Here is a 288,358-nt window from a genome sequence, read left to right on the forward strand (position 1 = left end):
TGATTCTGAATTCAAAGTATAATTCCCAACCACCAAGAGGATTCCTATATTTCTGCTTGCCAAGGATTGGTCCTGTGTGTTCCAAAAAAGGGATACATTCTTTTTTCTTAGACAGAGAGAGCACGCATGAGTGGGGGAGAGGGGGTACAGGGAAGAGAGGGAGAGAATCTCAAGCAGGTTCCATGCTCAGCTTGAGCCCAATGTAGAACTCGATCTCAAGTCAGACGCTTAATCGATCGAGTCACCGAGGTGCCCGGTAATGGGACATATTTTAATATAAATAACTGTCATGAGGGGCACCTGGGTGGCTTAGTCGGTTAAGTGTCTGACTCTTGGGTTCAGCTCAGGTCATGATCTCAGGGTCGTGAGATGGAGCCCTGCATTGGGCTTCACACTCAGTGTGGAGTCTGCTTGAGATTCTTTCTCCCTCTCCCTCTCCCCCTCCTGATCGTGCTCACTCTCTTTCTCTAAAATAAATAAATAAATCTTAAAAAAAGAAAACAGAAACTGTGATGAGTAAGAAGATCTTTCTGCAGCCAAGGCTGATGCTACGGTTTTTATTAGAGATACCTTGCTTCAGTCTAAAGGTCAAATGCTGTTTATATATTTTTTTAAATTATTTATCATCTACTATTTGCCAAGAAAGGTGATCTCTGCCTGGAAGGAGCCTTTGTTCTAGTGAAGAGATAAGTATCAATCAAGTAATCAAATAGTTGCAAAGTGTTTTAGAAAAGACATGCAGTATTATGAGAAAGCCCAACAAGGGTTAGCCTGGGGAGGGTCAGGGAAGTCTTCCTTAAGGAGTGGCATCTGAGCTGAGATCTTAAAGAGAAACAGAGGTTAACTAGGTACAGAGGAAAATCTTCCAGAAAGGAGGAAAAATAAATTAAAGACTCATTGCTTAAATAATAATTGTTATGAATCCCGGGAGGAAAGTGTTTTAACTAGCTCAAATGACTACTTAAGCTTTCACTAGAGTCTCAACAGTTTATTAGCCATATTTTATGCATTTACATTAAATGGTGATATAATCTACTAGGCAACCATCACTGGCTCCAAATAGTGAGATATAAATATTAAAAGAGAACAAGAAACAACATTGGCTTTTCAGTGTTCTCTTACTTGAAGCATTTGAACCAGAGCCTCATTTAAAAGAATAAAGACCCAGGGAGCTTGGGTGGGTCAGTTGGTTAAGTATGTGATTCTTGATTTCTGCTCAGGGTCATGATCTCAGGGTCATGATCTCAGAGTCATGATCTCAGGGTTGTGAGATCGAGCCCCGCATCAGGCTTCACAGTCAGCATGGTATCTGCTGGTCCCTCTGCCTCCTCCTATGCCCCTCTGTGTGCTCTTCTTTCTCTAAAATAAATGAATAAATCTTAAAAAAAAAAGATCGTATGATTTTTTTAAAAAAAGAATAAAGACCCATGCTTTGTACCATATTACATATCATTAGAGTGTATAACAATAATTGTGGGGAATTGGGAAGTACAAACACAGAGTCACTACTTTTAAGATGGTTTTTAGTTACAAAGACAGATTATTTAGCTTTTGCTTACAGTTTAACAAATGAGTTAGAAAGAAAACAAAATGACAAGTTTTTGTCATGGATAAGTAACATCTAGAAATATGCTCATGGTCATTGTCAACATGAAAAGTCCTTTAATATGCATTTTAACCAAAATATCCAACACTGCCAATTAATAGAAATAGTAGTAGGATTAACAGTAATAGTACTAATAGTAGTGTTAATTGTAATAGTTACTATTTATTCTGAGTTTACCATGAATTTACCAGGCTAGTGCTTTATGGCTAATACTTACGATTACTGTCCAAGATAGACACTATGATCTCTGCTTTACAGAAAATACAGTTTAAGTTCAGAGAGGTTAAGTGAGCCATTCAAGATCACATAGAAATCAATGGAGTGAAGTAAAATACAAAACTATAAAACTCCTAGAAGATAATAGGAAAAAAACCTAGATGACCTTGGGTATGGTGATACCTTTTCAGATGCAACACCAAAGACATAATCCATGAAAGAAGTATTTAATAAGCTGGACTTCATTAAGATTAAAAACTTCTGCTCTGCCATGGAAGATAAGCCACAGACTGGGAGAAAGTATTTGCAAAAGACACATCTGATAAAGAACTCTTATCCAAAATATGCAAAGAACTTTCAAAGTTCAACAGTAAGAAAACAACCCAATTAAAAAATGGACCAAAGACTTGAACTGAAACCCCACCAAGGAAAGCATATATAATATGTACAATATGCAAATTTGTGTATATACGCATAAAAATATGTGGAATATACTATATATATATATATATATACACACAAATAAGCATATGAAAAGATGGTCCACATCATATGACATCAGAGCAACACAAAATACAGTGTTAAAACAACAATATACCAGTACACACTTATTAGAATGGCCAAAATCTATAACACTATAACAATATCACATGCTGAACCAATAGGAATTCGCATACATTGCTGGTGGAAATGAAAAATGGTACAGCCACTCTTGAAGAGAGTTTGACAGTTTCTTACAAAACCAAACCATACTTTTACTGTATGATCCAGCAATCTTGTTCCATGGAATTTATCCAAAGGAACTGAAAACTCCTGTCCATACAAAAACCTGCACATGTACATTCATAGCAACTTTATTCATAATTGCCAAAACTTGGAAGCAATTAAGATGTCCTTCAGTAGTACATCCAGACAATGTAAGATTATTCAGTACTAAAAAGAAATGAGTTATCAAGCCGTGGAAATTTATGAAGGAAACTTAAGTGCATATTAGTAAGTGAAAGAAGCCAATCTGAAAGATTACATACTGTATAATTCCTACTACATGATATTGTGAAAAAGACAAAACTATGAACACAGATAAATGATCAGTGGTTGCCAAGGGTGAAAGTGAGGAAATGAATAGTGGGGAGAGATGAATAGGCAGAGCACAGAGGATTTTAGGATAGTGAAAATACCCTGTATATTATAATGATGGATATATGTTATTATATACATTTGTCCAAACCCATAGAATGTCTAACACAAACAGTGAATCTTAAGATAAACTATAGGCATTGAGTGATTATGATGTGTCAATGTAGGTTCATCCTTTAGAAAAAAAAAAGTAGCACATCGGTGAATGATGTTGATAATGGGGAGGCTGTGCATGTGTCTGGGAAGGGGATATATGGGAAATCTCTACTTTGCTCTCAGTTTTGTTGTAAACCTAAAACTGCTTTAAAAAAACTTGTCTTAAAAAGAAAACAGTTTAAAAAGGCTCAAAGTGCCAAGGAAGGTAAATGAAGAAAAACCCATACCTAAGTGATGACAAGCACTCCTTGATTCTCCCCTCTAAAACTGTAAGCCTTCTTGCCTCTGTGCCATCTTTTCCTTCTTCCCATCCTGTTACAAAGGAGAATGCAACCATTCCCATCTCAAAAACTTATCTTTCACTTATACCCTGGTCTGAGAACTCACATCTGCTTAAGGTCTTTGATCCTTCAGTTAGCCCCTTTCCCTCCAGCTGTATCGTTTCCATCAACAGGCAATTATGTTCTAGAATTCTTATCCTAAAGCAACAATAAAATCGTCCTGTTATGTACATTCTGTCTTAGATCCTCATTTCTCAGCTCTACTTGATAATTTCTCTAAGGTACGTCTTCTTCGTCTCCTTTATTTTTAAGTAACCTCTAGGTTACTTCTTTTAAGTAATCTCTAGGTACCTCTCTTTATCTCCTTTATTTTTAAGTAATCTCTACACCTAACATGGGGCTTGAATTTTCAACCTCAAGATCATGAGTCCCATGCTCTACCGAATGAGCCAGCCAGGTGCCCTCTTCATCTCCTTTATTACAAATAATCAATTATAGTGACTTGCGGTATTATGGTCTCCTTCAGTTACACTGTACTTTTTATAAACATAATCTCACTCAGGCCTGCTAGTAATCATGTAATGTGGACTAGAAAGGAAACGGACTCATTTAAGGTATTTGACCAAGTTCACACAGTAAGTAGTACCGATGAAATGCCAAACCAGTGGTCACAAGTATGTGAACAAATGATCACTAACATTTTGATTACCTGCTATGTGTTACACATTTTCCATATTTACTTTAATCCTCATAACAAGAACATATAATTGTTATTATATTACAAATAAAACAGGAGATTTAAGCCTGTTGTCTCAACTTAGAGTTCTCTTTGCTTTCACTTTCAAATTCCTTTTCATTTCTTTCCATTCTTCTCAATACCACCAAAGACTTTTTTTTTAAAAAAACATGATTGCCATCATGTCTTTCCTCTGCTTAAAATCCTTTAAACGGTTCAGAATTAGTTACAGAATAACATCCTTACCATGGCATTGAGATGCTTTTATAACCTGGCCGCTGCCTTCCTTTCCAACTTTAAGTCTTCCTACTTCTTACCATACCTATTCTAGCCATATCAACTGCTTTAGAGATCCAGTTTGAACAGGCTGTACTCTTTCTTTCCTCTATGTCTTTATCTGAGCTGTTTCTTCTGCTTTGAAAGTTCATCCCACAAATACTAGACACTGTAGTTATCTTGCTATCTTCTGTTCTGTTTCTTTCAATAGCTACCCCCATTTTGTTTACATATCCAACTTCCCTTGTACTATGGTTTGAGCTCTCAGCTCTGGCCAATCATCACGATTTTACACTCTGGTTTCAGAGTTTCTGGTTCACGTGACCCAATTAGAGATGGTAAGACATAAAGTGAGGTTTATGTGAAAAATATTTCCTGACTCTTCTCAGGGGATTCTGAAATTGACATTCTGTCTTCTTCTCTTGTAATTGATGTGTAGTTAGTAAGCCATCTTACGAACAAGAAGGAAAATAAGTCTTAAACTGAAGCTTGACATTCAGGAAGGCAGAGGAAAGAAAGGATTATATCAGGTCTTTCCTTAATGACATCACTAAGCTGCTGAAACAAACCAACATTGAAGCTAACTTTACCTCTAGACTTTCCAGTTATGTGAATCTCTTTTATTGACAGATGTTTCTGCTGCTTGCAACCGAGAACAGCTAAATATCACACGACATTTTATCATGTAAATAATTTCACTAACAATTGGCCTTCCTAATCTCTCAGTTGAAGTTTTTTTTTTTTCCTCCATGAAAGATTCTTTTGTACACCTTTATCAAAGCCTGTAGTACATGGCTTTAATGATTAGTTTGTGCCCCCAGGAGACTGAACTCCTAAAAGGAAAGGCATTCATGTTATTTGCTGCTCTATGAGTTTGTTATCAGATTGAGTGTGCTCATAAACAGCCCACCATCCATCCCCGAAACACTTTTATTTAATGCAATTTCTCAACTTCAGCACTATTGATATTTTGGGCCGGCTATATCTTAATTGCATAGGGCTATCCCGTGCAATGTATAATATTTAGCAGCATCCTTGACCTCTACTCATTAGATGCCAGTAACATAACCCCTCCCCCCAATGTGTGACAATAAAATGTGTCTAGGCATTGATAAATATTCCCTTGGAAATAAAATTGTCCAGTTGAGAACTACTGACCTAATATAAAAACGAAGAGTATGATTTTTTTTTTTTTTTTTTTTTTTAGAGAGAGAGAAAGATAGAGTGTGTACTGGCGGAAGGGGCAGAGGGAGAGGGAGAGAAAGAATCTTCAGCAGGCTCCATGCTGGGCTCTATCTCACAACCCTGAGATCATGACCTGAGCTGAAATCAAGAGTCAAAACTTAACCCACTGAGCCACCCAGGCGCCCCAAGAGTACGAATTTTATTACAAACATTCTCTTGGGCTTTTAAGCTAATGGCAATTCACAGAAGTTAATTCTTACAGGATCATATTATATCCATCCTTGAATATAGACAGAAAGGGCTAAAAATCCAACAAAGGGCAAAGAATAATGGTTTAATGAAAACTGTTGGTTTGATATGTAATAAAGGAGTGTGAGGGTAAACTCACCTTTACTGCGTACAGGATATGATCTCACACACCAAACCTGCTTTTCTCATAAGCCAATCCCCCCCCCCCCCAGAAACTTCTCATTCCAAAGGGATGGGTCACTTTCATCACTGAAAAAGGAAGGACCAAAAAGAGAACATTTCTTGTATGTAAGTAATATCATATTAGGTGCCTGTAACAGAGCTTTGCACCAAACCTCTTTCATCACTTCCTTGTTTCTTACACATACCCAACCTAATCCCTAAATGGTTTCTCTCCATGTAGAGTGAGATCTTTCAAACTGTTACTAATTATAAACTTCTTCAGAAGCAAGGTGTTTTCACTGAGGGTGAACGTGCAGGTATTTGAGCCCACACAGCCTCCTTGGCCTCGGGGCAAACACTTCTGCCTGAACCGCCTTCTCTAATAGACATGATGATGAAAACGGAAGCTGTAGAACTGAGTGAGCCAAGCCAAAAACCTTGTTTGGATGATTAAGTGTTCTGTAATACATAAAGAATTCAGAGAAACGGTGCAAAGTGAATGCACCTCACCATGATCTGACATAATAATCTATAGTCCCTATCTTTATGTCCAAACATACTTTTATTTATACCAATCACTACTTGAATACATCATTTCAGTAAATGTGAAAATTAATTAGTGAAGGCGAAATCTATAACTTATAATCATACATTTTGACTTTTTCTTTTTTCCCATCTCTTAGCTTGAAGCAAACACAATGTTTACCTTTGAATATAAATGTAGTTTTAGTATTAATTTTCATATATATTTACTTAAAAGTTTACATGACTTCAGTTAGAAGTCTTGATTCCAAGAACAAGGACATTAATGAAAGTCATAATAATTATATATAATGTTAATAATTAAGGTCATTGATATGATTAAGAATGATAATGATGTATGGTATGGTTCATTTCCTCAGATACTCCAGGAAACAATATAATTTTAAGAATTGATCTAGCCGTGGATGGAATGTCTATATTTCCTCTATAGAAAAGAGATTTTTTCATTAAAAAATTAAGTCATGACCATAATAGAATTCCCCTGGTGCCTGGAATGGAAGACTGTAATGGATATATTTTTTTAAAGATTTATTTATTTATTTATTTATTTATTTATTTATTTATTTATCAGAGAGAGAGAGACAGAGCACAAGAGAGAGTACAAGCAGGGGGAGTGGCAGGCTGAGGGAGAAGCAGGAGCAGGGAGCCCTATCAGGACTTGATCTCAAGACCCTGGGATTGTGACCTGAGCCAAAGGCAGCCGCTTAATGGACTGAGCCACTCAGGTGTCCCCTGCTTTGTAGATGCTAATATTTTTTAGTATTAGCTTGGGGATAGATGCCAAGTCTAAGATTGTGGGCTTTTTAGAAAAATTTTCCTAGGTTTCTGTGACTATTTTGAATAGTTAACATAGCCAAAATATTAACCGATATAATAATTTCTCACTATTCTGATTCTATATCCTAATGTATGTGGAGTCACTTGTCTTTATCTTTATATCCTGCCTAATAATAGTTAGCCTATCTACTAAATTCCTATAATATACTAAGAATGCATATAGTATGCCAATAAATTACCCTCCCCCCAAAGAACTCTGAGATAATACCATTATTCCTGTTTTATGGATGAGGAAACTGAGTTTGGAGAAGTTGGGAACTTACCTAAAGTCACACAACTTGCAAAAAAAAAAAAATCAGATTCTGTCTATGAAGAAAGGCAATTAGTACCTCATCCATCAAATAGTCATAAGACAGAAGGGATCATCTGGGTCTTTGTGTTCCACTAAAAGAGGAGTCTTTTTTTTTTTTTAAAGAGAGAGAGAGTGGGCACAAGCAAGGGGAACAGCAGGCAGAGGGAGAAGCAGGCTCCCCGAAGAGCAAGGAGCTCAATGCCAGACTTGATCCCAAAACCCTGGGATCATGACCTGAACCAAAGGCAGACGCTTAACTGACTGAGCCACCCAGGCACCCCAAAGAGGAATCTTATTATTGAATATGTAGGTATAAGGCACAAAGCTGGAAGTGAAAGCTAACAAAACTTCAAATGAAATTAGCAAGCTAAAAGAACAGATATCCAAATTAGCAAAATGAAATTATTATAATGATAGATGTAGTGGCCTAGACTCACCCTTAAAAAAATTTCATTAAAAAAAATCCATAAAGAATGGGTGGTTGATTTGGGGTGAAGTTTTCTCTCTCAATAATCCTTGGTCATGAGCAGTTTACAACCGTCACTTTGTCAAATATCTTAGGTCATTGGAGCTGCATGGCATTCATAGCATTCCCCTTATCTATCAACCTAGTAACCCTAGCAGAAATAAAACGGATTTGTTTAGCCTGATTTGTTCTTTTGGAACTCATGCTAGATTTTCACTGGAAACTACATGACTCAAGCTTTCCTAAGCTATCCATTTAATATATATTCTCGAAAATTTTCCCAAGGATTGAGGTGAAGTTTGTTAGAAATCCCTGAACTCTCTCATTTTCTTCTTTTTAAAAATATCAGAACAACTCTTCTCTGGACTTCTGCCAACTTCACACAATTTTTCAAAGACAACCAATGGTAAGCTTTATGTTCATGTATCCAAGTACTTTCAGAAACCAGGTTACAACCTGGACCTGTAGTTTGAACACAGTTTAAAGTTATTAGTTATAGGTTAGGAAAGGAAAAAAAGTTTTCTTTCTGTAACCTGTTAATTTCAGTCCCCCATTCCTAAATAGTGGGCCTCTCTGCCTAATTCTTATTATTCTGAAAATCTAGGAAGGAAGGAAGGAAGGAAGGAAGGAAGGAAGGAAGGAAGGAAGGAAGGAAGGAAGGAAGGAAGGAAGGAAGGGAGGGAGGGAGGGAGGGAGGGAGGGAGGGAGGGGAGGGGAGGGGAGGAGAGGAGAAAAAAGGAAAAGAAAGAGAAGAAGGAGGAGAAGTAGAGGAGGGAGGCCAGGAATAAAAAAAAAATTTGTTTAGCATCATTTTTCAATTCTCTATTGATTATGAACTTCAAGATACCATAGACAAAGTCTCCCAAGCTTCACATTATTCATAGATTTCTCAACCAGTTCTTTCTTGTCTTAATTAAACCCAGAGAGTTTCTCTTACCATTTCCATTTAAAACATTAAATTTTCAAAAGAACAAGTCAAGAATTTTCAAAACTACTTTTACTGTAATCCTAAGGACAAAAGATATCTGATTAGTGGAAATCACCTATAAACATTATATCTTGTTTATATACAATACTATGTAGCAGTGAAAGTGCCTTAATGAAGAGAATCTGTTTCAAAATTATCTTAAAAATAGCCAACTTACTCAAAACATGTTTTTACTTCTAAGAACACAGGCGCAGAGCCAAGAAACTAAGAAGTTCTGGTGCTAATAGGAAAGTTAGAAAAGCCATTCACAGAGAAAACATTTGTGATTAGTTAGTACAAACTTTCCCTTAAAATGTATCTGGCTTTGTTTGCACTTGTAATGAAGTATTTTCCCATCTTGTCACAAGATTATTTTAGAGCATCTGTTTAAAGGCAACATCAATTTTAACACATCATCTGAGAATGTCTCATATTTGGCATTTGAATGTACCAGAATAGTTGGCCATTTAAAAATACAGTCATGGGGTCCCTGGCTGGCTCAGCCAGTAGACCATGTGAGTCTTAATCTTGGGATTGTGGATTCAAGCCCTGTGTTGGGTGTAGAGATTTCTTACAAATAAAAAAAAAAAAATCTGAAAATACAGTTGATGTCTATTTAAAATCTGAAACACAATGTAAAGGTACTGTTTGAAAAAATATAGTGTTATTTCTTCTTTTCTATGTACCCACTCTAATTTCTTAGGTTCTTCTTTGTCCCCAGCCACATCTCCCATTCTCAGTCATCACATTATGTCAATTCTCCCTTTAATAAGTGATTCTAAATTCCATTTCCAGTCTTCTTTTCTTCTCTAAGGCTTAGGACTCTAAAACAATCTTCTCCTCACTCCACTCTTCTAATAAGCAAGAAATAAGGAAGAGAATCCTGTTGTTTCTAACCTGGAAAGATTTCCTGTGCTGTATCTTCTGGCCCACTACCTTACTTTAGCCGTCTCATAATCTATCACCAAGATAGTAAGAATAGCCTTTAATTGGTCTCCTGCTAAGCAAAATTTTCCCATCCTTATCTAATATCCACACTGCCATATATAATAACTTTCTGATTTTCATCTTGCATTGGATTGCTGTTGCCTTCAGAACAAAACTGGCACTCATTGGCATTGGAATCCACAATTGGTCCCCATTGATATCCTGAACCTCAAAATACCCACCTCCATGCTCCTACCCCTGGATAAACCATGAATACATCCTCACCTGAAATTGCCATGCTCTTTCACAACAGGCTACTTTTGATTATTCATTTCACTGGGCCTGGAAATTTGTTCTCTTCTCTTCACACGTCTTCTGATTCTTCAAGCCCACTGCAAATATCACTTCCTATATGATTTGATTTTCTTACTCAGATAGAATTAACCATCTACTCCCCTTTGCCTGTAGCAGTGTTCAGTATACTTTTCTTAAATAGTCTCTCTAAAAAAAGTTAATTACTAACCTTTATCAATGTTTTAACATTGGATTCCATGTGCTTATATTTTTCTCCAGTTGTTTAATGTGTTCAAGCCTAGTCTGCCCAATAGGAAGACAGTACATTCCTAGGGCTGAGGCATCCAAAGATTCATAGCCTGAACTAAATAATAATCTTACACTAAATAAACTGCCTTTACCTCAAAGTTAGTTTCCTGAATTAAAGTTTTTTATAATTTCTGTGTAAAAATACCAAAACTTGATGTAATCTGTTATGTGGTCATTGCTCAGTCTACTTGGAATGTGATTTGAATATGTTAATAATTTGGGGAATTTTTTCCAAGATGATGCATAAGGTGGATGAATATTACAGAGTTGACACAAGAAATTGAAGTAGATCTCATTTAAAGTTACAGTGGAAATCGTAAGTTATATGGCTTTCATTAGTTATACAATAACCAAAAATAAAGCAGAAAAAGCAGCTAGTAACCATCACCATTTTCGAGTTTCCAACATTACCATAGTTTATACCAATTTTAATGATCTCAATAAAATCCTAGCATACTCTATACGCTTCTTATTCATTTGTTTTTTTAAATAATGTGAAGCTAGGTAAATTCTATTCTTTTATAAACTTTATCTAAAGTTTACAGATTTTAATCTTTTTTAAAATCACTGAAAATACTTTAAAATGACTCCTGAGTGGGTTTGGGGGCTTTTCAGTTTCCTCAGTATAGGTTTATGAGAAATATTGTTTTTAATTACTTAGAATTTTTTATTGTTTAACTTTGGCTGAAAATTAATTTACTAGTTTGCCATCTAACATTTCTAATTAGTTATTTGTAACTTGAAGTATCTGGTTATATAATTACATTGTCCAATATCAACAAATAAAGTTTGGGACCCATTGTAAGAAAACCATTCCAAACAACAAAAAGTCTGTGCAAAGTTGTTCACATCATGATATATACCACAAAGTTTCATAGAACTTCAATTTCTAAAAGTGAATATTATAAATAATAGACTGAATCTAATATTACAGAGTTTGAATGAGTATAGCAAAGTAAAAAATTCTTGTGTGAATTAAATTTTTTAAAAGCAGAATATAAAGTTGTATGTTTATTAGGATTACAAATATATAAAAAAAAGATTATCTAGAGGTGGATTGCTGGGAAACCTTAGGGAAGAGATTCCAAAATGTCAGTGATGGTTGTGTTTAATTTATCGATTTGGGGAGATAATTTTTCTCCCTTCCTTTATTTCTCAAGGTCTATAAAGTTGTTTCATGATTATTTTAAACTTATAATTTAAAAAAAATATTTGCAATAATACATACTCAGTAAACTATTCTATCAAGAAATCTATTTGGAACCTAAATTTACCAATCAGTTTATTACTTTTAGGTACTTAAAGTAACCTAAAATTGTGTTATCTATACAATATTTGTAAAGATACAGATACTGCCAACTCACACATGTTATTTTATTTGCAAAAAAAAGTAGACCGCCACTATGCCTATTCTGCTTGTTCTCACACTATCTATTCTACTTGTTCTTCAATTTCAATATGTTTTCTTAGGCTCATCTTCAATTCATCACAGATATGGATGGGGGATGTGCCAAGACCTGGCAAATGGAAAGGATCCAGCTTACCTCTGGATGCATGGCTATACTGATTATTTAAAAAAATCATCTTTTAGGGGCACTTCTATGTGTTTCAGACACAGTGCCAAATACTTAAATTCATTATCCTCCAAGCAGATCTATTAAATGACTTCTATTGTCCCTATTTTATGTATGAGAAAACCAAGTATCACAACATTCAATAGGTAATACTCACATAAAGCTTCTGACTTTGGTAAGGTGCTTGTGTCTTCAACTGTAGCTGTTGTCCTCTGGTCCACAGATCCTCATTCTATCCTTTCTCTATAAGTCCCCTAGTTTTCTGCCAAGGTTTAGCTGCAGAAAGTGAGGAAAGTAGTCTGACTACTTAAACAGAATGTCAACCAGTCATCCTGTTTTTTACCTCACCTTCACCCCCACTTTCACAGTTATCTGGTGCCAATAACTTCTGAGCCTATAGGGATCTACAGTGGAAAAAAAATTACTTCCTGAATCTCTTATTGTTTGTTTCAAATTCAGATTTCTTGGGTCTACTAAGTTACCACATACTTCAATATTTCAGTTTTTAAAATACTGAGTTCTTGCCGCTGTTCTTTCCTCTTCTCCTTTTTCTTCTCCTTTTTTTCTCTCTCAATATTCTATTTTGAAATATACACACCTGAAAGTGAATAAAACATATATACACATCTATGGTAAGTAATACAATGGCTCCCAAAGACATCCATGTCTTAATCACCAAGACCTTTAAATATATTACCTACGTGGAAAAAATACAGATATGATTAATAATCTTAAGGGGTGCCTGGGTAGCTCAGTCACTTAAGTGTCCAACTCTTGGTTTTGGTTCAGGTCATAATATTGCAGTTGTGAGATGGAGCCCTGAGACCAGTTCCTTGATGAGCATGGAACCTACCTGAGATTCTCTCTCCCCTCTCCCTCTGCCTCTCCCTGTCCCCCATCCCTGCTCATGCATGTGCTCTCTCTCTCTCTCCAAAAAAAAAAAAAAAAAAAAATTCTGGGGCACCTGGGTGGCTCAGTTGGTTAAGCATTCGACTCTTGATTTCATCTCAGGTCATGATATCTCAGGGTCATGAGATCCGAGCCCCACACAGAGCTCCACATGAGCATGGAGCTTAGTTAAGATTCTTTCTCTCCCTCTCCCTCTGCCCCTCCACCCCTCCACTCATCTGCTCTCACACTCTCTCTCTTTCTCTCTGAAAAGAAGCTCAATATGGGGACTTAATCCTGGATTACCGAATTGGCTCAATATATCCACAAGAGTTATTACAGGTGGTTATAGAGAGGATGTGACTGCCCGTTGACCTGTGAAAAGGATTCCAGCAATCAGAGTCTCCTCACTTCCTCACCTGTCCTTGCAATGTGCATCCTGCTTGCCTTCCCTGCCCCCAGAAGCTGTCCCAAGGACAGCCTTGAGATAGTGATAAAGTGTTGAGACCATCTGGATAACATATATGAGTGAACCCAGTTAAGGCCTGTATATAAACTTTAAAGATTCAATGGGCAGGCATGGATATCTACTTGTCTTGTGGCTGCCAAAGTCAAGAATTGTATGTAAGCTCCCATGTTTATTAAAACTGCCACTTACCAGTCTGAAGTGGCCTGCTCCTTTCCTTGGTCTTTCCCCACTCTTTGATTATGGGGCCAATTTCAGATTATACTCAGGAAGCTCCCTAGGAGGTTGCAAACCAAAAAGGTGGGTAAAATGAAAGAGAAAGGAAAGACAGGAAGTCAGAATGGTATATGAGAAGCTGCTGCTGCTTTGAAGATGGAGTAAGGGAACTAGGAGCCAAGGAATGCCAGTGGCCTCTAGAAGTTGGAAAGGGGAAGAAATAAATCTTCCCTTAGAGTCTTCAAAAAGTAATGTAGTACTGTTGACTCCTTAATTTTTGCTTAGTGAGACCTGTGTTGGACTTCTAACCCACAGAACTATAAGAAAATACATATGTGGGTTTTTTTTTAAAGATTTTATTTATTTATTTAGAGAGCACATGCTAGCAGGTGGAGAGGAAGAGGGAAAGGGAGCTAGAGAATCTCAAGCAGACTGCACTGAGTATGAAGCCCAGTGTGGGGTTTGTCACAGGGCTCGATCTCATGGCCCTGAGATTATGATCTTGAGATCATGACCTGGGCCAAAATCAAGAGTCAGATGCTTAACCAACTGAGCCACCCAGGTGCCCCATAAATTTGTGTTGTTTTAAGTCACTATGTTTCTGGTAATTGTTAAAGTGGCATTAGTAGACAAGCACAGCATAATATAAAAATAATTAAAAGTTAATACCCATGCAACCATCATCAAAAAATAAAACACTGCCTGGTCCTTAGCAGCAGCTGCCCCCTCTTCCCCTGCCATATGTCCTTTCTCCACTATAACCCTTTGTACTAAATGTAACTACTGTCTTGATATTTATGTAATACTATTCTTTGTTTTTCTTCATATTTTTACATCCCATGAATACATACAAAAAATATACTTTAGTTTTGCTTGATATTTTCAGTATAATAAAGATGTATGCATTGTGTCTTTTTACTTTAGTTCAACATTATTTCTATATGATTCATGCACGTTGTTGTGTATAATTCTAGTCATTGTACCTTATTTTTTTATTAAAGCCTATTTTATCTGATATAATTATGGTTATACTAGCTTTCTTTTGGTAGTGCTTCTGTGCTATTTAATTTTCCATCCTTTTCAAATTTTCTGTATCCTTATGTTTTACATATATCTCTTTTAAATAGCATATAGATAGGCTTTTAAAGGAATCTGGTAATCATTGTCTTTTAACTGGCATTTAGTCCATTTATCCTTTATGTAATAAATGATAGATTTAAATTTAAATCTACAATTTTGTTTTGTGATTTCTATTTGTTATCTGTTTTTTTTTTTCCCCTCTATCTCTCTTTCTTGCCTTTTTTGGGGAGAGGAGCAGATTACTGAGTATTTTTTATCATTCCATCTTTTTTCTTCTACTAGTTTGAAAAGTATACACTTTTGTTTTTATTCTTTTATTGTTGCATCCTTAACTTATTCAAGTTCGGTGTCTCTGAATAAAATAATAGATATATCAGTGGTTAAAAATGCTCCTGGCAAACTTTACAGATCAAATGGACATCATCTGATCTTAGCCTCACTAAATGCAAGTCAACCAGACATATTCTTGTGGTGTGATGAAGTGTAAGGCACACAGTCTCACCTGCACAATAATATTACTGATAAACCAAGCCACTGAATTGTATTCCTGTGGACTAAACTGTGTATCTCCAAGTTCACATGGTGAAGCCCTAATCCCCAGTGTGATATTTGGAGATGTAGCCTTTGGGAGGTAACTTCATTTAAATGAGGGAGGGCCTTACAATGGGATTAGTGCTGTTTTAATGAGACACCAGAGAACTCGTTCTACCTCTCTCCACTTGTGTCCACAAAGAAGAGGTCATGTGAGCACACAGAGGGATCGTGGCCACCTATAAACCAAGAGAAGAAGTCTCAGGATGAAACCTCTTTCCATCAATTTCTTGGACTTCCAAGCCTCCAGAACTGTGAGAAAAATAAATGTCTATTGTTTAAGCTACCCTATCTATTGTATTTTGTTATGGCAACTCAAGCAGACTAAGAATAGATCTAGTCAAACTAATCAAGCATCTAGGTCTAATTACTAGTTTACAGGAAATTTGGGGGAGAAAAGAAAAATTTAAGTAGTAACCACCCAAATCTAGAAAACAGCCTATTTGATAGGACAAATACTCATTTTCTTCAACAACTCAATAGAAGGATAAAGTAGGATTTTGGTGGGGGTGGGTGGGTGAAAGAGACTGTTACAGAATAAGAGACAAAACCAAAGGTGATGTGTGGGCTTTGTTTGGATTCTGAGTCTAATAAACCAACTGTAAAAGTTCATTTGGAAGATAACATGGAAAATATGAAGGTGAACTGGGTATTAGATGTTATTAAGGAATTATTATTAATTTTGTTAAATATGATAGTCACAAGGGATTGAATTTTTTAAAAAAGGTCTTTAGGGGCACCTGGGTGGCTCAGTCAGTTTGATGTCTGATTCTTGATTTCAGCTCAGGTTGTGATCTCAGGATTGTGGGATCATGCCCAGCTCAGGGCCTGCTTGGGATTCTCTTTCTCCCTCTCCCTCTGCCCTTTCTCCCACTCACTCTCCCTCTCTCTCAAAAACAAAACAAAACAAAACAAAAAAGTCTTTATGAGGGCACCTGGCTGGCTTGGTCCGGGGAACATGCAACTCTTGATCTCAGTGTTGTGAGTTTGAGTACCACATTGGGTGTAGAGATTATGTAAATAAATAAATATTTTTTAAAAATTAAAAAAATAAAAGACACACACAAAAAGGTCTTTATCATTAAAGATACATATTGAAATATTTATAAGTAGAATGACATAATGTCTATGATTAGCCATAAAATACAGTCTACTCCAGCAAAAAGAAAATAAAGGTGTGGGACAGATGAAGGAAGATTGTTAAAATGTTAATTCGTGGAGCTAAATGATCCATACTAAGGAATTCACCAAACTATTATTTCTATATGATTGAAATTTTTGTGCATGATTTTAAAAACCTATAATGACATATTTTTAAAATCTAGTATTAACCAATAACTCTATTCTCTTACCAGAAAATAACTTCTGGGATTCTATTAGTTTCTTATTATTGCTATAAAAGATCACCACAAATTTAGCAGCTTAAAACAACACAAACCAATCATCTTACAGTTTTGAGATCTGAAGTCCTAAGGTTGAGAAGTCTGCAAGTCAGCAAGGATGTATTTCTTTTGGAGGCTCTAGAAAAGAACCCATTTCCTTACTTTATTTTATAGTTTCTGGAGGCCACCTGCATTTCTTTGTTTATAGTCTCTTTGCATCTTCAAGGCCAGTAGAATAGAATCTTCAAATATCTACCCATCTCTGTCTCTTTCTCTCTTCCTCTCTGTCTCTCCGTCTGTCTTTTTCTCTCCCTCTTTTCTCTCTCTACTCTCTACTCTCTCATCTCCTTTAATGACTAAGACCTTCCTGTCTCCCTCTTCTAACTTTTGTGATTATTTTGGGCCCATCCAAATAACCCAAGATAAGCTTCCTGTCTCAAGATCCTTAACTTAATCACATCTGTGAAGTCCATTTTGCCGTATAAGGTATCCTATTCACAAGTTTAGAGAATTAGGATGTGGACATCTTTGAGAGGCCATTATTTGGCCTACTATAGGGATTTGTATACTATAGTTGATTTATTTTACATATTTACATATGTTTCAAGACCCAAAAAAGAGAGAGGGAAGAATAGACACAACTGATGTGAAAGAAGTTCAGAGTTAGGGGGAAAATTGACTTTCTTCATCACATATTTTATTTAGGTATTTATAATTTGCTTTTAAGGATGCATTTCACAATTTGATTTCCTTCTTGATTTAACATCTATAAAAGATCATATCTAAAAAACAGAAATATATAGAGAAAAATTTTTAAAGAAAATAAAAATTGTCCATAATTTTACTACCCAAACATAACAAATTTGGGAGAATTTATTTTTAGCCTTTTATTTTCACTTTTTTTAAACAGTGAGATTATAGGGCACCTGGGTGGCTCAGTCAGTTAAGCATCTGCCTTTGGCTCAGGTCATGATCTCAGGGTCCTGGGATCAAGGCCCATGTCAGGCTCCCTACTCAATGGGGAGTCTGCTTCTCCCTCTGCCTCTCCTCCCCCCTGCTTGTGCTCACTCTCTCTCTCAAATAAATAAATAGATAAATAAATAAATAAAATCTTCAAAAAAATAGTGAGATTATATATTATAAAAATATTTGGATCTTTTTGCACTTACATAACCCTATGTAATGACCCTTTACTTCTATCATGGAATATTTTCAAAAATGTCATTAATATCTTTATGTTATCCTCTTGGTGGGATATGACATAATTTATAAAACTATCAACATATTTTGAATGTATTTATTGTCTTAAGAGTGAATACTAGAAATAGCATTATTGATTCAAGAAGTATAAACACTTTTTTATGGTCTCGAAGTATAGCAAGAAATTGCCCTCTTGAAATCTTTGGTCTTTTCTGATTATAATTTTAAAACAGACCCAGAAAATAAAGTTATTGTCTATTATTTTCTTACAGTTCAGTGATATTAGCAGCTTTCTAACTTGTTTTGTTTATCCTACTTCTCACATTTTCTTTTATTTTTCTCTTTCCCCTCTTTCATCTCTTGAGCATATTCATAAACAGCAACCAGTATGGGGATAAACAAAAAATAGGCTTTTTAGATGATCAAGACTTACCGTTACCTTCTATAATGGAGAAGAGAGGCTTAGAATAATGAATGAATGATCAGATAATTAATAATTATTAAAATCTAATCAAATGTTAACTGTAGCTTAAAGTATTGAATCCAGAAAAAAATAAAAATTTTTTTATGAAATTAGACACATTATTTATGTCTTTTAGCAATGCTGTTTATTTTTGCTTTCCTAGATTTCCCCTTGACCTCACTCTGTATAACAAATACTCAAATATATATTCAGAATTAGTTCTAAGGAATTTATAGTGGTCAAAGATTTTAGACTTGCAATATTACAAAAATCTAAGGATTACTAAGAAAGGTAGCATGGGCCAGTGACAAGAGCTATGATCTCTGAGTCAGAAGTTGAAGTTATTACTAAGGGCTGAATGACCTCAAAGGGATCATTTTAAATCCACAGTGTTATAATTTCTCAATCTATAAAATGAAGATAATATAGTATAGATATACCTAACATGAATATAATGACGATAACATTGTAATTTATTTCAATTAGATTCACAAATATTTACTGAGTGGCCTTTCATATCTAGATATGAAAACATTGTTCTAGATATAATAAAAAAGATTGTATGGTCCTAACTTCATGGAATTCATAAAAGTCTAATAACAATGGTGACTCAAAAAAGAATGATGAATGTTACAAAAGGAACTGTCAGGGCTGTTCGGCAAACCGTAGAGCAAGGGAATTAACTGATGGAGGGAATCTCCTGAGGAGATGAGAGCCTAAAGCCAGGGAGAGGGAATAATAAAAATAACTAGTTTCTTTATGAGTTAACAATCTGGCTGTTTACAGGAATAAAAACAGAAAGCAGAACATGATTTGTTGACTTTCAGAGTATTTAAACAAATTAGTTGCCAACATTTAAGAACTTCAAGATTACAGAAAAAAAAAGAAATTTCCAGGTTCCTTGAAAAATGAGAGGATCTAATACATGGCAGCAACCCACTGAACCAAGGAGCATCTACTTTCATTTAAGTAGGTGCCCTCCAATTTGTCATAGAGACTACCCTCCTTACTCTCTTACAGCTGACCAATTTTAATTAATCTGCCTCTGCTTATATTTGGGTTTTCAGTATCTGATCTAGAAACAAGACTGTACACTGAAGAGCAGAAGTAAGTCCTGTGTACCTGGAGTGCAGAGAAAAGAGGAATCAGACTGGAAGCCTGAAGCTGCATTGGTTAAGTTTGTGCCAGATTGGAGCAGGCCTGGTATGATCAATAGAGAAAACTGGAGTTCTGGGTGCCTGGTGGCTTAGTGGGTTAAACGTCAGACTTCAGCTCAGGTCATGATCTCAGGGTTCTGGGATCAAGCCCCGCATCTGGCTCCCTGCTTAGCAGGGGAGCCTGCTTCTCCCTCTCCCCCTGCCCCTCCCCCCACTGGAGTGCTCTCTCCCTCTTTCTCTCTCCCCCTCTCTCAAATAAATAAATAAAATCTTTAAAACAAACAAACAAACAAACAAACAAACATTGAAGTGTCTTGAGCAGGGAAATTACACGCCCATACTGGAGTTTTTTTAAAAGTTCTCTCGATGCAGAGTGAAAAAGGGATGTAAAAAGTGCCTTGAAAGCTGAAGACTAGAAAGTATCAATTATTTTGTCAAGTTTCTGATGAAAACTAAGGATGAATTTCAAATTTTGTGCAGACTGGGTCTAGTCTGATAAAAAAAAAGTCATTGTGACTCCTTAGCTTTTTCTAAAGACAATAAAATAAAAGTTAGTCATATCTTGAAAAAAACATGGACTAAAATTATTCTAACATGAAGGGGAAAAAAAACTTGCATAAAAAGTGAAAAACCAGATGATAAAACCTGAGTGATAAAAGAAAACTTTCCCGTACGTTACAGAAAAGTCTTCCCCTTACTCAATACAGTACATCCTAGTATTATTCAAATAAACTTAAACTCATACAGACACACTGAAAAAGTTATAACTCAGAATGACCCATGGGGCTTATTTCCTGTTAGACTCTATCCCTTGTTCTGCTCTCGAATTTTATTTGAATACATTTCAGCAATGATTCATTTTGTCAGTCTGCCAGAAGTCTTTCCTACTGAGCGAGTGGCATGTACTTCACGTACTTCAGCAGGAACACAATTGAGAGTTTACTCAGAATGCTTCCAAATACCTTATTTGCTAATTCAAAAATAAGTCATACTATTTTTTTTATTGGTAATATGCCTCTGTGAGACTAAATATCATATGACAAACAGTGAAAGTTAAAGCAGCAAGAGAACATGATCTAGGGATGACCTTGACCTATATTTTGGGGACAGGATCTCCTTCAGGGAGGCCAACTGCCTGGAATCTATGTCGAACCTGTGTCTGGTGTTCAGTGTAAGCCACCACCTCCCTGATCCAGCCTGCACCAGGGGGTACCATGCTATGTCTGACAGTATGACACACACTCCTTTTTTGGTAATTCTTGTGCCCTAATATATTAGCAAGATTTTAGTCAAGACCATCATTTCATTATTATAGTCTCACCTACTCCTTGTCACCCTCATCTCCACCTCAAGGCTCAAGTTAGAAGTCTATGAATTGCTGAAGTAAAGTAATAATAATACTAATAATAACAACTAATATTTATTGAGTCCTTATGTGTCTGATAATGTTCTAAGTGCTTTGTACATACCAATTCATTTATTTAAAAAAAATTTTTTTTTAAGATTTTATTTATTCATTTGAGAGAGACAGAGAGAGCACAAGCAGGCGGACAGACAGATGGAAAGGCAGAAGCAGCCTCTGAGCTGGGAGCCCAATGTGGGGCTCAATCCCAGGACCTGGAGATCATGACCCGAGCTGAAAGAAGCCGCTTAACCATCTGAACCACCCAGATGCCCCCATATCAATTCACTTAATCCTCACAACCACCCTATCAGATAAGTAGGGAAGTTATCCCTTTTACAAATAAGGAAACTGGGTTATATAGTGGTAAAGTCATAACTTGAACCTTGGTTATTAAACACCACACTCTAGCTCTGGAGTCCATACTTTTTCAACCTCTTTTTTACAAACATTCTGCTGTACTCTGATTCACCTTTTTTCTGTATTGTTTAGAAGTATATTGGATGTGCTCTTTTCTGGAAGGCTTCTAGGCTCCTCATGGACATAACCTATCAGTCTACAAGTCCCACCAGATGTAGCTAGATAGCAGTGGCCCCAACTTAGGTTCAAGCTCGGATCACTACTTTCCCCAACTCCTGGGTAACAGCCACTCACAGATCTTCCTTGGTCTTTCCTTCATCTCCATCAAGTTCAATTGACAACTTGATTTTTTGCTTCTACTTACTGCCCTTTTGGAGATAGCATTTCTTCTTCAGCTGGGGATGAGCAAATGAAGAATCCTCTCTCTTCTCTGAGTCAGAAACAAGAAATAGCAGGAAACTTTCTCCACACAAGCATACTTACAGAAGCTTGTTTGGCAGCAAGGACCATGGGTTCCTAAGATCCAAATTTTCCAGCTGCAACTATTGTCTCCTAGAGAGAGCTGATTAAGCTAAATCTAGAGTCATTTCTTGAACTGTCCTCCTTAACCCTCTCACTTCCATACAAGCAGCACATTTAAATTGTTGTTGGGTCCATCCATTTCTCTCCATATTCATCCTCATTAATTTTGTAAAGGCAAAATTATCTCTCACCTGAATCACTGAAAATGTGTTACCTGGTTTCCCAGATTTCCCTGCTTCTGCCATTCCATTTCATTTTTCGCACTCTAGCTAAAGAATCTTTGCAAAATGAAAACCTACTCCATTTATTTCCATGCTCAAAGTCCTTCAGTGACTCTTCATTGCTCTTAGAACAAATAAAAAATTTCCAACATTAATTACCTAGCCTTCATTTATCTTTCCAGACTCATCTTTCATCACCTGTCCCAACCGTGGCCCTACATTCTCTTCCATTCCATTGCTTGTAACTTCTCTTTGTTTTGCTAAGGTAATATATTTTTTTCTTGCCTACTGGTGTTTGCACATCTTTTCTCCCACACTTCTCACTGTCCCTTCTGCTTTGTCAGTCTAGCCTACCTATGTTTTGTGTGCTTCTATATCTCCCTTTACTTCCTCGTTGTGTTCATGGCTGGTTGCATTTTCATTGCTATTGTTTGTACAGTTTGTATCTCTGGCTAAACTGTAAGTGATGCAGGAACAGGAACTATTTTACTTTTATTACTAGTGTGTCCCCAACACCTATTACAGTGCTGGCAAATAATAGGCCCTTGGTAATCATTTATTGAATGAATGAACATATGAGTAATCTGCTACATTACAGGTTAAATAGGTTTCCATGGATCTGTTTGAGAGCTAAACTTTCAAATTTACTTCTGGAATAGTTTGTTAATAATTTGGAATTTTGATCCATTTTATCCATTTGTTCATTTAGAAGTAGAATGTATTTTTACATAATCATCTCTTCCTTTCATTACTAATGACTGCTTCTAAATTTCCTATATTTGTTATTTGATTAGGAATATAGAATGAAACCATGGTCCAAGGTAGAGAAGTTAGAAATGGCAGCAAGAACTAGAAAGATTGGAAAATAGAAAAATAAAATGGCATTTATAGAGTGTTGTCAAATTACTTGGTATTTATTGAGTGCCTAACAAGCACAGAGCTTGGCACTTAGGAGGCACTCCGAAAATACAGGTTGACTTTCTTAATGAATGAAGCAACTTTAGAGAGTAGTTTTATCCTAATGTGTCTGATAGAGAAGGATGTTGATAGCAGTGCAGATACCTCTCTGCCTACAAATCAAGACTAAGCATTGACTTTACAATTTTTCTTTCTAGTTCTCATGTGGAATAAGTGTTTTGTGGGATCTCCCTCCTACAGAATTACAAGCTGTGGATAGGACAGGTGCTTGAGGTATTGTGAGTCTTACAGAAATTTTGGAAGTTCTCTTAGCGTCTTTCTGGCAGGAGGAGTGGTTGTGGATAGAGTTAGCTGTGGCCAGAGCTGGGAGCTAGGAGTAGTAGGCAGCGAAGAGGGTCTGTGTTGTCCTGAGAATCTGAGGGCAAATGTTGGCAGCAGCACTGCTATTGGGATACTGAGCCTTAGGCCAACAATGAAGTATTGAGTTGAACCTTAACTCTCAGGTGATCCAGGATCCTTAGAGGAAACTAAAATGATCCTTAACTGTGGGAACCCAATGGGTATCAGCAGAAGCACAATGCAAATCCTCTCTGTTGGAACTGCTGCCTAATTAAGACCCAATGAAATGCCACATAGTTAGATAAGGCAATTTGATCAAAATTAAGGGTTAGAAAGAAAACAGCAGTTAACATTATTACAATCAGTAAAAACAATAAAGAACAGATTTAGACCCCTAAGACTTCCTGCACAGACTTGTAGTAGGATAGACTTATAAGTTTTGAGCAAACATATACGAAACGTTTAAAGAAATAAAGAATTCTATCACAAAGATAACCAATTAAAAGCTATGAACCCATATATTTGAGGGGAAGTGAAACATCTAAAAATGAAAATATAGTTGTAGAAATTTTAAAAACTCAATCAATAGTTAAGCAGTAGAAACATCACCAGAGAGAATTCATGATGATATATCTTGAGAAATTACACAGACCGCATCACAAAGAGGCAAGGATACAGGAGATGAAAGACATGTGGAGGACAGAAAAAGGAGGTTAACACAGACCTAGACGGAGTTCCAGAATTAGAGAATCAAAAGGAGAGGCAACATTTAAAACAGAGTAGTTATAATTCTTGAGATATAATAAAAGAATGAATCTCTGTAGAATCATAATATATTCCAAGTAGACTAAATTAAAAAGAAATCCTGAAAACATGAGATCACATACAAAGGAATGACCGTTGGAATGATAGCAACAGCAACAAAGGAAGTCAGAGAGATGGGATAATTTCTTCAAATTGTTGGGAGACAAAACTATCTTTCAAGGATGTGTAAAATAAAAACATGCCTAGATTAACTGAAGCTGAGAATCTTTATTATTGAGAAATCTACGCTAAAGAAAATACGACAATAAATATGTATGTGTATAAGTCAAAGCAAATATTGACTATATAATTTAGAAAGAGCAATGTTGAATTTATGGGGCTAAGAGAGGATAAGAATAAAATCCTGGTCGCACGCGCGTTCCCAGGCTCATGGTCTCATATGGTTTCCACTCATTTATGGAACATAAGAAATAGCAGGGAGATCAGTAGGAGAAGAAGGGGAAGAATGAAGGGGGAGTAAACAGAAGGGGGAATGAACCATGAAAGACTATGGACTCTGGGAAACAAAGTGAGGGCTGCAGAGGGGAGGGGAGTGTGGGACTGGGATAGGCCTGTGATGGGTATTAAGGAGGGCACATATTGCATGGTGCGCTGGGTGTTATACGCAAATAATGAATCATGGAACATTACATCAAAAACTAAGGATATACTGTATGGTGACTAACATAACATAATAAAAAATTATTATAAAAAAAAGAATAAAATCCTGGACAAAATTAGCATAGTAGGGAGAAACAGGGTTAAAGTGTTTTGAGGTTTTTATATTTGGGGAGTGGTTAAAATATTAATTAATTCTGATTTCTTTTCTTTTCTTTTTTTTTAAAGAAGGCTCCATGCCTAGCATGGAGTCCAACATGGGGCTTGAATTCACGACCGTGAGATTGAGACCTGAGCCAGATCAAGAGTCAGATGCTTAACCAACTGAGCCACCCAGATGCCCCTTAATTCTGATTTCTGAAAATGATTTGCTAGGTTCATATAACGCTTCTGCTAAAAATAATGAAACTTATTCAACAAATTTCATAAACAAAACAAAACTTTTTTAAGTGTTGAATATCTTAAAAGACAGTGGGGGAGTTTCCTGGCTAGTTTTTGGAAGAAAGTCTCTAATTGGAGAGGTAAAGAAAGCATTAGACCCCCAAAGCTGCAAACGCTGTAACTCACATGTAGTAAAAACAATAAGAAAACAAAACTGGAGGGGTAGACAAGAAAACAAGATACAAAGGCAAGAAATGGGCCTTAATTTTCTAATTCAACAAATATTTATCATGAAGCTACTATGAGGAGGCCACTCTAGGTATTAGGCACTATTCTAGGAGTTGCAGAAACAAGACAGAAGAGAACAGATATGAAAGCCTTCAGATATTGGGAGACTCAGTCAATCAGACTTTAAAGCAATTATACTTGACATGTTTAAGGAAATAACTCACAAACTTACAACTATGTATGGGAAACAGGAAATCACAAAAAGTGACATAGCAGATGAGAGAAAGAACAAAACAGAACATCTAAGAGTAAAAATAAAATAAGAGGAATTTTTAAAAGCAATGAAGATGGAAAACAAGCATACAAAAAGATTCTCCTCATCAAAATCATCAGGGAAATGTAAATTAAAGCAGCAAGTTACTACTACACATCTATGATAATGGCCAAAGTATGAAACAATGACAACACCAAATGCTGACAAAGATATGAAGTGACAGGGACTCCCACACACTGCTGGTGGGAATGTGAAATAAAACAGCTACTTTTGAAGACAGATTGGCAGTTTCTTACAAAATTAAACTTTTATCGTATGATCCAGCAACAGTGGATAGTTATTTACCCAAAGGAGTTGAAAGCAGCTTTTATAGCATATTCATAATTTCCTTCAGTAGGTGAATGGATAAATAAACTATGGCACATTCAGGCAACAGAACATTATTCACCGCTTTAAAAAAAAAAAAAGAGCTATCAAGCTACAAAAAGATGTGGAGAAATCTTAAACACATATCAGTAAGTGAAAGAAGCCAATCTGGAAAGGCTATGTACTATATGATTCCAACTATATGACATCCTGGAAAAGGTAAAACTATGGACACAAAATGATCAATGGTTGCTAGGTGTGGTGGTTGGGGGAGAGGGAAGAGGAGGGAGAGATGAATAGGCAGAGTAGAGGCTGTTTAGGGCAGTGAAAATACTCTGCATAATATTGTAATGATGGATATATATCATTATGTATTTGTCCAAACCCATAGAATGTACACCAAGAGTGAACCTTAAGCTAACCTATAGACTTTGAGTGATTATGATGTGTCAATGTAGGTTCATCCTTGGTAAAAAATCTACCATTCTAGTGAGCAATGTTCATACTGGGGGAGGTTATGCATCTGTGTGAGCAGGGAGTATATGGAAAATCACTGTACCTGCCTCTCAATTTTATCGTAAACAAAGATGCTCTAAAAAAAAAAAGTCTTTTTTTTTTTTTTTTAAAGACCCTATGTATCTATATAAACTTGCCTGGTACAGAAAAAGGTATGGAAGGATACATACCAAACTCTTAACATTGATTACTTCAACTTGATAATGAGGAAGGAGAGGGTAAAAGAGAGAATGAACTTCTTCTTTCCATGTAAAAAAAAAAAAATCCAAAACCAAAGGATGGAGCTGGCAATGATTGGATACAATGTAAGAAGTAACCAACTGGTGAACTACAAGAGGCATTAGAAGAAATTATCCAGAACATAAGACCGAGATATGAAAAAAAAATGGAATAAAGCAAAAGTAAGATAATAGGTGTGAAGAAGACAATGAAAATGTCCTGTTTGGTTGGAGAACCATCAGAAGAGGAAAGCAAAAGTGGAAGTGGTTTAAGATTTGAAAAGATAAAGGCTAAGAATTTTACCGATCTGGGAAGAGAGAACCTCAAATTCAAATTATCTTTTGGGATTTGAGCCCAACAAATCCCAAAAGATAATTTTTTGAAATGCATGCTTAAATGCATCATGATGAAATATCAAAACTCAAAAACAAAAAGTTTTCAAAAATCAGTCAGAAAAAAATTACCTTCAAAGGAGCCACTGTTACTCTGAAGCTGACTTATCAGCAGCAATGAAAGTAAGAAGATATCATTTATTTCCAAAGTAAATGGGGGAAATATCATCAATCAAGACATCTACAGGAAAAAAAAAAGGTGAGAGCAGGCTTTCACTAAATGAAATTCTAAGGAATGAAATTCAGGCACAAAGAAAGTGATCCCAGATGGATGTGTGAGATACAGAAAGTAGTAAAGAACAAAGAAATTTGCAAATATATGGGTATATTTAAATAAACATCAATTGTATTAAAAAACTAATAATAATAATATCTTGTCACTTTTTAAAAAATATTAAAATGCCAAACCATAATATATTAAGTGGAGGTTAGGACATTAAAGTCTTAATTGAAGATCTTGATGTCTACGTTAACCATTTCCAAACTAGTGGCAAGAAAAATAATAAAAGTACAAAAACCAATTTGACAAATTAAAAAATAAAAGAAATACAAACACTTTGGGACAAATAAAAAGCAGAACATACAAGACAAAAGTAAATTTTATCAGTAATTACATCCAGTGTACATAAACTAAATGCCTTAAGGATAAAGCTGGACAAATGGTTAACAAAAAACAATTACATGCTTTTAAAAAAATTACTAAACTATAAATTTATAGAAAAATCAAAAGTTACAGGATTAAAATAGACACACCATGCAAATTCTAACTAAAAGAAAGCTAGTCTAGCCACATAAATTTTTTTTTAAAGATTTTATTTATTTATTCGACAGAGATAGAGACAGCCAGCGAGAGAGGGAACACAAGCAGGGGGAGTGGGAGAGGAAGAAGCAGGCTCATAGAGGAAGAGCCTGACGTGGGGCTCGATCCCAGAACGCCAGGATCACGCCCTGAGCCAAAGGCAGACGCTTAACTGCTGTGCCACCCAGGCGCCCCTACATAAATATTTTTAAAAATTAGCTTTAAGCCAAAACATTAGAAAAACAAAGTCGAAATGAGAAAAGGTTTAATTTATGGGGAACCTATAACAATCCTAATATTGTATGCACAAATAATATGGTCTCAAAATATATCATCTATAAATAATATCACTTTTATTTGTCCTTTCTAATCCTTATGCCTTTTGCTTGTTTTCCTGTCTATGTGTGCTAACTAAAATATCTAATAGTTTTATAGAAATGGTGATATCAAATGTCCTTGTCTGATTGTGAGTCAAAAACAGGAACCCTTTAAAAATGTTACTATCAACTGTGAGATGTTTTTGTATTCTTTATTAAGTTAAAGAAGTTTCCCTACACTCAGACTTTTAATTGTTTTAATCATTCATGACTGGATGTTGAATTTTAACAAATGTTTTTATTTGCATATATTATAAAGATCATATGATATTTCTCCTATAATCTGCTAATATGCTAAATTATAGCAACTCATTTTCCAATACTGCATTCTTGGGATACAACCAAGTTGGCAATAATGTTTGATCCTTGTATATCACAATTACCCTCAAGCATGACAATTTCTATTAATTTTTTTGGCATGTTTGTTTGTTTGTTTGTTTGTTTTTAGAGGGGGTGGGAGGGGCAGAGGGAAAGAGAGAATCTTAAGCAGGCTCCACATCTGACACAGATCCTGACACAGGGCTGGATTTCACGACCTGAGATCATGACTTGAGCCAAAATCAAGAGTCAGATGCTTAACTGACTGAGTCACCCAGGTACTCAGTCTATTAGGTTTTAGAATTAAGATTATGTTCACCTCTAAGATGGCCTTCGTATTCCTCTCAACTCAACAAAATTTTAGACAGGCTTCTTCCTAACTATGAGCTCCAGACCTCCTTTTCTTAGAATGTTTACTTTAGAAAACTTGTAAAACTTTTCTTTGACCCTTGGATATGTAAATTGTCTACAACCCAGGACCATCCTTCTCTAGAAAGTCAGCCGCAATTTTTCTTTAACATATCCTAACATGAGTTGGAGAATAGACCCACTTTTTGTATTTTCTGGAAGAATTTGTATAACACTGGCACCTTTTTCTTCCTTGAATGTTTAGTAGTGGTAATACTCACCAAAAAAAGACATCTGGGTCTAGAATTTTCTCTGTGGTCAAGTGTTTTGACTGATGATCCAATTTCCTTATAATTTTATCATCTATTGATACCTGCAACAATTATAGTGATGACCTCTTATTCCTAACAATTCTTTTTGGGGCTTTTACTTTTTTTTATAAAATTAATCCTGAGAGATGTTTACCAATTTATTAGTCTTTTCAAGGGACTAACTATTGGTTTGGTTAATCACAATTGTATATTTATTTTCTAGTTCATTAATTTTTTACTGACATTTATTTTTCCTTCCTTTTACCACCTTAGAGTTTTGTTGTTGCTGTTTTTTAAGATTTTATTTATTTATTTGACAGAGAGAACAGAAACAGGGTGGGGGAGGCTAGGGAGAAGCAGGCTCCCTGCTGAGCAGGGAGCCCGACACAGAGCTCGATCCCAGGACCTTGGGATCCTGACCTGAGCTGAAGGCAGATGCTTAACTGACTGAGCCACCCAGGTGCCCCACCACCTTAGAGTTTAATTTGCTAATCTTTTTCCTAATTGTTAGCTTTTTGGTCCAATGACTGATGAAGACAATCTATAAATTTTTTTAAAAGATTTTGTTTACTTATTTGTCAGAGAAAGAGAGACCACAAGCAGGGGGAATGGCAGGCAGAGGGAGAAGCAGGCTCTCTGCTGAGCAAGGAGCCTGATGGGGGACTCGATCCCAGGACCTGAGCCGAAAGCAGATGCCTAACTGACTGAGCCACTGGGGCATCCCTGATGAAGACAATCTATAACCAATTATAAAATCTTAAAGGTTTATTCTTGCAATCTTGAATAAGACATATTCTTGCAATCTTGAATAAGACAAGGATAACCATTACCACCACTTCTATTCAACATTGTATTAGAAGTCATAATCAGTGCAATAAACATGAAAAAGAAATGAAAGGTATAAGGATTTTTAAAAAAGAAACAAAACTATTATTTACAGATATTATTGTTGCTCATGTAGAACATCTTTTTTTTTAAATATATTTTTTAAAAGGTTTTATTTATTTATTGTTGCTAGAGAGAGAGAGGGCACAAATTGGGGGGGGGACATCAGAGGGAGAAGCAGACTCCCCACTGAGCAGGGAGCCTGTCGCTAGACTCAATCCCAGGACCTGGGATCATGACCTGAGCCAAAGGCAGACACTTAACTGACTGAGCCACCCAGGCACCTTCATGTAGAACACCTAAAAGAATTTGTAGAGGGGCACCTGGGAGGCTCAGTCAGGTAAGTGTCTGACTCTTGCCTTCAGCTCAGGTCATGATCTCATCAGTTGTGAGATATTCTTTCTCTCTCTAAAATAAATAAATAAATCTTTAAAAAAAAAGAATCTGTGGAAAAATCATGAGAATAAGAGAATCTAGCAAGGCAACTAGATACAAATTTATAAATAAAACTCATTTGAGCTTTTATGTAGCAGAACCAACTATTAAAAAATTAAATTTTAAATAGATATAACTTTCAACAGCATTAAAACAACCATCAAAATACTTAATTTCAGAATATATAAAAACTACTCTCTCAAATCAATGAGAACAAGGTAGACAACCCAACAGTAAAGTAGGTAAAAGAACAGAAAATACACTTAGCTAAAGAGGAAATTTAAATGACCAACAAACATACGCAAACATGCTTAATCTATTTATAGCAATCAGTATTTTATTTTATTTATTTTTTATTTTTTTTAAAGATTTTATTTATTTATTTGACAGAGATAGAGACAGCCAGCGAGAGAGGGAACACAAGCAGGGGGAGTGGGAGAGGAAGAAGCAGGCTCCTAGCAGAGGAGCCTGATGTGGGGCTCGATCCCATAACGCCGGGATCACGCCCTGAGCCGAAGGCAGACGCTTAACCTCTGTGCCACCCAGGCGACACAGCAATCAGCATTTTAAAACCATAATGAGATACCACTATACAATCTCCAGACTGGCGAAAATTTCAAGGTACTAATAATACTATGGGGTTTTTCAAAAGATTTTATTTATTTATTTGAGAGAGAGTAAGCATGAATAAGGGGAGCAGTGGAGGGAGAGGGAGAAGCAGGCTCTCTGCTGACTAGGGAGGCAGACATGGGGCTCAATCCCAGGACCCTGGGATCATGACCTGAGCCGATGGCAGATGCTCAACCAACTGAGCCTCCCAGGCACCCCTTAATAATACTACATTAAAGATGTACAGTCACAGGAACTCTAATACACAACAGATGGGAGTATAAATTAGATCAGCTAGTTTGGAAAATTGTTTTCCATTATCCATTACAGTTGCCTTGGGTATAATAATTCCATTCTTAGAAATTCAAGGATATGGTACATTAGCGTATACATGCAGTAATGTCCTTAGTCACATTATTCACAGTTTTCAAAAACTGGAAGTAGCCCAAATGGCCATGAATAGTTGAGTGGATAAACAAATTGTGAAATAATCATATGATGGAATATTATACAAGAAAGAAAATAAAGCAACGAAACATAGAGTTGGAACTACATACAAAAATATGAATGGCTTTCAGAAACAAAGTTGAAAGAAAGAAACAAGCCAGAAGAGAAAAAATATGCAGTATGGTTGAATTTGTATAAAATTCAAAAAAGTAAAACTAAACTCTATTTGTTTTGGATGTATATACAGCTAAAGCAAGGAAATTATTATTATAAATCAAGGATTAAGGATAAGGATTACTTCTAAATAAGAGGAAGGAATTTATAATCGGAATGAAATAGACAAGAAGTTTCTGGGCGTGATTCTTACGGTTTTTAATCTGCGTTGTGCACAGGTATTTGTTTTGTAACTATTAAATACTACCTATAGTTTTTGCATGTTTCCATATGTGTTATACTTCATAACTTCAAACTGAGTTTAAGAAAATACTGTACAGAGGCACATGGTGGCTCAGTTGGTTGAGCGGCTGACTCTTGATTTTGGCTCAGGTCAAGATCTGAGACTCATGAGATCAAGCGCCCAGTCAGGCTCCATGCTCAGCGGAGAGTCTGCTGGAGATTTTCTCTCTCCCTCTCCCTCTGCCCCCCTGACTCATATAAATAAGTAAATAAATAAATAAATAAATAAATAAATCTTTAAATAAGTAAATAAATAAATCTTTTAAAAAAGAAAAGAAAATATTGTACAAGTTCATGCTTGCTCTCTCTCTCTCTCTACTGCTCTGTCTCTCAAAAAAATAAAATCTTTTTTAAAAAAATAAATCGTCAAAAATAAAAAGATAAAAATGCTGAAGAAAGAAGAAGAGAGAAAACAAGACAAATAGTGTTTTTTTTTTAACATTTTATTTATTTATTTGTCAGAGAGAGAGCGCACACAAGTAGGGGTAGAAGCAGTTTCCCGGCTGAGCAAGGAGCTTGATGTTGGACTTGATCCCAGGACCCTGGGCTCATGACCTGAGCTGGAAGGCAGACACTTAACCGACTGAGCCACCCAGGCACCCCAAGATAAGTGGAATTTTCAAAAATAGGTAAGATGGTAGAATTTGGCCCAAATATATGACTATCAAAATAAACATAAAGGAACTTACACGGGTATCATCAGTTAAAAGACAGACATGATGGGACGCCTGGGTGGCTCAGTCAGTTAAGCGTTTGCCTTCAGCTGAGGTCAAGAGCTCAGGGTCCTGGGATCGAGTCCCACATCAGGCTCCTTGCTCAGTAGGGAGCCTGCTTCTCCCCCTGCCTGTTGCTTCCCCTGCTTGTGCTCTCTCTCTTTCTGTGTCAAATAATAAATAAAATCTTAAAAAAAAAAAAAAAAAGACAGACCTGGTAAGATTGTATTAACAAAAATTTAAAAATTTAACTCTATGCTGTAAATAAGAAAGTGAAAGGATTTATAAAAAATGTACAGAGGCAAATGTTAATCACAAGAGAACAGAGATAGCCATATTAATAAAAGATAAAGTAGGCTGTAAAATAAGCAATGTAATTTGGGATAAATAGAGTAGCAGTGAAACTTCATACAGGGTCAAAAAGTTTCTTTATTCTACAAGTCAACGTAACAGGCACAGTATCTTCAGACTCTCTTTCTCTTTTCAGTTAAGATGACTACCCTAATTTTAAAAAAAAGCCATTGAGATTATATATGCCAAGCATGTCACACTACCTTTGACTCATTCCACACTCTTCTGAAAATAGCTCTTAGAAATTCATTCCTCTCATAAATGAATAGAATTCCAAGAAGTGAAATGAAACAGAGAATCCAAGTGAAGCATGTTCACAAAACACCCAACAATGGGCTCTTATTCCTTCATTGTCTCTTAAAAGCAAAACGAAAAGTCCAGATTAGCTTTTCTTGCAATTATATGTCTTAGAAATCCTATCATTTTTCCCCCAAAAGTATTTCTGTTATACAGCATGATAAAACTCCACGTTATCATTCACAGTATGAAGAAAATAGCATCACTATACATTGAAACAAAAAAAATCTTCATTTTTCTGTTAATGTAAATATAATGAATATTTAGTAAGAAAAACATTACATAATTACCCTAGGTAATAGGATATCATAAATAACTTTTTCAAAATATAAAAGGAATAGTTCAATTTAAATAATTAAGACAAAAAAGAAGTACAAAAATAGATACCCAATGAGCCAAAGCTATATTCTATAAATCAATAAATAATACTTTTAAGGCCCCTAAATTAACAATGATACATCAGAAAAATACAAATAAGCTCAATAAAATCTCAAATATAACTAAAGCAACTAATAAAACGGACAGTTAAGAATAGTGAAATATTAAGCTAGAGGCATTTATACATATCACACTGGTGACCTAATCTGATGTTAAAACTATTTCACCCCAAGATGAATTAATTTATGTTCCTGAAAATTCACGTTCAGCAAGAAAATGTAGTGGTTGGAAAGAGACTATAGTCCAAGCTAAAACAGTTCTGGGTCCTCAATTTCTATATGAAAGTTTCATGCAACTGTGAGACTATCCAGGGTTCAAACCACGATATTCAGCCTCTGCTTTTAATGGCTATTTCTATTTTGTATAGTAAACAAATGGCTCTAATTCTCGATTCATCAGAAAAATTTCAGGAATTAAGATCGCTATCTTTCTCAAATTAGATAACATGTACTCCAAAATAGGGAGCCTTCTGCCAATGTTTTCAGAAAAAATATATGCATATATGATTGTTCATACTGTCTTACAGTTTATAACCATTCATTGCCTCCTTTCACTCTCAGCTCTGTTCAGCCATGAGCATAGGTTAGTAATAGTTCATTAGCATTTTACACTTTTTGCTTAGGGCATCTTTTGCTGTGGGCCTCAATCACAGCTGGCAGCTTTTCAGGTCACCTGGTAAATGGCCAAAGCAGGATACAGAGTGGGTATATGCTTCTTCCAAGGCATCCCAATTATTAGGTCTCTTTCTTAGTGTTACAGGGTCAAAAGCACAGCAAGTTGTTTTTCCCCTTGGTGGGATTATCTTGGGATCTCCCAATGGCACTTTTAGTGTTACAGCAGGATCGGACATCAAGGTTGTCTGGTCTTTCCTTTTTCAAGGGGATCTGATAGTGTAAACAATTAGGTTAGGGAATTGGCTGATCATGACTTTTTCTTTTCATGGCTTAAGTAAGACCTCTGTTTACTGGACCAGGGGTTTTTGTTTCGTTTTATATTATGTGATTGTTCCACTCCCAGTTTTTTCCTAGGGAACTCATTCATAATCAAGTAGTCATAGCCAGATAGCTCTTCCAGACAGGCCAGTCTGATGATTGTGCCAGTCCTACTGCCTATTATGGTCTTGCTTTGTCTTTGCCTCCCCCATGGTGCTGCTCATTTCCAATGAAATATTTCATAGCAGACTTTCTGGCCTACAGAGAATAGCTATTTTAAACAGATGTTTAAAAACAGATCTTTTAAAGATACTCATACTTTCTTCAATATATATTTCAGGTGTTTGTTGAAGAGACTATTATCTAGACCCTCTAGATTTGGCCATTCCTATAATTTCTAAAATAAAATATTTCTAACACTTAACATCCAACTTTCTTTATTGAACACATTTTTAAGTATGTTTGTGTATGTGTGTTAACCAAGACCAAAAAAAAAATGTTAGAATCAAATCAGCTAGTCTATTTCATATAGAATCTCTGGTATATGAACCATACTGACAAATTCAGTAAAGTTAAAATTATGCTGCTTTCTCCTTAAAGCATCTACAAAATCTATTCTCACATATATTTCCCACTTTAGGGTTAATATACATTGGCATGTTCTTGCCTGCCATTATTTTGTTGTGTAACATTTTAATTTCCAATTTTGATTTTGGACTCTGGGGTATGCCAGGATATTATTCTAATTAATGGTCTATGGATGAAAAGATGTGGGGCATAAGAAAGACTGTTGACTTCTTTCTCAGTGTGAACTCTCTCAGATGAAGGTATGCAGGTATCTAAGAGCATGAAAGAAAGCTTTTCAGATAGTAGAGTCACTTCTCTATCAAGAAAAACTTTGGAGGTTCAAATTACTCTGATGCCTCTAGATCATTTTTTTTCCTAATGGATGCCCTAACTTTCATGCAAGAAATTTAGCAAAGTTCTGATAGCAGTCATTAGTGCTCTCCACCAATTATTTCTAGTTCTCATATAGGAAAAACTGTACTTCGTTCCCCCCTTGAAGTTATGAAAGGCCATATGACTTCCTTTGCCAAATATATATGAGCAGAAGTGGTGTCTCCCACTTCCCTTCCAAAAGCTTTAAGAGCCACTTCACAATTTGTCACACTTTCTTTCCTTCTCTCTGCCACAATCACCAGCAATGGCCCAGATAGTGGCTGTTGCATCAGCCGGGTCCTGGAGTGAGGCGGATGCACAGCACAACTGCCGGCCAACCCTGCAATGGATTCCCAGTATGAGTGACCCTTATTGTTTTAAGTCATTGAAACTGTGGAGTTGTTTTGTTATCATAACCTCGTCTATCCTGACTCTGAATTCAACTCTGAATTCAACTGGTAATTAAACACTGAGTTTGATTCTTGGCTATCTCAATCCAATAGGTACAAGATATAGGAGATTCTTTCAACATAGTCATATAAAGTCCCTGAGTTTACATCCACTTTTTCAAGCACGTACTTTAACATTTTGAGTCTATAATTCCGTTGTCATTACTCATCCAGTGCCATCAAGATCCTCCCTACTGTGCCATCCTTGAATTCCTCACACTCTTTATATTATTCCATGAAAGAAACTATTCCAAGCCCCCAAACTTTATCTTTTATTAAGATTTGTTTTTCCCAAAGACCATAGATCATAACTTACATAGCTGCTTCATCAAAGCACACTGTACTTGATATATCACCCTTCCCTGAGGGTGATGTCCTCATCACTTATATTTCTTGGTTGAAAGTGGCAGACGCTAACTCTGGTTAACTTAAAAAAAAGAAGTTTATTGGTAGTATATTGGGGTCATGCAGATAAGACAGGAAGTTGGGGGGGGGACGCCTGGGTGGCTCAGTCATTAAGCGTCTGCCTTCGGCTCAGGGCGTGATCCTGGCGTTCTGGGATCCAGCCCCACATCAGGCTCCTCTGCTGGGAACCTGCTTCTTCCTCTCCCACTCCCCCTGCTTGTGCTCTCTCTCTCACTGGCTGTCTCTCTCTCTGTCAAATAAATAAATAAAATCTTTAAAAAAAAAAAAGACATGAAGTTAGGGGACCAAACTTGGCATGGGAAAGAAACCAAGGGAGGTCTAGAAACAAGGAATGAAAAATCAGGAGGAAGCAATTACCCTAAAGCTAGAATAACTTTTTCTGCCCTGAAAGATGTCTGGCTATTCTCTCTGTCCTTACACTACTAACTCAGACTTCAAAGTCTTGGAAGAAAGTTTCCAATTAGCAGAACTTAGATCACAAGCTCACCCACTAGCAGTTCCAGGGGGTGGGAGAGGAATGGTCTGGCCTTTCAAGTTTCATTGTTAGAGGCATAGGCCTGAAATTCCCTCCCACCATGATTATACACAGTGGAAGGAAGTAAATCCTCAAAGAAATCAGATTCTACTAGGCAAAAGAATGGATGCCAGGCAATGACAATACCTAAAAAGATAGTTGTGCACTACAGAAGTGAGAAAAAGGAGAGGATGATATGGTCTTTAATGAAAGGTTTATGGCTTCATCATGTTGGTAGGTTACTGTAGGAACTCAAGAAGTCTTCACTTACCAAATGCATTTTTTTTCTTGCAGGATCATGCAGCTGAAGGCACTTTGGAATGATACAAACCTTAATTCAAACCAGAGTCTGTCATTTACTAGACATTTTGGGGCAAGTTCCTTAATACCTTTGAATCTCTGTTACCTATTAGAGTTGCCTGACGATTTTGAGCTAATATGCATAGACACACACCCTGCACTAAATAAACATTAGTTTCCATCCCCTGTGTATTGATCAGGGTTCTTTGGAGGAAAGAACCAATAGGATATGTATATACAAAAAGAAAGAGACTTATTTTAAGAAATTGGTAATTATTTTAAGGAACATGCAGTTATGGAGGCTGGCAAGTCCAAAATCTTCAGGGTGGGCCAGCATACTAGAAACCCAGAGAAGAGCCAATACTGTGATTCAAGTCTGAAGGCCATCAAGCTGAAGACTCAGGAAGAAGCAGGAGTGTTGCAGTTCCATCATGAAGGCCATCTAACGCAGAATTCCCTGTTACTTGGAGGAGGTCTCTCTTTTGTTCTATTCAGGCTTTCAACTGACTGTGGGAGGCACACCCACGTTATGGAGAGCAATCTACTTTATTCAAAGTGCACCAATTTAAATGTTAATCTCATCCAAAAACATCCTCACATAAACACGCAGAATAATGTATGACCACATATATGGGCACTGTAGTCCAGCCAAGCTGACATATAAAATTAACTATAATACCCTGAGAGATGCTATTATTCAGGAAAATAGTCTTCCTTCTTTCCCTGCATTCAGTAAAGCACTTTTTAAGGCTGTTAAAACCAGTTGAGCAAGGGACGTCTGAGATTGGGCATATGGGAATGATGGGAATAGCAGATGTGAGCCACAAAACAGTAGAACCCAGAGGCTAAGTTCAAGTCTTAGAAGAGGCTCACTCCCAGGGAGTCCTCTGCTGTGGCAAGAAAAAGGTATAATCAGACTCTACCCTCCCCTCCTCCAAAATGATAACCTTCACCAACACCAACTCCTATCAGCAAATCTTGAACCTAATCAAAAATGAGCTGATCATCTGCAAGCTTGTGACTGTCCACGCCTAAAACAATGCCAGAATAGTACTTTGCCCCACTATAGGGCAGGAATGTGGACACAGATAGGCAAAGTGTTTACTTCCAAAATTCAAATGCATGAGGATGACATAGATGAGAAAGATAAGATTTCTGCAAGGACTTCTCAGATGATAGAATGAATGCAAGAACACTAATGGCTGTATGTAACATGGCACGTACCTGGAGATGAACAAATGTTCAAAATCAAGATTCTCATGAAACACATCCCCAGGATGAAGACAGACATGGTCCACAAGAGTCTTCTGAATGACCATGCTGAAGCTATCTGTGTTATGAAGAGCAGCTACAGGCCAAGAAGGGAAAGATCACCCAGACTCTGTCCAAGAAAGAAGAAACTAAGGAATAAATTTCCTGTTTCAATCTGTATATAGTGGCCTCATCAACAATAGATGATTCCCCAAAACCCAAGACTTTATCTGGGAAAAAATGGTTAAAGAAAAGAGAATATCTGAAGAATTTAATAAGTGATCAAAATAATATCACTAAGTGAAGGTTAATGTAATATTTAGATTTAATTATACAAAATTGTTATTATTTGATCACTTTTAACCTACAAAAATGGCAAGACTGTTAAAAGTCAAAGTGAAGCCAAGGTACCATCAGTAAACAGGCAGATCCCATCCTACAAGTTATTGCATCATCTTTCTAAGTCTAAAGAAATATAGCAGTTAATTTTAAGAGGAAAGCAGACTTGGAAATGTCAATACTACAATTCAACATTATAAAACCGGGGCCTTGAAAGCAATAGAACAGCTAGTAAAAATGGTGCTGATGTAAAGTGTAATACATATCACACACATTCGTACAATAGAAAGAAACCTTTCTCTTGCAAATGGAAAGGTGTTTTAGCTAAGCAAGGGCTAGACTGTGGGCAATGGTTGGGGGTTGAGTGATAAAAATACACATGCATGTGTATATACATGTACATGCACAGATGTGTTTGTGTCTGTGTAGATGTAGGGGTACGTGTGTTAATGTTTGTAGGTTTATTATATGTGTGAACATGTGTATGTGGGTAGCTATGTATGCATGTGTATGTATGTATTAGTGTAGGTTTAGGTACAGGTGTGTGTGAGGTAAACATTTCTAGTCATGACATTTATACTATTACAAAGAAAACTTAGACCTCATCACCTCATTACTGTAGTTGTTATGCTAAGGTCTCCCAGGGACGTAAAAGGCAGTTGCAGAATTGAGTTTCTCCCTTACAGATGGGAAACAGAATCTGAACCAAGTCTGTCTTCCCCCTTTCACCTTCTCTTTGCCATTTCTTTACTTCCTCTTTTCTGCCTCTCCTTTCCAGATGTATGGGAGTAGGGAAAACCTTTCATATGGGAGATGTCGGCTGCCCTAAGGGGAAAAGTTGCTCCTGCTCCAAGTAACTCATGAGTTTTGCATGCTCGCCCTTGGCCTGTGGCTTCTTCTGGAAACTGATGCACTGGTTCCTCACAGTACTTGAAACCTGATGAGATTTGCCATTTTAACTGCTTTACCAGTTTTTGTGTGTGTGTGTGCTTTGCCATACTACTTTCTTTTTTTCTCAGTTGTATACATTCCTTTTAATAAGGAAGCTTAGTATGTAAATTGTTGAATTAATCAAGTACAAAACTGAAAGGCTTGAATCTAAGGAATTCTTAAGAACAGCATCATATGTTTCTCCAAAGCACTTTTTTTCTAAGCTTATTACTTCACAAAGATCTTTTAAGCTTTGCAAATATCACTCACAGACCAAAAGATTAGATTCAGGAAAGCACAGAATGGCCAAAGTCCAAGAAAATACCCTTGATCTGGATAACTCTACAGTGTTTTGGAAGCAGTACAAAGAAAAATGCATAATACTAATATTGGACTACAATGCCCAGATTATAAATCTGATTACCGCCTTAATCATCTCATTTTCAATTCAGACTATTAAGGGAATATTTTACAAAAAAGATTTTGGATTAATTTGAAGTATAGCAAATTCAAAAGAGACAAACTTCTATTTAACTCAACAAGTACTTAGCATCTATTATATGCCAACTGCGGTGAGAGAAAGAAAAGTAGTGTAAGAGAGTAAAGCTGCAGGGAGTTCAAACATTTTCTTGGAAGTGGAAATTCCAATTTTGGTAGCAGCCGTATGAAGCTTTGGTTCACAAAGTTTCACTAAAGCTAGACATTCCAACATACTTAACTCACGGCTTAAAAAAAAAAAAAAAACCTATGCCAGGAACATGAACACACCTACGAAATTAACAAGGGAAGTAGCCATCAAAGAAACCTTGTGGACCCCTGCTCGGGTTCTGCAAATATTGGAAAAACAACCACCTTAAGTTCAGGGAGGACAGAAATGAGTATTCTCTGAACAAGTCTGTCTCAACATGTAGGCGTTTCAACTCCCAACCTGCTCTCACAGCTCTCCTTCCTGTGGTCATCATGATCCTAGATCCTGGATCACTCAGCCAACACTGCCTCCTTGAAAATCAGTTGTTTTTTTGGCAACAAGGCTAGCAGTGCTTGATTTTACTTCTACAAGTTTCAGAACATGAGAAGCTATTCAGTAGATCCTTTCCGTTTGGATTCCACAGTTCCCATCACAGCACACAATTCTATATGAATGGGTGTGCATCGTTGGAAATGCCCTGTTGTCCAATCAATAAAACTATATTGTTCTCCCTGAATAAATACAGCAAAAGAAACTAAAGATTTGACTCTCGGGGCACCTGGGTGGCTCAGTCGTTAAGTGTCTGCCTTCAGCTCAGGTCGTGATCCCAGAGTCCTGGGATCAAGCCCCACATCAGGCTCCTCTGCTGGGAAGCCTGTTTCTTCCTCTCCCACTCCCCCTTCTGTGTTCCCTCTCTCGCTGGCTGTCTCTCTCTCTGTCAAATAAATAAATAAAATCTTTAAAAAAAAAGATTTGACTCTCATCCTTGAAGACCCTACATATAGAGGAGAAAACACATATATATATACATATATATAAATATGAAAGAACTCAAGGATAGTTAGAGAAATAAGAAAGGATAACATTATGTTAAATAAAATGTATTGTGGGAAAGGGGACAAAAGAATAATCAAAATGGTATGAAATGAATATGAGAAAGCTTTCTGAAAGTAAGGAAGTGCATTCCAGGTAAAGGAAATGGAATGGACAAGAAGACATGGAAACAGAATTTATTAAGTTACAGGCAATCTTAATTTTATATTTTTGACAAGCATATAGCAGTTCTAGAATAAAACATATTCTAGAAGGGGATGTTTGTTTATTTATTTATAATCCTCTTTGATTTGATGGAGAAGGAAAATAGAATAGAATTTTGATTCTGACTTAGAACTTTTGGTTATGAATTCTAGATTTTAAATGAAATCAGTATTGGCAACATGTAAGTCTAAACTCATAAATGTCACTAAACTTATAGCATTGACACAACCTTAATTTGGGAAAACTTACAGCTTTGACACAACCTTAATTTGGAGTATACCTTTTGATTGAAAGCACTGGGTGTTATATGCAACTAATGAATCGTTGAACACTACATCAAAAACTAATGTTGTACTCAGTTGGCTAACTGAACCTAATAAAAAAAATTTTTAAAAACATTTCAATAGCTTTAAAAAGAAAAAAATAAAAGTGATACTTTACTTCTCTCTCTTCTTTTTTTTAATAGCTTAAAAATCTAACAAATGTTTACATTGCGTATTTTAGAAAAAATAAATGGCTATGCCAGGAGCACAAATTTCACCTTACTATATGAATGACTGTGATAATGCTTAGAACAGAGTGAGTTTGCATAACCGTGGGGATTGGATAAATCTTCGTTCCTGGAAATGTCCAAAAATGAACTAGGCAAAAATTTAGAAGAGCCAAATGAATTTTTTTTTATTATGTTATGTTACTCACCATACAGTCTAATGAATTTTTAAATTCCCCTTTGACTTTGATTTCAAGATTCCATGGCTCTAGCTGAGAGCTTTCCATATGAACAATCTCTTTTATTACGCAGTCTTCAGTAGAGGTAAAAATTCTACTTTACACCAGCAGTGAACTACATAACTGCCCATTCCAAGACCAGGGGCTCATGGAACTGCCTAGCAGTTCAAAAAATTTGACCCTGGAGGCATACATATCAGAGTCTCTGGAATATTTGCTAAACTTTTAGATTTCTAGGTCCCACTTTAGACCTACAGTGAATCCCAGAAATCTACATATTTCACAAGCTTTCCAAGTGACTGATATAATACTATAATTTGTAAACCACTACTCTAATCCTTAACATTCCTACTGAAAAGGCAGACCAGTAAGGCCTATTTACAGTTATGACTTCTGTAATAAAGTCATCTGTTCCTTAAGGAGTGAGTTAAGCTCACAAGCATCCCAAACACTGTTTAAGCATCCAACCACCTTTGGAAAGTAAACTTATAACATGTAAAACGTTCCTTGACCTTCTCTTTACAAGAGACAATTTTTTTTTTCCCCATGGGCATTACAATTACTAAGAGTAATCTTTGTCTCAACAAAGAACATTGAGTGAATAAGGTCTCAATTATCAGCAGTGTCCGGTGAAGACTTAAATGTATAAATATTTTAGTCTTTTTCATTTCTATTTGGTATTAGAAAAGAACACAGCATTCAGATCACCCTTACAACCTAAACCAGAGAATGCAACTTAAGAAATGCAAGGGAATTATTTTATTTCATTTTACTGTAAAAATATCCACTATTTGGTTGTATTAATAAACCACTACTGCCTTACCATCTGTCCTATGATTTATAATAACAGCAAAATTGAGGATTCTAGAGTCTCACCTACCACTTTTCCTACTACAATTCTTTTTAAGTACAATGCCAAAGATTTAATTACAACAGAGTGGAAATATGGAATTAATAGTAAAAACCCGGCTAAAGTGGACTAATTGATAAAAAGATTAATCATTAAGGCTTTTATAAAATATTATTTTTAATAATATAATGATGTATATTTTAAGTGTGAAATGCTAATAGTGAGCATATATAACCTCTTTTAGGTAAACAAGAGTACAATAATTGATATTATTTATTAAGTTTTTTGTAAATTCTTCGTACAAACAGACCAGGTCCAAATCCTGTCTGAATTATCACAAATTCCAAATCAAAGGATTTGATTTATCTGCCTATTTATCTTTTAGACTTTTATAGTCAAATTATCGTATAGATTAGTTACTTTTCATGCTTGCCTTAATTTATTTTCTAAGGACTTTTTTAAAAAACCTTTTAAACAGAAAATGCAATTTAATTTTTAAACTAATGTCTGTAATAACCCTTGGGTACAGATTAAGCATAATGAACATTTAAGTAAGTTACAAAATCTTCCCATGAAAACATTTGGAAAGGTCACTTCAATTTATGAGAGTACATTTTGCTAAAGTTAGGAACATCTTAAAATTTACAGATTCTAAGTTTTAATTGGCCACTGAAAACCAGTCCTCACTTCTAGAAAAATAATAGTTTTTGGTTTGAGGGGCTAAACAAGATCTGAAGAGAAAATAACTATTCATAGAAAATACTGTATTAGAACCCCATTTCAGAGAGAACAGAGAAGTAAAAGAGTATATGTTTTGTGAGTAGTGTGTTAAAATGTGTCTTAATGGGGTATCTGCGTGGCCCAGTCGTTTAAGCTTCCAGACTCCAGGTTCAGCTCAGGTCGTGATCTCAGGGTGGTAAGATCAAGCCCCATGTAGGGCTCCGTGCTCAGCAGGGAGTCTGCTTGGGATTCTCTCCCTCCCACCTGACCTCGCTTTCTCTCTCAAATAAATGAATAAATCTTTAAAAAATGTGTCTCAAGTAAATAACTAGCCTTTCTTCACTTACAGAACTTGATTTACCTACTTAGATACCACAGAGCTGATATTGGAGCAGTTAGTAAGGTGGTGGAATATGACATCGTAGACAAAATACATACCTCAGAGGCATAAAGCCCTTGTTTGTAACCCTTTCAGTTACTTGATCACTTTGGACAAGTTACATAATTTCTCTAAGCCTCAGTTTCTCCCTTCATAAATGGGGATGAATCACATCTACTTTCTAGGGTTTTTATAGAGACCAAATGAAATAATAGTTATAATGTGATTACCACCATAACTACTATATATGAAGCCTCCAATATCTATTGACCATTAGAGATATATATACATGTTCCTGTGCCTGAAACTTCAGAAAAAAGTATAAAGGTATACAAGATAAAATGATACTAACATATTTTTTTAGGATTTTATTTATTTATTTGAGAGAGAGAATACATGAGCAGTAGTAGCGGCAGAAGGAGAGGGAAAAGCAGACTCCCCGCTGAGCAGGGAGCTCGACCCGGGGCTCCATCCCAGGAACCTGGGATCATGACCTGAGCTGAAGGCAGATGCTTAACCGACTAACCCACCCAGGCACCCCAAATTAGTGCTAACTTCTGAGATATAAAAAATGGATTCTAAACAAATCCATGTATAGAACATTATGAACATTATGTAGTCCCTAAAAATCATATTTTCAAAGAATAATAAATAACATGGGAAAATGGTAATGATATAATGTTAAGTAAAAAAGCAGGACATAAAACAATAGATTCTATGAAAAAACCATATGCATAAAAAAGAACATTAGAATTTCTCAAAGCATACAATGGTACTCTCTGGGTGCCTTGCAGATGGTATTACACAGGCCCTGATTTTAGCATCCATGGTCGCTCTCCTTCTGACATACTCCTGTTCATTCATGTCTTTTTAGAAGTACCAAGTTTTTGAGCAACCAACTGACTATAATATTCCGTGTGTATTTTAATACAACAGGATGATCACTTACTGTGATCTGAATACACTTTAGACAACCAAAGATGCATATATTTATTGAGCACTTACTCTGTGCCATGCACTGGGGACACGAATATAAGATACAAATTTTTCCTTAAGGAATCTATAGTCTAGTAAAGGACAGAGAAAAAGTATGATGAATATTCTTAAAGAGTATACAAGATAGTATAAGAGGCATAGATGACAGCAGTCAATTCTTCTTAGATTTGGGGTATATCAGCTGGACTGTGACACATGAGTAAGAATGGCTGTGATTTCACACCTGTGATGCATGTGAGATATCCTTATGGAACTGTCCAGTAATCAGTGGGATACATGAGAGTGGACAGCAAGAAAGAGTTCTGGGATAGAGATGAGAATTTGAGCGCCACCAATACACAGGTGATAGTTAAAGCTATGATAGTTAAAGCATGAAGTTGGTAAAAGTAGTCATGAAGAAAGAAGGAGGAATATGATGCACAAACAGAAAAAAGATGATGCCTCAAAAACAACATTAGTTAAGGGATGTACAAAGCAAGAGGGGCCCACAAATAAAGGCTGAGCAAAAATGGCTAGAGATAGATAAGGAACAAAACAGCTGAAGAGAAAACCCTGTATGGAGTTTGTAAAAGAAGGAAAGGAGTCAACTAGATGTCCAGTAAGGTGAGACATAAAACTAATTGATTGGATATAGAGGTGAGGTTCTTTGGGGTGACATTTGCCTGAGCAGTTTCAGCACGTGCATCTGTGTGAGTACGTGTGCATGTATGCTTGTGAGGGTGGGAAGGTAGAGGCTGAGGGCACTAAATTTAAAAATGAATGAGGATAAAGGGCATAACAGACAATTCACCAAAAGAAAATACAAATGGAAAATGTGCTATATATAAAAATTGACATTTACAACATACAAATGCAAGTTAGAATCAGATATCAATCAGGTTTGCTTACCAAATGAACACAATATCCTAAAAAATAATCCTCCATTCTGGCAAGTATGCCACTAGACGTCACATACTACTGGCAGGAACATGACATAATTCCCCATTTTTCCTGTTATGTACCTGGAGTAACTGATCTCCCCTTCCTTTGCAGCCCCATTGTATACTATCTGTAACATTTCATTGTTCGTGTAGTCTTCATGTGTAACTCTCCTTCTGGCTGGCTTGTAAGGTTTTTGAGAATAGCTACCCTGTTTGGCTAATGCCTATTCTCATTAGTATCTAGTTTCCATCACAGTGCCTGACTCACGTTAAGTACTTAAGAGATGTTTGGTAAACAAATTTATAAGGACCAGAGTTCCTGTTTTGATACGTTATTTTAGCTAAAATTGGCAAAATCCACCCAAAGTTTGAATGACATGATTTAAAGAAATAAGCGTAAGTGATTTCCTTTATGAAATTCTGGTAGTGTCTGTGTAATCAGATATAAAAGTGGGGACATATACCATGCATCTTGTGCGTATTTACAAATATTTATGCTGTTCTGACCCTCCTTCTATTTTGTTATTTTAACTCTCTCAAAGTAAGTATTTGCTTTTAGTTAAGTCTCCATTTGTCTCCTCATCATTCTTTAAGTATAAACTGTAAAAGCTATCCAGAGCTGCCTCGTCAATCTAAGCCAGTCATACCCTCTACTGTTTGGCTGGGCAAATGACTAAAGCTACGTCTAACAAGTTTATTGAAATCGATGAAAATGGAAAAAGTATAAATTCACTTGGTATTTGAAGTGGGAAAGTAAAACATGAGTCGGCTTTAAAGCGTATTTTTAATGTGCTTCATATTTCCTAAACTGTAATTTTAATGAATCATCAGAAATTATTGTGTCTGTATGCACTATTCAGGGAATCTCAGGAAAAGTACAGTCATCACTGGGCCCTCAGGAAAACAGGTATAAGATTTTATGACACCTCTTCTGTGAGAGCTAAAGTACCCCAACCGTCAGCATTTTCTGGTGTAACTCTTTTGGGACTGATCAACATCACCTGGAGAATGAACGGAGCCAGGTCTTCCAAAGACCTGGGCAATTTTCTTTAAATATGTTAACATTGCACTATTATTCCCTTGCTTGCTTGTGAAAATACCAAAATGAAGACGATTTCTTTGATTATACATGACTATCCTTTATGTGCTAAATCCGTGATACTCAACCAGGGACAATTTTGCACCCCCCACATTGGGGCATTGGCAATGTCTGAAGACATTTGTGGTTGTCACAACTTAGGGTGAAGAAGAGGGTTGCCACTAGCATCTAGTTGAGAGGGAGCAGGAATGCTGCTAAATATTCCATAATGCACAGGATAGACCCCCAAAATAAAGAATTTTCCAATCCCAAATGCCAACAGTGCTACAGTTGAAACACCCTGTCCTAAACGATAGAATGTATACAACTTTCAGAGAACCCTGTCCATCTTCTGAAGCCCAACTAAGCTACCACCCCTTTCTTGAGGTTTTCTTGGATCAATCCACAATGACATCTTCACAGGTTGGACCTTCCATAATTCAGGTTTCATTTGATGGAGATCTATTTCAAAGAATTTTTGGGGAAACATGTTCACATTCACTGTTGATACCTTCTTCTTCTTCTTCTTCTTCTTCTTCTTCTTCTTCTTCTTCTTCTTCTTCTCTTCTTTTTTTGTTTGTAATTTGTCTGTGTTCTTTGACAAAACTATTAGATAGCTTTCTAAGTCAAAAGACTCATAACTTATGTTACTTTCTCTTTCTAAACTCCTTTTTAAAACTTTTCCAGGATCTTCATTTTAATACTGCTTTCATAGATAATAATTTCTGAAGTGGGAAAAAGAAACTAATTATCCCATTGTTTTTCCAGCTAAAATGTTTGGGTAGTATTTCTAGTAACCGGAATTGCCAAAGTCCATTGTCTGGCCATTCTACTAAGAATAAAAACAAAGAAAGAGGCTATGATTTTTGGCCTCTGATCAATCATGTAATTCTCCTTCTATTTAAAGTTTGAAGATTTGGCTTGTTATTTCTAATGCCAGGAATTCACAACCCCCATGAGCCAGGAGTGGTAGGAATGGGAGATGTGGGGGGAAAAGAAACAACTCTGAATTAAAGTCAATAGTTGAATAGAATTCATTAGCAATACTCTTAAGAAACAAGTGATTTCCTTGGAAAAGAAAGGGCTTTCAATAAATCACTACCATATTGGTCTTTTTTTTTTTTTTTTACTGATTATGGAGGGTCCTTTCATATGTCTGACACATACAAACATTGAAACAGTAAGCACATAGGGGAGAGTTTGCCAAGGATAAAAATAGTTATACATAGTGACATGAAGACTTGTGATAATTTTTTTCATTTGATCTATTCATAAAAAAAAAAAAAAACTATCTAGGTTGCCAGGTTACTTGGTTGTACATTTTAAGAAAGGAATGGTCATGATGGAAAGATCTGAATTTTGAATTTTGCCTGAGAATGAGGGGGATGATGATGTGGTAAAGAAATCACTAGCAGAAGCAAACTAGAAGATTTTAGTTTTTATACTGAACTGAAATTCTGTTACTTCCATACAGCATTCCTTCTGAAGCAACACGAACCCAATCCAATCTGCCTTCCACAGAAAATTCCTTCAAATACTTGAAGACAGGTTCTTTATTCTTCCCAAGTCTTCTCTTTGACCACATTTTGACACATCAAACATCTATCCTAACCAAAGACAGGGAAAATTCAGATAGCCAACACTGTATGAGGCTGACACCAGAGTATAAGCCAAGAGTGAGCTGTCTGTCTTTCAAGATCTAAATTTAATTTGACTTGTCTCAAACTCCAATCCCTATATGTTGGAGTGGGCCTCCTTCAGCTGTCTTCAGGGATTTTTAAATAGGGAGGGGAGTTAAAGACTGTTTCTCCTGGTTACCTCTGGCTCAGAGCTTATGTGTTCAGTAAATATTCTGTTTTACTTGATTATCATCTATGGATGTTCTCTTTCTCTTCTGTCTTCAGCACTAACTCAAACATGAAACACAGACCTTTGCCTACATTTTCCTGAAACCAATCACAAAGGCATTTGTGGTTGTACCAAACTTTACTGTAGCTTGGGGGGCAACAGAGGATGCTTACAGTGTAGAAATGCAAATGACTTAAAATTATATAGTAGACATCTTTGTAAAATTATATAGTACACATCCTTGTTTTTAAAAGTCCCTTAGCCATCCTGTTTGGTCCTCTGCCCTTTTAAATACACTTACATAGATTTCATCCATTCTTTTCAATCTAGTATTGACACATTACAGTCTTAGCCTGAACTCCAGCTTGTCTCATAACCTCCTGTGGAAAATGGTCTGGTTTTAGAACATTGCATTAAATGGTACCACTATTACACTCGTCAACCTGGCTTAAAACCACTTTAATGCATTCAGGTGTTCCCTTCCTTGCTCTCAAGTACTATCCACTCATACATGAGATTATAACTTACATGTAAACCCACCCCTCATTTGCAAAGGCCAGATCCTTTTCACCATGTATATGGCTTTGCTTTCAGTGTTTGTTTGATGGAAGCTCCCACCTAACTACCAGATTCAACTTCTGAAGACAGGGCATTCATAATTCCACCTCTGCTCCAAACCTCTGACCAGACCTTGCTGTGTTAAGTCCCACCTTTTTCAGGACAGTATCACATCACATTGCTTCTCTAACAAGCCAACTACATTCAATACCAAACCACTATTTTCTTATTAGTTCTCCTCCAAGGAAACACATATTTCTGCTTCCACACCTTTGGTTATAATTTCCCCTACTGTGTTTGTTTGCTAGGACTACCCCAGCAAAGTTACACAAAACGAATGGCTTAAACAACAGAAATGTATTTTCTTGCATTTCTAGAGGCTAACATCTCCTGTTCTTAAAAGGACATCAGTCATGTTGAATTAGGGCCCACCTAAAGACCTCAATTTAATTTTATCACTTTAAAGTCCCTGTCTCCAAGTGTAGTCACATTCTGAGGTACTGAGGGGTTAGGACTTTAACATATGAATTGGAGGGGTGGGGAACATAATTCAGTTCATAACACCCACCTAAGTTTTCTCCTTCCTCTTCCTCTCCAAATCTCAACCAATATTTAAGGCCACATTCAAATTCTATTTCCAGTCCTACTACCTAATAATTATAGTTAACTCTCTCTTCTTCCTTTAAGCTCTGACCTTACACACTTTGGGCACTTCTATAGTTTCTTTTCTTTCTCTCTTTCTTTTTCTTTTTAAAGAGAGAGCACACGTGCGTGCACACAAGTTGGGTGGGACAGAGTAGAAGGAGAGAATCTTAAGCAGGCTCCATGCTGAGCTCGATCTGAGGAACCTGAGATCATGACTTGAGCTGAAATCAAGAGACACTAACTGACTGAGCCACCCAGGCGCCCTGGCACCTGTATAGTTTTACCTTCCTGGGTATAGGTCTCCAGAAAGTTCAAGCTCTTTTAAGCTCTCTAAGTTGTTGGTAAGTGCTTACTGAATATGGATTTAAAACTCAACCAGATTGACTTTCTTCAATCCAAATTGCCTTATTTTCAGAAGAACTTTTCAGAGTCTATGATATTGCTTTCATAGATGATGGATAAGTTCCTAAGTAGTAAGAAGTCACTACTCTGTTACCAACCAAAAAGTAAGGTGCAAATATTTGAGAAGAAAGATTTCCCCTTTGTATAAGCACATATGACATCTCTTCCCTAATTCTCAATAAATCTTAAACTTTCTGTCTTTAACATTTTCCCCTCCTCTTAAATAGCTCCTTTAAACATTTTCCCCTCCCCTTCCAGGGATCCCTGTGACCAAATACCATAAGTTACAGACTTAGGTATCTCACTCAAATTCTCTCTTGTGCATTGAACTCTGATACTTTCAGGTCTTTCAAATTGAAACTTTTAGCATTTACTTCATGAATATAATGGAATCTAACATGAATTTATGTGTAGAGTATATTCAAATTGGTCTACCTGTATTATCTCATTTAATCCCGAACAACTCTGTGAATGTATACTATGATTCCTTCTCTTTTGTATTTGAGGAAACTATGGCATAGAAATGCTAAGTAACTTGCCCAAAATATTATGGTGGGTAAAACAAAGTAGTCTGACACTAGTGCCCAACACTTAACTGCTCTGTATGGGTCCATCTACAAATAGGAAAGAGATTGTTCTCTGTCTCTGTCTCTCTCTAGTATTCTTTTTTAAACTTTAAGTTTTAAGTTCATAATTACAAATTATTTTTCTAATGTAAATCACATATCCCTTTTTTTTTTTAAGATTTTATTTATTTATTTGTCAGGGGGAGTGGCAGGCCGAGGGAGAAGCAGGCTCCCAGCTGAGCAAGGAGCCTGATGCAGGACTCAATCCCCAGGACCCCATCATGACCTGAGCCGAAGGCAGACGCTTAATCCACTGAGCCACTCAGGCATCCCCACATATCCTTTTGATAAGGACTTTCAATCATAGAGAAATATTCTTAAGTATATTTGTTCTAATGTTTTTACCTTGTGTTTCAATCAGTTGAGCAGTATGTGTGGGAAAAAAAATTTTGACTCTATTTACAAGTTCTCGAGCTGTTTGGTTTCCTTTGTAATCAGTTCTCTGATCTAAGGTCAAACCAGACAGCGGCCTGTATGTGATTATGCTGCCCTCACCTGACAGACATTGGGAACTGCAAGTAGAATGGACTCCTAACAAAAACTCCGAAGCCCAAGTCGGAGGAGCTGAGAGTACCTACCCAAGAATTCACTGAACACTTTCAAAGCCACTTTACTTGTGACCTTGAAAAGCCAGTGACATGTCCTTAACTTACTTCATAGAAGAAACAAACCAAGTGAGAGACTATTTAGTTAGTGCAAGTATTTATAACCCTATGTATTTTTAGGTATTACATGCATTTACAATTTGATAATAGGAAATGTCAAAAAGTTCTCCCTGTGAACTCAACGTACTAATAAAGTTGGTATGTTACATTGAAAATTGTGTTTTTAAAAACCGGAAAATTCTTGAAATTTCTCCAGGGGTGTATGTAATTTGCCTATTTAATTATACAACTTGACAAGCCCTGGCATTTTTAAATCTCTTTAATATTAATCTTGGAAAATGGAATTTAGAACATTAAACTTAAATCCTCTATTCATAATTATAAATATGGAAACAGCCTATGTTGATTAACTATAACAGTAGAGACCATGCCCCACAACAAAACCCACGGGGGTCTCCAAAAGGGTTCTCTTTCTCTCCTTGATAAACAATCTGTTGCCTTGCAAATGCAGTGGCTAAAATTCCTCATTGGTCATAATTTTACATGATAGTCTCATTGAATAGAGTTAAAAACCAGAAACAGAGCAACAAAATTCCACCCTTGTTGATATAGACAACTCCCTAGGAAATGTAAATCTGAGGCCAGCAAAAGGCCTCAAAACTATTTCTCAAACTGGTCTGCCCCAGAGCCTAGGATTCCTGCCATTGATACATTTTTTCCTACTTACAATATGATGTCTCTGGTAGTTTCTCTGATAGTACAATTTTGAAATATCAAAATACAACATTATCTAGAGAGATAAGACACTATAAATCACAAATTCTTCAGCACAGATTAGTTTATCAGAATACTTACTGTCAAAAGGAAAGCAGTAAATAATACCTTAAGGGGAAGAAGGGAAAATGCAGGTAGCGTTTAATGGATGGGAGGATAGAAGAATGCTCCAAAGCATATGGGACTGCTGAGGAAGAGCCACCAACGTGGGCTGAAGAAGTGGGAGCAAAAGAAGATCACGTAGGCAAAAGAAGCCAAACATTGAAAGGGAAAGGGAGAAAAGGGTGAACACAAAACCTGGACTACTTGAGAATTTTAGGTAGAACTGGCCTTGTTGACCAAAACTAAAATATAGAGATTGTCAAATAAGAAAGGGAAAATCTTTTTTATCAGAGTTTACAGATTAAACAAAGCAAACAAAGGATAGAATGATCACATTTGTTTTACAGGACTTTAAAATTGATGACTTTACTGCAAATAAATTCTCACTTTCTCCAGCTAAAACATTCTGCATTTGGTAGAATATCGTTTGTCTACCAAACGATATTGAAAAGCTGAAGTGTCGGCTAAATATTGAACAGACTGCTCCATTCCTTCTCAGCCAGGATAAGGAAAGGACAAAATACATTTCTAAAGATTCTATTTATGTCTTGAAATGTTTAGAATAAACTAAATAAATGTAAAAAAAAAAGGAAAGGAAGAAACATATAAACAATATAATCAAAATAAAATTATGTATGCCAAGTAAAGAAAAGGAATTGTCATGACTCTTAAAATCTAATCTTAATCCTTCCAAACTATAAAAATGAGTGCTAGATGCCAAATAAGTGATAATGTAAATAAGTTTTATTTGTCTGCATATCTGAGAAAGCAATTGTTAGTTGGTCCTTTTCTTGCACCTCCTTGTCCGGGTTACACACTTTCTTGCATCATAATAGTTCTTTCCACAGGAAATATTAATACAGTATCTGTACTTATCTAGTAAAGCCTGGCTCTAGCATCTGAAACAGCAAAGAAAACAGCCCCATATGGCTCTGCTGCTCTTTCCAATAAAGGGCAGCACAGCGCCCTAAGCTCTGTTCTCTTTTAGTCTCTGCCCTTCTCCCTATTTAAAAAACAACATACTTTAGGTAAAGGTTAAATTTTCTATTTCTAATCCCTAAGGATGATATTCAAAAGATTTTCTTTAAAAGACAGAAGGTGGCACATTGGCCAATCAGGGCAGATTCTGGTATCTGGCTACCTTATTGTTTTCTATACCTCCTGTTCAATCTCAGTTCTACATTTCATTCTAAAGTTTTCAATTTTTAATGCAATTTAAACATCATCACTTAAAATAATATCTGTGTTTTGAAAATAAGACCAAAATATGTGTTGTTTACAATTATAGCTGAAAAATTGCTTGTAACTTAGCTAAGTTTAACATAGTCATACAGCTACATAAAACATGAAGAAAGAGGAAGAAAGAAAGAAAGAAAGAAAGAAAGAAAGAAAGAAAGAAAGAAAGAAAGGGCAAGAATCTGCAACCCTGACACTATCAACATGGTGAGTAAATGCATACATTTTTTCCTAAGGTGCTGATCACATTTTAATAGCACATTTACCATACTGAAAGACTTTTTATTGTAAAAAGCAAGATATTATAGTCTATTCATCTAAGATGACTATCTAATAGGACGAATACTAAATACTAGATTATAAATATTACTAGTAAAAGTAGAGACATATGTCTCTAGGAATTAAAAACCCATCTGGAGTCAAGTTTCTGTCTAAGTCCCGGGTCCAACTCTCACTGACTCTGGGATCTTGAACAAGATACTCAACCTCTCTTAGGTCTGTTTTTTCATCTATTGAATGGTAACAACTCTCCCTCTACGTGGATTATTGAGAAGTTCCAAATGAAACCATGTCAGAGGAAGGGTTTTGTAAATTATTAAAAGTGATTCAAGGTTATGTAATTAAGCATTAGAATATCGATATTAATAATACTAATAAGCTAAATCCTAAGATTTTCCTCCAAGAAAAGTTGCTTTCTTCATGAACAAAGCCTTAAGATATTAGAAATGTGACAAGAATGTAAAAGCTTGACAAATGCCTTAGGGACTAACCCTGGATTTTAAAAAAAGCAATAGGCTAGACGGTCTCTCCTCACCATGACTACACCTTTGTATCTCATACTTGAAAATGAATGTTATTTATAGTTAAAGCCGCCCAGTTAATTCTCACAAGAGGATTACAAGACTGCCAATCCAGCAAAAGCCCCAGCAGGTGGAGTTAATGTGAGCTGATAAAACAGGTTCTGTCAAAACATTTGTAGAAGTGAATTCCAGAATCACTGACCCTCCCACACACTATTCTTAATCCAAAAAATTATATCCTCCAGCTAAGAACAAAAAAATAGGAGTCTGGTATTAAATAGATGCATTCCACCTAAAATACACTATAGATTATGCAGAGAATATGTGTGTTTTATACACCTAGATTTGGGAGATTATACTAAGAATTCAAAAGGCTGCCTGGTATTTTCAAGGCTATCTCAAAGTAAATTATATTTCTTTGCCAATTGTAACAATATGATTCTACAACCAACCTTGGACTCTTAACATCCAGGTCCAAATTTCTATATACATTTAGGACAAATCTACTTGGACTACCTATCCAAAGGACTTTATACACAGTCTGTCCACAAACCTCCTTTCATGAGTGTTTGGGCTCAGTGAATATTATCAATATATTCCAGCCACCTGTTCAAAACTTTATATCATCTTTGACCCCTTCCTCATACCCACTCCCACCACAGCCATTAATTAATGAATACCTTTGGTTCAGTCTCTGAAATGTCTTCTATATTCAGTCATTCCTCCCTTCTATTCCTACTGTCACTGCTCTTGTCCAGGGATTTATCAAATTTCAACTAAATCACCTGTACAATGTCTTAACTGATCTCTCTGACTGCCTTGCCTTTCCAAATGTACTTTCCACATTCCTAATAGAGGAATCTTCTAAACAAGGCAATAAGATTAAAAATCCTTAGCAAAACATTTAACAATCTAGTTCATATCTGTCTTTCAGACTTATTTCTAAGTCGATGTCTCCATAAACTGTTCTCTGGTCACATCACACACCTAAAAGTTACTATTTCTTGAGTACTGTAGTCCATTGCCCGGGGGTTTTAGTCATGCTATTCCTTGCATCTAGAAAGTTCTTTCCTCTCTTCTCCAAATAGTTACATATGTATTTTTCAAAACTATTTTCTCCACCTCCTCTCATTTGAGCTATACCCCAACACTAAGAATTTATCACTATTTCCTATACTCATAAAGTCCTATTGCATTTCTAAGAGAAAAAAAAAGCACTTCTTTCATATATGCATTTTGTTTTCTCACCAAATTGTAAATCCAAATACCATAAGTATATCATTTCTAGCTTAGTGTTTCCTATGATCTCCAGCAGTGTGTGTGTGTGTGTGTGTGTGTGTGTGTGTGAAGTTTATCCATCAGTAGTTCATTGCATGTTTTTAAAAACTAATGACGATCATTGTAATACTGTGCACGATGTCCTGGCGGCTATAGTTGTGATGAGCACAGCATAACATATACAGTTGTCTAATCATACACCTGACACTAATGTAACATTGTGTGTCAATTATATTTCAATTAAAAAAATAACAATGACTATCATTAAATGGGAGCTTATTATGTGCCAGGCTCTACTCCAACATTTTTCACTATATGAATTAGGGCATTTAATCCTCAAAATAAATCTACAAAGTAGGTAACATTAGTCCCATTTTATAAATGAAGTAACAAATGCCCCAAAAAGTTAAGCAGCTTACCCAATGTCTACACTACTTTGGGTCAGGACTGGAACCAAGATCTCTCAGAATTCACAGCATGCCCTCAACCAATTCGCTATACAGCCTTTAATGGATAGGTAACCAAAAGACTATGGTAGATAAAAAGTCTATTATATGAATACTGACTGAAAACACTGAGAACAGTGGTGCCTAAGAGGTAATATGATTAGAATCCATAAATTCAAACTCTCTCTTTAAAGAATAACATTTCCTATCTCATAAAGCTATTTTTTTTCCATACGGCTATTTTGAAGACTAATTGAAATGAAGTATGTAAAATGCCTAGCACAGTACCTAGAACACAATAAGTTCCAAACAAGTTCTTTTTCTTTTTTTTCAGTTGTGAATAGTATAGAAAGTATATTCAAATTTATTCCCCACATCATAAAATCCTAGGGCAAGAAGACATGCTTTACATTCGTGTGGCTGAATGTCAGATAAAAAGAAATGTTGTTTTAAATATATCTGTTATATGGGGCCCCTAGGTGGTATAGTCAGTTAAACATCGGACTCTTGGTTTCAACTCAGGTCATGATCTCAGGGTCGTGAGATCAAGGCCCACATAGGGTTCCTCATTGAACTTGGACTCTGCTAAAGTTTTTCTCTTCCTCTCCTTCTGCCCCTCCTTGTTCTCAGTCTCTCTTTCTATCTCTTTCTCTCTCTCTCTAAAATAAATAAATAAATAAATCCTTAATATCTCCTATAGATAGAAAATTAAAATACATTAACGATACTTTGGCAAAAGCTCTGAATGATGGTCCTTTAGATGACGTCAAAAAGAGATTTACTTAGCTTTTGCAGCTGATGGCATCTCACAATGCATTCCTCTCACCCTTTTGCTGGGAATAGAGCACCAGAGTCTGTGGAACCTGGGCCATGAAGATTATCCAGCAACAATAATCATACCATCTACTACTATTCACTGAACAATTATGCAGTTCATATGTATCAACACTTTTCACAAAACATTTATGAAATCCATGCTGCTATTATTAGGACTGTTGTTGCTGCTGTTGTTATACAAGCGAGGAAATTGGTGTGTGAAGAGTTTAAGTACCTTACCCCAAGTTACACTGCTGTAAGTGACATAGCCAGATTTTAAGTGTATGTCTGTCTGACTCTGGAGCCCAACCTCTTAATCATTCAGTCTGTTTTTAGTCAATCTGTAATCTACTGTTGTTTTGGATTTTTTTCTTTTATAAAGGGAAAATTTAGTGTGATTCATTACATTATAAATACTAGCTGCTTTTGAAAATTCATTCAAGCCAAACACTCATTGTCTAAGCAATCCAACTTCTTTTAATTTAACACAAAGCACAGACATAAACAAATTACAATTTATGTAGTCTGAATTCCAATACCATAAAACCAGAGGGCACAATGTACATTTATCTATCCACACAGTCTTTTCCTAGAATGGTCTGAAACCAGCAATGACATCACTGGGGGGTAGACTAACTTCATACCATATGACTATATGGTGATGTGTTTTGAGTATGCTTTTATCTTGCTTTTTTAAAAGGTCATATGGGCAACACATCAAATAAGGTATTTTTAAAAATTCAGCTTTTTCCAAGTCAGCAACACTGTCCAGTCTTTACACCTCTATATTTTCATTGCTGTTTTTATGGTGATTCTCTCTTTTCTAATTTAATACCTACCATTGCCTTCTAGTTATGGTCTGGGTTCTCACTTTAAAAAATGTCCCTGTAAAAAAATGGCTTGCTTGAAAATTCTCCTATAGGAGAATATAAGTTTTAAATATTTATGTTGGACCTGCTCACTGAAATAAAAATGTGAACAATGAAGATGAGCACCCAGTCTTTGCCATAACTATCGGAACTCTCCTTTTTCCACCACATAAAGAAGCAAAAAGATGAACACAGAATTCAGAGGGTTTAATTTAACATGACAGTGGTTTGGGGGCCCTAGCATCTGATGGTAGTAATTACAGACTCCTGTTGCCAAATTCAGTATTTTGAAGTTGAGACAAAGCTTTCATTTAAACCTAACTTTCAACTATTCATAAAGTTTGAAGTTATTTTCATTGTTTCGTCAGACATTTCAAAGGCTGTTTTTCAGTGATTATCCTGAAACTCCAGAGATACCCACTAAACGATACTTCTCTCCTTAAATATTTTGAAGTGTTGTTTTTGTGCCACTATGATTTCATCATTTCCAGCTTTGTGTTTCTGATTTTTGGCCAGACCCAGTAGCCTAAAGCTATTTCAAAGTGAGTTAAGATCCTGAGCAAATCAGTCTACCTGCTCCTTTCACATCTTCTGCCCTAAAATGTTTTATTTGGATAAGATATTTAAATTAAAATTTAAATTGGAAAATTCCAAAATGGCAACACAGTTCAGAGGGGTGTATATGGAAAAGAAAAGGAGTAATCCTCTCATTGAAAATAAGACATGTTGCACTCTGGTTGTATATATTATATATATATAGGAGATCCTCACCAATGTTTTTTTAATATGGTGGAGAAAAACAAATTTCTCCGATCCAAATGTCTATCTAAATCTGCACAGGGCGCCTTTGTGGCTCAGTTGGTTAAGCATCCAACTCTTGGTTTCAGCTCAGGTCATGATCTCAGGGTAATGAGATTGAGTCCTGTGTTAGCTCTGTGCTCAGTGTGGAGTCTGCTTGAGATTATCTCTCTCTCCCTTTCCTTTTGCCCCTCCTTCTGCTTGCACTTTCTCTCTCTAAATTAAATAATCTTTTTTAAAAATCTGCACATATCAATTTATTTTGATGTTGCTGTTAGAATTGAACCTTTAATTTAAACCATCATTTTGGCCACTCAAAAAAATAGCATATGTAGCACTTGTAAAGTTATCCTTGTACAGTTCTCCAATACTATTTAATCTGTCCTGAACTGAAATCCAGTGCAATCAAGTCATAAAAGTTGCTCAAGTTACATTTAACAATCAGAAGAGTTAACACTTTTCTAAACATATTGATGATAGGCTAAATAAGGGTCACCAAAGATATCCAGGTCCTCCTAATCCCTGGAATCTGGAAATATTACCATATATGGCAAAAGGAATTTTGCAGATATAATGAAGAATTTTGAGATGGGAAGATTTCCCTGGATAATCCAGGCAGGCAGGCCCTAAATGCAATTACAAGCATCCATTTAAGAGGAAGGCAAAGGGAGACTTGACTACAGAAGGGAAGAAGGCCATGTAATTACTGAAGAAGAGATTGGAGTGAAGTGGCCAGAAACTAAGGCATGTCAGCAGCCTCTAGAAACCGGAAGAAGCAAGAAATGCAATTCTTGCTGGAAGCTTCTAGAAAGAACCAGTCCCACTGGTTTTAGCCCCATAAGACTCCTTTCATATTTCTGGTCTCCACATTTGTAAGAGAATAAATTGCTGTTGTTTTAAGCCAGAAAGTTTGTGGTGATTTGTTATAGCAGCAATAGGAAACTGAGACAGCATAGTACATACATGGCTGCATTTTATAAATACAAGTGAGGTCACAGGCAAACCACGGCCACCAGAATTGGAGAAACAGACCAGTGAACAGAGAGAATCACAATTTACCAGAGAGAAACCCACCAGCAGAAAGCTCCAGGAACCAGTGCCACAACAGAAAAATCTGAACCTCAATCAACAAATTGCTAACAGCTCAATATAGACAAATCTGAGCATTAGACATTCCAGGGTGGCCCCCTACTTTGGGGGGTTTTACTTCCTGGAGCTCTCTATCAGATTTTCCCAGTGAATATCAGAGAAAACTCCCCTTGGGTTTCTGTTAGGGAGAGAAGGAAAGTAACCATTTTGAAATATGCCAGAGCATTCTGTTCTTCTTAACAAGGCTTGCGCTTAAGTGAAACTATTTTGCCAGCACCTAACCCATTATGGTTTTATCAGAGCCTAACTAACCCCCTCTGGTCTTCCATATGGGGAAAGGGAAGTACTCAAATCCACTCCCCGCCCCAATCTACCCACCTAAAATGTGGGAATGGATGGCTGAGAAGTACTTGTGAAGTTCACAGCTCAGAGACATAGGCTCAAACTTAGCTGTAATCATAAGGCTATAGTACACTTCCCCTCCCCCACACCTTATCAGCACATCACTATAGACCTGTTTATGAGAATTCCTTTCACCCAGTACATCATATCTAACTTTCAAAAAAAAAATTACAAGGCATTCTTAAAGGCAAAAAACATAGTTTGAAGAGACAACACAAACATCAGAACTAGCCTTAGATATGGCAGGGATATTGGAATTATTGAAATAAGAATTTAAAACAACTATGATTAATACACTAATGGGTCTATGGAAAAAATAGACAACATGCAAAAATAGATGGATAATGTAAGTAGAGAGATGGAAAAGATCAAAAACACTGTAACATAAATGAAGAAAGCCTTTGGTGGGCTCCTTAGCAGAGGAAAGAATCTAAGGATATGGAAACAGAAACTTTCAAAACTGAAAAGCAAAGAGAAAAAACACTGAGGTGTGAGGGGTAAACACCAGAACAGAATATCCAAGAGCAGTGGGACAAATGCAAGATAAATGCCCAGAAAACTACACTTAGTCAAAAATGTAGAAAATCAAAGATAAAGAAAAAATCCTTAAAGAAGCCAAAGAGAAAAACACCTTGTCTATAGAGGAACAAAGATAAGATTTGCATCCAACTTCTCAGAAACCATGTAAGCAAGAAGTCAGTGGAGTGAAATATTTAAAGTGTTGAGAGAAGATATGAAGTAAGACATTCAGAAAAATTGAAACAATACTTATTTTACATAAGGCATAAAGTATGTTTTTCAAACAAAACTATGTGAATAGAAGCAAATACAAACAAAATACGAGAAAAGAAAACCCAAGAGTCATAAACCATTCCTATTTCAATCTTTAAGACTGTTTTTTGGATTAGAAGCCATAAAATACTGCAGATGCTTAACTGACAACTGGAGCTACAACTCAGAGGGTAATTAGAAGAGATGTTCCTGGTGGAAATGAAATCGATGCCCACACAGAAAAAGACAGTTCCTTTCAGTAACACAACACATAAATATGAGAGAGAAAATAACAGTATCAACTTATTGTCCACTTGCCATATGTAAATTTGTATATGTCGATTAACCCATGTAAGTGGATTAACACAACTATTCCCATTTTGGAAACAGAAATATTAAGCAATTTAGTCAAGGCCATGCAAGTGGTGAACCCTGACTAGCTGGCTCCAGAGTCTGCCAAGCACTAGGCGATCCTCAGTGAACTCTAAAAAGGAACTGCATTGTTTTCCCCCCTAGGACATAAATTGGCTATTTTCTGAGCTTCAGGTTTGAAGTACCAATTCAAATGGCAATCATTATTTAGGTTTACAAAAGATAAAATTACACCTTTTAAACACCTCTAATCCAAATATGTTATGATTTTTCCAAATAAAAATGATTTTATTTGAAAGTCTTTAAACCAGATAATTATCCCCTTTAATTATCCCCTGAGGTTGAATCCCATAAAATTTTTAACTTCAATGTAAAGAAAATTCCTTGCATTAATTTGCTTAAGTTTATTTCTTTAAAGCTTAGGGTGTTATGTTGAATTAAGTCTATATTCACTAGGCCTACAACCTTCAAGATTTTGTAAGTGACAGATATATCTTTTCTAAGGTAGTACTTTCCCAATTCTTAGATTCTATTCAAAATATTTTATATGAAAAAAATATTTTTATGAGTATTTCCAATCACCTTGATATTAATTATCATTTCTCTGGAAGTTTTCCAGCTTTATTATTATTTTTCTTTAACTTAATCCAATTCTTCCAACATGGGTATACTAATGGTATTATACAACAGCAAAATAATGTGCTTTGTTTCATTTCTGAAACCATTCCTGATGTTTTTCAATAATTTACTGGTTGTGAGGATTATAAGCAAGTCATTGGCCAATGATTTAAGACATAATTATTAGTTCCAAGTTCTTCATTATAATAAAATATAATTGAGATTATTTTCTCTAACATGTATTGATTTACCAAATATATATGAAGATCCTGCTACGTACAAGGCATTATTTAAGTATAGAGTTGGCCATGGAAGAGTTAGTAATCTAATATAATCTAGTAATAATAAGTATAACAAAGAGAATGTCAGATAAATCATTTCCAAGTAAATGCTTTCTTTATTCACTGAGTTTAGATATCATAAAACATTAAATGTATGTTTTCCTAAGTTTTATCATTCTTGGTGGGGCTCAAAAATAAACCTCTATTTTCTTATCTAACATTTTCTTTATCAGTTGCCCACTACCAATAGTTGTTTCGATTAAACAGCTATTATATAATTTAGTTTAAAAGAAGAAAGACGAGGAGAAGGAGAAAGATATCATAAAGGAGAAATACCACTGAGCAATGTGATCTAAGGGCTATTAATGGTTTTACTATTATTAGTTCAATGAATAAATTACTGTGGTAAAGTAGCTGAGTTATATACTTACGACTATATTTATTGTCTGCTCAGTTCTAGAGAGTTGAACCACAAAATACTTCCGACTTCATGAGTAATATTTTTACTAATACAGAGGATTCCCCTTTTCCAGATGAAGTGTTTCATGTAATACAATATGTGTAATTGCCCTTTTCCCACAAGTTTTCCCAGCAGCGATTTGAGGTTTAATAAATTCTAAGTCCTGGTATGCTAACAATGTATTATGATGGTAATAACAAGTAAATATTTACATAATTCAATAAAATAACTCTTAGATGTTATTTTTATATTGGTCACAGATGTAAGCCTGAATAAGAAGAAACAAATAGCTAAAAGAAATACAATCTAACCCAATAAAACAAACATTTTCTACTTATTTTTCAACATTTGACTTTTAAATATGTGCAGGTACTATAAATAATATAAACTTACTAACAGATTCCAAACTATAAACTCAAAATGCAAAGTGAAAAATCAGATAACTGTCCCCCCCAACAGAGAAATAATATGAATGCTTCACTAGAGAGGTATGTATTTCTAGTCCTCAAAGTCCAGAATATAGATACCTGAGAATGCTAAATTAGTTTTCCACAAAAGAAATAAGTCGTGAGTACACTGGAGTAAAAGGAAAGGATAAAGTTTTAAAAGTAAGCACTGAAATTATTATAATTACATCAAGAAGAAAGATACATGGAAAAGAGAGAAATAGAAGAGGCAAATATAATAACATTGTCTCCTTGTTGTGTGCTGATCAATGGGGCCACCAATTAACATACACTAGATTCCCACACTAATGCCCTAAGGTAAGTAGAAAAATGTCACAACAGTAAACAAAAAGCTAGGACTTGATTTGGGCATCTCTTACTAAAAACAATGTTCTTAACCACTACTTTATGCTACCTACTTAGCAAGCAAAAAGAAGTAGAAAGTATTCATTCTTAATTTTTGTGGCTTTTTTTAAAAATAATTTTTAGCATACCTAGGATTTGTAAGAATAGGATGAGAGAGACTAATTATACGAATGTGATAAAATGTTAACAAGCGGCTCAATATCACTCATCATCAGGGAAATACAAATCAAAACTACAATGAGATCGCCTCACACCTGTTAGGATGGCTAAAATCAAAAACACAAGAAGCAACAGGCGTTGATGGGGATGTGGAGAAAGGGGAACCGTCTTGCACTATTGGTGGGAGTGCAAACTGGTGCAGCCACTCTGGAAAACAGTATGGGGTTTCCTCAGAAAGTTAATAATGGAGCTACCCTATAATCCAGCAATTGCACTACTAGATATTTACCCCCAAAATGCAAAAACACTAATTCAAAGGGATACATGAGCCCTGATGTTTTTAACAACATAATGAACAATAGCCAAATCAGGGGTGTCTGGGTGGCTCAGTCAGTTAAACATCTGCCTTCAGCTCAGGTCATGATCCAGGGTCCTGGGATCAAGTCCCGTATCAGGCTCCTTGCTCAGGAACTTCTCTCTCTGCAAGCTTGTGCTTGCTCTCTCTCTCTCTCTCTAATAAATAAATAAAATCTTAAAAAAAAAAAACAAACAGCTCAATTATGGAAAGAGCCCAAATGTCCATCAATGGATGAATGTATAAAGAAGACACACACACATGTCCAGTGCCCTGGGAGAAGAATATACTAGAGTTCCCTGCAACTTTTAGGGATGTGTGGAATGTTTTCAAATTTAAAAGTCACAAAAAATTAAAAGAGTATGTATTTTTACACATATGTTTTCCCTTAGAATTATTAGGGAGTTAGTTTACAGACATGATGTCCTGTTACATTAAAATACTTCAAAGTGTGTTACCTAAGAACAAGAACATTCTCTATCATAACCACAGTATAGTTGTCAAAATCAGAGAACTAATGTTGACACAATACTATTATCAAATCTCCAGGCCTTACTCAAACTTTACCAATTGTCTTAATAATGTCCAAGAATAGAGCCAAGAAGTATTGTAATCCAGGATTCTAGAATCCAGGATCACATATTAGATTTAGCTGCCACATCTTTAATCTCCTTTAATCTGAAACAGTTCTTCATTCTTTGTCTTTCACAACCTTCTCATGACAAGCCAGTTACTTTATAAAATGTCCCTCAATTTTGCTTTTGTCTGCCATTTCCTCATGACTAGATTCAGACTATGCATTTTTGGTTAGAATTCCACAGGAGTTGATGCTATGTCTTATCAGCCTCAGAAAGCACATGATGTCAGTTTGTCTCATCACTCATGATGGTGACTGATCACTTCTTTAGGTGGTTTCTATCAGGTTTCTCCACTGTAATTTATTTTTCTCTTTGTAATGAGTAAGTAATTTGTGGGGAGATACATTGAGACTGTGTAGACAACCTGACCCTCACCAAACTGTCACAGAATAGTTTTAGCATCCATTGATAATTTTACTTGAATGAAATATTACTATGATGGTTCTAAAAGCATACTAGTTTGATGCTGTAAAAAAATACAAATATTCAGGTCCTGATTGGTTACTCATATAGAAATGTGTAATGGTTGGTTTTTAAAAACACTTGAGGAAAAAAACAGTTAATGGGGAGAGCTGTGTGTAATTACAGCTGTGCTTCCTGCCAGCAATTCTGCTATAGTCAGAGGTCTGGCAGCTTTTCCCTTTTAGTTCTTACAGAAATATAGACACTCAACATAATTTATTTTTAGAAAGGAACATTTATTAATATCATGAAAACAATTTACTCTCAAAGTATTTCCATCCTTCCAACCCAAACCAACCCCGCTAGAGGAATTGTTAAACAATACAGGGCACTGGACATCCGGTCAAGACAGATAAGTTCTTGGCCAGCAGAATTTGTAAGACCCCAGACAAATGATGTAAACTCACTTAGCCTGAGTTTCCTTTACTGTAAAGAGTTATGTTCAGGCTAGTGGTTCTTGACTCTAGGTACATAACATACATACAACATTATTTTTTTTATAAATGCTTATATCTGACCCAACCTTCAGAAATTCTGAATTAATTGGTTTGGGTGACTCTCGCCAAGTAGGTTTAGGATGCCAATAGATAAATTAGGTGATCTCTGAGCTACCTCGAGCTCTGGTTCTATGATTATGTGGTTCTTTTTTTTTTTTTTTTAAGATTTTATTTATCTATTTGAAAGAAAGAGAGCAAGAAAAAGAGCACAAGTAGGGAGAGGGGCAGAGGGAGAGGGAGAAGCTGAGCAGGGAGCCCAATGTGGGGCTCAATCCCAGGACTCTGGAATCATAATCTGAGCCAAAGGCAGATGCCCAACTGACTGAGCCACCCAGACACCCCTAATTATGTGGCTCTATTTCTCCTTCCCATAGCAGACCAGAGGGGGAGTATATTAGTGCAACTTTCATTCTCCTCCACTCTTTTTTTTTTTTAAGATTTTATTTATTTATTTGAGAGAGAGAGAGAGAGAACACGAGGTAGGGGCAGAGGGAGAGGGAGAAGCAAACTCCCTACTAAGCAGGGGCCCCGACTCAGGGCTCGATTCCAGGACCTTGAGAGATCATGACCCGGCCAAAGGCAGGCGCTTAACTGACTGAGCCACCCAGGTGCCCCTCTCCTCCACTCTTAATATAAATTTCTGGCCTGTGCTAAGGATAGTGATTTTCATACTTTAGTGCTAAGTCATAAATAGCTAGTTAACAATGTAGGTTCCTAGACATACCACATAAAATTCTGGTGCAGAAGACGGGACACTGCTCAGGAACCTGTGTTTTTTATAAGCACCCAGGTGGTTCTGAGACCACTGATCAAGAACCACACTAAGAAACACCATCAACAGTATAACTGGCAACTTCAAGGATGGGGTTTTACCTGAGGCATCTTTGGGACTCTTGTTCACGCTGAAATATAGTGACGTAGGTGTGGTGACTACAGACCCTGAGCCTCACAGCTCTGAACCTCCCTCTTCATTTGAGCTCCCGTCATGTAGCCAGGATCCTGGCTTTCATCAAAACCTGCTCTGAATAGTTAAGAGAAAGAGGATTAGAATCCAGCACAGATCAACAATTCTACAATTAAATAGAACCATAATTACAATGGAAAAATGGGCAAATGATAGGAACAGACAATTCACAAAAGAACAAATCCAAAGGTGAGTAAGCATTCATATCATCAGTGAAATAGAAATTAATAAAAGAGTAAGATCCCATTTTTCACCAAAATGGCATACATTTAAAAAGTTTGATAGTATCAAGTAATTTGCAGGAAAACTCACACTCTAATGCATTCATGGAGAAATATAAACTATGTGAGTCAGTTTAGAAAGGAAGTTGATAGTGTCTATTAAATATGTTCATATCCTAAGATGGTAAAAATTTCACTTCTTAGCATTAACCTTAGAAAAACTGGAATATAAACAAAAATAAGCATATTCATGAATGACCTTAAAATAGAAAAAATAAAAGTTACCTTTATGTCCCTAAAGGCACAAGTGTCTAAATAAATTGTGGTATAATCTTAGTAGATATTATGCAATAATAAGACAAAATAAGGTAGATCTGTACGAACTAATTTAGAGAGCTCTCCAAGACTTATCGCTGAGTGAAAAAAATCTAAAGAATACTATTCACTGTGTTAACCTGTCTCCAACATGACACCATTAATTCCTTCCCTCTGTATGCACATGCCATTACCCATCAAGAGGCTGAGCCTATTCCTGCCCTATCCTTGAATCTGACCTACTCTTAATAACTTTCTTGACCAATAAAATGTGGCAGACGATATTCTGGAAATTCTTAGATTAGGTTGTAAAAAGCTCAACAGCTTTTATCCAAAGGATACAAACACAGTGATTCTTAGGGGTACATGCACCCCAATGTTTATAGCAGCAATCTCCTCAATAGCCAAAATATGGAAAGAGCCCAGATGTCCATTGACTGATGAATGGATAAAGAACATGTGGTGTATATATATATATATATATACATATGTATATACATATATATACACAATGGGATCAAAGAGAATGAAGTCTTGCCATTTGCAACAATGTGGATGGAACTAGAGGGTATTATGCTAAGGGAAATAAGTCAATCAGAGAAAGACAAATATCATACGATTTCACTTATATGTGGAATTTAAGAAACAAAACAGATGACCACAGGGGAAGTGAAGGAAAAATAAGGCAAAAACAGAGAAGGAGACAAACCATAAGAGACTTTTAATAATAGGAAATAAACTGAGGATTGTTGGAGGGGAGGTGGGTGGGGGATGGGGTAACTGGGTGATGGACATTAAGGAGGACACTTGATGGAATGAGTATTGGGTATTATATGCACCTGATGAACCACTAAATTCTACCTCTGAAACTAATAATACACTATATGTTAATTAAATTGAATTTAAATTAAAAAAAGAAAAAGAAAACGCTCTACAGCTTCCTCCTGGGTTTATTGGAACTTGTTACAACCCTTGCTCTGGGAGAAAATCATCTGTTATGTATGAAATCTGTTTGTCCTGAGAATCTTATGTGCAGAAAGAGGAAGATTTCATCCAGCTCTGGCTATAACCCAGGCAACATATGACATGTGAGTGAAGCTGCCATTTGGGGAATTATAGTCCCAGCAGATGCCATGGACATAAGAACCAACATCCCAGACATCTATCCCCAGTCAAGCCACCCCAGCCATCCTCATCCTTTTGAGCCACCTCAGTTGAGGCCCCAGCCATGGTGGAGTAGAAATGAACGATCCTTGTTGTACCTCGCCTGAATTTCTGACCTACAGAATCATGAGCATAATAAATGTTGGTCATTTTATAACAGTTAAAAAATTATAGTGATGGTTAAGAGTGATTTTTAACTCCTTCCTTTCTTACATTTTGACTGGCACTCCACTGTAAAGAGGGGTTTTTCCTTCTCCATTATTATTCACTATTTATATATATTCAAGAACCTTATTTTATTCTATAGATTATAATCTATTACTATCATTATTTATTTTGATGCTTAAATTGTCCCAGATCTGATCAATGGGCCCCTCTCAAGCTTGTTCCTGTATCCTTTTGGCATGTTCCCATGATTTTTGAGCATTCATAATTTTTGGCATAAAATGATAGCCCCGGCTCATTTCATAGTTTCCCTGGTCCAGACTTTGTTTCTTTTCCAAGGGGCACTGGTTCCTTTTAGTGAAGATGTTATCTAGAACTCATACAGCGATTCAGCAATGTGGCAGGATATAAAATCAATGCACAGAAATCAGTTACATTCCTATACACTGACAATGTGACTGAAGAAAGAGAAATTAAGGAATCAATCCCATTTACAAATGCACCAAAACTCATAAAATACCTAGGAATAAACCTAACCAAAGAGACAAAGGATCTGTACTCAGAAAACTACAGAACACTAATGAAAGAAATTGAGGAAGACACAAAGAAATGGAAAAACATTCTATGCTCATGGATTGGAAGAAAAAATATTGTTAAAATGTCTATGCTACCCAGAGCAATCTACATATTCAATGCAATCCCTATCAAAATAACATCAATATTTTTCACAGCGCTGGCACAAATAATCCTAAAATTTGTATGGAACCAGAAAAGACGCTGAATAGCCAAAGGAATGTTGACAAAGAAAACCAAAGTTGGTGGCATCACAATCCCGGACTTCAAACTCTATCACAAAGCTGTAATCATCAAGACAGTATAGTACTGGCACAAAAACAGACACACAGATCAATGGAACAGAATAGAGAACCCAGAAACAGAATAGAATAGAGAACCTCAGCTCTATGGTCAACTAATCTTCAACAAAGCAGGAAAGAATACCCAATGGAAAAAAGACAATCTCTTCAAGACATAGTGTTGGGAAAATTGGACAGCCACATGCAGAAGAATGAAACTGGACCATTTTCTTACACCATACACAAAGATAAACTCAAAATAGATGAAAGACCTAAATGTGAGACAGGAATCCATCAAAATCCTAGAGGAGAATACAGGCAGCAACTTCTTCGACCTCGGCCACAGCAACTTTTTGTTAGACATGTCTCCAAAGGCAAGGGAAAGAAAGGCAAAAGTGAACTATTAGGACTTCATCAAGATAAAAAGCTTTTGCACAGCAAAGGAAACAGTCGACAAAACCAAAAGACAACCAGCAGAATGGGAGAAGTTATTTGCAAACGTGTTATCAGATAAAGGGCTAGTAACCAAAATCTATAAAGAACTTAGCAAACTCAACAACCAAAGAACAAATAATCCAACCAAGAAATGGGCAGAAGACATGAACAGACATTTCTCCAAAGAAGACATCCAAATGGCTAACAGACGCATGGAAAAATGCTCCACTTGGCTTCAGGGAAATACAAATCATAATGACAACACACTATCACCCCACACCAGATAGAATGACTAAAATTAACAAGACAGGGAACCATAAATGTTGGCGAGGATGTGGAGAAAGGGGAGCCCTCTTACACTACTGGTGGGAATGCAAGCTGGTACAGCCACTCTGTAAAACAGTATGGAGGTTCCTCAAGAAGTTAAAAATAGAGCTACCCTATGACCCAGCAACTGCACTACAAGGTAATTACCCTAAAAATACAAATGTAGTGATCTGAAGGGTCACTTGCACCCCAGTGTTCATAGCAGCACTGTCCACAATAGCCAAACTGTAGAAAGAGCCAAGATGTCCAAAGACAGATGAATGAATAAAGAAGATTTGGTATGTATATGCAATGGAATATTACTCAGCCATCAGAACAGATGAATACTTACATTTACATTGACGTGGATGGAACTGGAGGATATTATGCTGAGCGAAATAAGTCAATCAGAGAAAGACAATTATCCTATGGTTTCACTCAAATGTGGAATGTAAGAAACAGCACAAAGGATCATAGGGGAAGGGAAAACTGAATGGAAAGTCATCAGAGAGGGAGAAAAACCATGCAAGACTCTTCAGTATAGAAAACAAACTGAGGGTTGCCAGAGGGGAAGTGAATGCAAGGATGGGGTAATTGGGTGATGGGCATTAAGGAGGGCACATGATGTGATGAGCACTGGGTATTATACACAACTGCTGAATTATTGAACACTACATCTGAAACTAATGATGTACTATATGTTGTCTAATTGAATTTAAATAAAAATAAACAACAACAACAATAAAGTGGTGGTTATCAGAGGGGAAGGAGGTGGGGGGGATAGGTGAAATAGAAGGGGATTAAGAAGTACAAACTTCCAGTTATGAAATTAACAAGTCACAAAGATGAAAAGTACAGCATCGAGAATATAGTCAATAATAAATTTTGTAATAACTTTGTATGACGACAGACGGTAACTACACAACATGGTGAGCATTTTGTAATGTATATAATTGTCAAGTCACTATGTTGTATGCCTGAAACTAATATACATCAATTATACCTCAATTAAAAAACAAAACAAAACACAAAGTAAACAAAAAGTGTCATGCTGGTAAAAGACATATAGACCAATGGAACAGAATGGAGAGTCTAGAAATAAAGCCATGCATATATGGTCAACTAAACTTCAACAAGGGGGCCATGACACATTATAGGGAAAGTATAGTGTTATCAACAAATCATGCTGGGAAAACTGAATGTCCACATGCAAAAGGTCTAATGATATCAGACCTTTAGCTTACACCACACACAAAAATGAACTCAAAATTGATTAGACTTAAAACGCTAGACCTGAGACCGTAAAACTCCTAGAAGAAAACACAGGAGAAAATCTTGATGGCATTGTCCTGACAGTGATTTCATGGCTATGCCATCAAAAACATAGGCAACAAAAGCAAAAAATAGATAAGTGGGACTACATCAAACTAAAACATTTCTGCATAGCAAAGGAAACAATTAATGGAGTTAAAAGACAACATGTGGAATGGGGGAAATATTTGCAATACATGTATCTGATAAAATGTTAATATCTAAGACAGAGGGAATTCCTTCAACTTAGTAGCAAAAAGCAACTAGCCTGATTTTTAAAATCGGCAAATAACTTGAATAGATATTTTTCCAAAGAAGACAGAAATGGTCAACAGGTGAATGAGAAGATGTTAATGTCACTAATCATGAGGGAAATGAAAATCCAAACCATAATGAGATATTACCTCATACTTGTTAGGATGGCTATTATAAAACAACAACAACAACAAAAGATAAGTGTTATTGAGGATACAGAGAAATTGGAACTCTTGTACACTGTTGGTGGGAATGTTGAAGGTGCAGCAGCTATGGAACACAGTATGGAGTTTCCTCAAAATATTAAAAATAGAAATACCCTATGATCTAGCAATCCCACTTGTGGGTATTCATATGAAAGAATTGAAGTCAGGATCTCAAAGAACTATTTGTACTCTCACATTCATTGCAGCATTAATTACAATAGCAGAGATGTGAAAACAACCTGAAAGTATCTCAGTGGATGAATGGATAAAGAAAATGTATATATATACAATGGAATATCAGCCTTATAAAAAGGAAATTCTGTAATATGTGACAATATGGATGAATCTTAGCACAATCACATTGTGCTAAGTGAAATTAGCCAGTAACAGAAGGACAGATACTTCATTATTCCACTTATATGAAGTATCAAAATAATCAAATGCATAGAAGCAGAATGGTGGTGGTTGGGGGCTAGGGGAAGGGAGAAATAGGGGGCTGCTATTCAAAGGATATAAAGTTTCAGTTATGCAAAATGATTAAGTTCTGGAGATCTGTTGTATAACATTGTGCCTATAGTGAACAATATTGTATTGTACACTTAAACATTTGTTAAGAGGATAGGTCTCATGTTAAGTGTTCTTATTATATTAATAATAACTTTGAAAGAATGTCAACAAATCAAAAGATAAGACATGATCTCCTGAGGACTACTTTTTCTCCTAAAGCTTTGTATTCAGTCATGTTAAGGGAAGTCACCTGTTTGTCCTCTAAGGTATTAAACATAAAAATTAGGAGCAAAGAGGAGAAAAACTAATGACAAACGTTTTTCTCACTGTCATTTCTCATCTGTTGTTCTTGCTTTATTCCATTTGCTTGTTTCTGGGGAAAATCTACATCAATTTCCTTAGGGGGTACCAATAAAAGTGATTCCTGAATATTTTTTAAAGAGTAACTTTAAATGGGCCATTTTTTGTGGTCTCATTCCTGAAATAGGTCATAGTATTTTTAACGGCAACTTTAAAATCTTATCAAAGTTATCTAATATCCTATTATCAAAGTTATATAATATCCTATTTACTTTTCTGTAAAATTATTCTAAAATACTTTTTGGGGGTGCCTGGGTGGCTCAGTCGTTAAGTGTCTGCATTCGGCCCAGGGCGTGATCCCGGCATTCTGGGATCAAGCCCCAATCGGGCTCCTCTGCTAGGAGCCTGCTTCTTCCTCTCCCACTCCCCCTGCTTCCCTCTCTTGCTGGCTGTCTCTCTCTCTGTCAAATAAATTAATAAATAAAATCTTAAAAATAAAATAAAATAAAAATATTTTTGGTAGCACTCAACCCTTGTTGTGCATGAGAATTATCCACGGAGAGTTTGGTAATACACTTTGCCGACCCTTGGAGATTCTGATTCAGTGAGTCCTGGGTAGGACCCAGACACCTGCATTTATAAAAGAATTTCCCAGGTGATTCTAACATACTTCCAAGTTTAAGAACCACCATTATAATATCCAGTAGAGGCTTTTTTTGCATTTCTTCATCCCAAGTATTAGTAAAATAGAAAGTTTGTTGAACTGACCAATAGATAGATATTAAAGTAGTAAGCCAATGATAGTTTCTTGCCTTGTTTCTGACCACTATATGGAATATATATTTTCTGCATGATTTTGTCCAAAATGTATTGAAATGAATTTATTTAAAAAAAAAAAAAAAAGCTTTTGCCAAAACGGACTCTAATTGTTTCAGAGAGTTCTTTTCTTTATTTGATCAGTTTGATAGACTATGACACTGTCAATCTGGTCATCTAAATCTGCATTTCAGTTCTAATGATGCCATCTGCTTCACCCCTTGGGGCATACCTCAATTTGTACTGAGAAACTCCAGCTTTATGGTATCTATAAATCAATCTTTTTCATGTTCAAACATAGGGGATTTTTAAAAATTTATCTCTGTGTTGCTTTGAGTCAGAGGATGTAGTCTTTATGATAAAATTTAAAATTTGTTGAGACTTGACTTATGACCTGGTAAATGTTTTCCCTATGCTTGAAACACTATTTTCTGTTAGCTGTTGATTGCTACATTTCATATATGAGATCAAGTTTGTTTGTTTTTTGCTAGTTGTTCATATTTTCTATATACTTTTTATCAGTTTAAATCTGTTATTATCACAACTGTAATTACAAGTGTAACCTTTTATCTTTATACTTCAGTCAATATTACTTCAAGTCTTCATTTTTTAGGTGTACATAAATTTAAAATTGTTAAATCTTCCCATTCAATTGTCATTTATCATATGTAGTAACAATCTTTAGATATAACTATTCTTTCTGTCTTAACATCTATTGGTTGTTGTTGCCTGAGATGTCTTTTCTCATATTTTTTACTATGAATATCCTCATGCTTTATGCATGTCTTTTGTAAACAGCATAGAAGTATATACTATATTTTTATCCAATTTACTTATGCTTCTTTTTTGATTAGAGAATTTAATTCATGCACATTTATTGTGATTACTGATATATTTAATACTTGTCATCATAATGCTTTTCATATGTTTTGCTTTTAATGACATTTTTATAATACTGTTTTTGCCTTCCTCACCTATTTCCAAACTTCCTTTAAGTTGATTATGTTTTCTCTAAACCATTCTAATTCCTTCTCCTATATATATGGCATTCATTATTAAAAATATCTTCTACTTGGGTGCCTGGGTGGCTCAAATGATTAAGTGTCTGCCTTCGGCACAGGGCATGACCTCTGGGTCCTGGGACTGAGCCCCACATCGAGCCTCACATAAGGCTCCCAACTCAGTGGTGAGTCTTCTTCTCCCTCTCCCTCTGCCTCTCCTCCTGCTCATGCTCTTTCTCTCTCTGTCTCAAATGAACAAAAAAAACTTTAAAAAATATATATTTTAGTGAAATATAATTAAAAGGCACCCATATCATAAGCTCAGTGAATTTCCACATTTTGCCAACAGTCACCACTTGCCCTTCTCCAAGAATAACAATTATTCTGACTTCTAACACCATAGATTTTATATTTATTACATATATATATTATGTATATAAAAGATATACATACATAAATGTCTCTTAAACATTAAAAAAATGTTCAACTTCACTCATAATATGAGAAATTAAAATCACAGTAAGATACCATTTCTCACATCAAATAAGCAGAAATTTTAAAATCTTGGCAACGTATTCTATGTGGGTAACAGGAACTTTTATATATTACTGACAAGAATGAAAATTGGTATAAAACTTACAGAGGCATATTTGGCAATACATAACAAAACTACATAAACTCTGATCTTTTAACTTAGAAATTCCACTTCTAGACATTTACCCAGAAAATATATCTCTAACTATATGAAAATAAACATACAAAAATTTATTCATTGAAGAAATTTTTTTCAACTGCACAATATTGTAAACAATATGTGTCCATCTACAGGAAATTGGTTAAATAAACTATGGCATATTTATACAATGAAGTTATCTGGAAGTTTACAAGAGAAAGATATCAGGCTGATATGGAGTGATATGCATAATATATAGTTTAGTGAAAAAAGCAAATTAAAAATTGCATGTAGCATATAGTATGTTGTCTTTTGTGTAGGAAAGGAGATACAAGAAAATATACAAGCATCTGTTTATTTTTGCAACCCCCCCAAAAAAAAACCCAAAACACAGAAAGGAAAAGCTCAGAAGCCAGTAAGATTGGCTATCTACTGGGAATTAGTAGAAACGAAGGATTAGGGATGAGGGAGTGAATCCTCTCTATGTATAATTTTTCATACAGTTTTGAGTTTCCTAATCATGCTAATATTTTACATACTCAAATTAAACCCACAAAGTAAAGTTAGGTGTAAGAATGAGGGGAATCTAAAATGGAATATAAATATAAACAAGTGAAACTAAGTATTACAATTGAAGATAATACAGCCATGTTGAAGGTGGGAAGCAATGAGACCAAGTAACTTTTAGATACAATATTTTGAAAATTTAACCTTAGAATAAAGACTGAAGGAACTGTACACAAATATTGAACTTTAGTCAATAGGATTGTTTACTGCAATGTTGCAGGTTAGCAATGTGTTACTATTTTATGTGTTCTTAAGGATTGGGCAAATAAATACAGATCTTTCTTGGTTTCCATAATCCCAGATCAGGGTTATTCCTGATAAACCCACTGTAAGTTGAAAATACTATAAGCCAAAAATGTATTTAATACATCTAATCTTCCCAGCATTATAGGTTAGCTTAGCCTAACTCAAACATGCTCCTAACACTTATATTAGCCTGCCATTGGGCAAAATCATCTAACATAAGGCCTATTTTATAATAAAATGTTGAATATCTCATGTAACTTATTGAATAATGTACTGAAAGTGAAAAAGCAGAATGTCGTATAGGTACACATTCGTTGTTAATGTGATTGTGATTTGCTGCTGTGTAAATGTGATAAATCACCTTGTGATTCTGTTGTTGACTGGGAACTGTAGCTGGCTGCCACTGCCCAGCATCATAAAAGAGTATCACACAGCATATCTATAGCCCAGGAAAAGATCAAAATTCAAATTTAAAGTACAGTTTCTATTGAATGCATATTACTTTTGGACCATTATGAAGTAAAAAAAAAAATTGTTATTCCAATCCATGAGCATGGAATGTCTTTTCCATTTCTTTGTGTTATCTTCAATTTCTTTCATCAATGTTTTATAGTTTTCAGAGTACAGATCTTTTACCTTTTTGGTTAGGTTTATTCCTAGATATCTTATAGTTTTCAGTGCAATTGTAAATGAGATTGTTTTCTTATTTTCTCTTTCTGTTGCTTCATTATTACTGTATAGAAATGCAACAGATCTCTGTGCATTGATTTTTGTATCCTGCAATCTTACTCAATTCATTTATCAGTTCTACTAGTTTTTTGGTGGAGTATACAGGGTTTTCAATATATAGTATCATGATACCTGCAAATAGAGAAAGTTTTACTTTTTCCTAACCAATTTGGATGCCTTTTATTTCTTTTTTTTTATTTGATTTCTGTGGCTAGGATTTCTGGTATTATATTGAATAAAAGTGGTAAGAGTGGAAATCCTTGCCTTGTTCCTGACCTTAGGGGAAAAGCTCTCAGTTTTTCCCCATTGAGTATGATGTTAGCTTTTTAAATTTTTTCAATAAAACTCATCCTCAAAAAAATGAGGAAGGTAGATATGTATGACAGCTCTGGAACCAGAAAACCATCAGTGGAGACTATTTAGGATTTAAAGAGAAGTCTGTACTTTCCTCTTTTTAAGGGATGTTTAATCTGCTCTAGGCAAGAGAGTTTACCGGTTAATAGTGTGAGCCCTGGAATTAAGTCATAACTGAATTCCAAATCTGGATTCTTCACAGACCTACTGTCAATGTTTTGAACACAAAAACTTTGATCTTTTTACTACTGTATTCCTTGTCCACAGAAGAGTGTTTATCAAATAGTAGGCATTCCACAAATACTTGGGAATAAATTCATGAAACTTGAATAACTTAAGTGTGTTTACTCATCTGTAAAATTATACTTGACCTATCTCAGCGGACTGTTGTGAAGATTAAATGAAATGAATGTTTAATACCTCACCTGCCAAGGTGAATACTCAGAGAATATGCTAATTATTAATATTTTTCCTGTTTTGTAAGATATATTTGGCTAGTTTATAATGTTTTTCCTTTGTAAAGTGACAGTATTTCAGTATCCTTAAAATTGGATATAAAATCTCATCATATAATTCTATTACTTTTAAATATTTCTACATAAATCAGGAATCACATATGTGAAATAATGAACCTTATGAGCTTTGACTCTCCTTTTTAAGATTTATTTTATTTATTTGGAGGGGGGGCAAAGGGAGAGGGAGAGAAAGAAGCTGAGCATGGAGCCTGATGTGGGACTTGGTGCAGATCCCAATAGTGACCCTGGTGGGGAGCTCAATTGGGAGTTCGATGGGGAGCTTGATGGGGAGCTCAATGTGGGGCTCAATCTCATGACCCTGAGATTACGACATGAGCTGAAACCAAGAGTTGGACACTTAACCATCTGAGCCACCCAGGCACCCTAAGCTTTGACTCTTTTTGACAAATTTTCATGATCTATAAAAATCGTTCAATCCATGATTGGTGCAATTGAACTGAATGTCTGTCAAAATTGGAGGCAAGTGTGTGATATCCATTATGCTTCCAAAATCCCTCCAGTAAACAAGTGCCAGAATTAGCACAAAGTAGAAAGCAAATTATGGAAATATATGTGTTTGGCAGGTGGGAATAGGAATTACTATAATGATTTTTTTTTACCATATGCTTCTATAATTGTGCAAATGTTACATATTTGAATATGAGTTCCTAGTTATATCTGACAGATATAACTACTCTGAATGTAAGAGCCATTAATTATGACATTTTTATCAAACTGAAACAAAATTTCTGTACACTTTCCATCAGAAGGCATCTTTTAAATATACATTGGTGTTGCATATGATTATATTTGAGATTCCTTAGCTAGAGAGAAAACATTCAGTTCATACAACTGAATGTGAATTGCCTTGAAAAACTCTGTTGAAAATCTATATATGGAGCATACACGAAATACACAAATTAACAGAGTTCTGAAATGTGTTATTTTCACATTTGGATGTGAAACAAAGAGTACACAAATACTAAATTAATTTAGAATAATAAGATATAAATATTCACGTGTATTTAGACACTATCACTGTTAAAATTGCACAAAGATGCATTTAAAATTTTTAGATAAAGCTACATACGATTAAACCTTATAATAAATGAATTTTAGATGTTTTCATTTAATTGCCTCATATTAATCGCCTCTTGCTAATTACAAATTTCCAGTGTTAAGCTTGAGATAAGTTAAATTCCCTACTTTGGCAATGTTGGATGAGAAATTTGGCCATGAGGATGAAAGGTGTTAGGAAAAGTCAAATTGAACACATCTGTCTACTTTCCCCACATCCTTATATTCCATTAAAAACAGCAGGAAAGGATTTGTAATGGTAAAAAACAGCAACAATGGGGAAATGAAAAGGAAAAAACACCAATCAAACTTTAAAATACAGAAAGCAAATAGACCCAGAAATGACTTAGCCAACCTGATGTTTTATTAAAAACCTGTAGAAAAAGTTGAAAACCAACTCTGTTTGTATCATAGAATATTTCTTGTATACTCCCAATTTTGTAGTAATTATAGCACCTTGTTGTGATTTTTACTTTCTTATCTCCTTTACTGAACCCTGAGCCCCATGACATAGAAAATATGGTTTAATTTTCTTTGTATATCAGTGTCTAGTCACTGCTAGTTGACACAAAGTAAGTGCTCAATACATATTTATGGACCTAATGAATACATACTCATTTTATTGTAATAAATAAATATTCATGTAATTGCAGCCCGTTGCCCATTAAATGCATCCTGTAAACTATAAGTTAACTACTCTAAGCTCATAGACTATATGTTCGAGGGTAGATTTGAATCAATAGTTTCACTGCAAAAGTCTAATTTCCAAAGACTGCAATAACACTTCTGGTGAGCATCCCTTAGCAAAAGATAGGCAGTCTATAAGTTGTTAAATGAAAGTTCCTTGTTCTGTTTTGTTTTCTTTTGTTTGGGGGATGGGGAGGAGGGGCAAAGGAAGAGGGAGAGAGAGAGTCAAGCAGGCTCCACGCCGAGCACAGAGTCTCGCACAGGGCTCAATCTCACGATCCTGAGATCGTGACCTGAGCCGAAATCAAGAGTTGGACCCTCAACCGACTAAGCCACCCAGGTGCCTGAAAGTTCCTTGTTTTAAATAGCACATGGAAGAAAAGTGAAATAACCAACATAATAAAACAAAGAAGAACTAGGAAAGATACAATAAAGTAGAAGAGAGATATAATAAGGTGGAGCTCATTAACATTATAAAGACTATTAACACTTTTCCAGGATTTTCCTTTTTTTTGGGGGGGGGTCAAAACAAACGAAAGAAAGAAAGAAAGAAAGAAAGAAAGAAAGAAAGAAAGAAAGAAAGAAAGAAAGAAAGAAAGAAAGAAAAAGAAAGAAAGAAAAAGAAAAAAAGAAAAGCACAGATTTTAATATACGAGGCATTTCAGGGCACTAAAATTTAGAAGAAAATAGTTGTTTAGTGAATTTAAGAGAAAAATGGACCATGCCAAATGCAATTGTTGAAGATAGTTCCTACAGTTGGATCAAGAAAATTTCTTGATCAGAAAAACTAATTTTTTTCTCTCAGAAAATGGCAAGTGAATTTCTGAGAACAGATATCAGTCCATGCTGGAAAGAGATACTGTTTTTTTTTTTCCCTCAAATAACATGAAATAGGTAGACAAAGATTGTATTTGCCACAGAACTTGAAGTTCTTTGTTTTGTCTGTCTTTTCCTTACTACTAATGAACAGGCTTTGTAGTTCTCTAATGTCAATCCTATTACTTGTTCAGAGCTATTTCTGCAAGGGTCATCAATATTCAAGGATCTTAAATCTGAGCTTAAACCTGTTCAAGTTCGAGTGGAGTTCAGTAAACAGGCTTTTCATCCACTGAACATAACCAAGGATACCAGGCACAGAGAACCGAACTGTGAGTCTGCAGGTAGTCTTCTTGATATAATTTCTAAAATTCTACCATAGGGGAAAGAATAATGATTTCACTGCTCATGTATATGGTGTGTTGTTTTGAAATATTTCAAATTAACACTAAATAATGACTTATCTAACTATAAAGACAAGTTCTGGTATCTTTCCCTCTTAAAGAGATTTGCACTAGTCATCTTCACTAATGTAAATTCAGAGTAAAAACATAATTTTGAGTCTGATATTCTAGGCAATTAAAATAAAACCGTGAATAGGGAATTAATTGTGAAATTTAAAATTCTTCAGTTCTCCCTTTGAGTGAAGAGAGAATTGAAGGAAAGAAAGGATGATTCCTTGCACTTTGTATTTGAAGATTTGACTTCAAAGCTATGAAAGGAGTATTACATTCAATGCTAAAGTACTCTCAGACTTGGAACCAGGCACTTAACCAGTTGTGTGTTCTAGGTTTGTTGTTGTTGTTTTAATATTACACTTTGGGTGTTTTTTGGGGAGGGAGTGTTTTTTTTTTTTTTTTTTTTTTTTTTTATCTTGAAAGTGGGGATAATAATGTCTGTTTCAGGTTACTTCAAAAATTTAATGGCACAGAAATAATGTTTTTAAAAGAAAAGTACAGGGAGTTTGCTGATAATAAATTAAATGAAATTTTTCTTTTAATTGATTTTATTTTTCTTCTATTTTGCCTCACTGTGGAGGTTATTATGGTTACTAATAAACTTTACAGTTTGCATCATGAAAATGAATGAAGTAAAATTTTCCCACTATTTTTCCATGAAATATTTTTATTAACTACAAAAATAGCTTTTCACGACAGCATCCATTTTAAATTATATGTATTTTTGGTCATTATACATGCTACTTAGAATCACCTAACATTAAAGCTAGAAAAAATTTGATGAGATCACCTAAATCATCATGGCAATATTTTGCCTAAATATTCTGTTTATAAACTGCATTTGACATTATACAAGTTGCCAAAATATATATGAACCATTTATTAAAATGTCTATAATGAAATTATAATAGTTGCTAAAATAAGTGTATTTACAAGATACAAAGATATTCAAAACAAGATATCTGCTCTGAATTTCCAGCAAGATTCTGACATTTCTATTTGCTTCAAAACAATTTAGAAAATGTCTGTATGTAGTAACAGTAAACCTGAATATGTTAATGTTTTTTTCTTTTATTAGGAGCAAGAATTCAGTTATACTTTGGAAGCTTATATTTTCCCAGAATATTTGTAACTGATGATACTGGTAGACAAATAGAAGACTGCCATCTGTTATGCCTTCCTGACATACAAATCATTTAAAAGGCTCCTAACATCTTCCACCTGTCCAGTCTCAGTTGTTGAAAAAAGCAAAACTATTTGAGAAGAGTAGGAGCCAAGAAAACATTATATATGCTCTGCAGTGTCTTATATCAAAGTTTCTATCACAGTTTTTCTATCCAAGTTGTTATGGACTTTAGATGCTAGGGTGGGTAAAGGTAATAAAGGGATGTTTTCAACAGTATCAAGGGGTGTGTTTTATATGTAAAAGCAAGAAAACTAACATTTGCTTAATGTCAACCAATTGATCCGCATTAATTTGTTACAGCCATGGTGTGTCCTCTAATCCATTCATAATTCTGGGGATTTATTTTCAAAGAAAACTCTCATGATGATAAAAACATATATATATAAATTGACCTACCTCAAAATTAACAACTAAATGTGGCAACAAAAATCCTGAATGTTGTAACTGTCTCTGCAAATTCCTCCTCCAACAACTGAAATTGAGAAAATATATGTAAACCATTATGACATAAATACTAAATGGAAATTCAAATTTAAATTACCACCTGCCATTTCTCACTTATGCACATATTTTCAGAAAACCTTCTTACTATCGTTTTCAAGTAGTTTAATGTACATTTTATTAGTCTTTATTTCATGACTCCAAATTAATTACCCCTTTAGTAATCAATCTCCCCATTCTTAAATGCCTTGTGGCAAACAGACCTTACTAGAAGCAAATCAAAGTATTATGATAAAGGACCTTAGTCAGAAATGAGATAGGAGAATAGAAAACAATTTTGAGGTAAATGTACAATATATGTGTGACCATGTACACACACCCATATATATACACACAGAGATATTCTTTCCATGGAAGAGAGGCATAAGCAGTGCATATATGCATGAATTCCTAAATAAAATTTATATTAATTTGACTATATCTATTGTTAATTTTAAATATTTTATTTGAGTATTTTAAATTTTAAATTATTTACTAATTATCATTTTTACTCAACGTCTATTAAGTTTCTACAACTAAATACTATATATTTTACATAATACATTTCATACCATTTAATTCTCACACAGTCTTTTGAAGTAGACACTATTATTACTCCAATTTTACAAATAAGAAAACTAAAGCACAGAGAGTTTTTGAGATTTGCTCAAGGTCACACAGCCAATAACCGGCAGAGCTAGATTTGAACCCAAGTGTTTATGTGTTAATCATTATGCTATAATGTCACCTGGAAGCATTGTAATGCATGGTTCCTGCCCACAAGAAGCTTAGCTACTCCTTGGAGGAGAAGACATACATAAATAAATCAACTGGAGAGTAATTCAAGAAATTAACTGATCTAGTATGAGGTATAAAATTCCCTCTACATTGATGTTGAACCTAAGACCATATGTCACTCTTATTAAAAATCTCCAGTTCTCAAAATCAATAAATGAAATAAAGGAGTGGGATAGAGAAAGAAGAAATTATGGTGTGGGTGAAATCATTGGAGCTGTCTTTATGATTTAAGAGGTAATGGAGGTCTCTACAAAACTAGTAATAACTCCTATGATCTGACATGGTGCTGTCAGACCTATTTGATGTGAAATTCCCACCACTTTTTTTAATAATAAGGGAAAAGCAGAACTGTTTTCTCCAGGAGTCCAATATGACATTGAGGAAGATACTCATGGCAAGGGTTAAAACATCTGACATCAATATATTAGCACTGGTGAGAACATTAGCCTGGCTTAGTTGATCAGATTAGTTCATGGTCACCTTGGAAAGCACAGGAGAGCACAGAGCTAAGGAGATGTATAGTTAGAGGTAGAAAAGGGTAGGACATGAAGCCCTGCAAAACTGAGCAGCATACAGTGTGATACCCTTAATAAGGGTTGAGACACAGAATCTTGGTTTCTATCAAAGTCAGTCAGTTAGAGAGAGACAAATACCATATGATTTCACTCATATGTGGAATTTAAGAAACAAAACAACCATAAGGGAAAAAAGAGAGAGGCAAACCGAGAGATGGACTCTTTATTTTTTTTAAGATTTTTTTTTTTTTTAGAGAGAGAGAGAGTGTCTGTGCATGCACGCGGGGGATAGGGGGGCAAAGAGAGAGGGAAAGAGAGAGAATCTTCAGCAGGTTCCATGCCCAGTGCAGAGCCCAGTGAGGGGCTCGATCTCACAACCCTGAAACCCTGACCTGAGCCACAATCAAGAGATGTTTAACCAACTGAGCCACCCAGGTGCTCTGGAAAATGAATTTCTGCCTCAAAAGTCTATAGTATTTTGTTATAACAGCCTGAGAGCACTAAGATGCCAGGAAGCTATGTTTGCATGTGATTTTTGACAAATGGAAAAGTGGCAGACAGTTTGAAAGACTGAAGTGTTAGTTTTCTAATACATGCCACACATTGAGAAAATTTTCATACAAAACTTGGGCTACATAATAACAGAAACAAACAGACTTAATTTTAGAAATTGATCTTAAAGACTGCGGAAGCCATAGAACTGTTGCTTCAATTCCATTTAAGAATTCAAATGCCATTCTTTGGAGTATATAATTAATATTTAAGTGGTTTCTATGAGTCCATGAGTGAAATATCTTACTTTGCTGCACAAATCTCCATACAAAGCTAAGTAAAATGTTTCCATAATTTTGCATTTTTAGTTTCAGTTTGATACATAATTGACACATTATTGAATATAAACAATGCAGAGACATAGGACTGATGATAATTTCTCAATCCACATGTATGACTGTCAAGATCTAAGAGTAGACAAAGCCATTTTGTCTTTTGTATCGACTTTCCATAGTATCAGTCATTTAGAATCTATTCAGATAACTAGAAATAAACAGACTCTTCTATTACATTCAGTATAAACTAATGAGTTTTAATCTAAAACAGAATTAGAACCTAGATTCTAAATTAGAACCTAATTCTAAATTAGAATTTAGAACCACAGAAATTTATAATTCAAATAATTACTATCTCAAGGACTTTGGGGACATGGTGCCTTATTGATCTGTTATTTTTCATATTCTCATCTTGGTTTTAATGCTTATACAAAAAAATTAGGTTGGTTTATTTGATTAATTTATTCATTCATTTTACTGAGGTGATGACAGAGTAGAAAAAATAAGGATTTTTGAGATTTGAGAGTCAGAGAAATCCAGATTTGAACCCTGGCTCTGTCTACTCCATAGTAGCTCTGTAAGCTTTGGCAAGTCACTGAATCTCCTGGAGCCTGAGAATCCATGTCTGAAAAATGAAGATGCTAATTTTGTGAGAATTACTAATAGTATAGTACCTAGCACACAGTAGGTTCTTTAAAAATGGCTGCTGTCATTTATGGAGCAGTTACAACATGTGAAATAACTATAAGAAGACAAAGATAAGTAAAAACTTGTTTCTGTCCTCAGAAAAACAGTAGTGGGGGAAAAGGAATGTAAAAATAATTCCTATAAAATTGTTGTGGGTGCTAGGAAAGAAGTCAGTCTAGGGCACAGTGATGAGATGACCCCAACCTTCGCAAATCTACCAGTAAACTACAACAGTTAGAATTGAAAGCAAAGCTCTTCTTCAGAGCACTGAGAATGTACAAGTCAATTTTAAACTAGACATTCTGATTAGATCAGCTCAACATATTTAAGATAATTAACAGTTGTCATCATCACAGTACCATGTGAACAAGGATAATAATGATAATGAAATATTTTAGGGGTGGATTTGGGGTTTTTAAAGAGTATTTTTAAAACTAATGTTTAAGAATTAGTCTAATGTTAGTAATGAATCATGGAACTTTACCTTGAAAACTAGGGATGTACTGTATGGTGACTAACATAAAATTTAAAAAAACTATTAAAAATAAATAAATAGTCAATCCTTTAAAAAAAAGAATTAGTCTAATGTTAATGTAGTTAACTAATATTGTTAATGTAATTAATTAATGTTTTGTTATGACTAATGTTAAACTAATGTTTAAGAATTTTACTCACTTCCTTTCTATTCTAGATCATCACTATTATGTGTGAAACAGAAACTACAAGTAGAATCATTTAAAATTGTCTCTTTTATTTCTTAGTAATTAAAAACCATGGCTGGGAGGTGTTAGAGTTTTAAGGGCAAAGTTTGAGAAATGTTATCCCATCTCAGCCATTATTTTGAATTACTATTAAAACCCAACACTAAGAGGAAAATAAAAACCTAACCTGGTAGAATTATATATCTTTTTATTTTTTAAACTATATGTCTCATCAACTTTAACTTATCACTTTTGCTTTTGAAGAGTTTTTTAAATGCAAGGTATTATGTCAAAATCATCTAAATATAATTTTTACTTAACACAGATCTTATTAACTGAGACAGTGTTATCACTGTCTAAAATCAAGAAGGAGCAACAACACAGATTTTTATAATATATAAGATGGATAACACAACTGCTGAACCACAGTAAATCTTGGTGGAGCTTTCTGTTTTCTTTCCCTTCTTTATCACCAATTTCCAAGCACATACAAATGTGTTGACTATCACCCAAGTTTTTAATAATCCTATCATTATTTTTAAATCCTTTAACCTAAAGCAGACATGGAATTTTTTAACCACTAATAATACCATTGCAAACCAAACATTGATCATATTTTTTAAATGACTGTTAACACTATATGTACAAGCATAAAAGATATATTTTTTGTTTTATTTTACAGACTCACATAGCACATAGGATTTACCATGTGTCTGGATCTAAGCACGTTCCAAATACTAATTCAATTAATTTTAGGATACTAATGCTAATTTTTTAAAAGATAAATTATTTGAGAAAATCCAGAAACACCATAGTGAGGTGATGACGGGATATTAACAGATCAAAAACATCAATAGCTAATTATACTCAACTTGTGTCTTCCTCTGTGGAATCTTCAAGCAGTGCCAGCAAATATGCCTCATGTTTCAATATGTATCTTCCAATTTATTTTTCTGTTGACTGGTTCCCCTAATAGTAAACAGTAGTAAATTTCACCAGTCTTTTTACCCTAACTCAAATGAAGGCATTAGGTAAAGATGGACTCTGTTTTTCACTAAATAGACAACCCAGCTGACTTAAGTCTTAGTATTTGTGAGTGTCATACTGGAAGAGTTTTGTTCTTCATGTAATTCAGAGCCCAAGAAAAAGCCTGGCACATAGTCTATTCTTAAGATATATTAACTGAATCAATGAATCATGTTTTTTCCAAGTAATGGGAATGTCTTTTCAGTGAAGGGATTCTTCGAAATTGGCAAAAGTCTTTTTGAAAAAATGGATTTTTTTTTCTACTAGATTGCTAACTAGGGTGGCAACATGCAAGCCCAGAAGCAAGCTATGCTTCTTTTTCTTCAACATTTGAAATAAAATTATTTTTAGATATTCTTAATGTACTTATTGTGTATTTATTATATTTATTGTGAATAGTAGGTACTGCAAAATAACTCTCTACAATTGCAAAAAAAAAAAAAAGGTGGCTTTTGTCTCTACTGGTCTGGGGACTAAATAGCTACTGAGTTATCAAAAAGTTTCCATTACTTTGTTCTGTAGTGTTCTTTTGAAGCAAACTAATAATATTCATTTTTCTTAGATACAAAAATTATTTTTAAGTAATTGCAATAATTAAGTAAGTAGCTTCTTTTTTTTTAAATATAATGGTGTTTATTTATTTTAAATTAAGCTCTACACCCAATGTGGAGCTTGAACTCATGACCGTGAGATCAAGAGTCGCATGCTTGGGGCACCTGAGTGGCAGAGCTGGTTAAGTGTCTGACTCTTGGTTTCAACTCAGGTCATGATCTCAGGGTTGTGATCTCAGGGTCATGAGATCAAGCCCCATGTTGGGCTCCATGCTCAGCGCAAAGTCTCTTTAAGACTCTCTCTCCCTTTCCCCCTTCCTTCCCCTCACAAAAAAGAAAGAGCTGCATGGTCTAATGACTGAGCCAGGCAGGCACCCCTTAAGTAGCTTCTTTTTTAAAGATTTTATTTATTTGAGCAAGAAAGTAAGTGAGAGAGACAGCATGAGCAGAGGGAGGAGCAGAGGGTGAGGGAGAAGCAGACTTCCTGCTGAGCAGGGACCCCTGATGATGCAGGGCTGGATCCCAGAGCCCCGGGACCATGGTCTGAGCTGAAGGCAGATGCCCAACCAACTGAGCCACCCAGGTGCCCCTTAAGTAGCTTGTTTTATCCAATATTTACTTATTTCTATTTTCCCTTATTTTCATTTTCCTTTATTCTTTTTCATTACTAAATCCAGTCAACTTTAATATTCTTTATTACTAGTTACATAAATGTTGTGTAATAAACTGGTATTCCCTTGACAGCTTTTTTTTTAATGGCTCGAACCATTTATTTTGTTTATATTCCCTCTTTCACATGAACCTGAGAAAGATAAATGATTTAAAATCTATATCCACAGTCTTCAAGAGCTTTCGACAGTCTTTTCTTAAAAGACTTTTCTAGTTCAAGTGGGTAAAATCAAATTGGCAAAGATCTTTTACAACCAGTGATTCTGAGTAGGGACTACAGTGATGGAATCAATAAAATTATGAGACTATAAAATTATGCTGGGACCTGATGTCAAAGCAAAAAAGGAATCAAGACAAAGAATTCTGCTTTACTGTTCCATGCCTTGGGAAAGCACCAAACGAGCCAAGTCCAAGCATAAATCAATAAAAAACTAAGATGGGAATAAAAACGTAAGTTGGACGACATCATCATCTAAAACTGACTTTGAAACAAAGAGGCAAAGGGGAGAAGGTAGAGGAAGAAGAGTAAAAAGATGGTGTATCCATTGTTAGTATATTCTCCCTGACCTGGAAATTTCAAGAAAATCACAACTATATAGACCCCTTAGGGAATGCGTTAGTATGTATAATAATAGAGTTTTCCAGATGATGGAAAGATAATTAAGTAAACAAGTTAGATTTATGTGAACGAAGAATAAATAGGTTCTGTATCATGGCATCAAGGAGTTTCCTATGAATAAAATTCCATGTACTTTTGGTAGATATTGTATCATATTTTAGTCAAAATTCTAGGTATAGTTACTAATTGTTATTTGCTTGGTGGGTAACATCACCAAAACTTGCTTTATGGTATGGAGAGATGTTCTAGTGTTAGTTTGTGAATAGTATTGTTCCTTAGATCATTATTCTTTAATCCCAATTCAGAAGTAGGATTTATCAAACCTTATTGACAAAAATAACTCTATTACAGTATGTTAACTTTCATAAGAGTGTAATGACTTAAGATTTAGCTCTAAAATTAAATCTAGGTTCAAATCCTTGCTCTACCACTTACTATGTAAAAATGGACAGATAACTTAAACTCTCTGTCCTTCAGCTTCCTCAGTTGTAAAATGGCATTAACATTGTCCCCTGCCACATATGGCTATGTGAGAATTAAATGATTTTTGACACATAAAGTAATTGGTACAATGTGTGGCACAAAATAAGTATTCGTAGTAAGTATATAATTATTATTAATTTTTAAAATTGTGTTTTATAACATATTGGTATATAATTGTATGATATTTGGTAACAAAATAAAAAATAAGTAGTAAATAATGTTCACTAAGTACATAGACTTAAACTGAAGGCTTTCTTTCCCTTAATAATTTTTTATTATGTTATGTTAGTCACCATACAGTATATCCTTAGTTTTTGATGTAGTGTTCCATGGTTCATTATTAACACCCAGTGCACCATGCAATATGTGCCCTCCTTAATACTCATCACCGGCCTATCCCAGTCCCCCACCCCCTCCCCTCTGAAGCCCTCAGTTTGTTTCCCAGAGTCCATAGTCTCTCATGGTTCATTTCCCCTTCTGTTTACCCCCCCTTCATTCTTCCCTTCCTTCTCCTACTGATCTTCCTGCTATTTCTTATGTTCCATAAATGAGTGAAACCATATGATAATTGTCTTTCTCTTAAACTGAAGGCTTTTTAAGTAAAAACAAACTACAAATTATGTAAATTTCTTTAGGTCAAAATATCTTTAATAATGCAAACATTAAATTAATGTCCTTTTATGAGGAGACAGAAATATACTAAACACTTTATCATTTTAGTGAGAACTCTTAGCCTAGCATAGAACTTGGCAACAAGAGAATAATAAGATATAATTATATATATCCTAGCATTCATCTGTCATTGTTACTTCTTTGTTCATGCTATAGATTATATAAAATCTAAACCCTGAAATGGAAGAAGCCAAAAGTCGAAGTTTGGAGGAAGACTTTGAAGGACAGGCCACACATACAGGTAAGCAAATACAGAAGGAAAAAAAAAATACTAGGTTGAAATTAAATGTGGATGTCTCTAAAGTTCTTACTGACATTATTCAGTATGAAATTTAAGTAATATCTTTGAATGGTTTGATGGAATCATCTAAAAAACAATTGAGTGGGAAAATTAATGTGAAATCAAATACTTTTGAAGTAGTTTTATTTAGATGTCAAAGAATGAGAAAAACACTAATTATTGATAGAATTTCTTACTACCCAACTATAAGTCCTCTTCCACACTATAATTAAGCTCTTTCCTCTCTAATTTCCCCCACTCTGAACTTTTCCTGAAATTGTAAACAATAGTAGACCAAAAGGTAAATCGTTTTTAATTTTAATTTTTTGAATCTGAAAAGAATAAAGAAATGATAAAACATTCTTAAGTCAAATGGATTTCAGTATTCCTCTAGAAAATCTAAGATTTCAATTCATTTCATCCAGAGCCTGTTTTACCAATCTGTTAAATTGTAGGAAACTGTATATATGGCCCTACTAAGAGTTTAAAAATCAAATAACATGTCAGTTTAAAAGTTCAGTTTGTACCTCTTAAGCCTCTTCACTTATTCTGTATACCTGCAACTAGTATAATATTGTATATCAACTACACTTTACTTAAAAAAAAAATAACACTTGAAAAAATAAATAAAAATAAAAGTTTAGGGTTTTTAACTCTATTGAATCTTATTAAACTAATATTTTCCTCTCTCTTTTAATAATATGAAATGGAGCCTTTAAATTAAGCCAGAGAGTTGTATGAATTCTCATGAGTACTAGACAAAATGCATGGGAATTCATTTCATTGTATTTTATTTTATTTTATTTTATTTTATTTTATTTTATTTTATTTTTAAGAGAGAGAGAGAGTGAGCACAAGCGGGGGTAGGGCAGAGGGGGAGGGACAAGCAGACTCCCCGACAAGCAGGGAGCCCCACCCGGCTTGATCCCAGGACCTGAAGATCATGACCTGAGCTGAAGGCAGATGTTTAACTGATTAAGCCCCCCCAGGTGCCCCAGGAATTCATTTTATAACAACAGTGTGAAGAGTACCCATCTAAGTATGACAGAACCAAGAAACCACAGAGGAAGATTGATAAATTCAGCTATAAAAATGAGGGGGGGGGGAAGGAAGGAAAGAAATGTCTGCTGATAGGTCATCAGTAGCAAATTTCAAAAAACATTTGACAAATTGAGGGAAACCAGCTGCAATTCAACTGACAAAGGGTTAATTTCCTAATAAATACTGGAATCTCCTACAAATCAGTAAGAAAAATAACAACAATCAAATGGAGAAATGAGCAAAAGATAGGTCAGACAATTTAAAAAACAGTACTTATGAAGTTAGTACTATTGTGAGATACATTTTTTTCACACTGTTTGTAAAAGTAAAAAGTTTAATAAGACACTTTGAAAAGAGGCATACTTATACATTACTGATAGGAGTGTAAACTAGTACAAGTTCCTTAAGAGTAGTTTAGCAATATCAAAATTAGAAATATATATATATGCTTTTTGACCAAGCAATTTTACTACAATAACCTATAGGTAGACCTGCATAGATAGAAAAAAAAAATGTATGTGCAAGGTTCTTCACTCAGGATTATATATTATAGAAAAAGCGGGGAAGCAACAATATACATCAACAAGAAACTTTTTAAAGTAAATAAATATCAACACAATGGAATACCATGCCTCCATTTTTTTTTTCAAAAAAAGGTAGAATCTCTTTATGTATGTATATGAAAAAAATCTGAGATATATTATAAACTAAGAAGAGCAAGATAAGAAAAAGTGTCTATAATAAACTATCACTTGTAAAAAAAACAGGAGATAAAAGATTCTTTTTTCTACACATATAAACACATGCTATACACATGCATATCTTGTATATACAGAAAACATATCTGGAAGATGAAGACAATACAAGTAAACAGAAAACAATGATTGAATATAATTTTAATATAAGTAACTTTATATTAAAAGTATATATTATATAAATCAAGAAATTATTAAGAAATATGTGGGAGAAAGAGAACACATCCACACATATAATATTAAAGGTATAGATATGGCTAATCTTTAGTAAAGGATATTTAAAACTCCATATTTCCAAGAATTTAGATCTTCTAAGCACTTCTATTATTTATCAGGAAAACTGAACATCTGAATTCCAGTTGGATCATCCTTGATTTAATTAATTTTTCCTAAATCTGCAAATCCCATCCTCTCTCCATTTGTAAAAGGTTCTTAGAATCTTAAAAGGAATTGGATGATTGTGTAATAATTTTCTGAAAGCCATTTTAGTTCTGTTAATTGAGGTCAGGTCTTCTCTCACTGGTTGTCTTGTATGTGCTATTGTTGTTTTCTGGACCTTGATATCACTTCAATTTATTTCCCTGATAATCCTAGTGTTCCTGCTAATAGTGTGGTGCCAATTCTAGATTATTGCTGAAGCTTCCTTCTTATTTAATAAAAGTGCTATTTTTCTAAAATTCTAGTTCCCACTACATTCTAATTTTTTAATATCTTTACCCTCAAATTTTGCCAATAGCTGAAAGTACGTAATTTGAATTTTCATTAACGTATGATGTTTCAGAGAAATTCTTAGCCAAAACCCATTTAACAAGGTTAATGTGGGAAAACATTTTTATGAGCAGGGCAGTCAGACATTTCTAGCCCAAACAAGATTTTTTTTATGATACAGAAGATGACAAGTCTATTCCAACGTTGATACTTATACAAATTTCAATGGTATAAATAGTCGTTTTGAAAATAAAGAGGAAAACAATTTGTTTTTTCTTTTATTCCAGGACCCAAAGGAGTAATAAATGATTGGAGAAAGTTTAAATTAGAGAGTGAAGACAGTGATTCAGTTCCACCTAGCAAGAAGGAGATTCTCAGACAAATGTCTTCTCCTCAGAATAGAGATGACAAAGACTCAAAAGAAAGATTCAGCAGAAAGGTAAGGAAAAATCAATAGTAAATAATTTACGATGAGTTTTTAGTCTAAATGACTCTAAAGAATCACTTTAGAGTTATAAAATAGATATATTTCAAAAATATTTATTATAGTACTTGTTTATGTTGGCAAAAAAACCCAGGAAATGAAGTGAATGCCTGTGAAGGTAATTCCATATTAAAAAATGTATGACAGCTATTAAAAGAATGAGTTACAAATATATGAGCTGACTTACAGGCAGTTACGTAATATGAGAAAGCAAGACACAGAGTATTTTAAGTTATATAATGATCCCATTCACTAGAGCAAAGGGAAAAAAACACATCACTGTATATGGTTTTACATTTATATAATTATATAAACAGTATGTAGAAAAGTATGGAAAGACACTCACCAACTTGACGATACTGGTTATTTAGGAGGGTGGGATTGGTTGAGAGATCGCAACTTTCTTTTTCCAAATAGGAGAAAGAAGGTAAGGAGAATAAGCTACATTTTTTTGAAGGTATCATGATTTTTTAAAGCAGAATTAAAAAAAAAATCTCATTTACTTGTTATATGATGTGTATGTCCAAGTGCTATGTCAAATATGTTAATGGAGATTATCTCAGAGTATTAGAGTGGTGAATTTCACTATTTATTACTTCCTTCCTTTAGCTTTTAGCCTATTTTTGAATTCTTATAATTAGCATGCATTATTTATAAACAATAACAACAATCATTAATTTAAAACCCGTTAAGTGACTTCCATTGTGGATAAATCACTTTAATGGGTTCTTTATCTCCAATGTATATGAGCTGTATATTGATTCTCAACAGACAGACTACATCAGAAACATACTTGGTTTTAGACTTCTGGCCATTGTAAAAATCTTCAAGTCTAAGATCTTGTTTCCAGATTTGGGTTCCTTCACTGAGACACTCTGTGATATGGATGAGACAATTAAATTTTCCCGTCTGAAGAATTGCAACGACACATCCTCTCTTTGTTTTAAAGAGATGTGAAGAGAAAATAAATGTAAAAGTATTTGAAACATGTAAAATGCCATACAAATGAGAGACATTATGATTATTAAAGGTGTTGTACAGGTTAAGCTTGAGAAATGTATCTGAATGCCTAAATGCCTGAATATGTGAATGGAACAAGTTCTCACAAATGCATATGTAAATCAATATTACAATACTGATACAATATTTGTATGGTTCAGTCTGTTAAATTAACAGAACTATGGTAGCAACATAAAAATTATATAAAACATTTAACATTTTGGGAGTTAAAACAAATAAAATTGAGAATTATCTTAAAGCAAAAAAGTAATATGACAGGGAAAAGAATGAGGACATTAAAAAAACAAATATAAGAGGCAGAAATGAGAAGGAATTAATGAAAGCACCAGATATTCCTACTTAACCTGAATCTTAATATCATTTATAAAATGAGAGTAATAATACCTACCTCATAGGTTTGTTGTGAGGATTAAGTAAAATAATCTATGTAAAGTGCCTAAGACATAATAGATTTTCCATAAATACTAGTTTCATGCCTTCTCAATTCTCCTCCACTTTAAAAATTATCAGCAGTTGCTGTTTGAAAGGCTACCTGATGGCAGAGCATCAGCAGTGAATCCCCTTGAGAGCCATCCAACTTACGTGGTCCTGGGTGGTTCCACATCTCTCAATCACGTTATGTCCCACATTGTTCCTTCACACATGTGTACATACATGTACATACACATGTATACAGATGTATATATGTATGTATTTTGGTGGAGGAAGAGAGTGTTTAACGTTCTATGGAATAAGTTAATGATGGTGTAGCTATCTAAAAAGGCTCTGCAGGTACTTTTATACTCCAGCTGCAGTGGAAAGTAGCTGTCTTGGAGATGGAAGTCTTTCCTCACTTTGGCCTAAACCAGTAGATAAGAATCACCTGAAGGTCTTGTTTAAAGATGGCTCACTCAGCCTCACACATACAAGTTCTAATTCAGTAGATCTGGGGTGGTGCTCCAAAATTTGCCTTTCCCAGAATTTCTCAGGTGCTGCTGTTGCTGCTGACCCAGCATTAACCTCTTGAATGATCTGATGAACTCCAAATAATAGTAAAAGCTGTCTTGCTTGAATTCCATTCCACATTTCAAAAAGTCACTAAGTGATAAGATATGATCTTTTTTTTTCTTTTTAAAAATATAATCTTTTAAAGAACTTTTGTGGAGGAGATACTATCTAAAGGCATTTGTTGGGGACACATTTAAATTGTGTGTGCATACCCTTTTTATTTTTTATGAAAGTCACTCCAGAGTAGACCCTGCTGGGATTTTTTCACCCAGAGTGATGGGTAGCTAAGTGGCACCTTGCTTACTGAGATTGTGACCATCTTGTGGCTCAACTATATTCAGCAATATTTAGGCATGCATTTAATCATGCAATAATTACTGAACTCCTATTATGTGCCAGACACTACAGCAAATAATGAAGAGAGATGAATAATACAAAATTCCTGCCCCATGGGACATACCAGTTATAAAAACTATTATGAAAAAAATAAATATATAATACAATGTCAGGTAGTGTTTATTGCCATGAAGAAAAATAAATCAGTATAAGGAATAAAAAGCATAACGTGGGGACTCTTTTAGGTAGTATAATCAAAGAAGGTAACATTTGAACAAAGGCTTGAAAGTGGTAAAGGAGGAAAAGGCCTTCACATTAGGAGTAAAATAGAATGGTGGGGAGAAAACAGTAAATGCAAACTCTTTGAGTTGAGAATGGGTTTGGTATGTTTAAGATTATAAATTTCTGGGGGTGCCTAGGTGGCTCATTGGTTAAGCTTCTGCCTTTGGCTCAGGTCATGATCCCAGGGTCCTGGGATGGCGCCCTTCATAGGGCTCCTGCTCAGTGGGAAGCCTGCTTCTCCCTCTCCCCTTGCCCCTCCCCCCTGCTTGTACACGTCTGTGCTCTCCCTCTCTCAAATAAATAAATAAAATCTTTAAAAAGTTTTTAAAAAAGAATATAAATCTGACCAAATTATCTCTATCATTTCATCTATTTCTAGATGAGCATTCAAGAATACGAATTAATTCACCGAGACAAAGAAGATGAAAATTGCCTTCGTAAATACCGTAGACAATGTATGCAGGATATGCACCAGAAGCTGAGTTTTGGGCCTAGATATGGGTTTGTGTATGAGCTGGAAACTGGGGAGCAATTCCTGGAAACCATTGAAAAGGAGCAGAAAATCACCACAATTGTTGTTCATATTTATGAAGATGGCATTAAGGGTTGTGATGCTCTAAACAGTAGCTTTACATGCCTTGCAGCTGAATACCCTATGGTCAAGTTTTGTAAAATAAAAGCTTCTAATACAGGTGCCGGGGACCGCTTTTCCTCAGATGTACTCCCCACACTGCTTGTCTACAAAGGTGGGGAACTCATAAGCAATTTTATTAGTGTTACAGAACAGTTTACAGAAGAATTTTTTGCTGGGGATGTGGAGTCTTTCCTAAACGAATATGGGTTACTACCTGAAAGAGAGATACATGCCCTTGATCAGATCAACATGGAAGAAGATACTGAATAAAGAGTCACTATGTCAACATCTCGTATTTCTCCTTTACAAGTTGAACATTGATTTTGGTAGTATACCTATTCCTTTAGAGAATACCAAGTATGGCCATGGTTATTTTAATTTGTGAGAAAAAAAAAGTTTGACACTAAAATTATTTGATTAGCATTTCTTAGTTACTTAAATGCTTAGAAGGCTTTAGTACAAAATATTGTAGTCTTCAGCAACATGTTAGTAGACAAAGAGGATATGGATAATATTGTGACAGTTTTCAAAAATCCCTTTCAAGTTATGTGTTGGTTTTTTTACTCCTTGTTTTTTCCTCAGTGGTATTATTTGGACTTTGCAAATTACATTATTAATCATAACTTTGCTTGTGTGATAAGAATAAAGTCTCACAAGGAAATAAGTTTTCTATTTGAAGTCTATTCTTTCTCAAGTACTCATTATCAAGGCTCTAAAAACATTACATAACCCAAAATACAAAAAAAAAAAATTCAGTAAGATAACTTACTATATATATATATATATATATACATATATATATACATATATATATACACATATATATATATACATATATATATATATACACACACACAAATCTTATAAGAAACTTAGAAACTTTGTGTCACATTAAAGTTATAAAAAAAGGTAATATTTTTAATACAACCTCAGAAGCTAACCTTATTTACGAAAAAAGTTTTATTCTATGGACAAAAGAATATTTAGTAGTGAAAATTACAACTATCATTTTTTAATTGCCTATTATGGGCCAGCATCTTATACATATAATGTGTAATTTTTAACCACAATTCCACAAGTAGATATCCACAAGTGGATAGCACTTTATAAATGATGAAACTGAAATTCAGAGTTCTATTTCTATTTCCCTTGAAAACACTGGGAAAATTTTCCTCCTACACAAACAAATGGAAATGCAAAACAAAATATAATTTGAAAAATGTTTTTAAATGCATCATGAACTGTAGAGCAAGATAAAAGAAACTTCTAGGGGTCTGAATCAGAGTAGGAAATAATGGTGAATGAGAGCTGAAGCACTGTGGCCCATATTTGAAGACATGGTGCTTGATAAATCACCCAAAACTGGCTCCCTGTGGGAAGTATACTTAAAACAGATTTTCTTTGGGTGCCTGCGTGGCTCAGTCAGTTAAGCGACTGTCTTCAGCTCAGGTCGTGATCCCCTGGGATCAAGCCTGTATCATGCTCCCTGCTCATCAGGGGAGTCTGCTTCTCCCCCTCCCACTGCTCATGCCCTCTCTCTCCTTCACTCTCTCTTTCAAATAAATAAATAAAATCTTAAAGAAAAAAAACAAACAAACCAGGTTTTCTCTCCCCCCCGACCCCGGCAGACAAATGTTCAAATTGGACATTTATCACAAGTTCTAGTCTCCATTATCCTAAATGAAGATTTTGTATCTTCTCTTTCCTTAAATCTTTCATACCATTTTCCCTCAGTCCAAGCACTTCACCTTCCTCATATTTCATTGAGAAAATAGAAGTTGTAAGACAGGCCCTACCTCACCTTTCCATCACTACCTGCATAGTCCAGGATGGCAAAGGAGTAGGAGACCTTAGTTTTGTCTAGTCCCAGAAATTCAGCTAGATAGCTACCATATCATTCTGACACCTGTGAACTCAACTGGAGATCTAATAAAAGAATTGCTGCAATTCTACAAATAGATAAGCGACCACTTTCTGCAAGGTAAGAGGTGCAGATAAGTGAATGCAAAGTGATATATCATCGGAAGATAAACCATGGGGAGAGGGAGCCTCTGAAAGCTGGCACTGAAAAGTGATAAAGCAGTAGAGCACAAAATCAGAACTTTTAGAAGACTGATCTGGTGAGGGATGTCCCTGCCTGACAGGTGTTCAGGTGGCAAAGTGGGGCAGAATCCTAGGTGGGACAGTGTGGTCTCAGGATTCTGGAAGACCGGGAGTGCCGAGGCATGACAGAGCTCCGAGGCATTGAAGCAGGGAAGCCAGCTGCAATCAGCAAGCCCGGGAGTGGGCTCTCAGCTCAGGGTTGCCATATAACATAAATTGGGGCACAGTTGGGTGAATGCTCTCCAAGCAGGGGCCCAGATTGGAGCAGAACTGCAGTAAGACCCCCCATTCCTCCCCAGGATGAGTGGCGCAGGTGCACACCTCAGGAATCTGCAGGGTTTAGAGGCTTGAAATAGGGTTGTGTGCCTGAGATAGAAACACTTGGTCACAGGTTAAGTGAGTGCAGAGTGTGAACAGAGACCAAGGAGACAGGAGTGATTGACTGCTTTTCCCTGTGGGTGCACTGAGGAGTGGGGCCCCAAGATCTGGGCTCTGGGCTGGAGATTGAGAGGCCACCATTTTCATTCTCATTCTCCAAAGTGGCATGGAAAGCCTTCAGGGAACAAAAGCCACATAGAGCAATCCGGAGCCGCTTACTTAGCCTGGCCCCCTGGCAAAGGTGATGCAATTCCATCCAGGCAAAGACACTTGTGAATCAACGCAACAGGCCCCTCCCCCAGAAGATCAGCAAGAACATCTGGCTAAGACCAAGTTTACCGCTCACAGAGAACTGCAAAACTCCAGCGATAGGGAAAAATAGTATATAGAATTCATGGTTTTTCCCCATGATTCTTTAGTCTTTCAATTTTAATTATTTTTTTCTCTTTTCTTTTTCAACCATTTTCTTATTTTACCAGCTCTTTTTAAAAAATCTTTTTTAATTTTCATTTTTACAATTACATTCTATACTTTCTATTTAATTTTATTTTTGTGCATATATGAGTTTTTCTTTCTTTACAATTTTGGGATGCAGTTTCTTCTAACAAACAGATCAAAATACACCTGGAATCTAATGTATGGCTCTCTTCCCTTTTCCTGTCTGATCATATTTTCTCTTTTTCTTTCTTTTGATTTTTTTGTTTGTTTGTTAAAGTCTTTTTTAATTTTCATCTTTACAATTAAAATCTATCCCTTCAATGTATTTAATTTTATTTTGTATATATGTAAGTTTTTCTTTCTTTACAATTTTGAAATGTAGTTTCTTCTAACAAACTCACCACAATACACTCAGAATACAGTGTATTGCTCTGTTCTGTTCACCTATCTCTTTATATTCCTTTTCTCTTTCTTTCTTTCTTTCTTTCTTTCTTTCTTTCTTTCTTTCTTTCTCTTCTTCTTCTTCCTTCCTTCCTTCCTTTCCTTTTTTTCTTTCCTTCTTTTTGTCTTTTAATTTTTATTTTTATAGTTACATTCTATCCTTTCATTGTATTTAATTTTATTTTTGTACTTATATGTTCTTCTTTCTTTACAATTTTGGGATCTAGTTTTCTAACAAACAGACCAAAATACACATAGAATCCATGTATTGCTCTGTTCTGTTCATTTGTCTGATTATCTTTTCTTTTAAAAAAAATTTTTTTTCAGGGCGCCTGGGTAGCGCGGTCGTTAAGTGTCTGCCTTTGGCTCAGGGCATGATCCTGGTGTTCCGGGATCGAGTCCCACGTCGGGCTCCTCCGCTGGGAGCCTGCTTCTTCCTCTCCCACTCCCCTACTGTGTTCCCTCTCTCACTGGCTGTCTCTCTGTCACATAAATAAATAAAATCTTTAAAAAAAAATTTTTTTTTTCAGTTTTGGGTCTCTTCTGATTTGTTTAGTTTATATTTCCCTGGGGTCATTGTTACCCTTTTAGTATTTTGTTCCGTTGTTCATCTATTCTTCTCCAGACAGAATGACAAGACAGAAAAACTCACCTCAAAAAAGAGAACAAGAGGCAGTATTGACTGCCAGGGACCTAATTAGTATGGATATGAGTAAGATGTTGGAACTGGAGTTAGGTATAATGATTATAAAGATACCAGCTGGACTTGAAAAAAAAGCATAGAAGACACTAGAGAATCCCTTTCTGGAGAAAAAAAAAAAAAGAACTAAAACCTAATCAAGTCAAAATTAGAAGCTATTAATGAGATGCAATAAAAAAGGGAAGCTCTAACTGCTAGGATAAATGAGCCAGAAGAGAGAATTAGTGATATAGAAGACCAAATGATGGAGAATAAACAAGCTGAGAAAAAGACAGCTAAACAACTACTGGATCACGAGGGGGAGAATTCAAGAGATAAGTGATACCATAAAGTGAAACAATATTGGAATATTTGGGCTCTCAGAGGAAGAGAAAAGAGCAGGGGCAGAAGGCATATTGGAGAAATTATAGCAGAAAATTTCCGTAGTCTGGGGAGGGAAACAGGCATTCAAGTCCAGGAGGCACAGAGAACCCCCCTCAAAATCAATAAAAATGGGTCAACAGCCCAACATATCATAGTGAAACTTGCAAATCTCAGAGACAAAGAGAAAATCCTGAAAGCAGTTAGGGACAAGAGGTCCATAACCTACCAGGGTAGAAATATTAGATTGGCAGCAGACCTATCCACAGAGACCTGGCAGGCCAGAAAGGACTGGCATGATATATTCAGGGTGCTAAATGAGAAAAACATGCAGCCAAGAATACTTTATCCAGTTAGGATGTCATTCAAAATAGGAGAGATAAAAAGCTTCCAGGACAAACAGAAATGAAAAGAAATTGTGATCACTAAACCAGCCCTGCAAGAAATATTGAAAGGGATCCTTCAAGCGAAGACAGAGTCCAAAAATAACATGGACCAGAAAGGAATAGAAACAATAAATAGAAACAGTGACTTTATAGGTAATACAATGGCACTAAATTCATATCTTTCAATAGTTACTCTGAATATAAATAGGCTAAATGCTCCAATCAAAAGACACAGGGTATCAGAGTAGATAAAAAAGCAAGACCCATCAATATCCTGTCGGCAAGACATTCATTTTAGACCCAAAGACACCTCCAGATTTAAAGTGAGGGGGTAGAAAACCATTTATCATGCTAATGGACACCAAAAGAAAGCTGGTGTGCCAATCCTTGTATCAGACAAATTAGATTTAAAACCAAAGACTATAATGAGAGATGAGCAAGGACACTATATTATACTTAAAGGGTCTATTAAACAAGAAGACCTAACAATTATAAATATTTATGCTAACATGGGAGCAGCCAATTATATAAACCAACTAACAACAAAATTAAAGAAATACATTGATAATAACACAATAATAGTAAGGGACTTTAACACCCTACTCACTGAAATGGACAGATCATCTAAGCAGAAGATCAACAAGGAAACAAGGGCTCTGAATGACACACTGGACCAGATGGACTTCACAGATATATTCAGAGCATTTCATCCCAAAGCACAGAATACACATTATTCTCGAGAGTGCACATGGAACATTCTGCAGAATAGATCACATACTGGGTCACAAATCATGTCTCAACCAGCACCAAAGATTGGGATGATTCCCTGCATATTTTCAGACTATATGCTTTGAAACTGGAACTCAATCACAAGAGAAAATTTGGAAATAACCCAAATCCATGGAGGCTAAAGAGCATCCTACTAAAGAATGAATGGGTCAACCAGTAAATTAAAGAAGAATTTTAAAAATTCATGGAAACAAATGAAAATGAAAACACAGCTATTCAAAACCTTTGGGATGCAGCAAAGGCAGTCCTAAGAGGGAAGTATATAACACTACAAGATTTTCTCAAAAAAAACCCAAGAAAGGTCTCAAATACACAACCTAACCTTACACCGAAAGGAGCTGGAGAAAGAACAGCAAATAAAGCCTAAGCCCAGCAGGAGAAGAGAATTAATAAAGATTAGAGCAGAAATCAATGAAATAGAAACCAAAAGAACAGTAGAACAGACCAACAAAACTAGGAGCTGGTTCTTTGAAAGAATTAATAAGATTGATAAACCCCTGGCCAGATTTATCAAAAAGAAAAGAGAAAGGGCCCAAATAAGTAAAATCATGAATGAAAGAGGAGAGATCACAACCAACACCAAAGAAATACAAACAATAATAAGAACAGATTATGAGCAGCTATATGCCAAGAAATTAGCAATCTATAATAAATAGATGCATTCCTAGAGACGTATAAACTACCAAAACTGAAACAGGAAGAAATAGGAAACCTGAACAGACTCACAGCCAGCAAGGAAATTGAAGTAGTAATCAAAAATCTCCCAACAAGCCAGAGTCCAGGGCTGGATGGCTATCCAAGGGAATTCTATCAGCATTTAAATAACAACTAATACCTATTCTTCTGAAGCTGTTTCAAAAACTAAAAAGTGAAGGAAAACTTTCAAACTTGTTCTATGAGGCCACCCCAAAACCAGACAAAGACCCCACCAAAAGGGAGAATTACAGATCAATATTCCTGATGAACATGGATCCCAAAATTCTCACCAAGATACTAGCTAATAGGATCCAACAGTACATTAAAAGGATTATTCACCAGGACCAAGTGGGATTTATTCCTGGTCTGCAAGGGTGGTTCAACATCCACAAATCAATGAATGTGATACACTAAATTAATAAAACAAAGGACAAGAGTCTTATGATCCTCTCAACAAATGTAGAAAAGGCTTTTGACAAAGTACAGCATTCTTTCTTAATTAAAATTCTTCACAGTGTAGGGAGAGGGGGAACATACCTCAAAATCATAAAAGCCATCTATGAAAATCCCACAGTGAATATCATTCTTAATGGGGAAAACCTGAGAGATTTTCTCCTAATGCCAGGAACATGACAGGGATGCCCACTCTTACGACTGTTGTCCAACTTAGTACTAGAAGTCTTAGCCTCAGCAATCAGAAAACAAAAGAAATAAAATGCATCTGAATTGGCAAAGAAGATGTCAAACTCTCACTCTTCACATATGACATGATACTTTATATGGAAAACCCAAAAGATTCCACCTCAAAATTACTAGAACTCATACAGGAATTTGGCAAAGTGGCAGGATATAAAATCAATGCATAGAAATCAGTTGCATTTCTATACACTAACAATGAGACAGAAAAAAGATAAATTAAGGAGTCAATCTCATTTACAATTGTACCCCAAACCATAAAATACCTAGGAATAAACCTAACCAAAGAGACAAAAGATCTGTACTCAGAAAACTACAGAACACTAATGAAAGAAATTGAGGAAGACACAAAGAAATGGAAAAACATTCTATGCTCATGGATTGGAAGAAAAAATATTGTTAAAATGTCTATGCTACCCAGAGCAATCTACACGTTCAGTGTAATCCCTATCAAAATAACATCAATATTTTTCACAGCGCTGGCACAAATAATCCTAAAATTTGTATGGAATCAGAAAAGACCCTGAATAGCCAAAGGAATATTGACAAAGAAAACCAAAGTTAGTGGCATCACAATCCCGGACTTCAAGCTCTATCACAAAACTGTAATCATCAAGACAGTATAGTACTGGCACAAAAACAGACACACAGATCAATGGAACAGAATAGAGAACCCAGAAACAGAATAGAATAGAGAACCTCAGCTCTATGGTCAACTAATCTTCAACAAAGCAGGAAAGAATACCCAATGGAAAAAAGACAATCTCTTCAAGAAATAGTGTTGGGAAAATTGGACAGCCACATGCAGAAGAATGAAACTGGACCATTTTCTTACACCATACACAAAGATAAACTCAAAATGGATGAAAGACTTAAATGTGAAACAGGAATCCACCAAAGTCCTAGAGGAGAATACAGGCAGCAACCTCCTCGACCTTGGTCACAGCAACTTTTTGCTAGACATGTTTCCAAAGGCAAGGGAAACAAAGGCAAAAGTGAACTATTAGAATTTCATCAAGATAAAAAGCTTTTGCACAGCAAAGGAAACTGTCAACAAAACCAAAAGACAACTGACAGAATGAAAGAAGATATTTGCAAATGTCTTATCAGATAAAGGACTAGTATCCAAGATCTATAAAGAGCTTATCAAACTCAACCCCCCAAAACAAATAATCCAATCAAGAAATGGGAAGAAGACATGAACAGACATTTCTTCAAAGAAGACATAGAAATGGCCAACAGACACATGAAAAAATGCTTCACATCACTTGGCTTCAGGGAAATACAAATCAAATCCACAAGGAGATACCACCTCACACCAGTCAGAATGGCTAAAATTAACAAGTCAGGCAAGGACAGATGTTGGCGAGGATGTGGAGAAAGGGGAACTCTCTTACACTGTTGGTGGGAATGCAAGCTGGTACAACCACTCTAGAAAACAGTATGGATGGGGCGCCTGGGTGGCACAGCGGTTAAGCGTCTGCCTTCGGCTCAGGGCGTGATCCCGGCGTTGTGGGATCGAGCCCCACATCAGGCTCCTCTGCTGTGAGCCTGCTTCTTCCTCTCCCACTCCCCCTGCTTGTGTTCCCTCTCTCGCTGGCTGTCTCTATCTCTGTCAAGTAAATAAATAAAATCTTTAAAAAAAAAAAAAAGAAAAAGAAAACAGTATGGGTGTTCCTTAAAAAGTTGAAAATAGAGCTTCCCTATGATCCAGCAATTGCACTACTGGGTATTTACCCCAAAGATACAAATATAGTGATCCAAAGGGTCACTTGCACCACAATGTTTATAGCAGCAATGTCCAGAATAGCCAAACTATGAAAAGAGCCCAGATGTCCACTGACAGATAAATGGATAAAAAAGATGTGGTATATGTATATATACAATGGAATACTACTCAGCCACCACAAACATGACATCTTGCCATCTGCAACGACATTGATGGAACTCCAGGATATTATGCTAAGCAAAATAAGTCAATCAAAGACAATTATCATATGTTCTCATTCGTATGTGGAATTTAAGAAATAAAACAGAGGATCATAGGGGAGGAGAGGAAAAAGTAAGATGAAATCAGAGAAGGAGACAGATCGCAAGAGACTCTTAATCATAGGAAATATACTGAGGGTTGCTGGAGGGGAGAGGGTTGGGGGCATGGGGTAATTGGGGGACGGACATTAGGGAGGGCACATGATGTAATGAGCATTGGGTGTTATATAACACTGATGAATCACTGACCTCTACCTCTGAAACTAATAATATATTATATGTTAATTAATTGATTTTAAGTAAAAATTTAAAAAACAAAATGTGCACCTGCACCTAAACAGTTTCCACTGACATTATGATGAACAAAGCATTCATGCAGCTAAGACCCATGACCAAACTGTACAGTAGAGCTAACCCTCTCACCCACAGTCATTTTTCTCCTGCAATTATTTTCCTTCTTCTGCATCATGTTCTCCCTTCCTTTATGTCATACTATTCATATTGGCTTGTAAATGAGTTTCAAAATTGCCCACTTTAAAAATATGCTCAAGTATAATTTAAAATTTCCAGCTATCCCTCACCAATCTGCTTTCCTATACAATCATGTCTCTCAAAAGAATTATCTAAAGTCACCATCTTTATTCTTCATTTCCATTTTTTCCCCCAGCTGAATCCAATCAGGATTTTGTCTCAAGCACTCTAATTACAGTTGTAGTCATCTTGTCAAACTTAGTGGCCAATTCTTATTCATTATTTTATTCTATTTCCTATAAGCATATGTCAAAGCTGACTACTTCTGCTCTTTTTGAATCACTTCTTTTGGTTTCTTTGAAAACAGACTCTGCTTATTTGCCTTCTATTCTATTGACTATTTCTTCAAAGTAGAAATTGTCTTCTTTTCTAAACACTCATTCTAGGTAGCAGCTTTCTGTCCATAATCTTAACACTTATATTCAGATCACTTTCAAACTTACATTTCTATTTTCACCTCTCTCCTAGACTCCAAAACACTGTTTCTCAACTGGAGAAAGGGAATAGAGGAGGAAAAGAATGGGAAAGAAAAAGTTTTCTGTAATTGTAGTAGATATTGGGAATACAAATATGGGTAATATAGAATTCCTAACTATGGCCAGCTTACATTGACCAGTCTCTAACATACAGTCATTGCAATAGGTATTGTTTCTTTTAATGAACCTAAAATTCCATCTTTTCTTCCTCTTTATAAATTGGGAAAGGCATTTTAAATACCCTATGGCCTATTTCTAAGTTGATAAATTCAAGACATATCACAAGGAGGGCAAGTGCTAGGAGAGAGACATGCAGGGTAATTACATATAAAATAAGAAACTTAAAAAAAACGTTCGACATGTTTTCTCCTATCAAACAATTGGTAACAAACTTATTAATCCTTTACAGAGTTCTCTGTTAGGGAATTACTGGACTCAAGAAGTCTTAGCAAAAAAACAGGATCCTTACATGAGTTATTTATAATGAAAACACTCCTTAGTGGAACGACTCTTTAGATTGACATTAATTCCATGAGCTGGAAGTAAATACTTAAAAAGTTGAGGGCAAGGCAGTAAGGAATGATAGTGAAATGGGCATCTCTAAAGAGAACAATATTTTAAGAATAAATTATAAGTTCTCAGTCAGTAGTCATTATTAACTACAATGTAGTACAGCTTTGTAGGGCAGGGGTAGAAAAGCATAGCTAAACAGTGAAAGAAGATTCATCTATGGAAAAGAATAAAAATGAGTGCTTTGAAAGATTCCTTCAATAAAAGCTTTATTCTTGTATTAACCGTGCATTAATTTAAAATAGAGAGCTAGCAAGCTTAAGCAGGACTAAACCCAGGAATGTATTTAACCCATAATTGCCAAAACAAAAGTAACTAGGTGGCACCTGTGTAGAGAGTAAGTGATGATAGCAACCATTCTCAAAATAAGCACTTGGTGACTAATGAATGCCAGAATGGAGCTTTGATGGTAACACTCATCAGGAAGAGTCGGACAAAAGGCAGGATTTGACTAGAATATTTGAAACCCGCTGCTGCAGAAATCCTGGATTACAAACTCCCCTCATGTAAACACTCATTCTGCTATTACATTTGGCAGGAGGAGAGGAAGAAATCATTTTTGTCTCAGCAAAAAAATGAAGTTTTAAATGTAAAGGTCTAAAATGTCATAACATGTCTCATAATAAGCCACCCAAATAATAACTGGAATAGACTTGAAAGAAGCAAACAATGTCAGTTGTAAAGTAATATTAAAATAATAGGAAAATTTTAGGGAACATTCAAATTATCTTGGTAAGTGTGAAGCTCGTTCATTTGTTCCTGAAATATTTATGGATAAGCTGCAATGTGCCATGTAGTGTTCTTAACCTGAAGGAGCTTAAGGTAAAGAAAACAGACATTTAAACAACCAATAGATAATACCTGCATCTATGTTTATGTCTATGAACATGTCTGTATTAGTAGTGGTGGTTAGTATCCTGAGCACTGGTACCAGACTTCCGGGGTTAATTTTGTGGTCTTGGGTGAGTTAGTTAACATCTCTGTACCGGTTTCCTCATCGGTAAAATAAGGATAATAATAGCACATTCTCATACGGCTGTGAGGAAAAAATGATTGAATCATGTAAACTACTTAGAACAGTGCCGATCATGTAAGTATTACTCAAATGTTAGTTATTATTATTATTATTACTAGTAGGTACTTATGAAGTAAAATGGTGCATACAGTACACAGATACAAGATCTTAAAGATATGCTCCTGTAAATAGAAGCTAATTTATGAAGAAGGTGCAATGCAATTCATCTACCCCAAACACAGCACTCACATTCCTGAATATAAGGACCTTATTAAATAGTCCATATATTTTAACTGAATGAAAGATATCCAAAAAAACTGCCATTTCAAATTACTGTAGCTACCACAATAAATATAAATTAAATCAATTCTAAAAACAGATGTGTGAAATAAACATTAACACAGGAATGAGAAAGAAATCTACAGAATTTTGAATTTTTTTTCACAATATAATCATGATCATTTACTTAGCTGTTCAAATATATCTAGTAAAATTTTATCTCATGATGAAAGTTTGATTTCTCTTTGTTTTCTTTTACTATATTTGTTTTCTACAAGTTTTGAGTGTCTAATACATACAAGGAATTGTACATTACATAATAGAAACAGGGTGATAAAAATAAGATATAGTAATTCTTTCTTCTCAAAAGATTTACAATCTAAGAGAGCACACATTCCTGAAGTTGAAAGACATGAGGACTTTTTATTTATTTATTACTGTTTGAGGTCTTAAATCCTGGAACCTAGCTGATATTGGATTTCACTGAAGAAATTATTATCCATCCGTCGTCCTCTAGTTAGCTAACATACACTGTCATCTCTGCTCAGTTCTTTCTCTTATTTTCACTATCGACTCCCTTTTTGAAATCTTCAATCTCAATATACCACTCTGATGAAGGGTAGCTGTCTACCCTTCCAGCTCTCTCAATCCCTTTACTCTCAATGCACATGTTCTTCAAGACTTCCAGTTTCTCAACCCAACCTCTTTAACACTTTCCCAATTTTCATGGTTTATATTATATATAGTATAATGTTATATAATATACCTTATCTCGTTTGATTCTCACAGTTGCTCTATGAGGTAGACAGAGCAATAGTTTTACTATGTCCTGTTCAAGGATGGAGATAATTTTTTTTCAGTTTTATTGAGGTGTAACTGACAAAATTGTAAGATGTCACAACATGATGACTGGATATACATATATATCGTGAAAGGATCTGCGCTCACACACATATACTAAATGAGTTAATTAACCTACATGATGGAGAAATGAAGGTGTTTATGGTTAGTTGACTTGTCCAGGTTTACACAGCTAGTAAGATGTAGAGTGAGAACCTAACCTTGGACCTCCCAATTCTAGTGCTTATGCTCTTCTCATCACATTACACTTCTTACTTACCAGTCACCGATGCAAAGAATACATTAGCAACCAAATTTGGGATTCCCTAAACTTAGAAGATCTGTCTTAACATATTTCATGTCCATATGTCAATTTTTCAGGGGAATAAAAATTACCTGGCATCCAGTAAAGCTTCAGTAAGTCTCACAACTCCAAAATTAGTATGGTGGTCATGGCCCTGGTAGAGAGAACAGGTCTAAGTATATAGTACATAAACTCAGTTTTCAATTATGGATTTTCCTTATTTGGGCAATAGCATTTAAAGAAAACATTAAATTTTATCTTTACTTGAGGTTCTCATCTATAACAAGTATCAAAGTCTTTTTTTTTTTTTTTTATCTTTCAGGGCTTTTTTTTTTTTCATGGTATACAAGACAATGCTTCTAAAAAATTATTTTCACAAAACCAGGTGTTTTACCCTAGGTTATTTTATTTCTCCGAATGTCCACTCCCCACTCCAACCCCTGAGCACATACTAGCTTGATTTAATCATGCTATCTCAAAAACAATAATTCATTTTTAAGGCTGAAATTTATTCATTGCTGACAAGAAATAATTATCTCCTCTACAAGGTTCCTGTTCTAACAAATTAATGCACTTTCAACAGGCAATGATTAATAACACATGAAATTGAACTTGCTAGGTAACCTGAATTACAGAGACATAATACTAATAAATTGTGTAAGACCCACAGAAGTTTAGAAGCAGAAAACCATGGCTGTACATTAACATTTATTAAAAATAAACACAGATGCCATTTTGCCCATCATTTTCCGTACTTTGAGCATTTAAAGAGAAAAGGGATTTACAAATTTTATTGTGTTGTTTTCACTTTAGCGGGGGGGGGGGGGATGGAGAAAACCTTTAAACCACCATTTGACTTTTTCTGAGGAGAAATAGCACTGAATTGCTAACCATTTGAAACTGGAGTTATTTTACTACTCTCCTCAGTTCCACGGTGAAAATTTAAAGTAGAAATAGTTTCAAATACAACAATCATAACAAGAAACATAAATGATTTAAGTTTACTAATGAAAAGGCACATACTATCAGTTTAGACTTTTAAAAACCCAGGTACTTGTTGTTCAGAATAGATACATTTAAAGCGTGAGGACACAGAAAAGTTGGAAGTAAAATGATGGACATATACAGATAACTGAGGTTAAAAAGATATGAAACATTATGAACAATTAATGTCAACCAGTTTGAAAACACACAAAATGGCAGAATTGACTTAAGAAAAACAGAAGTCTTAATAATCCTGTAGAAGCAAAGAAACCAGAGAAGTACTTAAAAAATATTATGCAGATCCAGATGTACTTACAAGTTAACCTTATCAAACTGACAAGAAACAGGTCATTTTATATAGGCTTTTCCAGAGAGCAGAAACAGAGAAAATAATCACCAACTGATTTTATTAAACTAAGGTAATCTTGATAGTGTAATCTTCCAAAATTAGAAAAACAGGAAGTGAGAAAGGGAAATCACAGGCTAATGTCACTTATTCATTTGGATGAAGAAATTCTAAATAAGGTATTAGTAAATTGAATCCAACAGTGTATGTAAAAAATAAAATATGACCAAGTTGTATTTATCCCTGGGATGTAAGGCTGAATGTTTAAAGTTCATGGCTGTAGACTATGCTCCTACCCTAGCCTTGCTGTCTTTAGTTGCTGTCATCACTGCCTGGACTGCTTCCCACCTCCAAACCATATAGGTGTAGCTACCAAACTTTGTTGCAGCAGCAGTAACTATTCACTTAGTCTCAGTGAGTCCTCTGATCAATGGACCCAGAATCCAACCTCCTCAAAATCACTGAGATTAAATCTTAAAGCATACTTAACCTTGCATTCATTACAAGCAACATTCAAACTGAGAGCTCCCCGCACCTCTCCCCCCTCACTAGTATCTGCCCACTCCCAACTTGCCATTGCCATAATACTCAAGTGCACTGTCTTCTCCACCCACTTCCCTTCCCCTTCCTCTCTAAAAGCAGCACACTTCCCTTTACTTTCAACCTTTCCCCAAACGTTCCTTCCATATCTTTCATAATTGAAACTTTGTTCTTCAAAGAAGGCATACCTTCCCTTTATCACTTTCAAGTGATTATTCTTTCAAAAATCCAAATGTCATTCTTAACACTATTACTGCAGATCATATTACTACTTGCTTCTGTGCAAAATCTTATGTACTTTTTTTAAGGCTCATGCTATTTGTTTGATTTCCATTCTTAGAACAGTCAACTGACCTTTTTATTCATTTTCTCTCATTTATCAAAAATTACTCTACTCACACAGCCTTCCTTTATGCTTCAAATTTTATCATGTTGGGTGTTGTCATTATTTTAGTAGACCATCCTCCCATAATCTGGACTCTCTTTTCGTTGACTTCATCTCTTGACCTTCAATAACCACCATCTCAGCAACTCACGCCATTTCCTATCATCTATGTGTTATTTCTTCCCAAATCACTATTCCAGGCATTTTTACTTATGATCACAATCATGTCTCCTTATTTACTTGTCAATTACTATAAAAATTTGGGTCTTTGATTTCTTCTAGATCTCCACTGCATTGGTCTTTTTATATTACATTTCCAAACAATCAAAGCATTCTCCCTCTCTCTCTCTTTCCGTTACATTTCTAACTCATTAAAGCATTCTTGTTCTCTCTCTTCCCCCCTCTACTCCCCATTTCCATCTCTTCACTTCCTTTTATATTCATCTTAGATTTTATGGTTCATCATTTAAATAATATTCTTAAATAATATTCTTGCCAATATCCTAAATTTCCTAGCCCTTCTTTGGTTTCAACTTATCTTTTAGACAAGACATATAAATCACTTTTTAAAAAAAATCTGAGAGGACAGACTACTGGGAGAAAGTCACACAATTTCATTCACTTATTATTACTAACCTCAAATGAGGCTGTACCGGTACACTGCCTGGTAATCCCACTGTTTCTTTAGTCAATTTGATCTCCAATTCTTGGCAACAATTCTTTGAAATCTTCTTTATTCTCTTTCTTTTCTCTCCTCAGATGACATTTCCAAGTTCATAGAAATCTGAAGGCATCAGATAAGATCATCTTCAACTTTCCACTACCAAATCTATAAGCCCATATGCACTTGCACCAATTTTCTTCACTTTCTGAGGTATTATATTAGATGTTCCTTCTCTCAAGGCCAATAGCTACCTACATTTTAGAGACTATCCTCAGGAATCTTAAACTCATGTTTTCTTGTTTCTGTACAATCATCCCTCTTGCTTCTACAAAGTCAATCACTCCCTTTCATTAATATCTTCCTTCTTAATGTGTATATGCCCCACTAACTAGTAGGTTTAGCATGTCACTTTCCTGAACTTCACCTCAGTCTCTGAATTGTTAAAATGAAAATATTGTATAAATTGTAAAACACTATATGAGAGTTAATGTTACAATTTTTTCCAACCTAAAGATCAAAGGGATTAAGTGACTTCCCAAGGTGTTGTTTCTTAATTAGAAGATCTAAGCATACAAGTCAACTCTCCATAATCATTAGCTATTATTTGTTATAACTTATAATTAAAATTTAGAAAATGTCTTCAATAGTGCTAACTTGAAAGCATAGGATTATTATTTTTTAAACATTGTTATTTTTGTTTAGATATAAATATTGCAGTCTAGTGTCTTAGCTAACTGACATTCAGGATTTTAATCATGGAGCCAGGCATCTGGTGTATTCACAACTAAATTGGATTTGACTAAAATAGAACCTAAGAACTGATTAAACTACCTTCATCCATACCATTAATTTCCTCCTCACAATTCTAAAGTAAGCAAAAGGTCTCCTTAACAAACTGAACAAATCGAATGAAAGAACTTTTCTTGAAAGTTCAAGCCTTTTTCTACAGGACTCTTCAGGATCAGAATTTCGTAAGTTCCAAAGAACAACATAAAGTCTAGCTTCATTTGTGCTAAGTATGTAAAATATTTTACAAAATATTTTTACAAAGATGAAAAAAGAAGGGATAACCTATTTCTGAGTATTGAGACAGGTATTAGTTACTTACTCAAATGTCTATTCATCCTATGTGTCATTGGATACAATACATAATAATGTGCACTCATTAGTATCCACCAAATTTGGATCCATTGAACAAATCTCTGCCCTGCTTACACCCAAGTGTTGTAAAAATCCACTGAGATAATGTATGTGAAAACATTTTAGAAAAAGCAAAAGCAGAGGCAACTGTCTTTTCTAACTCCACTTTTATCACTTGTCCTTAACCAATAAATCAAAACCTATTGAAGTATTAATTTACCTTTTAATAGGTTATGAAGTATATAAGAACTCATTGACTATCTTTAGTGACTATTCATGAACATACTTCATATTTCCAATATAATTATTATGTTAAAGTCAGAAAACAAGAATAATTTACTAGATATTTATTATATATTGGCTAGTTTATACTTAGACAAATACTTAGGTAAAAGCCAAAAACCAAATATGCATTGTAATAGAGCTTGATTATTCCCAACTATTTTGGTAATATGGTTATGAACCTATTGACCTTTGAACATTATAGGAGTAGGTAAAAGGGAAAGACATTTATTCCCTCCACAAAAATGTCAAAACACGAGAGATGGGGTGCAATTGGAAAAGGCAGATTGTGGTAAGATAATACATGAATTATGTTTTCAGAGTAATAATAGTTAGCTATTTCCTTAGAGAACTTCTTTAATTCTCTTTCTCATGTATTTAAGATTTTACATATACAAATGAATATATATGTAATAAGTTTCCTATGGTGAATGCCATCAATTCCTTCCCTCCCTGCTTGCATGTGCTACTTCTCCATTGAGAGATGAGCCTCTTTTTCCTCTCCTATAGGATCTACTCTAGGCCTGTTTGCTTTGACCAATAGAATACAGAGGAATGACATTCTAGGATTTCTGAGTCCAGTCCTTTAAGGAGTAACAACTTCCCACTTCCTTCCTTTTTGAACACTGATTCTTGGGGCTCTTCCTTTTTTAATTCAACCACTATGCTTTGAGAAGCCTAAGCCCTGTGGAGAGATTATATGGAGAAGCAGCAGATAAATTGCCAACCATGTGGACGAACTATCTTGGATGTCACAGCCCTTAGTTAATTGAAGCCCCAGCCAACATCATGTGGAACAGAAGAACATCCACCTGAGACAGCTGAGCCTAGTCTATCCACAGAATCATAAATAAATAAATGATTAATAAAACCATTAATAAAATGGTTAATGTCAATATGTTTTGAGATTGTTATGAAGAGATAACCAAAATAGAAACTGGTACCTAGAAATAAAAGTAGTACTGGGCCAAAACCAAAACATGTAGACTTAACTTTAGAACTGAGTAGGAGATGAAGGCTTTAGGGACTTCAGGAAACAGAGGTGGCTAGAACAATGAGGAAATTGTTATTGAAAGGCAACCCTTGCTATGAAAGGCACTTTCACCTGCAGTAATGTGAAAGGTAGAACTAATGAACTCCTGGAAATCACTAAGGGGAAGAAGTAACTGAATAAACCTGTGCATCTGGCCAAGGAGATTTCCAGGCAGAATACTGAAAATGCCAAGTGACTTTTAGCTGGCAATGATCAAATTCAGAAAAAGAATGATGAACTAAATAAGTAACTGTTCAGTTTTGGAACAAATGTAAGAAATATAAAAGCCTTGAACACCTTTTCCAGCCAGCAAGAAATTCTCAAGGGGGAAATGACCTATGGGCAATAGACAACTCCAGAGAACTGCAAGTAGAACATATAGCATTAGGGTAAATTACGATCAAGGGTGCAGCTGTAATAATAACCTTTGACTTCAGAAATATTTAAGCCAGTGCCTCATAGATCTCTCAGCTGACAAAAAGACTTCTAAGAATCTTATCAACATATATTACAGTCCATCTACTCAGTGAGGCAATTGGGACCTACGATTCTTAAGGATGTGGTCCTTCAACATCCTGTCATTTAGCTCAAAGTAGAGGGAGAGGCCAGTCTCAGGTTTGTGGGTATGCCTTTTATTGAATGGAGTGGATTATAATTCGATTCATAGAAAACATGCAATATTTTTAAAGGAATTACATAAGTTTGGTCTAAGAGGAAGAGACAGTTCAGAATAAAAAAAGGCCTCTGGGTCTTCAACCTTTGAAAATCAGAAAGAAAGTTGAGAAAGCTGTTCAACCTCAAACAAGCCATTCTCATGGCAAAGGACAACTCAAAGTCAAGTAAAAATCTCATAGGGAAGGGCCAAGGGCTGAAAATTAGGCCCTAATTAACATACACTCCCTGCTCCTAGAATCACGATGAATGAGAGACATGTGCCCAGCTGGAGTTCAGAATTGCTATGGACCAGTTTTGCTTTGCACCTCCCATTTTCCCTTTTCGAACAAGAAATCTATTGCCTGTCTTGCCATTGTATGCTAGGTGAGTATGGGGAATAAAACTTGTTTCTTCAGTTCACACATCTTCATATTGAGAGCTGCAGTAAAGGCGGCTCATTTGTACCTGAAACTGATTTAAATGATGAGATTATGGGCCTTGAACCAGAATCTGATGACATATTTAGATGCAACTTTAAGGTGTCTTATGAGGGGTTAATGCATTTTCCATGTCAGGAACAGAAATGGCTATTTGCAGAGGGTATAATAATCATCTCTCAAGATGGTTGTGATCAAGCCCTTCCCTTTTCATATATGTATACTCATTGAGAGGTAGAAGTTTCTTCCCTTCCTCTTTAATCTAGGCTGGTCGTATGGATTACTTTACTAATACAATGTAGTGATGTTCTGAGATTTCTAAGCCAGGGCCTCAAGAGGACTCACAGCTCCTACTTCTCTCTTCTTGGAATGCTCACACTTGTGATATTACTTCTTGAATCCCAATCATCATGATAGGAAGAAGCCAAGCCACCCTGATGGAAGAACTTCAAGCCACATGGAGAGGCCACATAGAGGAAAACTGAGGTGTGATAGCCGGGTTCCCAGCTGACAGCCAGCATCAACTGCCAAACACATGAATGAGCTATTTTGGATGTTTTATTTTTATTTTTTTATAATAATATTTTTAATTATGTTAGTCACCATACAGTACATCCCTAGTTTTTGATGTAAAGTTCCATGATTCATTACTTGCGTATAATACTCAGTGCACCATGCAATACGTGCCCTCCTTAATACCCATCACCAGCCTATCCCATCCCCCCCACCGAAGCCCTCAGTTTGTTTCCCAGAGTCCATAGTCTCTCATGGTTCATTCCCCCTTCTGCTTACCCCCCCTTTCTTCTTCCCTTTCTTCTCCTGCTGATCTTCCTACTTCTTATGTTCCATAAATGAGTGAAACCATATGATAATTGTCTTTCTCTGCTTGACTTATTTCACTTAGCATGATCTCCTCCAGTCCCGTCCATGTTGCAGCAAATGTTGAGAAATCATTCTTTTTGATGGCTGAGTAATATTCCATCGTATATATGGACCACATCTTCTTAATCCAGTCATCTGTTGAAGGGCATCTCGGCTCCTTCCACAATTTAGCTATTGTGGACAATGCTGCTATGAACATTGGGGTGCATATGGCCCTTCTCTTCACTATGTCTGTATCTTTGGAGTAAATACCCATTAGTGCAATGGCTGGGTCATAGGGTAGCTCAATTTTTAACTTTTTAAGGGACTTCCACATTGTTTTCCAAAGTGGCTGTACCAACTTGCATTCCCACCAATAGTGTAGGAGGGATCCCCTTTCTCTACATCCTCTCCAACATTTGTTGTTTCCTGCCTTGTCAATTTTTGCCATTCTAACTAGCGTAAGGTGGTATCTCAATGTGGTTTTGATTTGAATTTCCCTGATGGCTAATGAAAAAAGACAGTCTCTTCAATAAATGGTGCTGAGAAAATTGGACAGCTACATGCAAAAGAATGAAACTTGACCACTCTCTCACACCATACACAAAGATAAACTCCAAATGGATGAAAGACCTCGATGTAAGACAGGAATCCATCAAAGTCCTAGAAGAGAACATAGGCAGCAACCTCTTTGGCATTGGCCACAGCAACTTTTTCATGACACATCTCCAAAGGCAAGAGAAACAAAAGAAAAAATGAACTTGTGGGACTTTATCAAGATAAAAAGCTTCTGCACAGCCATGGAAACAGTAAAAAAAACTAAGAGGCATCCCACAGAATGGAAGAAGATATTTGCAAATGACACTACAGGTAAAAGACTGGTATCCAAGATTTACAAAGAACTTCTCAAACTCAATACACAAGAAATAAATAAACAAATCAAAAAATGGGCAGAAGATACAGACACTTTTCCAATGAAGACATACAAATGGCTATCAGACATATTTTGGATGTTTTAAACCCAATCAAGCACCTAGAAAATTGTAACTCTAACCAACACCATGTGGAGAGCAAGCCAACTGATTCCTGTCAATTCAGAATTGTGGGGGGAAAAATTAAATGGTTATCTTTTTTTTTTTTAAAGATTTTATTTATTTTGAGAAGGACAGAGAAAAAGCACGAGAGGGGAAGGGCAGAGGGAGGGGACAAGCAGACTCCCCGCTGGGCAGGGAGCCTGATGTGGGAGTCAATCCCAGACCTGAGCCAAAGGCAAATGCTTAACTGACTGAGCCACCCAGGCACCCTATATGGTTGTCATTTTAAGTCAGTTAAGATTGAGGTGGTTTATTAGTAGTAGACAATCAAAATAATACATACGTTGATACCATTAAGTAAATAAAATGAAGATCAAGTAACCCATTTCAACTCAAGAACTAAAACATCACTAATAATGTTTCATCTATTAATTTGTTCCTCTTGCCTTCCTGCTCTGCCATCAGTCCCACCAGAAATGGTAATACCATCCTGAATTTGGGAATCATTCCTTCACATTAAAAAATTATCATAAATGTGTTCCCATGTAATGTAGTTTAGATTTGCTTGTCTTTAAACTTTATAAAAACTATCATACTGCATGTGGGCTTCTGAGACTTGCTTTTTCAGGTCATTCTCCCTATTAAACAAAAGTACAAAACCCACAATTTGTCATTCTTTTGTCAATGAACCTTTGGGTGGTTACAAACAGGGCTGCTTTGAACATTCTCACAGATGTGCTCTTGGGCACCTATGGAATAATTTCTCTAAGGTATATATGTAGAAGCAGAATGGTCAGGCATTAGGAGTATGTAAATGGTTAACTTCACAAGATAAGGCCAAATTGCTTTCTATGGCAAACTGTGCATTGGTTTACAACCCCACCTATAAATGTCTTCTTGATGCACATCATCTTCATTGATATTGTCATATTTCTTAATTTTTCAGTCTATTGGATGTAAAATGATATTCACTGTGGTCTTAGTTGATCATTTATGAGAGTAAACTTCTTTTTGTGTGCTCAGTCACGTCCTCTTAAAATACCTGATTTGTCTTTTGCTCATTATTTCTACAGTACAATGATGAATAGAAGCGGTGATAAAATAGACATTCTTATTGAGTTCCTGATTTTTAATGTATATATACAACTTAGTCATGGTGCATTATCCTTTTTTATATAATGTTGAATTTAGCTTATCAATAGTGCTTTTGTTTTTCACATCTGTTAATATGTGTGATGAGTCTGTAACTTTCTTTTCTCCTCCTGAATGTGTCTGATTTTAGTATCAGAAGTTATACTGGCTTCATTAGAGCTGGAGTATCCCCTCATTACCTAGTCCTTGGAAGAGTTTATATGAAATGTTGAAATAGTATTGCCCTTGAAAGAGAAACATCTGTAGATGTGGGTTAGATGTTTTGTCAAAAAAAATTATCTACTATTCAACACTATTGAATAAATCTATGTAGGTTGTCTATTTCTTCTTTGGACTATTTAAGGAAATTGCATTTTTCTAGACCTTGATCTATTTTGTCTAAGTTTTCAAATATATTAAGATGCTCATCATTTTCATCTCTGCTCTATCTATGGGTTAGGAGTCCTTTTCAATCTTTATTTCATCTACTTGTGCCCTGTTTTCTTGTTTAATTATGCCAATTTTATTGTTGTCATGAAAATAACTTTGACATTGTGACTTTTTGTTTTCTAACTCATTGATTTCTTCAGTCGCCTGTATCTCCTTGCTTCAACATTGTTTATTCTGTTGCTCTTAAGTTATATACTTAGGCTTTTTAATTCATGCGTTTAATTCCCTTTGGTACTGCTTCTGCTGCATCACCCAATTTTTCCAAATGTGGCACTTATAATTAGATTCTAAGTATTTGTTTTCTTCTTCCATCTAGGAAATTTTTAAAACTTGTAAATGCATGATCTTTAAAAATTTAATCATTATTACTGACCTCTAACTTATTTGATTATCAATTTAATACTGATTTTTAAAACTTTATTGTGACTTATTTCATACCTAGTACATGGTCAACTTTTGCTAATATAAAATGCTTAAAAATATTCTCTAATTGCTGATTATTTTATATCTGCCCATTGAATCAATATTAATTGCATTATACAAATCTGTGTTTTCATTCATTCTTTGGCTTGGTTTATTTATCAATAATTAAGAGCTACTGAAATCTCCCACTGTGTTGTTAAGTTTGTTGCTTAAGTCTTATAATTTATACATTTATAAATGTATACATTTATACATTAATTTATATTTTGAGGCCATTTTACAAAGTATGTACATATTTAAAATTGTTATATATTTCTAGTGAATTGATCCTTTTATCATTATTTAGTGGTCTTCTCCATCTTTAATAATACTAATATAAAATCTAATTTTGATTTAGTATCACTAAAGCTACATAAATTTTGTTACTTGCCTATGTGTTTTCATCTTTTAAAAAATCCAGCTTATATATAGCTGGATTTTAAAAACTTAATCAACCTGCTGTTGAACTGGGTTTAGTCTATTCAGGTTTATTTTATTATTATTTGATTTGTTACTATTATCTTACTAAATTTTGTTACTCCCCCACCCCTAATTTCTTTCCTTTGGAGCTAAGTTATTGTCTTCCTGTTCCACTATTTTAAACTTCTTTTCTTTTGCAATGATTCATTCTCTATTATTTTAGCGGTATCTTAACCCACTTCCTGAATAATGAAAGCACCTAAGAACACTTTAATTCTAATCACCCTCCTCCCATCTTAAAAGCTATTATCCAGTTTTTCAATTATATCCTATTTTAGAAGTCCACATTCATGTTGCATAAAATGTTTATTTAGTTTTACAGTTGTTTACAATTTTACTTCTTATAAACATTTCTTAAATTATGACTGTTTTATATTAACAACACTTTCGATTTACATGTTTATCATTGTATTTGTTCACCAGTTCTTTAATTTCAGATCATCCTTGTGGAAACATTTTCCTTCCTGAAGATCTTCCTTTTGCAGGTTCTTTATTGAAGTTCCGTTGATGGTAAAAATCTGGTTTTCATCTGAACATTTCAGTTTTGCTTGGCACAAATTCTAAGCTGATAATTAGTTTTTCTCAGAATTTTGAAGGCATTATTCCACCATCTTTTGGATACATTGTTGCTATCGAGAAGCCTACGAAATATGTGACTGTCTTGCCTTCACTGATGATCTTTTTGTTCCTTTGAATGCTTTTAAAATCTTGTGTTTGGTATTTTGTAGTTATACTACTTTGGGTTTAGGCATGGATTTGATCCATGTATGCTTGGGATATACTGTGCTTACTGAAATTACGAATTCATGTTTTTCCAACAAATACAGAAAATAGTTATTTTCAAACATTGCACTCCTCCATCATCTCTATTCCTCCCTCCTAATACTTCCAGTCTTTGTAATTCTTCCCTTCATATTTCTAAACTTCTCTTTAATACTTGTATTTTCTAGCTCGTTTCTCCTTGCTGTGCACTGGGTAATTCCTTTAGATCTCACTTCCAGTTTATTTATTGTCTCTTCAGTTGAGTCTAATATGATATTCAACATGTCTGAGGACTTCTTTTTAAATTTCAAGTAACATATTTTTCATTTGTAGCATTCTTTGTTTTCTTTTTTAGATCTGCCTTTGGTTCCATCTTTCATAGATGTTAGTGATGAGACCTTGGAGAACTGAATCCAAAGTTTATTATTTCTATAGATTCTTTCTCATGCTAACTAGTTTAAATTTGCACCTGGTAATCTCCAGTCATATTTTTTAATCTTAATCTACAAAACTCTTGAGCCTATCTCTTGCTTCTGCCAGGAGTTACAGGATACTACAAACTAAGTAGCCATTTCAACTGTCCTGGCTAGGACAGTATCTCAGATTCAGATTCATCTCCTTGTTTCTAGTCCAAGGCAAATTGCATATGGCTGTGTTGCAATTGGTATTTGCCATATGAGCAACCAATGCCCACTTGCATGCTTAATACAGTATTCGCAATTCCCAACTCAAAATTTGTTCATCTGTGGGCAAGTAAAAATAGAGGTATGATTCTCAGAAACTTCCCCTACTTTCTTTGAGCCGATTAATGCATTCAAAAAGATTTTATTCAGGACTCGGTTGTTTTGCAGTACCTAGTCTAATGTAGTTTTAGAAGTAAAAGTCTGATTACTGAGAAAGCACATGATTTATGGCAATCCCTAATAATTCAAACCTTTCTGGAAAGGTTTCCTACCTCTTGACCAGACTTGATCAGTATTTTGGAACTGAGTACACATTAGAAAGGTCCTAGAGTACGAACTTACCCAATAGTTGTTGCCCCACTTTGTAGAAATTTCTCCAGTTATTTTATTACTAAGATATTCTGTCAACCCTATTTGAATTTTCAATATCTTGATCAATACGTGATCCAGATCAACAGGACTAAAATCTATGAAAATAAACCATCATTTGAACTTTTAAAAATAGATAATAAGGATTTGTTACATGCAACTTTCATCTATATGTACAACTTTATTTTTGGAAGCCTGAGCCATCTATAATATAAGCAGGGCTAAACAAGGCAGCTGGTGATTTCATTTTAGTCAGCAACCTAATAGGCATTATGGCAGCAGAGGTGGCTGCTCTGGTCTTAAATGCAGATGGACTGTTTGCATCTTTATTATTCATAATGGTTGCTCAGTGTTCTCTGGAAGATCAGGAAGCTGTGTCTCACCCTAATCACTGAAGTAATGAAAGGAGATACCCGCAGCAAGGACTGCAACCGCAACTGCTGCAATCACACCTACAAGTAAAACAAACACAAAACAAGTGGAAATGGGATGAGCAAAAGAAAGGCTTAACTGATCCTAGGCTCTGAAATGTAGGCAACCGATGGGCCTAAACAACAAGCCGCACCTGCACAAACACATATGCTTACACACACATACATACATATTAAAAGCCAGCCAAGTCTTAGGAGGAAAACACAGCAATAAGTTGAATAGATGGCAAAGGCTGGACTGATAATCATGTACTTCATCACTTAGCAAAACCTTAAAAAAAAAAATCTCTCTTACACATATGTGCACTCACACATATCTGAGAGAAGCACTCACATACATCTGAGAGAAATACACACACATACTTTAAAAGGTTTCTATAAATATGCACACTGACATTCCGGCCATCTTATGGTACCTAGCTTAAACCAAAAGACAGCTCCAATGGGCAGTGGGTCTCAAAGATGACAAGGCAAAGTCATTTGTGTAACTATTCAAACTAAAAAACTCACATTCCACTGTTAAATCTAAGAATTAGTAAGTTTGTGTTGGTAACTTTTAATTTTACTTATTTTTTCCTAATTGTAAGTTAACCAAAACCAAACCAGCCAGAGCAGTCCAGACACAGACACACACATACACACGCACTTCGGTACAAAGAATTTAGGTAATTATCTAAAGAGTAAGTACCAAGAACAGTCTGGCTTCTAATTCTCAGTGAAAAGTCTTAATGCTTATAAAGCATTTCTCAGATTGGCATTCCACTTAACAACAGTCTACATGTTCTTTAATCAATAAGTCTGAACAATATTAAAGATACTGCCACGCTTCTTGGAGCCTTTAAAATTCTAAAGTTCATTACAAGTTTCCAGACTTGAATTTGACTTTTTTCATAGGACACATATCAAAATCTTCTACAATAGCAGTTTTTCAAAGAACACCAGTCTGGAAAGCATTGGCCCAATAACTGATTCCCGAAACTCAACAAGTTTTTCTTACAAAAACACAAAAAGTGGGATGCCTGGGTGGTTAAGTCATTAAGCATCCAACTCTTGATTTTGGCTGAGGTCATGATCTCAGGGTCATGAGATCGAGACCCATGTTGGGCTCTGCACCGGGTATGGAGCCTGCTTAAGATTCTCTCTCTCCCTCTGCTCCTCTCCCCCTCTCTAAAATCAAATAAACAAAGACCAAAAAAATAGAAAGTGTCGTGCTTGAGGGCAATTGTGATAATGCATTATTTATAAATCTTTCCATCTCTTCCATCTCCAGCGTCTAGCACTTCCCATAATACTCAATAAATACAGGCTTAATGTAGCATGTCTAAGAAAGCAAAATGTAATGGAAATAATTTTAAAATAATGAGAAAACTCAAATTCAAAATACCATCTTTTCAATTATAAAAGAAATTAAATACCTATGTTTTGCTGAATTTTCAATATCATTGTAGTTTTCATCGGTTGTTTTGGTTGCTCATCATCTGTGTTGTCCAATGAAGCTTCAGTATTCACAGAGTAACTCATACAAGCTGCAAGAGGATAACAATAATCAATCCTAAATAAAATGGGAGTAATTTCCATTTTAAAATGAGTTTTAAAGAAGAACATTATAAGGAACATATTCAATGAGCTACATTTTCCTTCAATTTCACTTTTTTACAACACAAGGAATTTGCTCATTATCAAACGTAGGTGAATTAAATTTCATGAAATATATGTAGGTGGATAATGAACATAGGTGAATTAAATTTCACAGAACAATTATTTAAATACTGTATATAGTTTTATAACTGACTGAAATCGAAGAGCCATAGAGCTAGTTCTGAATGACTCCCACAAATTATGGGAGATAGTAACAAATATAGTAAACAAATAGTAACAAATATAGTACATTGATAATTACAGGTAATTATAGGTAATATAGATAATATAATTATAGACAATTATAGATAAAATAGTAAAAATAAACCAAAAATCAAAACAGATAGGAGCAAGGTAACCTTCACTCTTAATTGGGATTAATTTCTATCATTCCTATTAATGGATTGACAATAATTTCAAATAATTAGATATTAATATTAAAAGTGGGGATTAGCAACTGCCCCATGGCCAGATCTTATGTATACCACAAAGCCTAAAATATTTACTATTTGGCCCTATACAGAAAAAAATTTGTTGACTGGATCTAACCTGAAATTTGAAATATAGTAGTCCCCCCTAATCTGCAGTTTCAGATACCTGCAGTCAACTGCAGTCCAGCAGCAGATGATCCTATTCTGACAGAGTCAGAAGGTCAACAGTGGCCTAATGCTACGTCACAATGCCTGTATCATTCACCTCACTTCATCTTATTATGAGAAATTTTATCGTCTCACATCATCAGAAGAGGGGTGTGTATAAATACAATAGGATATTTTGAGAGAGAAAGAGCACATTCACTAACTTCTTTTATAGTATATTGTTATAACTTCTATTTTATTATTATTATTTTTAATCTCTTACCATGCCTAATTTAAAAATCACAGGTTCATATATCTAGGAAAAAGCATGGTATATAGAGTTCACAGTATATAGAGAGGTACTATCTGCAGTTTCAGGCATCCATTGGGATTCTTAGAACTTAACATCTGAAAATAAGGGGTCTACTGTATACAGGCAAAATATAATCATAAATTTGACCTTAAAAGAACTCAGTGTTAAACAAGGCAACCACCTTTTCTCATTTTACAGATGGAAAATAAAACCTGGAAAGTTAAGTGCATATTTGAGAGTCATGGGGGGCAGACTGAGGATTCAAATACAAGTTCTCTTTCTATTTCATTATGCTGGCAATAATTTATGTAGATTAGCTTAGCTGAATTTATTTAACATGGATTAAAAGTGTTTGAACTAAAAACATCCTTAGAGATCACATAGACCAGTGGTTTTCTTTTTTTTTTTTTCTTTTTTTTCCCCTAGTGCTAAAGAATCTGACAGAAAATCCCAGCATGTAAAATAGATGAAAATAGAATTATGCTGGCTAAAGCAAGAATGGAGGGCTCCTGGAGCCAGACTCCCTTCTTTCCTTCAGAGGTGGTAATCAAATGCTGTTCTATAGAACTCTGAAAGCATCTACTCCATGTTGATCCCTTTATTTACAAAAAAGAAGAGAACCACAGAGTGAGAGATGGTAAATGCTACCATTTAAATTCAAAGTAAAAGAGCTTATTGCTTGGATTAAAAATGTTCTTATAGACATCTTTATATTTCAGTATAACTTGCAAGTTAGATACATAAACTTATTGAAATAGATATCTGTGGTACCAAAATGGATGAAAGAAAAAAAAAATGCCTAATTTTCATCAATTTCCCATGAAGAAAAGTTTACTGTCATTTTCATAAATCCTCTTTAGTAACTACCTCATTAGAATAAAGGGTATGACCATTCCTTTTTTCCCTCTTCAAGCATATGATGAAAGTACTTTAAAAACAAACAAAACCCTCTTCTCTTTTTTTTCCCTCCTATATCATATTGGTTACAAAGCCCAAAAATTCTTATATGAACTGTCTCTAGAACCATTCAGTCGTCTGTATTTCCACAGTTTCTGGTTTTCTCAAGAACTATAACACCTTACCAGCTTAATTTTCCCCCTAACTTCATCTATAGATCAAAAAGTTGAGTGAATAGTACAGTTTTATTCATGTTAACGCACATACAATTTTGGTTTTTCTTAGTAAATATCAGTACCAAAAAACTTTTTTGGGGGGGCCACTAAAATCCTTATATCAGATAACAAATACAAATAAAAATAATGGATGAAGCATGAATTACACTTATTTGCTACAGGATTTTTTTTTTTTAACTTGAGTACTTGTATTTAAAGAGCACAAAAAATGGCTTTGTCACGATATATTACTTATACATTTAATACTGAATTATTATATGCCAAACTCATGCTCTAGTATGTCAAATCTGCACAAGCAATTTATTTCTATAAAAAAGTACATTTCATTGCTCTATTTTCATCAGTCATACAAAATCATATTGATTTGATACAAATCTGAGATAATTTTACTGAAGCAGAGCATTTTTCAAGGATGAATAAGACGTCATAACTGGTTGTTTGCTTTTGGTGGGAGCTTCTGGGATTTTAATTCAAATCTCAGACACTATGTCATTTTACTCGTATCTGAAATTTAAATGCAAATAACATATAATTCGACAGGAAATTAGATCTTAAGCATTCCTTAAAACCAGGTAATTTTAACTTCAGACAAGCCCCAAATTAATCATGTAAGAAAGTGACTTTTCTGAACAACTGTCAACAAAAGAGAAAACAAGGACAATAATGAATGTATGCTAAGTTGTAAATATGTTCAATTTCATTCCAAGCTGCTGATAGTTAGGCAGGACTATTTAGAACCTTAAAATAAAATGTTACGACTTGAACTTCCTAGTTGTCTTCTTCCCCCTCTGTGAATACTGAAGTAATGAGGTTTCACTATACTCAGGGATTTAGTTATAAAAATACATGTTCATTATTACTTCTTTTTCCTTTATAATTAAATTATCAATGTTTAACCAAACAAAAAATTAATTAGTTCTGATATCAAGACAGAATTGGCAAAGATGAGTTTCACCAGATTTTAAAGGTGTGTCTTCAAATTTTTAGCTGATACTGTAGATAAAGTGCATCTGAATTATTAACTTAATATCTAGCAGATGACTAATGCATCTAAGAAATCTTAAAGCCACAGTTATCCCTCACCTTAAGTGAGTCATTGTGACAAACAAATTGTTCTTCATCCCTTAAGTCATTTAAAAGTATGTTATTTTAAGGTACTTACCTGGCAAAATATGTATTTCAAACATAGCAACTACTTGGCAAGTATCTTATAGAATAGAAATAATTAAATAATAACATCAAATACTTAGAAAATAAAGCCAGATTCTTGTAACAAGTTTAACATCCCTAAATGTACAGCAATTGATTTCAATTTTTGAACTTGAACATTTGAACTCCATGAACTTTTATGGCTTATTATATATGAAAACTCCAATTTCAAATATACAGGAAAATTTATACATACTATAAAATATTACTTCTATACTTTAATGTTAATATTTTTTAGCATAATTCAGAAAGTTCATTATTTAAAATTCTTATAATAATACTAGTTAATATCACCTTACAGTTATGTATATCTTGTTTAGAAAGTATTTTCCCTAATGTTTGTACTAAATTCTCTTAACCCCAAGAGCATGTGGGGTTCAGAGGGGACTTAAAGTCACACAGATGTAAGTGGCATACCTGGATTCAGTTAAAATACTATCTTCACAAAATTATGCATCTAATATTTTTGAATACATCAATGAATAAATAAATATTTATTAATAATCCATTATTTTATTATTAGTAAAATGGTATTTTTAAATAATGAGTAAAGGAGTGAATGAGTAAGTGAATATAATTCTAAATGAATAGGATGTTATGAAAAATCACTTAATTTTTCTATTAAAATGTTTGTTTTTACCCTATCCCATAATTTGGGAATATATTATTTTGCTATTAAAATATGTTAACTACCAAATCATTCCTTCTAATTCAACAAATACTTGGAAAAGCAAAACTAACATAATTCTAGACAAGTCATATTCTTGGTCAAAATACATCTGATGCCAGTGTTCAATTCCTGAAAAGCCTAGAGTTACTTTTACTGCATTCATCCTTCAAAATGAACTCAAATGTCACTTGCTTTCAGAAGCTTTCTCTAATCCCATATAAAGATAATCCCTGTGCTAAATGTTCTGATAATTCTGTTCATCCCTCTATTATAGAACTAATCACCTTATTTAGAGTAACCCATTTCTCTGTATTTCCTTCTATACTGTGAACTTCTTGAAAGTCAGGACTGTATATTTGATCTCTAGAACCCTAATGCTTAATACCTAATGGGCAATCAAAAATAGTAATTAATCACTCAGTTGGGATTTATGTAAGTTTCAAAAACAGGGAAGAGTCCTTAAAGAAGCACACATTATATAATATTAGAAAAACATGTAATCTAGAGATCATGAGTTTGATACAGCATACATCCAAGTATATACACCTAAACTTTCCACAAATTGCTGTTTTGTTTCCTTTGTGTTTGTAATATTAAACTCTTCCTACTCAGTTTATGTATCTCTATACTAGATTACCAGCATAAAAAAACAGACAGAAAGTAATTTTTAAATACAGTATGAAATATACAATGAAGTTCCAATATTAAAAGCTTATAAAAATAAAAATCCACAAAAAAGACTAATGAACATTTATATATCATCTAAGATTAAAAAGTGGATTTTTAAATACTTCAGTTACTAGCTCATACTAATATTTAACATGGTACAGTGTTAAAGCTTACTGAAGGAAAGTTGAGAAACGATTAAAATATATTTAGTATACATATAAATGATAAAAACAATTCATTAGAGAATAGCATTTAAATTTGATAATAATAGCTAAGAAGTTTATTATCTTGAGGCCATACGTCTTTTAATTATCTGCAAGGATATTTCAAATTCTAAGAACCATTCAAAACTATGGAACTTCTAATATATTTGGGATTATCCACTGAAGACTACAGAGCATCAATTTATGCAACAGATGTGTGGTTTCAATTAAAGTGAAACATACAGCAATAATAATAAACAATGGAAAAATGGAAACAGTTTACTAAAATCAAAAATACTAATGTCAAAACTTGGTTACTGTAGATTGTTATCTCTAACCTACAGTCAAAATATTTTCTTCTCATTGAATAATTAACAAAATCACTGCAAATTCTAAAATTTTAATCATTAGTGTTAAGTTCTTATGTTTATGACCTTACTACACTCTGATAATTAACAATGCATACATATTATATCTTCCAAATCAGATTATAGACTTTTTAAGGAAAAGTATCTGGTCTGATTTTTATCTATCCCATTGCCTTGAGCAGAGTAAATGCCTAATAAATATCTGATAGACATACTAAATGCTGTAAACTAGAATTAATACGTCTAGTGTTGCATACTGTCATATGTTTTAAATGTTTAAAAAGTTCTGAATTACATCACCACAGAGCTATGACTATCATACCCTTTCTAAATGTTCATGTTCAGTTGTAGTGCCTTACACAAACCTTAAAAACCTTGTATCTGGCTAGATGTAAACTTTACAATTTTTCAAGCATAAAATAAGTGAAAAAAGATGTGTTATAATTTCCAAAAAAATGACCTATTTAGTATATATTGGTTATTTATTAACAAATATTTAAGAATACCGATCATGTTTGAGGCAGGAAGCTTAGATAAAGAGATAAACATTCTAGGTACTTACTCTCAAAAATCTGACAGTCAGGGGCACCTGGGTGGCTCAGGCAGTTAAGCATCTGCCTTCCGTTCAGGTCATGGTCACAGGGTCCTGAGATGGGGCTCCCTGCTCAGTGAGGAGCCTCCTTCTCCTCCTCTCTCTTGCTATCTCTGTCACTATCTCTGTCTCTCTCTCAAATAAATAAAATTTTTAAAAGAAATAAAATAAAAAATCTAAATGAAATCTCTCTCTCCCTACACTTTTATATCTGATTTTTAAAGTTGTAAAAATAGTCAAAAAATTTTAAAAACTAAAGTAAGTTGTGAATGGGTCAAGTTTTGCATACAGTGCTACCCTTTAATCTTTCATGAATATAATACACACTAAAAGTATGACGAGTAATTCAAAAAGAATATGAAAACCATCTACTATGATAACAGATCCTAGGTTCTAACCAACAAGTGATAAATTATACTGACAGAAGCAAAATGCAATTAGCTGAGAATAATGTAACATCATCATTCATTTAAGTCAAAAAAATTTTTGAATGATGCAATGAAGATGGCCATGCTAAAATAAATATCTAGACCATGGAAAATAGTAGTTCTATAGTCTGTGTTGGTTAGGTCCCATGGAAAGGAATTGTTAGAAAAAAGCACAGCCTCTAGAACCAAACTGCTTAAGTTTAAATTCTAGCTCTACCATTTACTAGCTGTGTAACCCTGGAAAAATTACTTGACCTTTCTGTGCCTCAATTCTCTCATCTGGAAAATGGGACTAAGAATAGTATCTATATCATAGGACTATTATAAGAATTAAATGATTTAGTATTTGTAAGGCTCGTAAAACAGTGCCTATACACAGTAGGTTCTATATAAACAATAACTAATAATATTATTAGAATATCAGGTTGAATTCAGGGTAATGCCTTTCAAGAAAGACAAACCAAAGTATATTTAAAGAAGTAGTTTTTAATCTTTCTTAGGTCACCAACTCTTTAATAGCTATAGATCTTTTTCCAGAAAAAAAATCCTACAATTACTTTTAAGTGGTTTGTGGACCTCCTGAAAGCCAGCTATGACCCCAAAGGTTATGGGTACCACAGGTTAAAAATTGCTAATCTATAAGAAGACAAACAAGGTGGTAAGAAAAAATGAGGTCTGAAACCATAATAAAGAGACCAGTTAAAGGACTGTGCAAATATTTGGCTGCAACATACTGAGAGCATGAGAGTTGCCCTCAAATTTAAAGCATGGCCTCAACAAAGAAGTATTCATGTTTTACTGTTCCAGATTACTGAATAAGGTGTTAGTTATAGGAAGGCAGACTGGTATTCGGAATAAGGAAGAATACAGTATAAAAACCCCATCTCCTAGGAATATAGATTTCAATGTTAAAAGAAAGAGGATGAACTAGGTCAACTCTAATGATCCCATTAAAATTCATTCAGATTATCAACAACAGAATGGGTCAAGAACTACTGTTAGGCACTAGAGACAAAAGTGAACATAACAATCAAAATCCCCACCCTGATGACTCTAAGTCTGGTTGGCAGAGATAGTGTAGCCACTAATCTGGGAAAACATATTTCAGAAAGCAGCAAACATGTTTACCACTTTACTTCAAAGTATCTATCAATTAGGGAATATACTATAGCTATCCCTTAAAAAATAATAGTTTCCAAAGGATTAAAACACTGCTGCTGCTTTAACATCAGATACTGAGCAATTTAAAGTATTTTCTTCTTTAAAACAAGCTTACTGTTCCACATCGTAATTAATACTAATCTGGAGTTGTTGGGGAAAAAAAAACACAACAAACTCACTGGTCTCCAACTAATCTAAGACTTTACTGACAGATTTGATATTCACCAACGAAATACTTACTTGACTCATCATTGTAGCAAGAGTACTCTGAATCAAATACTCTTATGGTGGGGAGCAGGAATTAGTTAAGTCACAGAAGAATAATTAAGAAACTAGAATTAGAAAAAATACTTAAAAATTGCTATATTCAAATTTCATAAACATCCATATTCAAAAGTAACCTAAAGACTTTCTACTATGATATCAGAAATTTGAAGTCTGACAGCTACATACTCAATATTTATTGATATTTGCAAATAATTACTTATATCACATATTTCTAAATGTTTCAGGAAGCCTGTCATAAACTTATACACTTATTTATAGATATGTTTTCATATCCTGCTCTCACTAGATACAAAAGCAAAGCAAAGCAAAACAAAAAACAAAAACAGCCTGCTAAACAGAATGTAAGGTCAAATATGAAAGTCACAATTAGGAGGAGAAACTGTTACATTATTGATAGTATGCTAAATCTATGCTCTATGAAAATAATCTTGATCTAATGTTTGGAACTGCCCATTTCAGCTTAGTATCCCAATTATATGAAAAGGTAAGAAAATAAAGCCCACTAGTATCGAAAAGATGTTTAATAAACTGTTTAAAAATGCTTAACCAAATAATTAACTAAGATAGTGAATTTTAAGAAAACTTTTCTTATAATAAAAGAAACACCTAAAAGCTATGTATTTCCACCTATTGAAAGCTGAACTTGTTTTATAAAGATTTACTTGCTAGGCTTAGAAAAACCTTAAGTAACTTAAATTTTGGTAGAATTTTCCAGGAAAACACTGACTGCTGTTTCTGAGAACTTAAAATTGATATATTTTTAAATGCCTCAAAAATATCAAACAGAACTAGTATTAAAGAAATCTAAAGACATATTTAAACTAGATGCCTTATAGGTCATCTTAGCAAAAGTCTAATCAGGTTCTTAAGTAACATCATATAATTACCTGTGTTTATTTCCTCTGCAGTTTCCAAATCTTCTATTTGAATCATATGATCTAACATCTCTATAAAATGGTCTCTCATTTCTTCAGCTGACTCATCGCCAAATTTATAATCACATAACATTACACTGGATCCCGGAATGGGGACGAAAACTCGGTGAGGGAGGATATGAAACTCTTTTTCAGAATCTAAAAGGAAGGAACATTATCAATATTTAGATAAGTCTGTGACTAGCATCAGTGATATATTTGTATATGAAATATACACTAATAATAAAACCTAAGAGGCTTTTTCATGTCTTAATTGATCAGACACAGAATTGCTTTTACTGAACTCTGCTTTACCTCAATATCCCTGGCCTCTGCAAGGGACTAAATGATACTCCTATGAAATATAAACGTAACCAGTGCCTTCAATGTGACGGTATTGTTAGTTATACATTCTTTCTTTTTTTTAAGTTATATATTCTTGTATTATCCACTGTCCTATGAAGGAATACCCAGGAGAATTTTGTCCCTGGTCTCAGAAATTGTTGTTTTTCTTGTTTAACCATACAGGCACTGCATTTTATAAATATTTCTCTTCTTCAGGCAAGTTTGGAGCAAATTAGTGGCCCACCTACATCAAATGTATAGGACAATTTAATAGCATACATTTTGCACTAATCTTACTGCTGACTTCATCTTATCATATCCAGCCCCTGTATCAAGTACGTGTAGGACGTCAACATACATGTTTCGTATACTAATCTTACTACCAACTCCATCCTGCTTTTTCATTTTCCCCTTGCCTCGTTCTTATTGCTATTATTTTTTTTTATCTTGTTAAATTGTAATACCTTTTTGTAAACAGCCTTAAATTATCTTTAGAAAAAAAATCTGGATCTAAATAAACAATAAATATGTTTCATTCTTTGAATACTCACAAAGTAAAATATATTTCCCCAAATTTCTAACATTGTCACTGCTCTACATAAACACACAATTACTGTTCAACACCATCATTCTGTTGAACTACTAACAAAGATAGAGATTTTGTGTAAAGAATCACCACTTTCAGCAATGATTAGGCTGACAACGTACAGATCAAGTAGAAAACTAGGGCTCACTTTAAAAGCGATCTACATTTCCTTGTCAAGAAACTAGTAGTAGCTTTATACAATTACAAATAGAAGATGAAGAATGCCTTAAGTGTCACAGAAAATGCTATGACTTAAATTATGTGTTCCTGCCAGATTCTGCTTATCTTGGTGTCATAGGAGAACTGGAAGAAGAATTTTACTCTTTGACCAGACTGCCTCCTAGCTGTAAAATTGTATTACTGCAATTTTTACTGTAGCCTGTATATTGACCACACATTGAAATTAGGAATGTATTATTTTATTTTGGGCCACAGTTTCTTAAAACAGGTTAAGTTCAAAACTTTCAAAGATGGCTACAATATGTATGTGTAATTGGCATGCAAAATTTTAAAACTATTTCAAATTGCATTAATTCTAGTTTTCCTGAAAAAGAAATAAATATGCTTGCTATAAAATCAAATGTTAAAGCAGTAGTTGCAATGATTTTAAATTACTCATTTAAAGAAAGAACTTATAATTTTCAAATTAAAAAGTTAAATTATCCATTTAATATCTAAATAAAATCAAGTTTTCTGGTTGGTCTGAGGTTAAAAATGGGGGGATATTTTTAAAAAACACATCTCACAAAGTATTCTAAGAATCCTTTAGGAATATTCCCACAGCAGAGTATCTAGTTAACCATTATTTGAGTAAGTTCAAAACAGAGAAAAAAATTCAAGGCAATGTAAGAATTGTTTTTTACTGGTTAAGAACAGAATCCTAACTCACACTGGAGTATTATAAAAAATTGTGTAGAATAGTTAATATCTGAATTGATTCTTGAAGGATAGACATTTGTACGAAGCAAAGAGAAGTACCATCCAGAGAGCAAAACCATGACCAAAGGCAAAGAGGAATACAAATATGTTCTCAGAGGACAAGTGGTATGGATGGATATGAATATAGGAATGGAAGAAGATAAGAGTCCTCAATTTTCACAATGAGCAGGTCATCTCTTGAGAGTAAGTTGGGCAAGACTGAATGTAGGCTGAGAGAAGTTCCGGAATACTTAAGGGAAATCTGAGAACTGGAAGACCATAATAAGTTAAAGGAATGATTGGACTTCTTATGTTTTTTATAGTCATTGAACTATTAAAAGTTCTTTCATCTGGATAGCCAGAATTCAGAGACTATGTTTATTTTAGATTAGGAATGAAAGTTAATATGCCCTTTGCAGACTTCCTTAGGCATGCAAAAATACTCTTGTTCAACATACACTCCACATTTTACCATATTACAAATGTATAAAATCTTACCAGTATAGAAGATAAGCTAAGTAAAATGAAGACTAAATCTAAAATCTAACAATTTGGTGTATATATGTTCAACTTCAAATTTAACGTTTGTATTATTACGCTTGCAATTTATTCTTTTATCTTTATATCTTCAGATCAACTAACATGTTGCTGAAATAATTCTGTTACTAAAGTTTATATATATATATATATATATTTTTTTTTTTTTATTCTTGCTTTCTTTTTGAAATATAATGATACACTTCCCAAAAATTAAAGTTAGGAAATTTTAAAAACAACTATCAAGTAATTCTCTTTCTTTTACCACTTAACTGAACATATAGTTTACGAATTTGTATTAGAGGCTTTACAAACATCATCTTTTTTAATCTCACAACCTCAAAGAGTATCTACTGTAATCCCTGTTTTCTAGATAAGACAATGGATGTTTGGACAGACTAAATCATTAGTCCAAAGTAACTCTGCTGGTGGCAGAGTAGACACGGAACCCAACCAAGTATGTTAGTCATTGCTTTTTTTCCAACAAACTACACTGACCATTCTCTTTACACAGGCCTCAAAGGCCACTCAACTACCAATGAAAACTTTTATTTTTAAAAAATTTAGGAAGAGATAACATTAAATGATAACATTAACTTCTAATACATCAAATTTAATGTATAAATATCACAACTGCTGTGAGAAGTAATTATACTGTTTGGACATGAGCAAAAATTTAAAAATACTAACTCACTCAATATAAAATAACACCAAGACAGTCAGATAATACCAGTTTACGAGGCACTGTTAAATGGAACAGAGTATTGAACTAATGTGTGTAACAGGGTGGACTTTGGCATTAATGGTGAATGCACCCCCATGTCCCTGAAAATCCTAAAATTCACAGTTCAGTTGTAGCACATACTGTAGCTCAGAAAATGAAGTAATGTTTAGCACCATAAGAGTTATCACATATACAAAGTTAAGTAGTAAAAACAAGGCACCTGACATGAGGCTGATAGGCTGACTGGGTGAGTGACTGACCAGGTTTTACATACTTCCCAAAACAAAAATCTCAACCCAACTGCTGCATGTGAGACTCAAACTCTTGTCTCAGAAAATCTATACATTATTAGTAAATGGAGCTTCAGGGTTATATTTGAGTATAGGAAGGACAAATGTTAAATCTGGCAATTCCACTAAACTATCATACTAGTAATAGAAAAAAAGATTATGATTAGTCCACCAAACCTAATATACTACCTATCAGTAGTACTACAAGAAGTTAATTATATAGTTACATAGAGGAGTTTTTCCTATTAACATAAAAATATTCCCTCAACAAGCTAATGTATATGTTTCAATTATGTACATATTCAACTGTGAATTGCAAGTATACTCACACTTGAGTGGTAGGAAGGTAGAGAAAAATGTGTAATTGCAAAAAGCATACTCAGTATTATAATTTTTTGAGTAAAAAAATTATTATTACTACAAATTATAGAAATGGTATAGTTTATACTTCTCAAAATGGAATAATATAAAAGGTTAAGACACCATGACCCAGGCTTTTTAAAATCTAATAGAGTGTTACAGTAATAGTGAGTATATAAATTCGTATTCAAAAAAATTTGGTATGAATAGAGAAATCAATTGCATATATACCAAAAATTAAAACTTATTAAAAATCTATTATATAATATTGAACACAAATAAATATTTTTTACTTCGAATAAATTTTTTTTTTAAATCTCAGATTTAATTAAAAAATATTAGCTTTAAAATGTTAACAAAGGGTGCCTGGGTGGCTCAGTTTGTTAAGTGGTTGCCTTTGGCTCAGGTCGTGATCTCAAGGTCCTGAGATCGAGCCCCATCCCATGTCAGGCTCCCTTTTCATTGGGGAGCCTGCTTCTCCCTCTGCTGCTCCCCCTGCTTGTGCTCTCGCTCTCTTTCAAATAAATAAAATCTTAAAAATAAAATAAAATAAAATGTTAACAGTTTATCCATTCTGGCAGAAATTCACGCAGAATTTTTTTAAAAATCCTCCCTGAGACTGTTAAATATTAACAGATTTGTTACTATAAGGTGTTCCAAACTTTTTTTGGGTGGCAACTGAAAAACTGTCATTCACTAAGAAAAGTAAAAGATACCATACTATTATAAAAGAAAGATCTGGGTAGTTACAAAAGATGACATATCTATTACATTTTGACATCCTATTACTGTATAAATTGAACACACATAAAAAATGTTCTTAATTTTATACTCATAACTTTTTTTTCTGGAATTTCATTCAAAAGCAGATCCTCAAATAGCATTTCACAACGATCTGCAACTGTATTCAATATATCTCTCTTCATTGCCTATGAAAAAAACAAAACAAATTACAATAAGAAATAAAACCCATTACTTTAGATTTGCACTATTTTATTACCACCCTCCCCAATAACTGACTTTCCTATGTAATCACATCCACTAAAATAACTGGTACATCATTCCATTTTTAACATCCATTTATTTAACATTAACAATTTAACAGAAAATTTGCCTAACCTTCACCTAAATAATTAAAACCAAATAAATGAATGAAATTTTCCATCTAAAGAAATAATGCTACTGTTCCAAATTTGGAAATGTATAACTATGACAAAAGTGCCAGTCATCATTTTTAAAATCTCTGAATATCCAGATTATAGAATATTACCTAATAATACTTCAAATGAATACTTTTCCTGTTATTTAAAAAGTTTAATTTCCCTCCAAAAAATGATTTCAAATGTACTAATATATCACAACTGTGAAGCACTGAATAAATCTGTATAATCACCAGTTTTAAAAAGGCATTTTAAAACAGACATCCTACATATGAAAATCTTGGGACCAATTACATGGTATACTTCGACTAGCCAATAGATTGGGACTTGATTATCGGTTAAAATCAAATTTATAATTATGAAATCTGAGATTGAAAAAAATTTTAGGATTTTTGAATAGTTATGTTAACATGCTTCTGTTTTTCATATACCAGCTATTCCTTCTGTACCTGCACAGCATCTTTAACCTTGGGTTTATTGCTATGAATATAGGCTCTGCATTTCACAGCACCCTTAAGGTTTACAGAGCCGCTGCAGATCTGGACTGTGGCTGTGGATCTGCGGTCCGAATTCAGAAGCTGAAAGACAAAATCTATTTAAGTTCTAATAGCCAACAGTTAACTGCATGAAACACTTAAGCATTATATAAGCCATTTCATGAAGTGAGACAGAATTTTTGACTGAACCAAGTGTTTGAAAATATTTCCCATAAATTATTAAAAGTCCTTCATATTCCTCCTAAGTTATATATTATTTTCTGAGTATTTTAAATGTACTCTGAAGTTAAACACAACTACATCTAAATTTTTTCTTACTAACAAGACCATCTAAAATACCATTATTTATTTAACATATTCACTAAAAATATATTATTTGCAGATTACTCAGTTAAATACTGTTAAGATAAAAAGATGTGTAAAGAAGACATATATATATTTAGTATATCATCTATCTAGTAGGAGATATAAGGTATGCAATATAAGATTTGCACAAAAATAACTGGAATACAGAGTGATAAATTTGGTAAAATGATAAGCAGTGTAAAGACACTCATTTACTTATACACTTTCGACACTTAACTTCCATAGACTAAAAGTAATGCTATATGCTCCCCAGCAGCAAAAAGGCAAGTCAACTGTGATTGTCACCAGAAAATGACATTAGTGGTTGTAAGCAGTCACTTCCATTTTACAATCTCATTGTTCCGTAATCTAAGGAGTGCTAATTCATGCTTGGTTTCAAGATGTTTCACAGGTTAACCTTATTATTTTAATAAATGACAAAACAAGGAGAGCATTAAACAGTGCAAGTACTATTGGAAGCCTATAAAATCGCAATGGAAACAAAAATTGTGATTTTAAAAAAGGATACCCCATAAATGAGACATGGTAAAAATAACAATTCTAAGTACATCTAGAATAAATAGGGTCAATTCTGAAGAAGAAAAACAAATCATGCAACTTGTGAATAGTGCTATATGTGCTTCTGCAATAAAGAATAATCAGGAACTGAGGAGGAAAAATGGTGAAGAAACTGAAAGACTTAATACGTAGCTACTGAAAGCACATGAACAGTCAATGTCTAATGTAATTCAAGCAAAGCTAGTCTGTTTTTTGTGTGTGGTGTTTTTTTTAAGAATTTAAACTTAAACACAGTCAAGTTCTTATTGGTAAGAAATTTGTCACAGACTGAATAGTTCAAAAAGTTCCAAGTCTGTTTAAAAAATCTCTTTCATCAAACCAAGCAGCAGGGTGATAATGCTCATATTGTATCTGGAATAAGCTTCCTATGATACTTATGATCTTTACATTATCGATATATCAATAAGGTGAGGGTGGACGAAGAATACTGGGCTTCCCTTACCCACTATGCAGAACTTTACTATTGATGAAACTAATCCATTTTGGATCATAATGCTCTATTTTATACATTTAATATCTAACATATGTTTTACAGTATATAACACACTTATAATAACACATAGTATAGTATAGTATAGTATAGTATAACATAATACAACATATAATAGTGCCCTTATAAATTAGGGCACTATTCTCCAAAAAGGACTAAAGGACTAGACTATATATAGAGAGAGACTACACACACACACACACACACACACACACACGCACGCATACACAGAGAGTCTTCAAAAGATACAAGGATTAACTTACTCCTTTCCGGTAGAAATGTACCTGCGTTCTACAAATGTCAACTCCTCTTGGTTTCTTTGGACTTAGGAACAAACTAGCTTACAAAGAGACACTGGGAACCTAACTTGGTCGTAAGTGGAGGAATTTCTGTGACAACAATATGGTATTTTAAAAAAGAAAAGATTTCTTTGGTTATGATGACCAAAACAAACTTCACATAAGTGGTAGCATTTGGGGTAGATCTTAAAGTACAGAGAGGATTCTGACTGTCTGAATGACAGAGAAAAGATGGTACTGGTAAGATGCATGGCTCAGAAAATAAACATGATTTTAAAGGCATAGAAAGCAAACCTCTGAAACAGTTAAGTATGAAATTAATGAATAGGCATGCTGAGGCTATGAAGAGCCTTGAATTAGACTTTTCTAAGTAGTCAGGGTAAAGCACCTAAGGAATTTTAAACAAGGAGATTAATTCAATCAGTGCCTAACCCTTATACGTACTCAATAAATACTTTCTGAAAAAAACTAATAAGTAAATAACAAGTGAATGAATGCAAACTGTGATTCAGATAGGATAATCTGAGGTTATATGCAATATAAATTGGAAATACAGAAGATATTCCAAGAGATATACAAACAAAGATATCAGGATTTTCAGAAAAAGAATCACTTTGGACAAGACTGAATAGATAGACCAATTAAGAGTTACTTGTAATAATATAGGTAAAATAATAACATTGTAAGTCTAGTGGCAGTAAGACCATAAGGAAAATAAAAGATGAACTTAACACTGCAAAGGAAGAATCAACAAGACTCGATGGAGGTTGAGTAGCAGGAAAGTGACATCTATTTATTTACTACATATTACATTTTAGTCATATAAAGATTCCACCTGGCTTACCAGTGGAATGATTAATAAAAAGATATTACACTGCATAATAATATTGTAACAATAAATTATCTCTCATGATATTATCTCTCCTTTCTATATTCCCATAGTCTACACATCTACCAAATCCAATTTTATCACTAAAATAATTTTAGGTAAATTATTTAAAAAACCAAGAGGTCATATAAGCATATCTAGTAAAAAGCATATATGTACAGGAATAGCTTTAAAATAAAGGACACATCTAAACTAAAAGGTACTAAGAAGAGAAATTGAGAACTCATGTTGAGTGGCATTGAGTCCAATGACAATTTAGTAAATACTCTATTGCTAAATACAGAGAAGGCAGAAAAGAAATTAAAACACCTTCCTATGCAAATTACTTTTGAGTCTATTTTACTCAGTTAAAAAAATATACAATATTTGTATTTGTACAAAATATACAATAAAAAATATCCTGTTCCGCATGCATACTTTTAGGAATAATTAGTGGCTTTAACTTTTTATCCTTCAAGATATCCAACTTTCAATTCTGAAAAGAAGAGATGTGTAATTTAAAACAACCATATAAAAATGTAAAAATTGCTAATAATGTGTGATTTTTACTAAATCAGAGGATGTATAAATACACTTCAAAATTTATACGACAACACCTGGCACATCTGTGCACACATCTTTTTAAGTTGTTAAGAACTACAACTTTGCTCATAAAACCTACAACCCAAAATATCACACATACATACATGTATGTATATATTATATATATATATATATTTCTAAACTGCTCTCTACTTCATGCTAAAATTTTAATAGCCTTAAGACCAAAACAAGTTTTATTAAAATAATGTTCTTGGAAATAAATTTGCTAGAACTAGACATTTTTTACACTTTACATCTCTAAAATTCTCTGACTCTCTAATTATAAATATAAAAACCAAAACAATTTCATTATGATTATTCTAAGAAAGTATTTTAGATAAGTAGTATTTTAAAATATTTACCAACTGTGTTAGCACTTTGACATCAAAAGAATGACTAGTTGCTTGAACATTTCCTCTAGAAGATTTTTTCTGAAAAAACACAAAAGTTAAAAAACTAGATTACTGAGACTGGAGTGGAATACAAAAGACAATTTAGGAACTATCCTACATATATTAAGTAACTTAGAGGAAAAGAAAGTTTTATTATTTGTTTTATATTGGCTTTTTTTATAGATATGTTACTTTGTGTATTATCTATCAATCAATGTGTACTCTTAAAAACCATTATTTCCCTATTTTTATTCCTCTAAAGCAAGGACTGGCAAACTATGGCCTATAGGTCAAATTCAGACTCCCTCTAGTCTTTGTAAATAAAGTTTTACAGAACACAATCAAAATCATTCATTTACATGTTATCTGTGGCTGCTTGTTGAATAGTTGCTGGAGACCATGTGGCCCACAAAGTCTAAAATATTTACTATTTCGTTTTTTACATAAAGTTCATTGACCTTTGCACTAAAGGGAGAGATTATCAAAGTTCCTCTTCAGATAGATCAAAGCTATTTTAGAAGCTTGTACAGATCCCTTCTATAGAATGGCCAAACTTAGTCTTTAAACTGCTATCAAAGTAGAACATGTACCTTTAGTTTTAAGCAAGCAGTTTATAATTGGGAAATTAGATAGAATTTAGATGACACTCCCTTCTTCAGATTTCAGGATTCCAATTAATTCAGAAATGATCTCCAATCATTCTCTGAAAAAAAACATTTATTTGCCCTTTACTTTAAAAGACCTCAGGAAAAAAAAAAGGACCTTATAAATAAATAGTAGGTGGAAACTGCTTTCACGAAGGCAAGAACTAAAGAAAAGTCATCTTTTATCGTTCCTTAGGCACAAATAATTTCATAAATAAGATGATTTTCTCTCAACTCACCTGTCCTTCTAATAGATCACAATCTTCATCTTTAACTTGTCCATTAATCAAATAAACACCGTTCTCTATTTGCTTAGCCCAGCGTGCAAGTCCATTCTTAAAAGGAATACAACACAGATATCTTTCAGATGTAATGTCCTCTCAATTAAACTCCCTAGGGTCCACTTTTTTCCACCTAATGTTAATGTGGTAATCAGTAACGTGGTATTTATTTCTTGAGTTAACATTTTGCCATTTTTTTCTTCATATTTCTTTTAAATTTTTGCATATAGTTGACACACAATGTTACATTAGTTTCAGGTGTACAACATAGTGACCCAATTGATTTATACATTATGCTATGCTCACAAGTGTAGCTACCATCTGTCACCACACTATTATAATATCACTGACTATATTCCCTATGTTTGCCTTTATTCAGTCTCATAAACAACAACAAAAAAGTACATCCCCAAATTTTGGCAACTTAGCCATATTTAATAATAGTTTTTCTAATCTTTATCCCAAACTAACATTTATATCACACACTTAGGAGGCTTACTAACTACATGGGCAGTCACATAAAATTCAATAATTCCCATTATATTTTTAAAAAGTAGGAAAAGAGAAAGAACCTCAAGAACAAATATACAAAGCAGTACTAAAGAGAGGAAAAAATAAGCAAGCTACATCTGCTTCCTTCAATAGGGAAAAAGAAGAGAAATGAGATATGAACAAAAGAATGGAACAAAAATACAAAAGAGGACTGGAAAGGAGAAAATAAAACTAAAGACCAAGAGGAGAAAAACAAAAAGACCAAAAGACCAAACAGTATACCTTTTTATATAATCATATTTTATGTAACTATATTTTACAATGTACTTAACTACATGTTAATCAACAAATATTTATGGAGCACCTATTATGCTAAATACATTAGTATTATAACGCTGTCCTATTTCTAACTTTATAATTTGGCTGGAGTAATAAATTAGTCCCCCATAATAATATCATTATAATTAGCAAGTAATTTTTGAGGATTACAAAATGAATGGCATAGACAACCAGAATAAAAGCAGATTATCTGTTCAGCAATCAATAAAGAAAATTCATCTTGCCCTGATACCTTTGTATTTTTCTCCAGAGTATAGCTGACAGAAGTAGTAGACAGTGGGATGTGAATATTAATATGAACTGTACATTCTAATGAAAGCCATGAAGTTGATAGTCCATTTTGATACTTCCAATCTGCTGGTTTTGCTGAACTCTTTAACAGTGGGGAAGGTGGAAAAACATAAAATATGTGATTTAGGTAAAATACGCGGATCAATAAAATATCATAAAATGTAGAACCTAATAATATAATAATATTATTATATATAAGCTGAAATCTAACATATTTGGCCAACTTCTTTCATCAAAGGGCAATAGGTTAAAACTGAATAGAAATAAATCATGCATTAAGTTCGCTATCCTTCAATACATTCCAGGCAGCCTTGGCACTCCCCCCCCCCCCCCACCCACCCAGTGCTAGGCTGAAAAGAATCAGATAGTTCATGTAGAATTCTGACAAGTCCTCTGGTTCTCATCTGTAACTTCAACAGTGTCAATTCGAAGCTTCTGTGTGGAGCAAAAAAAATCACTGAGTGACTATCCGGTGCCAGATGTTCTCCTTTCTGTCCTATCGTCGCTAACACAATACTGCGAAGTTACTTTTTCATATTGCTTTTAGACACGTTAGCAAAATTTAGTCTGGATTCTGCTAGTAGGTAGCTTGCTTACTAGGCAATGTAATACCAAAAGCCCAGTGGCTTTTACTACCAGCCTCTCAAGTATAATACTAAATGCATAAATAGGTAGGGGGAGGTTAAAAAAAATATTTGAACAACGAAAAAAAAGGTTTTCCTTGCTTGTAATGAAATTAATCACATTTCATAATAAAAAGTGCAGATGGTTGTGGACATCAATAGGAAGTGAAAGCACTGAAAATTATTAAAACTAAAGAACTGAAATTTATTTTAAAAATATTTTGTAATACATAAATCTTTAAAAAGAAATTTTTCTTACCTTTGGATCATGGATATCATAAGTTCGACAAAATATTCTTTACTGATTAAGGATAGAAATAACCAAAAATAGAAAAGTAATTTTTGATAATCAAAAGAAAATAAACTATCAAAAAATAAAGTGCATGCACCCAAAAGTTTTTATAAAATTATAGCACTTCATATAGAGATATATATACACACATATATGTACTTGTTTGCACAAATACATATACAACTTGTAAATAAACATATATATTCACATTTTGTATAAAATAATATATATACACGCAAAAACTGTTCTGTCTATAATACTTGCAGTGCTTTAAACTTTCCCTACTGCTTAGAATCCTGCTAATCACAATGAATAGAGTGGAAGCACTTGCAAAATTTTCCTCAAATACATACCCTCTATCAACAAATAGGAGTTACAAGCTCAGCTTCTGCAGGAATGATCAGTTTTTGAATTTTGTCTTTTGCAAGTCCTAATTTACTAGTCCCTTGCCCGCTTTCCTCCCTTGATGTGGCTGCCTCTGGCTTAGGAAGTACTCTTGCCCTGGCAAGATGTAGAGGAAAGAAGCTAAGGAGGCCCTAAGGAGGCTTTTTTAGTGTCACCTTATCTTGGCTAAAGACATAAAAATTTCTTAGATGTCCCACACTGTTAAGCTCAGTATTATCTGTGCTCTGAATTGGGCATTTCGAATTGGAAGTGAAAATTTAACATGATAAAAGCCATTACTTTGCCTAAGCTGTCAGTTGGGCATCGACCTCTCTGTAGAGGACCTACTGAGCATCAAAAGATGGGGTAGGTGGCTGGTAAAGAGCTCAGAATACCCAGCCCTTGCCACCTTTCTCAAACTCTTTAACAATTCTAAGACATGATTAACAACGTTAACAATAATAATATTACTGTTATTATTACTGGCAGTCCTAATTATGTGTTATTTATAAGAAAAGCTTTCAAATTATGCCTGTTTTTAAAATATGATTTAAATAAATGTTTTGGGAAAAAACCTGCAGGAACATTATTTCGATATCATATACTTTAAAATATAAACACCTAAATAAAAGATACTTTTTTGTAGAAGAACAAATGTGAAGTGTCACTCGTTCTGAGATCTCCTCTTCTGTGAAATTCCACAACCTCCTTTTATTCATAGATTTTTCCATAGCAAATACTAGCTGAAAGGGAGCAAAACACACATCAACTTAACGCAAAATAAGAGAACAAAAGTGAGTGCAGAAAAAGATAATTACAACATCTCTAAGCTCCTAATTGGCTTTAAAACTCCATGATTCTGTCATTAAATTTTATTTTCTTCAAAAGAAGGAGTAAAACTGATTATTAACCTTTTGGATTCCATTTTTAGGGATCTACAAAATTTGCATTTAAGTTTGGAGTATAGAATAAAGACTATTTTAATTAGAATGAAAAAGTGATTTTTAACCTACAAAAATGAAGCATGTCACCATTTGGGATTTCTTATTAAATGTCACAAAAGATGTAAGGCACTATACAAGTACACATAAAATATAGTAGTAACAAATTGAAAGTAAAAAAAATCAGAAATAATGACATACATTTATGCCAGAAGTAAGAGTTATAAAAATGCATACTTGATATGAGTAGAGGGGTCATAATTTTTTTTAAAAGATTTTATTTGACAGAGAGAGAGAGCACAAGTAAGCAGAGTGGCAGGCAGAGGGAGAGGGAGAAGCAGGCTCTCTGCTGAGCAGGGAGCCCAATGCAGGGCTTGATCCCAGGACCCTGAGATCATGACCTCAGCAGAAGGCAGACGCTTTAACGAATTGAGACACCCAGGTGCCCCTAGAGGGGTCATAAATTTGACTCTAAACTTCCTAATAATAATGGGCACAGGCAAATCTAATCTGTTAGCTAATTCACATGGTCCAGAAACTGAACTCGATGAGGAGAGGCACAACTTTCTTGATAATGATATCAAAAGGAATTTCTTCAAAGGTGATAGTATGTAATATAACAAAGTTCTCAACATTGACCTGATGGGAGACACTAGTTTTATAAGGTTACCTCTCACAGAGTTCCTCACTACAGGCAATGGAAGTAAAGTCAGAAAACGGAAACTCAATAATGTCTGAAATATAGCATTTCTAAAGTCTTATTTGCTTGGTAGGAACAAAAATGATAGAAAAGGAAAAGGAAAGAGGACCAACCGTATCTCTCAAGCACTGAGCCCACATTCACCCTATTCAGTCCAGTGCCAACCACAAAAGGATGCACAACCAATGCAATTAAAAACACATACATTTGGATTACATTTCAAAACGTCTAAGAAGATGAACAACTGTGAAGGGTACACTTATTTAAAATGGAAAACACAGCAGAAAGTTGAGTAACTTGCCGGGCAAGAGGATTACCTCCATTTTCTTCCCTTTCTCCCTTAGGTACAAATTGCAAAGATTTAATGTGGGACATGACACGAAAGGTTACAAAACTGTGATTCTTACTGGCTGCACACTTTTTTTTACTAGAAAATGTTTCTGGAGATTCTGTGGGGTTTTGCACTTCTCAAGATTACAGGGTCCCCCTCTCTCTTGGGGTGGGAAAGAACTTTTTGAAGGCTCATTTGGATCCTGAGTACTAAAAGAGATGAAAGCTGCCTGCACAAAGTTTGCTTTAGATTTGGGCTTAAGGGGAAACAGCTTGTAGACCTTCATATTTACTTACAAACTATGTTACCCAACTTACTGATATGGGAATAAAATGTTTTACTCTCAGGATCTTGAGAAAATTGAACAGGTGAAGAATCACAAAATCTATCAACTTCACATTATAGCAATCACTTGGAACTAAAAGGAAATTCTAGCAGAATACTGCTATTGTATAAGAAAAACTCTTAAACCACTATAATTTGTCTCATAATAGTAAAAAATTATCTTGAAACTTAAAGCTATTTAAAAATATATAGCTTTGATTGAAAATAGAAATTTTGACCTTTTTTTACACTCAAAATACCAAGCAATTCGATGGAAAAATCTCTTTCAACATAATGCCAGCATAAAGAATTATGGAATGCTAATCTAAATATGCCTAGGGTCATTGTATATAAGTATAATCAATTAAAATATGATATAACTTTGGGGTGCCTGGGTGATTCAGTCGGTTAAGCATCTGACACTTGATCTCAGCTCATATCTTGATCTCAAGGTTGTGAGCTCAAGCCCCATGCTGGACTTGCTGGGTGTGGAGCTTACTTAAAAAAAAAAAAAGCATCTTTGATCATATTAAGAATTTTTGATATTTCAGACTTACTCTACGCAGGGCATTTTGAAAATCATTTCCCATTTCTAAAGTTGTGATGATGAATACTCCAAGAACTAAAAGTCCCCCTGGTAGCATTCTGGACACCTAAAAATAGAAATATATTATTAGTTAACATAAGTATTTGGCATTATATGCAATCTTTTGTGTTTGATAAGCCAAATATTAAGTCAGCAAATACTTGCCGAGCACCAACTATATGCATAGCATTGAGGTGTGAGCTTTGAAAAACGGGTTAAAATATTGAGAAATAGTTGATAACCATGATGAATGGGTGTCGTTATATACACAATCTTCCTAGAGTGTCCTTAATTTTTTGCCTTTATAACTAAAGCTATTTACTACCATTAATAATGACACCCTTTAGCTACATCAATAAACAAACCCCTTTCTCATGAGATCACAGACTGAAATATCTTCTAAAATTTTTTCATTGGCTTCTACTGTCACCTAAATAATATATAAATTTATCTACTACTGGTATTTCAGACTCTCTAAAATCTAGCTAACCTGATATTCAGAACCTCACTTGATACTACTTTCCCTGAAATACCATACACATATCTGGCTAACTCTATACCTTCATTCAGACTGCTCCCTCAGCCTAAACTAATTTTCCCTTACCTTCTGTGTGTCTGAACTCTATTGAATACTTCAAAGTCAGCTTTGAAGTCATACTTTGATCTCCCAAGTCCCACAAGACTTTGGTGTAGTTTTCCCATGGAACTTATCACACAAGCCTGTGTTATAATTACTCGTATGCGATGGTCTAGAAGTTCTTTAAGGGAAGAGGGGTTCTCAACTAACTCTGTATACCTATTAATATTCAGAATATTACCAAAGCCTGGGATTTGAAGAGAGGGGATCTGACTTGAAAATCCATTTTTTCCTATTCTTTACATTTACTCTAATTTTTTTACCTCTATTTATTATACTGGGTATGAATATTATTCCCAATTTTTCTTTACTGTAAAATAATATTGTAAAAATTCTAGCAAGGCTTTCTGTGTTCATGGGATTATTTGCTTAGAATAAATTTCTTGAAGTGGATTACTAGTTTATGAAGTTATGCATATTTTTAAGGTTTCTGATCCATACTACCAATTTGTCCTCCATAATATGTTATTTCCCTTCACATGATTGTGGCTAGTTCTTAATACAGATGGACTTCTTTCTACCATCTAAACTCAGAGATCAAAGTGCTTTCTTTGCGTCTACTCAGTACATAAGAAAACTGAACAGAAAGTTAAATCTTCTTAGATAGCACAGTCTATCTCTGAATATATTTACATTGTGTCTGCTGGTGGTTCCCTCTGATTTCTTAAATTCTGTTCATTATAGTAACACAATCTTGGCATATAAATAAAGAACAAAGTTTTCATTTTTTGCATGGAAAATATGGACATTTTCAAAATCGCCAACACATAAAAGTAGTTGTTTCTTTCTAGAGACAAAAAGGTTAACCTGTTTTTCTATAAAAATTTTATGTTTGTGTGCATACACACATGATATACATCTCTATGTATGCATGTGTGTGTGTGTCTGCTATATACATATGTATAAGTATATAATTTTACAAGAAATCAAAAACCAAATTGGAGTCTAAAATTATTTAGAAACCTTTGAGAATTTAAGTTTTAAATATTTAATATTTTCCTTAGAAAATTATATTAAAAATTTCTTAGATTCTTTTACTATACACCCCCCATCACAAACACATACACACATACAGATAAACATGTGCATCTCTGAAAAATTTTAAGTTGATGGAAATGATTACTTTTACCTTACTTAATTTCCAATTAGTTGACATAATCCATTCAATGACTACTTTTAAGTGTATTTACTCACCACTCCCTCTCACGCACTACCAAATCTGTTTCTTCCTATGCAATGGCAACACCATCTTCCCAGACATGCAGGCTGGAAATCACCTTTAGCTACTTTCTCAAATGCTCTTCACTCCCTGTCTGTTTGCTTAGTAAATCATCTTGCTACAAGCTCTATAACTGGAGTGTTTTGGCAGTGAAGTTTTAGCTCACTGCATTAGTTAATTCACACATTCATTTATCCAATATTTTGGAGTTCTTGTAAACCATGGAAATACTATACTTGGCATTGAGAATATAGCCATAAACAAACAAAAACATAAATGACCTGTCCTCACAAAGCTTAGTCTAGTTGGGCTCACGGCATCTTTTTTTGAACTATTACAGTAACTGAGATTCAGTCTCTACCCTCCATTTACACTGTATCAAGGTATTGAAATTATTTTCTAAATTACTGGTCAATCATATTAACTCCTTCTCAGATAGGGAACTCTGAAAGTCTACCACAGAGCTACTATCTACCAAACAAACTCCTCACTTCTTAGGATGGCACTCCAAAACCATCCATAAATCGGCTCCTTCCAGCCTTATGTCTAAATACATTCTTTTATATACCCCATGTTCCAGTTATACCCAATTGCTTGCTCTTCCCTTAACTCTTCCCCTGCCTTTAACTTTTATGCCTTTGGGTCATTTATTCATACCGCCCTTTGTGTGTTCAATGTGTTCTCTGACTTTTACTGGCAGTCCTATTCATCTTACAAGTTCAGAACCTTCTGTGAAGCCATTTGATTCCATTCATTGGTAGATATTTAACTTTTCACCATTCTATATTCTTATAGCACTTTTCTACTTTTATCTCATTTCTCTTGTGGTAATAATGTCTTTCACTTTGGTTACAACATATATTCTAAGGATTTTAAAAAGAACCTAACCAAACCATGATCTTATTCTCTCGGTATCTATGTGAAGTCTTTAAAACAATCTGACCAGCAACTCTATTATCAATAACTAGTATTATATTAAAGAACACTCAGAAATAAGCTATAGGACCAATAACAAAGAAAGGTTAAAAAATACAATTCGTAAAGGTTAACAATTAAAAGCACAGCATATAAAATCAAAGGCTTTCAAATCAGACTGCCTGGGTTCAAATCTCAGTTACATCACTTATTATATAATCTTGGGTGGGTTATTTAACCTAGTAACCTGAAGATGAAGTGCTTTTATTTTGTTCGTCAATAAGCACAACTATATAAAAAGACAAATGTGGTGACCTGGTTGGCATGTTCTGTGGCCCATTCTTCATCCAAATTATCCAACTTAGCTTTTTGCTGATGTTTGAGGTTCTCATTTTGTTCCTCTTTGGGTGGTGTTCTAGTGGCAAGAATGACATAATCCTTTTGTGAAGAACACTTAAAAACAAATTAGAAAAGCTTATTATCAGTGACATCTGACTGAAGAATGTAAAGCTCTTATGACATGCAAAAACAGTAATATTCATAGCAACTTAAATTGTTAATACTTATATTATAATGGAATCTATAGGGAAACCGATTTTCATGGATAACCTTACTATGTTTCTCTCACACGTCATTTATTTATATACTTAATATCAGGTTCTTATTTGTTTGGGTATCCTGAATGTGAATCATATAACGGTCCCTAAAAACAGCTTACTGGCTGAGTGAATGTACTGTACCTTAAAATATGCTTGATCAATTTTCTAATTATTATATTTATTTTCTAAATAATCTGAAAACAGATTGGATGGTTCAGCAGGTATAAAAACTCAGTAAAATAAAGCAACAAATGACCTTGTGTTTCTTACTTCCATTGAAACAATGATAGTAGGGAACTTGTATAAGTGTCCACAGAAAAGCAAAGGGGATGTGGGATACATAATAGAAGTGATATCAATTTTATGTTCCTTAGTTTTAATAGCAATTAAATGGTAACCAAAGGTGGGCTATCTAAAGATAAATTCAGGGAACTTTTAATAGCCCAGTCTTACTACAGTGAAAGTTTGTTGTAAAGAAAAAGTAAAAAATAAGGCAGATAAAACTAGTAAGCATGGTCATTCCCATACATAACCTGAAATTGCCATTATGAGTGTCATCCTGGAATAGAAAATAAAGGAAGAGAAATTATTTCTACAAAAGTTATTTCCAGAAAGTTACATTCAAAAGCACACAGGAAAAGGTAGGTGCTGATTAAGAAAGCATGACTTTAAAAAGAAAAAGAAACTGACCCAGAGAGTAGGAAACAGGCAAGCTTGAGGGGAAGAAGAAAAAAGTGATAAGCCCTGGAATAAAGAAGAAGAAACATATTGGAAGGGATGAAAATGCAGCATAAGGAAAGACTGGAAGGAAAATTCTAAATTGTGGGAGACATATTTGTAAGACGGTGGTTTTGCCAAGCTCTAGAAACAGCCTATGTGAGTAAGGCAAGTTTGGAAGAGGGTATTTCTCCCTACCTTTTATTTTTACTAACAATGCCTTTCTCTGAGACTGTTATTCCCTTAAACTTTCTTAAATAAAGGGGAGTAGAAACTTTAAATAAAAAGTTCCTAAAAGAGTCCCATATTGGATGCAAGTAACCTCAATCAAACAGTAGTTCAGGGCACCTAGGTGGCTCAGTCAGTTGGGTGGCTGCCTTTGGCTCAGGTCATGATCTCAGAGGTCCTGGAATCAAGCCCCACGTTGGGCTATCTCCTCAGCGGGGAGTCTGCTTCTCCCTCTCCCTCTGCCTCTCCTCCTGCTTATGCTCTGTCTCTCTCTCTCTCTCTCTCAAATAAATAAAATCTTAAAAATAAAAAAAAAAGTAGTTCAGATTATTACCAAGAGGAGTAGTTTGGCTAAGGAGAGGCCTCATAGGGTAGTGCTACCTGGGTGAATAGTACAGGGTCTACTCTCTGTCTTACAAGTTAAGAAACCAGATTTATGAAAACGCTGAGAATGAACTGGTCTCTTAGGGCTAGGTTGACATTAACTAAGCTCATTCAGAATGATGTTGAAAACAAGAATACCATGAAGGGGTGTGAACACATGACTCTTCTTGACAGTACATTCTTTATAAGTACATAACATGGGGCTTCAAACTATAGGAGGAACTAGATTTAAAATCTGGATAGAATTGGAACAAGATAAGTTAATTATGCAATTTGAAGGTTCTAAGGCATCATGATAAAATATCCAGAAACAAAATTGTCACAACAGAACTCTTTTTGCTACCAGGTATCAAAATCAAGTCCTTGGGCCACAGTGCACTCTCCCCTAAATAGTGTTTAGATGGAGTAGCCAGTTTGTCTGTGACTCTCCTTTTTCTGTTGCTTTCTACTGCTGACCATCCTCCCTACTGATTAACATATTTTTTCTTCAATTATAATAAATCAGCAGGTGCTTACGCTTTTTAAAGTAACTGCCCAAATCTGTTTCATTTTGTGTTGTTTTTTAAGGCCTAACTCCAAAAGGGGAATAAAATTTGTTTTACTTGCAAATTTCTCCTACTCCCTTTCCCTCACGCCACTGAATCAACATTAAAAAATTTCAGTAAGATGAGTGAGTACCATAGCAAGTAACAAAAGACATGACTACTACTGCTGTAAGACTGAGATAAAACAATGGGAATAAAGTTGTCAAAAGTTACTTTTGCAAAGAATTAGACAACCAGGAATTAATAAAGATTAGAAGAGAACACAAAACACTTGGAAAGACAATAAAATATGTATAATATAATCAGTGAAATTCTAATTGTGGAATTTCTACATTATGAGTTACTTTTACATTGTCAAAAGGGAATGTGTTCTGACTTAAGCAAACCTGGGCTAGTCTTCTCCTGCTTCTCCACATTTTTCCTCAAAGACCATTTTAAGTTGTTCTTCTACATTCCATTCCTCCATTCCCTAACCTTGACCTTACTGTTAAATAGCACATCTTAACTTTAAATAAACAGGTAATTTGTTTTATCAATAAATGCACCAAAAGATACATACCTGTCCAATTAAAAGACCAGAGACAAAAGCTTTTCCTTGAAGATTTATGTTTGAAAGATACTGGCCAACAGTCTCTTCTACAATGTAGGTTCTTCCCATTATTGGGAACTAATCCAATCTCCTAAATTACAAGAAAAAAATACACACCATTTTTAGGCAAAAATATAATTTGCAATGTTTTTGTCATGGGGGTTGTATAGAGACAGAAGTGGTACATCCTGATACTATTCCACGCCTTGCAGAGATTGCTGGGTAAGCAGGGTATTCTTTCCTGCAAAGGTCAAATGTAGCTTCAGAATTCTCAACACAGTGCTGCTGGAAAAGACTACCAATCAAATAGAGTTGACATAAAAGATAAAACCCACTTCCATATCTAAGATAAGGGAGAGAACACTAACCTACTAGTCAACACACATAATTTTTTATTTAATTTACTACTCCTTAGTTGTATCATCTTTCATAGTCTACTGCTGAGCCTCATTGTGCTCATTTCTAAAACAGGAAAGAGGACAATTTCTGAGCTGCTCTTAGAAGGTAGAGAGAACCAAATTCATTTACTCAATAAGCATACTGTGAAGAATTACTACGTGTTAGAAATTATGCCAAGTGGGATGGCACAAAGATGAATAATATTTGACCTATGCCCTTGAGTAACTCACAATATAATTAGAATTATGGAATTCAATAAGTAGCAATGCAATAATGATGAACATTTACATAGTTTCAACTTTGTATAAGGCATTATTCCAAGTACTTTATATATGGTAACATATGTAATATTCACAAAAACTCCAGGAGGTACTATTATTGTAACCCTTGTTTTATAGATGAAGAAACCAAAAGGATGAAAAGAAATGCAACTTGCCCAAGGAACAAAGCTGCTAAATGGCAAAGGTGGAATTTAAATTCAGGCAGTGTTGCTCTAGAATCCATGACCTGAAATGCTACGCTCATACTGAGGAATAATACCTCGTCTCTCAATTAAACCCCTACAAAGGGTAGCTCCTATTCTGCTCTTTCTCTCTCTCTCTCTCTCCAGTTTGTAAACGACAGTTGCAGCATTTTAAATAGAAATAATAGTCATTTGGGTTGTGTAAAAAGTTTCTATCTTATTTAGTACAACAAAGTCAAGGCAACTGCAGGTAAGCTGGGGTGGTATGTCTGCCACCAGTAAATTGCCAATAACAACAATTTTGCATCACTCTAAAATAAAGCCCAGAGAATTGGTTCCAGTTTGAAATTGCCTATTGGATGTTGTTTTTTTCAAAGAGCCTGTTCAGTTTTCTCAAAATGCATTAAATTTCTTCCCAGCTATTTCCCAACAACTGTGCAAGTAAATTGGGTTTGTACAAGAGTTATTTTTAGACTAAGTCTGGAACTGCCTATCTAAACCATTAATGCCACTATAAATTTAAAGGCTTTCCACTTTTAATAGTGCCTTAACGTATTAAACTTTCTTTTTTTTCATCATGCTATTCTACTCCTTTTCCTTCTACCTTAATACTTTTTTTAAAAGATTTTATTTATTTATTTGACAGAGAGAGACAGCCAGCGAGAAGGGGAACAGAAGCAGGGGGAGTGGGAGAGGAAGAAGCAGGCTCCCAGTAGGGAGCCCGAGGTGGGGCTGATCCCAGGACTCTGGGATCACACCCTAAACTGAAGGCAGACGCTTAACGACTGACCCACCCAGGTGCCCCTGCCTTAATATTTCTTAATTATTGCAAGAAAAATCAGTGACAGTGACTCCAAAGTTACATGTAACTTTCCAATCTTATTTTTTCCAAGGTGTCACCCAGTAATCATATACTTTAATGCTTCTTCAAAACTTTAAAATATAGCCAACCATACTTTACAAAGGACACTAATAAAAATATAGATCTTGCCTAAAACAGTTCAATTTATCCTGAAGCATTGTGTGACAACATAAGCTATGCAAGTTGTCCAAGCACTGTGACTTGAGACAATTCAATCTCTTTGGACTCTGGTTTCCTAGTGTACAAAATAACAAATCTGAATCAGTCAAGTCTGAAAACCTATCTGGTTTTAGGGTTGTGATTCCGAGTACAGAATACTGCATTTTCCAAATATTAGATCACTAATAGTGAATAGTACAGCACTATGCATACCAGCAGCCTAAATTAAAGTGCTTATGTAAAATATTTTGGGGGAAAAATCAACTTATCCTTAATAATATTCACAAAAGGGCTGCTAATGTGGGAACTGTGGGGGGAATGAACTGGGAATGATTTATTTTCAATGAAGAAGTTAAGTTCTTTCGGAAGAATAATTAAACATGAAATAATCTACAGATTCAGCATAGAGGTCACAGAATTACAATCTGGAAACAAGTAGTTCTATTATGGAGGCAAGGTGATAAGCGGTTTTTAAGAATGTGTTTTAAAACTTTTGTTGACAGTTTTTCCATCTTAAAAATATAAACATATGGTAGCACTTTCTACAATATTACCTTAAAACATAAAAACAAAGGCTACACTCAAAGTCCTCCTGCTTTCTTTAAATCCTCTCCCTGAAAAATGAAACGGGCTCCTTCAATTCCTGTTGGCTCGTTGGTACCCACCCCGCCACATACAAACAAAAGGTTATCTAAGTACGCCGTCTTAAATGAAGTAAGTTTTATCATAACTGGACTTGAGTGTGGTACCGGAGTGCCTGCCCATATGCTTCCTACGCTCGGTCCCTTTCCTTCTTCCTTCAGAAGGAGGCTCTCTGAGCCCGAGCGCACAAACTCCACCCTCACACACACGCATTACACCCGAAGGCTGACTCACCTGCACTCAGAATGTGCCCGCGTGACAGACAAATCTGTCGAACTGTCAGTCCTCCTGAGAAGGGGGTTTAAGGTGCAAGTACAAGCGTCCAGGGGCCAGATTCCCCTCGGGTCCAAATTCCACAGCCAATGAATTCATCAGAAAGCGACAGACTTCCCACACCTCACTTCCCACTTCAAACCCAGGGTCTCTGGAGTCAGGTGGCGCGGTCTGATGACGCACGCTGCCCCCCTTCCTTCACCGCAGCACCTCAGCCAAAGCGACTGCGGTCGCCACCCCGCCCCCTTCCGGGCGCCATTGAGAGCGTGGCGGTAGCCCGGCGCCTGCCGTCCAGCCCTGCCCGGACCGATGCCCTCTAGTGGCTCAGTGTCTAGAAGTCGCCCAAGAGGACGACCCATGGCATCCCGGAGCTTTGACGGTAAGGTCGCCTTGCTTTTCAGGGAGGGACATGAGTGGACGAATACTCTGTGGCGCCACCTCGCGGACAGTGGAGGAGAGCCGGGGGGCGGGGAGAAAAAAAGGAAGCGGAATGGGCGGTGCGCAATCCCGCTCACGGAAGGGATTGAGAAAAACACTACGTTTCCCACAGGCCCGCGCGGCTTGAGGCGGGTGGACTGGGGAGCCGGAAATCAAAGAGGGTCAGGGGCCGCGGCTGAACTCGGATTCCCAGGGTGCCTAGCTTCCGGCGGCTGCGCGCGCACTTCGGGCGCGGGCGCTGTGGCGCGTCTGGTGCCGGCGCTAAGGCAGGACTCGATTTCCCAGGGTCCCGCCGCGGGAGTCTCCGGCGGGCAGGCGCACGCGAGCCACGGAGCGAGGTGGCCGAGGCGGCCGCCCAGGCTTCTGGGTCCTCTTGGTCTTCGCCTTTCTTCTCGGTGTCGGCTCCGCCGGCTGCTGGCCCTGCGGCCCCCGGCCAGATCGACATGGCGGCGGTGTTGCAGCAAGTCCTGGAGCGCACGGAGCTGAACAAGCTGCCTAAGTCCGTCCAGAACAAACTTGAAAAGTTCCTTGCTGACCAGCAATCCGAGATCGATGGCCTGAAGGGGCGGCATGAGAAATTTAAGGTGGAGAGTGGTAAGTGGCGACGCTCTTCCCGCCCTTGATTCTGGGCCCGACTCCGTAGCTATGGCTGGTCTTCTCCCCTTGCAAGCTCGCTTTCTGCCTGCGACTACGCTGGTGACATCGGTTTCCCGGCTTCTTAGACCCCCTAGGCCTGCTCTTACCTGCTCTCACAGTTTGAAGTGAAGGAGCCCTTTTGTTTGTTTTAAACCGAATTTACACTTAGTTCCGTTTTCTTTGTAATTAGTGTGGTCTCATGTAGGGACACTTAATGTTCGGCACACAGAAATTGTGAAGATCTGCGTCTGTTTACTCCGGACTAGCGAGAGTCTGCGACCTCTCTCTCTAAGCTTAGAGTACCCTATCTTTATGTTGCGTTGCTAGTAATTTCCGCTCACTTTTCCTGGTCACCTGCATTCAGAGGTCTTTGTCTAATTGACTACTTCATGCACTGAGTTCTGTTTCTTAGTCCTTCGGGCTGTTCAGGTTAACGAACTAGATGTTCATATAAATGAGTAGGTGCCTAAGTGCTGGAAACCCAGCGAACGTAAATAAGTTTGACATATCGGATTTCTCTGTAAAAGTCGGAGTTTAAAGATCTGTTTATAGGTACTTACAGTAGACCCTCAGATAAGAAAGTTACCGACAGTTGTGACTTGAATATCCTTGAGGAAAGATTAAGACCATAGTAATTACCGTTAGTGAAATAAAAACTGTTATTTGTCCCGGTTTACCTGGGGGTGTGGGGAGTATGGTGCTGTTTTGGTAAATTGATTGAAAATTCTGAATACATTATCACTGCAAAAAAATGTAATTATCAAGCAGAATTGGTGTCGAAAAGTAATTCTGTGAATCCCAACACTGAAGATACACCGCGTTCTGTTCATTAATTTGCACATAAATATCAGTTAGTCTTCTGTGTGCTTGATACTGTGCTGAACAGTACACCCTCAGTCCTTCCCTTGTAAAATTAACTCATTTTTACATAAGGTTAACTATTTTATATGTTTAGGTATTTGAATCTTTTAACACAACCTTTTAAAACAAAGCAGTTTTTAATCTAATTTTTTCCTCCGCTTAATAAGGTTTTTTTGTACTGGTGTCTGCTTTATGCTAAAATGTCTACTAATGTGTGGGGAAAATACTAAGGTAAGTAAGACATGTTGCCTACCTTGAAGATTTTCAGTTTTGTGGAATAGAGAAGTTGGAAAACCCCCGTAGGTCTTATTTTCTTTTGTCATGTACGTGTAAGTCAGTTGGAAATGTTAAAGTGCTTTCAGTGCTCTAATTATCTTTACTCAAATTCTCTTATTTGGAGTGCAATTCAAATACCATGCCTTAAATATTAAAATCAACATTGTTAAAAATAAGTAGCAGTATTGACAGTGTGTGTACATGTGTGTTTGATTTTATTTTTTTCTCTGCTTCTGAAGAACAACAGTATTTTGAGATAGAGAAGAGGCTGTCCCACAGTCAGGAGAGACTTGTGAATGAAACCCGAGAGTGCCAAAGTTTGAGGCTTGACCTAGAGAAGCTCAGTAAGTATTTTTACATCCTTATTTTATTCTTATAGTATGGAGATCTTTAGGCGCTCTTTTGTATGCTTTAGAAACATTGACTTACTGTTTATGAAAATACAGATTGTCATTGTTTTCATTTATGGTGGTATTTGGTGTTTTCTCTTGATGGTAAAGACTTTATTAAGAATATAAGGCTTAATTAATGGTCAGGAGACCTGGGTTCTAATTCTGACTGCTATTAGAAGCTCTTTTGCCGTATGTAAATCATAACATATAAAATGGTTAGAACCACCTGTCCATCTGCTTACCTATCTAACTGTACAGATCAAATGAGAGATGTTTGAAAGCATTTTAAAAAGTCGTAAAGCATTATGCAACTGAAAATGTAATTAAGGAGAAAATTATTTTTAATTTGTTGAAGATTAAAGCCGACCAGTTTATTATATTTTAACTGTTGTATTTTTTATAAATATTTATGAATCTCAGGATATTTCCTCTTTAAGACCTGTTTCTTAGGAAAGATGGGTAATTTCCTTTTTTTTAAGATTTATTTTTAGAGAGAGAGTACAAGGGGTGGGGGAGAGAATCTTAAGCAGACTGCACTGAGTGTGCCCCCCCCCCATGTGGGGCTCGATCTCACGACCCTGAGATTTTGACCCAAGCTGAAACCAAGAGTCAGATGCTTAACAGACTGTTCTACTCAGGTGCCTTGCGTAATTTCCTTTTTAATAAGTTTTCTTCTATCATTAAGTTCTAGAAGGTACACAAGATCTTAGTTAAAGGTCCTGGCATTTCTTGGGAAAAATGATGTGCATTGTGTGCTTTGCTTATGACAGGAGAAAGCAAATGTCAGAAAAGGTCTTTATAGAGTGGGGGCATAATATTTGTTATTAGATATAGCTGGATTTTTAATTTGATTGGAAACACAGGAAGCTAATAAGAGAGTGGTTAACACTTCAGCCTTTTTTCTTAACCAGGTCTGTGCCCATCAACTATTTAGGTCATAATTTTTTTCCAGCTAATTTTGAAGCACTTAGTTTTAAAAATATATGGCATTTATGTACAATGGTTTATATACACATGTAATAATTAATTTATTAAGTGACATAATTTATTAAGTGACATAATTAATTTATTAAGTGACTAGGTCTCGTTCATCATCTGTATATAGTGCTGCCTTGGCGTAATAACTGGGTCTGTAGCACTGAGGTGCTATAGAATTTCAGGAAAATTACTGTGATTATAGCTGCTTTTACGCGATCTGGAAGGCAGAGGAGGAGAAGATGAGGAAAAACCTAGACACATCTAGAATGCCTTTCTGGGATATACAGTTATGTCTGTGTTTTTTCACTTTATCATTCCAGATCTATAAGTTTGGAAACCAGTAAATAATATTAACGCAAAATAGAAAATTCAGACTAATTTAGCAGGGTTTTTTCCTATAATAAGCCTATTGTTTAAATAGAACTTAAGATTGGAAGTAGCAGTAATGTATTCATTTAATTGCTAGCACATAATATAGATGCGTTTTAGTGGAAGAAAGTTTCAGAAAGTATATTCTTCCTAGTTATCTGCATGCCTTTAGGGAACAAACTGTACAAGGGGAGATAGACCATTATAAGTGGAGATTGATAATTCAGTTTCAAGCATAATTTTTTTTCCCTCCATGTTGAAGGCTCTTTTTAGAGTGATAAGCTGAAACAGAATTATCCATTGTTGTTATTTACTCTGTATACATTTTATATCGTTTAAATGTTATTTATTCTCTTGATCTTGTTTTTATTACTCAATTTTCTGATTTGTAAATATATTTCATTGTTACGATTGACTTAGAAGAATCATTGAAAAATGATTAAAGTGATAATTGTATGTGCTTTTTCCTATAAATGTTGGTTAGAATGATTACAAATAAGATTTTGGAGACAGGATAGCATATTTAAAAATTTGGTCTTGGGCACCTAGGTGGCTCAGTCGGTTAAGTGTCTGCCTGCATCTCAGGTCATGATCCCAGGGTCCTGGGATTGAGCCCTGCATCAGCCTCCCTGCTCAGCAAGGAGCCTGCTTTTCCCTCTCTCTCTGCTGCTCCCCCTGCTTCTGTGCGCATGCTCTCTCTCATAAGTAAAATCTTTAACAAAAAAAAATAAGAAAAAAGTTTGGTTTAGAAGTAGAGTAAATTTGGATATTCATGAATTTGGAATACTATGTTCTGTAACTCAGCCTTTCTGAGACTCAGTTTCTTCATTTTATTTATTTATTTTTATTTTTTTAAAGATTTATTTATTGGACAGAGAGAGACCCAGCGAGAGAGGGAACACCAGCAGGGGGAGTGGGAGAGGAGAAGCAGGCTCTCCGCTGAGCAGGGAGCCTGATGCGGGGCTGGATCCCAGGACCCTGGGATCATGACCTGAGCCGAAGGCGGTCGCTTAATGACTGAGCCACCCAGATACCCCAGTTTCTTCATTTTAAAACGTGTATATGGGTGGCAGTTGAATGAAAACTGCCATTGCAGTTTTTAAGTTTATGTGTGTATGTTCATAAAATTCCTTTTATCCAGACAATCAACTGAAGGCACTAACTGAGAAAAATAAAGAACTTGAAGTTGCTCAGGATCGCAGTGTTGCCATTCAGGTAAAAGTTATTCATGTGAATAAAGCTAACTATAAACATGATACTTGAGGAAGTATTCTATTTTGTGTTACTGAATGAGAACATGAAACATGTCCTATTAGGAGAAACTACTAAGAGAAATGCATATATATAATTTCCTTAATTTGGACCTTTATATGTTTTATTGATTGGGTATTTCTTTTACTCATCAGAATATATTGGTACTTACTATAAAAAGAAACTTGCTCTTAACGCTATAGCTCTTAAGGTTGTGATTTTTTTTTAATTCACATTGTAAGTAAAGTGCCATAGAACTATAAGTAGGAGAGATATTCATAGATTCACTTATTTGTCCCCCACTCAACCCACTTACCTATCATCCTTCCTTTCTTTTAGAAATTCTCTATTTAGTACTTACTGTTGACTTACTGTTGCTCAGGCATTATTTCAACTATTATGATACAGTTGGGGATATGGATGAATCCATATCAGAAATCGTTTCCTTAGAGTAGTGATAAGAGTAACAGATTGAATGTGGTCACAAGGATTGTTTACCCATTGTTTTAATAAAGCGGCCATACTCAGTGATTCTCTAACTGGATAGAACTTCAGGCTCTCCTCATTGCTTTTTTAAAACTCGTGTTTGGAAAAACAAAACAAAAAAAACTTGTGTTTGATTTGAGATTAAAAGGTACTTGGTGTATAAAAGGTACTTGTAATGGGAAAGTGGTAGACTTAATCCAATAGAAATTTAAAATTCTCTGCATAAAAAGAACTAAAACACAAATAAGCCACTAATAAGTATCTTTTTCAATTAAAAGATGACTATTTGGATCCTTACTATGACAACTTTCATATTTTAAGAAAAATCATTCAAGGGGGAAATGGGCAAAGGAATTAAAAAAAAAAGAGGAAGCTGCACAAATGGTCAGTGGCAATATGAAATGTTGCTCTACTTCACTTGTGATCATAAAAATGCAGATAAAACAATAAAAGTAATTATTTTTCATCTCCCCATGTTAACATTGATTTCTTTCTCTTTTTTAAGAATGGAGTGGTGGCTTGAGATTGACACTTAGGAATCAAAGCGTATTGATTGCCATTGTCTTGCTGCAAAGTAGTTTGAGAAAAAATATTAAAGGTTTTAAATAATTTCATTTCTAGGGCTCTTTCTTGAAAAATAATTTGAACCTACCTGTAAATGCAGTGATATCCATCAAAATTGTACTTTATGGCAGCAAAAATTAGAAGTAAATTAATGCCTTTTCTACAAAAGCATGTTTAAGTAACAAGGACACTTCCAAGTGCTAAATAGTGATGTGGGAAATTTTTCATAAGCCTATGAAAAATAATTTTTAAAAATGTAAAATATAGTGTTGAGATTACAGGTAATGTTTAAATTTCTTGATGTATTAAGTTATATGAGAAAGAAAACCAACCATTCTTAAACTATAGCTAGTGTTAAATAAAGTGGCATATCTGTGTTGGGACTTGAACACAGTTTTTAATTTAAACACATTCTGTTTTTCCTTTATGTGATAGAGTCAGTTTACAAGGACGAAAGAAGAATTAGAAGCTGAGAAAAGAGACTTAGTTAGAACCAATGAGAGACTATCTCAAGAACTTGAATATTTAACAGGTATGAAGAAATACTTTAGCTTCTAACTCCAGTCTGTCCTCTCTCTTCTAATAGTGCTCGGAATTAATCCCCAGCCCATTTCTGTTGCCGGTGTTTGTTTATCATAGCTCAGAATATAGTCAATGTAATATCCTACTGTTTCTCCCATTTATCTTTAGATCATTATCAAGATTTTAAAGAAGTGTCTAGACAAATATACACAAATGAAAAGCATCTAAGAAGTTGTAATTTGGACCAAGGTTTACATGCTAAGATACTTACTACAGTGTGATTTATAATATCAAATTGGAACCAGTTTAAGTGTTCAGTTGTAGAGGCTGAACTCTTTCTTCTAGTATAGACACACTTGCTGGTATAACCTGTCCAAAAACATTCAATATGTAGAAGAACCTGAAAGGAAATCTTATATTTAAAAATATGGACTGAAGGAGTTAGGTGGGAATACAAGCTAAGTAATACATATAAGTAAGGTAGATACATAGTATAGTATATAGTATATGATACAGTTGATATATTAAGATAAACATGACTCTTAAGCAGTGTAATCGTATTCCCTTTGGTTCCTTTTATAAAATTATTACGATTTTTATTTTTATTAATAGAATTTTCAACTATTTATGTTTCTATACGATAATACTCAATTAGGTAACTACACTTTTCCAGTCTCAGTTAAGTTACTGCAGAGTATTTTTTGGTGATATTGATCAGCTACTGGGTAGATAAAATTAAAAGAATATTTTTTAATAAAAACTTCAGTGTAAGGAATATAGAGAAATTAAGCATGTATTATTCTGGCTGTTTTGAGTAGATTTGTATATGTATTACTGCTTTTTGACTTAACAAATGACTATGAAATTTTAATCTATGGGTATATATCAGGGAAATTAATGTTATTTTGTATATTTAGCTTATGATACTGCATTTAAAAATTTAAAAACCAGTATAATTTACATGTTGGGTTGGGTGCACAAATTTGGCTTATCATTTGTTAAAATTAAATTTGTAACTGAGTATGACAAAAAGAAATTAAGGAGTTGAGAACTACTTAGCTTGTATTAAATGCTTGTGTTTCTAGAGATGCGTCTTCGATGTTTCATTCCTCTTGAGCATTAATTAGTCATTATTTTCAAATTCTCTTCTGACCTTTCTAGAGGATTTTAAACGTCAAAATGAAAAACTTAAAGAAAGCAATGCCACAAAGGGTGATCTGCAGTTAAAACTGGATGAACTTCAAGCTTCTGATGTTTCTGTTAAAGCAAGTAACAAATAATTCTTAATGCACAAAATACAATGTTTGCTTAAAACTCACCTAAATTAAATTTTAAGTATAAGCAGGTGATCTATAAAGTGATTAAAAGCTGTGTGTTTGTTTTTGTTTAATGTCAGGGAAAGAATTAAACGTTAAGACAATTTTAATAGAAAAATTTGTTTATATGATACTTAAGTTTCTTATAGTTCTTATCTGACCATCTGTTTTCTGTTAAGAATGCATGCAAATACTTCTGTTGTTAAGATTCTGCTTGTGTTCTTTAGCCACAGGCAAAATCTTTTAACTAGCCGTGTATATTGTCTTTAACTGTAAATGTTATTTTCTTGGATATCTTTAGTATCGAGAAAAACGCTTGGAGCAAGAAAAGGAGTTGTTACATAATCAGAATACATGGCTGAATACAGAGTTAAAAACTAAAACCGATGAACTTCTGGCTCTTGGCAGAGAAAAAGGAAATGAGATTCTAGAGCTTAAATGTAATCTTGAAAACAAAAAAGAGGAGGTAAGTTAGTAAATTTTGGTTGAAACTTACATCTGTGCGCCAGCTTATTACACATGTATTCCATGGTGAGGGTTGCCTGGGTGGCTCAGTCAGTTAAGCATCTGAGTTCTGCTCAGGTCATGATCTTGGGGTATTGGGATCCAGCCTCAGGTCAGGCTCTGCGCTGTTGGAGGGGAGTCAGCTTGTCCCTCTCTCTCTCTCCCTCTGCCCCTCCCCCAGCTAGTGCTCTCTGCTCTCTCTCAAATAAGTAAATAAAAATCTTTAAAAAAAATGAACGTTTTCCATGGTATACTGAAGTAAATGTATTATAATATTAGAAACGTGGAAGGCATAATTCATAAACATTTGGCCTAGGAAATGAACGAATTGCATTTAAATAAATACCTTAAGATATTCTTTGATGAATTTTGATACTGTCTGCTGTCTTTTGATGTATCTTTAAGATACATTTAGAAATGGTGGTAAATTTTGTGAGCTAAATCCAAATGTGTTGTTCCATGAGCTTTTATTTATCATTTTCTTAAATATACACATTTTATGTGAAACCTTTTTTTGGATATAGGACATTATTTTGCTTTCACTTGGCAGCTAAACTTTATATCAAATTCATTTTAGTTAATATAACATCCTCTCTCCACCCAACTCTTCTATTTCTAGGTTTCTAGAATGGAAGAACAGATGAATGGCTTGAAAACATCAAATGAGAATCTTCAAAAACATGTAGAAGAGCTGTTGACCAAACTGAAAGAGGTAGAGATGACCACTTTAAAATTTCTCCTTTACAAAAATATTAAAGCACTTACGAGGCTATTATTTTTTTAAATGATTTCGTGTTTTGAACTATTTCTGGCACCATAAAATGGCCAGGACACCGTCATGTGTTGTAGCTAAGCTGAAATAGCTAGATTCAGAAATGGCAATCATGTGCTATATCCAAAGGACTGTCTGAAAATGTGTATGGTTAATTTTAATATCGTTGAAGTATTGCACTTCAAGATAAAAATATCAGCAATATTTTATCTTTAAGGTAATTCATCTTTATCCTGAAAACTGATGTTAATTTTTATCTCTTTACAAATTGGATTTTTTATCTTAACATTCAATAAGCATTCTAAATTCCGCTCAAATGAGAGTGTTGTAATTGAGTCTTTTTTGTAGGCCAAGGAACAGCAGGCCAGTATGGAAGAGAAATTCCACAATGAATTAAATGCTCATATAAAGCTCTCTAATCTATACAAGGTAAATGCCCAACCACACATTTTAGTGTCCTAATGTTGCATTTTTGGATATCCAATAACTTTTTAAGATTAAATTTTAGAGTGCTGCCGATGACTCAGAAGCAAAGAGCAATGAACTGACCCGAGCAGTGGATGAACTACACAAACTTTTGAAAGAAGCTGGAGAAGGTAAGTTTTTTTAATTATGGGAAGATTATTTTGTTTTTAATTGAGGGGTATTTTTTTCTTTACCTTTGTGTAGATTGTTGGATTTAGAAGTTAGATTAATCTTATTAGAGACAAAATTTGATATAGAGGGAAGTTCTTGGAGTAAGAAACTTTGAATTATATTTTCAACAGATAGGATATTGGAAATTTGGATAGCTACTGTTTTTCTCATTTTATAACCTTATATATGGTCTGGTTTCTAAAAGGAAATTTTTCTTCCATTTATGAAACATTTACTTTGATAAATACATATGGGTTTATAGTTTGGGTATTCTCTTAATCCATGAAGAAGCCTCATTTTTGCGTTAAAAACTGTATATTTTAAAGTCTTTGATTTTCATGTATTCTTGCTTTTTAAATGTAAATTTTTGGTTTGGGGGTTTGTTTTTGTTTTTGTTTTTTGCTGGTGTAATATAAGTTGTTTATATGATCTTTTCTAGTCATTGTGTTCTAGACTAAAGAGCAGAATAAAACCAAAGAGATATTTAGAGCCACTTTTTTACTTTGAGTTCCCTTATTTTCCCCATAGATCAGAGATATCAAATGCAGAAATAGATTTAGCAGGCCAGGACATTTCAGGAATTATAACTAGAGCAAGAGATTTCAGAGGATAACTGGCAACCATAGTGTGTCTAGAATTTAATGTTTACTGAAGGGAAAAATAATGACTGTGCTGTTACATTTCGTAAGCTCCAAGATTTTAAGTGTATGTTTGGATATTCTGTCCTTTTAGCCAATAAAGCAATACAGGATCATCTTTTAGAAGTGGAGGAATCTAAAGACCAAATGAAAAAAGAAATGCTTGAGAAAATAGGGAAATTGGAGAAGGAATTAGAGAACGCAAATGACCTGCTTTCTGCCACAAAACGTAAAGGTATGAATTAACAGATGCTTATAAATGACTTGAATAAAATACTAGGACTTCCTGCGTAGTTGTCACTACTTTCCACTAGTACTATTTCTCTATCTTGTTATGAAACTCCATCAAGTTTTTTTAGTTATAAAATTAATACTTGTCCGTATCTTTACTATATTGTCAAATACAAGTACCATTTCATCGCATGTAACTGTGTGTCAATTTCCAAAACATTTTTAACTATACTTCATGATTTTTAGAATTGGATTACATGACAGTTTGATGTCATATTTTAAAATCTGCTTAGGAATTTATATGTAATGTTTAGTAGGTGTCACATTTACTCGTCTTAGAAAAAATATTGCTGGCTTTAGTGTGAAATAGTACAGAAATACATTAGATTTCTATGTGTTGGCACAGGAGCCATATTATCTGAAGAAGAGCTTGCAGCTATGTCTCCTACTGCAGCAGCTGTAGCTAAGATAGTGAAGCCCGGCATGAAATTAACCGAGGTAAGACTGGTATTAAGTCTTATTATTTTCCTTCAGTAAAAGGAAATTTGCTGAAATTTAATGCTCAGAAAAATTATTCTTAAACGCATCTGATGCTTAATGGATCATTCTAAGAAAAGCTTTCTTGGTTCCTGGTTCTTGCAACATACAGGAAACATTTCCATTTTAGTAAGTGCTAATGCATGTTTATTATGAAGCTAGATCAATTATATGCTTCTGTATTACGCTTAGGTTTGAAACAACCCCTTTTCTCCTTTCAGCTGTATAATGCTTATGTGGAAACTCAGGATCAGTTGCTTTTGGAGAAACTAGAGAATAAAAGAATTAATAAGTATCTAGATGAAATAGTGAAAGAAGTTGAAGCCAAAGCACCAATTTTGAAACGCCAGCGTGAGGAGTATGAACGTGCACAGAAAGCTGTGGCAAGTTTATCTGTTAAGCTTGAACAAGCTATGAAGGTTGGTTCCATTCTTAAATTTTAACTGGGGAAAAGTATATATGACAAGTGATTTAGAAAGTAATTGTCTCTTAGAATTAAGATATTTAATGGGGCGCTTAGGTGGCTCAGTTGATTAAGCGTCCAGCTCTTGATTTTGTCTCAGGTCATGATCTCAGAGTCATGAGATTGACCCCCGCACCAGGCTCCAGCTGGTGCAGAGCCTGCTTAAAATTCTCTCTCTCCCTCTCCCTCTTCTTACCTTTCCCCCTGCTTATGCACGTGTGTAGGCATTCTCTCTTAATAAAATGAAATATTTGAGTCAGAAAAGGCTAATTTTGCTTTTCAGTGATAGGGTAATTCTATAGTATTAAACACCTGTAATCATGAAATATTCTTATTCAGCTAAAATTATGGGAGCCTTTTCTATTAAGGCGTTAGAGAAGTTTTCTGTAGGATTCTGTAGTGGTTGATGGTTAGCCAAATCTCCTTGGACTACTCTTCAAATTAAAATAACAATCTCTCTTTGTAATAGAACTCTTGTAAATTTGTCCTAGTCATTCTTTGTCTGACAGTTCTGATATTCTGTCTGGAGATGGTGATGTTGTTTGACCACAGGGAAGAACTCCTTTTTTATAACATTTCACAATTCGGCAAATTTTTGTATGCATTATTTTGTTACTCTTCCTTTGCAAATTTGAAGTACCAGGGAAATTCATCAATATCTTGCCTTTTAAGATTCGTTTTTACTAGATAGTAATTAAAAAAGAACATATTCACATAATTTTGCTTTTAGGGTACAACTATTAATACTACTGAGAAGAACTCAAGATGTATTAAACAAGTTTTGAGAAAATTCAGTAACTTTTTGTATCTGCTGTTTTAAACTGATAAATTTTTCCCCCTGTGAAAAAATAGTATAAATGAGTTTTATCCTTAATTCAAACTTAAAATTTTGTTGCTGTTGCTATTATGATTTAGATGTCAGTTTAAATCCAGGTATGTTGTATCAAATGGTCTTTTTCTCCAGTGTCATTTGACATCTAGCAGTCTTGCCTTGACAAGAGTATTGGCTTTTAATATCCGCCCCTCCCCCCCAACCCTGTGGTTTTAGTAAGAGGTCCCTTGGGTGTAATTAGATCTTCTTGAGTTTCTCACTACTGAGAGTGAGTGTTTTTCCTGGAGCTTATTGTCTGAAGAGGATAGAGGTACAAGGGGCTTTCAGGCTCAAATAATAGCAGATGTTCATTATGGAAAAAAGTTATTTGTTCCTTTTTCACTAATGTATGGGTATAATAATAAAAATCCTTTACGTACTTTTTTCAAAACCAGCAAAGAATTTAAATAAAGATAATTTCTGTATCTTCTTTATAGCAGAATCTTCTGTCCATGACATAGATCATGTGTTCTCCAGCCTAGATTCTTTGATGTTCATTTGTTACTTAGAGTTTTATAACCAAGTTATTTCTTCCTTAGCATCTTAGTACCATTTTGAACACAGCAGATTTGTATAATTGCTATCTCTTATGAACATTTGCCTCCTTCATTTTGTCTCATACTTGTTTCTACTGAAATTGGTGTATGCATACCTTTAGGGCAATGTACTCAGGTACTTGAAACACCATAAATATGAGCCATCTTTCACTTGGATAGTATCTAAAACGTTATAATGTAAAAAGAGCTCATTAGGAAGCAAAATTTATATAAATTTGAGATAAAACATACGATTTCAAACATATTTTGTGCTTTTTTCAGGCTCCTTAAAGCTGTGTCCCTAAATTCTTAGTGATATTGGGATGCAGAACTTACTAACAAAGCACTGCATATAATGTATCTTTTTAACAGCCTTGTAACATTGGCTGCTGCTGCTTTAGAATTAATTCCTGATGACTTTTTTATAAAATCAAGTTTTACTCATCTTACCCAACATTTTTTGCTTTGATGGTTACTTTGATGTTTATTTCCATGTAAGTAGTATAGTAATGATTGGCATTGTAACATAGTCCCTTATTTTCATCTCTATAACACATCTTTTGAGAGTATTTCTGTGACATCAGTTTGTTACACTATTAATCTGGTGTGGCTGTAAGATTGTAATTTTCAGTCCATTTGAGGAAGGTGGCGATTCTTCATTGTTTTCATATAGTGATAAACATGATGAGCAATACTTGAGATATTAAGAAATACATGTGTACATATTTGTAGAGAATTACTCTTTAATAACTACTATATCATAAATAGAGTTTTTAGATTATCAGTTGACTATGGTATTTGAGCGCTGTATATTTTTGTTATTCATATAACTGCTTCATTTGTATAGACTTTAGAAGGGCCTGCAGAATTTTCACTTTAATTTACATTTTAAAGGAGATTCAGCGATTGCAGGAGGACACTGATAAAGCTAACAAACATTCATCTGTGCTTGAAAGAGACAATCAAAGGATGGAAGTACAAATAAAAGATCTTTCACAACAGGTTAGAATTTTTTGTTTCTTTTCCTATTTTGTTCTAAACAGACAGCCCAATAATGTTTAAGTCTGTTTGCAGGTATATAAGATAGGACTACTGCATATGAAATTCTCATCAGTTAGGAATATGACTCTCGCAGAATTGTAGCCTAGTCATTGTTTTTTGTTTTTTTCCTAGCCCTTCTTTTTTTTTTTTTTTTTAAGTGTTTGATAAATTTTCAAATTGTAGGTACTGGTTGTAACAAATGAAATAATTCAAGGATAAATAAAAGTCTTCTGTCCCCTTCCCCAGTGCCAGAGTATAACCACTGTTAACAAACTGGTGTATATCCTCTCATGTCTTTTTTCATATGTATATAAACACATATGAGCATTCACGAATATATGTAAGCATCCTTTGTTTTTACTGAAGTAAAACCATGCATATAGGTTCCTGTGCCACTTTTTTTTTTCTTCAGCTGAACAAGTCAGGAAATGTAGAACTATTTTGTTCATATATTTTATCCCCATTTTTGTGTGTGGATTTACCCATATATAACATATACATAAAAACTTTATATGAGTGGAGTAAAAATCTATTTTTCATGTCTTCTTCCCATACACTACATACCTAAGCATGCAAGTGCAAGCATATGCACATTTACAGGTATATATTTCTTTGTGTTTTATTTGGTCAGTGTTTTACATAAATGGAGCCATACTTGTAGAATCATGAATTGGTAGTTTTTTAAAAAATACTAGCCTTTGTTACACACTTTTACAGGAATGAAAAATAATTTTTCCCATTAAAATTTTTTAGATGTTAATATCTAAAACAATAATCTTAATATTTTAAAAATAGTTTAATACTGATGGTGTTCATAAAGTAATATTTTCACTTGAAAATATTAATATTAAGCATTTCCAGAATCAAAGTTAATACTATTTGGTAACATATTAAAACTTTGTTTTTAGATTAGAGTGCTTTTGATGGAACTTGAAGAAGCAAGGGGTAATCATGTAATTCGTGATGAAGAAGTAAGCTCTGCTGATATAAGTAGTTCATCTGAAGTAATATCACAGCATCTAGTATCTTATAGAAATATTGAAGAACTTCAACAGCAAAATCAGCGTCTCTTAGTGGCCCTTAGGGAACTTGGGGAAACCAGAGAAAGAGAAGAACAAGAAACAACTTCATCTAAGTAAGCAATTGACTACCTTGGTTTGTTTACCAAATATTTATTGAAATTTTCATGTGTCCCTAATCATGCTGTATGCTGGAATTATAGTGACTTAGAAAAAAAATTTTGAGCAACAATACAAAAATTTTTTACTCTCTGAGACCTCAATTTGTGGATGAGATTGATAGTAAAAATGAAATAGATAAGTAGATAATTTTAGTTCAGTGTGATTTGTGCTCTAATGGATAGAAGCCTATCATTGGGAGAGTAGAGGTAGAGGACCTAGCCTGGGTTTAAGGGAACAGACCAGGCCTCGTGGAGAAGATAATGTAGGAATTATTCAAGCAGAGTAACAAATTCTTTCCAAAGAAGTGTTTGGTGCTAGAGAAAGAGCAATGGCTATAAAAGTAAGACTGGGGTTTTGACTGAATGGAATTGGTTTGATTTTTGCAAATAGACTTTTCAGATGACTTTGGTGAGTATCTGAGTCCTGTATGGTGAAGGTTTTAAAAGTGGTTCTTAAAATACCAGCAGAAGAAAGAAAGGATAAGAGAGGCAAAAGTATTATGCTTAGTATGATAGATGGTAAAATGCTTCTTAGTTTATAGTTTGAAATTATAACTGCCTCTCAATCTCAATCATGTGAAATAGACTGATATCTTTTTCTACAGAATTGCTGAGCTTCAGCTAAAACTTGAGAATGCCCTCACTGAATTAGAACAACTCCGTGAGTCACGACAACATCAAATGCAGCTTGTTGATTCCATAGTTCGTCAGCGTGACATGTACCGTATTTTGTTGTCGCAAACAACAGGAGTTGCCATTCCTTTACAAGGTAGGTTTTTATATATTATCCTAAAAAATTTTAAATAGTTTTGGGAAATGTTTTTTAAGTGTGTATTATAAAGTAGATTTTGCAACATCATAAGCAGTGTCCACTATACTGAATGGTAACTTCAAATTTAACTACCGTATATGATTGATCGTAACATCACCAATTCTAAAACATGTAGTTATTTTAGGTATGACTAAGAAAGAAGAAATGCTGACCATTGTTGAAAAATGTGTATCTCAGAGTCTGTGAATTACCGTATGTATGTATTTTTAAGTATAACTGACATACAGTATGCTGTAAGTTTCAGGTGTACCTCATAGCAATTTGACATTTCCATACAACATGAAATGACGCCCATGATAAATCTGGTTACCCTCTGTCACCATACAGAGTTATCACAATATCACTGATCGTACTCCATGCTGTACATTGCATGTCTATGACCTTTTAGTTTTGTTTTGAACATTTCATCTACAAATACTGTCTCTAACCAAAAACCAAAAATAATTTTAATAGGTTATTTAGTAGATTCTTCCTCTCATAATCTCTATAGTCTTACCATTTCATTTAAATAAGTCTAACTCACTTATTTTGGTAGTGTTATTTGTGATAAGAAATGTTACATCGTTCTTTTTACATTTCTGAAGCTTCAAGCTTAGATGATATTTCTCTTGCATCAACTCCAAAACGTTCAAGTACATCCCAGACTGCTTCCACTCCTGCTCCAGTACCTGTAATTGAGTCAGCAGAGGCCATAGAAGCCAAGGCTGCCCTTAAACAGGTAAGACCACATGATTACACCTTTATCTTGGGTTAGGGTCTTTGAGAACACTGGTTGTCATCTTTTAATAATTTCTCCAAAATTCAGTTGCAGGAAATTTTTGAGAATTACAAAAAAGAAAAGGCAGATAATGAAAAAATACAAAATGAGCAACTTGAGAAACTTCAGGATCAAATTACAGATTTACGATCACAAAACACCAAAATTTCTACACAACTGGACTTCGCTTCTAAACGGTAAATTTTGTGTTGTTCAAAAACTAATAGTCTAAATAGTTAGTCTAACCTTCAGTATTCAAATGAATCAAATTGAAGGATTAATTTGCAAGAGTGTTACTTATTTATTGACCATACTCTAGGATGAGAAGCTATGGGGGTTCATTTTTTTAATATTGGTTTATGATTCTCTTGGACATTTTTAAGGAGTCCAGATATTTAGTAAGTTGAAGTTGATGTGAGGAATGTTCCTAGTTTTCCTTCCTGAGATTGAAGGATGTACAGTTTCTGTAGGACTTAATTATTTATAAATGCATTAGAGAATGAGACGTATGTGAACAAATTTCATTCAGCCTTCCCTGGAAGAGAAGCAAGTACTAGATAGTTAATTTTGGGAAAATTCACTTTCTTGGCCATTTATAAAGGAATAACAGTTAAATCTCATTTTATAGTCATTAGTAGATCCATTGAATACTTTTTAGTTTAGCAAGTTAGAACAAAATTTATTTTTATATATAGTACATGATAAAAAGCTATGTTTTTATAAAGATACGGTAGGCAGTTTTCCTCCATACAGTCCAACAATTTGATACCCCAAGAAAAGCACTTTTTTTCTTATGCTGATAGCTGTAGCCAATCATTTTGTAAGCTTTCAAGCACATAAGAAGGTAGGAGGAATTATAGAGGCTAAAAGGATCTGCAGAACTCTCTATGCATAAATATATTAAATTGCATACTATATCATGGTGGATGTTTGGTATGTCAATATTATATTAGCATTATCTTGAATGTGTTTAAAGTTCTTACAAATGAATTAGCTAAAAAAGTTAATTCAGCAAGAAAGTAGAATTTAAAGCTTTTTTAGAATTTAAATTTATTAAATTTGGAGTTGAAGGTTTTACATTATTATACAAACTACTTTTTCAAATTTTTTTTATTTTTATTTTTTTTAGGATTTTATTTATTTATTAGAGAAAGTGAGAGACAGAGCACGAGCAGAGGGGGAGGGACAGAGGGAGAGGGAGAACTGAGCAGGGAGCCCAGGACCCTGGGATCATGACCTGAGCTGAAGGCAAACGCTTAACCAGCTGAGCCACCCAGGCGCTCCTCATGTTGTTATTCATTTGAAATTAAGCTGTTGTGAAGTTCTTTAAGGAACTAAGCTAGGATATAGCATTTCAGTTGCTTATAGAATTATTTTTCTCTCGTGTTAAGTTACGAAATGCTGCAAGATAATGTTGAAGGATATCGTCGAGAAATCACATCCCTACATGAGAGAAATCAGAAACTCACTGCAACAACTCAAAAGCAGGAACAGATCATCAATACAATGACGCAGGATTTGAGAGGAGCAAATGAAAAGCTAGCTGTTGCGGAAGTGAGACCAATTTCCCTCATCTGACTTGCATTATAAATTGCATTTGACATTTGTTTTTTAGTTATTACTTTGATTTTACTGGTTGATATAATACGGATGTTTGCAAGGTTTGTGGATTTCAAGTCCTTATTATGTAGTTTCCAAATATCCAGTTGTGCATCCAGTGATTGTTTCTGTCAAAAGTAAACTGGGGAAAGTGTGGTTTTTTTTGGATTATGATTTCCTTGCAAATCTTCCATTTCATACTAAATTTTTAAGTCACTGTTTATCCAGTTACAACAAAGACAAATGAGTATTTCATTCATTCTTGCTCATTTCTGATAAGAGACAATATAAAATTTTATTAGCATTTAATTATATTTCTGAATTTCAACATGAATACAGACGCCTGTTAGGAATTGACAATACTTTCAGTAAATACTGGATTCTTGATGATGAATTTTTTTATAATGTTTTACTTTTTTATAAAGCTATCTCACAACTTTCTGATCATTACTTGTGAGCAAGGTGCAGTTGTCCCCCATTTTACCTGTCGAGAAACACTCAAACGTTAAGCGATTTCCTGTTTAGGATAGTCGTAAAAGATGGGTTGGTTGGGACTTAAAACTGGGGATTCTGTTGGCTACATTCTTTCATTGTTATGTACTCCCACTCATTTGTGGGGAATGGAGGCATCACTTTTTCAAACTGGTGGAGTAAGTTTTATGATTGCTTGTTTATGAGTTATTATGTAAATGTAATTATGTAAATTATGTAAATACTTTGAGAATATTGATTTTCAGAGCAGCCTCCCATATCCGAGACTCGGATTGTACTCTTTATGAGGGAAAAAAAGTCGAAATAAATCAGCACTCTCAAACAGATACTTAGAAACCAAGCTTGGATTCTAAAACTTGCAAAATTTAGTAGTATATAGGTATGCCTATAGCAAAATTTTGCAGTTTGTTTTACTCTTTTTAGATTTTTTTTTTTTGCTTGTTTTAAAATCTGATTTGTTAAGAGCAGAGAAATCATAAATATTTGCGGTAATTGCAAGATTTTTTTTCTTTGATCTATTGGTATTCCCAATAACTTTTTGCTTCATAGTTCAACACATGAAACTTAAAGAGTTATAAATCCTTTTATAATGAAGAGATATCTTCATCTGTAATTAGCATTAAGAAATACATAGTAATGAAGAGTCATTTTAATTTTATAATTCTTTTACTGCATTTGACACATTATTTTCCAGCATTTTTTTCTTTTACTTGTGTTTGCCTCAAGGTAAGAGCAGAAAACTTGAAAAAGGAAAAGGAAATGCTTAAATTGTCAGAAGTCCGTCTTTCTCAGCAAAGGGAGTCTTTATTAGCTGAACAAAGAGGGCAAAACTTGCTGCTCACTAATCTGCAAACAATTCAGGTAACCAAATAAAAACACCTGTAGAAAAAAATTTTCGAAGTTAAATTTAAGTAGTTTTAATGTTGTATCCTCTTGGGTTCAAAATTAGAAAATTTTTCTGTCACTTTTGTCACACATTATGATCATAATTGAGTTTTAAAGTTTATTAGGACATGTCAGTATTCTTTTTTTTTTTTTTTTTTTTTAAGATTTTATTTAATTGAGAGAGAGAAAGCACAAACAGGGAGAGGAGCAGAGGGAGAAGCAAGTTTCCCACCGGGGAAGGAGCCCAACACAGGGCTTGATCCCAGGACTCTGGGATCATGACCTGAGCTGAAGGCAGATGCTTAACTGACTGAGCCACCCAGGTGCCCCAGGACATGTCAGTATTCTAAAAAAAAACCTTGAAACAGAAATGATTGAAACTGTGCACTCGGCAGTTTTCATCCTTAGATCTGTATTAAGAGAGTCCTGTGCAATTTAATTGTTTATAAGATTAAATCTTTGGTTTTTATTTTTTCTTTTAAAACTTTAGGAAATCTGAATGACTTATGTTTCTTTTTTCTTTATTAAATAGATATGTACTTTTAAAGATTTTATTTATTTGAGAGAGGGCCAGAGTAAGAGAACACGAGAGCAGGGTGAGGGGCAAAGGGAGAAACAGACTCCCCACTGAGCAGGGAGCCTAGTGCGGGGCTCAATCCCAGGACCCCCGGGATCATGACCTGAGCCAAAAAGCAGATGCTTAACCGACTGAGCCACCCAGGACCCCTAAATAGATATTTTAATATGAAAAATATCAAAAAGACTCTTGGTAAATATTCTAGATTTTAACTTCTTCATGTAGAAGTGAGTTGTAATCCTGTAATCCTCTGTAGCCTTTAATTTTCTTTGTATTGCTTTTTTAACTTTTTTCTTAAGCATAACCAAAAATCTTTTTTTGTCTTAGGGAATATTAGAGCGATCTGAAACAGAAACCAAACAAAGACTTAGTAGCCAGATAGAAAAACTGGAACATGAGATATCTCATCTAAAGAAGAAGCTGGAAAATGAGGTGGAACAAAGGCATACACTCACTAGAAATCTAGATGTGAGTCTGTTTAGTATTCTGAATTTCTGTAAATTGTTTATTTCCAGAAATGAGGCCAGTGTGTAGGTACACTGCCATCTCCTGTTGAAGCATGGTTTTGAAGAGACTTCTTTCAAGCTGTTTTCTTAGTTTTTCTTGCCTTTTTGTGTGCCTAGTAATTTTTGCTAGGTGCCATACATTGTGAGTTTTATCCTATTAGGTGCTAGATATTTTTATATTCCTGTAAATCCTTGGGTTTGTTCTGGGATGCAGTAATTGAAAATAGTTTGATTCTCTTGAGTGTTGCTTTTTATGATTTATTAGGCAGGCCCAAGGCAGCGCTCAGTCTATAACTAATTATTCCCCACTATTAAGGTGAGACCTTCCTGAATACTAGTCCCAGTGTCCAGTGAGTTATGAATGTTTTCAGTCTGGCTGCGGGTGACAGGCATTATTCCTGACTCTCTGTAAGCACCAGACACTCTTCACTCCAGTCTCTTTGGATGATTCTTAACCCTGTCTAGGTTAATTTCACATGTATGCTCTGATGACTATTTTGCTGACTCTTCAGGAGGCATCCTCTGCAAATGTCCAGGGTACTCTATCAGTGCAGCTCTCTGTGCCAGTCTGTCTTAGGAATTTGAGCTAATTTATTCTTCTTGTATTCAGTTACATGTTCTCAATTCAAGGAGTCTGCTGGCCTCTGCCTTATTTCCCTGTGTCAAAGCCCAGACCTTCATAAGTCAGGAAGCTAGGGAAATTGTAGGGCTTGCTGCTTTTGTTTCCTGTCTCAGGTATCACAATAATTTTTTTCAGTTATTTCAGTTCTGGTGTCTGTTACTTTATCTGGGCCAGAGTTTAAAGGATTATAAAAAGATAATGTGAACTTCTAGTTACTTAAGAACCTAAAGATAGTGTTTGCAGGATTAATGTATTTTTCTTTTTAGGTTCAAGTTTTAGATACAAAGAGACAGCTGGATACTGAGACAAATCTTCATCTTAACACAAAAGAACTATTAAAAAATGCTCAAAAGGAAATTGCTACATTGAAACAGCACCTCAGTAATATGGAAGTCCAGCTTGCCTCTCAGTCCTCACAGAGAACTGGTAAAGGTAAATCAATAATTAAGTAGACTAATAGTAAAGTACTTTTTTCCTTTTTTTTTTTTTTTAAGATTTTATTTATTTGAGAAGAGAGCAAGCTAGAGAGAGAGAGCGAGCACGTGTGCAAACACGAGTAGGGGGTGGGGGGGGGGGCAGAGGGAGAAGTGGACTCCCTGTTGATCAGGGAGCAGGACCCTGGGATCATGATCTGAGCTGAAGGCAGATGCTTAACCAACTGAGCCACCCAAGTGCCCCAGTAAAGTATTTTTTAGGCTGATAACATATCTTGTAAATAAATAGCCTATTTTTTGTGGGTAATAGCAAAAGAGAAAAAAACCCTTTTATTCTTCATATAGTAAAGCTTAGTTTTAGGCTTAAATTAATACATTTGCAGACTCAGAAGATTCAGAATAGTTCCGTATGGTACCTGTATGCTCTAGTCTTCTAGTTGTTGAAACCATTTATTGATATTTTTTTAAATGTTTCCTTTGAGGAGGGTTGATACTTGAATTTTTAACTCTCCCCTGTTACAACTGTAATAAGGCTAACTTACAGAAATAATTGATTTGTTTGGTCTCTTTTACAGTAGTATTCATAATCATTGTTCATTGATAGCCTTAGGTAAAAGATTTGTTTCATTAGATTTTGCTTTTCTTTATGAATGCAACATTTCAGATGCAAAGCCTTTGGTCCAAATAATCTTAAAAAAAATGATATAGTATGTATGTGTGTGTGTATATATATATATAAGATATAAAAATGTAGTGGATATATAGTTTTTTAATAGTTAGTAGTGCTTTCTTATAGATACATGATAAGAAAACAGCTTTTTCAATCTGCAGTTTCTTCCTTTCCCATGGATTGTAGAATGAAAATTGGACTGAATGATTTAAGATTTAGTGTTTTAGAGTAAGTAGTGTTTAAATAATAAATTAAGAACCTGGTAGTATCTTCAAGTAGCTCCCTCAGGTTAGTGCAAATATTTAATATTTTTCTCTTTTAAATTTGTAATATTTGTAATAGCAGATTTTAAATATTTGATATTTTGAAGAAGAAATAACAATATCCTGGTAAAATACCTGTGTTTATTATGGTATTTAGCATAGTTTGAAATACACCTTTTAGATAAGCACTTCTACATTTGAGCCTTAATGCTAATTTCACAAACTCTTAGATAACAATCATCTCTAATGTCATTTAAAATGTTAATTTTAAAAAAGCTCTTTAACCTTCTAGGTCAGCCCACCAACAAAGAAGATGTGGATGATCTTCTAAGTCAGCTAAGGCAGGCAGAGGAGCAGGTGAATGATTTAAAGGAGAGACTCAAAACAAGTACTAGTAATGTGGAACAATATCGAGCAATGGTTACTAGTTTAGAAGAATCTCTTAACAAGGAAAAACAGGTATATACAATTTTAAATTCAGTTTGAATGCACTTAACTTTTTTTTTTAATTAGGAGCTTACTGTATGTAAGCACTGTAGTAAATGTGAGTTCAAGTGACATCATTGTGTTTACCTCTTACACCTTAAAAGTACTTAAGTCTAATAAGCCAGATAAAACAAAACCCACAGAATTCATAAAATGAAGGAGAGTATAATTGCTGTAAGAAAGGTACAGATCAAGTGTTAGTGTAAATGGGAAGGAGGTGAGGTTATTTGTCTCCTGCATGACTTCACAAGAGAGATGGTATTTGTTCATGCCTTGAAAGAAAGTATCATTTGGATAGTCAAAGGTAGAAGGTTATTCCATATAGTAGGAACCCTCAGCCAAGTAAAAAGACTTCAGATGAGAACAGTTTGGCTAGTATATTGACTTTGTGAAGTGAAATAATCAGAAATAGAATTATAAATGTGCCAAGAACCAAATGTGAAAAGCTTTGAATGTTGAATTAAATTATATTCTGTGAGATTATTAAGAGCTCTTGATTTTTTTCCAACATGTTATAATCAGAATTTGTTTTAATTAGATTAATGTGTAGTAGATTGGAGGATAAAGGTTAGAGTTTGTTTTAGTGGCTATAGCAGTAGTCTAGGGCCACAGTTTTAAAAGATCCTTTGTTTGTTGGCATCGTGGAAATCAAGATACGTAGGGAAAAAACCCTTTCGCTGTAGAATTGACAGATTTGGCGGCAAGTGGATATAAGGATTGAGAGAGAAATGGGGAACTAGAAATTTCACTTCAAAAGAAAAATGGTCAGTAGCCCAGTTAAGAGGTAGCTTAAGATTTTAAATGTGGTTTTTAAACTCTCTGATCAACATTGATGGATTTTTTTTTAATTCAAGGCAAATGTTAATTTTTAGTACTTTTCAAATTTAGTTTAGACCTAGAGAAACTAATTGTACAATTTTAAATGTGTATAATTTTTGTATCCTATTATTTGGATGATGGTAAAGGTGACAGAAGAAGTACGTAAGAATATTGAAGTTCGTTTAAAAGAGTCAGCGGAATTTCAGACACAGTTAGAAAAGAAGTTGATGGAAGTTGAGAAGGAAAAACAGGAACTTCAGGATGACAAGAGAAAGGCCATAGAGAGCATGGAACAACAGGTAATTAGTGTATCAACTATATCAGTCTTTTGTGTGTGTCAGGATTTGAATAGCTCATTAGTATCCTCTCAACAGATACTGAGTGAACACGTATTTAACAATAGTTTCATGTGTGTTACTCTGCTCCTTAGGTCTGTACGTATTTTCTTCTGAGAATTTTAGACTACTTTATGGTAGTAGGTATCAGGGGTGCTTTTTAGAAGCCTCTGCCTGAGCATTGACGGTATTTTAGTGGATCTAGACCTGCAACGTTTGTGCAGATAACATTTAAGTTATCTTTCAAATTTAGTAAGAAGTCCCTTCAGGCTAGTTGGATTTTTAAAATCTGTCTTTACTGTAAAATAAGTTTGCAGTTAACTTCAGTTTTAATGTTGTTCTTCTGATGTAGTTATCTGAGTTAAAGAAAACACTCAACAGCGTTCAGAATGAAGTACAAGAAGCTCTTCAGAGAGCAAGCACAGCTTTGAGTAATGAACAGCAAGCCAGACGTGACTGTCAGGAACAGGTAAGTGTTGATCTCGTAGCCAGTTACTGAGATACAAGGTTTGATCCTAGGGAACAGTTCTTGGAGTATATTGATACATCGTGGGGATGGGTGAACCTTATAGAAATGCAGAGTTATTTACACTACTGTGAAACTTGGACTAAGATCAGCTGAAAAGTATATGTGAAGACTAAAGGTAAAGAGTGCGAGAATCATCTTCACAAATCAATCTTCACAAATGGGGAAAAAATATAAAAATATGAGTTAGAATAAAACTGAAGTAGAATGCGAAAGGTAAGGAGATTACTAATGTTCTCATTTTTAAGTTGGGTGGTATATGAATAACCATTCTTTTCATGACAATTCTTTATTGCTTACGTGTACATAGAATGTGTATATACGAAGATTACTTTAAAAACTGAACATAGGGGAAAGTATTTCAAAGGTAATTAGACAAAAATGAATTATCCTTGGCTTATTGCCAAAAATAAGAATATTGGAAATTAAAATGAGAGAATGTATCCATATAATTTTTTTTTTTAAGATTTTATTTACTTATTTGACAGAGAGAGAGACAGCCAGTGAGAGAGGGAACACAAGCAGGGGGAGTGGGAGAGGAAGAAGCAGGCTCCTAGCAGAGAAGCCTGATGTGGGGCTCGATCCCAGAACGCTGGGATCATGCCCTGAGCCGAAGGCAGACGCTTTATGACTGTGCCACCCAGGCGCCCCCCATATTATTATTTTTTTATAATAATTTTTATTATGTTATGTTAGTCACCATACAGTATATCCTTAGTTTTTGATGTAGTGTTCCATGATTCATTATTTGCGTATAATACCCAGTGCACCATGCAATATGTGCCCTCCTTAATACCCATCACCGGCCTATCCCAGTCCCTCACCATCCTCCCCTCTGAAGCCCTCAGTTTGTTTCCCAGAGTCCACAGTCTCTCATGGTTCATTCCCCCTTCTGTTTACCCCCCGTTCTTCCCTTCCTTCTCCTACTGATCTTCCTGCTATTTCTTATGTTCCATAAATGAGTGAAACCATATGATAATTGTCTTTCTCTGTTTGACTTATTTCACTTAGCATAATCTCCTCCAGTCCCGTCCATGATGCTGCAAATGTTGGGTAATCGTTCTTTCTGATGGCTGAATAATATTCCATTGTATATATGGACCACATCTTCTTAATCCAGTCATCTGTTGATGGGCATCTCGGCTCCTTCCACAATTTAGCTATTGTGGACAATGCTGCTATGAACATTGGGGTGCATATGGCCCTTCTGTTCACTACATCTGTATCTTTGGGGTAAATGGCCAGTAGCGCAATGGCTGGATCATAGGGTAGCTCTATTTTTAACTTTTTAAGGGACCTCCACACTGTTTTCCAAAGTGGCTGTACCAACTTGCATTCCCACCAACAGTGTAAGAGGGATCCCCTTTCTCCATATCCTCTCCAACATTTGTTGTTTCTTGCCTTGTCAATTTTTGCCATTCTAACTGGCATAAGGTTGGTATCTCAATGTGGTTTTGATTTGAATTTCCCTGATGGCTAATGATTTTGAACATTTTTTTTATGTGTCTATTAGCCATTTGTATGTCTTCATTGGAAAAGTGTCTGTTCATATCGTCTGCCCATTTTTTGGTTTGATTATTTGTTTCTCGCGTATTGAGTTTGAGAAGTTCTTTGTAGATCTTGGATACCAGTCTTTTATCTGTAGTGTCATTGCAAATATCTTTTCCCATTCTGTGGGCTGCCTCTTAGTTTTTTTGACTGTTTCCTTGGCTGTGCAGAAGCTTTTTATCTTGATGAAGTCCCACAAGTTCATTTTTTCTTTTGTTTCTCTTGACTTTGGAGATGTGTCATGAAAAAAGTTGCTGTGGCCGATGTCAAAGAGGTTGCAGCCTATGTTCTCCTCTAGGATTTTGATGGATTCCTGTCTCACATTGAGGTCTTCCATCCATTTGGAGTTTATCTTTGTGTATGGTGTGAGAGAGTGGTCCGGTTTCATTCTTTTGCATATAGCTGTCCAATTTTCCCAGCACCATTTATTGAAGAGACTGTCTTGTTTCTGCTGGATGTTTTTTCCTCCTTGTCAAAGATTAGTTGCCCAAAGAGCTGAGGGTCCATTTCTGGGTTCTCTATTCTGTTCTATTGGTCTATGTGTCTGTTTTTGTGCCAGTACCATGCTGTCTTTGTGATCACAGCTTTGTAGTATAGCTTGAAATCAGGCAACGTGATGCCCCCAGCTTTGTTTTTCCTTTTCAACAATTCCTTGGCGATTCAGGGCCTTTTCTGGTTCCACACAAATCTAAGGGCTGTTTGTTCCAGTTCTTTGAAAAATGTCATTGGCATTTTGATCGGGATGGCATTGAAAAGTGTAGATTGCTCTGGGTAGCATAGACATTTTAACTATGTTTATTCTTCTGATCCATGAGCATGGAATATGTTTCCATCTTTTTGTGTCTTCTTCAGTGTCTTTCATGAGTGATCTATAGTTTCTAGAATATAGATTCTTTACGTCTCTGGTTAAGTTAATTCCAAGATAACACATGATTGTTGGTGCTATTGTAAATGGAATTGATTCCCTAATTTCTCTTTCTTCAGTCTCTTTGTTCGTGTATAGAAATGCAACTGATTTCTGAGCATTGATTTTGTATCCCGCCACATTACTGAATTGCTCTATAAGTTCTAGTAATTTGGGGGTGGAGTCTTTTGGGTTTTCCATGAATGTATCCATAATATTAAAATAAATTATTCTCATTTCCCTTTTTTCACTTTAAGTTTGCATGCATTTGTGTACATAAATTTTTACATATCTGAGTTATACTTAGCCTTTATTTAATAAAGCCTCCTCCAGATTGCTATGTAGTCTTTTCATAAGTTTCGTTTTGGATAGTTCTTAATATTTCTTCTTTGTTTTTGGGGTGGGGGTTGTTTTTCTCCAATTTTTTTTAATTCCAGTTAGTTAACATACAGTGTAATATTATTTTCAGGTGTAGAATTTAGTGATTTATCACTTACATACAGCACCCAGTGTTCCTCACAAGTGCCCTCCTTCATCCCCATCATTTATTTAACCTATCCCTCCACCTACCACCCCTCCAGTAACCCTCAGTTTGTTCTCTATAGTTAAGAGTCTGTTTCTTGGTTTGCCTCTTTTTTCCCCCATGTTCATTTGTTTTGTTTCTTAAATTCCACATATGAGTGAAGTCATATGGTATTTGTCTTTCTCTGACTTGTTCCACTTAGCATAATACTTTTTAGCTCCATCCACATCATTGCAAATAGCAAGATTTCATTCTTTTTATGGCTGAGTAATGTTCCATTGTATATATATATACCACACCTTCTTGATCCCTTTATCAGTCAACGAACATTTGGTGTCTTTCCATAATTTGGGTATTATTGATAATGTTGCTATAAACGAAGTGTATATGTCCCTTCAAATCAGTATTTTTGTATTCTTTGGATAAATATCTAGTAGTGCAGTTGCTGGATCTTAGGTAGCTTTATTTTTAACTTTTTGAGCAACCTCCATACTGTTTCCCAGAGTGACTGCACCAGTTTCATTCGTACCAACAGTGTAAGGATTCCCCTTTCTCCACATCCTTGCCAATATCTGTTGTTTAGTGTATTGTTAATTTTAGCCATTCTGACAAGCGTGAGGCGATATCTTTATTGTAGTTTTGATTTGTATTTCCCTGATGATGAGTGATGTTGAGAATCTTTTCATGTGTCTGTTAGCCATCTGTATATCTTGGAAAAATGTCTATTCGATATGTCTTAAGCCCATTTTTAAATGGATTATTTGTTTTTTGGGTGTTGAGTTTGATAAGTTCTTTATATATTTTGGATACTAATCTTTATCGGATATGTCATTTGCAAATATCTTCTCCCATTCTGTAGGTTGCCTTTTAGTTTTATTAATTGTTTCTTTTGCTGTGCAGAAGCTTTTTATTTTGATGAAGTCCCAAAAGTTTATTTATGCTTTTGTTTCTGTTGTCTCAGGAGATATATCTAGTAAGAAGTTGCTACAAGCAGTGTCAAAGAGGTTACTGTCTGTGTTCTTGAGGATTTTGATGGTTTCCTGTCTCACATTTAGGTCTTTAATCCATTTGGAGTTTATTTTTGTGTATGATGTAAGAAAGTGGTCCAGTTGCATTCTTCTGCATGTTGCTGTCCACTTTTCCTAGCACCTAGACTTTTTCCATAGGATATTCTTTCCTGCTTTGTCAAAGTTTAATTGATCATACAGTTGTGGGTTCATTCTTGGGTTCTCTATTCTGTTCCATTGATCTATGTGTCTGTTTTTGTGCCAGTATCATACCGTCTTGGTAACTACAACTTTGTAATATAGCTTGAAATCTGGAATTGTGATGCCTCCAGCTTTGCTTTTCTTTTTCAAGATCGCTTTGGCTATTCAGGATCTTTGTGGTTCCATACAAATTTTAGGGTTGGTTGTTCCAGCTCTCTGAAAAATGATGATGGTATTTTGGTAAGGATTGCATTAAATGTGTAGATTGCTTTAGGTAGGATAGACATTTTAAGAATATTCTTCCAGTCCATGAGTATAAATGTCTTCCCATTTCTTTGTGTCATCATTAATTTCTTTCATCAGTGTTGTGTGGTTTTCAGAGTACAAATCTTTTACCTCTTTGGTTAGGTTTATTCCTAGTTGTCTTATGGTTTTTGGTGCAATTGTAATAAATGGGATTCCTTAATTTTTCTGTTGCTTCATTATTGGTGTATAGAAATGCAACAGATTTCTCTACGTTGATTTTGTATCCTGTGATTTGATTTAATTCATGTTATCAATTCTAGCAATTTTTTGATGGAGTCTTTTGGATTTTCTGTATACAGTATCATGTTATCTGCAGATAGTGAAATTTTGACTTCTTCCTTGCCTCTTTGGGTACCTTTTATTTCTTTCTGTTGTCTGATTGTTGAGGCTGGGACTTCCAGTACTATGTCAAATAACAGTAGTGAGAGTGGACATCCCTGTCCTCTTCCTAACCATAGAGGAAAAGCAGTTTTTCCCTATTGAGGATGATATTAGCTCTGGGTTTTTCATATATGGCCTTCATTATGTTGAGATACATTCCTTTATCCCTACTTTGTTGAGGGTTTTTATGAATGGATGTTGTACTTTGTCAAATTCTTTTTCCACATCTTTTGAGAGGTTCATATGATTCTTACCCTTTTTATTAATGTATCACACTGATTGATTTGTGAATATTGAACCACCCTTGCAGCCCAGGAATAAATCCCATTTGATCACGGTATGTGATTCTTTTAATGTACTCTAGTATTTTGTTGAGAATTTTTACATTCATGTTCATCAGTGGTGTTGGCCTATAATTCTCCTTTTTAGTGGGGTATTTGTCTGGCTTTGGAATCAGGGTAACGCTGGCCTCAGAATGAGTTTGGATGTTTTCCTTCCATTTCTATTTTTTTGGAACAGTTTGGGAAGAATAGGTATTCACTGGTCTTTAAATATTTGGTAGAATTCCCCTGGGAAGCCATCTGGCCCTGGACTTTTGTTGGGAGATTTGTGATTACTGATTCAGTTTCTTTGGTGGTTATGGGTCTGTTCAAGTTTTCTATTTCTTCCTGTTTTCAATTTTGGAAGTTCATATGTTTCTAGGAATTTATGCATTACTTCTAGATTGCCCGGTTTGTTGGCATATAATTTTTCATAATCTCTTGCAGCCGTTTGCATTTCTGTGGTGTTGGTTGTGATCTCTCCTCTCTCATTCCTGATTTTATTTGGGTCCTTTCTCTTTTTTTTTGATAAGTCTGGCTAGAGGTTTATTAATTATATTAATTTTTTAAAGAACTAGCTCTTGGTTTCACTGATCTATTCTACTGGGTTTTTTTGTCTCTATATGATTTATTTCTGCTCTGGCATTTGTTATTTCCCTTCTTCTGCTGTCTTTAGGCTTCATTTGTTTTTCTTTCTCTAGCTCCTTTAGGTGTATGGTTAGGTTGCGTATTTGAGATTTTTCTTGTTTCTTGGGGTAGGCCTATATTGCTATATACTTCCCTCTTAGAACTCTTTTTTGTATCCCAAAGGTTTTGGACCATTGTATTTCATTTTCACTTGTTTCCATGTATTTTTTAATTTCTTTAATTTCCTGGTTGACCCATTCATTCTTTGGTAGTATGCTCTTTAACCTCCATGTATTTGTGGTCTCTTCATATTTTTTCTTGTGGTAGACTTAAGTTTCATAGTGTTGTGGTCAGAAGGTATGCATGGTATGATCTCAATCTGTTTGTACTTGCTAGGCCTGACTCGTGATCTATTCTGTAGAATGTCCCATGTGAACTCAAAAAGAATGTGCATTCTGTTGCTTTAGGATGAAATGTTGTGAATATATCTGTTAAGTGCATCTGGTCCAGTGTTCTTTCGAAGCCATTGTTTCCTTATTGATTTTCTGCTTCAATGATCTGTCCATTGATGTAAGTGGGGTGTTAAAGTTCCCTACTATTGTATTATTATCAATGAGTTCCTTTATGTTTGTTACTAATTGTTTTATATATTTGGTGCTCCTGAGATGGGGGCATAAATATTTACAATTGTTAGATTTTCTTGTTGTAGAGTCCCCTTTATTATGATATAGTGCCCTTCATCTCTTGTTATAGTCTATGGTTTAAAATCTATTTTCTCTGATACAAGTATTGCTACTCAGGCTTTCTTTTGACTTCCATTTGCATGATAATTGTTTCTCCATACCCTCCCTTTAAGAGGCAGGTGTCTTTAGGTTTAAAATGGGTCTCTTGTAAACTATATATTTCATTAAATATATGCAGCATAACTTCTAATTATTCTCCTGTTTTGGTATGTTTGGGTTGTCTTTTGTTATTATAGATAATATAATGTGCATTTTTTCAGAAAATACTGACCAGCCTTACGATTTTCTAACCTTGTGTCAATGGGGGAATAATTTCTTACAGGCTAAAATAGCTGTGGAAGCTCAGAATAAGTATGAGAGAGAACTGATGCTACATGCTGCTGATGTTGAAGCTCTACAAGCTGCCAAGGAACAGGTTTCCAAAATGGCATCAGTCCGTCAGCATTTGGAAGAAACAACCCAGAAAGCAGAATCACAGTTACTGGAGTGTAAAGCATCTTGGGAGGAAAGAGAGAGAATGTTAAAGGTATAATTGTACATCACGATAGAATGTTCTAGAGAATTTAAAGGTTTGAGGTTTTTGTTTTTTTTTTTAAAGATTTTATTTATTTATTCGACAGAGATAGAGACAGCCAGTGAGAGAGGGAACACAAGCAGGGGGAGTGGGAGAGAAAGAAGCAGGCTCGTAGCAGAAGAGCCCGATATGGGGCTCGATCCCATAACGCTGGGATCACGCCCTGAGCCGAAGGCAGACGCTTAACCGCTGTGCCACCCAGGCGCCCCAAACGTTTGAGGTTTTTAAATGTACTTTGGAAAGTCTGCTATTATGATAGACTGTTGTTTACAGGATGAAGTTTCCAAGTGTATGTCTCGCTGTGAAGATCTGGAGAAACAGAACAGATTACTTCATGATCAGATTGAAAAATTAAGTGACAAGGTTGTCGCCTCTGTGAAGGAAGGTGTACAAGGTCCCTTGAATGTATCTCTTAATGAAGAAGGAAAATCTCAAGAACAAATTCTAGAAATTCTCAGGTAACTCCAATAATATTCTTAATGCTTCACACCAACAGCTGTGTAATGTAACTATAAATGCGTAAGTTAGGGAAGTGGAGTAGTCATGTGCTGTTTACTTACAAAGCTCGTTCCATCCCTTAGTGGTCACTGTTGACATTTAAACATATGCCAAGTTAAAGAAATGACTAAGTTGAATCTGATAGTAAGAACGTGAGTGGATTTTTTGAAAAACTAAATGCCTTGTTATTTTAAACATACACATTTCTAAAGTCACTGTTTATAATTTTAGAAAGTCTCATTAATTAAAACATTATGTAAAAATAATTACTAAAGTCAGTGGTTTTTGTCATCTTAACAATTATCCAAGTTTTGAAATGTTATATTGTTGGCATTTTTTTAATTCAAATGAAACCTTACATATTCTTGTAGATTTATACGACGAGAAAAAGAAATCGCTGAAACCAGGTTTGAGGTGGCTCAGGTTGAGAGTCTGCGTTATCGACAAAGAGTTGAGCTTTTAGAAAGAGAACTGCAGGAACTGCAGGATAGTCTGAATGCTGAAAGAGAGAAAGTCCAGGTATGAATCCTAAGCTTTAAGAAAGCCGTTGTTAAATCAAAAGAGAGCTCCTTTTTGTTTCTTAGGATGTAAAATTTAATTTGAAATAAGTGTTTTGCCTAAAGTCATAAATTATTAAAACATTATTATTATAGTTATTATTATTATAAACATTATTATTATTACACAGTGATACAGTGTAATGGTGAAAGACTAGTGGCGATCAGATTGCCTGGTTTTAAATTCTAGCTTCACACCATTAGGTATGTGTCCTGGGTATATTAATATCCCTGCTCTTAAATTTCTTCATCTGAAATATTGGGATGATAATAATAAGGATTAAGTGAGTTAAAGTACACAAAGCATTTAGAAACATGTCTGGTGCATAGTGAGTACTTAATAAACTTCAGTTATCTTTATTATTGTAGTTGATATATGTATGTCTGAGTAGTTATTCTTGATAGAGTTGTAGATAGAAACTGCTGCAGAATACTTTTTTCTCAGCAAGGGAGTAAAAAATAATTAAAACTATCAACCAGGAAAGGAAAAGAAGATGCTCTAGTGAATGGATGGTCACAGCATAAGCTCAACTCCTTAACCCATGCCATCACCCAAAAGCTTATAATTACATGCCCTCATTCTGAAGATATGCAGTAATATAACTTAACATCTGGAAGGAGGAAAATTAAGACCTTGAATCATTTATCTTCTTTTAACTGATAGGTAGTTGGAATGGCTGCTAGAGAAAAACCATTGAAACCCAGGGGAAAGTGAGTAGATTTATGGGATTTATGTTTTCATACAGAAATGAAAAGTTTCAGAATTACATCTTGGGAAAACAGTCCAATTCAAACATATCATCATGGAAATAAACAGGCCCTCGATTTCTGTGACATTAACATTTGGAGGAAAAAGAGCAGAATCGGGGTTTTTAAAAAGAGTGCATATTTTCCCAGTGTTCCTTCAGACAAATAATGCCCAGCCAACAGTCAGGAGGGGAAAACCAACTCGTGCATAAAATCAGAAGAGGCAAAAAGTAACACACGTTATATCAAAAATAATACCCAAGCAAGGGGCACCTGGGTGGTTCAGTCCGTTAAGTGACCAGTGCTTGATTTCAGCTCAAGTCATGATCTCAGGGTTCTGGGGTTAAGCTCCGTGTCAGCCTCAGCAGGGAGTCTGCTTCTCTCTGTCTCTCTCTCGATCTCGATCTCAATCTCGCTCTCCTTCTGCTCCTCCCCCCACTTACATGCACATGCTCTTTCTCTCACTCTCAAATAAATAAATCTTAAAAAAAAAGAAAATACCCAAGCATAAACAGTGTAGGATGACAGTGCTGAGCCATAACATTTTTTTTAACACATACTTTTCTTTTTTATTACATTAAAAGCAGGCAGTAGTCTGATAATAAAAAGGCTGCTTATGCAATTCTGTTACGTTAAACTTTACTTACAGGATGTTAAATTCTTAGAACTAAAGTTCCCCCCAGAAAGAGATTAATGGAAACATTGATTGCTTTTCAGACTTGATAGTTGCTGCTTTAAAAGGTGGTCTTTAACAAACATTAAGTTGAAAAAAAAAAACAAAAACCATAGAACACAGTGAATTACTTTTATTTCAGTATGCATCCTCGTCTCAGCATTTACTGGTCCTGAACAGAAAAATGGAAAATGGAAAAAAGCAGCAGTTTGCCAGGAAATCAGGCCCACCCATTATAGGGACCTGCTGTGCACACTGAACTCTTTCTTAATCCCTGCTGAGGACCGTGAGAAGCAGCAGCACCAAAACCAAAGTATGCACCGAATTTAAGGTTCCTTTTGTTCCAGTTGTCAGATTCCAAACTAGACTCAAATGGATTACAAGCATGATCAAATGAGAACTCTGTTAAAAACTTCTTCAATTTTTAAAAGTGAAAGCAATTACAGGAAAAGAAAACGGTTCATTCAGAGGGTGCATGTGTGCTTACAAAGTGTCTTCTCTGGCCTTTCTCCCAAGTTTAGCCACCCAGAACTTTGAGACCTGGCGGGTCTGAGTATCCCTGGTGACTGTTCTCGTTTTATCCAAACCTGAACTAAACAACCGCATCAGCTGATGGTGACAGCAGAGGGTGGCAGGGCTGAGGACCCAGTATTCATTCCCAGGCTGGTGGAGAGAAGTAATGGTTCCAAAACTAAACAAGGGAAGTCAGGGACTTTCCAACCTTACCTGATGGCTTCTGGCCAAAGCAAGGAAGTGTCATGTAAAGTGTTGAGTGATGATGGCTCACACAGGGACTTGAGGAGGAGGAAGGAAAAAGCAGCACCCCTCGATTAAGGTGGGGGAGAAGATACAGGCAAAACCCTGAATTCCTCACCAAAGGCCAATTTCGGAGGGGTTAGAGGGGGTTACAATCTATGCTTTGGCCAAGGGTGTTAGTGGGAATTGAAGAAAGGACAGTGGCTTTGCGGGGGGAAGGGAGCATCATTTAAGACCTAAAAAAAGAAATCGGGTGCATCTGGAGCACCCCCAGTACTACATACCCAGTAGTAGTCCCACAGTCTGTGACCTGAAACCTTCACACCTACTCTAGCAAGCCACCCCATGCTGGAGGGCTGTTGTAGGAAGAAAGGGAAGCAGGGAAGCAGGGGAAGGAAGGGGGGACAAGGCAGAGACCCCAGGCCATATAATCAGCAGCAAGGTGATTGTGCAATGTGTCTTTTTACAGTTGAGTTAGATGTGCCCCACTGGCTATGATGGGAATCAATTTTAATATACTTTCCTGATCCTAGAAGTTCAACTTTGTGGACAGTGGTTACACTTAACAGGATTTGTTATAGCATAGCATATATTTCAACTGGACCAAAAAGTTAGTATCTTTTACAGTATCTTAAGATAAGTTGCCTTTATGGGGCGCCTGGGTGGCATGGAGGTTAAGCGTCTGCCTTCGGCTCAGGGCGTGATCCCGGCGTTATGGGATCGAGCCCCACATCAGGCTCCTCCGCTGTGAGCCTGCTTCTTCCTCTCCCGCTCCCCTGCTTGTGTTCCCTCTCTCGCTGGCTGTCTCTATCTCTGTCGAATAAATAAATAAAATCTTTAAAAAAAAAAAATAACTTGCCTTTGAATGGGAGCTTCCTTTCCAGTACTTTGAGGTCTACAAGACCTATCCAAAAAATTTACTATGGAAAATGAAGACAGCTTCAGTCAAATGGCGGGGAGGGCCTGTGGTTTCTCTTCTTGATTCATTGCTATAACTTTGTCCTTTGGCCTAAGCCATAGCTTTAAAAATGATGAGGGAGTAAAATAATGTGTAAACAATGGATAATTACACCCAGTGAGAACAGAAAATAAGTTCCTTAAAATTGAACAAATATTCAGTAAAATTGCTCACAACCAAAGTGATTAAACAGCTGAATGAAATGAGGAATTTCTTTTTTTTTTTTTTAAAGATTTTATTTATTTATTCAACAGAGATAGAGACAGCCAGCGAGAGAGGGAACACAAGCAGGGGGAGTGGGAGGGGAAGAAGCAGGCTCATAGCAGAGGAGCCTGATGTGGGGCTCGATCCCATAACACCGGGATCACGCCCTGAGCTGAAGGCAGACGCTTACCCGCTGTGCCACCCAGGTGCCCCGAAATGAGGAATTTCTGAACAAGGGGGAAAGGAACTGAGGACAAAATAACATCATTTTAAAACTATTAATAAATTCAGTATACCAAGAAAAAGATAGCTAAAGATTAATAGAGATCTAGATTGATGTTTTTACCCAGTGTTAGTACTGATTATTTGTTGGTAGGATTTGTAGTATCTTTTCACTTTCATCTCTATAATTTCTTGCATTTGTTTAAACTCTTTGTAGTTAGCCTGTGTCAGAAAAAGAAACATGAAAAGCTTTCAAAAATTTCCATTTTAAAAGCTGACATTTAAATCATGTTTACTTTTTGTAGGGAAGATTAGACCTGGTAGGAAAAGATAGATCTTCACCTAATGTTGGATGTTGGTATACACATGTGTTTGAAATCTTTAGGTCACTGCAAAAACAATGGCTCAGCATGAAGAACTGATGAAGAAAACTGAAACAATGAATGTAGTGATGGAGACCAATAAGATGCTAAGAGAAGAGAAAGAGAGGTTGGAACAGGATCTACAGCAGATGCAAGCAAAGGTTTGGAACTTACTAATCAAGAACAGAGTCATTTTTAATAATGTTAGAGTTTTTACATCAGATGTTAAAAAAATACTGGCACTATTTTCAGGTAAGGAAACTGGAGTTAGATATTTTACCCTTACAAGAAGCAAATGCTGAGCTAAGTGAAAAAAGCGGTATGTTGCAAGCAGAGAAGAAGTTACTAGAAGAAGATGTCAAACGTTGGAAAGCACGGAACCAGGTAAATGCAATTAAACATGGGAATGTTGATTTTTAGGCAACATTTAAGAAAAGAACATTTGATATATTTTTTTTAAGAAATGGCTAATTTCCTTAAATTTCAAATTTGTGCTTTTATCTCTAAAATATTTTTGTGCATAATAAAATGGATTTGTCTAGTTTATTGAAGCACTGTAAAAAGACTTGTTCACTGGAAACTTTTTGGGGGGACAAAACCATTTAATATGGTTAGAAACTCCAACTCTAGATTGAAACAAAAGATTGGAAATCTGCCTTGCCAGATATTAGTTATGTGATTTGTGAGAGTTCCTTAATCTTTCTGAGCCTATTTTTCTCATTTGTAAAAGTGAAGACATAATACCACTTTTCACTTTACAAAAAATTTAAGAAGTGTAAAACAGTCGCCTGGCACCTAGAAAATGGTCTAGAATGGTAACTATTATCTATATAGGATTGTTGAATTTTAGAGCCCATTTATTCCTATTTTTGTCACACCAGCAGTCTGGAAAATCAAGAAAGGAGGGTGATCTCTCAAATCTAGATATATTTCTTAAATTTTGCTGCTCTCTTTCGTGGCTAATGGAATCAGATTTAGGATTATCTTCATATTTTTGTCTCGATTGTAATGATTTATAGACATTTCTTTATTATCAGTGTTACTTTAGTGAAAGTAAATATTTAACATTAAAAGCTTATAATTTCTCTGGATTCCATTATTTGGCTCCTTTGTAACTATTTTGAAATATTTGGTTTGCAGTTGTGAAAAAATAATGCATAATGACATTTATTTTATTTCCCTTTTCCATTTTGGCTAGGCTTTTTAGCTAAACAAACCAAAGCTTCTAATTTTATAGTTTGGTTTTTGGTCACCATGTATATAAGACATCTTATGTAAACGTAATTAGATATGGTGTTGTTTTATTAGCACATTAGTTTTATATAGCACAGTAGTTTCATAAAACCTGTAAAACCATATTATGCATTTTTGCTATTCTAGCATCTAGTAAGTCAACAGAAAGATCCAGATACAGAAGAATATCGGAAGCTCCTTTCTGAAAAGGAAGTTCATACTAAGCGTATTCAACAGTTGACTGAAGAAATTGGGAGACTTAAAGCTGAGATTGCAAGGTATATGGAAAGAAGCTTTAAATTGTATGTTAGTATATGAATTCTTAAGCGAGTTTATTTCTACTCTTTATCGACTCTCCAAGTGCTTCCTGAGTTTAGAAAGAATGAAACGTGCTGGAGCCCTTACTTGTGGCTTTCCCTTTATTACTATCTGAAGCCAAGCAAGCCATAATTTAATTTTATGCATTTATATATGGTTATTACTTTTTAAAAATCTGTACCTTTGGTATGAGTCTAAAGCTAAATATATTTTCTAAACAGTCAAAATAACTTTTGCAAGTAGGTTTTTCTTTTTTTGGTTAGTGTATATTTATGAGTATTTTGAAGGTGTGTGATAACGGAAGTTTTTAAATTAGAAATTTTTTTAAACGAAGGCATCTGGGTGACTCAGTTAAGCGTCTGCCTTTGGCTCAGGTCATGATCTCGGGGTCCTGGGATCAAGCCCCTCATCAGGCTCCATACTCAGCTGGGAGTCTGCTTCCCTTCTGCCTCTCCTCCCTGTTCTCTCTCTCTCTCAAATAAATAATTATAATCTTTAAAAAAAAAAAAAAGGAAATTTCTTTAAATGAACTTCTAGCGAACTATTGTCCTTTGAGAGTTAAGAAGTTTAGGGGCTCCTGGGTGGCTCAGTCGGTTAAGCCTCTGACTCTTGATTTTGGCTCATGTTATGATCTTGGGGTCATGATCCCAGGGTCATGAGATTGAGCCCTGCATCGGGCTCTACACTCAGCCAGGAGTCTGCTTCCTTTAAAAAATAAAGTTAAGAAATTTAATATTAAAATTGATGTTTCTGGTTTACCTTTTTAAAGTTTTTATGTCATTTGTTTGTGTTAGTCCCTATTTCTGTAAAGCTTGATAGCTTACAGATTTTTCTCATATATAGTCTCTTTTTTTTTTTTATAACAGTCTGGCATTTTGAGTAGGAGAGGTAGTACTGGATTTCAAAGATGAGGAAACTAAGATTCAGAAAGTTACCCAAGGTCACAGTTAATATTTGTTAAACCCGTACTCTTTAATTCAGGTCATCTCATTTCAAATTCAGTTTATGATAAAGTACAGGAGTTGGCAGAATATAACCTACACGCCTGCTTTTGCACAGCCTGTACAGTAAGAAAGATTTTCACATTTTTAAACTGTAAAAAAGAAAGAACATGTGATAAAGACTACATGTGGACTACAAAGCCTAATTTATGTACTTAACACCCAGTATGGTAGAAAGAGTGTAGATTTTTATATCAGGCAGAAGTAGATTAAAATCTGTGTACTGGTGCGCCTGGCTGGCTCCGTTGGTTAAGCGTCTGCCTTCAGCTCAGGTCATGATCCCAGAGTCCAAGAGTCAAGCCCCACATCAGGCTCTCTGCTGAGAGCAAGGTATATGGAAAGAAGCTTTAAATTGTATGTTAGTATATGAATTCTTAAGCGAGTTTATTTCTACTCTTTATCCCTCTCACCCCATTCCTGCTCACTCTCTCCCTGTCTTTCCCTCAAATAAATAAAATCTTTATTTTTTTTTATTTTTTTTTAAAGATTTTATATATTTATTTGACAGAGGTAGAGACAGCCAGCGAGAGAGGGAACACAAGCAGGAGGAGTGGGAGAGGAAGAAGCAGGCTCATAGCAGAGGAGCCTGATGTGGGGCTCGATCCCATAACACCAGGATCACGCCCTGAGCCGAAGGCAGATGCTTAACTGCTGTGCCACCCAGGCGCCCCCCTATAAATAAAATCTTTAAAAAAAAAAAATCTGTGTACTAACATTTGACTTTATGTAAAGTTGTGGATATTACTTAACTGCTGATAGCTCAAGTTGTCTCTTCTGTAAAATGGGCATGTATTCTTTTATAATAAGCAAATAAAATCTTTCTAAAGAACCAAGATTCATAATTTAAGAAATTATCTTTTGGAGTGTGTGTGTGTTTTAGGATTTTAAAATACCAAACATACCAGTACAAACAGTAATGTAAATTAAAGGATTTTAAAATTTGAAAAAAGTCTCATATGTTTATCTTTCTCCTTTACCCATTCTTTTGTTTGTTTAGATCAAATGCATCTTTGACCAACAATCAGAACTTAATCCAGAGTCTAAAGGAAGACTTAAATAAAGTAAGAACTGAAAAGGAAACCATTCAAAAGGACTTAGATGCCAAAATAATTGATATCCAAGAGAAGGTCAAAACTATTACTCAAGTCAAGAAGATTGGGCGTAGGTACAAGACTCAATATGAAGAACTTAAAGCACAACAGGATAAGGTATTTTGAAGTAATTTTCTCTTTCTCTTTCTCTCTATATATGTATGTGTATATATATATAATTTTTTGACATACACAGTTTTGTTTTATATAGTTTACACACATATATAATGATTCATGTAAGTGTTACTATATAGGTTTTATTAGTCTTTAGATTGAACATAAGTATAAGCTTATATATTGGTTTTAAGATTTGCTCTTTAATGCTTGAGATTTACACCGTAAGTTCATAAAGTAATTTTAGTAAATATTAGGTACTTTTGTTCAGTTTTCCAGTCTTTTTTTTTTTAAGATGTTATTTATTTATTTGACAGAGAGATAGAGAGCATAAGTAGGCAGAGCCAGCAGGGTGAGGGAGAGGGAGAAGGCTCTCTCCTGGGCAGGGAGCCTGATGTGGAGCTTGATCCCAGGACCTTGAGTTCATGACCTGAGCTGAAGGCAGACTCCTAACTGACTGAGTCACCCAGGCACCCCTCAGTTTTCCAGTCTTAAATATTGTCCCTTTTCAAACCTGTTCTTGTAACTCACTGCTGATTAAAATTGTGTATATCAAAAAAATAGTAGTTCTTTATAATTAATCAGGCTTTATTTATAGTGTTATATAAATCGTGTACTTTAACCACCTGTCAAAAAGAATTTTTTAGTTCTTACTACATTTTGAATCTGAATTAATTCCCAAAAATAAAAAAATCTTGTATGTTGACTTAATTACATATTTAGCACCTGTTAGATTGAAGATATATTTTAAAAATTCAAAATTCTTACCCCTTGGTGTTGACTGCTATTAGCACTTCTGTATGCTTTTCTTAACATATATGTAATGTGTTTTTCCAAAGAAATTATTATTTGTATGTTTTTGTACCCTGCCTTTTCACCTTACTCATTACCGTGAAAATAAAATTCAGTGTCAAACATCCGTCTACAGTGCAGCATCATTTTGATTAGAAGCTAATATCCAGTTGTATGGAAAACCCTAACTTATTTAACCTAATACCTTCCTTTCAGACAGTAGAGTTATTCTGTAGAAAATTCATTTATAAATACCCTTTAAGATAAATTTCTTTGCATAGTTGTGATTATTTCCTTAGATGAACTTTTAGAAGTGGAATTATCAAGTATAAATGTGAAAATATATTATTACTGCTTATCATCTTAGGTCATGGAGACCTCGGCTCAGTCTTCTGGAGACCACCAGGAACAGCATGTCTCAGTCCAGGAAATGCAGGAGCTCAAAGAAACCCTCAATCAAGCTGAAACAAAGGCAAAATCACTAGAGAGTCAAATAGAAAATCTGCAGAAGGTATGAGTGAGAGTAGTGAAGAGTGTATGTCCCTAATTCTTTGCTTGTTAAATACTTGAATATGTGTTAAACACTGACCCTTTCTCTTATCATATGGAAATATATAATCTTTGTTATGCATGTTTATCTTTTATAAGTGAAGGACTCATGTATATAAATAGTATCCAGTCATCAATTATCCATTTTAATGGTGGTTTGACCACCATTTTACACTTCCATTTAATCTAAGCAAATTAATAAAGTTACATTTTAATTCTGTCCGACATACAGTTTAGATTGATTTGATTGAATTACATTGTTAATACTTGGCTTTTCTTTAAAAGACATTATCCGAAAAAGAGGCAGAAGCAAGAAATCTGCAGGAACAAACTGTGCAGCTTCAGTCTGAGCTTTCCCGACTTCGTCAGGATCTTCAAGATAGAACCACACAAGAGGAGCAGCTCCGACAGCAGATAACCGAAAAGGAAGAAAAAACAAGAAAGGCCATAGTAGCAGCAAAGTCAAAGATTGCACATCTAGCTGGTAAATTTCTGTATATGCTAAAGTCAGAACTTGATAGTGAAAGTCAGTTATTTGATGCAGGCTTAAAATGGGAAAGAAATAAGTAAATACTGTAAAGTGATTTCTGTGTGTGTGCTTTAAATATTAGGGTGGGACGCCTGGGTGGCTCAGTCGGTTGAGCAACTCTTGATCTTGGCTCAGCTCTTGATCTCACAGTTGTGAGTTCGAGCTCCACATGGGGCTCCACACTGGGCATGGAGTCTACTTAAAATATCTATAAGGCTTATTTAATTAGACACAAAATTAGAGCAATCTGAATTTCCAAATGATTAGGATGTCCCTCATCTATTTATGAACTCTTTCCTACTTGTTGGCTAGTAATAGGGAGTACTGCTGTCCTTCTGCCTTATTGTATAACTGTTAGTACCTTCTGTTGGTGATCCTTTGGGTCCACAGTGTGCTGTTCAGAGGGCTTCTATAAACTCCTAGATGGCATTGGATCTTACCAGCCCAGTGATTTTACTTGCCTCACTTCTCTGAGGGGCCCTCCAGCCCTTCAGGGAGACTATCATGTCCAGTTTGTGAAAGGCCCAGTGCTGCAATGTTCTGGACCTTAACTGCAGCTTGCTTGCTATTCTGCTTAGTGGGTAAATAAAATGCCCTATCAGCTAGGTTTAATCAGAAGCAGTTTTTTTTTAATGATCTGTAATACAGTGTTTCAGCAATTATTTCATTAAAAAAAGTTACCTAGGGGTGCCTGGGTGGCATAGCGGTTAGGCGTCTGCCTTCGGCTCAGAGCGTGATCCCGGCGTTATGGGATCGAGCCCCACATCAGGCTCCTCCACTATGAGCCTGCTTCTTCCTCTCCCACTCCCCCTGCTGTGTTCCCTCTCTCGCTGGCTGTCTCTACCTCTGTTAAATAAATAAAATCTTTTAAAAAAAAATAAAAAATAAAAAATAAAAAATAAAAAAAAAAATAAAAAGTTACCTAGTTATTTTTTAGTATGTGCTTTAGATTATGTGAAATGAAAATTTGGCAATTTATATAATACGTTGAAATACTAAAGGCCATGTAAAAGGGCTTTGGACTGCCGTTTATAGAGAAAATTACATATTTTAATGTTGCAGTAAGTATATTTTATATTGGAGTAATAAATATAGATATGTTTAGAATTTTGCTTATTTAGATATGTATCAGAATTAATTGTAGATGTTAAAGCTCAGGACCTTAGTGTACCTGTTGAAGTGCACAAATGTTCTTTACTTCCAGTGTTTGCTATAGTATTAATAGAATCACATGGTTACTTCTTTAGGTGTAAAAGATCAGCTAACTAAAGAAAATGAGGAGCTTAAACAAAGGAATGGAGCCTTAGATCAGCAGAAAGATGAATTGGATGTTCGAATGACTGCTCTTAAATCCCAGTATGAAGGTCGAATTAGTCGCTTGGAAAGAGAACTCAGAGAGCATCAAGAGAGACACCTTGAGCAGAGAGATGAGCCTCAAGAACCTACTAATAAGGTGGTTAGCTAATTCTGTGTAAAGAACAAATCATTTTGTACTTGTACATTTTACTTGAAGGTATCTGGTGATTTAGAAGTCTTCGTCAGTGAATTTTGGCTAAACAAAGTCTAGAGAGAATTTTAAAAAGTAAAATATTTTGATGGCATTGTTTAGTGAACTCTTGTAGGGCAGGCAAAATAATCCATAGTGTTCTTTTTATAGGTCCCAGAACAGCAGAGACAGATCACATTGAAAACAACTCCAGCTTCTGGTGAAAGAGGAATGTGAGTTTTAGTTCTTTCACAGTTTGTTAATCTGTTTTTTCTTTTAAGGTTCAGGCAAGAGTTAGTGATCTTTGGGGACAAAACGAATCTATATTATAAAAATATGTACTAAAGAGCTGTCTATCTCTGTAAAACTGCACCATGTAGTTGCCAACCCCTTTTTCCAGAACTCTTATTTTCAGCATACTTTCAGTCCTATCAGGTAGAGCTTTGTGACAAAAAACAAGGTATCTTCCATCTTTTAGACTTTTAAGAGGCTGCTGATTTTCTCAGTGATGTTATGTGATAACAAATTTAAGAGGCTAGGCTCATACTTGAGTTCAGTGATCAGTAGTTGAATACGTTCTACATTGTCAGGATGTGCCATTACAGAGCATTTCTTGTGTAGTTTTTAATGCTTAAATTTAAAACTTTTTCAATAAGAGTTTTAAAATATGTAGTGAACAAAAAATGTAGAACTAGGGGCGCCTGGGTGGCATAGCAGTTCAGCGTCTGCCTTTGGCTCAGAGCGTGATCCCGGCGTTATGGGATCGAGCCCCACATCAGGCTCCTCCGCTAGGCGCCTGCTTCTTCCTCTCCCACTCCCCCTGCTTGTGTTCCCTCTCTCGCTGGCTGTCTCTATCTTTGTCAAATAAATAAATAAAATCTTAAAAAAAAAAAAAAATATAGAACTATACTCTGTAATTTTTTTTAATCTGACAAAAATACCCAAAGCAGTGTTTGGAAAAATAGAATTAATAGGGTCTGAGTTCATATCTCGATCATAGTTGCTGAACACTTACTGAAGAAACACATGGTGCCTTTTTTTCTTAAGCTTTATTGAGATATAATTAACCCCTACAATTCACCTACTTAAAGAGTACAACTCAATGTTTTTTGTTGTTTTTTTTTTTTACTTTTTTAATTCCAGTGTAATTAAAACACAGTGTCATACTAGTTTCAGGTGTATAATACAGTGATTCAGTGATTCTATATGTTACTTAGTTGCTCATTACAACAAGTGTACTCTTAATCCCCATCACCTATTCCACCCACCCCCCCAGCCACCTCCCCTCGGGTAACCACCAGTTCTCTATATTTAAGAGTCTGTTTTTTATCTCTTTTTTATCTTTGTTTTGTTCCTTAAATTCCATGTATGAATGAAATCATGTGGTATTTGTCTTTCTCTGACTGACTTATTTCCCTTACCCTCTAAATCCATCCATGTTGTTGCAAATGGCAAGATTTCGGTTTTTTTATGGCTGAATAATATCCCATTGTGTATGTATACCATATTTTCTTTATCCATTCATCTATTGATGGACACAGGGGCCTCTTCCATTCTTTGGCTAATGTCAGAAATACTGCAGTAAACACAAGGGTGCATATATCCTTTCAGATTAGTGTTTTCATATTCTTGGTGTAAATACTCAGTAGTGGAATTACTGGGTCATATGTTAATTCTATTTTTAATTTTTTAAGGACCCTCTGTACTATTTTCCAGAGTGGCTGCACCAATTTACATTCCCACCAGCAGTGCACAAGGTTCCCTTTTCTCTACATTCTTGCCAACACTTGTTATTTTTTTGTCTTCTTAATACTAGCCCTCTGACTTGTATGAGTTGCTATCTCATTGTGGTTTTGATTTCCATTTCCCTGATTAGTGATGTTGAGCATTTTTTCATATGTCTGTTAGCCATCTGTATGTCTTTTTTAGAGAAACAAACGGCTGTTTATGTCTTCTGCCCATTTTTAATTATTTGGGTTTTTTGGTGTTGAATTGCGTGAATTCTGTGTGTGTGTGTGTGTGTGTGTGTGTGTGTGTGTGTGAATTCTTTATATCATTTGAATGTTAACTCTTTTACTAATCGTTTACTAATATCTTCTCCCCTTCAGTACGGCATCTTTTTGTTTTGTTGTTTCCTTTGCTGTGTAGAAGGTTTTTATTTTGCTGTAGTTCCAGTCATTTATTTTTGCTTTTGTTTTCCTTGCCTCAGGAGATATAATCTAGAAAAACGTTGCTACGGCTAATGTCTGCTCTCTTCTAGGATTTTTCTGGTTCCAGGTCTCACATTTAGGTCTTTAATCCATTTTGAATTTATTTTTGTGTATGGTGTAAGAATGTGGTCCAGTTTCATTCTTTTGCATGTAGCTGTCCAGTTTTCCCAGACCATTTACTGAAGAGACTTTTTCCCATTGCGTATTCTTGCTTCCTTTGTTACAGATTAATTGACCATATAATCATGGGTTTATTTCTCGGCTCTCTATTCTTTTCCATTGATCTTGTGTCTCTTTGTATGCTAGTACCATACTGTTTAGATTACTATAGTGTATCTTGAAATCTGGAATTGTGATACCTCCAATTTTGTTCTTTTCTAAGATTATATGGTGCTTTTTTTTTTTTTTTTTTGATAGAGTATATATACTTGACAGGGGATATTTACAGTAATTTTTTATGAATTGTTATTCTTGCATTTCCTCCTCTGTAAGTGCCAGCACATCAGACCCACCAACAGCCAATATCAAACCAACTCCTGTTGTGTCTACTCCAAGTAAAGTGACAGCTGCAGCTATGGCTGGGAATAAGTCAACACCCAGAGCTAGTATCCGCCCAATGGTCACACCTGCAACTGTTACAAATCCTACTACTACCCCAACAGCTACAGTGATGCCCACTACACAAGTAGAATCACAGGAAGGTAAGTAAAATAGTGACAGATCTGATTGGACTGACTGCTTATTTAGATTTATTATGAGAAGATGACAGTAACTTCAAGGATAAATGAGGCTTCCACTAAAGCTAAAGTCAAACATATAGTAAAAGTGGGTAAGTTACTCTTTTCAAGGGTATGCCTCCTAGGATACTCATTAATGCAGCAAATTTCCTCCCTCATTCCATTCCCTTCCTTTGTGCTTTGTTTTGTTTTGAATCTGAAGAAGGAGGAGAATGACATACCTGTGAGTATATAGCACGTTTTTCTAAAGCCAACATTTTTACTTTAATGGCTAAGGAAGATGATATGAAACCCACTTTGGAAAACTGTACTAAATCACTTGTTCAGCTCGACACCACTTTGTCACTGAAACTGTCTGACCTTTTCATTCCTTTTTCCACTTTGTTCCCCTGGGTAGCTTCTTACTCATTACTGATGCTCAATAAACATTTATAATTTGTCTTTGAGTTTCTTCGATTCATTTATCTTACTTGGTTGTAATTTAAATAAAATCATAGATACAGAGAGTTTTAGATATTTAATTATGCCCCCATACTACACACTATAATAGCAGTCACATAGGCATCACAAAAAATGCACAATACATTACGTTTACCCATACTGTTTTTGTTTAATGAGTGGTAAGAGATATGTACACAAGTAACTATACAAACCATTACCAGTAATGCAGTAGGGAGGGAAAATCCAGCTTTGCTAAGAATAGAAGACTTACTATATTAAGTATTGTAATTATTTTTCAGCTATGCAGTCAGAAGGGCCTGTGGAACATGTTCCAGTTTTTGGAAGCACAAGTGGTTCTGTCCGCTCTACTAGTCCTAACGTCCAGCCTTCTATCCCTCAACCCATTTTAACTGTTCAGCAACAAACACAGGCTACAGCTTTTGTGCAGCCCACCCAACAGAGTCATCCTCAGATTGAGCCTGCAAATCAAGAGCTGTCCCCCAACATAGTAGAAGTTGTACAGAGTTCTCCAGTTGAACGGCCTTCTACTTCCACAGCAGTATTTGGCACTGGTAAGCTTGATTTTTTAATTTTTTTTTAATTTTTTAATTTTTATTTTTTGGTAAGCTTAATTTTAAAACAAAGTTAGAGTAGACCTGTGCATTTGTAGTTTCTTGGATATAAAATACACATCTTAAGTATTCTTTGTACATACTTGTTTTCTAACAGGTGTTAGAAAGGATGAATGGATTCCTAACACTTGATTTCATGTTTACTACTAGATTACTCTTTTCTGTAATTGAGATCTTTCTTCTCCTCCAGTTATTTTGACTGATTTTAAAAGTGATACAACTTCATAACATTACGTATAACTTAATACAGGTCCTGAGAAAAGAGACATGTAAGAAAAGACCATATAAGGATTTTCAATCTGAACATGTTATCGTAGGTGTCCTGGGTTTTATAGCTATGGAAGGTCTTATGTAAACTTTGCAATTATATATCACTACACAATGAATCAGATGTGTTTGCTGTAAAAGTTAATGGGGTTTATTAACCACAGGTGAGATTGATAGTATAAGAGCATTGATTCAGAGCATAGGTTGCCCTTTGTTTACAGAGATTAGCAGGAATAAATTATGTTGAACTGTTCAGTTAAATGTTTGCTATGTCTTTCCTTAGTTAAATGGCCAAAATATTTGAAAAATTGACTTTGTCTCATTGAGTTCATTATCATCCTCTGATTTAAGATTTAAATTATGTAATTTCAAAGTGTCAGCTACCCCAAGTTCTTCTTTGCCTAAACGGACACGTGAAGAGGAAGAGGATAGCACCATAGAAGCATCAGACCAAGTCTCTGATGATACAGTAGAAATGCCTCTTCCAAAGAAGTTGAAAAGTGTTACCCCTGTAGGAACTGAGGTAAGATATTCTTTCAGTTACATTAGCTGAATGGACCTGTTGGGGCCAGAATCTATTACCCAAAAAACTCTTGTTAAACGTACAAAGTTTCAACTGACAGCTCAGGTATTGTTGCTGTTGCCAACATTTTTTTTCTAATTCTTAGTGTATCTCTAATTAAATTATTTCTCATTTCAATTAAAAAACAGTTACAGGGCACGTGGGTGGTTCAGTCAGTTAAGTGTTTGACTCTTGATTCAGCTCAAGTCATGATCGCAGGGTCGTGAGATCGAGCCCTGCTTTGGGCTCTGCGCGGGGTGTGGAGCCTGTTGAAGATTCTCTCTCTCCCTCTATCTCTTCTCTCCGACCCTTCTCTCTCTCTCTTAAAAAAAATCAACAAACAAAAACCAAAACCAACTTAAGTTGTATTCCATTTCAAAGTTGGGTGTTTTTTTAATTCAAAGAATAAAGAGTTTAAGTTTCGTGGACATTTTAAACTGTTGCCTGGCATCTTTTTCTCAGATTAACCAAAACTATATTCCTTTATTTTCTTTTGTTGAAGCTAAAATTGTAATGAATTAAGGTTTACTCTGAAACATTAAGACTACTAAATTAATTTAATTAACATATATTTATACTGAAGAGGAATGTGATTGATTATATTTAAGTGTAAGAACATTTATATTGTAGTGCTTCATAAAACTATAAATCTGTGTTTTATTGAGAGAACTAGCTGAGCAGGTGATCTTCATCTAGTGAATTGATCCGGTTAACACACTTGTGTGTTATGATTCAGGAAGAAGTTATGGCAGAAGAAAGTACTGATGGAGAGGTAGAAACTCAAGTATACAACCAAGATTCTCAAGATTCCATTGGAGAAGTAAGTAAAACATATTTAAAGTAGCAAATTGTTGCTTTTAATGAATGAAATTGGCTTTGACAAATTGGAACATTGTTTGGACTTCTTTTTAATGTGATGCTTTTATATTTAATGAAACGTTAGAATTACCATTGTAATTTCTGCTTTGCTTTACTCCTAATTAGTATACTGCCTTATAAACTTTGTTAAAAAAATGTTTTTGCTTGTGGGCCGCCTGGGTCACTCAGTCGGTTAGGCATCTGACTCAATTTTGGCTCAGGTCATGATCCTCAGGGTCGTGAGAATTGAGCCCTGAGTCAGGCTCCGTACTCAGCATGGAGTCTGCTTGTCCCTCTCCCTGTGCTCTTCCCCCCACCCCACACCCCGCCCCATGCAGGTATGCAAGTTCTCTCTAATAAGTAAATAAATAAATTAAAAAAAAAAAAAAAAGAAGTGTTTTTGTTTATACTTAGCACAGATTTTTGCAAGCTAAAAGTTGTCATGAGTAGAGATTTTCCACTGTTAATTATTTGGAAGTATGAATGCTGGCTGGGTCTTGAGTTAATCCATAGTGCCCCTTTGGTGGTCCTCTGTTGCTCTACCCTCTCTTGCTTCGCTTACTGAATTAAAATAACCTATCAAAGGAAATGCATTTGTGTATTTTTTTCATTTTTTGAACTCTAAGTGAAGCTTCTTCAGAGGCAGGCTCACTAGGGGAAATGTGTAGACTCTGAAGCTACAAACCATTAGGTTCCATTCCTGACTATACCACTTAGAAGCTGTGTGACTATGGAAAGTCACTGATTGTCTCTAAGCCTTAGTCTTCTCATCTGTTGGAATAATATAACATGATTTTTAGTATTGTAAAGTACCTAAAATTGTACCTGCCACACATTAGGTGCTCAAAATATTATTTACTTTTCTTCCATCTGCTCTGCCACACTAACTGAGAATTCATAATATATAATTATATTAATAGTTTACTAATAAACACAGTTCGTTACTATGTATGCCAAGTGTTGTTCTAATAAGTGAGCATTTATTAATGAACTTAATCCTTAATGGCCTATTGTGTGGGTGAAGAAACTGATATTCGGATAAGTAACATCCCCAAATTCTGATAGTGCTAGAGCTGGGATTTGAACTCAGGCTGTCTAGTTTCCAGTTACACTCTTTAGCTTGAAAGAGTTTTTGTCTGGATAAATTTTCAGGATCAGTTATTCTAAAATTATCAATATAAAATTAAGGAATTATCTCAAGCTAATTAAAAGCAACCATAAATTGCAAGTGAATTTTAGTTTCTTAGATGTATTAATTTTTAAGTTAATTTTCCCTATTTTCCTCAACTAAGAACAGAAAACTAAACCTTAGAGATGAATGCATAGTACTCTAAATGACCTCTATTTCATGTGTCTTCAGAGTGTTCTATCTGAGGAACGTAATAACAGTTTTTGAAATAATATGTGAATTTCTAATTTATTGCCACACTTGGTTAAATTATACTAAAATCTTCTGTGCAATGCTTTTTCTTGAGATTGGCAAAATTGTTTATGACTCAGAAGTACCATTTGGCTTCCATTCCACTTAGCACTATCTACTGAATGTGTAACAGTTCATTTTTCTGATTTTCTGACGATGAAACAGATGTTCTTTATAGTGTTGCTTTTCTTGAAATAAGCATGTCACTTTAAAGCCCATTTTTAATTATACCATGAATTACTTACTTTTTTCCATTACAGCAAATATAATCTTTATGAATGAGTTCACAAGACATTGTTTCAGGCTTGTATAAAAAGTAGATTGCTAAGTGCTTAACTAAAAAGTAGACATTTAATTTTATTATAGTAAATAACAAAAATAGTTTTAAATTACAGTTTATTTTGGTAGCTTACAAGATGAAATTGAGAGGATGAATTAAGCAAAGAGTTATTTTCATATCTGATGTCTTTAATGTGGTTTGAAGGCTTAGAATAGTGAGGTTTTAGGGGGAGAAGTGCCTTTGTAAAATGACAATGATAATAGCTTATTTTGTTTAGTGTGTTTTGCAGACTATTTCTGGTTTGGGGAATAAACTTTTTTTTTTAATAATAAGTTGCAGGCCCATGGATATTCTTTTTTCTGACTTTGGTTTGCAACTGCACTGTCAACTAACCACATTGGCTGTTGAATACTACAAATATAGCTAGTCTGAATTGAGATAGGCTCTGAGTATAAAATATACATTGGGTTTAAAGACTTACTACAAATTTTAAAAGGTAAAATATCTGATTAATCTTAGTCTGATAACTTTTGAAGTATTTTGTATATATTAATATCATTAAGCTAATTTCACTTGTTTCCTTTTTTTAATTTTAAATAACTACTAGAAAATTTAAAATTATGTATGTGACTCACATTTGGATAACAGTATGTTTCTGTTGAACAACACTGATCTACAGTATCACACTGGTAGTTTTGATACACATGTATCTGCATATATGCATTTTTTCTTTTTAATAGTTCTTCTATAGGAAGACAGTAAAGAAACACAATGATTTATTTTCTTTTGCATGTGTTTCAAATTAATGCTGCTTTTTCTTTTTTAAGATTTTATTTATTTATTTATTTTTAGGAAAAGCACGTGAGTGGGGGGAGGGGCAAAGGGAGAGAGGGAGGAATCTCAAGCTGAGTCTGCTGAGTGTGGATCCTGACATGGGGCTTGATGCCAACCTCAGTCTCATGACCCTAAGATCATGATCTGAGCCGAAATCAAGAGTCACATGCTAACCAACTGAGCCACCCAGGTGCCCCAAATTAATTCTGCTTTTATTCTTTTAAAAAAAATTTTTTTTTTAAAGATTTTATTTTGGGTGCCTGAGTGGCTCAGTCAGTTAAGTGTCTGCCTTTGGTTCAGGTCATGATCCCGGGGCCTTGGGATCGAGCCCAGCATCGAGCTCTTTGCTCATTGGGAAGCCTGCTTCTCCCTCTGCCTGCCGCTCTGCCTGTTTGTTCACACACTCTCTCTCTGTGTCAAATAAATAAACAAAATCTTTAAAAAAAAAAAATTTATTTATTTACTTCATAGAGAGCAAACGAGAGAGTACGTGTGAGAGAGTGAGCATGCGCAGGCACGAGTTGGGAGGGGCAGAAGGAGAGGGAGAAGCAGATCCCCACTGATCAGGGAGCTCAACGTGGAGCTCAACCCCAGGACCCTGGGATCATGACCTGAGCCGAAGGCAGACACTCAACCAGCTAAACCACACAGGTGCCCTAATTTTGCTTTTAAAAACCATATTTTAAAAATAAAATGCTACTAGCCCGTAAGTATTTTTTTGTCTTAGATATATAGTCTCTCACTGATAGTTTTAGGTATATTTGACATTCTAAATTTTTAAGTTCTTATTTTTTTACTCTTAAAGGGAGTTACCCAGGGAGATTATACTCCAATGGAAGACAGTGAAGAAACCTCTCAGTCTCTACAAATAGACCTTGGACCCCTTCAGTCAGATCAGCAAACAACAACTTCGTCCCAAGATGGTCAGGGCAAAGGAGATGATGTCATTGTGATTGACAGTGATGATGAAGAAGAGGATGATGATGAAAATGATGGAGAACATGAGGTAAATCAGCCATTGTTTTTAAACTGCTGGATGAAATGCTCAAATCCTTACGACTGCTAATTCATCAACCAGTAACATCTGCTTCTCTGTCAGTTTAAATAGATTATTTTGCTTTTTTTATCCAAATAGTTCTGAAATTAACATTTTATAATGAAATTGAGTATAGAACAAGTCATGAAAAATCCGTCTTTTTTTATTGCTGAGCCCTTTAGGATTTGCTAAATTTGTTAAGGTAATTAAACTTAATTCTAAATCTTGTAAGATTTAATTTATAAGAAAAGAGACTAGATTTAATTATAAGCTCTGTAATTTCTGGAGATAAGAAGAAAGTAGGGTATTTTTTTTTTCTTGTACAGTCCCATAATTTTTTTCAAAAATAGTGGAGGTGTTTTTGCTAATTGAAGCATATTTTAAGTGAAACTACATTTTATTTTGGGAATTAATCCTGTATTGACAAACACTCATTTTAGATCCTTTCATTAATCAAACAATGTTTTTTAAAAGCTTGTGGTGTAGTATAATTTCATGATTTGTTTTCTTCAATGCCACCCTTTAAATTTAGAAATAAAGTTGCATCTGATACTTTATGGACATCTAGGAGCTTTGATCTTTGAACTGATCTCATGTGAATAGTTACAATACTGATTATTATTGTACTCCTTCCAGTAAGCCTCACAGATTTGATATCTGCTGCCACTGAACTAATTCCATACAACTCTCGGGACAGCTCCTATGTCCTGCTCAGTGGTGTGTCGTTAAAATTTTTAAACATGCAATCAAGAAGTGTAGAATATGTGTGCTACATCTTAGATTTTTTTTTTTACTTGGGCTTTTGTCTCCCAGGATTATGAGGAAGATGAGGAAGATGATGACGATGATGAAGATGACACAGGGATGGGAGACGAGGGTGAGGACAGTAACGAAGGCACTGGTAGTGCAGATGGCAATGATGGCTATGAAGCTGATGATGCTGAGGTAACTGGCTAGAATTTTAACCATCCACTTTCTTCAAGAACTTGCTAGAAAACATAACTGTTTTCCAAGGATATTCACAGGCCTCTATTCTCAGAACAGGAAAACTTTTTATACCTTTGGGGTTTTTTGTTTGTTGTTACTGTGGTTTAGTTTGGTTATTATGTTTTAAGGTAAGTGTTTGACTTACTTGCTCTTAGTCATCATATTTTGTTTATAGGGTGGTGATGGGACTGATCCAGGTACAGAAACAGAAGAAAGTATGGGTGGAGGTGAAAGTAATCAGAGAGCTGCTGATTCTCAAAACAGTGGTGAGACCTTTTTTCATTTCTTTTTAATAGAATACTTCTGGGAATAGCTTCTAAACTAGGATTGCGTTTAATTATCATGTAAGAACTTAGTAAATTGGCAAGCAAGAGATTGGCTTATTTCTAGCTTTGTTACTATTCTCTTATAAAGTCTACTGTACTTATCACTGAAGTCTTACTGTCTTTTCTAATACATCAGGCTTCTTTAAGATTCCAGTGTTCTGAAATCTGTAAAATATTACAAGTACAATGTGTTGCTGCTATTTTTATTAAGTGGAAGTGTTGAATTAGGGATCTTTAACAGCAGTATTAGCAGTTCACAGCCAGGAGAGGTTGTTTAAATCAAGCCCCACACTTGAAGATTTGTGGGTATTGGAGCTTTACTTGTTGACTGGTTTTCCATTGAATAAAAGATATTTTGGTTATTGTGGCATACTTTTTGTTAAATATTTGAAAGGATGAGTGAGTCCAGACCTCACTGAAATGTAGGTTTTAAAGGATTATGGAAATCATAGAAAATAATTTTATTTTAGAATCCTTTTTAAATGTGTTTTAAGGAATTGGTAGTCATCTGGTATATTATTCTGACTTTACAGATAATACTGAGTCAAGTCATAAATGGTAATGTAGTAAAACCTTATATATTTAGACTATTGGGAAAACTGTGTCTGAGTTTCCATGTAAGCCTATGTATTTAAAAATGCAAGGTGTATGCTTATTTGAATTAATATAAAGCAAGGGCATAAGCAGCTTTTCAACTTTTAAATTTTTTAAGAAAACAAAATATTAATCCATATACTAACAAGTAGTACTACTTTCTAAGGGACCTAAGGAGAGAGATTAATGATAGTTTGGTCCATAATTTACATTTTATAAAATACTTTGTAGATTTAAGAAACATCTTGTGTGTGTCATAGTTGGGATACAGGAGGAAAGATTTTTTTGCCTCTTTAGATATTACCGCTAAAAGTTAAGTCTTTTGGGGGCTAATGTTCATAGCCATTTTTCCCACATACAGAGTATACAGTAGATGTTCACTGAATCCTTTTGGAGACTTTGATTTTTACAGTGAAGCAAAAATAGGCCTAGTGATCTGGATAAAATTAAGTTAGTAGACGGGTTTGGTATATTGGCAGAAAGTTACAAGAAGAATGCTTTTCCTGAGCAACTGTACTTGTATTAAGTTACAGTTGACCCTTGAGCAGTGCTGGGGTTAGGGATTCCAAACCCTCTGCATAGTCAAAAATTCACATATAACTTTGACTTCCCAAAAATTTGACTACTAATACCTGACTATTGACCCAGAAGCCTTACTGATATCATAAAACAGTCGATTAACATGTTTTTGTAGTGTATTGTACTGTAATCTTACAATAAAGTAAGCTAGAGAAAAGAAAACATTATTAAGACAGTCATAAGGAGGAGAAAATACATTTACAGTGCTGTATGTAAAAAATCTGCTGAAAGTGAACCTGTGTAGTTCAAAGCTGTGTTGTTCAAGGGTCAACTGTATTTCTTACAATAAGCTTATCAGTTTAGGTACCAGTTAAGAATCTGAGACGGGGTGCCTGGCTGGCTCAGTCGGTAGAGCATACGACTCCTCATCTCAGGATCATGAATTTGAGCCCCGTTTTGGGCATAGAGATTACTTAAAAAAAAAAAAAAAAAAAAAAAAGCAAGGTCACATAGCTATTAAATGTTAAAGCTAGAATCTGATTCCAGAACTCCAGACTTTTTTTTTTCAGACTCAGACTTATAAAACCACTGAATTCTGATAGCCTGCTTTCACAGTGAGAGACTGCTTCTTTTGTTTCTACCATATATGTAGAAAACCTAGACATGTGAAGAATCATTGAAATTCAGTTTAAGAAATCCAAAATACAAAAGTATCTTTTAGTTGGTTCCATTAACCAACCTAAGAAATAGACTCAAAGAGGTTAGGGGACTTGCCTTAGGCCACACAGCTGATAATTGCATTCCCATTCTCCGTATCTCACTGCTTTCCTTCTGAAAGTATTGGTTAGGTGACTATTCCTAATGGTGAGATTTATACCTCTAGGAAATTGTCCCAGTTATTCTGTGGTAAATTTAATAGTTCAAAATGAGTTTCTCTTTTCCTGTAGGTGAAGGTAATACAGGTACTGCAGAGTCCTCTTTCTCCCAGGACATTTCTAGAGAACAGCAGCCATCATCAGCATCTGAAAGACAGACTCCTCGAGCACCTCAGTCTCCAAGACGCCCTCCACACCCTCTTCCTCCACGACTGACCATTCATGCTCCACCTCAAGAATTGGGACCACCAGTTCAGGTAGTAAAAGTACTGGTCAGTCTGAAAAATCTTGGCTTTATCTCTCCTTCTTTCCATTAGATACTACTTTTTCCAGAAATTAAGTGAACTTTTAATGTTTTAGCATATTTTTATAAAGTTTTTTGAACTGAAGTGAATCTCTTATGTCTTTTCCTTGAAGGCAATAGTTGACATAAATAAAATGAACTTTGGAAAAGCAAGACTTAACTAAAAGTTGTGTATAAATTGAAATGGTTACAGTTCTAGCAAAGATCTGGTCACTTTTTCTACAGATTAAAAAAGAAAAAGGGGGGGCACCTGGGTGGCACAGCGGTTAAGCGTCTGCCTTCGGCTCAGGGCGTGATCCCAGCGTTATGGGATCGAGCCCCACATCAGGCTCTTCTGCTATGAGCCTGCTTCTTCCTCTCCCACTCCCCCTGCTTGTGTTCCACTCCCCCTGCTTGTGTTCCCTCTCTCGCTGGCTATTTCTATCTCTGTCAAATAAATAAATAAAATCTTTAAAAAAAAAAAGAAAAGAAAAGAAAAAGGGTTTCTTGGATTTTAAAGTAAAATTTGTTTTAGTAGCTAACCACCATGTATTTTGAAGGTTTCTTTCTCTAAGGTGCACATGTGTATTTATTGTTGGTTTTTTTTTTTTCCAAAAAGAAATTTCTCTCTGCTTAAGACATTTTTTTCTCTCATTTTTTTTCAGTAGTTCATGTTAATTTCCATTTTAAGGATGCATGACCCTTAACATGTAGCACTCTTTGTAATAGGGTTGGACATCTCTTAATCAGAAACTTGCAGAAACAGCAAGAAAACTACAAGGGCTCTTAGTAATGTAGCTTGAGTCTTACCCTGTAACATAGTGTACTGAAAACTGCCAAGTGAGGGTCTACTAAAATACCACAGATGAAAATAACCTCATTGTATAAAAATATAAAGTCTTAATGGATTGTGTATGCATCCTGCAAAATATGCCAAATCTACCAATTTAGAGTTATCTAAATTGGGAAACAGTTTATATGAAGACAGTATTGCTGTTTGAACTCCGAAGGATAATTAAGCTTTAAGATTCAAAGGCATACTTATTAATGTTTTAGGTTAAGGAAATAGTAAAACTAGATTAGTTACATACAAATAAAATAGGATCAGAGATTGGTTTTAAATATTGGTTAATAATTTGTCTGTTGTTAATAAAATATTCGCTCGTTAATATAGTCTACACAACTAAAAATTTATCGCTACTTAAAATGGAATTCTTTAGTGCAGATATTAGCAGTTTTTCCTGATGGTTGTGTTATCTGCTAACATTCCAGTTAGCTTGTTACCATTGTAATAAGCTGTATCTGTTGGTACTTGGTTCTTGTTTCATTGCCTGTTTCCTTAAAACAAATGTAATTCCTTTCTTGACACAGAGAATTCAGATGACTCGGAGGCAGTCTGTAGGACGGGGACTTCAGTTGACTCCAGGAATCGGTGGCATGGTAACTATCGACCCATTATATACAAGTGACTCATTCGTTCAGCAAATGTGTGTATAGTCCACATTCTGTTTCTTTCATACCTGTGTATTCCCCATTTTCTGTCTTTGTTTTAGCAGCAGCATTTTTTTGATGATGAAGACAGAACAGTTCCAAGTACTCCAACTCTTGTGGTGCCGCATCGTACTGATGGATTTGCTGAAGCAATTCAGTGAGTTAATGAAAGAGAAACATGTTTTGTAACTAATTATTTTCTTCCTTTTTCCCTGTCAGTTTGTTTACATTTGGTGGATTCATTACTTGTTGAGTCCTCTGTTGTATACTAAGCACTTGTGGTAGGAGGGTTGAGGATATAGGGTTGGGGAAAATTGTATAAAGGTGAATGAAGGAGGGGGTACTTGGGTGTCTTAGTGGGTTCAGTGATCGACTCTTAGTATCGGCTCAGGTCATGATCTCAGGGTCGTGAGATCGAGCCCCATGTCAGGCTCCGAGCTCAGCCATCAAAACCTTTTTTTTAAGATTATTTACTGATTTATTGATTTGAGAGAGAGCGTGCGAGTGTGCACACAGAAACAGGGAGAACAGGGAAAGGGGCAGAGGGGAAGGGAGAGGAACAAGCAGAGCCAAGAGCAGAGCCTGAGGCAAAGCTCAATCCCATGACCCTGAGATCACGACCTGAGCTGAAACCAAGAGGCTGACGCTGGACTAACTAGCCACCCAGATGCCCCTATCAAAGCCTATTTTAAACTTGTGCAGTTAACCATAACTCATCTTGATTAACACAGTTTTACAAGCCAACTAATCACTGTCTGCCCCTCCCTTCTGGAAGTCAGCCTGTCAAACACAGACTCCAATAAGCAGGGTCTAAGTGACAGCCAATCAATAGATTCTTGCATAGCTCAGAATGAAAGGTTCTTCTATAGTGGAATAATTTTATGAAAATGAATGTTAAAATCCACCTGCAAGAGAATGTCCTTAACTAAAGCAATAATGTTGATGTGGAAAAGAAAATAAAGAGTTAATTATAGACATAAAATCCATAAACATTAGTGGCTGGCTAGTGAAGGAAGGTAGGGTCAGGAGTGGGCAAAGAGAGATAATGCTGTTTTATATCCGGGATTGCAGGCAGGAAGATGGATGATAGAACAAGGGGAAAACGAGTGTCTAGCCATTTAATAGTAGAATTTTTCTAGACCTTGGGAGCCATCTAGTGAGCTCTTTCGGATAGGAAATGGGTTAGAGGTGACTTGACTTATCTGTGACTCAGCAGTGAAAACTAAGACAAAACTTCGTCTTGTGACTTCATTCTAACTCTTTTGTTGCATCTCATTTTTGATTTGTGTTGTTTTTAGTGTATCTACATGGAGATGGATATCCAGCAGATTCAGGAAATGTGAGGCATAGTTCAGGAGACCTGGAAGTTACATGTAAATTACATATATATAAGTCATGTATAATATTACTAAATTTATTTACAACTGATATTTTCAGAATATTATTATAAGGATTTCTGTATCAGCTTTGCTTCCAGTCTGGTTTTTTTCCTGCTTTGTGATTTCTTCCCTCTCCTGTATCGTTTTCCATCGTGGTTTAAACAAGGTAACTTTAAATTTTATCTTAAGTTCATTTTTGTCTATTTAGTTCCCCACAGGTTGCTGGTGTTCCTAGATTCCGGTTTGGGCCACCTGAAGATATGCCACAAACAAGTTCAAGTCACTCTGATCTTGGCCAGCTTGCTTCTCAAGGAGGTAAATAGATAAATAAATGCTTAGATATCCTGGGTTCATACATATTCAGTAATAAGCTCTTCTGATGTGATATTTTTTTAAGTGAGCAAATATAAGTTTTCTTAAGTTGTTATCTAATTCTTTTGCCAATTTATGGGAAAGGCTCTATTTACTACATGTTAAACATTGCTTTACATATAAACCTTATCTTTCCAACAAAATTCTCAGTTCTTTGAGCATAAGGACCAGCTTTTACATTTATATCTCTCTGACTCCTAGTATAGTGTCATATGTGTACTAAGTATTCAGGAATATTTATTGAACCAATAATACATAGGTACTCTGAGCCATTTTAAAGTTGTTGGAGGGAATGCAGCATATTTTATGTTTAGTTTGATACTTAACATGCCTAGTTAAATGTAGAAAACTAGTTAAATATTTTCCACTAACATTAAAAGTAAGAAAGAAAAAATATTTAAAATATGTGGAATAAAATGACCTCTAAATTAAGTAATAGGAGTTGGTTGTTGAACATGAATTGTGCTCTTTGTGGAATTAATTACCTTTTAATCTTCAGTCAGCATCCGTATAACCAATTAAATTTCTGGGAAGCTGTATGGCATTTTGTAAGTAAGGAAAGCCTACTACTTTTATAATAAACCTAAAATAAAAGATTAATCTGCAGCCCTCATATAAGTCATATATCTTTTATATAAATTTAAATTTTTATATGGCTTTTTATTTTATAGGACAATTTAGGCCTGGGAGACAGATCTAGGCTTAAATTGGAATGCTACCATTTACTAGCCTTGTAACTTTGGGAAAGTTAATTAACCTCCTAGAAATTCAATTTCTTTAGCAAAAAGGGGAAGAGTAATATCTCGTAGTTTTGGTGAGTAGATTCTAACATAGTACCTGGTTCATAGTTGGGTACTCAATAAAGTTAGCTTATATCAACCCATAAGAGCAGCATTTTAGGTATTTTTTCAAAGGATACTGAGTGTTAGTGGACTTAAAGGATGCGTTTCAATTATATTTATATTTTTGAGAGATTGATTTTTGCCTAATGGGCTAATTAGTGGGCTTCAGCAAAGTTGTGTGTTTGTCTCTACTGATGCATGTTTTTCTTTCAGATACCTGGCAAATTGACAGTTCTATGTTCTTTCAATCATTCATTAATATTTAGAATTGTCTTTAGGTTTAGGAATGTATGAAACACCCCTCTTCCTAGCTCATGAAGAAGAGTCAGGTGGCCGAAGTGTTCCCACTACCCCTCTACAAGTAGCAGCCCCAGGTAGGTATCACAGGCAGACTAGTGGATTATGTGCTTTAATGGTAAAATGGAAAACTGTGAGACATCTGGCTACAAATTAGGTAAACCACCAAGGTAAAGTTTTCATTTCTTTTCATTCTGAAGTGACTGTGTTTACTGAGAGTACCACCTCTGATGCTTCGGAGCATGCCTCTCAGTCTGTTCCAATGGTGACAACATCCACTGGCACTTTATCCACAACAAATGAAACAGCAACAGGTGATGATGGAGATGAAGTATTTGTGGAGGCAGAATCTGAAGGGTAAATATTTACTTTATAATTTCTGCTTGCTTTAGACTTCTGCACTTGTTTTCCTTTAGCCAGGAAACAGTTTGTTGAGCTGTATTTTTAGTAGCATCCCATTACAAAAATAAACCACGCCATACATTTTAGAAGACGAATTTTTGCATCTAGTACTTTATCTTAGGACTTGGATATTATCATAGCAGACAAGTAATTTTTTAAATGTTTATCTCCCTGAAAATGACGTGCGTGATGTATTCTAGAAAAATGATTTCTTTAAAATCACTGATACCTTTCAGTTCATGTAGCTTCTTGAACTTTCCCTCAGAAAGAACTCTTTCTGTGAAAACTAGGAAATGACTCACTTTCCATTTTGTAGTGGGCTCTCAAGTGAACCTCACGTATTCTTTCTTCGTGTGCATTTAGAACTCGATATCTGAAATACTGACTTATTAAAAATTAGAAACATTCTAGTAGTTTTAAGACCTGACTACATTTTAACACATCAGTTATAAACAAAGTTTAACAAAAGAAGTATTTTATGACACAGCATTTGGATTTTTTTTTTTTAAGTCAAAGGAAGTAGAGTAATGCAAAGAACCACTGGACAGTGGTCTTGGAGAAGTGTTTAACTTTCAAGGCAGAACCTAATTCTTTACAAAATAATAAAGTTAGACTACTTCATAGAAGCGCAGCTAGAAGTAGAACACAGATTTCCTAGATAGAGCTCAAAGATTTTGTTTTATTTAGCAATATTTATTAGAATAATAATAGACCAGTTCTAGTGTATGAGGAAAAAGGCAAGCCTATTTTTATGCTCTAACACAGTGCTGCTTTTTGGGGGGGGGGGGAGATTACAGACCCTGCTGAGAATCCTAGCTGCTGTTAATTTCATACCATGTATGCAAGTCACTTTAGATATATCATTTCTACCCCACACAAGATCTCTGCAAAGTGTTATCTCCGTTTTACAGTGAGAAAGCTCAGACTCAGAACATGTCAAAATAACTTGCTTAGGCCACTGGTAACTGGCTTAGACTGGATTTGACCTGTGACTTCAGCCCCATGCACTTTACACTTTCACTAGCATTTCTCAACTTTGGCAGGTAGTCATGAAAGAGATCTTTTCAGACATGTTGTTACTAATGACTGTACTGAAGTTTGCAGATGATAAAACTGGAGCAGATTCAACTTACTTTTGGACTATTCTCTCCCTTACTCGTGTTTTGATGTGCTTTATTCAGTGGGAGAAAGTGTTGGAGTTACAGCCATTGACCCAGGAATTCACGTACCTACAGCATGTCTCATCTGGGCTAGAGCCCACGGTGAAGTAGTGGTACATTGTTTAGTTGGGACTTGTGAGTTATTTTAGTACTCTGCCTTCCTAGAAAACTGTTTTGAGATTCAAAATCTGTATAATATATCTCTTATGAATGTTGTCAAGAATGTGAGCATCCTTTGTCAAAAAGAAAAAAAATAACAAAGAGGGGAAATAACTAAAAATGGACCATGTCCTGGTGAGAAGAGGAATAAGGAAAAAGCAACTTGAGCTGTCTTTTCCCCTGCTCCCTTAAAAATATATACAGTTACCAATATCAAGAGTCTACAGTTTTGAGTTAGAGGGGAGCTCGGGGTTATTTAAGTGATAAACTATATCAGAAAGAGTTTGGGAACCATTTAGGATACCTCAGGGATTGTGTACCTCAGTTTCGTATATTCCAACCTATTTTTGTTTTCCTTTCTTAGTATTAGTTCAGAAGCAGGCCTAGAAATTGATAGCCAGCAGGAAGAAGAACCTGTTCAGGCATCTGATGAGTCAGATCTTCCTTCTACCAGCCAGGATCCTCCGTCCAGCTCTTCTGTAGGTAAGTTCCTGCTCTTCAGTACAACACAACTGATACATCAGACTTGTTTGCAAAAGATGATTTTATTAGTAAAAATAGATCATTCTTTTTTTCCCCTGAATTAAAAATGGTTTATTTAAAAGGGAAATTGTATTTTATTAAAGGAAATATAGTTTTAAGACTTGGTTGTACTAGAGGTGCCACAGGCCGGTGAGGGGTGAGTCACTGGGAGGGAAGCGAAGGAGTAGTACTTCAGGTCTCCTGCCTCTTTAAACCAAAGGAGCTTCTTGTTATTTGTTCTACATATTAGGATTCTTACATGAGATTTGATTCAGAGAGTTGAAGGATAGGAGGTCTGTTACTCAAAAAATATTTGAAATTTACTGATGTAAACAATTTCAAAGTTTGGCTTTCAAGTTTTTGAAGTTAACTTTGAAAAAGGTTATTTTTATGTATTTTTCCTGCAATAAGAATTATTTCTATGGTACTTTCAAAAAAAATAATTAACGTTTATTGAGTACTTACTGTGTGTCAGACAGCATTCTAAGCTCTTTGCATATATTAGCTTACTTAATTCTCACATCAACCCAGTGTGGTAATCACCCATATGGAAACTGAGGCACAGAGATGTTGAATAACTTTTCCAAAGTACATAGCTAATAAATAATGGGCAAGCCAGGATACGAACTCGTGAAGTTTGGCTTCAGAGACTCCATTCTTAAACAAGACACTATACTAGCTTATCTGTCTCAAAGTTTTTAGGTAGGGAATTACTTTTATTAATTGAAGAAATATAGTACCCAGTCATCCATACTGATTATATTGTTATTTTGAATTGTTTCTAGCAGTAATTCTCAAATTCTGCCATGGAACCTCCACGTTCTATGGAAGACCTGCTCACTTACTACTTTTTTCAGTCATGGGACTTTGCTATCTCAGGATCTCTCCTGCCTGTCAGCTGCTTTTCCCTGACACAGCAACCTATAAGCCAACATCCCTAGGTTCAGATCCCACATCTACCTTGGAACAGCTAGTAACTTTAAATGTTTACAGATTTATTTTATTATGAAATATGAATAATCATAGCTAATCTTGCAGTCAAGATTAGAAATAATATATGTGAATTATATAACTCAATGCATTACACTCAGCAAGACTCAAAAATCATCATCATAGTTATTAATAATGCAATTGCCGAAGTGTTCTTCTCCCATTTATATTGTGATACCCCATGAAAATTATCTTTAACAGTAGAATGGGCAGTCCTTATATCTTACCAGGGCTTGCACAAGAAAATATGGTTTTTGTTCCCTTTTATAGGATACTATAAAATTAGGATGTCTTAAAATTTATTTGGTAATATAAAACAGTAAGCCTCCTCATCTGAGCAGTCGTTCATTTGGTCAGTAAATATTTGAGTGCCTACCGTGTGCCAGGCAATTTGATAGAAAGCATCACTAAGAAAATGACTTTTAAGTAAAGACCTGGAAAGGGTAAGGGAGCAACGCTGTGCAGTTTTTTGGGGAAGGAGTGTTCCGGATGAGATATATAGCAGGTACCTATAAGGCAGCAGTGTGCCATATTCTAGATCAGCAGGAAGGCCAGGCCGGTGTGGTTAGAGCACAAATAAGGCCAAGGAGAGGCTAGTACGGGATAGGAGGGGTAGGGAGGAGAGGCCCAGTAGATCATTGTAATTGCTTAGGCTTTTGTGGATTTAGGAAGCTTTTAGAGGGCTCAAACAGAGTGGTGGTAAGTTCTGACTTAAAGATGCAATAGTATCAATTTGGCTGCCGTGTAAACAAGAGACTGAAAAGGTAAAGACAAGGATTTTTCAGACAGGGTAGTAGAGAGTTTGTGAGAAGAGGTCAGATTTGGGGATATGTCCTTAAATTCGAGCTGGCAAGATTTGCTAATGATTGGATTGGGGGTGTCTGGAAGAGAGGATTCAGATTTGACTCATATTATATGTAGGGGTCTGTTGTTTCCCCACTTGCTAGCAAGGTGATACGTGGGTAGGCACCAAGTAAATATATATTATATGAGTGGAGTGAATGAATGAAAAAAAATCGAGCACTTTTTTTAATAAGAATTTTTTTTTTTTTACTTTTTACCCTTTTTTCGTTTGTTAAATGTCCCTTGTTAAAAATCAAACAACTTTTAAATATTGAAAGCGAATGGACACCTCTGCATTTTTTCCATGCATTCATTTAGTAACTAGATTTTGCCATTATAAATGCTTTTCTTATTTTTTAATTTGCTTTCTTATATTTTAACGTTTGGGGTTTTTTTCCTTAGATACTAGCAGTAGTCAACCAAAGCCTTTCAGACGAGTCAGACTTCAGACAACATTGAGACAAGGTGTCCGTGGTCGTCAGTTTAACAGACAGAGAGGTAAATTTCTGACATATTGATTACATGATAGGATGTAGGACAGTAATAAATGGAACAAGTTTTCTAATCCTTAATTTTCTAACTTGTATCTAGTTTTTTTTTAATGTTCTAAGGATTGATTAAATAATTACACATTAGCATGTGATGTTTACTAATCTGTAAGCTTCTTGCAGAAAGATGTGTAACTATAGGTATATAATGAATATGTGTTTATATTTCATATTTTCTCATTTCTTACTTGAATTCAAAATAAGATTTGGAGAAGCTAAAGTGGTACAGTACTAGATAGTCATTTGTTACATCTCTGCCTCTTCCACTTTTTACACAACGGAATAAAGCTTTGTGACTTTAACTAGTTAAAAAAGATTAAAAATTTTAATATCTCCATGTTTTCTAATGTAACCCGTAGAGATTGTATTCATGCCATGAAAATATTAATCTAATTGTAATAATTTTCAACTGAAGATGTGTGAAATGCCTAACACAGGTATTTGATATTGAAAGCAATTTTTATAGTGACCTAGGGTAAGTGAATACTCCGGTTTTGAGCTAACTTCCTAAAAGATGCATTCAGTTTGGTTATTTTTTTCTCTTATAGGTGTGAGCCATGCAATGGGAGGGAGAGGAGGAATAAATAGAGGAAATATTAATTAAATGTCCTGTAAACTGTAATAATTGTGAATAAGAGTCTCAAGCCTGTTTTAGTGTAATGATTGTTGAGATTAAAAACATTTTTGTATTTAAATTGGCATGCTTCTCTCAACATTCTTTATTAATAAAGTGTATTTCAGTGTCAAAATTTTTCATTCTTCATTTAGTTAGTTGACTTTTCCTTTGCCCGTGGGTCTAAGGACAGTTGTACCAGACATTGGATAAGCTCCTCCCAAAACGAGTAGTGACGACTCTTACTGTTCTACTGGGTTCATCGATGTTATAGTATTGATCTAAATAGAAGAGAAATCACTTTTTAACTAAAAAGAAAACAAAACCCTTGAACTTAAAAATAGTTTGTGTTGAAAGTGTTTATCATTTTAATATCAGAAATGTTTGTATTGATTAATTTGAGCTTTCTGACAAAAATAAAAACAGTTACCTTGACAGATTGACTTTTCACCAGCTTTCTGTAAAATTAGGTTCAACTCTCCTTTTTCAGTGTAAGAGTTTGAGAAAAACTAAGTTTAAAAAAATAATAATTCACTTCAGTTCTATCCTTTAAAAATTTTTGACATCATTTATATACGTGGAATAACTTAGATTTCTGAATTTTTCAAAGAAAAGTGCCCCAGATAACATAATTTAATTTTTTTAAAAATAATTAGTTTCTCAAGAACTTCTTTGTGATCTTCGGGACTTGTGTAGTGATATAATTTTGTGACACCCAAGACCTCAGTAAATTCCACAAGTAATGTAAAATATTGTTCTTGGTAACAGTTTTACTCAAGTAATTAGATGGTTTATCATAATAGGCTTTAGTCTCATGAAGGATAGTGCAGAATTGAATTGCAGCCCATTCAATTTAATTGAAAGTAAAGTGAAAATCTGAACATTCTCTTCTTCAGAGCAATTAGAATAAGTGTTATAGTTTAACTTCTCACCTTTAGTCACCATTGAACACTTGTTTTTGCTTCGATTATATTCATTTTTTAGAGATTAGAGCACATCTTTAAGAAACTAAGAAGTTATTTAATAACTTACTCCTAGAAAAGGCGTAGTAATCATAGCCATCGGGTTTTCTGATGTTGGGCAATGCTATAGCTGAAGTAACCACATTTGGAAATCCTCTCCATTGTAAACTCATTTTAACTTCATTATGGAGGAAACCTGTAGATTTAAAGATACCAGACTGAAAGCAATGCACTATAGGAAAGAGCAGCCATTAGAGTCTCACAGGCCTGGGTTTGAATCCCAGTTTGGTTACTGAGTAGCTCTGTTATGTTGGGTGAGTTATTTAATTTAGGTGCCTCAGTTTTTGCCCCGTCTGACATGGTGCAAAAAAAAAAAAACCTACCTTTTAGGACATTGCTGAGGTTTATAGATTTGTATGTAACGTACTTGGTAAGAGGTACTTGATAAATGATATTTATTACAAATAACAAACCTGAGTAAATTGCATTCTTTACTCACAAAAATATATATATATATATATTGATCTGGTCATTAACTGAGGCAAATTGATGTTTTGAATAAATAAGCTTTAAATTATTGGAGCCATATAGTCACTATTTATATTCAATAAGCTTCATTCTGTAAGATAAACTGTATTACATCTGTTTCATGTGTAAGAATTTTTAACACAGTAAGAAACATTACCTTTGTCTTGGTAAGAGACTCTGACGGGTGAATTCAAGTGAATTCTGATGGTGTGTGTTTGAGAAGGTCCTATGGCACGTTCAAAGCGACGTCTCCTAACCTGTGTTGTTTCTCCATACACTGAATAATTGATAGCAGGCCTTCTTCCAGGACATTTTTTGATGGGTTCCTGTTTGTAAATATACTGCTGAATGCCACCACCTATTATGTATTAGAAAATTGCATGTGATAAGAAAATTAAGCTTAATCCCCCAGGAAGGTCGAGCTTTTACAAGGTAGAGGAAATGATCAGTGTTTCTCATAAAGTATGTCCAGACATTAATAATGACTATTAGTCAAGGGTATTATAAAATAATTGCTAAATGCTGAAATACATGTTGAATGAGTAAAACCAACAGATTTGCATAGTTATATATTTAACTTTGTTTAAAAGTAAATGATTACCTTTATATTAAATGTCCTGAAAATTCAGATGAAATTGTAATTTGCATGCTGAGAGCTCTGAATACTTTTTACTGTCCTCAGTTTTTTTCATTGAAAATAACCTGATTCCAGCCATTAAAGACCTTTGGCAGTAAACCCAGTAATAAATGAAAATATTGAATAAAATTTCCCAGGCAAATCAGTTCTTAGAAGTTTTGTAATTTTGTCAATTATTGTAACACATACCTCTCTTGAAAAAATACACGGATTCAGGTCTGTCCTTGTATTTAGCTATTGAGAGAGCTGCCACTATTTTTCCATTTAGTCCTCCAAATCCTTTTGCAATTTGTTTGGGGTACCCTGGATCTTTTATATCATTGGTGAAACGCCAGTACTGGGAATCCTGATGATTTAACAGAGGAAGTGGTATTAACAGCTTTGGAATAAGTGAGTTAGGGATTCATTCTTAGATCTAAATATACGGAGAAAGTTTTAACTTTGTTAAGTGAATAAATTGGCCTTTAATGTTACTAAATCGTTAGCTTTTTATTAAAGTTTGATGACAGAATAGTTGAATAAAATATGGTGACCCTTTGAAGTGGAAGTTAAGCTGATATATGCTCTTAGGATAAAGAATAGCTAGTTACTCATTTCTCTCAGCTGATTTCTTACCTTAAAGAAGAAAGTTTTTCCTTCACAGTTGCATCTGGTAAAAGCAGTATCGATGGGGGAGGGAATACCCCAAACTTCAGTAATTTTACGAGGTGGAGATGGTGGATTGAATGCACTCAGCATCCAGAAATAATGACCTAAAATTGAAAGACATAGATCAGCCTCCAAGCTGAATGAATGATATAATTTATCCCGAAAGAAACCAATATGAAAAACTGTTAATTAGTTCATCATAAAACAAAACAAAACAAAACCAGACAGAATGTGTTAACACACATTATATGACAAGTTTAGTCAACACTGTTAGGATTAGAACGGAAGTTGGTATTTGAACATTTCTGAGAGTAGGTATTTCTCAGGTCTGAAGTTCAGCATAGCCTTCAAAATATTTGTTTTCCAGTGTCTCTAGAAAGATCCTTCTGGCTTTGTGACTTACAGAAAGGCACTTATCTCCATTTCTTTATCTGTTAGAATTAAGGAGTTACAATCCAGTGACTGCTAAAATCTCTTTAGCTTCTGCCGTGCTAGTGTATGATTTGTTTCCTTTCAGGTTTAATCTAAATATATTAGGACTGGACCAGCAGATGGTACAGCAGAGAAGTAACATGAAGTAGCTGCTATTCTCCTGTTAGGTTCCCATAGTATGTAGCACTTTGAACATGTTGCAATCAAGATGTTATTTTCATATAAAATAGAGCAGGGAATACAAATACAAATCTGGGTGTCCTGTCATTTGATATGAAATTAAAATTTGAACTACCTTTTAATTACTAATGGAAAGAAAAAAATTAGTAGTATCTGTTTAAGCTCTCTGTTTTGTTACTCTAATGTGTTTAATTCTGTTAATCCTGTATTTTGATAATACTTTCAGGTTCCCATAATATTGTGTGAGGTAAGTTAATCAGTCAGGTTCCCCTCTGGAAATCTCAACGCAAACTTCCATTCTTCTTTGGTTCTCATAAATGCCAAGAATAAAATGATGGGCAGAAGAAGAAATGTGTGCATAGCTTACCTCGAAATGCAACCAGTGTCCCATTGTGCAAAGTAGTCAGTGCATCTACTGGCTTCCCGTTGCATAAATTAGTCTCATCTAAAACAAAAAAGTAAGCCAATACAAAAGAAAATGAGAAAAGTGTTCATGTTCTTTTCAAATCCTCGCACAGGGCTGTTGCTAAGCTTTTGAAGGGGTTAGCGGGAGGTGTGCATATTTCAACAATAAAAAGGAAGAGCTATATTTCATAATTGTTTTACTTAAAGGTGATATTATTCAAAAAGTAATATATAAAATAATATATAAAAATCAGAATGGGCCAGGTTACCTGATCTTCATGTAAATTAGATAATTATTGGATGTTTGATCCCAACGCAAAATTCCATTTTTCAGTTTTGATTGCCCTTTGGAATTGGTTTGGAAAAGAATAATATTGCAGACTTTCGCTTTGCATTGTACTCTTGTAAGGATACACTCCCAACTACATTTTTTTGACATTCTATATACCGTCTCTGCATATAGACACAAATGCACTAAATTCCTTATTCGATTTTCCAAAGACCTAATAATCTTACTGTGATTACTCCTCTGCTTACCCATGGAGAAGCTGTAGAACCCCACAAGTTAACAAGTTCAGGGATCTAGATAATTTATCAATAGCGTGCTACTAACTCAGGGCATTCTGGCCCAGATAAATTTAAGTTAACATTACCAATTTTAAAACTGGAAATAACTGATGCTTATTACCTGAAAGGATGGGATTGATGGCAATGTGTTGATTGGATCCTCTCACCAAGATATCAGTGCCTGGGATAAATATAGGGGTTAACACAGGGGGCCTGGGGATCATGTGAGGTTTTTCTCCAGCAATAGCTGCATCTTTATTTGGATTTACTTCAACTATTTCTGAGTTATGTCTTTGGTTAGGGCTGGTGGTAGTTAGCACAGCTTCCGCTGAGGAGGTGGGGTGTAATCTAGGCATTGTCGATGTAGTCATCTTCGGGGGAATTGCTGTAGTCTTTGGTTTTCTCCCTTTAGGTATTGTGTTTGGCTTTTTGGTAGAAGTGGGCCTTTTCGGTGCTTTGGTTGGCTTTCGGGGTTTAGAAGTTGACACTTTAGGAGTCGTGGCTGTATCTTTTGGCACAGCTGTGGTTTCCTCGGGTTTATTCACAGTCTCTTCAGTTGTAGTTGTCTTTTTTGTTGTAGTCATTACTTTGGGTGCAAGAGTTGTTGCTTTAGGAGTAATTTTGGACGATGTGATAGACGTTACTTGTGTGGTTGTACTTGTTTTGGACGCAGTGGTCTCTTCTGTTTCGGGTATCATATGTATGTCTTTTTCTGTTTCGTCTTTAGCTATTGTCATTTCAGGTTCGGTCACTTCAGGAGCCTTGGTTATAGATACAGCAGGTTCTTCAGGAACCTCTGGTGTGGGTTCTGCAGGAAACTCAGGAGTTGATTCAGTAGGGTTCTTGGGAGTAGTGGGAGGCTCCATGGTGGTAGTTGTAGTAGTGACCTCTGAGGTGGTTGGAGCAGGTGTCTCAAGAGAAGCTGGAGCAGGCTTCTTGGGGAGTTTGGGGGTGGGCTCCTTGGGGGCAGTGGGTGCAGGCTTCTTGGGGGCGGTGGGTGCAGGCTTCTTGGGGGCGGTGGGTGCAGGCTGTTTGGTGGTAGTGGGTGCAGGCTTCTTAGGGGTGGTGGGTGCAGGTTCTTTGGGAGTGGTGGGTTCAGGCTCCTTGGGAGTGGTAGATGTAGGCTCCTTGGGGGTGGTGGGTGCAGGTTCTTTGGGGGTGGTGGGTGCAGGCTCCTTGGGAGTGGTGGGTGCAGGCTCCTTGGGAGTGGTGGGTGTAGGCTCCTTGGGGGTGGTGGGTGCAGGCTTCTTGGGGGCGGTGGGTGCAGGCTGTTTGGTGGTAGTGGGTGCAGGCTTCTTAGGGGTGGTGGGTGCAGGTTCTTTGGGAGTGGTGGGTTCAGGCTCCTTGGGAGTGGTAGATGTAGGCTCCTTGGGGGTGGTGGGTGCAGGTTCTTTGGGGGTGGTGGGTGCAGGCTCCTTGGGAGTGGTGGGTGCAGGCTCCTTGGGAGTGGTGGGTGTAGGCTCCTTGGGGGTGGTGGGTGTAGGCTCCTTGGGGGTGGTGGGTGCAGGTTCCTTGGGGGTGGTGGGTTCAGGCTCCTTGGGGGTGGTGGGTGTAGGCTCCTTGGGGGTGGTGGGAGCAGGCTCCTTGGGGGTGGTGGGTACAGGCTCCTTGGGGGTGGTGGGTACAGGCTCCTTGGGGGTGGTGGGTGTAGGCTCCTTGGGGGGGGTGGGAGCAGGCTCCTTGGGGGTGGTGGGTACAGGCTCCTTGGGAGTGGTGGGTGTAGGCTCCTTGGGGGTGGTGGGTGCAGGTTCTTTGGGAGTGGTGGGTTCAGGCTCCTTGGGAGTGGTAGATGTAGGCTCCTTGGGGGTGGTGGGAGCAGGCTCCTTGGGGGTGGTGGGTGCAGGTTCTTTGGGAGTGGTGGGTTCAGGCTCCTTGGGAGTGGTAGATGTAGGCTCCTTGGGGGTGGTGGGAGCAGGCTCCTTGGGAGTGGTAGGTGTAGGCTCCTTGGGGGTGGTGGGTGCAGGTTCTTTGGGGGTGGTGGGTGCAGGCTCCTTGGGGGTGGTGGGTGCAGGTTCTTTGGGGGTGGTGGGTGTAGGCTCCTCAGGGGTGGTGGGTGTAGGCTCCTCGGGGGTGGTGGGAGCAGGCTCCTCGGGGGTGGTGGGAGCAGGCTCCTCGGGGGTGGTGGGTGCAGGCTCCTCGGGGGTGGTGGGAGCAGGCTCCTCGGGGGTGGTGGGTGCAGGCTCCTCGGGGGTGGTGGGTGCAGGCTCCTCGGGGGTGGTGGGTGCAGGCTCCTCGGGGATGGTGGGTGCAGGCTCCTCGGGGGTGGTGGGTGCAGGCTCCTCGGGGGTGGTGGGTGTAGGCTCCTCGGGGGAGGTGGGAGCAGGCTCCTTGGTGGTGCTGGGTTCAGGCTTGGGAGCGGTAGGTGTAGGCTCCTTGGGGGTGGTGGGTGTAGGCTCCTTGGTGGTAGTGGGTATAGGCTTCTTGGGAGTGGTGAGAGCAGGCTTCTTGGGGGTGGTGGGTGTCGGCTCCTTGGTGGTAGGTACAGGCTTCTTGGGGGTAGTAGGAATAGGCTTCTTGGGGGTGGTGGGAGTGGGCTCCTTAGTGGTGGTGGGAGTAGGGGATTTGGTTGTAGTTTCAGCTTTGGGTGTAGATTTAACAGGAGCTTTGGATGTGGGTACAGAATCTTTAGCAGGTGTTTTCTCTGCACTTCGTGTCTCTTTAGTTGAAGTAGTCTTCTCTTTTGTTCCACTTGAAGTCTCTTTGTTTGTTAAAGAAGTCTCTTTAGTTTCAACTGTTGTCTCCTTTTTAGGTGTTGAAGGTGTCCCTTTGGATGTATCAGAATCAGGTGGAAGACTGGGTTTCGGATTTACTGGTTTGCCTGTTGTAATCTTGGGAGGTGTGGTAACTTTATCGCGTTCGGTGGTAGGAGTGTCGGGAGTTGGAGTGAGCTTGATATCACCATTGTCCAGTCCACTTCCAGCTTCATCTACAACTGGTGATTCTGGGGTAGGTTTCTTTTTAGGAGTTTTTTCCTTCTTGTTATCTGTTACTAGAAAAAAATATACACATCTTTTATTTTTGAGTAGTTTTCTCTTCAATAGTGACCTAAAGATCCCATCCTTATCAACTAGCTGTGTATCTCAAGCAAATTGCTGACCTATAATATGTTCATTAATTTATTATAAAATGGTAAATATTGAACTTATCTGATTGAGCTATTTTAGAGAATTAATGAGAAGGGGTGAAAAGCACAAGTTAAAGTCTGTACAGTTAATGTATAGAAACAAGTGGCAATTTTGAAATTACCAACATCATCAACAACAGTTAATTCATCTCTAGATGAGTGCTCTTTGCCCCTCACTTTCTCTACTCTTACTTCACATTACTCAGTGACCTGTCCTTCCCCTTGGAAACCTAGTTCCAACATCTTGTAGATTCACTGCACCAACTGCCTCAGAAGCCTCTACAACTACACTCCAGGAATCTGCTCCAGTCACCCCAATGGTCCCTACTGAGCTCTGTTTCCCTACACATGGCTATTAGCTGCTCTCTTTTCTTGGCGCACCCAAACTTAGTAGCTCAGGGGATACAGAGAGGAGATTAGGATGCCATGGCAGCAAAAGACCCTGTTTGACAGGATTTCTCATAGCAGCTACTCCACAGGTGAATTTCAGAGCCCAAAGAGTGTATCAAGAGCTCATCACTGAGATGAGTTCCATTTAGCAAACATGTACTGCACTTCTATGGTGTGCAAGACTCTGGATGATTCAAGGATGATGTATTTGCCTATTCAGCCAGAGAAAAGGCTTCAGGGGAAATAACCACCCAGGAAATAGAGTTCTTCAAAACTCTAGTATCCAAAATTCAGTATTTCCTGGAGACAGAGAATATATTTTAGAATTTCAGGAAATAATGAAAAGCAGAACAAAGGAAATCTCTTTTCAGAAGGTAATAGCCTAATCTGTAGTACATTCTCTACTACAAAAAAAAAAAAAAAAAGACAGGATATATAATTTATTAGAAAAATAATAAAAAGCTATAAAATGTGGATAGTAATATTGCCTTTCCCGGAGATTAACATTTTAAAGCACTTAAAGCAGCATATAAATGCAAAATAAAATAAGTAAAAATTAAAGGAAAAATAACACAAGGAACATAGAGAAAGGAGGAGAAGAAAGAAAAATGTATCAGGTGGACAGGAATTAAACCTGAAAACCATAAATGACATCTCTGGTGTCACCCTGTGGTTCCAGAGCTGCTGCACTAGCAGCTTCTTATCCTTTGCTTTAAAGAAGGATTGCTTGGCTGCTTTGCACCTGTTTCCTATAGGAAGTTCTCATTAGCATCTTCTACAATGATTTTTACAAATCTGTACACTCCCCAACTCCTGAAAGGTCCTCAAATCATTCTACCAACACGCACTGCTTTTAGATAATTATTATTAATATGGCATTGATAATAGTCTTTGATCTTTATCAATGCTCAAACCTTTAGGTTTCTTCTTTAATTCTTTATTAGCAGCTGAATTTTTGGAAGACTTGATTTTCCGAATAGTTGAAGAGGAAGAGGAAGAGGAGGAGGAAGACTCTTGATTTTCAGAAACAGAATGTTCTATAAATCAAATAAAAAGGTTGGTCACACCAACTGTAATTTAAAGCAAAAAACTGCCAGTCCAAATACAACAAAAAAATACTGTTTACTGAGCTACAAATGTCCATGTATTGCTTTTATCAGTAATATGATCAACTGTTCTTTCAATTTGTTGGTTAAAAGCAAGGTGGCTAAGCTTATCACAGATACTAGCAATATAACTATATTACTTTCTCTCAACTTTCCCCTCTCCACAGAATCTAATTATCCTGCAGAAAATCACCTGGGCTTTTTTCCCCCCCAATGAGATGTGTTTCTTCTGATTATTTTAACCTACACCCATGCTGGGTTCAGTTATAAGAAAAATAAATAGCTAACAGTTTATAATTTGGCTAAAGAAAAATAAATAGCTGAGGGTTTATAATTTGGCTTAAACTTTGACTTAAAACACATTTTAAAAAGTGTAATGAGCCTTTCATGACTCACATGATTCCCTTATTCTATGAAGAGTCTTATAAATGTAGTCCGCCTACAGCTTAGTCCCTTTCAAAACCTTTTATTACATCTGTCATCTTCCTACCTTCTGTTATTTCCTCTGATTCTATCACTTTCTTAGTCTTCTTCTTGTTTGGTGCTTTGGGTGAACGTTTGGTTGTTGATTTGATGGTTTGAGGTGCTCCTGGAGGTGGAGGTGCAGTCTTTGAAGATGGTGGTGTTGGGGGATTATGCACTGAGGCCAAGCAAGACAGGTGGATTAACATCTTGACATTCATCAGCAACTGTTAACTGTGAAAGGACTGGATGCATCTGGCTTCAAGAATCGATGCTGGTGAAAACCAGCATAGGCAGGCTCTTAGCCTAACACTAGTTACTCCAAAGCGATTAATTCTGAACATGCATCACTGTAAAATATTGGTTCTGAAATTGTCATAAGTTATGACAAGGGGCAAATTCTCAGGAGTCAGAAAACCTGAATTCCAGCCCTTGACCTGCAAGGTGCTACCCTTGTGACTTTGAGCAAATGAGCTAACTCCCTCTTGAACTTTGTTTTGTGGTCTGCAAATTGAGATGTTTATTCTAGATGATTTCTGAAGGTATTTCCCGGCCTAAAACATACTTGACTCTATCAGCTCTGTCCCTTATGCCAATCTTCCGTGATGATAGAAATAATTACTGCATGTGAACGAAAGGTGTTTGTGCTCTCAGGAGAGAAATATAATAATTACATTTGTCCTGTTTTCATATTCGTTTAAATCAACGATGCCAATTCACCTTTCTTTCTTATTTTTTAATTACAAAAGTTCTACATGAATATTTACTCTTGTAAAAAGTTCCCACCTTCACATTATGCTTTTCTCAAAATGTGTGGCCCTTCCCCAAGTTAAACAATCGTTAACAGCTTGGTGTGTATCTTTGGAACCTTTTCTCTCCCATCTGCCTACCCTTTCTGTGTCTAGAAGAGAAGACATAGGACATGTTTTGATCATTAGGAACCAGAAGGAAAGGAGAGGGACTTCTGAAAGATAAGAAAGCAGAGAACAGCGAAGACACTTTGAGTAGAGAGAGTTGTGCTAAGTCCTTCTGCTCTTATGGAACATCCCCTAGGAACTCTGGCCAACGCAGTCTCCATGAGCTGACGACAACACTCCTTCCTCTGTCTCCCCCACCAGACAGCTGAATTTGAGAAACAGTTCTGCCGTACTAGCTAGTGATCTTGAGCCAAGCAACCTCTTGGACTGTTTTCTCACCCACGTTTCTTCAGTTCTTGAAATGTTAACGATTTCGAGATACGTAGATGCCTACAAGCAGTATCTATAGCAATCCCGAAACAACTAGAGGTGACTGGTAAGATAGTTTGGTTGTTATTTTTTTTAAATGAAGTAGTAAAGCTCTGGGTGGTTCCATCTTTTTCAGCGGAAACCCTGACTGTCTTTGTGAATTCTGTAAATGAAACATGACCTTCATCAATGTTTTTCCTTGAGTTCTACATAAGCCTCAGGTAATCTGACCCACCACCTAGTAGCATAAAGCATTGTCTTTAATTAACATGTTCTTTTCAATACTTCATCACTCTCTAACTATCCTCCCTCCCCACCCATCCTCTGCCCAAAATAAAGTCTTGGTTTTTTGTCTCACAGCCAAAACAATGATCAGGGCACTGAGTAAATATGTATCCTTCACCATGAGATCCTTCTGAGAGCTGCAGGAACTCTGCACTCTGAGCTTTTTATTTTAAGGGTGTTGTCTCCATCATTTCTGGAATGCTGTCCAATGAAAACATTGAACAGTTAAGAAATAGCCCTCAACTATGCTGATTAAGTTTTTTACCCTGTTTCTCCACTCTTCAAAAGTAGCAGGATGTACAGTCTGTTTAAATAAAATGATAAGATTATGCAAGTAATGCTTATTTTCACTTTTACCTCCACAAATATTATTGTTTTAAAAGTAGAATTTAAGAATAAACATTTGGTAAAAGAAAGAAATTCATTGTTTTTTTAAGTATTTTTTAAATTAATTATTTTTTTGAAAATCTGAAGAGTTTTATTACACTCTCAAAGTACTCCTTCAGGACCTATAACCCGAGAAAAGGATCTTAAAATGGGGCACTATCCCTTCTTATTGACTCTCTCACGCACAGGGATTTAGATAGCGATGACCACGGACTGCAGAGATGGCAAGAGATGTACAACAGACAGTTGGTGGGTTTGCCTATAAATTTAATGTCTTTAACTCCTAAATTGACGAGTTTAGAGAAGCTGAAAGTGTCATTCTGTCCTTCAGTATACACTCAAAAACACTAAAGCCAAAAACACAGCTAGCTCAAAGCGCCACTGACTTTGTGGGGTCAGCATCATGATGATGAGACGAGAAATCGCTGAGTGAGCTGCTTACTGTTGACTTCACCTGAAATTGGACCACACCTGAGGAAAAAGCACGTACACTCAGCCCCTATCCTGTTCCTCAACCAGCAATCTCTGGCGCTTCTAGTGCTGTTGGAAGAGGCTTTCCTCCTTTCATTCATTCTTGGTGAAACAAAGTTAATGCAAAATAGTTTGGGTTAGTAAAATCAAGTCCCTAGATGGGTGCATATTAGACATTATCAGCGAAACGAAGGTAGGTGCGCAGGTCTGGCCGCCCTGAGAGGCGCTGACTGCCACCATGATGCTTACCTTTTCCACAAAAATTCTCATAATCAGGACAGCACTTGCCATACTTCTTACATTCTGAGTCACAGTCACACTCCCTCCCTCTTGCAAAGGACTCGAAGCAGCGGCCTTTACAGGAAAGCTCTACCCAGAGCAAAACAAAACATTACAGATTATTGATTACGCAGCCACACCCACGTACTGAGAGCCATTTCCCACCTCACAGCTGACTAGGGTTCCAAAAGTGCTTTTCTGAGCTTTCATTTGGAATTTGGAAAATAGGTGGTTTTCCAAGTGGAGAATTCAAGAAAGAAATATGGTGACTCAGAGAAGTTTTCTTGTCCTTCAAGGCTCCAAGAGACACCCTGTGCTGTCTGAGTCATTTCACATATGTACAATGGAAGAGTGGGAACCCTTTATATGAAATCCCTCCATTCTCTCCACCTCGCATCACTGCTTTGTAATAGATGTTTATTAAGTGAACGTTCAGACCTCACAAAAATATTCCAAAGAGCTGGCTTAATATAGATGGGTCACTGTTGAGGCTCAAAAATCATTTATAAAACGCAGAGGCCTTTATTGTGACAAACCGAGCAAGGTGTAGAGTTGAAAGATTTCAGCCTAATCCCACAGCATGGATTATGCTTGCTCACGTCAAAACAAGCCTTGGTGAGAAGCACAGTAACTTACCAAGGCCTATTTGAAATGATTACCTTATACGACACATAACTGTACAGCAATAAATTTATCAACTTCACATACAAATTCTAAAGTGAACATAGCTCTGAACCACTTTTAATTATAATTTTCAAAAGTTGGAGATGAAATGTCCCTGTGTTAACAAAATGATCCAAAATGTGTTCAAGGGAAATACCACTCATAATTTAAAATTCAGATTCCTTGGGTTTTAACTGAAATTCCTCATTAAACACTAATGCTTCATATTTAAAGTGCCTTTTTTCAGGTACTTTAGAAACATATCAAAAAGTCCAACAGTAGGTAAGATTGTTTTATATCCATGGATTCTTTTGATGAAACTATTGAACGACCCCAATACTAAGCAATTACATCTCTGGTAGTGAATAATTACTCATAGGTATTTACTTAATGACTCCCGAGTCACAGTATTCTCTATTTAAAACAAGACATTTTACTTGGGACTAGTCAATAACCTTGCGCACCTGACAGCTTTCCAGGCTCCCCTCCCCCCCACCCCCCCAACCCCCCCGCCCGAGGCACGAGCTTTGACACCATCCCTAGTTACGACACGCTGCAACATGTATGCGAGGAAGGGAAAGGCACTTGAGCAAAAAGAAGTGCAAGAGTGTGGAAACAGCGCTGCAAGGGGGTGCAAGGGGACTCACAGAACAGTGCTGCGTGACAGGGAGACACTAGCTGTCAGGACTTACCCACGGTGCAGACTTTCTTGAAATCAGGGCAGCACTCCATGTAGTGTTGACAGTTATAATCACAGTTGCAGGTGGCATCTCTAGAATACCCTTCCCCACATCTCCCTGCACAGCTTGGTAAATCTAAAATTATACAATACTAGTGTAAACATGGCCAAACTGCTTCACAGAAAGGAAGAGATCTAATGAGAAGGATAAAGCCACTTGGCGAGGGAGAATTTTATCAATTGGAAAAGGTCGGGAATGATGGGCAGCAATGGGTCCAGAGATGACCTTAGCCTGATCGCTTATGTGACCTTGATCATGACACTTCTTTCTTCACTTGACTGAGAAGATAAATACACTTTTGAAAATCAGGCAAAGTTAACAGCTTTGAAAACAGTGGGTGACATCCCTGGGGGGAGGGGTAGCAGCTGCAACTCTCCTGAGGCCCCCACTAATGAGGACTAGCTGACATTTATTCAACATCTCTGTGCTGGGCACTGAGTCATACGTTATCTCTAATGTTTATGAAAATGTTGCCACAAGAGTATTAGTAGCCCCCTTTGAGAGATAAGGAAGCTGAAACACGGAGACTTTAATCACTAGCTCACGGACACCCAGTTAATAGTTCCAGGATGTATGTATTACAGGTCAATTAATACCTACTAATTATTCATATTGACCTCTTTCACTCTCCGAAGCGTCCTGATTCGGATAATAAGTTATATGGTCACCTAGAATTCGAACTCTGAAATCTCTGATTCTAAAGCCCACAGTTTTCCCGCCCAATCACATTGCCTCTCATCTCTCATGTTGAGTTTAAAGCAAGCTGGTTATGCCAGCAAAAACTTCCCCAGTCTCCCTCTTCGTTTTATTCATGAGGATAACTGCATTCTTTAAATGTTGTGGAAGTCAGATGCTTACAACCACAACTACAGTGAGTATAAAATAGATAACTGTTCAAATAGCATCTGGGCATGAATATAAAGGTCAGAGTTATTCTGGGTAAAACAAAACAAAAATAAAACAAAAGCGTGATGATCCTCAAATGTCTTTTTAAAAATAATTTGGAAAACAGCTTCCTGAGAGAATAACCACAAAAATGTAACAATGGAATCCATCTCTGGAATAGAAATTGTTAGGCGCAATATCCTAAAGCCATACAGGGACGTTGAAACACACTGGAAAAATCTCAAATTAATGAGTCCTGGAAAGTGAAAGTCTTCATATGCAAAGAAAATAGTAAATATTAGGACAACCTTCACAACTTTTTGCGTACATATGTGCACAATACATACAAAAATGCATATATAGTGTATGTATATAAATACATATATTATATATAAAGGAAAAAGAATGAGAAGTTGAGAAGGCAAGACAAGCAGACAATACAACATTAAAGGCTATTCTTTTCTAGTTAGCAGATTTCTGAAATAGGAAATCAATTATCTTTACAGTAAGAGCAATTATTTTCATAGATTAAATGACTGTCCTCTTTTTATTGCTATTAATTTTAACAACTAATTTTAAATTTATTCATTTAAAAGAAAGTAAAACCGTTTTAGAGAACTATTGATCTTATTACAGAGGAAAGGTAGATTAGGAAATGCTCTCAGTGTTGTGGGCGTTGTAATACTATCACAAGAGAGCAAAGGAGTCTAGAGATAACTGCGGTGGCCATCATTCCTTATTAAATATTCACATTTACTTTCACGTGTTTTTCCATCTTATCTAAGTGAGTCTGAAACTATGTTCGTGGCAGGAGTTTATCTCTCATGCTTAGGCTGGTGGGAATTTTAACTATTTTCCTGGAAGTGTCTACTTTATAAATGGAATTTCACCGTAACAGTCATGCACCTTGATTTTTCTTCTCTCCGGTTTTGCTCATCAAAGGAAAAAAAAAAAAAAAGGAAACAAAAATCCAACGCTTGGGATTACTGTCACTCATCAACCTTGGTCGCATGCTAGAGACCTGGGCTAAGGTGATTACACTGAAGGTATCTTAACGTTCTCTAAAATGACTAACAAGAACTGTTCATCCAGGACAGACTGTTTTTGGAAGACTGTGAATAGTTCAATATCATAATATATAAGATGACATGTATGCAAGTGTCTGGATGACTAGTCCTTATAAGAAAGACAGAACTTCCAAGATTAACACAAGACCATTTGAAACTTTGTTCATGTTCGTTGTAATACGATATCTAGTTCTACATGAGGCCAAAATAAGTCATCGATAATTTATGCGATGTAAAATACTTGTTAAATTTATTGTAAACATGGAAGCAAAAATTACATGTTATTTCAACACTGTTCTTTTCAGCTCCTCTGACAATGCTCTATCACCCTAGCAGAGTTTCATCCCGTGTCTGTATTTTGTTGAACTTTTGGAAGAACCATAAAAAATAATGAGCACAGAAATTATTCTATAGAAAAGCTCAAAACTTAAAAGATTTCATAAGACATGAGAAAAAAGTGAGAATTCCAAAATGCTTATAAATATGCCACATATGTTTCACATAATTTTAAAATTGTACTACACATTAAGCTCAAACAAATATGTCTTTAGAAATTTCTTTTGGTGTCATAATGGTCACCACAGAATGATTAGCAACAGCTGTTAAATAAAAGTGTTTTTGATGGTTAAGTTACCTTGAGAAGAAACTTGCTGAAGCAAGAAAACAGAAAGTAGCAGCAAGTATATGGGAAGTATTTTCCACTCCATGGCTATTTCCAGGTACAGAGCCCTAACTGAAAAGAAAAGAAAAGTATCAAAAACTGCTCTTTGATCTCACCACTCGTTTATGCCTGTGTTACTTACCGTGTTTCAGCAACTTTTAAAAGGCGATTTAATGATAAAACCATCCCACGCTTGAAACAAGACTTTTAAAGATAATCAGCCTTAATTCTATTGTAAATATTTGACCATTAGATTTAATCTTATGCAGAAGAAATCAAGTCACCATCTCAATCATGTTACCGACCATTTTAATACTTTCAAACTCCCACCAAATGGAAAACAGCCTTATCTCAACACTATTTAAATTACAGCATATACTTACAGTGCAAGGTTGAAATCCCAGCTTGGGGGGAAAAAATAACCAGCTTCAGTAAAATGTAATTTAACAAACACAGAAATGACCGTTCCAACTTCCCCTTAACTTTCCATATAAATTTGTCAGCTTCCAACAGGTGTACTGCATACCTGTGGTCCTTTTCAAAACTTTCCTACTACTATCCTTATAAATCTTTTCAAACTCCTTGACTAAAGCATAACCCTATTGAATCGTAAACACATTTAATTTCACGAAGCAAGTTAACTTTGACACTTACCGGTAAAAGCAATAGTGAGTTTTTCCAATGTCCTGGAAGTCTTATATATCAGTGCAAATATATTGGGATGAACCAATTAGTCCAAAGGTTAGACAGAATCAACAGTGACAACCTATGAAATCAAACTTTCCTCATTTGTTGGAAGAGGGCCCAGACAGCTAGACTTAGGCAACATCTGGAAAACACTTCCATTAAGAAAAATGACTACTACAAAATAAATTTAGGATTATTGGCCAAAACACACTTCTAATTTCTGAGTGAAATGAACAAATTGTTCTGAGATGGTAAATAGTTCTGGCAAATCTTGACTAGCGTATCAAAGCAGCAGTGTCAAAAGAGTCAAATGTTGGTGTCCCTTCTTGCCTTTTTTTCCCCCAGCTAAATCTAGCAAAGAGTAATTTTGAAACTTATCTACTGCCAGTTTGTGGCTAAATTTTCTTAACTTACACAATTAAATCAAATGTGCATTTCTTGAGTATTTGCATTTTCACTGAGCACAGAAAATATGCTCCGAATTGCCACAGGTAATGGTCTACGCTGTGGATTTTCTAGCTTCTTCTACCATGTAAAACCCTGCTTCGAAAGTGTAAATTTCTCCCTTAGCCCCTTTATTTAAACACAGCAGTGTGTGAGAATGGTCTTTTAAATTACTAATTTAGCTTCCTTACCCCAGAAAATGTCAACTACCATCTTGCAGAGCTCGGTCAGCTCTGCTCAACCTTTTACCTCAGTTTGATATGAAATGTTCCTGTTAAAATCCTATCTACCGGGGTCCCCTGGGTGGCACAGCCGGTCAGGTGTCCGACCATGGTTTTGGCTCAGGTTACGATCTCAGGGTCGTGGGATCGAGCCCCTCGTCAGGCTCTGTACTCAGCATGGAGTCTACTTGAGATTCTCTCTCTTCTCTTTCTACCCCTCACATGTGCTCTCTCGCTCTCTTTCATAAATAAATAAATCTTTAAGGAAAAAGAAATCCTGTCTACCTGCATAAGGCCTAGCTTGTGTCCTACTACCTCCCTGAAACCTTCCCATTTCAACCCCAACGGCATCCAGAATCATAGTCAACAAAGTACTGCCTTTTGTGGCAGTTATCTGTGGATCTGTCTCCCGCCCACTTCCACTCCACAGACTGTGGTTTCAACCGACGCCTGTGCCTTCCTTCTGTTGCCAGCACGGAATCCAACGCTTCACCGACGTTGTGTTTACCACGTGCTCTTCCAACCAAACTGTTGTGTTCCACTGTGTGGTAGGTATTTGGTAGGTCCTGTGTTTAAGTATCACAAAATGCCTTCAAGTTAAATAATAACCCCCACATTTTACAAGTAAAATGAAGAAGACCCACAAATGAAAAATCTGTGAGGATACATCGAGGATACATAAGGAGGAGGAGCCAGAGACAAGATTTGAACCCATGTCTTTTCATTTCAAGTTCCCCCATGTTTCTACAAACTGAGGGTTGCTGGAGGGGAGGTAGGTGGGGGGTGGGGTAACTGGGTGATGGGCATTTAGGAGGGCACTTGAAGTAATGAGCACTGGGCGTTGTATGCAACTGATCAATCACTGAACTCTATCCCTGAAACTAATAATATAGTATATGTTAATTAAATTGAATTTAAATTAAAAAATAAATAAGTAAATTTCCCTCATGTCTCTATTATATCCGGCCTCTTTTGGTCAAAGCCATCACTCAGTCCTTAATCATAGTACTAACTTTTACTCTTTCATGTGTGTATGTGGGTTTATGAGATTGTGACCTTTGTTAAGATGAATTATAATATAAACATCTCTTTTGTTCCCACAACGCTTATTCTGGGCTAAATATATCATGTAAGAGGACAATTTAGAGACTGTCAGCTCACCTCTAAATAATCTCCTTCCTCTGGGAACTACCTCACCATCTTTAGGGGCATTTCCATTTTAGCGCTGTCACACTTGTGATTTTTGCCACACCCACCAAAGCTGATAGCATTAGGTACAGAAAGCTGAAATAAATTGAGCCAATGTTTTCCTACCCTGGAAATTTGGAATTGTGATTCAGACATGACAAGTCTGTCTAGGTAGACCTATAACAGGTCAACATTTGTCCACTGTCTGAAGAAGGAGAGAAAATCCTTGAGAACCAAGAGGCACAAATGCAGGAAGGAGTCATGGAGACAGAGGCGGAAAGAGCTCTGCCAGCTTTCCAGTCTTGCTGACTCCTTGTTCCTGAGACCCAGATGCCTCCTTGCTCTGTGTCCTTAAGGCAGACCCCCCCTTCGAGGCTGGAGCTGACTAAAGATGCTTTCTGCTACTTAAAATCATTAATCAATACAGAGAAGAGGTGCAAAAGATCCTGTTGGATGGAACTGAACCAAATTCTCTTCATTCTTAGCTTTACTGAGGCCAAGAGGGGGAAGCTAGAAGCTTTGTAACATTTTCAAGTCAGACCTCCAGTAACACTCATTCTTAAGCCCAGGTTTTATTCTAAAGTTGGGAAACTGACAAATAAAGCAAAACACACATGCACAATTGTGACCAATCATGACTTTAAACATATCCATTAACACGTTCTCATTTTCATCAACTACATTTTCTCTGCATAATAAAGCATGGAAAAGAATGAAAACCTTTATTAAATGCCAAGTTCCTGAGGCTTAACTTATCAATACCTGATTTGCATAATTCTATGTGTAATGAGGCTATCTGGGTAAGTAAAGTTTGCCCTTAAGGCATGGAAGCATTTTAATTTTATCTACTAACTATATTTTTATAAACTGTACTAAATGCATCCTTCTGTGAATATTGGGCCATTTAACCTACCTTACTGATGACATGGCAATCATTCCATTAGGTTATACGTACCTCCTTTGAGATTTCTTTTCTCATTGAAGGTATTTTTTTTTTTTTTTTTTTTTTTTTGCTTTCACTTAAATCTCATTTAACCGGGACAAAAACTATCCTAGGATTGGTTTCTGGTCGGGGGAGTTGGGGAGAGGAGAGGAACGAGAGATAGGGAGGACGTAAGTAACACTGGGTCCTACTCATCTTCTAGAGAGGACCTCCGCATGAGTTCGTCCTCATAAACATGAGTTTCGGGACCTGGCAGCCACACAGCGAGGCCTTCAGAAAACACTCAAGGGTGCTTAGGGATATTTGCTCTGCATTAAATGATCCCAGACTGTTGTGCCTTCTCCTTGCTGCGTTCTGTCTCCATCCCTGCCGTTAGCTGTCACTTTACCCTGTAGCCAGTGCATCTGTACCTAATGGCTTCTCTCCATCTTTCCACATCTTTGATGTGTTTCATTTTCTTCCAGCAGCAGCCTAGGAAAAACTGAAGCATGCCAGCGGAAAACCACAGATGCAAGCTCCCTCTTTATTGCCCCAATTTTGCTCACAACGCTCTTAGAGCACTCTGGAAATGGAATAACTCCTCTCCTCTCCTATGGAATAGTGACCAGGATTTGGAGACTCGCTCTCTGTCTGTTCTGCTCATGGCATTTTCACATAGTGGAAAGGGGTGTGGCTTTCTTTCTGGATGTTGATCCAAAGCCTGACATTAGGTAAGAAAAGTATTATTGCATTTGCTCTTGAAGAGTGCGGCAGTCTGAAAATTGCTCCCGGTTTTTCCTACCTTTTTCTACCTGCCCAGCTAGAGATTACATGGCCCAGCTTCCTCTTCAGGTTTGTGTGGCCCGGTGACTGCATTTTCTCCTATGAAATGTGACTAGAAGAGACAGGCGCAACTTCCTCCCTACTTTCCTAACAGGAAATCGCTTCATCTGGACTTCCTGTTTTCCTCCTTTCTTCCCGACTGGAAGGCAGATTTCAGAGACCAGCCTTGATCACGCAGGCGAGGATGGCAGGCTAGGGAATAGTACCGTTTATGGGTCACAAAAGCACTCCCTTTCCTGGGAGTAGCCAAGAGAGTTGCACACAAGGAAATAAATCTTCATTTTATTTGGACAACTCTAATTTGGGGTTTTTTCGTGACACCAACTTAGCTAGTACCCTAACATAGAAATCTTATGAAATTCCCAAATATTTAAAGGATTGTATTTTAAAAGTTGATTTTGATACTGTACAGCAATGTAAAGAATGAACTACTGGTAATAAACTATTAATATTGGAAAGAGAGCGGTAAACTATTTTTACTTGTGGATGACATAATTGTGTATGCAGAAAATCCTAAGGAATCCACAAAAAGCTGTAAAAGTTAATGAATTTAACAAAATCACAGGGTACAAGAAGATGAACGTTGAGCCATGCATGATCGTAGATGCATTGCCTCTACTGAATGTTTTGAGAATAAGAGTTCATTTGTTTATTTGTTCATTCATTCAGTTCTTTTGATGAACAAACAGTACTTACTACATGTCAGCTCTATGTAAATTGCTGGAGGAGCCTCTGGTCCCTCAGAGTTTTTGGTCAGGGAACTAGACATTTAAACCAATAGTTTAAATAATATGTGGAAAGGAGGAGGCAATGTGGCGAACAGCTAAAATTGACCTTTGGCATCAGTCAGACCATTGTTCATATCTCATTTTCTACCTGGTGGGCTTATGCAACTCTCTTGACTTATCTAGTCCTGGGTTTCCTTATCTGCAAAATGGGAGCAATCATTCCCATTATTATTTGGCATTACAGAGATGCATCAGAGATAAGAGAGAATTACATTGAACAGTAGTGACATGTGCTCAATAAATTGTAGGTATTATGGTTGTGGTTATGGTTATGAGTCAGGAGCTGCATGCCACCTGCTATGGAAACCTGGATGAGCAAGTGCCAACCCCGCCCCAGGAATTCTTTGCAGAAGGATGACATAATCTGGAGTCTGAAGGCTCCTATGTCTGGGACCAGGGGCAGTAGACAAAGACCATGAAAGCAAAGACCAGTAAGCAAAATACGATGGCTCCTCTTTTCCATTTTTCTTGCCTATTTTGCTTTTTACCCTTGATAATCTGACTCTCTGGGGAACTGAATTGTAGAAGATAAAGCAATGACCTTATAATCATCCTAACATAGGCTTTTTCTAATGGACCATTTTAGTAACTTGCTGATAATAGAGAACGTGTGGAGCATTTACTGTGTTACATGGTGCCTGTGCGTGAGTTTATCAAGCCTCACAGTGATCTTATGAGATAATTATTAGTATTAAACCCATTCTACCTTTGAGAAAGTAAGTTGCTTAAGATCACAAAACTAGACAACCAATAGATGGTAAAGGACTTTAACCCAGGCCTGACTAGAAAGCCCATGATTTTAACCAGCTCCATGCCCCACAGGCTATAATATGCAGGGTTAATCACTTTTTCTTGGTGCTCCTACCTAACTATATTTGTATTTCTCAATGGGCATTTCACATTTAATATCCATCTTTCTCACTAGGTCATGAGCTTTTTCAGGTTCCAGAATGCTTGCGTCTTACTCATTTTTAGCCTTTTTCACAGCTGGGGCAGCGTCTTTTTGTACAAGATTTGTATCTATATCTGCTTGTTCAAATCAACTTCAGTTTACCATTTTTCTTTTAATGGCCACTCTGACCTCCTTTCTCTGTTTTCTAGCTCTTTTCACTATAGCATTTCAATCATTCCAGTCTCCCTTACCTGGATTCCAGAATTCAAGGAAGTATACTCCGCGACAGTTCAGACAAAATCATTACAAATTTATTTTCCAGTAGCTAACAACATGACTAATATTCCCATAACTACTTAAGTGTGTGAAAGTGAATTGGGGTGCTATAATAACTCAGGGTGACAAATACTTGAGAATTGGGAAATTCGGAGAGTGAGAGCAATGTTTGGGTGTGGTTGAAGAACCACAGATAGGTGGGACAGAAGGGAAGTCTCCCAAGAGACAGTGTGGAGGACATTTCATTGAGTCATTCCAAAGCAGCAACTCCAGGCTCTTCAAAGATATCGAATATCATGCAGTTTTGGCCGATCTGTATACCATTGCATAATCATCCTTGTAAAATCCCTTTCCCTGCCATGGTGGCTCATTTCTGTCAAAAGGCTTAAGAAGCGGGATATTTGCGATGATTTGCTCCAGCGAAACTTTATTAAGCCTGATCTGGGAAACCCAATCAGAAGCTTAAAATAAAACTCAACACATCTCCCCTCTCTTGATCCTTTTTGCTGATCCCTTATGAACTTTGACACCAGAGGATCGTCACACCTCTGGGGGTTCCTCAGATGCTGGTTGAATGAATTAATGAATACATGTGACTGCTAATGTTAGCCCTTGTTGTGCCTTTCCCCAGGACTAGGAAGGGGGGCCTTGGTATTTACAAACCCCTGGGTTCTTTGTGTGTCAATTAAACCTCAAGAGTAAAGGGATGAAGAAAGAGGTGATCCAAATGGTTGTTTATTTATCCTTTCATTTGTACTCTGCTCTTTCTCCAAAGGAAACATTTATGGCAGGGCATTGATGGGGGCCAGATCTCCTTTTCCCCAAGTCCACCTTGAAGTAGGATAGTGAAGAGCTGTGCCCTTTATGGAGGTGAACTCAAGGCCACAGTTGTACCCCCCCCCAGACTCTTATCAGTCTTGGACAACACTCCCACCACACCGTGCACATGTATTGAGTACTGATGAGGTACCAGACACTTAGTCTCATTAGAGCTAAACAAACATACGTAAAAACACAACAAGACAAAACAGCAAAGTAGGTTTTATTATTATTCTCTTTCCAAGTAAGAACAGTTCGCTAGCTTTTCCTGTGAAAATGGTGGGAGCAATTTACACAACGTGCGGAAGTAGATTTCTTTTAATATTACATTCTAAGTTCTAACACTGAATGACTCTGGATCTTTAAAATATTTTCCACTTTATAAGATAGAGGTGTCTTCCTCCTTCATAGATGGGCTGTCATAACGAATTCAGCAGAATATGACAAGTAACTCTAAGCCCCTAGTTTTCTTTTTTATCTAATTATAAAGATATTTTAACTGATGAAAGAAAAAACATCAGCTATAATCCTCCCACCCTAACACAACTATTTACATTCCTATGTACTCTTCTTGAACTTGTCCTTATGCAATTAAAATTTTATAAATAAATGTGTTCAAGATCAATAATTTAGAGTCTTATTTTTTTTCCTTATTGAATTAGCAAACATATTTTTCTTCAGAACTGTCCTGTTAATTCTTGTGTAATAGTCCATGTACTTGAGGTACCATAATTCAATTTCATTCAGCTGTTTGTCTTTGTAAGGTTATTTTTTGGCTGTTTTTTTTTAAAAGATTTTGTTTATTTATTTGACAGAGATAGAGACAGCCAGCGAGAGAGGGAACACAAGCAGGGGGAGTGGGAGAGGAAGAAGCAGGCTCATAGCAGAGGAGCCTGACGTGGGGCTCGAACCCATAACGCCAGGACCACGCCCTGAGCCGAAGGCAGACGCTTAACCGCTGTGCCACCCAGGCGCCCCTGGCTGTTTTTAATAAAAACGTTCATTTAGTTTTTTTCTCCATTAAAGAAAATTGGGGACTCTATTTAGAAAATATAGGTCACTTGTACTTTTTTGTATTTTTAGAGGTTAGAAGAGACAGCCACAGAAAGAGTCTGAGCTTCAGCTGCATACATTTAAACTTTGGGTTCCAAAGAAAATTTTTATATCATGCAGCCTGTAATTAACTGTTACCCCAAATATCCTTTATGTATTACATTATGGAGTCTCCTCTTTCAGTGGCCAGTGTACAATTCCAGTCTGTTTAAAAGAAATAGCTTCTCTTTGTCGTAATCTCCATACACTCCCTGGCCCTGTGTAGCCCTATATACTATACTTCTTAGGGGATGTTTGTCCTTAGATCAGTCTGATTAACTATACAAATGAGACTGAGCATGCTTTCATAATGAAATTGAATTTAGTAACTATCAGTAGACTATCCTTAGGATTAATCTATTTTGTCTTCACAATTATTATTTTAATGATGATATTTCATTTCAATCTTTATTTAACTATACTCTACTATTGACCTCTATCCAAGTTGTTCCAGTTCCTTTGCTTATGATTAATGCTCTTGATAATTACTGTCAAATTATCTTGCTATCTATATCGTAAATTCATCAAACACAAAGAAATTATCTCCTATGCACCTAGCAAAAGATCTTGCACACAAGACGTGTCTGATAAAACATCAAGTTGAATTTAATAAAAATGTAGACTTGTCATTAGTATGACAGGCATTTTTTAAAGTCTTTTTTTCCCCATCCCAACATTGGAAATGAGTTAGTACCTGGACACAGACTCCTTGTTTATTCTTCAGTCGGACAGTATGCATTTGTAGAAAGGAGACCTAACTCATGGATATGATCCCTGGCTTTGGAAGGATGGTTGGAAAAACCCAGTAAGGTAAGGAACAGTGCCAGAAAACAGGTGGCTTCTGAGAGAACCTTCCATCAAGTGATCCCAGCACTCAAAAAACTTACAATCAGCCTCATTAGCATTGAAACAGACACTGCTGTTTGCTTTGGTTCTTTTTTTTTTTTTTTTCTAATCGCAGAGTACATAGCTAGGTAGGCAAGTTAGCAGATGAACATAGAAAGTCAAGCTGAGGCAAGTAGCCAAAAAACAATTTCTTGTCCGCCGCCCTTTATCTCGTTCATGCTTCTTGCAGAAGAGGAATGTGGGGGACTTGGAATGTGGGGGAATGTGGACGAAAAGAAGTGAAAGGTCAAAAACAGATAAGTCTTGATGTAATTAGTTGACATAGTCTTGCACAGAATCATCTATCTTACATCTGGTGGAAGGCAGGTAGGCACACTGGAGGGGAAAAGAGCCCAGTAATTTATATGAATGCCGGTAAAACTAAAACTGGAATTGTTTAAAACTTTTGCAAAACCAATTGAACTCTTTTATGGCTCTGTTTTGGGATCTAAATAATTAGTTTCACATGGGAAAGTAGAGAAGCTCGTGTGCAATATAATGATCTGAAAAAGTTACTATTTTTTTATGCAATGACTCCTTTTGCATCCCCCATCTTGCCTTCCTGAGAGAGACTGGTTTATTGAAATAAGATCTAATAGGCACGGGACGGCTGGGTGGCTCAGTCAGTTAAGCGTCTGTCTTCATCTCAGGTCATGATCTCAGGGTTCTGGGATCGAGCCCCAAGTCTGGCTCCCTGCTCAGCAGAGAGCACGCTTCTCCCTCTGCCTGCTCTGCCAGCTGGTCCCCCTGCTTGTGCATGCTCTCTCTCCGACAAATAAATAAATAAAATCTCTAAAAAAAAAAAAAGATTTAATAGGCCCTTGGCAAAGTAAAAGCTGGCTAGCACTCTGGTACTCTGCAAAAAATAAATAAATAAACAAAAAAAATGGTAGAAGGAAGCAGAAGGGAGTGAGCACTGTGTTGGAGGAAGAAGGAGAGAGAAGGGATGGATCTCTGATGGAATGAGGGTGGGGCTGAAGGGGGCATTTAGATAAAACAGCAACTGGCTAATGGAGATTTATTAAATCGGGTACTGTGTGTGTTCACAGCAACTCCTCCTTTCCCTGTTCTTTATGTAAACTGTAATAAATCCTTCTATGTCCACAAAAGCATTTGATATCAATGAATTTGTTAAACAAATTCTTTAAAAAATATACATATATATATACATGTATATATGACCCTTGAACAACACGGGTTTGAACTGTGTGGACCACTTATTTGCAGACTTTTTCAAGAAATACAGTATAGTACTGTAAATGTATTTTCTCTTCCTTATGATTATCTTTATAACATTTTCTTTTCCCTAGCTTACTTAATTGTAAGAATACAGTATATAACACATATAATATACAAAATATATACTAATCAACTTTATGTTATTGGTATGGCTTCTGGTCAACGGTAGGCTATTGTAATTAAGGTTTGGGGACTAAAAGCTATACGTTGATTTTCAACTTTATACGGGTCATTGCATTGCTTGAAGGTAAACTGTGTGTGTGTGTGTGTATATATAGTCATGGTTGGCCTTTGGCAAAACCAGAAGCTACATATGGACTACTCTAATACTTTCCTTTTTTTTTTTTTTAAGATTCTATTTATTTGAGAGAGAGATTGAGCAAGAAAGAACACAAGCAGGGGCAGAGGGAGAGGGAGAGAGAAGCAGACTCCCTGCTGAGCAGGGAGCGGGATGCAGGGTTTGATCCCAGGACCCTGAAATCATGACCTGAGGCTGAAGGCAGATGTTTCACTGACTGAGCTGCCCAGGAGCCCCTCTAATAATTTACTTCTAAAGAAACTGAATAATGAGATGACATTACAACCCAGAGTCGTGGGTTGAGGTATCTAAGGACTGGAGAGATAACAGTGTGGGATTTTTGTTGTTGTTTATACTTTATCATTGAACAAAACAATAATCATGATTTAAAGAGAACAATTCTAACAAGTGAAAATTTTGAAATATGAAAGGAAAAAGTAAGAATGGCTGTTTGTTGTTCATGAATTATGGCCGGTTCCTTCTTCCTTGATGGTGATTCTTATAAGTGATGCACTGTTACAAAGCGGAATGAAGTCGGACAGCCAGAGTGACTCACTGAAGGGATAATGAGAAATTGGTCAACAAACTACAGCAACTTTTGGGTAATAGGTCACTTTATATCATCTGGCTGAAGCTACTATGCCTCTCCCTTGGCTTTTGGAATTTCACCTGAACATCCCTTTTCTGTTTCATTGCATCAAGGAAAGTTGCAACTTGCATTTTTTTTTATTAAGATAAATTTGGTATATGACCTTATGTAACTTTCAGGTGTACAACACTGTAATTCGGCATCTGTATGCACTACGAAGTGATCACCACTACAAGTTACCATCCATCACCATACAATTGACCCCCTTCACTCATTTTGCCCTCTCCCATCCCCCTTTCCTCTCTGGTAACCACCAATCTGTTCTCTGTATCTATTTGTTTGTTTTGTGTTTTATTTGTTTGTTTTGCTCTGGTTTTAGATCTTTTTTTTTTTTTTAAGATTTTATTTATTTATTTGTCAGAGAGAGAACGTGCACACAAGCAGGGGGAGCAGCAGACAGAGGGAGAAGCAGGCTCCCCCCTGAGCAAGGAGCCTAATGCGGGACTCAGTCCTGGGACCCTGGGATCATGACCTGGGCAGAAGGAAGTTGCTTAACTGACCAAGTCACCCAGGGGTCCTGAGATCATTTTGGTTTTTATGAGTGAAATCATATAGCATTTGTCTTTATCTAGCTTACTTCACAGAATAGTGCCTTCATGGTTTGCCCAGGTTGTTGCAAATGGCAAGACTTCCTTCCTTTCTGTGGCTGAGTAGTATTCAGTATAAATACCACATCTTCTCAATCCACTCGTCCACTGATGGACATTTAAGTTGTTTTAATTTTTTGGCTATTGTAAATACTGCTGCAATGAACACAGGGGTACATATATCTTTTCAAATCAGTGTGTTTTTTTTTTTATGCTTCAGATAAATACCCAGAAGTGGAATTGCTGGATCATATTGTTGCTCCAGTCTTAGGTTTTTGAGGAACCTCCACGCTGTTTTCCATAGCAGGTGCACTCATTTATATTCTTACCAGTAGCGACGAGCATTCTCTTTTCTCCACATTCTCTCCAACACTTGTTATTTCTTGTCTTTTTGATAGTAGCCGTTCTAACTGGTGTGAGGTGAAACCTCACTGTGGTTTTGATTTGCATTTCCCTAATCATTTGTTATGCTGTACATCTTGTCATGTGCCTGTTGCCCAACCGTATGTCTTCTTTGGAAAATTGTCACTTCAGATCCTCTGCCCATTTTTTAATTGGGTTTTTTGTCATTGAATTGTAGGAGTTCTTTATATATTTTGGATATTAATCCTTTGTTGGATATATGATTTGTGGAAAACTTCTCCCATTCAGTAGGTTGCCTTTTTGTTTTGATAATGGTTTCTTTCATTGTACAAGGGCTTTTTATCTGGTGTAATCCTATTCGTTTATTTTTTGCTTTTGTTTCCCTTGCCTTTGGCGTTGCATCTACAGAAGTACCTGTAAGACTGACACTGAGGAGCTTACCACCTATGTTTTCTTCTAGGAATTTTATGATTTTGGGTCTGACATTCAAGTCTTTAATCCATTTTGGGTTAATTTTTGTATATGGTGTAAGATAGTGGTCTAGTTTCATTCTTCTGCCTATGGTTGTTCACATTTCATATAGCACTTACTAAAGAGATTTTTTTGTTGTTGTCACATTTCATGTTCTTGGCTCTTTTGTTGTAAATCAATGTCCATATGTGTGTGGGTTTAATTCTGGGCTCTCAACTCTGTTCCATTGATCTGTGTGTCTGTTTTTATTCCAATACCATACTGGTTTGATTATCATGGATTTGTAGTATAGTTTGAAATCAGAGAGTGCGATACCTCTAGTTTCGTTCTTTCTCAGAATTGCTTTGACTATTCAGGGTCTTTTGTGGTTCCATACAAATTTGAGGATTATATGTTCTAGTGGTGTGAAAAATACCATTGCAATTCTGATAGGGATTGCCTTGAATCTGTAGATTGCTTTGCGGGGTATGAACATTTTAACAATATTAATTCTTTTAATCTGTGGGCATGAAATCTTTCCATTTATTTGTGTCTTCTTCAGTTTCTTTCATCAATGTCTTAGTTTTCAATGTATAGGTCTTTCACCTCCTTGGTTAAATGTATTCCTAGATACTTTATTCTTTTTGATAGAATTATAAATGGGATTGTTTTCTTAATTTTTCTTTCTGATAATTCATTATTAGTATATAGAAGCACCACAGATTTCTGTATATTGATTTTATACCCCACTACTTCACTGAATTCATTCATTAGTTCTAACAGTTTCTTTAGTGGAGTTTTTGGGTTTTCTATATATAGTATCATGTCACCTGCCAATAGGGACAGTTTTACTTCCTCCTTTCCAATTTAGATGTCTTTTTTTTTTTTTTCCTGCCTAATTACTCCGACTAGGACTTCCAGTAGTATGTAACTAAAAATGGTAACAGTGGGCATCCTTGTCTTGTTCCTGATCTTGGAAGAAAAGCTTTCAGCTTTTTACCATTGAGAATGATGTTAACTGTGGGTTTGTCATTTATGGCCTTTATTATGTTTAGGTATAATGTGCTATATCTCATTAAGCTTTGCCCAGGTTGAACCATCCTTGCATCCCTGGAGTAAATCCCACTCGATCATGGTATATGATCCTTTTCATGTATTGGTGAATTTGATTTGCTAATATTTTGTTGAGGTTTTCTGCACTAACGTTCATGTAATTTTCTTTTTGAGGGGAGTCCTTGTCTGGTTTTCATATCAGGGTAATGCTGGCCTCATAAAATGTAACTCTAATTTTTTTAAAGCCTCTGACAGAAAGCAAACCTATGAATCAAAGGCTCAATGGAGTGACTTAATCACTAATACAGGCTTCCTGACATTGGCAACACACCAAATCATTCACTCCTTCAGATTTCGTTTTAGAAGCTGCTAGTGTTAATTATTTGCAGCTGTTGCAGAGCTTTCTGTGACAACCAAAGGGCTCACCCTCACAGTCTGATGAGACTGACCAGCACATACGAGTTGTGAGTTACTGACTGAATCTTATGAAAACCAACAGCAGTCAGAATACACAAGTTATATGGGGGGAATCCTAAGAGAAATCTCAAAAAAAAAAAAAAATCTCAGAGAAAAAGTACATTTTGCCTAACAGAAGCCAAGTCCAGAACTGCTAGAGTAATGAGAAAGTACCAGCAGGGAATTGTAGAATGTAATAAAAAGTAATGATCAGTGCTGGGGGTTAAGGAAGGAAAGAATGAGTCACCTGATGAAACTTGGATATCTCCATGGTGGCAGCTTGGAGGTGGGGGGCCAACCAGCCCCTGTGATAGTCCACGAACAAGAGTAGTGAGTGGACATTTTAAATTTGGTAGCAATCTTGAGGTAGAAATGGGACAGAGCTGAGCAAGGGAAGGAGGTAAGGACATTCACAGACCTGACTAGGTGCAGTGCCATCTGATGGACGTTTGACCACACCCCTCTGGAAATATATACCGCGTACAGCCTTTCTCCAGCCAAAATGCTTGGGTTTGGAAAACCAGGAAGTCAGGAGAGGTATCTTTTTTTACTTTCTGCTTTTTGAATCAAAGCTATTTGACTGACCTGTGTCTCAAAGGATTATGTTATAATTAATAGTTTATAATTATAATAAATATAAATATAATAATTTGTAATAAAATAATTATAATCAATACATTAATGAGTTTTCTTGTATTTTAAAAAACATCTATGTATTTTCAAAAATGTGCATTTTATAGTTCATGTCAAGATAGGGCAACTCTATTCTGGTCATTCAGAGAACTGATGTTAGAGTTAAATCATTTTTCTTAATTCTTCTATAGTACCTAGGGAGTTAGCAAATAATATCCTGAAATAAACGATGCATAGGAAAATTTAGGTATTTTTTTAAAGTTAAGTTGCATTAAATAAGTAATCTTCCATAAACTGGAATCTTCCATAACTCACCTTTGACTTTTAGGGTTTATAGTCAGAGTTGGAGAGAGCTACTTCGTATCAAACTGTGTTCCATGTCTCTTGGTTTTCTAATTATGCTGGCTATTGAATCTAATACTTTCTTCCCTTAGGTAACGCCCCCCCCTCCCCCAGGCATCAATGTCCTGAGGCTCTGGTCTCCTAGCAAAGCCATCCTAACAAAAGCTAGTCTTTGGAAAGGAAAGGAGTAAATTCAACAATGCAGCTAATAAAATTTAAGTGTTACCTCCATCAGTTCAACTTGAATTTTAATAAAAATCACAAAGTCCCATTAAAAATATCTCAAAATCAGTGTCCCAGACAAAGTCATTCTAAGGGGTAAGAATTTTATTTCAAGCCCGCTGCCAGGAAAATGTTCCCTGAGAAAACAACTGAATGATGTCTCTCCTGGTAGAGATGTTTAATAGGAAAGCAGAGAGCTTAAACTTATAGTTAGATTAAATTATAGCCTAAACTCATTAGACTCTTTGAAGAACTAAAGATTAGAGGTTATTAGGTTTCTCTCTGGGGCTGAGAGACAAAGGGTGGGGTTCACAGAAGTGGCTCTTCAAGTCATTAAAATTTATCAAGTACACTTGCAATTTATTTCTCGGAAGGAGTAACTCATCACATTAGATCATAAACTTCTGCCCAGCTCAGGACTAGGACTATTTTCTTTCTCATATTTTAACCTGGGTATTTTTTCATAGTTTTCCTTAACTCTCTTTTTTGGGCGTTAAGAAATGTCCAATTCAAGTACAGAAAACCCTATTTTTTAAACAGTGTGGAAACTCCTAACTGCAATTTCAACGTCAGCCTTTGCCTGTGTGAATTTAATAAACTAGGCTTCACACCTCAATTTTAAACTATGGGAAAAGGTTCCAGGGCTCGCTTGTGACCAAGTCAACATCAAGCAGGAAGTTAGCAGCGGACTCGAGCAAACTTTCTGACTATGAGGACTGTTAAGTTGTATAATCATAAAGTAGGGCACAGGAATGGAAGTTTGGAGGCAAATTCAGATAGAATAGGACACTTCGTTGGGGCGCCTGGGTGGCTCAGTCGTTAAGTGTCTGCCTTCGGCCCAGGGCATGATCCCAGAGTCCTGGGATCAAGCCCCGCATCGGGCTCCCTGCTCCACTGGGAGCCTGCTTCTCCCACTCCCCCTGCTTATGTTTCCTCTCTTGCTGGCTGTCTCTCTGTCAAATAAATAAATAAAATATTAAAAAAAAAAGGATAGGACACTTTGTAAACCTAAATAAATTTAAATATATGACATTGTACCTAATAGGTAGGCATATTTAGTAGGAATTGGGTAAACAAAATGGTAACACATAGACGAGGTAAAATAGGTAAGGTACTTGTTTTGTTCTGCCTAAGTTTTATAAAGGTAGTCTGTTACGCTGTGAACTAACAGGGAAATGTAATTTGTAACCTAATTGGTGCTCTATAATAAACCTTTAAAAAGCTGTTGAAAACTGCCCCTGTGGATAGGAAGAATACTATATGAAAATTCCTATAAAAAACGTAACTCAAATCTAGGCTCTCCAGTCACTCGCTGTGTGGACTTGGGTAAATTTTTTAACTTCTCTGTGCCAGTAGTACTTACTTCAGATGGATGTCGTAGTTGATCGACATGGGATATTTGAATAATACTAGCTGCATAGTGAACACGCAGGGAAAGTCACCTCTCGTTATCACTGTTGTTTTTATTGCATGAGTTTTAAGAGTTACTTGATGTGATACCAAATTCCATAGTAAAAAGACGGTCTTCAGAGATTTAACAGATGATCATGTGAAAGAGGATGCCATTTTCCAATAGAAAATGGGTTTCAAGTAAAGAAGGGAAAATGTACGTTGGAATCAGAAGACTTCACCGGTACATTATACAATTTCATCTTAGAATCTCACCAGGCTTCTCCCCACTGCCCAACCCCATCCAACCCTCACCTGAGTCAAGCTTTAATATGAAGCTCTTCTCCTTCATTTTTTTTTTCACAAAAAAATGTAATCTTATACAGCATTTGTATAAGTTTGTGCAATTTTTGACAATTTCACAAGAAGTAGAAAAGAGATTCCTTTGTGTTTAGTAACTCTTGCCAACTTATTAGTTCTCTCCTCCATTTTCCATAGCCTTCCAAAATATTTTACTGGATGATTTTGATGATAAATGATTAGGATCTGTATATGGTCAAATAAGACTTAACTATTCATATGGGTTGCTAGAAAGTGTAAGGCTAAATTTATGCCTTAACAATATCAATAGTCTTTTGAGTCACACAAGTATTCTTATAAAGTAGCATGTAACTTAAACACTTCAACAAATCAGTAAAATCAATTCTTTGCTAAGAAATAAAAAAGACATAAGAGATATCTTCAAAAGAATTTAATAGACACCACTCATTTCCTTGTCTACCATATCAAAATAATGTAAACAGTAAAGAGTTTATGAGAAAGCAAATATATTAAAATGTTTATGCTATGAATGTAAAAGTCATGACAATGTCTAGTCAATATCCAAGTCATAGCGTACGGCCAGAGCTGGGAAGGAAAGACTGTTTCAACATCTCACAAAAATATTACTGGAATAAATCAGAAAAGTGGGGCCGGTTAAGGCAGGTCCTCACATGGAAATTAAGGAAGAGAAACTGGGCATAGGGCTGGATCGCCTTCACCAGCATTCTTTACGATTAGGTGCAGCCATGGGACTTTCATGGATCATGGGCAGAAGAGATACATACCCCTTCCATCTGGCCCAAAGCAGAGGGCTCCAAAGTCCTAGGTGATGGCAAGCCACCACCACACAGAAGCAGCCCGAATACTTGAGTGTGCGTGGATTGGAGGCTCCCTCTCCTAGTCTCTGCATTAGATTGTGCAATGCACAAGAAAAACACTTTAATTGTGTTAGAGAGATTTGGGAGGTGGCGGTGGTGGTTGTTAATAGCAGTTAACATCGCCCGACGCATCTTACACCACTGGTAGGTAAAGTGTAAACAGATTTTTCTTCCAGTGAAGTAGAGCACACCCTTGAGATAAAATTGAAAAACACTCCCACCTCTGGTGAGCAATTTTATGAAGTGTCTGTGGCAACTGGTAAAAAGACTAAATGGAAAGTCCCCTTGCATCCAGCTGTGAGAAGTGTTATGCCTTTTCAGTTCGGCTGCTCAGAATTGATCCTGAACTTCACCAGCTTGGAAACTCAAAATCACACCATGCCACGGTGCATTACGTTGTTCTCTCTCCAACCTCGAAAACACTTTCACTCCACTCTCTCGTTTGCATGGTTCCCAAGAAGTCGGATATAATTCTTACCTTTGCTCCTCTGTAGGTAAGGTTTTCAGCCCCTCTGGCTTCTCTCAGGATTTTTTAAAATACAATATGCCTAGGTGTAGTGTGTGTGTGTGTTTTGTTTTGTTTTGGCATTTATCCTGCTTGCTATTCTCTGAGCTTCGTGAATCTGCAATTTGGTTTCTGACAGTAATTTGGGGTAATTCTCAAACATTATTATCTCAAATATTTTTTCTGTTCCTTTCTCCCTTTCTTCTCCTCCTGCTCCCAGTATGGGTATATTATCTCTTTTGTCGTTGCCCCGAAATGTTGCAAGCTTGCAGGGTTCTTGTCTCACAGAGCCGAAGAATGAATCTTGCAGACACAAAAGGGTGAAATGATAGTTTAAAATGAAGGTGACAACAGAAAGAAAGCTCTCTAGAGTGAGAGGGATCCCAAATGGGTTGCCACTAAGGGCTTTTATGATCGGTCTTTTATAGAAAACTGAGCAGAGAACTTAAATCTTGATGTCACCACTGACAGCACCATGATTACTTCTCCTTTGAATAAGACGAATGAGGTCGTCTGGTTGTGTTCCCTTATCACGCCTCAGCATTTCTGGGATTTCTGTGAGCCTGATCACGTAGCCCCCTACCTATCAGTCCCTACCTAGCCCCACCCATCTCTTACTCAATACTTCTGGATACTCTGTATTTTTTTCAGTCTTTGTTCTCTGCTTTCCGATTTTGAAGGATTCTGATGTACCCAGTATATGTATATTGATGTATCGAGCTCAAAGAGTCTTTCCTCAGCCATGTCCAGCCTACTGCTAAGCCCATCCAAGGCATTCTTCATGTCTGTTACAGTGTTTGTTGATCCCTAGCATTCATTTCTTTTGGGTTCTTTCTTCAGCTTTTCAGTTCTGTGCCTACTTTGCTATCTATTTTATCCATTAGAACCCTTAGCCTATTAATCATAGTTGTTTTAAATTTCTGGTCTGATAATTCCAACATCCCTGCCATAGCTGATTCTGCTTGCTCTGTATCTTCAGACTGTATTTTTGTCTTTTGTTCTATCTTATAATTTTTGCTTATAGCAGAAATGATGTACTTGGTAAAAGGAACCGCTGTAAACAAGCTTTTAGTAAAGTGATGATGAGGTGTCAGGGGAGAGGAAAGGCTCTATAGCCTTATGATCAGGTCTCGGTCTTCTAGTGAACCTTTACCTCTGGACTGGGAACTTCACAAGTGATTCCCTGATTCCCCCAGCCCCACCCCCAAATACACATGTACTTATGCGGAACAAGATGGTTAGCATGGGCTGGAGTTGGGTCTCTTCCTTCCCCTGGCTCAGTTAGCCTCTGATACAACCCCTCTGGTTAATCAGTTTCTCCTGAGAGCAGGTGTTGTTAAGAACTGAATGTTCCAGGGGCATCTGAGTGGCACATTTGATCGAGCATTCGACTCAATTTCGGCTCAGGCCCTGATCTCAGGGGTGTGAGTTGGAGCCCCTGCCTCAGGCTCTGTGCTCAGCACCAAGTCTGCTTGAGACTCTCTTTTCCTCTCCCTTATCCCCTCCCCCACTCAAATAAACAAATCAACCTTAATAAAAGAAAAAAGAAAGAAAGAACAGAGCGCTCAAGTGTATTTCAAAAATGGTTTCTTTCCCCTCCTGCTGCTGGTAGCATGAGATTTTTCTCTGGTATTTGCTGCGGGAACCTGGTCAAGATGCTTAAGGTAAAACTCACAGAAGGATGGGGACCCTCCCTGCCATGACTTGGTCCGGTTTGAGTTTTTAACTGTCAGACTTGTCCAGTCGGAGCCTCCAGGATTTGTCAATTACTGTCCTGGTGTTTCTAAGCTGGTATTATTTCCCACAGAGGTTTCAGCTCAGGGTTTCTGCTCTGGTAAGTTGTGATTCTCTGTATTCACTTCTAGGTCTTTCTTTGGGGGGTAGTGGTTTGTCCTGTGAGCTCACTTTTCTTATGAATCCAATGAGTTGATTTTTTAGTCTATTTAACTTCTTACCTGTTGTTAGGATGGAGTGACTTCTAGTCTCCTTATGTGTAGAAGTGGAAACTGGAAATCCCATTACATTTTTTAAAAGTATTAACCACAATTATGTTTGTGAGGATATGGGGGATATTTACTTGCCATAAATCCCTGGATTCAGAGGCAGAGCCAGTTTCTAACACAGAACGGAAGAAGCCTGGGGAGAGTCTTTGAGTGTTGGTGTTCTAAGCAGAAAAATCTTCTTTAGGTAAAACAATCTCCTTTGGTCTTCAATTAAATCATCTAATCATCAGAGCATTCCAGAAGGCCCAGCAAATTGGGAGGATTGCTGTTATTGGGGGGGGGGGCATGAGTCAGAAGGAAGTTGCTCTGACAGAGAGAGGGTCCATGAACAACACTGCAAACTGCTGAAGACTTAAACACTGAAATAAAATAATTCTCTGTAAAGAGCCATGTCCCTGTGTCCTCAGAATAATGTCCAGCAGCTCTGTATAGAATATAAGGTCCTTCGTGCTCTGCCATCTGTTCACCTTGTAGCCTCCGTCCTTCCCATCGCTCCTATCAGTCTGCACGGCCATACCGAGCCTTTCCTGGTTTCTGCGATCGTCCCTGTTCTCACTCAATTCCACATGGATATGTCGTTTCCCTTCTCAGGGCTGGTAAAGATTTATCCTACCTTCACCATGACTGGTGAGATGAACAGAGATTCAGGAAGGCAACTGGTCACCATGAAGGAAATGACAAGTGGAGATGACTCAAATAGGGTTAGGAGTTCCGACCTTTATAGGAACACTTAGATGTCCTTTCCACCTGCAGGACGCTTGGTTCCTTGTGTCCTCCCATAGCCCTGCGTGTGCCAGCATCTTTTAGTGACCGTTCTTCACTCCTCCTTCACCCCTCTCCCAACAACCCCCAACACGCCAGCGCCCCTGCTCACACAAAGGGAGCTTCTTGAGAACAGTGCTCTTGTCTGGTCTATCCCGGCTCTCTCCCAGGCCTCAGTGCCTGGAAATCTGCTGAATGATTAGGTGAAGGCTCTGACCACGATCACTAAAATAAACAGCTGAAATGGCCCCTCCCTTCTACTTTTCCTACACTAAGCTGCACCTTACTCTTTTTGGGTCTTCTTTTCTCTTTGAGACTGACAGTCACTTAAAATTTATATCTTCTGTGTTAAAATGTATTAAGGAAGAAGAAATATATGCTGTATTTTATCCACAGAATTCTGCTCTGGCCTGTGGGGCACTACATTTAGTACTCATTGATTTTAACAATGGCAAACTTCCTTTCTTCCATCGCCCTTCTTTCCTTCCTTCCTTCCTTCCCTCCTTCCTTCCTTCCTTCCCTCCTTCCTTCCTTCCTTCCTTCCCTCCTTCCTTCCCTCCTTCCTTCCTTCCTTCCTTCCTTCCTTCCTTCCTTCCTTCCTTCCCTCCCTCCCTCCCACCTTCCTTCCTTCCTTCCTTCCTTCCTTCCTTCCTTCCTTCCTTCCTTCCTTCCTCTCTTTCTTTTAATGTGGGCAATTCAGAAAAAAAATTTTAAAGCCTTAAAAAATATAAGGCTTTAGGGGAGCCTGGGTGGCTCGGTCAGTCAAACATCCAACTCTTGATTTCAGCTCAGGTCGTGATCTCAGGGTCATGAGATGGAGCCCTGAGTCGGGCTCCGTGCTGGACATGGAGCCTGCTCAAGATTTTCTCTCTCCCCCTCCCTCTGTTCCCCACAACCCGCTCTCTCTCTCTAAGTAAGAAAAAAAAAAAGATAAAATAAAATAAAAATAAAAAGCTTTATTGAAGAAAAAAGTGTATATTCATGTAACTCCAACATATGATTGAAAGAAAATTATCAATAAAAAGCACTACCTTAAAAATATTTTTAACTTTTCATGGGAAATAATTTTGGACTTCTAAAAGAAAGGTGCAAAATGATACAAACATTTCCCACATATCTTTCACTCAGATTTCCTAAATGTAAACATCTTATAACACTGCAATTTCAAAATAAAGAAATATTATTATTTTGTACTGTTATCTAACTTACGGATGTTATTTCTGCTTATTTTGTTCCATATTATTCCACTAATGTCCTTTTTCTGGCCTGGGATCCAACCTAGTGTCATACATTGCATTGATTGATTGATTGGTTTGTTTATTTGAGAGAGAGAGCAGGAGCAAGGCAGGGAGGGGCAGAGGGAGAGGGAGAGAGAAACTTTAGCAGACTCTGTGCTCAGCACAGAGCCCCATGGGGGTCCCAATCTCACGATCTTGAGATCAGACCTGAGCTGAAACCAAGTTAGATGCCCAATCACCGTGACACCCAGGCACCAAGTGTCATACATTGCATTTAGATGTCATGTGTCCATATTCTCCTTCGCTTTGGAAAATTCCTTTTTTTTTTCTTAATGTAGTGACCTTGACAATTTTGAAGAGTACTGGTCAGTATCTTGTTGAGTTCCTCTAGATTTGAGTTAGCTTGATTTTTCCTCATGATTATGTTCAGATTATGCATTTTTGTCAAGAATACCACAGAAGTAATATCCTCTTCTCCATTAATCACACCAAGGGGTATTTGGTTAAGGTCAGATTTCTCCAGCGTAAAATTACTTTTCTTTAAAACTTTGTTATTAATAAATTTCTTGTGAAGAAATACTTTAAGGCCACATATTGTGTTTCTCATTAGATTTTCATTCTCCTACGTTAGCCTCCATTGGTGATCTCTGCCTAAAACAATTATTATAGTCGTGCTTGGCAAATAGTAATGCTCCATTTCTTCATTGCTACCACATTTATTAGCTGGGATTCTACTGAAAGGAACGAGTTTTCCTATTTATTCAGAATAGACTCATGGATCCTTATTTTATTGAATGGGTTATAACTTATTACATCATTATGTAATTGTTCAAATTGTTCCAGATTTGGCCATTGGGGGTCCTTCCAAGTTGGTTCCCATGTCCTTTAGACATATTCCCATCATTTCTTTGAGTACTTCCTCCTTTCTGGCATTACAAGATGTTTCAGTACTGTATTTTTCCGGCAGCCCTGAAATCAACCACTTCTCTAAGGAGCCTTGGTTTCTTTTCTCTCTCTCTCTCTCTCTTTTTTTTTGGGGGGGGGATGTTGTTTAGAACCGAAGTCTGAACACTGGGTGTACTCCTTGGTCCTGGGATGTGCTTGCTTCTAGGCCCTCTCAGAGGACAAAACCAGAGGAAAAAGCACACACATACTCACACATGATGTCTCTTTATCTATCTATCTGCATGTATATAACAACCATGAGATCATGCTGATACCTTCAACTTCAGCCCCACACCACAGTGTTCATTCTATTCTTTGTAACCCCTCTTTCCAACGGTAGAACCTTGACTCTCATTATCCACAATATATTTGCTTATTAGCTTACTCCGAGACTACACATAGAGTAGTTTTAAATGTGCACCTGTATCCTTACAAAAAAAACCAAATCTCCTGACTGAATGCTGTGTTTCTGCGTAGTTCTTTTTGTCTTTAATTTTGGAGTATGTTTTTTATTTCTTTTTTAAAGATTTTTATTTATTTATTTGAGAAAGAGAGAATGGGCCAGAGGCAAAGGGAGAAGCAGACTCCCCCTGAACAGGGAGCCCAGTGTGGGACTCAGTCCCAGAACCCTGGGATCATGACCTGAGCTGAAAGCAGACACTTAACCAACTGAGCCACCCAGGCGCCCTGGAGTATATCCTTTAAACATACTATGATCCAAAGTTACTTAGGTTAGTTTGGTTTGTTCCTCATCCCACTTCAGTGGGGTTCTGTTTTTCCTTATGTCATTTCCTTCATTCCTTTCCTTTTTCCCGCCATGTTTTTCTCTGTTCCTTATAGGCAACCAATCTTAGGAGTTTGGGAGTTACCTCTTCTGTGTTTTTGTTTATTTGCCCAATGCAGCAGAAACATGTATTTTCCTATTTTCCTCCTTTCATATTACAAATAGTTACTTGCACTTTGATTTTTTTAGAAGATTTTATTTATTTATTTATTTATTTGAGAGAGTGAGAGCATGAGCAGGGGGGAGAGGCAGAGGGAGAGGGAGAAGAAGGCTCCCCGCTGAGCAGGGAGACTGACCAGGGGCCTGATCCCAGGACTCTGAAATCATGACGTGAGCTGAAGGCAGACACTTAACTGACTGAGCCATCCAGGCACCCCTGTACTTTTATTTTTTATTTAACAATTATTTTGGAAAATAGTCTAGAATGTTCATAGAGATCTTGCTTATTATTTTTACAGCTGTGTAGTGCTCCATTGTACAGATGCACCATCCCTCATCCAACCACTGTTTTCTATATAAGCATTTCTCAGTTAAGGCAATGCTTCAGCAAATAACCTTACGCATAATTCTTTTTTTTTAATGTTTTTTTATTACATTATGTTAGTCACCATGCAGTACATCCCTGGTTTCTGATGCAAGGTTCGATGATTCATTAGTTGCGTATAACACCCAGTGCACCATGCAATACGTGCCCTCCTTACTACCCATCACTGGTCTATCCCATTCCCTCGCCCCCCTCCCCTCTGAGGCCCTCAGTTTGTTTCTCAGAGTCAAGCATGGGAGACTATGGACTATACATAATTCTTTTGTATCGCTGGAGGTATATTTTCAGGGCAAGTTGCCAGAATTGGGATTAACTAGATCAAATTACTAGATAAAAAATTAAGTGCTTGAGGCACCTGGCTGGCTCAGTGGTAGAGCATGCGACTCTTGATCTCAGGGCAGTGAGTTCAAGCCTCAGGTTAGCTGCTGTGCAGCCTACTCAAAAAAAAAAAAAAAATTAAGTGCTTATGTTGTTTTGTTAGAATTTGCCAAATTTCCCTCAAAACATTCCACCAGCAATATATGAAAGCTTATTTCCTCACCGCCTACCACCAGAATATATTGCCATGCTTTTTAATTTTTTGCCAGTACATAAAAGACAAATAGTATTTAAGTGTAATTTTTTTAAAGATTTTATTTATTTATTTGACAGAGAGTGAGTGAGAACAAGCAGGGGGAGGGGAAAAGGGAGAGGAAGAAACAGGCTCCCCACTGAGCAAGGGAACCTGATGTGTGGCTCGATCCCACGACCCTGAGATCATGACCCAAGCCAAAGGCAGCTGCTTAACCGACTGAGTCACCCAGGCGCCCCTAAGTGTAGTTTTAGTTTGCATTTCTCTAATTATAAGTAAAGTTGAACATCATTCCCTATGTTTAAAGCCATTATTACATCTTTGGTGTATGTGTGTGTGAATTATCTGTTCATGTATTTAAAAATTTTTTTCAGTCAGGTTTTTGGTTCTTTTCTCCTTGATTTTTAAAGCGATACTTACGTATTATAGCTGCTACATCTTCACATGAGCTGCACTGATTTTGAGCCACTAAAATATTAAATTGAAACAAACATTAAATTTAAACAAACGTCTCTCTCCATCTTTCATCTTGCTTCCAATTTATACCTTAAGTTGAGAAGAAACAATGTAAAAAAAAAAAACAGGAAGAAACAACGTCGGCAGCTTTCTATGAAAGCTCTGTCTATGAAATCCGTGACTCATTTGAATAATATTGCTCGTCACGTTCCTTTCTTCCTATCGCCGTTGTCTTCCTACATCCATTTGTCCATCCTTGCATAGCTTATCTGCCTAACTCTTATATTAGTGCTTAGAATAAAAGCGATATAATTTTGTATATCTCTCATGCCTGCCACAAGGCAGATACAGCGGATTCTCAAAATTGCGGGGCCCCCTGGGTGGTGTAGTCGGTTAAGCGACTGACTCTTGGTTTCAGCTCAGGTCATGATCTCAGGGTCGTGAAGTCGAGCCCCACATTGGGCTCCGTGTGAGATTCTCCCTCCCTCTGACCCATCTGCTTGTGCTCTCTCTCTCTCTCAGTAAATAAATAAATAAATAAATAAATAAATAAATAAATAAATAAAATATTTGCTAAGGTATAGAGGATGTTGACTGTTGAAGGAAAAAACAAAACTTCGTTATTCTTTATAAGAATGAAGAAGAGAATAGAAATTAACCTTTATTTATGGATTATTTCTAGAAATTTAAAGCAGCATGGTAAAAACACATGATAAGTATAATGTAAGTTAGGAGAGAACGTCCGTGCAAAGAAACAGCTAGGGGAGGAGTAAACACTGGAGATAAGAAGGAGGCTAAGGCACAAATGACTTGATCTCTACATTTGCTAAGAATGGGAAGTAACTTTTTTGCTTAATAGAGCACAATTATGGTTACATTTATGAAGCTGGGATAGTTGACTTCTTCAAGATCAGTTTGAAACTGAGGTTTCAAGCCTGAGTGTGAAGTAGTACAGGGTTTTTTGTTTTTTGTGTTTTTTAAGATTTTATTTACTTGACAGAGGGAGACACAGCGAGAGAGGGAACACAAGCAGAGGGAGAGGGAGAAGCAGGCTTCCCGCTGAGCAGGGAGCCCGACGCAGGGCTCGATCCCAGGACCCTGAGATCATGACCTGAGCCGAAGGCAGATACTTAACGACTGCACCACCTAGGCGCCCCTAGTATGGGTTTTTGTTTAAGTTTCTGTTTTAGAGACTGCAACATGACTATCAGATCCTTCAATAAAAAATTTCTTCCTTAATTGTAAACAGATGTTTAAAGGGCAACAGGTGAATTTGATATACCAAAAAGAATATCGTACAAAGAATAAGAATGAACAAGAGGGAGAAAGTTCCACTCTTGGCTTTCTTTGGTCTTTTCAAATATTGTTAATGAACCCCGTCTGTACCAGCTTCTGAGTCTTTCCAACTTGTCTCCGGTTGGACTCCTAGCCCTGCTTTTCTTTTATAGAAAATAGTCTAAAACCAAGCCTTCCCATAGGAAGAGGCTGCCAAGCCATGTGGGGCCCCTCTGGGGACCAGAGCCGTTTACCATAGCTCATTACAGGCAGGCAGGCAGGCAGATGTGCCCTACATAAAGGCCAATAACTCTCCAGAAAGGCAAGAAGAGAACACAAATTATCATTAAGAAATAATTTTTAGTGCTTAAAGGAAAAACAGATTTGGTCTCTGCACACTGAAGTTATATCTGCAGGAAAGCAACAAACTGCCCCTGAGGGCACTGTAACGCTCTGCTTTAGTCCTCCAGGTTCCCGTGCTTTCTTGTTTCCTGCAGGCCTACTCAGAACCTTTAATATGCAGTTAGTGTGCAGCCTGATTTTCTAAAAGGAAGATGTTATAAAAAGCATTTTCCCAATGTATCTTGGAATATGTGGGGACATTTGCACAGGCCAATAGTTCTCAATCTTCAGCATGCATCAATATTGTCTGAATGGCTTCTTAAAACATAACACTGCCCCACTCTGAGTGGAGCTTCTGACTCAGTAAGACTGTGGTGGGGCCCAAGAATTTGCATTTTTAACAAGTGTGCATGTGATGCTGATGCTTCTAGTCCAGGGACCATTAGGGGGAAACCCCGGCCTTAGTATATGGTACCCAAACCATTTTGGTTTAAACATATTTTCAGGGCTCCTTTGTATCTTTCAAATCCCAATAACAGGCAAACTAAAAAACAGGCCTCACCTTGTTGAAATTTTTGTTATTGTCATTAAAACTCAATCTAGTATTTTCTTCCCCCCCCCTCAATATAGTATTTTCAGAAGTAAAGACCAAGAGCTACTAATAATCTCTTGAGAGTCTCCGGAGACCCACAGGTTGTTTTATGATAGCATTGATGCGAATAATATGACAATGTCTGTTTTCTAACAGGAAAAAAAAATGTTGATTTAATGATGATATCCCATTATTTCAGGTTTTATCCTACTGGTTTCTCATTAAGAGAAACCTTAGACTTTTTAAAAACAATGGTGGAGATTTTTGCATCAGAAAGCACTCAGTGTACAAGTGTGGGTTTGTTTGGGTTTGTTTATTTCTGTTTTTCTTTTAAATTTTGGAAATTAAAAGTATTTAGAAAAAAAGTGTTTAGGAAAAAAAAGTACTTCTAAGCACTTCTTGGAGGAGTCAAATTTTCTTTATGGTCATGATTAAAGATGGGAGGTGGCGGAAGTGTCAGCCGAGAGCTATGAATCCTGTCAATCAAGTACCAAACCTCGTTTACAAACCAATTTCAGATAAAGGTAACTGCAAAGATCCTTCACTAGTCCCTGCTGGTTCTGGGTGTCTAGAGCACTTGCAGGCCAGTAATGCCATGCTAACCTCTTCATTAAACACGCATGTCTTTGCCCCAGTCCTGAGCCGCCAGAAGGGAACCACATTTGAAGTTCAGTATTTACCATTATGCGAATGATTATCAGTAATAATACAGGTTCATGTTGCTCTTCAAACACTTCGGAAACCTGATGTATTTCAGAATTCAGAATTTCTAGCACCTTAGAGGGGTCAACAGTGAACGCATTTTGTAACAGGTGACATCTCTAGTAGGGACCGGGACAGCATCTGATAAAGAAGCACATTAATATTTCTGCAGGAAAATGTATGAATAGTCCTACTAAGTGACAAAATGAAAACGTCATTAAAGTCATAAGGAAGGGGGACGATCTGCCTTCGGCTCAGGTCACGATCTCAGGGTCCTGGGATCCAGCCTCCTGTTGGGCTCCCAGCTCAATGGGAACCTGCTTCTCCCTCTCCCCCTGCTTGTGTTCTCTCTTTCATGCTCTCTCTCAAATAAATAAATAAAATCTTTAAAAAAATTAAGTCATAAGGAAGAGAAAATACATTTACTGTATTCATTGAAAAAATCTGCATGTAAGTGGACCTGTGCAGTTCAAACCCATGTTGTTCAAGGGCCAACTGTGTTCACAGAGGTGTGCAACCGTCACCAGAATCTGATTTTAGCATTTATTCATTTTTCCCCATTTCTCCCTCCCCCTGTCCCAGGCAACCATGAATCTACTTTCTACCTCTAGGGATTTGTCTATTCTGGACACTTTATATAATTGCAATTATACAACATGTGGCCTTTGGAGTCTGCCTTCTCTGATTTCACATGGTGTTTTCAGAACTTTCTTGCATTGTAGAAGTGTGAGTGAGGTCTAAGAACATAAATCATGCTCTCCCCCTTCTTTTTTTAGCTAACTCACTTTTTCGGTGTACATATGATCTGACTAAAAGAGATAATGAAATTGTATAACTGAAAATATAATTTTCTTCACATATAGCAAGAAAGTATCGATGAGGAGGTAAGAGTTAAGCATGAGTATTAAATTTTTGTGCCGATATTATAGAGTATCATTGTGATAATATTACCTGTGTGAGGAGAAAACAATATTAGTGCTGATTTATATTTATTCTATATTAGGGAAGACTTGTTAGTTTTTCATAAGAACGAGCCAAACCCGACTGTTTTGGTTTTTACTGGCAGAAAGTTAAAGTCAATATAAAAATTTAATTAAAGTTGTAACTCTTTTATAAATTTACAAGTTTCACTGACACCTAATTACTCTGTTTTGATATTCTTTGCCCTTTAAAAAATATAGCTTAATTATACTCACTGAAAAGACTGATTTTAAATACTAAGCTATTAAGAGTTTCAAAAGTCATGTTTTGCTGAGAGATTTTTACCTTATTATTTTTTACAAGATTTATTTACTTGAGAGAGAGTGTGTGTGTGCAGGGGAGGGTGAAGGGGCAGAAGGAAAGAATCTCAAGCAGACTCCCCACTGAGCATGGAGCCCGACATGGGCCTTGATCTCACGACACCGAGATTATGACCTGAGCTGAAACCAAGAGCTGGACACTCAACCGACTGAGCCCCCTAGGTGCCACTGCTGATAGATATTTAAACGCTAGAAAAAGATGCCGGGAGCAGGCTTACTGGCAATGTAGACTAGTATTTATTCAGGACGTACTCTATACCCATATCACATGTATCTCCCTTAATCAATCATTTATTTCATTAACATGTGGTTATACTGATCTAGGTAGATGGGAGTGGTGAATAAAATAGACAAAATTCCTGTCTTGGGAAAAAAGTATGCCAGAGTATTAGTACTAGCAACTAAAACACTCAGCATGAATAGAGAAATATGGTGAGGGGGCATGCTCTGTATGATAGGGTGCCTCGGGGAAGACATCTCTGAGTAGGTGACATTTTAGAGAAATGTATAAAGTGAAGGGGTGGACCATATGGGACATCTGGCAAGAGATCATTCCAGAAAAAGGTAACAAGAACAAAGTTCTGGGGTTGGAATGTATTTGTCACCTCACATAATAACCTCTTGTACTTCAAGACCAGGGAAAACAGATATACCTTCAAGAAAAAGGTGGGCATGGGGTTACTTGGCCTGACAGCGCTTCTAGACTCTTAAAGCAAATGGAGGAGACCCATGCAGATCCCTTTGACCTAAAGCTGGTTTGTAGCTTAACTCAAAGGATTCACATCTCTCAGAGATCTTTAGTGATATTTTTGCCATCCCTCATATGTAATTATAGCCACAGAGTAACTAGCACCTCCAAGGAAGTGCATAAAAGTTTTATTATTATTACTAAAAACATTTTTTAGTTGTACCAAAAATCTGAAAACAAAAAAACATCTATAAAGTTTAATACATAATTAAAGTGAGATTTAAGATCAACAGAGAGGGGGCACCTGGCTGGCTTTGTCAGTACAGCATGAGACTTTTGATCTTGGGGTTGTTCAAGGCCCGCGTTGGGTGTGGAGATGGCTTAAAAATAAAATCTTTAAAAAAATCAATAGAGAGTAAAATCGTGTCTGATTATGAATCTCATCTTTTAAATTCTAAAATAATCATATAGTTAAAAACAATAGAAGCTTAAATAATTTTCGAACCTGAGGGAAGATTCTGGTGGTTTGGTTATGCAACTTATGGTGTCATCTAGTGGTAATTCATTCAAATTTCAACCAAATGTCCCAGAGGGCTGTGCTAAATTGTTAGACAATGCGACTAAGCAAAGCTCCCCCAAATTAAATGGCTGTCAAATCACAGTCATCATTTTTCAAAAATAATTATAGATTCAGAGGAAGTTGCAAACATTATACAGAGAAAATGGTGTACTCTACATTTAGTGATCCTTATAGTTAATTTTTTTAAAGATTTTATTTACTTATTTGAGAGAGAGAGAGCAAGCGCAAGAGAGAGCACAAGTGGTGGAAAGGGAGAAGCAGGCTCCCCGCTGAGCAAGGACCCCAATGCGGGACTCCATCCCAGGACCCTGGGATCATGACCTGAGTCCAAGGCAGCCGCTTAGCCGACTGAGCCACCCCCGCACCCTATAATTTGTATTTTTTTAATGTCTAATGATATTGGACATCATTCCATGTGCTTCCTTGCCATATGTACAATCTCTTTAACAAAATATCTTTTTATGTGTTAGAAGGTGGGGAAGGGACAATAAAGTACCCCCTAAAGTTAGAAGGCATTTTGAGACCAGAAAACAAAGCAGGAGCCGCCATACAGCTTACACAGCGTTCTCGTCAGGGTGACTTACGTAGCTGCACAGCTCTTTTCCCCAGTCTAGTCCACAGATTTTATAGAGCAAGGGGCAGAGAAGAAGGGGATTGCAGTGACCTCGAAGGGCTGGCATGCGCTTAACTGATGGCCAGCCTTTAATGAGATCTCGTGGTGCTGCTGTGCAGCAGGAAGGGAAAACTGTACGGTCTCTAACAGATTCATGGGAGGCCGGGCCTCCCCCATCACCACCACGATGGGCATTTCTAAGGCATGTGTATTAATCTCCCAGGGGCCCGGAACGGATAGCCCTGAGAGAAGGCATTGTGTGAACAAGATAGAGGGCCAAAGATGGAGTCAGTATTGTCAGCTCTCCTACATCACGTCTTTTGTCCATTTTCTAATGGATTGCCTTTTTTTAACTGTTGGATTTTGAGAAATTTTTATACATTCTAGATATAAGTCTTTTGTAGCATATGTGGTTTGCAAATATTTTCTCTCAGTCATTAGCTTGCCTTTTTATCCTCTTAACAGGATCTTTCGCTGAGCAAATATTTTAAATTTTGATGAAATCCAATTATCAATCATTTCTTTTATAGATCACGCATTTGGCATCATGTCTAATAACTCTTTACCAAGCACTATGTCCAGAAGATATTCTACTACGCTTTCTTTTATCTTGTTCGGGTCCATTCAGTTTCTTGAACCTATGGGTTTCAGTTTTTTGCCAAATTTGGGGAATTTTCAGCCAGTATTTCTTCAAATGCCTTTTTGGCCCCTTCTCTTTGTCTTCTCCTTCTGGGACTGTGATGCCATGAATGTTAGATCTTTTGTTAGAGTTTATATCTGCACAGGCCCCTAAGGCCCTTTTCCCTTTTTGTCAATCTGTTTTCTCTGTTGTCATATTGGATAATTTCTATTGTTCTATCTTCACATTTGCTGATTCTTTCCTCTGCCCCTTGGTTCTGTTGTTGAGCGTATCTATTAGGTTTTTTATTGAAGTTACTGTATTTTTTTCAGTTCTAAAATTGCCTTAATATCCCTGTAAGAGAATTCTAACATCTCTGTCATCTTGGTTTTGGTGTCTGTTGATTCTTGAGTTGAGATTTTTCTGGTTCTTAGTATGACGGGATTTTTCTTTCTTTGTCCTTTGGCTGGAAAGAGGAGGCTTTTCCTCTTTCCTTTCTTTCCTTCCTTCCTTCCTTCCTTCCTTCCTTCCTTCCTTCCTTCCTGTCTGTACTATTTGGATTTCCAAGGTTCTGGCTTCTCCATTGCCTAGTTTAAGATATATGAAGAGAAAGAAAACTCAAGGACCATACTGCCATGTTGCTTCTGAAATCCAGAGTTCCCTACATGGTCTGGCATTTTCTCTGTACCTTTCAGAGTCTCATTATATTTGTTTTATATATAACATCCAAGGCTTTTAACTGCATTTAGTGGGAGGAATGGAGAATGGATGTCTAGTCCATCTTGTCCGGAAATGGAAGTCAGTCAGTGCTTTAAAAACATTATTTATTGAGGTGTGTTTCGCTTAACATAAATCAGCCATTTGAAAGTGAACAATTCAGTGACATTTAATATAGTCCCAGTGTTGTATAACGACCACTTCTATGTAGTTTCCAAACATTCCCATTAGTCCAAAATAAAACCTCTAGGGGCACTTTGGTGGCTCAGTCCATTAAGGGTCTTGGTTTTGGCTCAGGTCATGATCTCAGTGTTGTGAGAAGGATCCTCACATCGGCTCCGTGCTGGGTGTGGAGCCTGCTTAAGATTCTCTCTCCCTCTCCCTCTGTACCTCCCCTCCCCTGCTTGTGTGCTCTCTCTCTCTAAAAGAAAAAAATAATTAATTAATTTAAAAAATAAAGAAAGAAATTGGGCTGCTTGGGTAGCTCAGTTGGTTAAGTGTCTGTCTTCAGCTCAGGTCATGATCCCAGGGTCCTGGGATTGAGTCCTGTCGGGCTCCCTGCTCAGCAAGGAGCCTGTTTCTCCCTGTACTCCTGGCTTCTGCTCTCTCTTGCTATCTGTCTCTCTCTCTCTCAAATAAATAAATAAAATCTTTAAAAAAAATAGTCATAGGCCCTCGCTGACCAATGGGCTACTTATAGCTGGGCACAATTACCAAAAAAGGAAAATTCCGTATGTTCCCATACCTGCACGCTTCTCCCTTCAATGCTAGCCGCCCACCACTGACTCCTGGCAGGCAGTCTCTCCTCGGCCGTCCTGCCCACTGCGAGGGAGCAGTGTATTCAATAAGCTTCTATCTTCTTTATTCTGCCTTGAGCGAATTCTTTCATCTCCAGCCTCCACCTGACTGGGGCACCCCACAATTTGTACATCTTCTATGGAGAAATATCTGGTTGAATCCTTTGCCCATTTTAAAACTGAGTTATTTCTCTTTCTGTTGTTGAGTTATAGGAGTTCTTCATAAAGTCTGGATAATATCAGATACACAGTGCAAATATTGTTCCCATTGTGCAAGATTGTCTGTTTACTTCCTTGATAATGACTGCTGGTGCACAAAGTCTTCCATTTTGGTGAAGTCTAATTTATCTATTTCTGAATTTGTTGCTCACGCTTTAGGTGTCATATTGATAAATCCATAGCTAAATCCAAGTTAAGATTTACTCCTGCATTTTCCTCTAAGAATTTTATGATTTTAGCCCTCATATTTAGGTCACTGATCCACTTTGAGTTAATTTTTGTATGTTGTGTAAAGTAGGGTTCTAACCTCATTTTTTTCTTCATGCGGTTTTCCGGCTGCCTCAGCACTATGTGTTGTGCTAGTCTTTCCCTATTAAATGTTCTTGGAACCCTTGTTGAAAATCAATTATTCACAAATGTATATGTCTATATCTGGACTGTGAATTCCATTCCATCGGTCTATACATCTGGCCTTAACCATGAGCCATGTGGTGAGTCACCACTTTTTCTACACAATGTATTGTTACCCTGTTTAAGAAACACAAAAATAGGGGTGCCTGGGTGGCACGGCGGTTGAGCGTCTGCCTTCGGCTCAGGGCGTGATCCCAGCATTACGGGATCGAGCCCCACATCCGGCTCTTCCGCTATGAGCCTGCTTCTTCCTCTCCCACTCCCCTGCTGTGTTCACTCTCTCGCTGGCTGTCTCTATCTGTGTTAAATAAATAAATAAAATATTTAAAAAAAAAGAAACACAAAAATAAAATGTCAAATTTATTTATGTTTTATTTAATGTCAAATAATTAATTATGAAGTTGGTTTAAAGATCATAGATTGAATACATGCTACATCTCTATCAAAATTTCTGAAAATGACAAATTATTAATAGATAACTAAGCTCAAAAATGAAAAGGGGAATCAGAAACACAGTGTATCAGAAACTGTGACGAACAATCGAGAAAGGAAAAATCTGAAATGTAATTGTAAATCCATCCCTCTGTGGTCACAAGATGGATGGGACCATCAGCAAAGTGAGTGCAAACCACACTTCTTCCTAAGCAGGAGATACAACAAACAGTCCAGGAGAGGTTCTCAAATGCAAAGAGGAACACACAAATGCATATCATTAAATATTGGAGAAAATGTAACCAAACTAATGTGAGTTTGCTCGTTGGTAAGTTACAGATAGAGACCACCCCAAGGGGACTGGGTCACACAAAGTAATTTTTATTTGCAGCAAATTAAGGAGATCACAAGGAATAACTTCTAAAGCTGTGACTCCCCAGACAACAAAATTGGGGAAGTTTTAAGCTAAGGGTGCATGCATATTCATGAAGGGGCTTGGCAAAGAGACCTCAGTACAGACCTGAGGCAAAAGTTGTTCTAAGCTGACAGAGTACAGGTCCTAGTTGATCGAAGTGACAAGGGCCAACCAAGGTCAGTATCATCAATTCTCCGGCTGAGTCAGTCCAGTCTTGGAGTACTCACAGGGTTTAAATCCTGCAAACCCGACTCAAGACTGTGTTAAGTCAATCTTTAGTTTTGAAAAAGCACTAGGAGTTTTACGACCGATTTATGTCTGATACAGTTAGGCTAGCTCCTGGCCCACAGACTGTTAATTTTTGCATTTTCTTTGTTTCTTTAAAGTCCTCAAGTACTGAGGATTTTACATTCCTTTGTAATTTCCAACACCTCTTAGGAAGTTCAGCAAGTATTGCTTTCGTGTATAGATCACAAAAATCGCTGGGGGCCTAAAATGACTTCTTCTGTGTCCTGAAAGCTTTGTCTCCACTTTTTCTTTTTCAGGGGACCCCTAACTCTTTCTGCTTTTTCACACCATGGAAAAAAAAGTATACTTGAATAAGTAAGTTAATAGGGCAGTTAGAACCGAATTTAGAACAAATACAATTAATGATGTCTTTGGAGTTTGTAAAGTTTTTCTAAAAAAGAATCAGCTTGAGTTCATACAAATAAAGATCTGATCTGTAAAACAAAGGTCCATTTAGTGGCATCTTTGGACCCAGTAGAGAAAAAATTGTCATGTTTATAATTCATATCAAGGATTTCCCTAAACTACAGTATAAAAGGACAAAATATAGACTATATGAAAGAAAGGTTCATGGGAGACAAAATTTCCACTATTAGATACAGAAAAGATGTACAGGGAAGAAAAGATATAAAGAAGTGGACAAAATTCTTTGTTTTTTTTATTTGTTTTTTGAAGACTTATTTATTTATTTTAGAGAGAAAGGGAACCTAAACACTTGGCTTTGTTCCTGCGTTACTGAGAAGACAGCGCACCACATCACCATTCTCAAAAAAAAAAAAAAAAAAAAACCCCAGGCCCCAAGCAAAGACAAGACTCACTCTTCTTTCCTTTCCAGTCTCCCGGATACTCTGTCTGTATCTACACTCTCTCTAGGTCTTTAATAAACTGCTCTCACTTCCTTTCAGCTCACATTTCATTTTTATCCCGCGTGAAGCCAAGACCCTCTGGGCTGGGTCTTCGGGAACCCCCTCTGTGTCCTCAGACCTAGTCAGTCTGCATCATCAATAAAGAAATGAAGAAGAAAGTTAAAATAGCAATATCTAAGACTACAGTAGATAATCTCAAAATTTTGTAGAAAAGTATCTTTGAACATAAGATTCTATACCTTAGCCAATTATCCATCAACTATGAGTGCAAAATAAAGAGGTTTTCATTTAAGCTAAGACTTAAGACATTTTATATCTCAGAGACCCTCTCTAAATCAACTACTACTTGGATATTCGGTAATAAAAAAAAATTCAAATTCCAGAGGAATATAAAAAATATGAAGAACAACATAAGCAAAGAAATCAGTAAACATAACATTAGTTCTAAACAAGTTATGTGAGTAAAAATTTAAAGAATATGGGGGCATTCAGAAGTATCAATATGGGAGGTTTGTGGCTTTGAAGTGGGAGTAAATGAAGGAGACTATTAAGGTTCTTATATTGCTTAAGGGCAAGATGTGAATATAGTTAACTTTAGATATTAACTTTCAGCTGAATACTGGCCCCATCAAAGATGTCCACATCAAATTCCCCCAGTCTGTGAACATGTTACATGACATGGCAAGAGGAATTTTGCAGATGTGATAGTTGAGAATCTTGACATAGATTATTTTAGATGATCCGGGGGGCACAATGTAGTCACGAGGTCCATATGAGAGGGACTGAGGAGGATCAGGAAGAGAGAGGGAGATGTGATGTGAGGCCTTGAACCAAGAACTGTGAGAAAGCCTCTGGGAAGTTGGAAAAGGTGAGGAAATAAATTCTTCCCAAGAACCTCCAGAATAACATGGCTCTGCCAACCCATTTGGACTTCCGACTTCCAGAACTATAAGATGATAATTCCATGTTGTTTTAATCAAGTAAGCTTTTTCTTTTTTGTAATTTGTTACAATATGAAACGAATACAATAGCTTTAAATATTTGCATTAGAATTTAAAGGTGACTCACAGAGGAATCAGAATAGAATGTATAATTGCTAAGCCATTTAAGAAAAAAAATGGAACAAGAAAAATTTGAACATTTCAACAGATGACAGAAAACAAAAAACAGAAAAAAGTGGAAAAAATACAGTCAATAGAGAGCCAAAGATTAAAATGTCAAGACTAAATCCAATGACTTCAGTAAAAACAGTGGCTATAAATGGATCACATTCACCCGTTATAAAACAGATTCTCAGATGATTGTTAAAAAACAAAAACAAAAAACAAGCCCAATTCCTCTATGTGCTAAATAAACATTCTCCTAAAACAAAATGGTAGCGGGACTTTCCATTTGGCCAGGCTGGAGTATTTGTTGCTTCGCAATCCTTGTTGTCCCTCCCTAGATATTCTCCAAATTAGTCAGTGTGCGAAGATGTGGCAATCAGAAGTGAACACATACCTGTTCTCTGTGTAGCCCGGCTCCTTAAGAAAAATGACAGGACGGTTGAAAAAAGAGGAGAGGGCAAGGGTTAGGGAGAGTGAGTGAGAGAATAAGAGGAAAATAATAGCAACATGATGGCGGGTTAACGGTGGAAACGAAGTAAGCCCGGTAAAGAAGGGAAAAGTGGAGGGAATCTTTTTTTTCTTTTTTTTTTTTTTTAAAGATTTTATTTATTTTATTCGACAGGAGAGAGACAGCCAGCGAGAGAGGGAACACAAGCAGGGGGAGTGGGAGAGGAAGAAGCAGCCTCCCAGCAGAGGAGCCTGATGTGGGGCTCGATCCCATAACGCCGGGATCACGCCCTGAGCCGAAGGCAGACGCTTAACCGCTGTGCCACCCAGGCGCCCCAAAGAATCTTTTTTTTCTTTTTAAGATTTTATTTATTTATCAAAGAGAGAGAATGCATAAGCAGGGGGACTGGCAGAAGGGAGAGGGAGAAGTAGGCTCCCTGCTGGAGCCCAACTCAGGACTTGATCCTAGGACCCCGGGATCATCCCGAGCCAAAGGCAGACGCTTAAACGACTGAGCCACCCAGATGTCCCATGGGGAGGGAACCTTAACGGGGGATGGAATAACCTACCAAGGAGAAGGCCATGAATTGTTATAAATTACAACATCACCTCAAAATATGTTAGATAATAACGAGTAGAAATAGAACGAAATATTGACAAGTCACAAAGGGAGAATTTTATACACTTTTCACAGAAATCTGCAAGTCAAGTAGACAAAGCATATAAAAGATACTGCGATTTGAGTAAAAAGGTTATGGACTCTGATTAAATAATTTGAGCATGAATTTGGTTTCCACATCCACACCATAAAAAAACTGCTTCAGATATGAGGTATATTTATTTCTATGTGATAAATATTGAAATTTGTCAAATTAAAAAAAATAAATACATGTAGGAAATAGAAATTATTTGCTAAACAACTTTGATGCTAAAAATATCCAGAGTGTAAATTAAAAATACCTCAGGACTAAAAGACTAACGTTCGCTATAGTCCATAATCCATAGAGTAACCAGAGAGGTATTTTAAAAATATGAGTGAGATCAGGTCACTCCCTGTCCAAACTGCCACTAGCTTCGTGTCACAATTAGAATAAAATGTAAAAATTTTAACCATGGCCTTCCAGGTCCCATCCAGCTATTTCTCTCCTTCCACCTTTCTCTTCACTCACTGCTTCCACACTAGCCTCTTCTGCTACAAGTAAGTCAAGCAAGTTTTTACCTCACGGTCTTTGTACTTACGGTTCTCTGTGTTTACTATGATTTCCTTCCAAATTAAAAAAAGAAAAAAGAGAATGAGGCTATTTTCCTCATTCTTGTTCAACTTTACCTCCTAAGAGGGGCATTTGCCGCTCAGCTCATCTCCAATAGGAGTTGAATGTTCAGTGCCAAGAGGGAAAGAACCATCTATCTGCTTCACTTACTGTCATATTCCCAGCAGAGAGAACAGTCCTTGGAACACTGCGGATGCTCAATGAATATTGGTTGAATGAATAGGTAAAAGAAAGCACTGCATAATAAGGCCTTTGGAATATGGCTAACGTCGTGTTCGGAGGAAATATGTGGTATAGAGCATTTATTTGAAAAGAGTGAAGACCAAAATCTTTTAATTCAAGAAATGAAAGTAAAACAATCAAACAAATCCAATGAAAGCAGAAAACAAGAAATGAAAAAGAAGAAATTAATTAAATAGAAAACAAAAACTAAAGAAATGAGAAGACTTTCTCAATACAACCAAACATAATAATGTTAAGTAGAAAATAGTTGCAAGATAATCAAATCAAAAGAAGCCACAAATAAGTAACAAGAAAGAAAAGTGGGACTTACCTTGGGTACTGAATAGATTTTTTTTTAAAAAATAAGAGAATACTACACATAACATTATGCCAACAGTTTATAAGATATGAATTATTAACATCATCTTGTCAAATAGTAAAAAACTAGAAGATACCAAGATTCGTATAAGAAACATCTATGATAGTAAAAGATGTAAACTTAAAAGGCCCTGATCCCAACAGTACTATGGGCAAGCTTTGCCCATCTTTAAGAAATAAATAATTCCCATTTCTGTAAGTGCCCCAGAATCTAGGTAAAGATAGGAAGCTACTCAATTCATTTTATGAAGCTAGGACAAAGTTAGTCCCCAAATTGAACTAGAATGGCACAAGAAAACTTTAAGCCAATTTTATCTATAAACACAAATGCAAATAAAACATGAGTAACTTGAATACTGTGGTGAGTTGGAAGAATAATATTTTATGGCCTACTTAGATTTTTCTCAGAAATGTAAAGATGGTTCTAGAAAAATTATTCTAATTTATTAAATTACATTGAGAGGGGAAGACCATTTGATATCTTAATAGATGTTGAAAATTATTCAGTAAAATCCAACAGCTATTCACAAGTAAGCACACACACACACACACACACACACACACACACTTGCCTTGCTGTGCAAAAGTGTATACAATAAGGACTGAAGCAAACATTCTTATTGGCGAAATTTTAGAAGCATTCGCATTAAAATCGAGAAGAAAAGAATGACACTCTTTTTTTCAACTATTTAACGTTGTAGTGGAGGTTGTAAGAAACGCAATAAAATGAATTATAAAGATTGGAAAAGAAGAGGAAAACACCTGCTAATTCTGGATGACAGTGATCATCAATATAGAAAAACCAAGAGAATTGGTGGCAAACTGTTAGAAGTCAGTGGGATTTGTGGCCCTACACTACACTGGGACACCTGCCCCTTTTCTCCCTGAGTCTCTGTGGTCCAGTCACCCCAAAAGTTACTCAGCTTCTCGAAAGCCCGTCTCTGGACACTCAAGTTGTGGACTGTGGACCAGCAGCCTCAGTACCACCTGTGCGCCTGTTAGGAATGAAAACGCCAGATTGCACTTCAGATCTATTGCCTTTTGATAAGAACGCCCAGACAATTCATATGCATATTCAAGTTTGAGAAGCGTTACCCTACACTCTTGTTAGGGACATCACACAAGCTTTTTCCTTTTTCTGGGAGACTCTTGCCCACTTTATTAATCTTCCAACTCAAACATTTTAACTCAAACTCAAACTTCGCTGACATTTCAGCCTGGAACATGTGTCCCCTATGTGTTTTCTCAAAAAACTCTGTCCTGTTACTTCATAGCACTTGTCACAGATCACTCTTACTTATGTGTACAACTATTTGGTTAATGTCTGGCTCTTCCTCTAAACCATAGGGTCCTTGACAGAACATGTCTGTTTTGTTTACTCTTATTTCCAGGGCACAAGGCCTGGCGTACAGTAGGCACACAATAAATCTTTGTTGAATGAAAGAAAAACAGTGGAAATTTTGATCTACATGGCACCTTTCTCTTGGTTATGAAAAGGGCTTTTATTGTCACTGTGACTTAAACCTTGCTTCAATTATTTGGTTAATTCATACAACAGAATAATTTAACCAGAAAAAAGTGTTCTTCATTTTCCTAAACAAGGTTTTCTATTTTTGTTTTCGGTTACAGACATGTAAACTAGTGATTCTCCATCCTAGATTAACTTAAAATCACCTAGAGCCTTAAAATCACCCCAGAGACTTTTATTTCATTGGCGCAGGAACTGATGAGAATGTTATCTCTGGCATTCAAGCTGACAAGCCCCCAAAAGTTAAGTAAATGGACATCAAATAATATTACCTTTCAGCATTCATATAATAACCATAAGCTGATGACCGAGGCAAAGCTTATCTTAATCGGCAGTCGATGAATTACAACGTAAAAACATGAAGTAAAAAAGACTTATTATATATGATTTGAAGGACCGCGTCATCTGCATGAAATGCACTAAGATCATGAGGTCTATGTCATAGTATTTTGTTTCTTTCCAGGACCTGATTGCTATAGATAGCTTTAAGAATCCCTGAATTATACGGGCACCTGGGTGACTCAGTTGGTTAAGTGTCCGACTCTTGATTTCTGCTCAGGTCATGATATCAAGGTTGAGGGATCGAGCCCGATGATGGGCCCCCCACTCAGTGGGGAGTCTGCTTCAGGAGCCTGCTTCTCCCTCTGCCTGCTCTTCCCCCTGCTTGTTCTCTCTCTCTCTCTTTCTCTGACAAATAAATATATAAAATCTTAAAAAACAAAGCAAAACAAAACAAAAAACAATTTGGTATTTCAGAAATCCTTTCCCTTTCTCACCTGAATAACACAGAGATCAAAACCTTTCCTTCTTTCTCCCCCCACACCAGCATTTAGTAGGGGTCTATACCTGTTAACTCGACTATGTGAGGGTCCCATTAATTTGGTTTTTGGCTTCTAGTTTTATGCGTGTCATGAGTCTTTACGTGCCTGGTGATTTTCGATGATGCCAGACTTTGCATCTGCAAAGTTCTTGAAATAATAAGAGTCTTGGGAAGATGTACTATTCCTCCAGGATGCATTTACATTTGCTTCTGTCTGGTTCCTTCATATTATTCCTATTTCAGGCATTGAGATAATTCAAAACTGAACTTCAGTTTCTCTGAGGGCCATTTACTTCTGGTTCACTCCAATCTTAGGGTGCAACTCTCTTATTCTGAAAATGAAGAAAGAAGTTCATAGAACATTCTTCTGGTAGATTCTGGACCTCAATCTCTGTTTCCCAAGCCCCGTGAGGCTGTGAAATGTGCCATTCAACCTCAGTCTCCTTTTCTAGGATTCGAAAACATCCCCAGGGGCAGAGTGTCCCCAAATTTCAGCTCTTTTCCCAGGCCTATGTCCTCCACTGGCTTCCGGCTCGGTGACTCTTCACTATTTTACTAACTCTGATTCCATCAAGCCATTTTTACAAGAGATTTTGTCCAGATTTTCTAATTGTCTTTGGTGTAATCTTGGTCTGTCATTGCTAGAAACACAAATGCATACCATATAATTTTAAAAAATTAATTATATTTTATTATTCTTAAAGTTCTTTCATAAAATTAGCAAACTAGCTCTGACATATTTACAAACTCTTTTCTTAGCAAGAATACATTTTTATCCAGTGCTTCCCTCTCCCAAACATGGTGAGCAATGAAATTAATTGGGCTTTTCTAGAAGAGGAGCTTGCATTGATTTAAAGGCAGAGCCAGTTTTATGAAATTTAACTTTCGGAGACTTGTTACCCCCCAAGGCTTCATAACTAAGTTCACCAGCTCGATGTTTCTCCTACTGGGTCCTCTAATTAATTTAGCATGCAGTCCTTAATTAATGAAACATTAAGGCACTCATGAGGGTAAGTACCTGTTAGAAACCTTGCACAAGTTGAAGTAACCAATTTATTCATTTAGCTGTTGCTTTTGCAAAACTTGCCACCAAAGAGGATAGGATGTCAATGGTAATTTTAGAGACATTACTTCATTACAAATGGATCGCAGACCATAATTGGTTTCCTTCCTAAACCATGTGTATCATGCACATCTGTTAAAAGAAGGGTTGTTTGCAGTCAACGCAATTTTGCCATTACAAAATCCTCAAAGGGACACAACAACAGAATCCCTTCCAAACTTATGGCTGAAACATAATATTTTTCTTTACTCACTTGCCTGCTGAAGTTAATTGAAATGTAAAATAAGCTAAAGAAAGTTTAAGTTTGAAGGAAAATGCCCAGTTGGAGTCACAGGGCCGATGTGGAGGAGATGGAAACTTTCCCATCTGAAATCATTTCACGGTATGATTTAATGGTGACAACATAGAAGTTCCCAGAAAAATATAATTTCCATCTCCCTTGCTGCAAGTGTCCGTCCCGTTGGAATTGTTAATATCCCTGAACTTAGACCGACACCATGAAGTGTCCTGAAAATCAGTGATTTTTTCTGTTATTTTCCCCCAGATGTGGCCGGCAAGAGCGGAACAGAGCAGAAATGGGCACAATCTTTATTGTAAGTGTATCTTGGAAAAATTGCTTTGTGAGAGGCCAGAAGTATTCGAGATTATAAAGTACACATTTAAGAGTATTAGAGAACTATGAGATCAATGAAAATGTGAATGGCCATCTTCATGACTGGGCAAACTTAGGTCAGATATTTATTCTGAATAATATTAACTAAGAAGGACATTCACTATGGAAATAGATCAGGTCAGTGAGTAGAAAACAGGAAAGGAAATGATATGGGCATTTGATAACATAGTTGTTGCCTTTCAGGATTAACCACAAACAAAAACACCTCAAAATACAAGTCTCTTCACTCACTCTAAACTCAAGTATAGGAAACGAATTATCAAATTAACATCATATCTGGCCTCCAGCACTGAGGCAACATGCTGGTTGGTGGGTTGCCTGCCTGGTCTCTCCATGCCGTTTCTGGGAGAAGAGTCCATTATTCTTTCCCTTCTACAGGCAGGAGCATCAAGCAAACACAAGCACCGCTTTAATGATTCTATATGAAGCCTGGTGTTGGGTCGACAGTATCTCATTTTATTATCTTGCCCCTAAGAGCAGGGCTAATTAAGAGTGCATTAAATGTTAGAATTTTCCTTAGGAATTGTGAAGTGAATCAATTTCAGTAAAGATGAATCAGACTTGGGGCGCCTGGGCGGCTCAGTCTGTTGGGCATCCGACTCTTGGTTTCGCTCAAGTCATGATTTCATGGGTCGTGGGATCAAGCCCTGCGTCAGGCTCTGTGCTCAGCAGGGAATCTGTTTGAAGATTCTTTCCCTCTGCCCCTTCTCTCATTTCTCCTCTCTCTCAGATAAATAAATAAACCTTAAAAAAAAAATGAATCAAACTTGTTAGAAGTGCTGAGGAAAATGATCATGACTTAACACTTGTATGTTTGGCAAGAAGTTCCGCTCAGTCTTATGCAAGGGCTCTGGTATCTAGTATGTATTGCATGTTCCCAAAGAAAGATATTTAATTCTGAATCACAGACCTACTTGAAGATATATTCCTTAGAAATGTGTTGATGCCAGCCTGCTACAAGTTCATGATGGTCCAGGGTCACAAAACTCCATACAGGTGGTTGTTTTAATGCTATTTAAGATGGTTATATGATATTAACATATTTTGTTGGGCTGATCTTATATCATGGATGGCTTGTTAGTTTCCTATTGCTGCTATGTAACAAATCGCCACAAACTTAATGTCTTAAAATAGTACAAATTTGTTATCTGACAGTTTTGGAGATCAGAGATCTGAGAAGGGTCTTATGGTGCTAAAATCAAGTTGTCAGCAGGGTTGTATTCCTTCTCAAGGCCTTAGGGAAGAATCTTTGCTTACATTTTCCAGTTTGTAGAGACTGACTACAGTCCTTGGTTCATGCTGTATCACCACCTCTGGTTAGGTTGCTTCATCTTCTGATCTCTGATCTTCCCACCTCCCTCTGATAAGGACCCTTGTGATTTTATATTGGACACACTGTCAAAGACAAATGCAGTCAGACATTAATTAAAGCAGTGAAACCAGATTTTATTCAGTGACTGCTGATGGTAGGAGGAAGAGCTGAGTTCCATTCCAACCTGTGTAGAGTGATTGGGGGTTTTCAAAGGAGACTGAGGGAGGAGACTGGGGGAATGGCTTCGGCACGGTCAGAGAAATGAAAATCATAAGCAGCAGGGGCTGGTCCACGTGAATCCATCTGGGTTCGTTAACTGGCACTCTGCAAATTTAGGCTCCTCTCCTCCCACCGAGACTGGGAGACAGGAGTCTCTATCTTCAGGAGTTAGCTGGAACAAACAGTAAATTCTTCCGGCAGACTTGAGTTTTCTCAGACAGGCACTTTATTTTTTTATTATTTTTATTTTATTTTATTTTATTTTATTTTATTTTATTTTATTTTATTTATTTATTTTTTAATGATTTTTTATTATATTATGTTAGTCACCATACAGTACATCCCCGGTTTCTGATGCAAGGCTCGATGATTCATTAGTTGTGTATAACACCCAGTGCACCATGCAATACGTGCCCTCCTTACCACCCATCACCGGTCTATCCCATTCCCCCACCCCCCTCCCCTCTGAAGTCCTCAGTTTGTTTCTCAGAGTCCATAGTCTCTCATGTTTCATTCCCCCTTCTGATTACCCCCCCTTTCTTTATCCCTTTCTTCCCCTACCGATCATCCTAGTTCTTATGTTCCATAGATGAGAGAAATCATATGATAGTTGTCTTTCTCTGCTTGACTTATTTCACTTAGCATTATCTCCTCCAGTGCTGTCCATGTTGTAGCAAATGTTGAGAACTCGTTCTTTCTGATAGCTGAGTAATATTCCATTGTATATATGGACCACAACTTCTTAATCCAGTCATCTGTTGAAGGGCATCTCGGCTCCTTCCACAATTTAGCTATTGTGGACAATGCTGCTATAAACATTTGGGTGCATATGGCCCTTCTCTTCACTACGTCTGTATCTTTGGGGTAAATACCCAGTAGTGCAATGGCTGGATCATAGGGTAGCTCAATTTTTAACTTTTTAAGGGACCTCCACACTGTTTTCCAGAGTGGCTGTACCAACTTGCATTCCCACCAACAATGTAGGAGGGATCCCCTTTCTCCACAACCTCTCCAACAATTGCTGTTTCTTGCCTTGTCTATTTTTGCCATTCTAACTGGCGTAAGGTGGTATCTCAGTGTGGTTTTGATTTGAATTTCCTTGATGGCTAATGATTTTGAACATTTTTTCATGTGTCTGTTAGCCATTTGTATGTCTTCATTGGAAAAGTGTCTGTTCATATCTTCTGCCCATTTTTTGATTTGTTTATTTGTTTCTCGTGTATTGAGTTTGGGAAGTTCTTTATAGATCTTGGATACCAGTCCTTTATCTGTAGTGTCATTTGCAAATATATTCTCCCATTCCGTGGGCTGCCTCTTAGTTTTTCTGACTGTTTCCTTGGATGTGCAGAAACTTTTAATCTTGATGAAGTCCCATAAGTTCATTTTATCTTTTGTTTCTCTTGCCTTTGGGGATGTGTCATGAAAAAGGTTGCTTTGGCCGATGTCGTAGAGGTTTTTGCCTATGTTCTCCTCTAGAATTTTGATGGATTCCTGTCTCACATCGAGGTCTTTCATCCATTTGGAGTTTATTTTTGTGTATGGTGTGAGATAGTGGTCAAGTTTCATTCTCTTGCATGTAGCTGTCCAATTTTCCCAGCACCATTTATTGAAGAGACTGTCTTTTTCCCACCGGATGTTTTTTCCTGCTTTATCAAATATTAGTTGCCCAAAGAGCCGAGGGTCCATTTCTGGGCTCTCTATTCTGTTCCATTGGTCTATGTGTCTGTTTTTGTGCCAGTACCATGCTGTCTTTGTGATCACAGCTTTGTAGTACAGCTCGAAATCCGGCCTTGTGATGCCCCCAGCTTTGTTTTTCCTTTTCAACAGTTCCTTGGAGATTCGGGGCCTTTTCTGTTTCCATACAAATTTAAGGACTGTTTGTTCCAGTTCTTTGAAAAATGTCCTTGGTATTTTGATCGGGATAGCATTGAAAGTCAGACAGGCACTTTAAATGGGGGCTAGAGTCATCTGAAGGATGTACCCTCAAGCTGTTAGAAACTATGCTAGCATTTGTTCAAGCTTTTAAAGACCATGGTTGAGGCCTAGTTGGGAAGAGGGTTCAGAGGAGCCTAGCTAGAGTTTGATCAAGAAAATCCTTGTCACCACCTGGACAATCTCTCTATCTCAAGATTCTTAATCAGATCTGCAAAGATTGTTTTGCCCCTGAAGATAGCATATTCTCAGGTTCTGGGAATTAAGACCTGTACATCTTTGGGAGCCCATTATTCTGTCTACCATGGATAGCAATGCTAGAACTCTACCTCCAGCAAAGTATGTTTCTCCAGTAAATTTTAAGTTTTGATGGCTTTCTATATCTATGGTTGGTCAACCAAACTTCCTCACATTCTTTTCAGACAAAAGGACAAATATCTTTAACCCATTTGCTGCATAAGGGAACTTAACCTAAGAGATATAAAGAGCCTCACTCAAAGTTCTGAAATGATGGTGACTGCACTAACACCTGTTTTTGATTTCTTAGTTACAAGTTTTTTATACCATATGGCATTGATTTTAAAAGCATTGTATCTACACATAAACATGAAAAGGTGAAACAAAACAAAACATACTTATGGCCTGAAAAAAAGACATTCAA

At 36.0% G+C, this 288,358-nt stretch overlaps 4 protein-coding genes and 1 long non-coding RNA gene across 15 annotated transcripts; 2 read left to right on the plus strand and 3 right to left on the minus strand.

Annotated features, from left to right (window-relative positions):
• Nucleotides 1–66,974: 66,974 nt before the first annotated feature.
• Nucleotides 66,975–113,218, minus strand: LOC113262759 (uncharacterized). The gene is made up of 4 exons (XR_003318916.3): nucleotides 112,763–113,218; nucleotides 109,964–110,025; nucleotides 82,722–82,797; nucleotides 66,975–67,218 (listed from the first exon to the last, which is right to left on the minus strand). It is a non-coding gene; the product is annotated as an uncharacterized LOC113262759 (long non-coding RNA).
• On the plus strand, nucleotides 90,534–97,150 carry PDC (phosducin). Its single transcript, XM_026509242.2, has 3 exons — nucleotides 90,534–90,594; nucleotides 93,425–93,576; nucleotides 96,626–97,150. Exons 1-3 carry the CDS (start codon nucleotides 90,534–90,536, stop codon nucleotides 97,148–97,150), a joined length of 738 nt encoding a protein of 245 aa, XP_026365027.2.
• Nucleotides 113,219–121,041: 7,823 nt separating the features above from the next.
• Nucleotides 121,042–157,210, minus strand: ODR4 (odr-4 GPCR localization factor homolog). Of its 2 annotated transcripts, XM_026509240.4 has the most exons (14): nucleotides 156,977–157,210; nucleotides 154,188–154,308; nucleotides 151,471–151,608; nucleotides 148,356–148,451; nucleotides 146,139–146,245; nucleotides 145,086–145,122; nucleotides 144,145–144,285; nucleotides 143,040–143,135; nucleotides 142,127–142,195; nucleotides 138,533–138,661; nucleotides 137,762–137,852; nucleotides 133,137–133,322; nucleotides 124,415–124,525; nucleotides 121,042–123,020 (listed from the first exon to the last, which is right to left on the minus strand). In XM_026509240.4, the coding sequence occupies exons 2-14, from the start codon at nucleotides 154,284–154,286 to the stop codon at nucleotides 122,953–122,955; spliced, it is 1,368 nt and encodes a 455-aa protein (XP_026365025.2). In that variant the 5' UTR covers nucleotides 154,287–154,308; nucleotides 156,977–157,210; the 3' UTR covers nucleotides 121,042–122,952. The 2 variants fall into 2 exon arrangements, with proteins under 2 accessions (XP_026365025.2, XP_026365026.2); XM_026509241.4 differs by lacking the exon at nucleotides 156,977–157,210 and having other exon boundaries at nucleotides 151,471–151,570; nucleotides 154,188–154,277.
• A 10-nt stretch (nucleotides 157,211–157,220) lies between these two features.
• On the plus strand, nucleotides 157,221–224,155 carry TPR (translocated promoter region, nuclear basket protein). Of its 4 annotated transcripts, none has more exons than XM_026509236.4 (52): nucleotides 157,221–157,394; nucleotides 157,739–158,047; nucleotides 159,466–159,570; nucleotides 162,107–162,180; nucleotides 163,702–163,798; nucleotides 164,950–165,053; nucleotides 165,406–165,570; nucleotides 166,228–166,320; nucleotides 166,729–166,809; nucleotides 166,889–166,976; nucleotides 167,749–167,889; nucleotides 168,292–168,383; nucleotides 168,644–168,841; nucleotides 171,187–171,294; nucleotides 172,242–172,468; nucleotides 173,119–173,282; nucleotides 173,930–174,063; nucleotides 174,151–174,299; nucleotides 175,494–175,656; nucleotides 176,920–177,054; nucleotides 177,983–178,123; nucleotides 179,050–179,215; nucleotides 180,443–180,609; nucleotides 181,602–181,754; nucleotides 182,143–182,259; nucleotides 189,199–189,402; nucleotides 189,724–189,908; nucleotides 190,320–190,467; nucleotides 194,451–194,588; nucleotides 194,680–194,811; nucleotides 195,808–195,938; nucleotides 197,977–198,187; nucleotides 199,344–199,487; nucleotides 199,811–200,009; nucleotides 201,302–201,507; nucleotides 201,712–201,773; nucleotides 204,243–204,451; nucleotides 205,228–205,500; nucleotides 206,202–206,350; nucleotides 207,126–207,209; nucleotides 210,587–210,787; nucleotides 211,631–211,762; nucleotides 211,980–212,070; nucleotides 214,191–214,375; nucleotides 215,773–215,841; nucleotides 215,955–216,049; nucleotides 217,480–217,586; nucleotides 218,752–218,859; nucleotides 218,983–219,139; nucleotides 220,868–220,986; nucleotides 223,261–223,356; nucleotides 223,955–224,155. In XM_026509236.4, exons 1-52 carry the CDS (start codon nucleotides 157,325–157,327, stop codon nucleotides 224,008–224,010), a joined length of 7,332 nt encoding a protein of 2,443 aa, XP_026365021.2. In that variant the 5' UTR covers nucleotides 157,221–157,324; the 3' UTR covers nucleotides 224,011–224,155. The 4 variants fall into 4 exon arrangements, with proteins under 4 accessions (XP_026365021.2, XP_026365020.2, XP_057171573.1 ...); XM_026509235.4 differs by having other exon boundaries at nucleotides 218,764–218,859; XM_057315590.1 differs by having other exon boundaries at nucleotides 215,958–216,049.
• Nucleotides 224,056–240,873, minus strand: PRG4 (proteoglycan 4). Of its 7 annotated transcripts, none has more exons than XM_026509239.4 (13): nucleotides 240,779–240,871; nucleotides 240,098–240,196; nucleotides 237,464–237,586; nucleotides 236,079–236,198; nucleotides 233,489–233,638; nucleotides 232,807–232,929; nucleotides 228,500–231,367; nucleotides 227,774–227,851; nucleotides 226,762–226,898; nucleotides 226,336–226,492; nucleotides 225,667–225,867; nucleotides 225,052–225,177; nucleotides 224,056–224,300 (listed from the first exon to the last, which is right to left on the minus strand). In XM_026509239.4, exons 2-13 carry the CDS (start codon nucleotides 240,168–240,170, stop codon nucleotides 224,203–224,205), a joined length of 4,254 nt encoding a protein of 1,417 aa, XP_026365024.2. In that variant the 5' UTR covers nucleotides 240,171–240,196; nucleotides 240,779–240,871; the 3' UTR covers nucleotides 224,056–224,202. The 7 variants fall into 7 exon arrangements, with proteins under 7 accessions (XP_026365024.2, XP_044243816.2, XP_057171574.1 ...); XM_044387881.3 differs by lacking the exon at nucleotides 240,779–240,871 and adding an exon at nucleotides 240,508–240,772; XM_057315591.1 differs by lacking the exon at nucleotides 237,464–237,586 and having other exon boundaries at nucleotides 240,779–240,872.
• Nucleotides 240,874–288,358: the final 47,485 nt, after the last annotated feature.

Source organism: Ursus arctos, unplaced genomic scaffold, assembly GCF_023065955.2.
Source record: "Ursus arctos isolate Adak ecotype North America unplaced genomic scaffold, UrsArc2.0 scaffold_2, whole genome shotgun sequence".
Taxonomy (NCBI): domain Eukaryota; kingdom Metazoa; phylum Chordata; class Mammalia; order Carnivora; family Ursidae; genus Ursus; species Ursus arctos.

Excerpts from the sequence above, each read along its gene's own strand:
- ODR4 (XM_026509240.4), bottom strand. The coding sequence starts at position 154,286 with ATGGGAAGAACCTACATTGTAGAAGAGACTGTTGGCCAGTATCTTTCA. Across the intron at positions 138,662-142,126 it reads TCAAAGTGCTAACACAGTTG|CTTCTGAATTCGGACCGCAG; the intron begins GTAAATATTTTA and ends TTTGTCTTTCAG. Across the intron at positions 124,526-133,136 it reads TGCAGAGGAAATAAACACAG|CTTGTATGAGTTACTCTGTG; the intron begins GTAATTATATGA and ends ATCCTCTTGCAG.
- TPR (XM_026509236.4), top strand. The coding sequence starts at position 157,325 with ATGCCCTCTAGTGGCTCAGTGTCTAGAAGTCGCCCAAGAGGACGACCC. Across the intron at positions 180,610-181,601 it reads CTCTTAACAAGGAAAAACAG|GTGACAGAAGAAGTACGTAA; the intron begins GTATATACAATT and ends ATGATGGTAAAG. Across the intron at positions 182,260-189,198 it reads GACGTGACTGTCAGGAACAG|GCTAAAATAGCTGTGGAAGC; the intron begins GTAAGTGTTGAT and ends AATTTCTTACAG.
- PDC (XM_026509242.2), top strand. The coding sequence starts at position 90,534 with ATGGAAGAAGCCAAAAGTCGAAGTTTGGAGGAAGACTTTGAAGGACAG. Across the intron at positions 90,595-93,424 it reads AGGACAGGCCACACATACAG|GACCCAAAGGAGTAATAAAT; the intron begins GTAAGCAAATAC and ends CTTTTATTCCAG. Across the intron at positions 93,577-96,625 it reads AAGAAAGATTCAGCAGAAAG|ATGAGCATTCAAGAATACGA; the intron begins GTAAGGAAAAAT and ends ATCTATTTCTAG.
- PRG4 (XM_026509239.4), bottom strand. The coding sequence starts at position 240,170 with ATGGAGTGGAAAATACTTCCCATATACTTGCTGCTACTTTCTGTTTTC. Across the intron at positions 236,199-237,463 it reads CAAGAAAGTCTGCACCGTGG|AGCTTTCCTGTAAAGGCCGC; the intron begins GTAAGTCCTGAC and ends TGCTCTGGGTAG. Across the intron at positions 224,301-225,051 it reads TTACTACGCCTTTTCTAGGA|ATCAATACTATAACATCGAT; the intron begins GTAAGTTATTAA and ends TCTTCTATTTAG.